This window comes from Sorex araneus, chromosome 1 (assembly GCF_027595985.1).
Source record: "Sorex araneus isolate mSorAra2 chromosome 1, mSorAra2.pri, whole genome shotgun sequence".
NCBI lineage: Eukaryota > Metazoa > Chordata > Mammalia > Eulipotyphla > Soricidae > Sorex > Sorex araneus.
In genome coordinates, this window is record NC_073302.1 from 234,833,404 (window position 1) to 235,121,761 (window position 288,358).

General features: G+C 38.1%; 1 non-coding gene and 1 pseudogene across 1 annotated transcript; one reads left to right on the forward strand and one right to left on the reverse strand.

The window, feature by feature from the left end:
* The first annotated feature begins 149,782 nt into the window (after positions 1 to 149,782).
* LOC129401178 (small nucleolar RNA U3) lies at positions 149,783 to 149,987 on the forward strand. Its single transcript, XR_008628131.1, has one exon. It is a non-coding gene; the product is annotated as a small nucleolar RNA U3 (small nucleolar RNA).
* Positions 149,988 to 251,395: 101,408 nt separating this feature from the next.
* LOC129401106 (U2 spliceosomal RNA) lies at positions 251,396 to 251,505 on the reverse strand (annotated as a pseudogene).
* Between the last annotated feature and the right edge of the window lie 36,853 nt (positions 251,506 to 288,358).

Genomic DNA, 288,358 nt, shown 5'->3' on the forward strand with positions numbered 1-288,358 from the left:
TGTACAGAATCAGAACTAATGCACAAAACATAGAGGTAATCGAATCCCCTTGAAATGTTTAAGTGGAATGCTTAACCTTTCAATATTTAATCAAGGTTAATATCATTAAATACACCTAAGAGACTTTCATTGCAATCATTTATGATCTAACATTAGTCCTTTTTATCCACATATCTCTACCTGGGATATAGGTCACTAAAGCTTTAGACAAAGAAGAGAACAGAGTCTGGTGTGTGGTGCTTTGCGTATCTGAAATTTTCAAATATAAAGGGCAAAGTTTGAAATCTGTGTCAGACCTGCACATAGGTTCAGGTGTAAATAACAGATTTTCATTGTTACCTCTAACAGGTAAGGACAACAGGAAACAATTGCCTGTAGATTTTCAAACTGTTTCCCAGAGCTCTCCAGTATTTTTTTTTTTTTTTTGAGGATTATTCAATAAGATAAGCCAGTAATGTGTCCCACTCTCAGAAGGAAGTCCATGCAACTATTCAGAACCTCTCTGGGGAATGAGAACAGTAAGAGAGTATCTGAAAAAGCAGACCTATAAGCCCAAGAAACTGCTATCAGAGCAAGTCTATTTTATTTGATTTTAAAATTATTCCACCAATTTTGTTTTTTAAAAAACTTCTGCTAGAAAGTACATTAGAATGATGCAGTTAGAATAATGTTAAACTTATATTCGTAAGTCAGTATGATTTATAATAAGGCTAATGTCTACACTTTTGGTAAGCATTTGGTGGCACTGTAACCAGCACCAAAGTGCCCAAGATCCACTACCACTGTCCTTGTCACTTAGAGCCCAAGTCTTTCCCTACCCACCCACCCAAATTCCCCCAACCTCTTATGGCATTGTTTGATAATGGCAGATGTTTCTTTGAGTATACTTCCATTTCCTATTTTTTAAAAAATATATTGCTGTTGCACTTTTTTCTACATGAATTTTATCTTCACAGTCTCATTTTCAATCCTCCTAGTATTTATAAATTCTTATTAGGTCTTTGAGCAACTTCAAGTAATTAAATAATCTGTTGCATCAGCAAAAAGAGAAGTATAAACTGACCTTGGAGTTTGATTAATTTTTCAAGTAACCATGAAGGATTTCAAGAACAAGGTCCTGAATTAACCTATGGAAAGCCAAAGTGCAATTCAAATTCTATCAGTAAATGAGCATTATGGATAATGGATAATGAAGGTTAGGGATAACAAATGGTCTACATTGTCAATTATTTGCAAGTGAATGGTGCCTCACCTCTGAATTTACATTCTAATAATCAATTGGCATGTGTGTGGGGTCATGGTTAATTATAGCTTGTCAAAAACAAATAAAGCTTCTCAATCTTCTCCACAGTATGAGGCCACTTATGCCATTAAATTGCAAGTACTAAAACCTAGGACAAATTTATTAGAACAAAACCAACTACAACCACCAAAAAACCAAAAGGCCCAGTGCCAAACATAGTGACACATTAAGAAAGATTAAGACATAAAAATAAGCATAGAGTGCTCTATTACATTTTTACATGGAAAATATTTTAAAATAGATTTAGTAATATAAGTAGCTTGTTAAATGTCTGTGGGAAACATTTCTGTGCTTTTTTTCCCCTTTCTGGGTTGTACTTTACAAGGTAAAGTTTATATCTTTATAGAAAAAAGAAAGGCATTAAATAAAAAATAAGAAAAATAAAAATGTCATAATTTTAATATGGGTTATGATGGCTTTGGTAAGTTGGAAAATTATCTGTAAAGTAAAATTGAAGTGTATAAGCAGGAATACATGTTCTTGCAGTCCTCTGCCTGTAGAGTTTTGTTTGTTTGGTTTTCATTTTGATTTGTTTTGTTTTGGGGCCACACCCAGCTATACCAAGAACTTGTGACTCTGTGCTCAGGGATCACTTTTAACAATATTTGGGGGACCATATATAGTGCCAAGGATTGAACCTGGGTTGACCAATGCAAAACAAGAACCCTGCTATTTGTACTATTGCTCTGATCCAAGCCTACAAGTGCTTAATTCATGTATAGTGTCCTGTCCGCTGAGCTTTTATGATTTTTTACACAAAACATTCTTACATTATTTTATGAATTTGATTCATATCAGCCTGCTCTCTAACACTTCTATCACTCCCAGTGTTTTTCTGTCTCATTTTTCTAAGCTTGTTCTTCAGGATTAAAAATAAGAAGACAACTCATGAGATAAGTTTTGTTGTAATTATAACTTGCAGCAAGTTATGAGTATTTAAATAAGTAAGAAGAAACAAGGGAGGAAAAAATTAAAAAAAAACAGGAAAACCATAAATAATTCTGGAATTATATAGGATGAAAATGTCCATCCTTCTCATGACAATAACACAAAATATATCCTGATTGTTCATTTCTTTCTCCTTGTTCATATTACTAAGGTGAGAAATGCATCAGGGTGTCATTTTTTTTGCACTAACTGGAAAATATCATTTGATATAATCTTGAAAGACTTTCAGGTTAAAATTATATTGGTTTTGTCTTGTATGTATTTAAGTCCTAGGGAAACAGAATTCTTAATTATATGTTTCTGCTTATTTATGTTTCTCTTTATGAATTTCCTGTACAAGTTCTGTATTTTAAATTAGAATATTCTCATTTTCTGTTTGATGTATAATAATACCTATAAATAATATTTATCAAGTATATATTGAAAACAGATTTTCTCATTTTAGTATTTTAATTTTTTTAGTTGATTCCACGAACTGGAGTGATAGCACAGCGGGTAGAGCATTAGCCTTGCACTCGGTCAACTCGGGTTCGATTCTCCATCCCCCCCACAGCAAGCTACTAAAAGTATCCTGCCTGCACAGCAGAGCCCAGCAAGCTACAAGTGGCATATTCAATATGCCAAAAACAGTAACAACAAGTCTCACAATGGAGACATTAGTGGTGTCCACTCAAAAAATTGATGAACAATGGGATGACAGTGCTACATATGGTGCTAGTTGATTCCTAGGGGGAAAATCGGTTTCTTTTTTGTCCCAAAGTAATGTAAATATTGAGCCATGTCTTGGCACTAGTGATTTTATTTTTTTATTGTTGAAACTTCAGTAAATGTGAAATGATATTTGGAAGCTGATCTGAAACAAACTCTCACCTTGTTTCTTTATGTGTTTTTCTAATTACTCTAATGTTATTTTGCTAACTAATTCATATGTAGTTTTACCTTTCAATATTATCATAACACTGCTTATAGATAAGGCCATCTTTAATCTATTGATACTATTATGCTTATCTTGTTTTGGTTCATTTTATGTTTACTGTAAAAGAAATGGGGCTGAAGCGATAGCACAGCTGTTGGGCATTTGCCTTTCATGTAGCCTACCCAAGTTCGATTCCTCCGTCCCTCTCGGAGAGCACGGCAAGCTACCAAGAGTATAAAGCCCTTGCGGCAGAGCCTGGCAAGCTACCCGTGTGTATTGGATATGCCAAAAACAGTATCAATAAGTCTCTCAATGAAAGACGTTACTGGTGCCCGTTCGAACAAATAGATGAGCAACGGGATGACAGTGACAGTGACAGTAAAAGAAACAGAGTGTTAAGAAATAAAATAGAAACAAATGACATACATTTAAATAATATTTACATGCCTTCAGTTCTGTTGCCATTGTAGATAAATACCTTCAGAATATTTTGGTCAGGACTTACTCCTGGTTCTCTATTCAGGAATGGCTCCTGGTCCACAGTGGTGCCGGGGATGGTACCAGGATTGTTTGGTCTTTTAACCCACTTTAAATCATTTTGATTTTTCTATATTAAAATAAATTCAATTCCCTTTGAAGCCCATATCTCCAAATTTCAGATGACTGTAATCATTTATTTCTGTCTAGTCATTTTTTCCTCAGTGAGTTCCATGATTATTTTTTGTCTTTTCTTTTTCTTTCTTTTCTATTCTACTTTTATTTTTTTTGTTTTCTTTTTGTCTTCCCTTCTTTCTCCTTTTTTTCCTTTGTAAATTTTTATTTTACTTGAGATACTGAGATATACATAGTTACAAAGTATTCATGATCAGGTTTCAGTCATACAATAATCCAACACTTATCCTTCCACCAGTGTCAATTTCCCACTACCAGTGACTCCAGATTCCCTCTCACCACCCCTCTAACCTAACTCTATAACTCTATTGCAGGTACTTCCCCCCTCCATCCCTTCCTCCCCCTCTCTCTTACTCTCTCTCTCTCTCTCCCACTCCTCTGGGCATTATGATCTGCAACACAGATACTGAGAGGTTATTGTGTTTGTTCCTTTACCTACTTTCAGCACACAGTTCCTATACAGAGAGATCATTTCCAACTATCTTTGTCAAAATGGTCTCTTCTCTATCCCAACTGCCTCCCCTTAGCACTTGAGGCAGGCTTCCAACTGTAGACTAATCTCCTTGCCCTAGTTTCTACTGTTTTTGGGTATTAGTCTCATATGGTTTTTTATATTCCACAAATAAGTACAATCATTCTCTGTCTATACTTCTTCTGAATCATCTCACTCAGCATGATACTCAGCATGTTTATCCATTTATGAGTGAATTTCATAACTTCATCTTTCCTAACTGCTGCATAGTATTCCACTGTGTAGACATATCAGATTTTCTTTAACCAGTCATCTGTTCTCGGGTACATGGGTTGCTACCAGATTCAGGCTATTGTGAACAATGCTGTGATAAACATAGAACAGATAACATTTCTAAGCTGTTTTTGGGCCCTCGGGGTATATTCCTAGAAGTGATATTGTGGGGTCGTATAGAAGCTCAATTTCTAGCTTTTGAAGAACACCCATATTGTTTTCCAGAAAAGTAGGACAACTCGGCATTCCCACTAACAGTGAAGGAGAGTCCCTGTCTCCCCACATCCATGCCAGTACTAGAAGCTTTTGGTCTTTATGATGCATGCCAGTCTTTGTGGTATAAGATAATATCTCATTGTTGTTTTGATCAGGCTTCAGTCTATATTTAGGAATGATTACTTGCATTGCATCTCCCAGATGATTAGCAATGTACAGCATTTTATCATGTGTCTTTTGGCCATTTGTATTTCTTCTTTGAGGAAGCAAGGAAGATCAAAGAAGGAAATTGCTTATAAAGGAGCATCCCTAAGATTCACAATAGACTTATCAGATGGGATATATGGAACAAACTCAATGAAATGAACACCTTTCCAAGAATACTTTACCCAGCCAGACTCTCATTCATATTTGAAGAAACGGTATACAACTTTACAGGTAAAGAGCAATGCAGGAACTTTATAGACTCAAAAACATTGTTACAAGAACTATGTGGGCTACTTTAAGACAAGAGAAGCCTCACAAATACACCAAACTCCTACTAAAGATAGCACAAACCCCCATCACAATATTCTCTGTAAATGTCAGTGGAGTAAATGCACCTATCTAGAGGCACAGAATGGCAGGATGGAATAGAAAATTTAACCAACATTCTGCTACCAGTAAGAAACTCATCTGAACAATCAAAGCAAACACTGGCTCAAAGACAAAGGGTAGAAAAACATTCTTAAGAAAATAACCCCCTTTAAAAGGCTGGGGTAGCCATACTAACTTCAGACCACATACACTTCAGGCTGAAGAAGGTTATAAGAGGCAGTGAAGGTCATTTCTTAATAATCAAGGGATCAGTATGCCCGGAAAAACTCACACTCCTAAATGTATATGCATCTAAAGAAGAACCAGCAAAACAACTGTTAATAGGCTTGAGGAAAGTCATTGAGAGAAAAACAATAGTAGTTGGAGACTTTAACAAGCTTCTGTCATTTCTTGATCAATCAACCAGACTAAAGCTCAACAAGGAAATACTTTATTTGAGGGAAGAAATGGAAGAGAGTGGTAGTAGATTTATATAGACCTTTCATCCCCAAAAGGGTTAATACACATTCTTCTTCAGTGAGCATGGGACATTCTTTAAGATAGGCCACAAGTTGGATCACAAAACATACCTCAATAAAATCAAGAAGATAGAAGTTGTTCTTTTCTTTTTCCTCTTTTTTCCTTTTCCTGGTTTTTGTTGCTGTTGTTGTTTTGGTGTGTGTGTGTGGGTGTGTGTGTGGGTGTGTGTGTGTGTTACACCTGATAGTGCTCACTACCTACTTATGGGTTTGTGCTCAGGTCTGTTCCTTGATGGTGATCATATGTTGTATTTTTCTAGCTTCTTTTCTTTCTTTTTTTCTCTTCTTTTCCTTCCTTCCTTCCCTCCTTCCTTCCTTCCTTCCTTGCTTCCTCCCTCCCTCCGTTCCTCCCTCCCTCCCTCCTTTCCTCCCTCCTTTTCTCTCTTTCTCTGTCACTTTCCTCCCTCCCTCCCTCCCTCCCTCTCTCCCTTCCTTCCTTCCTTCCTTCCTTCCTTCCTTCCTTCCTTCCTTCCTTCCTTCCTTCCTTCCTTCCTTCCTTCCTTCCTTCCTCCTTCCTTCCTTCCTTCCTTCCTTCCTTGCTTCTTCCTTCCTTCCTTCCTTGCTTCCTCCCTCCCTCCCTTCCTCCCTCCCTCCCTCCCTCCCTCCCGCCCTCCCTCCCTCCCTCCCTCCCTCCCTTCCTTCCTCCCTTCCTTCCTTCCTTCCTTCCTTCCTTCCTTCCTTCCTTCCTTCCTTCCTTCCTTCCTTCCTTCCTTTCTTCCTCCCTCCCTCCCTCCCTCCCTTCTTTCCTTCCTCCCTCCCTCCCTCCCTCCCTCCCTCCCTTCCTTCCTTCCTCCCTTCCTTCCTTCCTCCCTCCCTTCCTTCCTTCCTTCCTTCCTTCCTTCCTTCCTTCCTTCCTTCCTTCCTTCCTTCCTTTCTTCCTTCCTTCCTTCCTCCCTTCCTCCCTTCCTTTCCTTCTCTATTCTTTCTTTTCTTGTTTTGAGTAACAACTATGTTGAAGCAACATGGTTTGGTACATGGGGTCACTCCAGAGGGCCATGTACTGTAATGGATCAAAACTAGGCTTCCTACATTTATTAAGTACTCTCCAGTGGGTAATCTCCAGGATGGCTAGGGAAAGGCCCTGGCGGCTCTCTCTCTCTATATTGCCACTTGGGTTCAGGGGACTTGGGCCTACTTCCACACCTGGGATGGTCCATGCCATGGATGGGCGAAGGAGGAAACGAGGCTACCAGGCTGGTTGTTGGTCAGTTGCTGTTTATTCCATTCTCTCCAAGTGCCTGTTCCAATCTCACTAAGCTCCCCATCCTAGTTTCACACTGCCCCTCATTCCTGTCTCCTCTTGTCTCTCCTGCTCATCTCTCTGCACTCCCTTTCCTATCACAGCCTCCTCACTCATCTCTCCACATGCCTGCTCCTGCATTCTTCCCCTACATTTTTCTCCCTCTGTCCTTCTTGCTAGTCTCTCCACTCTCTATCTTGCTACCCTGTCTCTCTCATCTCTCTCCAACTCTCCAGCATTGGGGGTAGCACATCAACATTATCAAAATCCCTTCCTAATGACCATCAGGCTCAAGGGTGGAAATACTACCTAGCAGTATTCCTCCTCTCCTTAGTCCAATAACTTAATTATCATCTTAATTAACATCTTAATTCTTCTTGTTAATATTAGTGATTTTGTATGGACACAGTAAGAGATACATTGAGCTTGTAGGGTGGCTCTCCTGGGAACATCTCACCACAGACTCAGACTACAATGTCAGGCCGGATTAATCTTTCCTAATCCTAGCAGGGTTTCAATATAGTTATTACTTTTTGGATCACGACAGAATTTGTCCATGACTGTGCTCTTAACTTATACTTAAGTATTATGGGGTTTTGTTTATAAGTTAACAGAGCACAAATAAAGTGGTCACAAATAAACACAGAGAAATGGGAGAACTGTGATGGGAGTAACCCAATAAAACTAAGCTCTCTGTGGCAAAGCAGAAAGGACAAACCAATGTTATCCTACACTCCAGTACTTAGAGTTTTTCCCTGGTCTGCAGAGTACTATTTTTCTCCCTAGCATTGAATATCTTTCCATGCTTGATAATTGCAATGCCCACACATCTGATCTCTGGACTTAACAACTTCTTGCTCTTTCTCTTTAAGCTCTTCATCCTAACTTTGTCACCGTTAGCATAGATACAAATAGAATTTGCATTATGGTAGCACCTCCAAAATCTCGTTTTCAAAATCATACACTTTCACGTCATCACCACCTCTTATCATGTTTATCAGTAAGTATATTTTTATTTATTTATTTATTTATTTGTTTATTTACTTATTTTGCTTTTTGGGTCACACCTGGCAATGCACAGGGGTCATTCCTGGCTCATGCACTCAGGAATTACCCCTGGCAGTGCTCAGGGAACCATATGGGATGCTGGGATTCGAACCCGGGTCGGCCGCATGCAAGGCAAACGCCCTACCCGCTGTGCTATCGTTCCAGCCCCCAGTAAGTATATTTTTAAATAAACAAACAAAAAATCATATTCAGAGTGATCACTCTGAGTAAAAACTGCATGCTGAAAATAGGTAAAGGAACAAACTTGACCATTTCTCAGTGTCTATTGCAAACCATAATGCCTAAAAGGAAAGAGAGAGAGAAACATAGTGCCTGCCATAGAGACAGCTGGGTGGGAGTAGTGGGTGGTGGGAGAGAAACTGGGGGCATTGGTGGTAGGAAATGTACATTGGTGAAAGGATGGGTGTTGGAACATTTTATGACCAAAATCTGACCATGAACAGCTCTGTAACTGGTATCTCCTGGTAAAATTTTTTAAAAAAAAGAAAGAAAGAGGTTCATTACGGCTCCACTGTAGATGGGTATTTTCATATCAAATTGGAAAACCCCTAAGGCATATTATTTAATAAAACTATCAATAGATGATGACAAATGTATAGCATAAAATATTATAAAACTAGAAAACACATACACAAAGTTGTATCTTTTTCTGTTTATCATGTATGTAAGTATATGTGTATTTAATCTATTTTTCTAAGCATAAAAATAATCTAAAAAGGTTCACAAAAATATGATAGCAATTTGTAGCAAAATAAAGACTGAAGTGCAGTAATCAGAAATAATAGCATTTAAAACATAATATTTAAATTGCAAAATTATATATTCTTGCATTATTTCTATAATTAAAAATAAAACCAAGATAAGCAGCTTAATTATATCCTATTTTCCCCTTTTAAAATATCAATAAAACATTATTTAATGGTAATTTAATTTATAAACTAATTAGACAGGAACAGATATTTCCACATTTTAAGTGATTCAACTGAGGAATTTTCTCTTTCTCTCCATTCATTCATAGGTATCTACATCTTTATGCAAAATTGTATACTTTCATTATAAAAGCTGCATATGCCTCATAAGCTCATTCTTACATATTTTATAATCCTACCATTATCTTTGATATAAATTTTAATAACAAAGACAATGAGATCTTTTCCCCAAGGTATACTTGAAAAGATTATTCTAGTAAATCTATTAATATAAAATTAGGACTGTTCAAGTTTTAATTATACTTGTTTGAAGCTATGTGTTCAGAAAGATGATCACATCATTGGAGAACAATCATATGTAACCTTTATATGACCTAGATTACCATCATTTTTAAAGATATTTAAGAACCTAGCTGACAGTTCTGATAATTGAGTGATTTTAATATCTAAACAATACATTTGGACTGGAGCAATAGCACAGTGGGTAGGGTAGGGCATTTGCCTTGTATGTGGCTGATAGGGGCTCTCGTAGAGCCCAGCAAGCTACCAAGAGTATTCTGCCCACATCGCAGAGCCTGGCAAGCTACCTGTGGCGTATTCAATATGCCAAAAACAGTAACAAGTCTCACAATGGAGACGTTACTGGTGCCCGCTCAAGCAAATCGATGAATGGGATGACAGTGTTACAGTGCTACAATACATATACCTATGCACAGCTCATTCTAAATACTACACAATTGTTAGCTGTTGTGGCCATTGTTGATGTGAATTAAAATAATCTTTTTTGCTTATTTTGTTCTCTAGCTCATTTTGTTCTAACCAATTGTTAAGAGAGTTTGGCTACAAGTCCTTTCATTATGCAAGGCAGTCATTTCTCTCGTAAGCACAAACCATCCAGGCTTATTGGGCCTCCTCTCAGTTCTGTCTTTCTTATAGCATTTCTGGTATCATGTTTCTAAGCTCCCTCCATTGTTGTCAGGGTTACTTCCACTTCTCTCCCCTTCTATTATTTTGATCACTTCAGTTGGCAGTTGCAAGAGCCAGGTAATTGAACTACAGGTGCAGAGTCTTGTTCAGTGCCAGAAGTGTCTTCTTTCTTTTTCATACCTAATGGCTGTCGTCCACCTGTCCAAGGTCACCTTCATCATTATTATATGAAATACCTGTGCATTTATCTTTGTATCCCTAATTCCACTCCTTCCCATTTCATGTAAAATATGAAAAATATTAATTTTTTTAGACATTTCCTATTAAAAAGGGATTGCATGCAAACACTATCAGAAGCACACTCAATGCAAAGATCCTAATTAACGCCTAAGTGGAAATCTCTTACGCGTCGAGCTTGTGCCAAGAGAAATCAATCAGTGGTTAGAGCAGAAAATTGGAAAGATCAGTCTAAAACCAAACTCTGTCATTGTCTCTATTTTTAATGCCTCCTGACTCAGTTTGTGATATTACCTCACTAAAATTAAATTTTTGTAGCCACAAGCAACAAGTATTTAGTTCATCTCTATAAAAGCAAACAGAAAGCAATTTTTTATCGATATATTTATTTTCCTCGTAACATTTATTTTCCTTCACTGACATTGCTAATGAATTAGTTTAAGCTAAAGTGTGTTAGAAATCCCTTTTAGAGAATCACAGTCAGAATGGAATGGAGCACTTGCTGCATTAATGAACTCAATGGAAGAACTGCTTGAAGTCACTAGGAAAAAAAAATTGTATATTATTTAGTTCTTCACTTGTCATAATCAGAAGATGAAATTTTTAAGAGATCAGTGACTTTAAAAGTCCTATATTTGATTGAATAGATAAGGAAACTATGATGTTTCCAAATATCTATGTCTCTTTGCCCCCCGTAGAATGGAAAATGTGAATTGTTCTACACTTGAAATTACTTACACTAAGTAAAAGTTTGCTTGGAATAGACACTAAAAGTGTATTTCCTCTAAAAAATCTATTTCAAAATTATGACATTTTAATTATAAAGTTTATGAAAGACAAAATCATTTCTAAGATTTTTCTCATTTTCATCTTCTTTTCCCCCTATTACTGTTTCACTCTATAAAAATTCTTTCCATTTCCAAGTAGATTTTCTTATTTTATATCACTTGACCTTTATATCAACCTGAAATAGACAAGCACTTAATAGCAAATCCTTTTATTTATGCATACTCATTATAACCTATTATTTTTCTATATTATTCTACTGATGGTTTGTTTAGTCAATTGTAATCAAATATTTTGGGGTGGATTTGAGTGTAACCAGGTGACAGTCATAGATTCCAAGCCATGTACAACAATTTTTCCAAAGTTCCTAGATTATTCCTAGACTCTGAACTCCATTTGTAGCAGCTTTATAAAGGTCTAACTAGACAGATATTCTGGAATTAAAAAGAATTCTGAAAGGGTCTTCTCTGACAATGAAAAGACTATGGAAGATAGTTGGATGAGTGAATAACTGGAATCCTTGCTCTCTCAACCTTGCTCAGGATTAAAGAGAATTACAGGTTTACTGTTCACTGAAGAGAAACAAATGCCCTATTACACAGAAGGGATTAGGGTCTGGAAGAGCATTTATACCTTCCAAACAATGACTGAGAGACATACTGCATTAAAAGCAGGGCTCTGCCTCTGAACTAGAGTAGCTACACAGAATGATTCATACTTCAGAAGCCCTGAGTACTATTGTAATTAAAATACTGATTCCATTAAGAATTTGAGAATTTTATCCTAGGGTTTATCCTATGTAAGAACCTCCCTGAATTTTACCAATCCCTAATTTCTAGAAGTCTCAGAAAAGTATATAAAAGAAAGAAAAGGCAAACTTTTAAAAATGGAAATGATCAAATTCTCTTTTTCCTGAAACACAGCACTGATATGCAGCTTGGAAAATTCAATGTCTTTGCATTAGTTTGGTGTATGTTCAAGAATATTTTGTGATTTCCAACTGCTATATTTATTTCATTAAAAAATTAACTTAGATATTCAGGAGCACAAAAATGGAAGCCAAGATTCCATTCAAGCTTTCTGACTTTATAGGTGCATGTTTGTGTGTCTGAGTGTTCACACAATTACAATTTGTGTGACATAGCTAAATTACCTTTAAAATATGAGTTCAAAATTGATTGCTAAAGAAATAAAACAGATAAAGAAGAGGAACTTAAAAACTTATATGTGAATAGAGCTCTTATATATCAGTTATTTAGTTAATAAGATATTTTGAACACACGTATATGAAGCCCAACATATGTGTAAGGCACCAAATTTTAAAAAGTACAAGTAGATTCTGCTGATGGCATTTAATTTCAGGGGAAACTTAGTGCATATGAAAATAATTTCTGGGCCAGGGAGGTAGTACCATGGGTACGGTATTTGCCTTCCATGCAGCCAACCTAGTTCAATCTTTAGCATCCCATATAGTTCACCAAGCCCTGCTAAGAGAGATCCTGGAGTGCAGAGCCTGGAGTACATCCTGAGAGATGCTGGTGTGAGCCTCAGACAAAACAAAAAGTAATAATTAATCACTAATGAAATTAAAATACATTTATAGAAAAGCAAGATAAGCAATTATCATGTTAAACACACCATTAAAGTTGTGATAAGATAGTTGTAAACAATATCTTCCAGGATTTCATATAAAAACACTGTTCTTATTGAGTGTAATGAGATTATACTAAAAGGGATTTTCATATAAACTGTGAGTGATGGAGGCCTCTGGACATCTCTAGGCTAGAACATAGTATTTATAATTTAAGGAAATTTTTATCCAAAATTTCAAGGGCATTATTAAGCATAATTATTAAATGGATAATTTTTTTGTTCTTTCTGAACTTTCTCTCTAACCTAAATAAATGGCTGATTTGATAATTTGACAAACTAATTCAGGACTGATGCAGTAATGGCTAATAAGGATGAAATTCTACTTTCTCAGCGACTTATGTTTTAACATATTCTAAGTCTTATTACTTTAAAATGGCAGAATCTCCTGCCCACGTGCCAGGGTGTCTTCACCCGGGGCCACCTCGGAGAGGGGTGGATTGAGTCTCCCTCCCTGCCACAAGCAGAGCCTCAAGCAACTGAAAAACTCCAGAACCCAGTCTCAGCCATGCTCAAGGCCACTCTCCACACACTCAGACAAGCCTCACACATGAAGGAACCGACAGGGGAACCCAGGTACATGAGACCCGTGGCTGAGATCTCCAAGCCTGCTTGGATCGGGACTGGGCCTCCTCCACCCAGATCCTTCTTTTTCCAGTAGCTTGGCAGTTATACCCACAAACTACACTAAGCACTATGTAATCTCATCAATGGCCAAGTTCCAAAGACTATAAAACAAAACTCCCAGAAGACAGCAATGCAGAAATTCACACAGCAGAGCCTGGCAAGCTACCCGTGGTGCATTTGATATGCCAAAAACAATGAGCCTCGTTCCCCTAACTCTGAACGCAACAGGGATGAATGGAGACATTACCGGTGCCCGCTTAAGCAAATCGATGAGCAATGGGATGACAGTGATAGAGTGATATACATTGATTATTTTAAAACAGATACTCATTATATAAATGACTGTTCAAATATACCTGAATTGAAATCTGTGAATATAAATTTTCTTTTTCCATTTTGCCTTCTACCCCACTCTTCGCATATAATTTAGGATAAAGCAGCCTAGTAATTAACTCCATTTTTTCCCTTAAGGCAAGGCAGATTCTAGATTACAATTTAACTATGAACAAGGCACAACACTAGTGGTCTGTGGATTCTCTTAAACTGAGCAGAAACAGAGGAGGTGCTAATATTATTTTAAAACCATATATCAATAATATAGAAACAGATATAGTTAAGATTACAAAAATCTGAACTGTAGAGATAATTCACACTCTGAGTGCATTCTTTGCATATAGAATGTCTGGGATTCTGTCCTTGGCAAGGTAACGGTCCCCCTAGCACTGTTAGGAGTGGTCCCTAAGCTCAAAGCCAGGTATGGCACAACGCACACACACACACACACACACACACACACACACAACTAAAATTGAAATTAAACTGGGATGGAGAGTATAGTTGGCAACGGGAAGAAGGAACAAAGATGGTATGTTAGAATTGATGCTGCTGCAACTATTATTTAAAAAGATCCAAATATAAAGCACCTGCCTTTGTCCTAAAAGTCTTAATAGTGCAGGAGAAGCTCATATGTGATGGATGGGTAATATGACCAGACTACAGTGTCCTGTTAGCATCATCTGGAGGAAAGTTAACATTACACAAACCTAAGTGCTTGAGAGAGGGTGAGGACAGGTTTCAAGTACATATGAAAATTGTTCACATTAGTTAAGAAGAATTAAAAAAATACAAATAAACAATTTTTCTCTTATATGTGACCAAGGTTGCTCTAGTAACCTCTCAGAGGTCACTGTTTACCTTGAAAAGGCTCCTGCATGTCTTTATGTTTCTAATGTTTTTTCATATGAATTGGGCATTTTTCAGATTAGAGTACTTGGTTGTCCTAAGAATTTTTGTTTCTCCAACATAAAGAGAATTTTAACTTTGTTTTCTATAGACTCTGCTGACACTGCTGATTGTACATCTGACACTTTCCTCACTGATAAATTAGCACACTACCTGAACCCTTATCCTATTTTTGTAGTAATATGCTGAATCTCAGAATCAATTGTGATGGGTTAAACTCTTCATCTTCATCCCCTATCCCCTTGGCAGAGACTGACCGATGGATTGATATATGACTCAGACAAAACCAGTGAAATATAGAGAAAATATCTGATAGTGTCTGTAGGAAGGCTTTTTTCTCTGATAAGTACTATGAAAGGCATAAATCAGAAATTCTTTTACTCTAATCTTCATTCCTTTTTCAGGGTATGATTCTTGGATGTATAGGAGTCATCTAATTTTTATTAATTCTTTTTATCTGAGAAGAAGCATAGTTGACACATTAATGATAGAGAACAGAAAGATAAAATTTAACTGATAGAACAATTGAGACAGGAATTCTGTTGTTGTTTTTTTTTGTTTAATAAATAACTCTATGAGTATGTTTTAAGGCACTCTTACTCAGATATTCTATTGCTAGCAGCTTAATGTATTCTAGTTGATATTTACATAGATCTTTCAACTGTGGAGTTAGGAAACCCATAGTTTGAAACAAGAGGATTCTAAGTACGATGTCATAGTTACCACCATGTTAAGCATGGTGATTCAAAGTATGGTGGCATAGTTATGCAGATCTTTCAACCTTGGAGTTGGGAAACCTGTAGATTAACAAGGGAATCTAAGTATTCTTATAGTAGTTTAAGAATTCAAGATGATGGCATAGTTACCATGCTGGCAAATAATATTTGTTACCAGAAATTTACTGCTACATTTTTCACATTTTTCAGTATATAAAATGACTTTTTTCGGACAGGCCTCATGCATGAAGTTATCGGCATAGGAACCCAGGTGTGTGTAATCCCATCACAACATCTAGAGAGAGACTTAAAAGCAAGCTCTCAAGCACGCGAGGCTGCTTTGCGGCCACGCGATATCTTGTAGCCTACTACTCCCTCTGGGAGAAACTGGCAAACTTCTGAGTTTCCTGCTCATATGGGACAGCCTTGCAAGCTTCCCATGGTGTATTCATATGCTAAATCCAGTAACAAGCTGGATCTCATTCCCCTGATCCTGAAAGAGCCCCCAGTGCGACATCGTTGGAAGAGCCGAGTTGAGATAGACTTCTAAGATCTCAGGGAAAGGACAAAATGAGAGGTTACTGAGCCCACCAGAGAAATTGGTGATTAACAGGATATCGTGATCGTGATAAAATGACTTTTAATTCTCACCTTTCTAAAGTGACTGAGCTTTGTCTCATAAAGGGATACTAGTATATGTGTTTTGTTCTACTTTTGTGACTTTTGCATCACACTCACTGGCAGTTTTTCTCCAAGGTCATGACCCTGACTTCTCTTCCCATCTCTTTTCCCTTACCAAAGTCAATGACACCCACTTGTAACTTTCTAACCTTTAGCAAACAAGTCTTCAACTTTGATTCACACTTCTCTTTCACACTTCACAAAGTTCCAATTATATATCACTCATTTCTTACTGGTTGTTTCTTTCCTGGTACATGTTTGATGTTATAATACTAGCTATTTTAATGGAAAAAACTCAGTGAAACCGAAATAAGTGCCCACACTGCCTTTAAGCAGTTTTATTCAATATGGATTTACCAAAAAGCCACTGACCACTTGCAACACAACAGGTATTATCAATAAAGACAAGGGATTTGCTTTCCCACATGAATTTACAGCTTCACACATTTACTCTATTTCAATTCTTGTCATAATCATTTGGAGGCAGCCAATGTTGCCATAAACATTGCATTTAAAGATGAAAAAGCTGACACTTATATAATTTAAATTATGTATTCAAGTTTTAGGGATGAAAGATGCAGCTTCCAAATCTTGCTTGTTTCAACTTTGTAATATCAATTTAGCTCTTCTTCAACTTGTTTCTTCACCCCTTTATTCTTGCTCAGTCTTGGACCACATGACCATGCCATATTCTTTTCTCTGGATTTCAAGATACATGTTGAAATATCAATACACGTTCTGAGGTTAAATGAAATAGCAATAAAAGCTCTAGTGGCAGCGCTCCCTGACTATCTCAATCTCCCTGTCAAGGTCTCTTAGTGCTGAGTAAAGACCTTTTCTAGAATGATCAATGTCTCTTAAATGACTGAAATAGAAGATATTATGCCTAACTGACGTCTTCTAGTACAAGATTTCCTTGGTTCATCTGCTTCTGTGCTTAATAAGAGAGATTAATATCCATTTTAAATTCAATTGATAGGAATATTACCAAATCCCATGTCCATTCCTCTTTCCAGTATGCATTGCTGCACTCTGTTAATGTCCCATTATGTTCTGCTACAATACATTAAGGGCAAGATTTGTGACATTTGTTTGGAATAAGACACCTGTTATCAATTTGGAGAGGGGCTTATATATCCTGCTTCAAAATGTCCAGGGGCCAATGGAGATGAATGAGGCATAGTTAATGTCCCTGCTGCTTTGTAAGGCTCCTCTTTACATAGCAAACCATTGAGACAAAACCCTGATGAATATAGTTTTGACACAATCATCACGCAAAGAATCATCTTTGACACAAATAATATTTCTTCAGTTCATTTGACTTCTTTCATTGCTGCTTCTCACAGTATTTGTGACACTTCCTTCTATATTTCACCTCTGACAACACAGAAATCCCATTCTCTACATTAAGAAAGACTGAGAACAAGTTCTAACAGTATCAAATGACATATAAAAGTCAACAATAATTCTTATGATGCAAACATTTAAGGAAAGGAAAATTGTTGGTCAATCGTTTCACAGATATATATTATCTACTATACTGGAACAATATTCTCTGCTGGGGTAATAAAAAATATCATGATAAATCGCCTTTCCTCAGAAAATCTGTAGCTTAGAGGGGAAACCAGTAGTCAAGTTCCAGTGACCAACCCATTTGACAAAATGAACCCAAAAGTACTAGAGTTACACTAAATGATTATTTTATCCAGTTTGTAAACATGTTTCCAAAAAAGCTTATAGCATGCAGAAGTAGGGACAACATATACAATAGAGCACGGTTCATGGAGACAAAAATCAGACATAAGTGATAGGATCTACCTCAATTTTTGCCTACATAGTGCAATGTCATAGAAAATCAGTTAAGGAATGCTGAACCAAATTACTGTTCATTAAAATTGTTTAATATAATGTCATTATCATTGTCACAGATACTTTGCATACAGTATTTATACTCTTCTTGAAGAAAAGTAGCTCATGTCCCATTTCACTGAATCTGTGCAAGCTTTATGGCCATTTTATCAGTAAGATATGATGGAAAGTTACCCTAAGACAATTTTCCTAAGCCTCAAAATGCTGGCAACTCTCCATATCTGTTCCTTAGGATTCTTACTTTTGAAAGCAAGTATTTGTATTTTAAGAAAATCAAAGTCAACAAACTATGAAGAGATCAGTTGGAAAAAAAGTGTTTTTTTGTCCAAGAATCACAATTGAATTTCAATCTAACAGGCAAAATCTATTTGCCAATTATGTGAAAAAGTAATTTTTAGAAGTGCATTGTCCGTTCCCACAAACTGTAGCTTACATTGCATGCAGTAGATTAAAGCCATATATTTCCAAACCTGCTCATTTTGCAGATTAATGATATAAGACACCAAGTTTCAGGATAATTTGTTATACAGAAATAGATTACTAGAACTAGCACCTACTTTAAGATATTCTACCTGGTACTTTGGTTATGATGCAAATATTCATTTTATGGGGGCTAGAGAGGTAGTGTAGCAGGCAAGGTTTTGCTTTGCATGCAGCCAATCAGGACTTCATCCCTAGCACCCCACACAGTTCTCTGAGACTGCCAGAAGTGACCCTTGAGTGTAGGGCCAGGTGTAAGTACTGAGAAGAGCCAGTTGTGGCCTCAAAATAAAACAAAACAAACAGACAAAAAAGCATAATGTGATGAGTCCACAAGATATTAGAGCTAGTGTTTATCATGGAGCAAAACTTCCTCTATCTTTTTATCTCTATGGTTCACATGTGAAATCCTAACTTTTTATAGGGGCTAAAGAAATAGTATGCCAGGTGGGCACTTGTCTTACTTGTGGAAACCAGAATTCAATCTCTGGCATCTCATATGGTCTCCTGAGCACTTCTACAAATGATTCCGAGTGCAGAGCCAGGAGTGTCCCTTGATCACTGATATATGTATCCCCAATGGCACCTCCCGACACCAAATTCCTAACTTCTTAAACTTTAACATACCTAAATGTTGGAGGTTACCAAAAATTTGGTAACTATAAAAAGTTTCTGAACATACAGTAAATGACCAGAGATTAATATGAAAGTAAGTACTTAATGAATTTGAGGTGTTTCTGGCAGTGATTTCTAGATTTCCTAGGTAAAAAGGGGTCAAGAACAAAAAAAATTTAAGAAGCTCTGTACTATTTGAAGACATTTATGCAGGAGCATGGGAATTAGAGATGATGTCAGAAAATTAACTTTGTCAGATGCTATCTTTCAGATTTTCTATTATTATCAGCCAGACAATAATCCCAGCTGAAATGAACACATGTTCTCAATTAGAACCTATCAATAATAATTGGCAACAAAGTACATGCCAAGCTTAATCTTTTCAAATTGCTATTAAGAGACCAAAAATCTGAGTTAGAAGGCAAGAAATATTCAATTTTTTTTTTTTTTTTTTTGCTTTTTGGGTCACACCCAGCGATGCTCAGGGGTTACTCCTGGCTTTGTACTCAGGAATTACTTCTGGCAGTGCTTGGGGGACCATATGGGATGCCGGGGACCGAACCCGGGTCGGCCGCGTGCAAGGCAAACGCCCTACCCACTATGCTATCGCTCCGGCCCCTCAATTTCTGTTTTAAATATTGAATTTTGCAAAGCACAGACAACACACATCATGAACTGAATCTAACTTTATAAAACGATGGCAAAAATTTTAGCTTCTGTCTTCCTATCATATTTACCTCTGCTCTCTTCTGTACTTACAACTGACACTTAGAACTTCAGGTGCTCAATAACTTTCTCTTGTAAGCAACCCTAATTAGTATATCTGACTGCAGTTTTTCTTCTTCCCAGGACAGCTTCAATACTTTCTCTCTATATATCCTGTTCTACATTTTAAAGATCTTATTTCAGAAGAAAACAAATGAACAATCTCTTCTAACACAGAGTCTGAAGAAAATGTAACATCCCTTTGAAGAATTTGCATTGGATGTTGTTAAGTGGTAAGTCCACATTTTCTGCTAAGGTCTTTGTAGTTGGAGGAACATACATAATAGGTATATAATTAACCTGAGTCATTACATTTTGAAAAGAGTGAATTGAGGAAAAGAGCTCTTATCACACTGAGAGATAACGCCCAATACTTACTAAAATGCTAATGTTATTTGCTGCAATCAAGATCAGCTGGGGGAAAAAATGTTCCTTTCTAAAGTGCTTCCTAAAGAAATTTCACAGGAGATGTTCCCAGATTGGATTTAGGCTGGATCCAACCCAATGCACCTACTTTGTCAACCTTTATATTTTTTAATTTAGTGTCAATGATTTGAAGGTATGGATTAGGTGTCTTTAAAAATAAAAAGACTAGTTTCCTGTTTTCTTTATAAATAAAAAACATGTTAAGAATTCAAAATAATAAAAACTGAGTATTGGTTACCCCTAATGTAGATAGATTGCATGTGGCACATTTGGATGCACTCCCTTCTAAACCTGCTTCACTCACTTATGCGCTTCACTCCAAAAAGCAGGCAAACTTATGGCCACTGTTTTAAAAGTTGTTTCTCTCTGAAAATTTAGGTTTGTTTTTTAAAGAGAAATGTATTTTCATGGTGGTGAAAGTAGTGTTGTAGTTGGTGTGCGTGTTCAGTGGTGGTGGTGGCGGTGGTGGCGGTGGTGGTGGTGGTGAAATGTTTCAGTGTCACCCTATCCACATCTGCCACAAATTCAGACCTGGGAAAATGTGGCTCTTGAATGAGAGTATCTCTTACACTCACTCATGGGAGAGAGTAACAAGCTCAAGGGATAATGAACTAACCACATCAACTCTGTAGAGAAATGGAAATTTCCCAAAAGTCAGGTAAAGAAGGTCCTTGCCACTGAGCAGGAAGGACTTCTAGGAAAACAGAACAACATTGGCAGCTGGACTGTAGCTGCAGAGCATAAAGATCGGGTTGATATTTTTACTAGGAAAACAGATGATTTTTCAGGAAGTTTTATATATTTTCTGCCCTAAGTTCTCTTTTCTCTAAAATTTTAGGGAAACACAGCAGAACAGAATATGCAGATGGGTCCTGTCTAAATGTAAGAAGGCCATTAAAAATGCCAAAGCCAGATTCACAATACCATGAACCTCATGGTGTGCAGAAAGTGCTGTTTGCTCAATGATGGAACTAAGACAGACCTTTAGCAGGGCACATGTTTTCTGAATTTTTCAGCCACACTTATAACTGGTATGAAACTATAAGATAAAATTATGATCAATAACATTTGGACACTAACACATGTCTAAATGTATCCTTGAAAATGAAAAACAATATATCCTTTCTTTTCTTTTTCTTCCATCCTGCTATTTAAGATGCTCATATAATTTAATCTATGAGTGATTTGAAATAGTACCATAGATGGATTCTGGTTCCCAAAGCCATATAGAGCAAAAACTCCATTTTTAAGTCAGGATTGCTTATCTTTAACAAAAAGTTAAAGAGAAATAATACTCTACATTATTTACGTGTGAACACACTACCTAACTAAAATACCTGCTCTCAAAATTTCTCAGAATTTAAAGAAAATAATTCCGTGGTAAAGATGTTTTTCTCCACCTTGATTGGTTGATCCTTGAGGCATGACTGCCTTATGCTTTGCTGAATCCCATCTCTTAACATATTGATTGGCATATAGTAACCATGGGCTGGAGTAATAGCACAGAGGTTGGGCGTTCGCCTTTCACAAGGCCGACCCTCTCAGAGAGCCCGGCAAGCTACCGAGAGTATGGAGCCCCAAAGCTACTCGTGCTTATTGGATATGCCAAAAACAGTAACAATAAGTCTCTCAATGAGAGACGTTACTGGTGCCCGCTCAGACAAATCGATGAGCAACGGGATGACAGTGATAGTAACCATATTTTACATGTTTCAGGTCTGAAGAGAGAAATGAATGAATGGGTTAGTAAATCAACAGCACAAACTTCTTTTCTATGAAGCCTGGGACCCACCCTGATTAATTCCTGCAGTGCCATGTAGAAAGGGGGTTTATGAAATAACAAGCACTAAGCAAGGACTCCTTGTCTGCTCGAGGCTGAGCTCAGTTCCTTCACATAGCAACTTAGGTCTATTCTTGTCTCGTCTCTGTGTTAACTCTTCAGTCTAGTTGTAAACGTTCCCCATTTCCTCTCACAACATGCAGTTAGGTATAGCTTTTATTTTTTATGTAGTTATGTTATAACTTCTTTATGATTCAACACCACTTTAAAAAAAAAACTTACCCAAACCCCCAATAATCTGATTTCATATATTTTGTTTTGATGGTATATATTATTTTGGCTTCTCAGACATGTTTATTGCTTTATAAATCAGGAATAATGTCCTAAAAGTTTAAGATTCAGATTCTATTATTTTAATTTTGGGTGTATATATTTTAAGTCAATTTTAGAAGACTTTTAAAATATTCAGTGCACATTCTGATGTCATTGCAGCAAAGCCTCACAATATTGCTGTAAGTTAACATGATGTCTTTGACAGAGATGAGTAAACTGAGGTTCAGATAGGCAAAACAACCTCCCAACGCAACAAGGGATGAAATTAACAATCTGTCCAAGGTTTACCTATGTTGCAAATCTGTAAGTTCGCCATGCTCCTAGTTTTCTTATTTACAGAACAAGGGGAATTATATTGCACAGATTTAGGGTTTATTTTCTGCTTATGGTGTATAACAGAAAAAAATCACTAAGAAAACATCAGAGAGATCTAGAGGAAGCCAGATCACCCGGAAAAGGTGACATGGAAAAAGGGGTCTTGGGAAACACATTTTTTATCTTGTATGTTTCTATTTTTTTTCCAGTTTCTTGGTGACACTATCTTTTGGCATTTTTTTCCTTTTCCCCATCCTTTGGAGTCATTCTTCATTGTTGATTTTCTTTTAATATTTACTTCTGTAATTTTTATGCTATCTTTTAAAACAACAAAAAAGATCCCTAGATGCAGAACCACTATTTTTACACATATGAATTTATTCCTTTTTTGCCAAAAAATAGGAAAGTTATGGTTTACTTGGTATCATTGATAAAGTCAAAACCTTTTTGGAAGGAGTGGCTGCTTTCTTGGTTAAATTGAAATATATTAGTCAATTCAGGCAGGCATAAGGACAGAGTAGATGACAAACAACAGAAATTAATTTTTATAGTTAATTAAACTAGATTGCCCAAGATCAAAAATCTGTTAGAGTAGGTGTCTGCTCAGGTCTGATAAATACCTTCCCACTGTGTCCTCATTTGGTTTTGTGTTCTGGGGGATCACACCTGGCAGTGCACAAGGTTTACTCCTGGCTCCATGCTCAGTGATCATACCTAGGGGTAGGGCTTAGGGGAACAAACCCAGCTGGGCTGCATAAAAGGCAATGCTCTACCCACTGTACTATCACTCCTGGAGCTCTTATGATCTTTTATATCAGTTTATGTAGTTCCTGGTGTCACTTATTAGATGAATAGTAGTCTTATTGGGTTAGAGGCCCCCAAGTACAGCCTTCTTTAGCCCTTCTGTCTCTTCAAAGGTCTCATCTCCAAAAACAATAGAATTTGAACTAGCATTTCAATAAAAGAGTTGGAGTGGAGTGGAGGAGAGGGGCAATCATAAAGTAAGGGACACACAATCAGTCTATTACACAAGATAAGAGCATTGAGCTCAATACTTACTAATAAAGATTAAGTGCTGACTTTTAAGTTCTCATGGACCAGATTGGATGGTGCAAATAGCAAACTGCAATGATGTTTAAAAATGAGAGATTTTTATCATGTTTCAAATTCTTTGAAATGATAACATATCTTCTATAAACTTTACAAATAGTGTGTTTACTTTTAAAATTAATGTATGTAAATTGTTTGAGTTTTCTGATGTTGAAATTCTCTCAAGGTGAATAAAATTTGAAAAACATTATGTGGAAAGTACTATTGATCCTGAAAGAAAATTTAATATCCAATGATTGTTCTCTAAACTTATTTCCCAGTAAATATAGTTAAAATTATATTCAATACTGATGCAAAGAAGCAATTTACAAGACTACTTAATTAAACTATTCCATCAAAGGTTATTTTTAATCATACGAAATAGGAATTTTATTTTAATAAGATGTACATTATATGTTTGGAAGGAAAATAAGAAGCTCACTTCAAACATTTTACTTAAGTTTAACACATATCTTAATTTATAAAATTCAGTCTAGGGACATAGAAATAGCTCAGTGGGGTTGGAATGAATGCTTTGTTTATAGGAGCCCAGCATCAAATGATGATCTCAGTCTTACTGGGATTGACCCCGGAGCACAGAACCAGGAATAATCCCTGAACATGCACAAAAGTAGTTCTAGGTATAAGGGTAGGTCCCACAATCTCATCAGAAACAAACAGATGATTTATGAAACCAGTAGGGGTTGCGTAAGTCTAAGCACAATAACTTGATTTCTAAATCCTTCCTTCTATTTGTAGATTTTATATTTTGTTTCCATTATTCCTTCTCTGACTGTTCTTGCTATATATCTACTCCTTTCTTTCTGCTCCTTTAATCTTTTCTGCTGTCCGAGAAAAGCTGGGTGTATCTTTTGACTCATTTTAAATCCACCTGTCCTTCCAAGCTCATTTATTTTTGTCTTTTTTTCAGAGCTTTTATTTTTAATCATAGCTCTATGAGTCATATCTCACAAGCTCAATACACATCGCCCTGTATATTGCCAGAAGGGAGAATTTCCTTTGGCAATGAGGGCAAACCTATTCTTCACACAGGCTGCACTGACTGACAAAGACCCTTATCTTCTCTGAGACACAGGGTTTCCACTTTTGTGTAAACCTTTAGATGAGAACACTCTTATCAATATAAACAAGATTGGCAGCAGCAGTATTGCTTTAAGGCAAAGAGAAAAAAGGAAATAAGTTTAAAGAGACAGGAAAAAAAGGTTAACACAAAAAAATCCTCATCAACTATTACAAATTTGTTGTATTAAAAACAATAACGCATGCAGCATGTTTGCAATAAGCCAATGGACCGTGTATTTAGAAATAAAAGTGGCATGGTGCATTTAAGGATGGGGTTAGGGCTTTATGTTTTATGCTGCAAAAAAATTACAAACACACATACACACAGTAGATTGGTGTAGTGTTTCTTTGCATAAAATTAGCTGAAGTTTTGACTTATGCTACTTTCTCAAAGTTCTGAAATAAAAAGACAAATGTATGGAGTGTGTCAGTGTATTTTATCATACAAAAATGAAAAAAATAAATTGTAGTAAAAACATAATATTGCATTATCACATTCTCTACTATTCTAAAATCCAAGAACAGAAATATGATCTGTAAAATCACTCTGGAAAGTGTTAGAGTTGACTTTTGAAAAGAACTTGTTATACAGAACATTTTTTCTAAGTACTTTAGAGAAATATTATAATTCTCAAAATAACTCAATAACTGTTATTATTCTACTTTATAAAGAAGGAACAAGTACAAATTTACATAAGCAGCAAATTCCAAAATCAGAATTCAAACTTTGGTTGTCTGACTCTGAAGTCTATAGTTATAAATAATAGTCTCTATAGCTGCACAACCACATACACATGGACACATGGAAATAGAAATTTGGAAGTGTACTAAATTTTACTAAACACTTTAAGCTTAGAGGAACATCATTTGATTGAGACTTTTTTCTTCAAATTCAGTTTCTACTTAAGAGAACATGGCTACTAAATATTATAAGGCATTTTTATACTCAACATAGGAAATAGAGCCAGAGAGATAGTACAGCGGGTATGGTATGTGCCTTGCATGTAGCCAACCTGGGTTCAATCCTGGCATCCCATATGGTCCCTCAAGCCCACCAAGAGTAACTCCTGAGTGCAGAGTGAAGAGCAACCCCTGTGCATTGCTGGGTGTGCCCCAAAACAAAGTATACATAGAGAGGGAAAATTCTCATTTTTTGTGTAAGAAAGTATATTAAGAGACAGTGATTTGGGGTTCCAAGAGAACTTAAAAATTTTCTAGTAAATATACTATTATCATATTATCACATAAGATTCAAGAAATATTTGCAATATTTTAAAATAGCACTTTTTTCTTTTTTCTTGGTTTTTAGAAGTCATAAAATATCTGCATCATGAATCTGGAGTGGTAGTACAGCAGGTAGAATGTCAAAGACTATCCATGACATTACATATCATGTATGGTCCACACATCCTGTCAAGAGTGCTCTCTGGGCATAGAGCCAGGACTAAGCCCTAAGTACTCCCAGGTGTCACCCAACAAAAATCTGAATTAACCTAAATACTCATTGGTTTTGAAATAGTTGAATAAATGAAAACACATCTACAGAATGAAACTGTATCATTATAAATTAGGAGATTAATCTATAGTTATGCTAAGAAAATATATCCATGACAGTAGAGGAAAAAGTGCTATTTACTATTAGGAGATAAGTTATGTAGGTCTAAAAGGAGATAAAAAACTGACTGAATATAAAGATCTCTGTCTAATTAAATTGTGGTTTATCTTTTTAAATATTTCATATACTTTTTATAAGTCAAAATGAGCAGTATTGTTTCATCATGCTGATTTCATGTCATGTTACTATAAAGTCATGTCACCATAAATGTATAAACGCGAACAAAGTAGGGAGCGTTTGGGACACTGGGTGTGCTAACATCTGTTCTGATTACTAAAACATGCTCACCATTCTCCTCTCTCTCCTTTTTTATTTATTGAATCACCATGAGATATAGTTACAGACTTGCAAATTTTCATGATTACATCTCAGTCATACAATGATTGAGCACCCATCTCTCGACCAGTGCCCATTCTTCACCAACAATGTTCCCAGTATCCCTCCCACCACTCCAACCCTTCCCACCTCTTGCCTCTGTGCCAGGCACATTCACTCTTATTCTCTTTCCTTTTGGGTGTTATGGTTTGCAATACAAGTACTAAGAGGCCATCATGTCTGGTTCACAGTCTATTTTTAGCACACATGTCCTATCCTGAGCTATCCCTCCAACCATTACCACTTAGTGGTCCCTTCTCCATCCCACCAGCCTTTTCCCCCAGCAAGTGTGGCTGGTTTCCAAGCCATGGTGCAATCTTCCTGGCACTAATCTCTACTGTCCTTAGGTGTTAGTCTCTTATTATGTTATCTTATTTTCCACAAATGAATGCAGTAATGCTATGTCTATCCCTTCTATCTCTCTTTTTCTGACTCATTTCACTTAGCATGATACTCTCTATATCCAACAACTTATATGCAAATTTCATGATTCCATCTTTTCTAACAGCTTCATAGTATTCCATAGTGTAGATGTAGTGAAGTTTCTTTAACCAGGATTAATTCTCAGGCATTTGGGCTTTTTTCTGGATTCTGGCTATTGTAAACAGTGCTGCAATAAATTTATAAATGCAGATGTCATTTCTACTGTATTTTTTTTTTGCATCTCCATAGTATATTCTCAGAAGTGCTATTTCTGGGTCATATGGGAGCTCAATTTCTAGTTTTTAGGTGAGTGTCCAAACTGTTTTCCAAAAGGCTGGAGCAGTTGGCATTCCCACCAACTATGAATGAGAGTTCTTTCCTCCCTGCATCCACACCATCAATGGTTGTTCTTGTTCTTTTTGATGTGTGCCAGTTTCCGTGGTGTAAGATGATATTTCATTGTTTAGATTTGCATCTCCCTGATGATTAGCGATGTAGAGCATAAAAATGTGCTTTTTGGCCAATTGAATATCTTTTTTGAGGAAATTTCTGTTCATTTCTTTCCCAATTTTTTGTGGGGTTGGAGGCTTTTGTCTTGTAAAGTTCTAGCAGTGTCTTGTACATCCTGGATATGAATACCCTACCTAATGAATATTGGGTAAATAATTTTCCCATTTCATGAGGTCTTTCTGTATTTTGGTCACTATTTCTTTCGAGGTGCAGAAGCTTCTTAGTTTAATGTAATCTCATTTGTTTATATTTGTTTACACTTGCTTGGTCAGTGGTGTTTCATCATTGAAGATGCCTTTGGCTTAGATATCATGGAGGGTTGCCTACATTTTCCTCCATATACCTTATGGATTCAGGTCTGATATTGAGGTCTTTGATCCATTTTTGACATGACTTTTATGTCTAGTATGCGACAGTGGTTTGAGTTCATTTTTTTGCATGTAGCTGTCCAATTTTCTCACTACCACTTGTTGGAGAGGCTTTCCTTGCTCCACTTTACATTTCTTGCTCCTTTATCAAAGATTGAGTGATCATATATTTGAGAGTCTGTGACAGAATATTCAGTTTGTTCCATTGGTCTGTGGGTCTGTTTCGAGCCCAATACCATACTGTTTTAATTACTACTGCTTTGCAGTACAGTTTGAAATTTGGGAAGGTGATGCCATCTATTTTCTTTTGTCCAAGGATTGCTTTAGCTATTCATGGGGGTTTATTTTTACATATAAATTTCAGGAGTGTTTTGTCTATTTCTTTGAAAAATATCTTGGGTATCCTGATAGGGACTGCATTGAATCTGTATGATGCTTTGGGAGCATTGACATTTTGACAATGCTAATCCTCCTGATCCATGCACAGAGGATATGTCTCCATTTCCTAGTGTCCCCCTTTATTTCTTGAAGTAGTGTTTTGCAGTTTTCTTTGTATAGGTATTTCACATTTTTAGTTAAGCTGATGCCAGGGTACTTGATTTTCTGAGGCACTATTGTGAATGGTATTTTTTTTAAAATCTCTCTCTTCTCTTTCATTACTTGTATATAGGAAAGCCATGGACTTTTGGGCATTGATTTTGTAAACTGCCATGCTACTATACAAACCTATTGTTTCTAGGAGCTTCTTTGTAGAGGCTTTAGGGTTTTCTAGGTATAGTATCATGCCATCTATAAATAGCGAGAGATTGATTTCTTCCTTTCCTATCTGGATGCCCTTGATATCTTTTTCTTGACTAACTACTATAGCAAGTACTTCCATTGAGAGTGAACAATCTTGTCTAGTTTCTTATCTTAGAGGAAAGGCTTTTAGTTTTTCACCCATTGAGAATAAATTTTGTTGTGGGCTTTTGGCAGATGGCTTTGACTATATTGAGGAAAGTTCCTTCGACTCCCATTTTTCTGAGAGTTTTTAATCATATATGGGTGCTGGATTTTGTCAAATGCCTTCTCTGCATCTATTGAGAAGTCATATGGTTTTTATCTTTCCTTTTATTGATATTTTGTATTATGTTGATTGACTTGCGAATGTTAAACCATCTTTGAATCCCCAGGATGAATCGTACTTGGACATGGTGAATGATATTTTTGAAGAGTCATTGAATTTTATTTGCTAATATTTTGTTGAGGATCTTTGCAGCTGTATTCATCAGGGATATTGGCCTGTACTTCTCTTTTTTGTGGTGTCTCTGTCTGCTTTTGGTATGAGGGTAATATTTGCCTCATAGAAACTGTTTGGAACTGTTTCTGTTTCTTCAGTTTCTTGGAAGAGCTTGACCAGGATTGGCATTATGTCTTCTTTGAAGGTTTGGATGAAATGACTAGTGAATCCACTTGGGTCAGGACTTTGGTTTTTCAGGAGATTTTTGATTACTATATCAAGTTCCTTGATAGTGATAGGTCTGTTCAGGTATTCCAGATCTTCTTGGGTCAGCTTTGGAAGATTATAGGAGTCCAGGAATTTATTCATTTCTTTGAGGTTGTCTTGTTTTGTGTCATAAAACTTCTCAGAGTAATCTCTGATTATCCTTTGAGTTTCTGTGGTTTCTGTTGTGGTGTCCTCTTTCTGTTTCTGATTCTGTTTATTAAGACCTCTCTCTCTCTCTCTCTCTCTCTCTCTCTCTCTCTCTCTCTCTCTCTCTCTCTCTCTCTCTCCTTGTGAGTCTTACTTATCTTGTTTATTCTCTCAAAGAACTAGCTCTTGGCTCATTGATCTTTTGCATTTTTTATGGGTTTTCATGTCATTAATTTCTCCTCTAAGTTTTATTATTTCTTTCCTCCTGGCTGGTTTGGGCTCTTTTTCATTGGTCATTCTCCGAAATCTTAAGTTCTGAGGTTAAGTTATTTATGTGGGCTCTCTCTTCCTTCTTGAGGAATGCTTGTAGAGCTATAAACTTTTCTCTTAATACTGTTTTTTCTGTGTCCCATACGTTCTGATAACTCGCTCTTCATTCTCATTCATTTTCAGGGATCTCTTTTTATTTTCTCTTTGATTTCCTTTCTAAGTTATTCATTGTTTACTAGTGAATTGTTTAATATCCAGGTGTTTGATTTGAATTTCTGTTTCTGTTTGTGATTCACTTCTATTTTCAGTGCATCATGGTCTGAAAATATCGTTGGTACAATATCTATTCTCTTAATTTAATGGAGGTATGTTTTGTAACCCAGCATGTGGTCTGCTTGGAGAATGTCCAATGTGGACTTGAGAAGAGTGTGTATTCAGCTTTTTAAGCATGAAATGTCCTTTATATTCCTCCCTCTACTTTGGTTCTTTTATCAGATATCACCTCTGCTATCATCCACTGGAAATCCCAAAGGAAATCCCAATTTTCTTCTTGCTTCAGGGACTGCTGTCTGAGTCAATTTCTGGTTCCAGGGTCCAACTTTCTCGACTTTTCTTCCCAAGAGTTAATAAAAATGTTTTCGGGGGTCTGTGAAATATGAGTTGATGAGAGAATGGACGGATTTGCTATTCTCTAAAAGACAAAAGAGTTGAATAAAGGACACTTCTGTGAAGCAACTTTTAGATTTGTACAGAAAAATTTCATAATTAATTTGAGCACAAGGTCTCACTAGAGTTTATATCACCTTGATAAATTTGCTTCTTTATATCTTTTACTCTTTTTATTTACCTCATGTAGCATTTAACATGGACCAAGGACTTTTAAAAAACATTGTTTTGAAAGAATTTCAGACTTATGTGAAAATTGCAAGAATAGTATAATTATTTCCTGAATACCTCATATTTCCCCAATATTACTATTTTACTATATTTTCTTTATTCCCTCTGAGAAAAGTATAGAATACTCTTATATTCCTAACTACATTCAACCATTTCTTAGAAGATGTTATCCATTTACATAACCATAGTATAATTATCAGTTTCAGGAAGGCAATATCATAAAATTACCTGGCATGTGGTCCTTATTTAGGTGATCACAAAAGTGTCTTTAATAGCTGAAAACAAAATATAAGAATTTAAGTTCCCTTTCAACTGAAATAGTTCCCAAATACTTCTTTTTTTATTTCATTTGACATTTTATGAAGAGAATATGTTAGGTATTTAGTGGAAATTTCTACAGTTTCTTCATGATTAGATTCCAGCTATGGGTTTGGGAGGTAGTCATTATTAATTCTCATATTTAATCTTTATAATGGTTGTGTCACTCTCCAGATGATGTACAGATGTCCAAGGTCATGTATCTTATAAGAGACAGAATCAAAACCTGAACAGGCATCAGTGCCAACATCCAGGCTCTCAATTCTTCGAGTTTAGTATCTCACTTACTGCGGAAGGACACTGGAATCAATACATAATGATGTGCCAGAACCTCTCCTTGTTGCTTTCACAATTGGCATATCTTCAACTTCACAGGAAAGTTTTATGTACTATATTAAAAGAAAAGCAGACATAGATTTAGAGCAATTCCCCTACTCAATACTGAAACATCTTATTTGCCTGATTCTTTAGAGTACTATCTCACCATACTGGTTACATTCAATCCCCCAAAGAACTTTTGAAAAGATACTTTATAACCAAGTTCCACCCTACTCAATTAAAGTCTGTATTAGATTTTAGACCTTCTTTTTTTTCTCTTCTTTTTTGGGGTCACAGCCGGCGATGCACAGGGGTCACTCCTGGCTCTGCACTCAGGAATTACCCCTGGCAGTGCTCAGGGGACCATATGGGATGCTGGAATTGAACCCGGATCAGCCGCATGCAAGGCAAACGCCCTACCCGCTGTGCTATCACTCCAACCCCCTAGACCTTCTTTCTTAAAGCATCCAGGCATCCAGGTAAATCTAATGTCTCAAGGTTGGCAATTGCTACAATAAAATTTTGAAATGTCTATGATTAAAACTAGAATTTAGAAAGTTGGCCAAATAAATGGAGAATTATTATTATTTATGGTCTTTGTTATGAAAAAATGACCACCTACTAAGGGATTTTAATTTTCCCCTCTAGATTACAGCAATAAAATCCCATTTCAGTACTTTTATATTGCCTCTTTCTAAATGTAGTCTATGCCAAAACCAGTCTTGAACTCTAATCTTGCCCGACTTAATTCACTCCTAAAATTTGTGTATACTTTTATCTGTACCAGATTAAACAGAGTGCAGTCCTCTGTGAGTTCAGATACTACATCTCTTTCCTCTATGAACACCCCCAAATCAATGACTGTGAAACTGCACACAACAGGCATTCAATAATAAATGTCCGCTAAATAATTTCATTTTGAGTTTCCCTTTTGTCCTCTCAAAACCTTGAGAGGTTTTGTTGTAGATTACCTTGAACTCAATATCTCACCTTGAAAGATTAGTATCAAATGCAAGGTTGAAGGAACTGCTGTGTGCTTTCCTTCCATATCATTTAGAACAATAGAAAATATGATCTGCCTTGCATGAATCCCAAGATACACTATTAATGATTCTGTCTCCTAAGATGTATCCATTTATTCTTCATCTTTGCCTTATTTTGCCACTTCTTCATAAACATTTTAAAGAGCAAATTTAATGACCTTTTGGTAAACAACCTTGAAAAGGCCTAATGGGATTTCAAAACTTATGCCAGGTCTTTCTTCCCATCTAGTCAATTGACCTTTTGCCTCCTTAACAATTTGATGGAGGTACATTGTTTCTCTTTAAAGGGTTTCATGCTTTTCCTTTCATATCAAACAGTCTGCTGCATAAACAAAGGGTTTGCATTTATTGTGATGAAATGTATGCTAAGGAATTTCCAGACCTTTAGTACAGAAATCAGAGAGATTTTTACACATCAGATTGTAGGGGCACACTATTTTCTTGAATGCCTTTCAGTTTGGGTAAGGTGGTTACTTGGCTCTGGTGATTTATTTATTCCTAGTTTGCTTATCAGGCCTAAAGCTCTCTTTATTTGCCACTTTGTGATATAACTTCTTGATATATACTGTCTTATTATTTAGAAAGACAATTTTCTACCTATAAGATCCCCAAAGTTTTTCTTAAGAAGAAAAATTATTAAGTAAAATGAGCAAAATTTTATTATGTGTCCTTTATATGTGTCAGTATAGCAATATCCACTAAGGGAAAAATGAGATGAAGGAAGTTAATATATTAATGTAATTCCTTGGGATAATAGATATACCATATAAATTAAATAAGTGACTTATGTGCACCAAGATGAAGAAACAGCCATTCTCTTTGAAGCTAGTAAAATAGTTCCCTACAAAGAAAAACCATTTTGGAAACGCTTCTATCCAGAAGTGAAGAAGTCAAAGATGGAAGACTTTAACAAAGGAGGAAGAGAAAGATGCTATATGGGACAAAAAAATTGAAATTCTCTGTAATATTTGCAGAATCAACACCTTTCATGAACTAGGATATCTTATGAAAGTGGACAAATTTTAGTGCCTTGGATGATGCTATGGATAGAGTGATAGTAAACCGATCACCATACATCTACCAGCAAGAAAGTGGACCAAAGGACCCTTGAGACAGTAAGGTCACAGGAGGTTTCAATAAAGTTTAGATTATGGGATTTAATGGGAATTGGAGGGGGGCATCAAAGGAATTCCATTTGAGTCTATGGAGCAGGCTCAGTGACCAGCTTTCATCTCAGTGAAGTGCGTGGAGTTCTGAGTATGTAAGCCACAAATGACTAGTTTTTATGGATACCCAGCGGTCTCATCACATATACATTTCTGCAGTATTCACAATCTCCAACCCTCAGTCAGCATCACAACCAATATATGTCCTTTTCCAGTGAGTTTCTAAAGTCACTATAACAGGACAGAGTCCCATTGTTTATGTCTGATGGACCTTCACATCTCCCTTGGATGATTGAAAGGCCCTATTATCACTAACAGACCAAGCTAGTGATTTAGAAAGGTAATGAACTTCACTTCTTTGGCATAAAGCCTTAAGGAGAAGGTCCTGGGAGATGAAACTTTCTGAAACCTGGACAGGCTGTGAGCAGATTCTGCTTCTGTCACTGCAAGTGGGCTCTAATGATTGGGAGAGCAGCTGCTGAGATGCTTAATGGTCATGTCAGGCTGGGCTTGCCCAGAGCAGCCCAGAGCCTTCCTCCACCCTCTAATGAACAGCGCTGCCGGCAGGCCTGGGTGATTCATCCAGCGCCTGCCTCATTAGAATGTCAAGCAAGCCTAGGATGCCTCAAATCCCTGTGTGAGTTGGCAGGTAAAATTATAAATAAATACAAAAGCAAAAGGTTAGCATATATAAATGAATCCTTCTCTTTTCTCTGAATTAGCTTTGTTCTTTTTATGGATAAGCATCACTTAGGACCAAGTTCAAGCATATAAGAAGTGTGACCAAAGTTGAGTTTAAGTAAACTTATTTTAAATTTTGAGCCTACATTTTCCTAATATTCCAACATTTTCCTCTGGGTAGGCATCTAACTGCTAAGGCGCCTATTTTATTGAGATCAGCTGTTCCACTGAGATATAGGGAGGAATATCCACTTACCAGGTTTTGTCTGCTTGCATCCTTCGATGACATTTTACTCCTGTCCACTCTTCACATAGCAATGTAACTAGGTGTTCTTCCCAATAATGAGGCCATTCAGGTGTGCCAATGACTTGTGCCATAAAGGTCTGGCATCAAAAATATTCTGTTGCTTTCTAACACTCAAACAAGAAATCTCTCAAACTGTTCATGCTTCTCTGCCTAGACAACTCCCGGCAGCAGCATCTTTCAGCCAGCCCTCTGACAATTCAGTTTATGGATTAAACAGCAAAAGCTGATGGGCTATTTAAACAGAAAGCAAACATGTTGGAATTTTAGTAGGCAGATCACAGGATTGGTGGAAACTTAGAGAATCACAGGCAGGAAAACCTATCAAAAAATTCATAATTTAAAAAACATCATTAAAAGAGCATCATTATAAAAATCATTATAAGAACATTGTGTCCATGACATTGAGAAATGATGATCTTGAGTGAGACAGTGAGGAATTCAGTTTCCTGAATTAATTCACTGCTAATAAATAAATATGAATGGGAACTTTTTAATCACGGAGCAGTAATGATATTGTTCTATGAACAGAAACCTTCCTTGCCCGGTTCCTCAATGTTTAACATTTAACCTAGGTTTCTAGATGCAACATTAAGTAAACAAGAGCAAACCTAGAAGAACTGAAATATTTCTGTCACCTTTAGAATAGGACGATAAAATAAAAATTGTCTAGCTAAAAAAAAAAGATAATTGCTTTTTTTTCCCCTCACCAGAATGTATGAACAGAAGCCATAATTATTTTATATTACATCATTAACTTGTGGGAGTTTGAAAGGCAACTACTAAAAAAGAAAAGTGGATTCATGAAATGTTAGGCAACAATTCTGTCTACCTCTTGACTAGGAAAGGAGGGGTCAGTAGCCATCTGTGTTCCATAATAACTAGTAGAACTCTGAAAGGATCAACCTGTGAAAGAAAAGGTGGAATCAGTCTCAGCTAGAGGGAGGCTGGTTCTGATCAGGGAAGATGGTTTGACTGGCACCAGCACAGTGTTAAAATACAGATGATACAGGCAAAGTGCTTCATCACATCCAGAGTTGCAAATTAACCTTTAAAAAAATGAATGACTTTTTCAGTGCTGAATGAAAGTCCCAGTGAAACAGAAGAGGAAAAAGCTGGAACCATACTCTAAATCTGAATAAGATGGTGACCTTTGCATTATAATTGCTTGCAGCCATCTTTATATGGTGTGTGGCATTTGTTAACCTTGCATGTAAAAACATAACAAATTTTTTTGGGAAAAAAATGTTGAGGTTAACAAGCTTTATCCCAACAAAATGCAATTCTTTATAGTTGAATGGCATAATAATAAGGACTCTACCTATTTTATTTCTCTCAGTGCACATTTTTAATAGGTTAATGTCTCTGAACTATGAAAATGACTTATTAAGAGGTTGTTCATTATTATTGCTTTACAGAGAAGTTCAGAGTTTGGGGACAGAATAATTCCCAGATTTTGTAATCATTCAAAGATTTAGAGAAGAGAAATGGAGAAATGGTAATATGTAGGAGGAACGTTTGACTTGGGATCAGGACTCCTAGGACCCCAAAGCTGAAGATACCATTAAATATCAGCATGCCTTTAATCTCTTCTTTAAAATAATAGAGAAATCATCTCAAAGGAATTTCTGGGTGGATCAACTTGGAAAGTGCTTATGCATATAGAATTAATTAGATATAGAGAAATAAATGAAATGTATTTATATAAACTTTGCATTCATGATTTAGTAAAATTAACATGAATTTAAACCCCTTATTACACATCTTCCTAGCTGCATGAACTTTCTGGATTTCAAATTCCTCAGTAGAAATGGGATTCATTGTTACAGAATCACTGAACTTTTGGTGAACATTAAAAATATTGTGAAAAATCTAGTTCCTTACAAATCTAATTTGTAAGGGGAGGCCTATGTGAACACTGGCCACGTGTCTACTAAATACATGAATAAACATCCTTGGATTACTTTATGTTTTTCTATTGTATTTAAGGTATCGTTTCCAGTGTCTATTTATGTATCCAGATCTTCCCTGAGGGAATGAGGCTGATCTGGAATATGTATGACAAATCAAAAAGGATGGTCCCATGGAGTAAAAGGTGATGGGTAACCCTTGCATCCTTGTAAAAAACTAAGACTCGCTGAGGGGCGAGTGCACTCGACGGCTCTCCGGGCGGCTCTGTGTCACCGCCCGCATTCGGTACCCTGGAACGGCAGTGTGTGGACTGGATCGGGACGGCCGGTGGTCAAGGACAGGCGATGGAAGAAAGAGGATCAAGCTAGTTGCTGATTAGTTACCGTTTATTCAATCTTCCATCTTTCTCATCTCCCACACTCCCAGCTCCGCTCCGGCCTCTCTCTGGATCAACTGCTGCTTCTTTCTGGCTTCTCTCATCTCTCCTCCTACTTGTCTCTCCCACCTTGCCCTCTAGGCTACACACAGCCAGGTAGCAAAATCAACATAAGAAAGCCCTTCCTGAGGGCAGGGCATTCCAAAGCCCTTCCTCACTCTTAAGGTTTTTTCTTTTCCTTAGTCCAGACATTTATTAACATCTTAATACTAGTTATTTTTGTATGGACATAGCAAGAGATACACTGAGGTTTGCAAGGCAGCTCTCCTGGCAACATCTTGCCACAGGCTCAGACCACAGCACTCAGGCCAGATTAATCATTCCTCACCCTAGCAGGGTCCTAATCTAGTTATCACTGTTTGGATCATAACAACATTTGTCCATCATCAAGCTCTTAACTTATAGTTAAGCATTAGGCACTTTGGCCAGGCCCATCTCGATGCCAGGGTAGCACACAACTCACTGCTTGCCCTGAGTCCTTCTAGTCCCACGTAGGGACTCTGCTTTGGGGATGCTAGGAAGTAAGGGCAGCTGAGGCTTTGGTCAAGAGAACAAATGCCCTGGAGGAAAATATCATGTAGAGTCAAATGACTCCCAGGTTACAAAAGCATAACATTTGTTAAGTCTTCCTGTGTCCATACAAAAAGGACATTGCTCTGAATAAACTATGCAAAGGACTCAAGGAGAAGAGAAAAACAATGTTTACAAGTCAACAGAACACTAAGAAAGAAGCTACAAATAAACAAAGAGGAATAGGAGCACTGTAAAGGGAGTAACTCAATAAACCTAAACTACCTGAGGCTATGTTATCCTACATACCCTAATGTTATTTTGTTTCCATTTTAGGGAAACAACTTACAATAGAAGCATGAATTCCATTTCAATGCCATCTTGGGTCTGAGGAATTAATGTCTCTTTTCTTAATTCACTTATTCTTTCATATCTTTCATTCATTTATTTAAAAATGTATTACAAGTCATTTTCTTTTATAAATGAAGTATTTTCCTCACATAAGTAGGAGGCTGGGGGTATGCAAAAATTGGGCTGATAGCTAGAGCAAGATAGCTCAATAATACAATCAGAATTTTAGGGGTTTTTTTTTGTTTTTTTGGGTTTTTTTTTTTGCTTTTTTGGGTCACACTTGGCGATGCACAGGGTTTTCTCCTGGCTCTGCATTCAGGAATTACGCCTGGCAGTGATCAGGGGCCCCTACAGTCAGAATTTTAAAAAACAAACACTAAATAACCGAGTATGGAGGGGAGAAAACAAAAATTAATTGTGTTCCATATGCATTTCATGAACAAATTCATCCTAGGGAAGAGGAGTTTTTGGATATTTGTTTCTATCCCTGACAGCGAAGTGAGAGGAAGAAGAGAACTTCTTCACAGAAGGCGATGTAGAGAAGACACATGGAACCGTTAGAAACTGTTGTTGGCTGCATAGTACTGGCATACAGATGAAAAGCCTAAGGAATCCAAACCAAAGGTTGGCTTTTATTTTTTTTTTTTGTAAGGGGAGGTCTATGTGGAATACTAGGGGTTGAGCCTGGGTAGGAAGAGAGCAAGGCAAATGCCCTACCCACTGTATCTCTCTAGTCTAGAGATGAGGCCTTCGTATATATCTAAACTGTGTGAATGGAGTACTTGTCAGCCATGCAAGGCAGGGAAGGGTGGGAGAGAAACAGTCTTTCATATTTCTGATCTTCAATAAATGCACGGTAGTAAATGTATCTGCAGTAAAATTCAAGCAGAGAGTGATTGCAAAGTCCTGCCAGTGTCTCCAGTCTTTTTGAAGGAAACGGCATGATCCTTCCTAAAAAATACCTAAAGTGAAAACTGCATTTAACTAAATCAACAGCAAAGTCCTGACCCAATTTAACCACAGATTATACTGATCTTACATATGCATCTCAACATTTACTACTAGCTTGTCAAGACTTTCCCTGTTCTTTTATGAAAGTAAAGGTACTTTAGAGCTATTATTTTTAACATAATGACAAACATAAAATAAAAAATAATAAGACATATTATTATTGATATTATTATTTATAGGAAAAAGAATGTAAGAGCTATATATAAAAGGAACCCTTGTTCATTGGATAGTCATCTGGTTTTGCCTCTGTTGAAAATAGTATGGAGAATTCTCAGAAAATTATTAATAGAACTACTCTATGACCCAGTGATTCTGCTCCTTGGTGTGTATTATAAGGATGGAAAAGCATTAACATAAAAAAGATATATGCACACCTATGCTCATTGCAGCATCACTTACAATGATCAAGTTCTGGAAACAACCTAAAGGCCCAATATTTGAGTGAATAAAGAAATTGTAGCATAGGGGCTGGAGTGATAGCACAGCAGATAGGGCGTTTGCCTTGCACGCAGCTGACCCGGGTTCTCTTCCCAGCATCCCATATGGTCCCCTGAGAATTGCCAGGGATAATTCCTGAGTGCAGAGCCAGGAGTGATCCCTGTGCATTGCTGGGTGTGACCTAAAAGGCAAAAAAAAAGAAAAAGAAAAAAGAAATTGCAGCATAGACTGGGAATGTAGCTCAGGGATAGTGCACTTGTATTCCTTGGGTGAAGACCTAGATTTTATTCCAACACTGCAACAAAAAGAGGTGGGTAGGGGTGGCGAGGACAGAGCAATAGTACAGCAGGTTGGAAGCTTGCCTTGCAAGTGGAAAACCCAAGTTCAGTCCCCTGCACTACAAATGATCTCCTGAGCCTGCCCGGAGTGATCCCTGAGCACAAAGCTTACTCCTGCCTGGAGTAAGTCCAGAGCGTCACTGGGTGTGGCCCCACAATTGAGAGAGACAGAGACAGAGAGAGAAGAATTTGTGATACACACACACATACACACACACACACACACACGCACACACACACAATGGGTTACTACTCAGCTATAAGAAAAATAAAATCTGTCTTGCACACGAGACCTGGATTTGATCCCTGGTGCCACAAGAAAAGAAAATAAAGGAGAAAAATAAAGGGGAGGATAGGGGATGGGAGGGTATGAAGGAAGAGAGGAGAAGAAAGAAGAGGAGAGGGGAAAGTGGAGGGAAGAAGAAAGTAAGGGACAGGCAAGGAGAGAAAGGGAGAGAGGATGAGAAGGGAGTAGAGGGGAGGGGAGAAGAAGATTGAGGGAAGGGGTAGGAAGAGAAGGGAAGGCAAGGCAAGGGAAGGGAAGGGAAGGGAAGGGAAGGGAAGGGAAGGGAAGGGAAGGGAAGGGAAGGGAAGGGAAGGGAAGGGAAGGGAAGGGAAGGGAAGGGGAGGGGAGGGGACAGGAGGGGAGGGGACAGGAGGGGACAGGAGGGGAGGGGAGGGGAGGGACATGCAGGTGAAGCCACTCTGAGCACTGTAGGCCAGGTAGCCATTGCATTTCAGGTATGTCTTCAACGCGCTCACGTTCACTATTGGGCAGGACTGCAGCTGATTATCACCCAATTGAGACCCTTTTCACTAAGGATTCTGTCCCTACTTGTTCACTCTGAGAACTGATTAGGAAAGTACATGAGTAAGGTTGTGGCTGATATTCAATAGGGAAGGGAAGGGGAGGGAAGGGGAAAGGAAAGGAAGGAGGGGAGGGGGAGAGAAAAGAGGTTCCACTTTTAGTACTAGAGGTTGTCATATTAAGCAAAATAAGTCACAGAAAAGATTAGATGCTGGACGATCTCGTTTGTATCTGACATATAAAGAAACAGTAACAGAAAGTCAGTGACAAACGAAAACAAACTGTGGGGCTATAAACCCAGAAATGAGATGGGGGGGGAGAAGAGGAGAGGACAAGTGCCACTAACACTACTGTAAAAAAAAAAAGTAGAATTAAAAAACTGCTTTTTATTTCTCTTTTCTTAAGAGGAAATGGTAGGAGACTGAAAAATTGCAATTATATCACAGGACTTTAACTCTAATAAAAATATTAGAGTTTGTGGTGGAAAACTGAAGAGAATCTCAGCAGTGAGAAAGTATTAAAAACAGAGCTAAATGGAAATGTGCAGAACTACACTGGAAATGTAGTATTCATTTCATGGGCTTAACACAGTGGTCAAGCAAAGGTGATTTTTTAATAATTTGGAGACAGGTGGATGAAATTACAGAAATGAAAACATGGAGATAAAAGAGTTCAACACCAGAATATAGCTTCTGAGATATAAGGCACAAAGGCAAAAGTTTTTTCAAACATTTAGTCCCCAACCAAAGAGAGAAAACAAAATGGGACAATTTTAAATTAATAAAAACCAATTATTTCCCCAAACTGGTAAAACACACAATCCCACATATCCAATTTCAGTAAACTCTAAGAAAAACAAAAGTAAACCACACCTCATTGCATATAAAGAAGATCAAAGATAAATAAAAATATTTTGGAAACCAGAAGTAAAAGAGACACTCACTTCAAAGAAACAAAAGATTTCTGTAATATTTAAGCTGATTTCCCAGAAAAATTGAAAGACTAGCAATACTGAAATAATAGCTCTAAGTTATTAAAAGGAAATTATTTTTGAAAACTGTAAGCCTAGGAAACAAAATTTATATAAAGATGCCAAATATATTTTAATTCATACAAATGACCATAACAGTTATTACCAGCAAACTGGTCTTTAAAAGTAAGTTAAGACCCTTTTTTTAGGAGAAGTAAAAATGATATCAGGAAGCCCCTATGGACTGTACAGAACACCAAAGTAAAAGTAAATATAAAGAATAATAATAACACTTTTAAAAATTTTTATATAAGAATTATTAAAATATTGAGTCCAGAGTGGTAGGACAGCAGAGGGGGCATTTGTCTTAAATGTGGCTGACCTGTGTGCAATCCCCGGCGCCTTACACAGTCCCCTGAGCATGCCAGGAGTGATTCCTGAGAACAGAGGCCTGAGCATTGCCAGGTCTACCATCAACCAAGAAAAAAAAATAGAATTATTAGAAAACTTTTCAAACTTTATAGATGGGGCTCATCTGTGGGCCTTTGTGGCAGAAAACCTGCTTTTCAGGCATGGGCTGCAATTTCGAACCTTCGATCCACCCCAGGGACTGAGTGTGGTTGGGGAAACAGTGCTATTTGTGATCTTCAGTGACAAAACAAAGTGGAGGCTGTCCAGGCCCCCCACCCCCCCGAGTCTGTGAACACCATGGCAAAGTGAGCAATCCTCCTCCAGCCCCTCCCCAAAGCAACACAGTCAAATATGTGCAACCTTCAACCATGTTGTTGCTGAAACAACCACAGAGGGAAGGAAGGAAGACAAACAACTTTATATTCATGCCACAAAAATGGGCCAAATTTTCTTTTACTGAACTACTTTTTGGTAATTCCACTTACCATTTTGTTGTAACTAGCTGTATAAAATAAATTATTTTGTGCCTGCTACGGGGGCTGTCTGAGGTGGTGATGGGGGCACGGTAGACTGGGGACAATGGCAGAGGGAAGGTCACACTGGAGGTGGAATTGGCATTGGAACGTTGAATGTCCAAAACAACTGTAGTATGAACAACTTTGTAAATCACAGTGTTTGAAGAAAATCAGAAAAAAAAATTGGGCTGTTTTGAATTCCACATAAGGATCAGACTGATCCAGAAGATAATGGAATATTGCTAATTTTTATTGCTAAATATTTTTTTTAAAATGTGGAACAATTTCATGAAGTACAGTAGATCCCAGCATCTGTAACTATCTTTCTCCAAAGTAAGTCTATAGGTGCAGATACCACCATGTATCACATGGGCCTCCTACCTATAACCTTTGGAATGAAAGCTTTACTCACATAGTTTCATCAATCCAAGGCACTGCAGAGATCAGTAAGTATCAAAACAGTGTTGATACTGTTCATCAGTAAAACACAGTTCATCAGCATTGATGAACGATGCTGCATCCACAGTCAATACTCTCTCAGTGCTTACTCTTATGGCTATAATTATTTCATTTGAGAACCAGCAGTAGGCACAGGAAAAGGTGGTCCTAGCCACAGTCCCTCTCCCATGATTTACTTTTTTCTAAAGAAAAAAATAGTCCAGAAAATGTGCAATAGTGGCTGGAGTGATAGGGTAGAGTGTTTGTTTGCCTTGCACATTACTGACCAGGGTTTGATCCCAGGCATCCCATATGCTCCCCTGAGTAATGCCAGGACTAATTCCTGGTTCTGACCAGGAATAACCCCTGAGCATTGCCAAGTGTGACCCAAGAAGCAAAATAATAAATAATTAAATAAAATCTTTTAAAAAATGTGCAATAGAGTCACAGTTCAAGTAGCCACAAATTTGAGGTGACTAGAAAGAGAGATAGAGCATGCTACGGAGTTGCTTGCCAGAGGAAGAGCATTTTCTGGGAAAGTCATGGCAATGAATACTCTGTGCAGTTAATACAGACTTTTCTTTTACACACACACACACACACACAAATTGATAAAGATACAAGCACTGTAGCACTGTCGTCCTGTTGTTCATTGCTCAAGCGGGCACCAGTAACATCTACATTGTGAGACTGTTTTGGGCATATCCAATATGCCACAGGTAGCTTGCCAGGCTTTGCTGTGTGGGCGGGATACTCTTGGTAGCTTGCCAGGCTCTCCGAGAGGGATGGAGGAATTGAACATGGGTCAGCCACGTGCAAGACAAGCACTCTACTAGCTGTGCTATCGCTCCAGACCCAAAGATACAAGATACAAGAGACTCATTTGCTCAACAGATTAATATGTTGAATGAATGAATCCTAAAGTATAAAGAACAAATATTATATTCTCCTTATTTTCATCCACACTCACCAACTCAACTCAACTCAAAAGAATTGGTGAAAAAATCCAGGCATGCGATAAAAAGTTCCTTCAAGCACTATATTGAAGAGAAGGGTAGGGAAGAGAATTAGGCCTGTTTTTCGCCGCCAACAGTAAAAATATCCATCTTGTTTGTGCAACTGACTAAACTACAGTGTTTCAAGATCTCTACTCCATTGGTGCTGTGCTTGAGGGCTGCCACTCTCTTACAGCACTGCTATTTTCAGATTCAGTTCACCATCTCCACATCACCTCAAAAAATCTCTTTGAAAGTCACAAGTAGAGACAATTCTGGAAAATGCCTTATCAAATATTGAGACTCTACTCGTTTGGCCTACTTTGGGTTTGGTTTTTGAGTCACGTCTGGCTGTGCTCAGGGCTTTCTCCTAGCTCTGCACTTGAAGTTCATTCTTGATGGTGCTTGTGGGACCGTTTGGGGAGCTGGGGAACAAATGCAGACCAACTGTGTTCAAGCGAAGTATCCTACCCCCTGTACTATGGCAACCCCCTTCCTATACATACTTTCTAAAAACCATTTTCTTAGTTTGGAGTAGAATTTTCCAGATGAACTCCTGAAAACATTCACTAAGACACCATTGGAATTGTTTCTTAAAAGGGGTAGCTAAAGTCAAGAACTGATGTATTTATCCATTAGCTTTTGCTGTATAAGAACCTGTACCCACACTTGGAGTGGTGCACTAAGAAGGCTCAGTTCTCTCTGCACTGTGGTCCTCTTCATACTCTACCTCTTAAGCCTTCTTAGCTATGTCATTGATTATGGTGGGTCAGCAAGTAGGGCAACTGGGTTGATGGGAGTGGGGTCTCTCCTCTAGAAGTCTTTAGTTTGGGAAGAGTTCATTCCAAGCTTTGTCACATCCAAATCACAAGGCCCCAAGAGCAGCAGCAAAGCCAGTCTTGATGCACAGTGCCTTTGCAGTTTCTGTATGCAGGATCTGTGACTCTTTCAGAGATGCTCAGAGTCATTTAGAGAGGGTGCTGCCCGAGGTTGTGTGTGGAAGTGGGAGTTATGGACAAGCGGGCCATTATTGCAGCAATCTGTGTTTGAAAAAGTGGTCTATGATGGATAGAGATCCCCAAGGCCCAGATCTGTCATGGTGAAGTCTTCACATCAGGAACAGAAATATGACTCAGGGGCCGATCCTTCTGGGCATTCAGATGTTCCAGCGCTTCCGCTACCGGTACTTCCGCGCTTCCTCCCCCATGCCTCCTCTCTGCCCCTAACTCTTGAATGAGTCTGTTCTGTGGCTTCCTCACTGCCTGCTTCCTGTTCTGTTCAGGTAGCTTTGCAAACTGCTGGCAGGGTTGATAAATGAGTCTGACTTTCTTGGCTATGTGACAGTCCAGAAACACTGCCTTGGAACATGCACGATGCAGCACAATGCAAATGCTGGCACGTGCTGTGGGGTTGGACAGAGGTCATTGCTGCAGAAACAAAAAACCATTAGAGACTGGCATTCTAGGCCACAGACAGGTTTGCTTAATTAGAGAAATAAGCAAATAGGAACCCCGGGGTAGCTTTCTGGATTGTATCAACTGAAGGAAAATGTATAAGTGAAAAGGTTGTATGCAATTAGCAAAATTCACTGTGATCTGGTTGTCTGGTTTCGTTCACTCAAATTATAGATAGGGAATTAAAGAATCATAAAGGAAAGCAGAACATGGGTTGCCATTATAAATCTGATAAGTGTCTTTGATCAAGGAAAGCTTTCTTACTTGAGCTTCTGATTACCTATGGATTTATTTACAGGGAGAAATGAGCTCTCAGTAGTCTTCATTACTATCTTGCTAGATAAAAAGATCAACTAATCAATAAAAAGATCTGGGTTCACATGGCATGCTGCAAGTGAAATAAAACAATATAAGCCAGGCTCTCTCAAAGCTGACACAGAAGCATTATCACATGTACAAACAAAGACAGGAATGATATCAAAACAAAAATCATAAACAACACACAACATCAACTAGGTACAAGGGATGTAATTGGAACTTTTCATATTTTATTTAATGAAATCTTTAATAACAATAATGAAAGTGGGTTTTCTTGGACATCTCTGTCATTGAAAATAGTCAGAGAAGACAAGGCAAATATTTACTGACAGTCATTCATTCATTCATTGAATGTTAGCCTTGAGCCACACAGGGGTTCTGGGGATTTTAATAGAGTACCAATTCTTAAAATGGTCAGAGTCCAGGGCAGAAACAGACTGATGTGCAATACTATTATCAGTACAAACCTTTGTCTGTGAATGGTATTTAGTCATATGATAAGCAGAAGCAAAATTAACAAATGAAAGAGGTTTTATGTTTTCCCTTTGTGCTGCTCCAGCTATATTTCTTACAGTGCTTTCTCTAATACAGGTATTTCCTTCCATGGAAAGCTTTCAGGTTGTCATTATATCTGTGATATATATATGTATATATATTTTTATGCCAAGCTAGGTGAACCCTTTACTTCTGGATATCATTAAGATAAAGGAAAGAGGGAAGAGAAACTAATCACTCTGTGATTAGTTTTAAGATATCTTCTTACACTAAATTGATTCTATTTTTATAGAGCTTTAATGATTCTCAAATCATTGGAGTTTTTTTTTACCACCTTTGGGGTGTTTTCAACATTTTTCAGACAAGAAAACAAATAGAGAGTAAAATCATCAAGGCAGGTTAACTAATTTGCTAGTGCTACCATAACAGAACACCTAGACTGGGTTGCTTATGCAACAGGTATTTCTTTCTCTCTGTTCTGCAGCTGAAAGTCCCAGATAACAGGGGCAGTTTTTTAGTTTCTCCTAAAGTTTCTCTCCTAAGCATGCAGATCTCTGCCTTCTCATTGGGTCCACACATATCCTTCTGTTTCTGGCATCTCTGTGTTCTGATCTCTTCTTAGAATGACACCGGTCTTATTGGATTAGAACCTATGCTAAAGAAACTTGTTAACCTACCCAAAAGGCCCTTTCTCCAAATGCAGTCCTTTCTCCAAATTTCACATTATGAAATCCTGGGGGCAAGGTGGGGCTATTGTTTCAAGATGTGATTGCAATTAGTGCTAGAACATTGTACCCCAATAAATTTTTAAACCAGTGTGCTTTAATAAAATAAAATTTGCATACATATGTGTGTGTGGATGATGGTAGGCAATAGAAGTAAGATACATTACAGCCACTAAGAGCATCAAAACAGAATGTTGGAGCCAGGATGTAAGACAGTGTGTCTTACATTTACCATCTGACTCCCAGAACTGAAGAAAAGGTACAAGATCAAGATGTTCACATGCACTTTCAGGTTTCATGCCCACCAACCCATATTGTCTTTGGAGTACCACCAAGAGTAATCTCTGAGCACAGTTAGGAGTAGCCCATGAGTATCACCGGGTAGTGCCCAACAACATGCCCACCATAATGGTATCTCATGATTTCCCTATACTTCCTGCACTTGCTTTGCTCATGTTCCCTGCTTCCCTCCAATCTTGATGTCTTTTAGACTAAACCAATCTGAAAAAATTTAGACCAGATTCTTCTACTATTTGTACATAAAAACACACCAATTTCATGGCATAGTTGAAATAGATCCTTTTTTTATTTTTTTATAAAGTCATCTGGTTCGACTTCACTGCTGGAAATAATCCTTTCCTCATAACAATTCCCACTAGCATCTCTGCTTTTTATGAGATTGTCAACTTTGTATAGTAGATAAATGTTTTCTCTCTCTTGTTCTAAACTTACAAGCTTTTAATTTTGTTTCTCTATTTCTTTTTATTTTCCAAAAGTTGCTTTGCTGAGTTATAACTGGCATATAACATGTTAGTTTCATGGACCTGAGATAGCTCTTGCCTTGCAGATAGCCAACCCAGTTTTGATTCTCAGCACCTCATATGTTCTCCCAAACACCACCAAGAGGGACCACTAAGTACAGAGCCAGGAGTAAGCTCTGAGCATCACTGAGTATATCCCCAGGGCAAAAAAATCCCCACAAAAGTGTATGTTAATTTCAGGTATACAACATAATGATTTCACCTTTTTTGTATGTAATGTGAAATGGAAAAAAGCTGATTAATATTGTTTATAATATTTTTTTAATTTATTTTATTGAATCACCAAGTGGAAAGTTACAAAGTTCTCAGGCTTATATCTCAGTTACACAATGCTCAAACACCCATCCCTTCACCAGTGCCCATATTCCACCACCAATAAAAACAAAAACAAAAGCAAAAACAAAACAAACAAAGAAACAAAAAAAAAGTATACATCCCACCCCTCACCCCCCAACCCACCCCGTACGTGAGTGATAATTTCACTTCCTTTTCTTTACCTTGATTACACTCCAGTTTTCAACATATAACTCACTATTGTTGTTAGAGTTTCAAAACAGACTCACTATTTTTGTTGGAATTTATCCCCTAAGAATACAGCTCTATTAACAGGGAAATATTTGAAAATAAGTTTTCCACTGATGAGAATGAAGAGATAAAATGGTTTACAATTTCTGTATTATAGTAATTAAGTCCGCGAAGATTTAAGTTTGAAAATGAATCATTTCCCTTCCTGGAACAGCATGTAGCCAAAGTTAGTTCACAGTCTCCATACATGGGTGCAAGCACTTGCTGGAACCCCAATTCCTAAAGCTGTCTCTGGTTCCCGCTCGTTCCACATCCACCGGCTCTGCAGAGGCATGGGCACCGGGGCCGAAAACCCGGCCGGCCGGAGCCAATAACCGGCCCCGGCTCGGATCTTGTGCTTTAGATCCATTTCCTCCTTGTGTTCAGTTACGTTTTTGCTCCTGAGCTTTGGTCTCTAATGATCACACTGTAGTTGGCTCTTCAAAAGGAGAAGAGAGCTTGGTCTCTGCTGCCAGCCCTCCCAGGCTCACTTTCTTGCTCCGCCATGGCGTTGTGAAACTCAGTTTGACTCACCCAATATTCATGGAGAGCAGAAGTGACCCTTGTGGGGCCGCCGTGAGGAGTCAAAAACCTATAATATTTTTTATGATGAGAACTTTCCATGGTTTTTTTAGTGCACAGTCTGAGTGTGGGGTTACCCCAGATGCTATAAGAAGATATCTGAGACCCATATTCTAAAACTTTCATCCCAGGGTGTAATGAAACAATACAAAATACTCAACTAAGTAATTATTGTAAATAGTAGAAACTCATAAAGAGAAAATAAAACAAAGCAAAGAAAGATTGACTGCAGGTGTGTCTGTGTGTGTGGCAGGGCATCTGGTTCCATTGGCCAAGAATAAATTAATTTTAAATTAAGTCTTGAAATGATAAATCTTGAATTACATCTTCAATGATAATATGTCAGCCAAAAGCAATTTGGAATATTGTTCAAATTAAAGATGTAGCTGGTGTGGCTACTACAAAGAGAGGGAGAAAATGATGGTGAGTTAGGATAGAGACAACATGAAACAGCTTGAAGGTCAAAGAAAAGATGTAATGACACACATTCCCAGAACTGATGAAGTACAGCAAAGACATAGACATGTGTCCTTTGCAAAATGGAAAATATCCCTTAGATGATTAACTCATCGATATTATTTTCAAATATTAATTAAATTAATCCTTCCCAAGATTTTATTGTTCTGTTAACCTGGGTGAATGGGTATGCATGAAAACAAGGCATCGTGGTAGATGTAACCTGTGACCCAATTACTGACTAGATTTTTTTTATCTAGACAGTATCTAATTTAAATAATCCTTGTATCTTCAGTAAGAGTTTGCTTTTTCAGTTAGTTGAAAATAATTTAACATTATATGTTCATTAGCTGAAGATTTTAATATAACAAAGTCTTGAGATATTAATCCACTTAACATGGCAATAAGATATCTAAATATCCAGTGACAACTATGAAGTTTTCCTCTAGCACAAAATATGAGTGATTTCACACAAAGGTTTCATAACTGGAATAGCTGATGTAATTATCCATCTCATAACTGAAATATTTTTGGTACTTGATGTGACGTTCTTTTCTCGCTGGGCCAAAAGTATGTCAGGAAGGGAAGTGTGGATGCAAAGGCACTATTTGGGGGAATAAGTAGCAGCATCTTTTCTATTCTCTTAAACACAAGACAAAATAGAGTGTGCTGCAGGTGTAAAATTTTCTTTGCAGCACACATGAAGGTAGAGAAAAATCATTTCCACACTGGAATTGAGATTTTTAATCATTTTTCCCTCCCATGAATCTCACAGAGATATTTTGCCCTGAATATCTTAGCAAAGCTTCAGGGTGTGAAAGGACTAAGACTCTTGGGAAAGAAACACATTTGTTCTGAAAATTAGAAACATGTCTTTATTCACAATCCTGAAAGAACTTTGCAAGTTTTCTTTTCTTTATTGTACTTGGAAGAACAAGTCTAAAACAACAAGAACTAGCAAAAATGGAACTTATCACCTAAAACTGAGGGGCAAAAAGCATGACTGTTAAAATACATGTACGAGTATCTATGACATTTAATAGATATTTGATATTTAGAATTTTTTGTTCTTAAAATACACAGTATATGTCCAATTAACCTGTGAAATATAATTTTGGATTATTTAATCCAGTTACTTCTGTTTGGTTAATTTTAACAATTTAATTTGGATAGACAAGAGAAAGGGAAGGGTGATTGGTTTTATTTTTAATTATAAGTAGTGCTTTAATTGAGTATTTACCAGCTGGGGCCATATGCCACACCTGACTTTCATGAGCCTCCAAGATAGTTGAAGGGGAAGGGAAAAAGATTGAAAGAAGGCATTGGTCACAAAGAAAGGTTGAGACAAGAAAATACTGATTTTGAAGGATGAAATGAAAGAGATGGATCTAGCAAATATAAACATGGCCGTCATCCCCCAAATTCTGAGTGCACATTCTTCTCCAGTATACACAGGATGTTCTCCAAAATAGACCACAGACTGGGTCACAAAACATACCTTTAAAAAATCAAGAAGATTGAAATCATATCAACTATCCTCTCAGACTACAATGTTTTGAAAAATGAAAATTAATCACAAACAAATGGGGAAAGGTTTCAAACACTGGAAAATTAAAAATAAATGCATAAGGATAGTCTCATTTTAAAAAGAAAACAGAAGCATATGGTCATACTCATTAAAAAAATAAAAGGAAAAAAACATAATAAAGAAGCAGCAAATGGTTAAAGACAGCAGAACTGAAGAATTGGTTTACAGAATTGAGCTTAACTGGACAGAAAGGAGGCATGGTGAAGGGAAGGAGGCACTCAGGTGTTGGGTGCCATGTGGGATGATGTATACAAGACAGTATCATCTACAGTAAGTCAAAGTACATAGATAAAAGTGGGAAAGAAAACAATAAAATTATATTATTACATATGTATTATGAGGAAATAAATTTAAATAAAGGTTAAGAATGTCTTCTTTAATCAAACTAAATCACTAAGTGCCCTTTTTAGCAAGTAAATAAGACTTCCCATAAAAGAAGTAATAGTGAAATTAAAATAGTCAATCAAATGGACAAATTAAGGGTAGCATAAATAAAGCCTACACATATTGTTGCTCTTGGTTACAGATTCATACATTTTCTATAGTTAATGCATCTGAGTAACTTCTCTTATTCAATACCTCTAAGTCCAAACCAATTTGCAATACTACCTAGTTTCAATTTACCAACGTTGACTAATGATCTAACAATGCATATGTCCTTCCAATTTGCACAACACTCTAGTCTGTGTATGCTCCAAAGAAAACTAGATACATAGCAAAGGGTGTTATAGTGAAAACAAGAATGGCAATGTTAGTTTATTCCTGAAGGTCGTTTAACCTGAAGTTATAATCTTTCACCTCATGTAAGGTTACATGAGGTTACAATATTCAGCACATTGGTCAGTCACTTATAGTCTTATTGCATCCACAGTGATTGAAATGAGAATGTAAAGTTATCTCAAGAACTATCATATAATACAAAGCACTCTGGTTTTGGGAAAATGTAGGACTAGACCTGGGATAATGACTTGTGTCTCATTTGTTTCCATCTGTAGATGGTGATAGTACATGAAGATACTGTGATTATTAGATCATTACTTGTGTTTAAGTACTTAGTACAATCTCACAATCTTTCCATTTTTCCTCAACTGATAATTATTTTTTCTGGGCTATGCTCAGGAAAAAGAAGAAAATTCTCTCACCTGATTTTCAGAGGGATATAAAATCTATGGAAGGCCCACCAAAAATTTTTTTGGAAAAGAGGGATTCTGATAGAGTCAAACTCAAAGCACTTAGTACTTTTCTGACATTAAAGACTAACTCTAGTGTGGTATATAAATTCATAAGCACCATGTAGAATATAGAAGTTTTGAACACTTTAATCTTTAAAGAAATGATGAGAGATGAAGAATAGAAACTTTCATGTAAATGAAGCATGAGTTTGGGGTTGGGAAGACAGCTCAGAAGACTAGAATACAGGCCTGGCATTTGAGAGTGACTCCAGGATGGCGGTCTTCAACTTTACGGCAAGCCTCCAGGCAGCACCACTCAGCTGTGACCTAGGTGGACCTAAGAATCAGACCACCACAAATCAAGCAGCATATCACCAGGGCAGCCTCTGGGTCCTCTTTACACTGTTCAGGAACCTAAAGCTTCTCAACCCCACCCCCCAAAACACCCTAAATTTAGAACATAGACCAAAAGATATAAAGATGCTTGGGAGGGTCTACATAAACTGACAAATGTTGACATTATAGAACTATGATTCTTATGAAGGTATAAAATAAACATGTCTCAGATATTGTAATTAATGTATTGAAGAGAAAACTAAGAAGATAATAAAATAATAAAAATCCAAAGAGCAATAGAGAAACTTGAATTGCTATGAAAAAGATTAGTGCTATGAAAGATAGAAAACTGGTTAATTCTTAAAGAGCAATCAACTATAATTTGGGGCCTATCTACTCCACTGCACAGAATGTTTTTGAATATCTCTAGGACAAAAGTCTACCAGTTGATGTTGTCATTATGAATTATAAAATAACTCGGTCAGCTGAAAGAAAGAATATCCAGTGATTCCTTATGTGAATGAGTAAGCTTTGGGTAATTATTATTTTTTTTAGAAACTATGTAATGTACTATCATCTAGAATATTGTGCTTCTCCCCCAAAGCATTGTGATGAATAGCAGTCTTTTTGCACAAAATACCTCTTTGACTCATTTTTGGCTCATTTAACAATCCCAAAGCTGAAAAGACATCTGGTAGAGAATATTTTATCTTTCTTGATTGGAAGTCTTTTGCCATTATTTTGCATGGTAAGATGGAGGCCCATTTAATAATTCTAAAATCAGTCATTTAAAAATAAAATAATTAAAACAGTATTTCAGAGGAAAGTACCAAAGGAAAAGATATTACATTTGAATAATCTTGGCAACTTGTTATATTTTGACACAAGCTGAAAAATTATATATGTATAAAATATATTGATATAAATAAGGACAACAAAAACAATGTTAGAATTGAAGTTTTGAGTAGTTATCAGAAAACATAAGAGAAAAATTTCTTTCCCTCTACATGGGTCTGATGGTATAAAATCTAGATTCACTACTGCTCCGGTGACAATAAATTTTATTTATGCTTAAAATAAAAAATAAGCAGGTCTATAATTTAAGTTGTGCAGAGACATATAAAGAATATTAACACTCACTGGGATATTCAGGGAAAGGAAGACAGGCAGGAAATAAAACTATATCTTAATCTTTTGGGGTTTTACAATCATTTCTATATTCATAAAACAGGCTAATTCAAAGCACTTACTTTCTGGTATCACTCAGAATTCCTGGAAAAATTCATTTTCAGTGGAAAGAAGCAGTCTTTTTTATTTTCTTTCAGATAAATGGCTAGAATTGACACTTGCCTTTTTCATTTAAAAAGTTACTTAAATGGTTATAAATGGAAAACTTTCAACTGATTAAACCTCACTCTTTGTCTCTCTGTGCCAGCCAGTGGCCAGTATGCTTGACAGAAAATCAGAAAGAGTGAGAATAGCATATGGTAGAGTGAGTTCTGAGCCCCAGAGAAATCTCTCTTTTCTCCTGCTCCATCTGTGCATTCTGCAGTACCTCTTTCCACAGTACAGAGATGCTGAGCTAAAGACAGTGAAAATGTATGATGGGGAAGTGCAGCAGCAGCTTTTGTGTCATACTAAGCATTAACAAAACACTTCCGTTCCACAGCACACATCTTAAAGTGAGAAAGCTCAGTGGTATAGCTCATCTGAAGGTACTTAGAATTCTTCAGGCTTAAGGCACAATGCAAGCTTCCTGCATGCAACCAATGTGAAATGATTGTGGAATGCATCGATACTTGGCTTGGGGGCTTGGGGAAGGACATGTTATGAAAATCAGTGACTCCCTGAGAAACATCAAAAACACATTCAGGCAACAAGGAAGTCCTGAGAGAGCTCAAGGACAATAATCTTTGGAGATTATCTTTCTCATGTGTTTCTCTACCAAACAATTTTGCTGACAGAGGTTGAAAGAAAAATAAATGGAGTAGGGGCTGGAGTGACAGCACAGTGGGTAGGGCATTTGCCTTGTGCGCGACCGACCTGGGTTCGATTCCCAGCATCCCATATGGTCACCCAGCACTGCCAGGAGTAATTCCTGAGTATAGAGCCAGGAGTAACCCTGTGCATTGCTGGGTGTGACCTGAAAAGAAAAAAAAAGGAAAAATAAATGGAGTAGATGACTCCATGAAGCATAATAAGAATTTGAAACTATTCTTATTATGTTCTCCAAATGTAAGATAACATTTGTCCTCAGGTTTTCTCTCTTTCTATCTGTCCCAAGTGTGATAGAGATGAGTGGAGAGAGATATGCATCAACACTTCTAATTTATTGAATAACAACTCAAACACGCAATACTGTCACTAAAATCATACATAAAAGTAAGCAAATCCAACCAAGAACATTCATATAACTAATACAACATCCCCAATCATATCCTTGACTCCAACTGACTGTAGCCAAAGCCCAGGTGCTCTTAATGTGATATGTCTTAGACATCAGGTGAACTCATCAGTCTCAGCTCAGGACCATCTGGTCCATACGACTCGAGGTTGACAAAAAGATGGAGGTCATCATCAGCTCCATATCTTGGACAGGCTGGAGACAAGTCAGACAGTCCATCCCCGTCTCTGGCACACTGGTGACAAGGCAGAGATCCAGAGGTTCACGCGAGGTCCCAGGAATTTTGGGAGTAGATCCAGATGCTCTGTTGGAATCTAATTAGAGCTGTCAGACACTTGTCATTTAAGGTTCTACTGACCAATTTGGAGAGTCACAAGGTGAACTGGCCAGTCTGAGTTCAAGGCAGGAAGTATCTGCCCCTCATTGATAACCAGATGTGTCAGGCCCGGGTCCTTGTCTGGTTGTTTATGATGTCATGGCATCATAAACAACTTATTGGCTAACTATACCACATACAAAATGAAAGAAGTTCACAAACTGCTGTAACTTTACTTCACACAGAATGGAGAGCCTCCAGTTCATAACAGTATCTATCCATTTCCTTCAAACCACAGATCAGAGGAGGGAGTGCAGAACAATAAAACTGGTGCCTTCAGCAAATTTGATACTGCTTTTAGTATCAAAAATTTGAAAAGATAGTATTTTAAGATGATAGGCTTTGAGATGATAGACATCTTAATTTAAACACAGCTCAAATTCCTGCCAGTTGTGGATCCTGAGGTAATTTATACAGATTTCTGTGTCTTGATTTTCTCACCTAAACTGAGATGGTGCTAATGGATGTAAAGATCTTTAGAATAACAGTACTGAAATCTAAGAAGAGTTCAATAAATATTTATTATTGTTAGTGATGGTCGTGAGATGATGATAATAATACTTTGACACTCACAATTTGCTTTCCTTCTACAAATTTCTGATCTATCACTTCAAATTCTGTCTTTTGATTCAAACAGATTTACACTAGTCCATGGCCACCTACTCAATTTTTAAAGTCAATATATGTATATTTTAATATATGTAGAATGAATTTAAAAATTATTATCTAAAATATTTCAGTTTATTTTTCTAAATCACTATATCATTGTATCACTGTCATCCTGTTGTTCATCAATTTGCTCGAGCGGGCACCAGGAACGTATTTATTCATCCCAGCCCTGAGATTTTAGCAGCCTCTTCCTTATTCATCTTTCCCAACTATTGGAGGCTCTTTCAGGGTCAGGGGAATGAGACCTGTTATTGTTACTGTATTTGGCATATCAAATACGCCACAGGGAGCTTGCCAGGCTCTTCCAAAGTTCAGAAGTAGGCAAAGTAATCTTTGGTGATTAGTCATGCAAAACAGAACAGTGATTGCATGAAGGGCATGGGCACTAACTGGAAGATAATATGTAAAGGAAATCTCAGCTTATGGAAATATTCTATATCATGAGTAAGGTTATTCAAATGTATTCATTAGGACACTTATTCAAGAGTAGTCTAAATCTGTGTTTCTCTCTATATAAATTTCTACTGTAAACAAAAATCTAACTAAGTAAATAAAATGTACATATTATAGTCCCCCAAAAGGAATAAACTCAGAACAGAAAAGACTATATTTAAATCTGTATCTGCCAATTAGTCAATCAGCAATACTGTGCATATGGGCAAATTGAACCTGTTAAAAAAAATTATATGTTTTTGGCCACACTTAAAGATGCTCAAGATTTACTTCTGGCAGTGCCTGGGGGACTGTCTCAAGTTCCGGGCATTGAATCTGGGTGTGAAAAGGGATGCTGAGAGACAATTGGGTTAAGTTAATTGTGATACGTAACTATGTATGGGGTTGATAAATAAGAACTTAACGGGTTTGAAATATAAAATAAAAAGATTGATGTATTTTTAGTAGTAGAATTTTAATTAATCATCACTAATGAATGGACTTAATCATTACTTTCCATTATGAAGATTGCAATAATAGATATAGTATGTTCATTCAGTTCTTTTATTGTATTTTATTTTATGGTACAGGAAACAAACAATAACTGCTCTATTCCTGAGCTGCTTCCCTGGCCCCACTTGCTCATTATACAATTCTCATGATACAATCTGGGGGCCAGAATGATAGCACAGAGGGTAGGGCATTTACCTTGTATGTGGCTGACCCAGGTTCCATCCCCAGCATTCTCTGTGGTCCCTAAGCACTGTAACAGGAATAATTCCTGAATGCAGAGCCAGAAGTAACACCTGAGCATCGCCAGATATCACCCAAAAGGAAAAAAAAATAAAGAAAAGAAGGAAGGAAGGAAGGAAGGAAGGAAGGAAGGAAGGAAGGAAGGAAGGAAGGAAGGAAGGAAGGAAGGAAGGAAGGAAGGAAGGAAGGAAGGAAAAAGAAAAGGAAAGGCAAAGGAAAAAATGATCTGGCTTGCTTCTCTTAGCTAATAATTCTACATGGAAGACTCAATGGTATTTGTTCAAAAAAAGTTTTACAATTATACAACAAGTAAATCACTACATAAAGTTGAAGTCAAATAGAATGAAGATAGGCAAATTTAGAAATATGAGAAAATAATCAAGAAGGATCCTACATTCAGGTTCCATTCCAGCTATTTTTAAGTAATTACTGCATTAAAGAAAATGTAACATTGTCAGATTTTTTTCCCTTCGTCCCTCTTGGAGACCCTGGCAAGCTACCCAGAGTTTCCTGCCCGCACAGCAGAGCCTGGCAAGCTATCCGTGGTGTATTCGATATGCCAAAAACCAGTAACAACAAGTGTCACGATGGAGCACCCTCTCGAGCAAATCAATGAACAAAGGAACAACAGTGTTATAGTTACATTGTTACAGATTTTTGACTTGAAGTTGTCAGTAGACATTGAATGGCCATTGTGTTTGATCTATAGTCTACATTCGGCAAATCTCCCAACCCGAGCGTGTCCTCCAAACACCCTTTACTTGGTGTTCCCTTCTCTATCTGAGTTGTCTTTTCCCCCAGCATGTGAGGCCGGCTTCTAAGCCAGGGTTGAAACCTCCTGGTCCTTATTTCTGCTATTCTTGGGTGTTAGTTTCCTATTCCGTTACTTTATATTCCACAGATGAGTGCAATCTTTCTATGTCTATCTCTATTTTTCTGACTCATTTCACTTAACATGATACTTTCCATGTTGATCCACTTGTATGCAAATGTCCTGACTTTGTCTTTTCTAATAGATGCATAGTATTCCATTGTGTAGATGTACCAAAGTTTCTTTAACCAGTCATCTGTTCTTAGGCACTTGGGTTTTTTCCAGATTCTGGCTATTGTAAACAGTACAGCAATTAACATACAAGTGCAGATGTCATTTCTACTGTACTTTTTTGCCTCTCCAGGATATATTCCCAGAAGTGATGTTGCTGGGTCAAATGGGAGCTCAATTTTTAATTTTTTGAGAATTGCCCATATTGTTTTCCAAAAGGGCTAAACCAGTTGGCATTCTTACCAGCAGTGGAGAGTCCCTTTCTCCCCACATCCATGCCAACACCAGTTGCTTTAGTTCTTTAGGATATGGGCCAGTCTCAGTGGTGTGAGATGGTATCTCATTGTTTTTTTTTAATTTTATTTTATTGAATCACCATGTGGAAATTTACAAAGTTCTCAGGCTTATGTCTCAGTTGTACAATACTCAAACACCCATCCCGTCACCTGTGCCCATATTCCACCACCAAAGACCCCAGTATACCTCCCAACCCACACACCCCCACACCCCTCCCCGCCTGCTTAGTTGATAAATTTCACTTCATTTTCGCTTTACCTTGATTACATTCCATATTTCAACACAAAATTCACTATTTTTGGAGTTTTCCCCCAAGAAAGGTAGTCCTACTGCCAATGAAGCATTTGATAATTAGTTTTCCATTGCTGAGACTGGAGAGATATGAAGACCCGCTGTTTCAATTACATAGAATTTTTCCCCCTCCTTCCCATGCCACCAAGTTCATGCCTGCTTAATGAATAGTCCTCATATTATGGCTGACACCACGCCGCCCGACGAGAAAAAAAAAAATTTCCCGTCCTTGGCCGGCATGGGACTATGGCTTAGTTCATTCTAGAGACATGGCTGCAAGTAGTTTCTGGAACCAAAAGTAGTCTAGTTGGGCTCTGGGTTCTGGTTGAACAACAGCATCGAGGCCTCACAAAAGTGTGGCCACCCGGGTCGAATCTCGACGGAGCATGTGCTGGTATCAGCCCGAGACTGCCCAAGCCTCCCACTGTTCCAAGTACATAATTTTTCCCCCTCCCATTCTTGCTTCTAAGTTCATGCCTGCTTAATAGACCTCATAATATGGTGGACGCCACACCGCGTTTCTCCCAGAAAAGGGAAAAGAAACGAGAAAGAAGGATATTTCCTCACCTCGGCTGGCATGGGGCTTTGGCTTAGTTACAGTCTAGACACATGGCTGCTACTTTGATTACCTTCAATATTTCAACAAAAAAAACTCAGTATTATTGTTTGGAGTTTCCCCCCACAGTCAGCCCTGCTAAAAAGGAACCGTTTCACATTGCTGACAATTAAGAGATATTAGGTCAGTTTTGGATTTTTGTATGAAGTCCAGGGAAAATTCTGCCAGTAATTACATCCCTGCAAGCTTTTACTTCCCTTTTGTGGTGCTCATATTATGGAGAAGCCTGGAGAGAAAAAACCCTGCCCCGCTGGTGGCGCATGGTCCAGTGGCTCCAATCACACAGTCTGGAGGTATTTTTTGGGAGCTGTTCATGTCCAAAGTAGTTCAGTTGCCTCCGGGTTTGAGCTCGTGGAGCAGCAGAAAAGAACGTACCGTGGCGCTGTGCTTAAATATCGGCAAAGGATGGATCCAGAAATCCTGCCCCCTGGGCTCTCACTGGTTTCCCGCGGGTACCTGCATTCATTCTGTGATCTAAAAATCGGCAGTCGCCTCACTGCATTCAATAAGGAAGAGTTGAGAGAGAAAAAAACCCTGCCCTGCTGTCGGTGCATGGGCCAGTGGTCACACAGTCTGGAGGCATTTTGGGGGAGCTGCTAGTGTCCAAAGTAGTTCAGTTGCCTCCGGGGTCGAGCTCGTGGAGCAGCAGAAAAGAACTCTCATTGTTGTTTTGATCTGCATCTCCCAGATAATTAGTGATGAAGAGCATTTTTTCATGTGCCTTTTGGTCATTTAGATTTATTCTTTGAGAAAGTTTCTGTTCATTTCATCACCCCATTTTTTGATGGGATTGGATGTTTTCTTCTTGTAGAATTCAACCAGTGCCTTGTATATCCTTCATATCAACCCCCAGAATGGAAAAGGATATTCACCCAATAACCATTACTCTTAACTTGCATGTATATATTTTTGTATTTAATGGCATACATATATTTAGGGATTAATGTTTTAAAAAAGGACTGTCTGACCATAGAACTATGAAAGATCCCTGTCTTTGAAGATTACTTTCTATACCCTTATGTACCATTAATATAAAGAACTTAATACCTATTGGTCTCTTTTTTGTTTTCATTTTGTTTGGGGGCCACCCCTATAAATAAGCTCAGGGCATATTTTATGGAACTTAGGGAACCATGTGTGGTGCCAGGAATAGAATACCCATTCACTATCTCTTCTGCCTGAGCTTTATATGCATTGTGTTCATGGTTTTGGAGAAGACTGTAAGGCATAGACAATTATAATCTACCAAGGGCCACAGAACGATAAGGGTTTGGACTCTGTTTGAACCTAGCAGTCTTTTCTCTAATATTCAGGACCTTGAACCCAGTACTACCTATGGGGTCAGCACTGAAGTGATACCATATTCTCTCCTTTTTCCTTCATGTGTACTTATTTTAGGCTTTGTCTTCTTCCCACTAGAGGAAAGAAAATGGGAGGGGAAAGAAAAGAGAAATAAAATAACATTCTATCTTTTGTATTTATTTGCCTATTTTATTTGTGGGGAGGCAAAACTGTCTGTGTTTAGGGCTTACTCTGGCTCGTGCCCAGGGATCACTCTTGGCTGGACTCTAGGGACCTTATGATATGGCGCCAGAAATTGAACGTGAATTGGCCTTCTCCAGCCTTTTTCTCTTTTGTAAAAATGTCTGACTCACATTTTCATTATTTCTACTGTTATAGTTATCTATAGTTGTATTACAAATCATTCCTAAACTAAGAACAATTAAATTGCTCTGAACAATTATTAGCAGTTCAAATAAATATTATTATTGTTCTTATAGATATTGTGGCTAATTTGGGCAAATTTTTATTGCAATGTATATAGCTTATTGTACTAAATGCAAATTTTGAATAAAATACATGTTTACATTATAAATAAAATTATAAAAAAAGTTTCCAGTGACTTTTTTTTTCTGAAAAGTCTTTAGGCTTCTATTTTCCCTAGAAACATACTGAGATGCCACAGTGAAGATTACCAAATGCCACCTGCAAAGTGATTACCTCAAAGCTACCCAATAATGCCAACTTGGAGCTCCCTGACATTTTAACAAGACACCACTTTATTTTTCACATGGGAAAAGTAATTCTATGCACTGCATAAATGTATCAAATAAAGCATGGCTATTGTGCCTATTTGAATTCTCTTTGTAAAAATTCAGTCACTAATGTCCTGGGACATTTTAATACTGTGTGTCAAGTTAATGTGCAAAATACATACCAATTATTACCTATTTACTTGCGCTATTGTTCTGGATAAGGTGTAATTTTCCACCAGGCATTAGTTTAGAAATTTGGCAGCACCCAGAGAACATTTCCATACTTAAAAAGCATCCAGAATTTAGAATGACATCAAGTGATATTAAGCAAGTGTAGATAATGCTCCAAAACTTCATCAAATATTCATGGTTAATTATCGTCATAATATTTATGTTGCTGTGAAAATTAAGGTTGTGAGCTTCTTGTACACAAGCTAAAAATATAAGCTTACAGACTGTGCTATTCCTTACCCCTTTCATTACTGGAATTTCTCATTGCCATTAAATAGAATGGCAAGCACAATATCTTTGGCTCCCTAATTCACATTGACAAATTTATATGTCCCATAATAGATCAGATAGAATGTATTGAAAGCAATTAATGCCAGGAGAGCACTGCCCACTAGAAAATAAGTCTATGATGTTACACCCAGTGACTTTATTTCCTAGGACAAAAATAGGGTACTGGGACTTGAGAAAAAAAATGTAATTGCCACAGATAACTTCAAATTCAGTGTCTTAGAAAATGAGACATTTGTTCATAACATCTGAGGGGATGAGATTATATGACACAGAAGGAGAAAGGTTTTGAATAATCTAATCACATCTATTTTCTGTTCAATCATTGTTGGGAATGAAAACGCAATTGTGAATTTAAAAGACCAATTGGAAGAAATATTCCCAAAATATCTGTCTATATCAGACTTATCATAAAAAGGCTTTTTATTGATTAAAAAAATGACCCACAATAAAAAGTAGTTAAAATTCATGGAAAAAGAATTAAACTTATTAGAGAATGATGAGTGGAAAGTAACTGACCAAAAATTATAAATCTCCCGTTATAAAAAAATAAATAACTACTATTAGATATGGAGTGTAAAGTGTGCTTATAATTATTATTGCTGTATGATACACCTGAAAGTTATTAAGATCCTAAGAGTTCTCACCACAAGAAATGACATTTGTATGAAAAAATCTACATAAATAAAAATCTATATAGCACGGTAGCACTGTCAATTTGCTTGATCGGGCACCAGTAACATCTCCATTGTGAGAATTATTGTTACTATTTTTGGCATATCTAATACACCATGGGTAGCTTTCCAGGCTCTACCATGCAGGTGGGATATCTCGGTAGCTTGCCTGCCAGGCTCTCCGAGAGGGACGAAGGAATCAAACCCGGGTTGTCTATGTGCAAGGCAAATGTCCTACCCGCTATGCTATTGCTCCAGCCATATGCAACCTCTCATCCTGGTGGTACCAGCAAGAGCCCACAAAAATTTATATAAATATAACATTTATGAGGTGATGATGATGATGATGATAATGAAAGTGATCAAGGTGCTCATTTTATAAATATGTAAGTCAAGTTACTATTTGAACCTTAAACTTTTATAGTTCAATTATATCTCAGTAAAATTGGAGCAAAACTAAATGAAAATATGGAGAGTTCCACCATTACTGCCTCCAGTAGAAGAAAAATGGTTAGAACCCCATCCATCAATAGAGAGGTAGAGTGTCGCACTGAAATTTATGGCACATGGAGACATTTACCAAATCTAAAACTCTATTTGTATTTCATAGTTTAAGTTTGAGTATACTTTGACAAATATTTCGTTAGCACCTCCTCTATTCATAGTTTCTGTGAACTACTAGAAATAAAAATATTTTTCAAAAGTATGAAGCCCTTCAGTCCAGTTGGGGGCAGGTGCCGTCCCTCTGCCTGTCTTCTAGGAATTTTCTACAACTCAGCGAAAAGCTCCAGGTACAGGTGTCGTTGGTGGGAAACACAAGGCCTCAGGAGACGGGGAGGAATTGATCCTTCTCCTTATCCTCCCCACCCCAGTGGGACTCTGAGAATACGCCCACACATGGCCACTGTCTACTTGTACTCCCACATTGCCATGATCCAAAGACACACAAATGAATCTAGGACCCAAGCAACTAGCTGCAGAGATCTCTCCAGACCCCAAGTATTAAAATTTTAAAATTTCTAGAGCACGCAGCCACTCTTATGGCTAGCACAACATTATATTGTATCCATAACAAGCAATACGAAGCATACTGTCTAGCATTGCCTTTTCAGTAGGTATGAGTGGTGGTGGTACTAGGCTCAAATCACAAAGTTAACCAAAGCAGAGAAAGAAAGTATTCTGTAAATTGGCTGCCACACAGGCAGGGGTAGGTGTGGAATAGCGAGGGTGGGGGAAATATTGGTTACTTTGGTGGTGGAAAATGTGCACTGGTGAAGGAATGGGTTTTGATGATTATAAGATCGAATATCAAATATGAAAGTGCTGTTACTGTATCTCATCATGAATCAATAAAAGGGTGGGGAGATAAGAAGAATAAAAGCATTCAAACAATGAAAAAAAGTATGAGGACCTTTTTGTCTAATATCTAGGACATATATATATAAATACACAAAGTATGATTTTAATGAAACTTTAAATGCTAATATGTACACAGAATAAAGACGGGATGCTTTCTTACAATGAAGATTTCCATGTTAAACAGAAACAGTCTGATGAAGCAAAAGAGAGTAGACATTTCCAGGCAGAAAATGATCATCTACAGATATATCCTATAGTTAGGTTCAGTGTGAAGAAGTTGGTAGTTCATAAAATTAAGGTTGAATACAAAGAAAGTTTTAGCAAGCAATGAGTCCTACGATGGATATGTAGATATTATCCTACAGCAAATAATTCCTTCTCTTTGAAATTTTAAAGTAAAATTGTTTCAAAAATGTAAAGCTGGCAGATTACTAATTTGCATTTCAAATCAGACTCTTTAAAAAGAATATCATGTAATTTTAAGTATGATTTCCTTATTGGATGGATTTGCACCAAAATAATAGAAAGAATATATTCTGAAATGAAGTTCAATATTGTTAAAGAAAGAATTATAAAGCATTGTGTTAAATTCATTTTTATTTTTCTTCATTTTGACTAGAAAAACTACATCAGAACAGCAAAATTTTGCAGCATAAATCAACAGCAAATGTTTATTATCTCTGATTGTTTCTAGAGGTCAGATATTTAGCAACTTAGTGGAAGAATCTAGCTCATGTCTCTCAAAGTTGCAACCAGTTAACAGTTGAGGAAGGTCCTCTTCAGGACTTTCTTAATTTATATCCTCTTATTTGGGGTGATTTGCATATCTAAATAATGGCTCTCAAAGACATACACACCCTACTTCCTGGGACCTGTGAATGCTACTTATGTGGAAAAAGAAACTGTTGTGATTAAGCAAAATTCTTCAAATGGGACATTACATTTGATTATCCTAGTGGGTTCTAAATGCAATTACAAGTGTTCTTATAAAAGCGAGGCAAAAAGATTTGGCATAGTAAAAAGGCAATATAACCACTGAAGTAAGTCACTATGCTAACTGAATTTTAAGAGGGAGCAAAGAAATGGAAACAGGCCAAGGATGCACATAGTTCCAGAAGCTGGAAAGACAAGGCAATGGATTCTTTGTTATAGACTCCAGAGAGAGCACAGCCTTGCTAAGACATTCATTGTGACTCTTCTGATTGATTTAGAAACTCTAACCTCCAGGACTGTGAAAGAAAAATCAATGTTGTTTTAAGGCATCATGTCTGTGGTAGTTTCTTATAGTAGCTGATGGAGACATGCACCACAGGACATTGGGAGGACTTAGATGGAGATTCTGGGGCAGTATTGTTGTTCAGACATCTCTCCTGACTTCTGTCTTCTCTCCAGAGACTTCTCTAGTATGTTGTTCCTAGAGTAGCTAGAATTCTTACATGATAGCTCAGGGATGCAAATTAATATGTCCTGAGAAAAAGGGCAGCAAGTATTTGGATTCTATGAGTAATTTTTATCTAGAAACTTTGTTCCTTTAAATATATAACCCAATTCAAATTAATAAACAGAATAAAGTTGGAGCCAGAATTCATAATTCCTGATATGTATATTAATGAATTCAATGCCATTTACTTTCAAAAACTCCTTTTTCTTATTTGCTGCAACACCATCACAAAAAGAAAAGTCAGATAGTCTTGAATTTATGGGTTTTTTTGTTGATACTTTATTCTTATACATTGCCTATCTCTGTCCAATATCAAATACTTTAGCATAGTAATTTTTATAGCTGGCAATTTTATAACTTTATAATTTCATAACTTTTATTTTTTCAAAGTGGTTTTGAGTAGCATACATAGGTCCTCAGGATACTGAGAGATTAATTCTTCTTGTATATCCTTTTCCTAAAGGTGTGGTCATCAAATGTCTTGTATATATATTGAGACCTCAGTTTAAACTGCTACCAAGAATAATCTAAAAGCTTTATTTACCTGTCTGCCTACCAAGATATAACAAATGTCTTGTTTTCCAACATCTGCGGTCAATTTCATTAATCTAGCCATTCAGTTCCTGTTTACTTCCCCCCATTTGTTAGATATTTTTTAAATTTTTGGCAACTCACTATGTTACCTTCTTGGGTAGTCTGACAGGTATTTGAGAGGATTGTGTTATGTTTCATCAATGTGCTATAAGAATAAATGGTCTTAAATTATTTGTATGAATTAACTAACTCAAAATATGCATGAAATAATTATTTCCCATTGAATATTCGTAGCTTATACTTTTGTACCATTAAGTTGTTTCTGAACTATCATTGTCACTGATCTTCCTCTCAAGCCCAGAATCAGTATTCTAAGAAAATACTTATCTGATAACTCTAGACTATATTTCAATACCTGGCAGGACAATACCATTATCATTATTTGTTTTATAGTTACTTTATCTGAAATTTTCTCTATATGTTTTTCCTATGTAATTTTTTTTCTTTTACTAAGATCTTACGGAAACACTAAAGTAATAATTAGTTGTATTGCATGGAAAGTCAATACTTATCATTTATAGAGTGTATATTATATAAACATGAACATTTTAAGTAATTTCCACCAACTTTCCAAGCCTGTCTGACACCACTTATCAGTTCTCTCCTCTCTCTCTCTCTCTCTCGTGTGTATGCGTGTTTGTATGCATGTGTGTGCATGTGTGTGTGTGTGTATGTGTGTGAATCTTGTCCCTTAATCAAGAGTTCCCGTATCGAGCATTAGTGGGTGTGACCCTGAGTGCCACCAGTACCATTGAGCCCTTCCAGTATGACGAAATTAAGCCCTAGCATTTAACCATCAGACCCAGTTCCTAATTGTCATTGGGAGTGACCCCCTACCAGTGTTTGAGAAGCCCCCACTCACCTTTCCAAAAAAAGTTTTGCTATCTTTTTCGTTTCATCAAAAGTTACCATTATGAAAGAATAATAGTTGGTAATAGTCAACATGTTTCATCTCTCACTAATATCTGTGAGCTATTCTTTAGCTCTAATTGCAGAATAAAGATTTATCTTCAAGTGTCAGTAAATGAGAATGGTTCTTTCTGTGTTCTTGAATTCCTAGAATCCTAGCCCTGCCATCCTACAGGCACATAACTTCTGCTCTAAGAGAATGCAGCTTTATTAGCATGGCCATATTATATAATTTGTTATTCATCTGCCTAATCCTCCCATTTGTTGTCTAGATATTAACTTCAAAACTTACCTGGTAAAAAATTCTCGTTTCCCTCTTCAATCCACCTTGAAGGTAGGCCTGTTCCATACAAGATACTAGGGCCACGGAAGTATCCTATACCTTCTTACTCTTCTGTCATCTATTCTAGAACATAGTGAAGCCAATAACATGAGAGAGGAGAGAAGGTGAGAGGGAAATGTAAGGTAAAAAGGAGAAAAGAATTTAAGAAGTGAGGAAGAAGGATGGAACAATAGAAGAAAAAGAGGGAGCTTTTTTGATTTTTTTTCTTAACAGAACTATTGAAGAAAATTTTTAACCAAAATACCACTGTTCAAGAGGCTTTCTGAACAGTTATATATGGAATCAACTTTAATATTTCCTGAGTCAAGACAATAGGTTCATCTATTCAGCAACATCTTGTCATTACTACTTCAGAAAATATTTGAGTGAATTCTTGTTAACTTTGGCACTCAAGGGAAAATATTTCTGAATCATCAACATTTTTCCATCCCTTCAGAAATAATTAATGTTGTGAATGCATGATTCTAAACACCTAGACTTATTATTTGATAGATTATCCCATGTAAACCTAAGGATAATTATATTCTTATCAAATGGCTAGATGTCACAGATTTCCAACTCTGCTCATATTTTCTTCCCAGCAAAATAACTGCTCCTTAAGGAAAAATGTCCTACTCAATCACTTTTTTCTTAACCCATTTTAGTATCTATGAAAGAAAATATCAATTGATCTCTGAACAATTCCTATATCCTTTCTGATATACAGTTATCAAAATAGAGAGCTCTAAGCAAATTTAAATTATATACTATACAGTTAAGGACAGGTTAAGAAATAGTACAATGGACAGGACACTTGCCTTTAATGTGTCCAACCTGGCTTTAATCACTGGCATCCGATGTGATCACCTGAATAAGAGCTATCCCTGAGTGCAGAAAAAAAAAGTGACTTGTTGAATGGCTTTAACTAGAGCAGCATTCTGTTCACATTAATTTTTCTTTTAGTTGGTTTCTACAGCTATTGATTAACTGTCTATTAACTTTCATTTAAATACTTATATCCTGTTGTTCACTTGTAATAATTCATTTGAAAGCGTATTTTATACTCATAAAGATATTGGAACAGAAATATTTTAAAAACAGATACATAAGTATGAAAATCAAAATCATTTATACATACAGGGTTTCCTTTTAAGATATTTTAAGATATTTGAATACATAATTAAAATCGTATCACTCTCTTCTGACTCTTAAATGACAGATACGCATGCTAGTAGTGTGACCAACATCTTGGTATAGATGACTATAATGTAGTATAGTAAGTAGCTTAAAGACTTGGGACCAAACAATGAAGTGTCATGCAGTAATGAATAAAAATAATTTCCTATACCATAGAGTTCTAGAAACTCAACTCACAGGAAAGAAATTAATTCTGAGAGGGAAATAGCATTTCTTAGCTGTCTCTTAATGTTTTTAATAAAATGGATTGTGTCATGTTCACTCACTTTGCAGGGATACTTTTATAATAAAGATTTCTGTGCAGTTGAGAGTCACTGCATAAATATCAGATCTATCTGTCACCTTACTAAGATTTCAAAATCTTAATCTACCTACACTGTGCTAATGAGATTGCTAATTATGATTATAAATTTTAGCAAATTACAACTCCCACTGCAAAGCCTAATTACCACTGCAATTACTACTCTTAATATTTAAATTACCCATTCATTTGTCCATTTATTTGCCTGCATAACTGACATCTCTCTACTGGATACTGTGTTGACAAATTATCATTCTACACAATCACTTATTACTAGTCTTGGAGACTTCCTACCCTCACTTCATTAGATAGATGTAGCTTTAAAAATTTGAGTTTATTGAATAACAGTTAACTACACTGTATAAGTAAGCTCTAGTGTAGAGGCAATTCTTTGTCTGAGGTAACAATCTTGTTGACATCATCTTGTAAGCTCAGATGAAGTGTTAGCTATTGAAAATATTCAGGGAAAATGAGCATATCTAATTCAGTTTTACTTATAAAACTACTGCAATATAGCCCTCATCTGTCAAAGCAGATCATTTCCAGGAAAATTCACCCAGAGAAACAAAACCCTCACAGCATGAGGTGTTTTAATTAAAGTTACAAGCCAAAAAAGTCATGGCGACTAAAAACTAAGTGATTAGGAGGTACCTAGATTGACTTAAATTCACATTCAGTAATTTGATCAGCATTAGGTGTCTCTGAAATCTGAAACATCAAAACATTAAATTTCCATGCATAATTTAAGTTCTAATTTATTTTATTTTTGAAGGCATTTCTATGGCAGATAATTATAACAAAAGTGCAGCTTCAGAACATAACAGTCTCTGAAGAGATAAATTTTTTATGCTTTTCCAGTAGGGCAATTTATTAATGGACAAACTCATAATGTTTATTATGTCAAAGATTATTTCTACAGAGTCAAATAGACCAACTATATTGGTGTTTGTGATGGAATAAATTGTAATTTTCAAGTAATAAATTGAATTTTTTAATCTAAAGTATCTCATTTGGAAAGAGCAACCAGACAGTTGAGTAAATATCAGAGTCCTTGGGGCTGGAGCAATAGTACAGCGGGTAGGGCATTTGCCTTGCATGCTGTTGACCCGGGTTCGATTTCCAGCATCCCATATGCTCCTCTGAGCACCGCCAGGGGTGATTCCTGAGTGCAGAGCCAGGAGTAACCCCTGTGCATCGCCGGGTGTGACTCAAAAAGAAAAAGAAAAAGGAGGGCACATGTAGGTGTTTCAGTTTCATTCTACACCATGAGAGCCAAAGGAAGTTAAATATTTTGAATGCAATATGAATATTTTCAGGTTTTATGTGTTAAGTCATATAAAAAGAGGTGTTTGATTCATATTTATTCTGCTATTCAAATTAAATTAATTAATTAATGGCTAAAAGACTTTATTCTAATTTTCAGTATTTTTTTCACCAAATTGGTGAGAACAAATAAGAAATCCTATACATATACATTAATGGATTTAATTTTGAGTACTTTTTTGCCAACTTGGTGAGAACAAATAAGAAATCTTATACATATTGCATATAATGGTTCAAAAAGAAACACTGCGGCCCAATTTCCTACTATCAGGAGAACAGAAATGATTTTTTTCTCATTACGAGCACTTAAAGCTTAATGATTTAAAGTCTGATACTTAAGAGTGAAAGTCACATCTCCAGTGCATGTTCATACTTGTTTAGTGGTTTCTAAATCTGTGCTTGTAAACAAAATTATTCTTAGTCCTTTGACAACTGCTATTTGTCCTGTAGGAAAATTACTCCCTAAGGAGATGCAAATTGTTTGGTGGTTCTTGATGGCTTTGTAGTAATTACCATGCTATCAGATAGCTCAGAATTAAGATAAGCCTTGGCATCAAAATTCCATATGTTGATTCTAAACTAAGATGCTTAGACAGGCAGAATACTAAATGACATACATAAAATAAGTAAAATCCTGGGCCAAGTTAATCTCAAACCTGGAGTTATCACAATTAGTATCTAGGATCAAAGAAAGGTCACTTGAAAGACTTGAGTTTAATACATAAGAATGTTCTAATTCTGAGAAGCACAACTACAATTTCTCTAATTATAGCTATCTATAAGTATATCAATCATAAGTTATTGTTATTGGAGAAGAGAGGATGAAAGTACATTAAGCATTTTTTATAATGAACTAATTATAAAAATCAAATTATTAGCCCATCTCTTTTTTTGCCTTCTTGTTCAAATATCATTGACTCTCATGTATTCTAGTATCACTTTTTGGAGTTATATTTCTAATTCTCAGTCTCTAGATGAGACATAATGATATTCCTTTTGAAAAAAAAATGTGTACTGACTGAAATTTAGGTCATTACATAGTTTTTGGATTGATTATATTAACAAGCAAGAAAGGAAAAACTCATTTTAAAAACATCTTTAGGTCCAGAGAAGTAATAGAAAGAACGAATGCACAGATTTCACGTGTGGGAGATCCAGGTTTGATCCCTGGCACGACATGATCCAGTACTACAATTTAAAGGGGCATTATCTTCATTCTTCCTAGATCTTAATTAAAATCAAATTCTGAAGTTAATGTTTGTAATAATATCCCAAATGGTTATTCTATAGAATGAAGAAATTCTTGTACTCAGAATAGAGATAATGTTAGAATTCAAAAAAATCAGATTATTTTCTTTTGATCTTCATTTTTGTTTGATGTCCTGCATTCACTTAAACTCATATCCTGTCTCCACTATCCTGTCCACCACACCACATTCTTCAGACTTACTCCTAAAACTTCTTGAGGGAAGTTCATTGAAGTTCAGTGCTGATTATGGATAAAACTGAGATGACTAATTTATATAAGAAAAGTGTCCAAACCTCACAAATGACCTCAGAAATTAAAATTAAGACAATGAAATAACATGAGCTCTAATAATGATTGCTGATTACATAAAAATTATAAGAATATCTTCTCTTATTCAAAATTTTACACAGCGCACAGTTCTAAAATAATATCTATTTCAAATCAAAGCAAATTCGGACCAGATCTGGCAATGTGCCAGCTTTCCTCCTGGCTCTATACTCAGAGATTACTCCTGGCAAGATCAGGAGTACCAGGGATAACCTGGGATGGTAATGTGCAAGGCAACACTGTACACACTTTACTAGTTCTCTGATCCTTTAAATAAATTTCATTTGCTTACAATTTGTTTACAACACTATACAATTTGTGAGTTAAAGCTTCATATCCCTGTATGTGTATCTCATTAAGGCAACTGCCAAAATTCTAGGGCCATCCCTCTATCAAAATAACACACTTTACACATTTCTTCTAACCCACTTCCACTCTCCCTTTGACAAATGAAGAATATTTCAGAATCTAAGAATTTTTATTGTTTTGCATTTTGTTTTTCTTGATTATTTTTATTCCACTCTATCTTAGTTAAATCATCCATCAAAATTTTTTCACTGCTTAGTTAATCTTTAGCATAATTACCTCGAGTTGTATCCTTGTCACAAAAGACAATTTTTTTAATAGATTTATTTATTTTTAATTAATGAATCACCATGAGGGTACAGTTACGGATTTATACACATCTGTGCTTATGCTTCCCCCATACAAAGTTCGGGAACCCATCCCTTCACCAGTGCCCATACTCCACCACCAGTAAACCCAGCATCCCTCCCATCCTCCCCAATCCCATCTCCCCCCACCCCACCCTGTCACTGTGGCAGGGCATTCCCTTCTGTTCTCTCCCTCTAATTAGCTATTGGGGTTTGCAATAAAGGTGTTGAGTGGCCACTGTGCTCAGTCTCTAGCCCTCATTCAGCCCGCAACTCCCTTCTCCCACATGGCCTTCGACTACATTATAGTTGGTGATCCCTTCTCTGAGTTGCCCTTTCCCCAGAATGTGAGGCCAGCCTCCTAGCCACGGAGTCAACCTCCTGGTAGTTGTTTCTACAATTCCTGGGTGTTAGTCTCCCACTCTGTTATTCTATATGTCATAGATGAGTGCAATCTTTCTATGTCTGTCTCTCTTTTTCTGACTCATTTCACTTAGCATGAAACTTTTCATGCTGATCCACTTAAATAAAAAATTTGTGACCTCCTTTTTTCTAACAGCTGCATAGTATTCCATTGTATAGATGTACCAAAGTTTCCTCAACCAGTCATCCATTCTAGGGCATTCAGGTTTTTTCCAGATTCTGGCTATTGTAAACAGTGCTGCGATGAACATACATGTGCAGATGCCATTTCGATTATACTTTTTTGCCTCTCTGGGATATATTCCCAGCAGTGGTATTGCTGGGTCAAATGGGAGCTCAGTTTCTAATTTTTTGAGAATCGTCATATTGTTTTCCAGAAGGGCTGAACCAGTCGGCATTCCCACCAGCAGTGTAGAAGGGTCCCTTTCTCGCCACATCCTCTCCAACAGCGGTTGCTTTTGTTCTTTTGGATGTGCGCTAGTCTCTGTGGTGTGAGGTGGTATATTGTGGTTGTTTTGATCTGCATCTCTCTGATGATTAGTGATGTAGAGCACTTTTTCATGTGCCTTTTGGCCATTCGTATTTCTTCTTTGGTAAAGTTTCTGTTCATTTCTTCGCCCCATTTTTTGATGGGGTTGGATGTTTTCTTCTTGTAGAGTTCAACCAGTGCTTTATATACCATTGATATCAACCCCTTATCTGATGGGTATTGTGTAAATATCCTTTCCCATTCTGTGGATAGTCTTTGGATTCTGGTCACTGTATCTTTTGCAGTGCAGAAGCTTTTTAGTTTAATGTAGTCCCATTTGTTGATCTCTGTTTTTACTAGATTGCTTAGTTCTGTGTCACCTTTGAAGATACCTTTATCTTCAATATCATGGAGGGTTTTGCCGACCTTGTCTTCAATGTACCTTATGGTTTGTGGTCTGATGTTGAGGTCTTTAATCCATTTTGATCTGACTTTTGTGCATGGTGTCAGGTCAAGGTCTATGCCCATTTTTTTACATGTGGTTGTCCAGTTGTGCCAGCACCATTTGTTAAAGAGGCTTTCCTTGCTCCACTTCACATCTCTTGCTCCCTTATCAAAGATTAGATGATCATACATTTGGGGTTGTGTGTAAGGGTATTCCACCCTGTTCCATTGGTCTATGGCTCTGCCTTTGTTCCAGTACCATGCTGTTTTAATTGTTACTGCACAAAAGACAATTTCATTCATTTTAATAGTGGTATAATATTTCATGGAGTATATGTATTATAACTATTTTGTCATCTGTCAATAAACATTTAATTTGATTCTACGTTTTTGCATTGTATTGTGAATAATAAACATAGAGGTGCAAGTATCCTTTCAAAATAGTGTTTCATATATTCCATTTAAATGCCACCAAATTGTATGGTATTTTATATGTGAATTTTATTAGGAATTTTTATAAAGTTTTCCATTGATGTTATACCAATATATGTTCCTACCATGAGAGAATGACACGGAAAGGTGTCATGCTGAGAGGTTAGCTGAAAAAAGAAGAGAGTTACAGATGATCTCTCTCAGATGTGTAATCAGAGAAACATAGATAGTGGTACAGAAAATGTCCAATTCAACAGACTATAAGAACTGATTTACAGAATAGAACTTACCAGGGCAGAAGAGTTTGGCCCTTAAGGAAAATATTAGGTAGATTCAGAAAACTAAGATTAAAGTTACCATATGACCTAATGACCCCACTCTTAGAAGATATTTATGTCACCCTAATACAAAAACAGTCATTTGGAAATATCTATGCACATCTATATTCACTGCAGCACCTAGTACAATAGCCAGACTATAGTAACAACCAGGTATCCAAAGACAGAAATGGTATAGATATACACTGGAATACTATACAGCCCCCCCCCCCACACACACACACACTCATTAAATCATGCAATTTGTTACAGTTGGCTGAAACTTGGGGATCTTCTTTAAGTATAGCAAGTTAGACGGTCAAGGACAAATACTGGATGTTCTCACTAATCTATGGTTTATAGAGTAACATACCTAGGGAATAGTTAGGTAGTAGAAGTGTACAAAGCACTTGCTCTAGATTACAGAAATAAAAATAACAAGAAAGGGGAAGAGTGGAGGGGAGAAACAAGAACAATTCTGGAAACAGCATAAGGGCAAGGGTCAGGGGCACTGTTCACCTCTGCAGTGGAGAGCTAAAGTATCTCTATATACTTAACCACTACATCTAACACTACTGTAAACAGTAAACATGTGACCTAAACTATAATAATTAAACTTAAATATCTGCTTGTCAAGGTGTCAGGATGAGGTACAGGAAGGAAATAAGGTCACTGGTGAGGGGAAGAAGACACAGGGTGGTGGGATTGGAGGTGAGAACATTGCAGTTTGAAGACCTATCACAAACAATGATGTAAACCATGGTAATTAAAAAAAATTAATTTAAAAAAACATTTGAAAACAATAAGCCAATACAGTCTGGAATCAAGTCACACAATATACTTATAAAAATATGATGTATTCTATTTGCAAAACATAAACTAGAAGAGAAAGACAAATTTTTAAGGAACCATTTTTGTCCAAAACACAAAGTACCTCAGAAATTACAAAGCACGTAAAAAGCTATAAATCATGTTTAAAAGAAACAGTAGAGGTGGGCTGGAAAGAGAGCACAGGGGGTAAGGCACTTGCTTTGTCCAAGGCCAATGGAGTTCAATCTCTGGCAAACTCCATTGGTCCCATGAATACTGCCAGGAGTGACAGTATTCACTCTTTGGTCCCATGAATACTGCCAGGAGTGACTCCTGAGTGCAAAACCAGGAGTAACTCCTGAGCATCACCAGGTGTGGTCTAACTAACTTGCCTCCCTCCACCCCCCCCACTACACACACATCCAAAAAGAAGAAATAGTATAGAAACATGAAATAGAAAAATATTATTTTCCTTCCAATGGCATTTTTTTACAAACATTTTCAAAAATGCTAAAATTCATATGAAATCACAATGCCTTGAATAACCAGAACAATCTTTAACAAGAACAAAGCTGGAGTCTTGGCACTTCCTAATTTAAAATTTTTAGACTACATGCTAATTAATATTAACTATAGTACTGACATTCAAACAGACACACAGGCCAGAGAAATAGAACAGTAAGTCAAAAGTAAATTTGAAGATATTTGGCCAACTGATTTTTTACAGTGTTGTCAAAAACAAAAAAAAAGGAAGATAGTCTCTTCCCTATTGATGCTGTAGAAACAGTATGTTTTCCTATAAAAGAGTGAATGAAAACATAATTGGGTTAAATATTATCTAATACCATCCATAAAAATCAACTTGAGAGGAGTTAAAGTTTTGATCATAGTACTTAAATCTGTGTAAAGTTTCTATTATAAAATTCAATTAAGCTCCCAAAGCTTTTTACAGGACTCACCCATGTCTCTGCCTGCAACATTTCCCCTCTAGAAAGTTCATCTCTTAAGTACTTAAGGGGTACTTGGGTGAAGGCCTGTCATAAAATTTCTGCAGGCTGATACAAGGCCTATGTAAGAGAGTGAAATCTTATGCTAATGTTGGGAATTAAAATGTAAGAAGCAGTTGCCCAGCCTTGAAATAGCCCAAAGGAATGAGGACTATATTCCTTTGAGCTGCAAGTCCAGGTTACTTGGAAATGGAGAACCAGAGCCACAACCCAGAGAAAGATGGACCCCTCAGAAAAGAAGCTAGAGGAGGAATTCAGAGGATCTGAGAAGACTATAAAGACTATCAAGAGTGCTAGGTTTTCCCTGCTACAACACCCAGATTAATTTATGTGTATGCAGAGAATGGAGCAGAAGACAATTTGGGAGAAACTATATAAACTTCTCCCAAAAGCCTTTCTCTGCTTCTTCCACTCTGGAAAAGGTTGTGTTCTTTCTTGAAATATATTTCTCTTTTTTTTTTCCTCTGACAATCTCTAAGGAGATTACTTTAAAAAATTATAAAGCCAAATAAGTTCTGGAGGTCTTTTGCACAACATTCTTCTTAAAATAACCGGTTCTATCATTTGCATTTAAAATGTATGAATGTATTGAGTACAGTTCTCTTGTTAAATGTTCTTATTACAATTTAAAAAATGATTCTTCTGTGGGGCTGGAGTGATAGCACAGCAGGTTGGGCATTTGCCTTGCATGCGACCAACATGGGTTTGATTCCCAGCATCCCATATGGTCCCCTGAGCACTGTCAGGAGTAATTCCTGAGTGCAGAGCCAGGAATAACACCTGTGCATCGCCGGGTGTCACCCAAAAAAAGCAAAAATAATAATAATAATTCTTTTGTTTTTGTTAGGGGGGCAATCTTTTGGTGTAGGAAGCTACTTTCTGGCTCAGCTCAGTGTTTACAATTAGTAGTACTTGGGGAACCATGGAGTATTGGGGATCAACTCCGGGGCTCTTGCATGCAAAGCATTCACTCCAGCCCATTAAGCTGTCTTCCTAGACAAGCAAATAAGCAAAAAATTGATCCTTAATCCTGGGATCCCAGTTCCTGAGAGCCTTAATGCCTTGATTTCCTTTGTTCCAAGAAGCCTTGAGGTAGCCAAACAAAGAAAATCAGCAGTTCCTCAGATGGAATGCTAATGCTGTCCGCATCTCCAGTCCAAGATACTTCTGATTTTGCTCCTGCTAGTATAATCCACACTGTTCTCCCAGGCCAGAAGAATGCTCACTACAGACAATAGTGGAGAGGTAGGTATGTATTGAAGCAGGGCTTTGTTTTTTCCGGTGCCTCTAGCAAGGAAAGCCCAGGGTCAAAGGTTTTCCAAGTCATTTCCCTGGTCTTGGAGATAAGATATCTAGAAATAGCTACTGTTTTTAACCTCCCTCAATGATTACATCTGGTCCCCCACTCATAAAAAAAGAAAATAATAGTAGCATCTTGCTATTAGACTTAGGTGGACAAAAATATTAGTCACTGTTCGTAGTGGAGGCAAGTCTCCACAGGATTGGCAATAGATTGGCAGGACACACAGACCCTGAACTCCATTATTTAATAGATGAAGTCACTGACCACATCCCTTGTCTCAGCAGAAGCAAGAGATAATATGTATTTATGTGTATCAGCTGTGTGAGGAAAATCAAATCAGTGTCTGGTGCAGGGGATGCGTGAAGTGTGCCTGATAGCACCTCAGTAGGAGAAACATTACTCAATGTGACAAAACTTCTTCTCCCTGGGAGGTGATAATGCAGCTGTTATTACTTTTTATCATTTAGCCAAGAACTGCTAACACAGAAATTGTTATTCAAGGATTTAACAAATTCAAAAAATAGAGCATGCTAATAGACTAAATTGTACATGCAGTCAACACAGTCTAACTCAGAGAACTTGCATTATATTTTTGGACATTAGGTGATATATCGGAGTAATGACATTTTTAGTTCTTGGTTTTCAATTTTAAGGATATTATTGTTTTGCATTCATGGGATTCTAAATTCACTTAACAGAATCTTTGAAAAATATAGAAGGCCTTTATGAATACTAAGCCCTTTCTGGTAGGGCTTAAACTCAAATAAAAATCACATGGGGTCATTTTCATTTCATGAACTGGCCATTATCCAAAGTTTCATTTTTCATTCCTGTTCAATATTTACTGTTATAACCTCCACTTAAATAGACAATGAGATTGTGAAAACTGTTTTGTGTATATAGGGCGGGTAGAAAAAGCATTTATAAGTTAAAACTTAGACTGAAGGAGAAAACATGTACAAAAGCACAGTAGCATTGTGACTATTAGTCTAAAATCATGGATTTTTAATTTAGCATCATTTGATAAATATTTAATGAATACACAGACATATATACTATCTAAATATTTCTATTTTGGTTTAAAATGGAAGCAAATGCTAAAGACTTTAAAGCAAAAATAACTCCCTCTGAAGAAATTATAGATCTCATTAGCAGAAAGTACTCTTATCTCTATAATAGGCCTTTAACATTTTCAAAGTGCTGTCAACCTACACAATTTTATATTGTTTCTACAGCATCGGTAAAGAAGAATATATATACATGCTTTTGTATCTATAAAATATTAGTCGCATTATCCTTTATTTGTCTCAGACATGAAGAGAAAATAGAGAGAAAAGTAACATGTACTGACATATATTTTACTAGCTTTATAGTGAATCTAAATTTTTAAAACTAACCTATAAAATAAATAGTATTCTATTTTCCAACCAACAAATCTGAGGTTCAAAAATCTTAAATTAATTGCTCAGTGTCACAGTGTTGTTAGGTGTTGCAACTAAGACTTAAAACCCAAGTTGATCTAAATTTTGATTCCAAAATATACTTTATTAGGCTGTCTATATTAAACATTAAATAAAATATCTTGAAAAGGGTAAAAAATTTAGTTGAATGGCCTTAAAAGAATGAAAGTTCCAGAACTCTAGAACAGGAGCAGAGAAAATAAGAATCCAATATATTGTAATGTTTAGATAAATATTGCATTCCTCTAACTTAAAGTATAGTAGCTGTCAAATAGCAAAGAAGTTCCATTGTAGTTGCAAAAGTTTATGGGATTCTTGGAGCCAAACAATAAATGAAAAAAGATCAAGTTATAGGACTATTATTGTTATTTTAACTCTATTCACTTCTAAAATGGTATTTCCCAAAGTGGTACACATTTGAATCATCTGGGGAGTGCTAAAATATCACGATCACAAAATCCCATTAATCACCGATTTCTTGGGCGGGCTCAGTAACATCTCATTTCGTCCTTTCCCTGAGATCTTAGAAGTCTATCTCGACTCAGCCCTCCTAACCATGTTGCACTGGGGACTCTTCAGGGTCAGGGGAATGAGATCCAGCTTGTTACTGGATTTTGCATATGAATACACCATGGGAAGCTTGCAAGGCTGCCCCATGTGGGCAGGAAACTCTCAGAAGATAGCCAGTTTCTCCCAGAGGGAGAAGTAGGCTACAAGATATTGAGCACTTCTGAGAGCTTGCTTTTAAGTCTCTCTCTGGATGTTGGCTGTTGATGGGATTACACACACCTGGGTTCCTCTGCCGGTACCTTCATGCATGAGGCCTGTCCGGACGTGTGGAGAGGGGCCTCCAGCATGGCTGTAGCTAGGTTACGGTGGTCTTCGGCCACCGGGAGCTCTACTCAGGGTGGGGAGGGAAGCTGGAGCCCATCCCCTCCGAGGGGCCCTGGGGAAGACAGCCAGGTGTGAGGGCAAGAGACTCTCTGCATCACTCTCTTCTGAGAGCTTGCTTTTAAGCTAAAATATAGATGCTTAAATATAAAATTTAGATGGCTAAAATATAGATGCTGCAAATCAACATGTAGGAATATAGTTTAAAATGACATTACATGAATGATAATCTGAGGAACCAAAATATGATTTGGGAAAAGAGAATTTCATGGTAGCATAAGAGTAGAAAATGTGTTATGGGAAAATTCTACAAGCTGACCCTTATATACTAGTGGGCTTCAATTATGTGCATCCAATAGTTCCTATGTCAGGGAGAGTGGGCCCTCTAAGTAGAATAGTACTCACTAGTAGGGGATAATCCCTAAGGCTTCTGGTCTCTGAACTGTGAAGAAAAGAAAAACCTGGGATTAGCAAGGTAAAGAAAGATCAGTGTTTGTCAGACTCTGATTCTGTATCACTCTAAACATCTGGGGAAAACAGTCTAGGTCAAGAGAGGGAGAGAAGGAAGAATAAGATATAAGCTACAGAAAGTTGATCAGTTCAAGCTTTAATCCAAGAAAAAGTATTCCATTTGCTTTCATGTGCATCCAAGCTACATTCTAGTATTCCTAGGTACTCCTCTAGAAAGCTTTGTCTGAGTATTTTAACCAACCTTGCCCAAGAATCTGCTGTTTTTGAAACGTCTTTGCATTTAATTTTCCCATTTCTTCCTTCTTACTTGATTGTACATTGTCTGTTATTACTCAAAAATTCTTTCACTGCTATTTTCTTGTTCCTTTCCTGCAATCATGCTGCAAATAGTTGACGGTATAAATTATACAATATAGTTTTCAATGGCTCCATAAACCTATGATGGCAGTTGCTGTTGACACTAGATAGTTTTGTGAACTGAGGGGTGTCTTTCCTCCTGTAGTTCTCCGGCACCTTACTCACAAGGCTGACAGTGGGTGCTGCAGAGTAGACTTTAGAGGCATGAGTCTGAAGCTGTGCAGTTGGAAGGTAAAGTGTCGAGAATTGCCCCATATTTAATCTTTTCTATAGCTATCTTGAAATTCTTCATATTATTTTCCTTTTCATTTTTATATAGTAAGTGAAGAGGAACATAGGCATGCTTGGAGTCTTGTCTCAATAGCAGTTCTGCTTCACAGACTCCTATTGTCCCTGGACAGCTTTTTGTTTACTTGTCCCCTGGTACTTTGGACTTGACACTATCCCTTCCACCTTGCTTCTATCCTATGATCATGACTACCGTATGCTTTGTGATATTTGTGGGTTCAGGAATAGGGTTAGCCTGTTGTCTTATGCTCCCAGCAGGTTTGGGAGAAGATAAAACTTAGGGATATATACAACATCTTGGAGGACTGCAAGGAGGTTTCAGTTTTCCCATGGAGGCAGCACTGTCTAAAGTCAACTGGATTGGCACCTTTGACCCCTGTCCAATGGGGCCAATCATAGAAAATGAGACAAACACACAAATAAAGAAACGTACAACTACACATGGACTGGCCAAGCTTTAGGTCACTTAGGAAGACAATAGTGGTGTCAGAAGCTGGCCATTTAGTCAATACAATATCATTCCTCCACAACCTGTGAACCTCTGTTGATTGACAGACATTCAGGCCAGTGAGTGAGCACATCAACATTCAAGTGATACGTGAAGATCAGAGCTGATATATTTTACATAGCTATCAGCAGGCACTCTTAAAATATAAAGTACTGGGGCTGGAGAGATAGTACAGTTGGGTGGGGCACTTGCCTTACAGGCAGCAGACCTGAGTTCAGTTCCTGGAATCCCATATAATCTCCCAAGCCTACCAGGAGTGATTCCTGAGCACCACCAGATGTGACCCCAAAACAAAAATAGATAAGTAAAACTAAAGTTTTAAGAGATACTATTTTTTCCCATGTAGTTTCTACATCTACAAGATCCTATACAGTCTTATTCTATGCTTGCCTGATGCATTTTGCAGCTAACAAATATTTGTTATCAATTCTATTCTTTCCTTGGTACACTTTTGTTTTTTAATTTTATTTTTTATTGACTCACCATGTGGGAAGTTACAAAGCTTTCAGGCTCAAGTCTCAGTTATACAGCTCGAACACCCATCCCTTCACCAGTACACATATTCCACAACCAAGAATAACAGTATACCTTCTCCCCACCCCCCACCCCCTACCCCCCAGTCCTCCCACCCCACCTGTGTAGCTGATAAATTTCACTTTACTTTCTCTTTACTTTGATTACATTCAATATTTCAACTAAAAACTCACTATTATTGTTTGGAGTTCCCCCTCCCAAAGTCGGACCTGCTGAAAGGGAAGCATTTGATAATTTGCATTCCGTTGCTGAGAATGAAGAGATATGAGGTCGTGCAGATGCAATAGCGGTTTGGATTTCAGTATTTTAGTATTTTAGTAACTAAATCCAGAGAAATTTCTGCCAGAAATTGCATCACTGAAAGTTCGTATCTCTCTGCTACTTTATATTCCACATATGAGTGCAATCTTTCTATGTCCGTCTCTTTTTTTCTGACTCGTTTCACTCAACATGATACTTTCCATGTTGATCCACTTATATGCATATTTCATGACTTCATCTTTTCTAACAGCTGCATAGTATTCCATTATGTAGATGTACCAAAGTTTCTTTAATCAACCATCTGTTTTGGGGCACTCCGTTTTTTTCCAGATTGTGACTATTGTAAACAGTGCTGCAATTAACATAGAAATGCAGATGTCATTTCTACTATACCTTTTTGCTTCTCCGGGATATATTGCTAGGAGTGGTAATGCTGGGTCAAATGGAAGCTCAATTTCTAATTTTTTGAGAATCCTCCATATTGTTTTCCAAAAGGGCTGAGCGGGTCGACATTCCCACTAGCAGTGAAGTTCACTTTTGCAAACTTTTCCATATAAATCCTAAACTATTTTATTTAGAGGGTCTCTCCTATCCCTGGTTTTTTTGGTTAGGTGGGGGAATTCTCACACAGTTCCACGGCACACTTGATAGACACTTCAACTATTGCCAGTCTATGTCCTGCAGTATCCTAGTACAGACTCTAACCCTTTGGGGTTATAGGGCCACTGTACATTATGCCTGATGTCATTTTGAAACATGTTGCTTCACAATATGGCACTTTGTCATATTAAATATTGTAGGCTAAAGGACTGTTTGGGTTTTGTTTGTGATTTTTAGTGGCAGTCATGGGAAGGTCTCTCTGCCCTATCTGTCTCACCCTTTGTCCCTAAAACAGGTCATAGAAATTCCATGTGAACAGTCACACTTTCTGTACTACAAAAAGAGAAGATATTATTGCCATTTAAGATGCAATATTGTACAACAATTCTATGCCAACAAATTGTATTAAACTGTGCCTTATATTCCTTCTTATTTCTTCACCATTTGCCACTCTTAATCCAAAACTTTGACTTACTAATTCTTCATATATTATTGTTTCTTTGGTTAAAGATATAAACATTTTCTTCTAGTTAATCTCTCCTGCTCTTTGGCCTCTGTGAAATCTCTCATGCACATATTAGTGATTCATAGTTTATAAAATATATATATTATTCATAATCTGTTTTGTCAGTTTAATTAGTATGCCCAGATAGTGACCCTAAAATTGCCAAAATTCTTTTAATATATCTTCTCTACAAGACAGTAGGCCTATAGGAAAGTATATTTGTTTTGGCTCCGGCTAAGTTCATGCTTAAATATCATAACATTTCTTTGGAAGTTGCATTTCCCAGTACATTTCTTTGGAAGTTGCATTTCCCAGTGAATTATCTATCTAACCCTAGATTCTATTCTCTTTTGGAAACTCAGTTGAAGCAGTTACCCAGGAGTGAGGAATATCATGGTTCTCACTATATGCAACTAAATTATAGAAGGTGTAAGAAGCCAAAGTAGAAACTAGAGGTCTCTAACAGACTTTGTAGAGAAATTACACAAAATACTTTTCACCACCTTTTGTTCATCTATTAAATAACAGTCCAAAATAAAAAAGAGAAAATCTGGTCTATTTTTTAAGGAGCAAAGACAAGGTCACTGGTAGAAATAAAAATGGTATGAGAGAGTTATCAGACATCAATTCTACCATTCAGCTGAAAACACCAAAGTGCATAATGATTAAGGATAATGACTTTTGGAATAAGTTAAACCATAAACAAACTTACTTGGTTTTACTGAACCTAAATTTTCTTACTTTTAAAATGAATGATGTAATGAGTAATAAAAATGATATCTGGTATCATTTCATCATTTGACTCAGAATGTTCAACATTGGTAGTAACTATCACAATAGTCAGAGAGTACCTTAGGAAAAAGAAAAGTGCTCACTGCAAACAAAACAAAACAGCACACTTTTGGCAATTATATACTCACTAATTGCTCTTTGGTTAAGATACTTGATGATGCTCCAAGTCCAGCTGACTAAATATTAAGGGGTATATTCACTTATCTGAGAAGTAGTTATATTATTTAATAGCAGTTATTATTATGCATTATCTATAGCAAATTTTTCTGGAGGGAGAAGTGTTTTCCATGAATGAAGTTCTCAGAACTTAGACCATAGTTAATTCATGTAGAAAAAAAGAACATGAAGATGCTAAGCATCTTCTTTATAAGGTGAGGCCTCATTAAAGAGGAAAAACCAAGGAAACTGTCCCTGAAAAAGGATTAATTTTAAAATAGTGTAGCAGAAACCCTTCAACAGATGTTAAAGAAATTTGAGGTTTTTTCTAACCTTCTGTTTGTTTTCTGACATGATATATAATGGAAACAATTATATATATTACATATATAATTATATATATATATATATATACTCAGCTAAACCTGAGTCCCTGACCTCTCACTTCAATGCTCAATCACTTCTCACTTAGAAAATTTAAAAAAAAAATTACTTAAAAACAAAAAGACTTTCTTAACCACCTTTAAAAAAAGTAAAAAGAAAACTACACAGTGCATAGCAAAAACTTTCTCCTCTAAGCATAAAATTTTATTCCTACTTGCACTCGAGTGAAAATAATCATTGTGATAATAAAATTAATAGAACCTCTCAGAAATCTGTCATTGTTATAACTGGAAATGAACCAATGAAGAAAAGGTGAAGAGAGACCCTTCTGGCTAAATTGACTGAACCACTTTGCAACAATGGAGAATAATAAAATATAATTAAGACTGAAAGTGACCTGAGGCTTTAAGTATAAGAATACTTAATGGGATGTGAAGACCATGTAATGGTCAGCAACTCAGAAATGACCTTCAGGGCATACTCTGTAGGTTAAAGAAGATTCTAAACGTCTTTAAAAGTGTGTAACATATCATTTGTGAAACGCAAAATGTTGCTTAATTTTCATAAAAAAAGAAGTGACTTTCCCCCTCCCTCCCCCCAATTCATTACATTCACAAAGATTCTACAAGGTAACAACACTGGCAAGGGTATGATGAGAGCAGAAATTCAAATTTATGAAAAATAGTTTCTTAGAATGTATCAGATAATAGGAAAGTTCATGCTTTTGTACCTAGAAATTAGCCTTTGAAAAACTTACTTGATTTAAAGATCATTTTATCCTATTAAAAAGAATAAATTAACTTAAACCAAAGTTTTGAAAAATTCACTGATGCAAATTAAGTTCACTATAGAAAAAAAATTTATGTACATATTTTTATAGCAAAATTTTATGTTGAAAATATGAGGACTACTTCTACAATATAACTTTAGGGATCAATCTAGTCACAAGTAATATAAAAATACTTTGTGTCAACACTTCATAGAAACAAAGTATCTGCCACATAGAAGGAGGTTTTAAAAGACATTAAAGGGACAGAGCAACAGTACAGCAGGTAGGTGCTTGCCTTGCACATGGTGGACCCAGGATTAATTCTAGGCTCCCGATATGGTCCCCAGGTGCCTCTAGGAGTAAGTGCTGAACACCCCCATGGATCCCCCAAAAGACATTTAATGGAATAGGAAAAATTCTCACAAAAATATAACTTTTTTAAATGCAGACATAATATTACAGGGTATAACTATGTTCATTAAGTGTCTTCAAATAAAAGAGGGAGTGGCTTAGTGATTGCCAGTAGAGACCTGGAGAATCAGTCACAAAATCTTTTATTCTTAGAAACTCTGGGTAACACAGCTTAGCTCTGAAGAAGAATGCTAGTGCCAAAGTCTACTTCAGGTACTGAGGGACAGGGTTCCTTAGTTGTCTCTTGGTTGGAATTGAGATACAAGTCTATATGATAAGTTCAGGACCTTCAGAGCAATAAATCTAGGAGGTAAGCTCTCATCAAAGAGTACTAAAAGGACTGCTGCAGTATGAGTTCCCTAGTGGGGACTCTAAAATGCCAAGTTTCCAGAGAAAACCAACTGCGAATGTTGTCACCAATAATTATTCCCAACATAAGTTCCTCGGTGATAGGCATTATACTGAAAATACATTTGGGAATCCATGTTTTTTCCCAGTCACTAAAAACGGGTTGGTAGTACCTAAAGAAGAAGCTAATAGATTTCATAAAAGGATTCTATACTTCCTGACAAGATAGCTTATTTTCCTGATTATTAACACTACTGTCAGAATACTCAATGAATGTTTGATATTCATCACAAGGCCAAACATCATTATAATCAACATGTTAATCTTACACTTCTTGAACCCTATGAAGAAACCTTAGATTTTAATGATAGAATGATGCTATTAGTTCTACCTTTATACTATAGGACTATAGCAAAACAAAAAGTAATGAACATAGCATGTTTGCCACAAAGACTTCAAAACTGCATGAAAAATTCTAAGCTGTTTTTTGTTTAAAAGATGCAGCCACTGAAATTCAAATAAATGTCTTTACTTCTGAAGCATGTGAACTGAAATATGACATGCAGTCTCATAACTTACATAGATTTTATATACTCCTTACAAAAATATGTTGAAGTATAACTCTGTTACATATGTACAACATAATATCTTAGAATAAATTTGTTTTGAGAGTTACAGTATATTTTATTCTCTAGTACAACTCAAGTCATTTTTTTACTTTGGTCTGGGATAAGTTTTAAATGGGCAATACTATTGGAAATAATTTCATTGTGGTCTCTCATAAACTATGTCTGCCTTAGTTTATCAACAAATCTCTGCTCATGGGTAAATGATGCAAGCATTCAGTTTTGTATGCCTACTATGAACTGGGCACCAGAAAATCAATGTTGTTCTTGAGTTATTTGGTATTACTTTAGACAGCAAGGATGACAACAAGCATAAGTAAAATAATACATAAAATAGCTGTTAAAAACTGTCAAAATGATGAAGTGATAGCTAATTAGTATCAGTATCATGATATGTTTTAGAGCTCTGAACTGAGATGTCAGAAGTGTTTCTTTTAATATTGTTGTAGAATTTGACTGAGAGTATTGTATAATCTCTGGGCTGCTAGCAGAGCCTCTGACAGCTCTCTCCCTCGCTGCCCAGGTTCGGTGAACTGGGTTATTCCCCCACCTGGGGGTGCTCATGCTATGGGCTGATGAAGGAGGAGAAAGGGCCACCAAGCTGGTTGGTGACCAGTTGCTGTTTATTTTGTTCTCCCCACGTCCCTGTTCCAGTCTCACTGAGCCCCTCATTCTAGTCTCACAGTGTCCCTCATTCCCATCTCCGGCTGTCTCTCCCACTCATCTCTCTGAACTCCCTTTCACAGCCTTGCTCTCATCTCTCCACGCACCTGCTCCTGCATTCTTCCCCTACATTCTTCTCCCTCTGTCTCCCTTGCTAGTCTCTCTGTGCTCCACACTCCATCTTGCTGCCCTGATATCTCTCTATTCTCTCTCTCTCTCTCTTTCTCTCTCTCTCTCTCTCTCTCTGTCTCTCTCTCTCTCTCATCTCTCCAACTCAACTCACATTGGGGGTAGCACATCAACATATCAAAAGCCCTTTCTGATCACCAATCAGATTCAAGGGCTGAAATACCACCTAGGGGTGTTCCTCCTTTCTGTAGTCCAATAACTTAATTAATATTTTTTTTTTGCTTTTTGGGTCACACCCAGCAATGCACAGGGGTTACTCCTGGCTTTTCACTCAGGAATTACTCCTGGCGATGCTTGGGGGACCATATGGGATGCCGGGGATCGAACCCAGGTCGGCCGCGTGCAAGGCAAACGCCCTACCCACTGTGCTATCACTCCGGCCCCTAACTTAATTAATATATTAACTAATATCTTAATTATACTTCTTAATATTAGTTATTTTGTATGGACACAGTAAGATATACATTGAGCTTGTAGGATGGCTCTCCTGGGAACATCTCACCACAGATTCAGACTACAGTGCTCAGACCAGATTAACTTTTCCAAACCCTAGCAGCCTCCAAATCTAGCTATAACTTTTTGGATCATGACATAATCTGTCCATGACCATGCTCTTAACTTATAATTAAGTATTATGGCACATTGGCCAGGCCTATTTTGATGCCAGGGTAGCTCACAGCTTGTCCTGGGTCCATCTAGTCCCTTGTCGGGACCCTGTTTTGGGGGTGCTAGGAAGTAAGGGCAACTGAGGCTTAAGTCTAGAGAATAGATGCCCCGGAGGTGAATATCATTCAGAGTTAATTAACTCCCAAGTTGCAAAAACATGGCATTCACTGTTTTCTTGTGTCCATACTAAATTTACTATGCAAAGGATTTAAGGAGAAGAGAAAAACAATATTTACAAGTTAACAGAGCACAAAGAAAGAGGTTACAAAGAAGCACAGAGGAATGGGAGCATTGTGATGGGAGTAGCACTGTTGCACTGTGGTCCTGTTATTCATCGATTTGCTCGAGCAAGGCACCAGTAACACCTCCATTGTGAGACTTGTTGTTACTGCTTTTGTAGCTTGCCATGGGTAGCTTGCCAGGTTCTGCCGGGATACTCTTGGTAGCTTGCCGGGCTCTCTGAGAGGGACGAAAGAATCAAACCCAGGTCGGCTCTGTGCTAGGCAAATGCCCGATCCTCTGTGCTATTGCTCCAGTCCGTGATGGGAGTAACCCAGTAAACCTAAGCTCCTTGTGGCAAGGCAGAAAGGACAAACCAATGTTATCCTAACAAAATATGAAGGGATCTGAAATCAGAAGCTATAACTACAGATATAGTGAAGTCTTCACTTAGTGACTATATTTGTTCAGTAGCTTTTTGGTCTAGTTTTAAATAAATGAGATGTGTGGAAAATCTAGGCTGATTTGGAGGTGCTCTAAATTGAGGTTAAAATCAGAACATGGACTGAATCACATTGTTGGGGATTAGTGAATTTTATTTTCAGTACCGAGTTATGAGTCTGAGCAGCTGGATCACACACCATCAGAGGGATCTAGTTTGGGATTGAAAGTTTCATCTTATTTATACTTTTAGACCATTTCATATTCTGTTGAGCCTGAAGATACGACACATGTAAATACTTTATTCCTCTTTCCCCTGTTAACCATGTCCTCATTGCCTTTACCTTTCCATACTGTCTACTACCTTGTCAACTTAACAGATGTTAGCTACTTGGCATGATCGTTTGAAGGAAAGATTTCAGACCTAAAATCTTAGAACAGTGGCTCCGAAAAGAGGGCAATAGGGTGATGTATTGGAGAGTGGAATATACTCCTAGAACATAATATCTTCATCTATAGGATGATCATGTGGATTTATTTGTTCCTTCCTTCATTTTTTTTATATCTCATCTACTATAGGCCAGATTCCTTCCTACATCCTTACACAGGAAAAATATAAACCAGGTTCAAATCAAAAATTAAAAAGAAATAGTAGTGTATTTTAAATATTTAATGGTCCAAATATCTACTAGCCTGAAATTAGTTTTCAAATATAATAAGCTTAGAGCCAACCAAAATATACTCTAGATTATGCCTCTATAAACTGTTATCAAAGGCTTCTGTTGGGGAACAGTTATCCCAATTTGCCCAGACACGTTGTGCACTGGGTCGGGCAGGAGCCTGGTCGTGGGGCAAAGAAGGACGTGTGTGTGAGAAATGCCCTCTGAGGGCAGTTGGTCATAGCTCACTTTATTGCTAAATACAAAACATTTTTATAGAGGGTTTCGGCTTATAGGAGGCCCAATCACATAGAGCTTAGCACTATTGGTCTATTAGTGCTTTTATAATTTCTCCTTTTTTTCTACTTTTCTACTCTGTTTTGCTCCAGTCCAATCCCCTTCAAGTCTATATGTTGCGGTTAGAATTACTTGCTAAAGGTGTATGTGACAGTTTCTGCATTTCAGGCATATGTGACTAGGGGATTCAGTGAGGCTCAAGGCCAGATACATGGTGCAGGCACCCTGTTTTGCAAACTGGGCCCAATTACACCCTCTTTCCAGATTTCACATCAGGGCTGCTTTGCAAGGTCGGGTTATTGTGCTCCTGTGCCTGTCGCCCTTCTCCACAGGATTAAAAATGTTTGCATCATCTGACAAAGTACTGCCTCATACTGTAGCAGTTCCCCAAACTCTGACTCTTCTCTTTGTCTAAAATAGTTCTCTATCTGCAAACTCTAAAACACTGCACCTGCAAGAATATAACTATGTTATATCACCTTCCTTACCAAGAGATCATCAAGGTATTATTGCTGACATTGTAGTCTCCTAATGTTTCTCTCAGCATTGACCATTGCACTACATCTCGGCATTGGGCCCATAACCAATGGAGATTGGTTATCTAAAACTTTTTATCTAAAACTAAGTGAGATATGCTCATATCATTGATATTATTCATCTTTGGCATACTTAATTTGCGTCCTCTTATTCTTGGTTTCCTTTCGAGATTCCCTGAAACAAGCTCTTATCACTTTGCCTCACCCTCTGTGACCCAGCCCCAAAGGTAGGCCTGGTGTTTAACTAACATTCTAGCTCAACTTTACCTCACTGACTGGAAATTTCAATCTCTCAACTTGAATTTCTTTTTCAGGCACCCATGTGACTAATATGTTAATTAATTCAGAAAGACTTTCAAATGTACCAAATGTCAAACTTATCAGAGAAACCCCATGTGACCACTGCAGCAATTCATCTGAGAAAAAATTCCTCCAATGTAATTTCTAATCATTAATAAGTTTGCCTAGTGAATAAATTGTATAACTCCCGGACTTTCTCCATTTATAAAATTATTTCAAAGCAAATGTAAAATATAATAGAGAATAAGCAAATCAAGTGCTTGTTACATAATCAATATAACAATCCTTAAACACAACATTTTAACTTTACCCATTTTTTAAATAATATTAAGGATAGTTTCATGCATATACCTTTTCAACATTACACCTACCACCAATATGTATTCTTACATCTCTTTACCAATGTCCAAGGGACCATCCTCCCAGCCCCCAGCCTAAGCCTTCCCCTCTCTCCTGGAAAAAAACCCAATTCTGGAAACTAGGTCTCCTGTTCTGTTGTCTATGGCCATTTGTTGTTCCTTTAAGTATTATTTTGATCTCACAAAACAGAGAGATGTTTTCTATGACCCTTGCCTTCTGACTGACTTCAGTCAATATTATACCTTCTAGTTTCATCCATTTCAAATTGTTTGATTTCACCATTTCTTCTTCTTCTTCTTCTTCTTCTTCTTCTTCTTCTTCTTCTTCTTCTTCTTCTTCTTCTTCTTCTTCTTCTTCTTCTTCTTCTTCTTCTTCTTCTTCTTCTTCTTCTTCTTCTTCTTCTTCTTCTTCTTCTTCTTCTTCTTCTTCTTCTTCTTCTTCTTCTTCTTCTTCTTCTCCTTCTCCTTCTCCTTCTCCTTCTCCTTCTCCTTCTCCTTCTCCTTCTCCTTCTCCTTCTCCTTCTCCTTCTTCTCCTTCTCCTTCTCCTTCTCCTTCTTCTTCTTCTTCTTCTTCTTCTTCTTCTTCTTCTTCTTCTTCTTCTTCTTCTTCTTCTTCTTCTTCTTCTTCTTCTCCTTCTCCTTCTCCTTCTCCTTCTCCTTCTCCTTCTCCTTCTCCTTCTCCTTCTCCTTCTCCTTCTCCTTCTCCTTCTCCTTCTCCTTCTCCTTCTCCTTCTCCTTCTCCTTCTCCTTCTTCTTCTTCTTCTTCTTCTTCTTCTTCTTCTTCTTCTTCTTCTTCTTCTTCTTCTTCTTCTTCTTCTTCTTCTTCTTCTTCTTCTTCTTCTTCTTCTTCTTCTTCTTCTTCTTCTTCTTCTTCTCCTTCGTCTTTTTGCTTTTGGGTCACACCTGGTGATGCACAGGGGTTACTCCTGGCTCTGCACTCAGGAATTACCCTGGCAGTGCTCAGGGGACCATATGGGATGCTGGAAATCAAACCCAGGTGGGCTGCGTGCAAAGCAAACACCCTACCCACTGTGCTATTGCTCGAGCCCCTGATTTCACCATTTCTTATAGTTGTTAGTATTCCATTCTGTTGAAATTGCATATATATATATGTATAAACACCATAGTTTCTTTATCTAGTTATCTATTCTTGAGCACTAGATTGTTTCCATATCTTGGCCATTGTGAATTGTGCTTCACTGAATTTAGGGCCACAAATGTCTTCTCAAAACAGTAGTTTTCGTCCTAGCTAAGGTAAATGCTGAGACAAGAAATTTCTGATTTGGGTGGAAATTCAGCTTTTCATTTTGAGAATTATCTGTATTGTTTTACAAAGAAATTAGACAAGTCAATATTCCCACCGACAATGGATAAATTTTTAAATTTTTCCCCACATCCATGCCAGCATTGATTTCTTTTTTAACTTTTCATGTGTGTCAGTCTGGCTGGTGTGAGGTGATATCTCATTGTTGTTTTTATTTATAGTCACTGATGGTGATTGATAATAAGAAATTGTTAATATACCTATTAGTCATCTGTATATCTTCTTTAAGGAATTAAGTTAATCTCTTCTTCCCATTTATGGATGGAAATATTTACATTTTCTTTGCTAAGTTTTTGAAGTACTTTAAATATCTTTGATAACCCCCCCTCCCCAAATAGTCAAATAATCCTAAGAAAAAGTGATGGGAGAATTTTTTAACCAACTTTAAATTAAATCACAAAGCTATAATAATCAAGACACTATGGTAGTGAATAAGGGCAGATTCTCAGACCATTGTAATAGACTTGAAAGCCCAGATACAGATGCTTGGGTATGTGGTCAATCAGTCCTCAATAAAGATGCTAGGAGTGTGAAATGGAGAAAGGATCACCTCTCAACAAATGATGTTAGAAAAACTGGTCAGTCACATGTAAAAAACATGAACTCAGACCCCTATATTTTTCCTTTTTTTTAATTTTATTGAATCACTGTGAGATAGTTACAAGCTTTCATGCTTGGGTTACAATCATACAATGATTAAACACGCATCGCTCCACCAGTGCACATTCCCCACCACCAATATCCCTGGTATATCCCCCTTTCCCACCCTCCCCCTGCCTCCATGGCAGACAATATTCCTCAAAGACTCTCTCTCTACTTTTGGGCATTATGGCTTGCAACACAGACACTGAGAGGTCAGACTCCTATCTTATACCTTAAACAAAAGAAATCCTTCAGGCAACAACAAACAATGGGAAGAGACCTCAAAGTAGCTCTAGGACGAATCAGAGTCCTAGGGGATGATTTCAAGAGGAACAACATTAGAATCATCAGAGTATCAGAAGGACAGGGAAGCAATGCCAATGAAAAAGCCACAGTCAAAGAAATCATTGCTGAAAAGTTCCTAGAGCTGGAAGATGCAGACATCCAGATTCAAGGAGCCAGAAGGGTGCCAGCTAAAAGAGACCCTAACAAAAAAATTCCAAGAAATTTCCATGAAATACACATCATGGATAGAGACACAATACTGCAAGCAGCAAGGTCAAAGAAGGAAATCAAATACAAAGGAGCAACCCTTAGATTCACAGCAGACCTATCAGAGGAAAACCTCCAAGCCCAAAGGCAATGGTGGGATATAGTGAAAAAACTCAATGAAATATATGCTTCATCAAGAATATTTCATCCGGCTAAACTCTCATTTAAACCTGAAGGAATGGTACACTATTTTGTAGGTAAACAACAGCTCAGGACCTTCATAGACTCTAAACCAAACCCAAAAGAAGGACTAAATGAGATACTGTAAGACAGAAAAAAAACCCTGCAAGCATAACAAACCCTTACTGAAAGATGGCACAAAACCCCATAACAACAGTCTCTCTCAATGTCAATGGTATAAATTCACCAATTAAGAGACACAGAGTGGCAAAATGGATTCAGATACTGAACCCAACATTCTGCTGCCTACAAAAAACACATCTGAACAGCCAGAACAAACACAGACTCAAAGTCAAAAGATGGAAAACAATCCTGCGAGCAAACAACTCCCTCAAAAAAGCTGGGGTGGCCTTACTAGTATTGGACAACATCGATTTCAGGTTGAAAAAGATTAGAAGAGACAGTGAAGGCCATTTGTTATTAATCAAGGGATATGTACACAGGAAGAAATCACACCCTAAATGTGTACGTACCCAATGAGGTAAATACCTAAAACAACTGCTAACAGACTCTAAGAAAGACATGAAGAGCAAGAAAATAGTATTTGGAGACTGCAACACCTCCCTACCACCTCTGGGTAGATCAAGAAGATTAAAACTCACTAAGGAAATATTGGTTTTGAAGGAAGAAATAGATGAGAGAGGGCTAATAGATCTATACAGGACTTTATATACCCCTAAAAGAATACACATTCTTTTCCAGTGCACATGGAACATTTTCCAGAATAAATCATGTGCTGGGCCCAAAACATATCTCAACAGAATCAGGAAGATAGACATTGTATCAGCTATCTTTTCAGACCATGATGCACTGAAGATAGAAGTTAATCATGTACATACACAGAAAACCAAATCAAACACCTGGAAATTAAACAATTCAATGTTGAACAATGAGTGGATCAGGAAGGAAATCAAGGAAGAAATCAAAAGGTACCTGGAAACAAATGAGAATGAAGACACGAGCTACCAGAACCTGTGGGATACAGCTAAAGCCATGTTAAGGGGGAAATTTATAGCCCTGCAAGCATTTCTCAGGAAGAAAGAAAGGGCCCACATAAATAACTTGACTTCACAGCTCAAGATTTTAGAAAAGGACCAACAAAAGGAGCCCAAATCAGGCAGAAGGAAAGAGATAATAAAATTTAGGGCAGAAATCAACGACATGGAAACCCAAAAGACAATCCAAAAGATCAAAGAAACCAAGAGCTGGTTCTTTGAGAAAATAAACAAGATTAATAAACCACTAGTGAGACTCATAAAGAAAGAGAGAACCCTAATAAACCAAATCAGAAATTAAAAGGGGGATATCACAACAGAAACCAAAGAAATGCGAAAGATCATCAGAGACTACTTTGAAAATCTATATGCCATGAGACAAGAGAACCCAGAAGAAATGGATAAATTCCTAGATTCCTATAATCTCCCAAGGCTAAATCAAGAAGACCTGGAATACCTGAATAGTCCTAATAATATCAAGGAAATTGAAACTGTAATCAAAAGTCTTCCCCAAAACAAAAGCGCAGGTCCAGATGGATTCACTAGAGAATTCTTCCAAACATTTAAAGAGGACCTATTGCCAGTTCTTCTCAAGATTTTCCAGGAAACTGAAGAAACAGAAATCCTCCCAAACAGTTTCTATGAGGGTCATATTCCCTAATACCAAAAACAAACAAAGACACAACAGAAAAAGAAAATTACAGGCCAATATCCCTGATGGACACGAATGCAAAGATTCTCACAAAATATTAGCAAATAGAATTCAACACTCATCAAAAACATCATACAACACGACCAAGTGGGATTCATCCTGGGGATGCAAGGATGGTTCAACATTCAGAAATCAATTCACATAATTAAAATAAAATCAATCAACAAAAGAAAAGATAAGAACCATATGACCATATAAATAGATGCAGAGAAAGCATTTGACAAGATCCAGTACAAGGTTATGATGAAAACTCTTGCCAAAACGGGTATAAAAGGGACTTTCCTCAATACAGTCAAAGCCATCTACTATAAGCTAACTACTTGTAGTACATCTAGTACTATAACTAACTAGCATCGTGCCTGAAAAAATAAAGTGGCTCAGAATAAGCTTAAATAGGGAGGTAAAGGACTTTTACAAAGAAAACTACAAAACGCTACTTCAAGAAATAAAAGAGGACACGAGGAAATGGAAAGATATCCCCTGCTCATGGAGTGGGAGAACTAACATTGTCAAAATGGCAATACTCCCCAAAGCATTATAAGCGTTCAATGAGATCCCTATAGGGACACCCATGACATTCTTCAAAGAAATAGAGCAAAGACTCCTGCAATTCATATGGACCAATAAGACCCCACAAATATCGAAAGCAACTCTTGGGAAAAAAATATGGGAGGTATCACCTTATCCAACCTCAATTTCTAATACAAAGTGATAATAATTAAAACAATATGATACTGGAACAAAGGCAGAGCCACAGACCAATGGAACAGGGTGGAATATCCTGACACACACCCTCAAATATATGATCATCTAATCTTTGATAGGGGAGCAAGAAATGTGAAGTGGAGCAAGAAAAGTCTCTTCAACAAATGGTGCTGGCAAAACTGGACAGCTACATGCAAAAAACTGGGCTCAGATCTCTACCTAACACCATATACAAAAGTCAGGTCAAAGTGGATTAAAGATCTCAATATCAGACCAGAGTCCATAAGGTACATGGAAGACAAGGTTGGCAAAACCTTCCACGACATTGAAGCTAAAGGTATTTTCAAAGATGACATATCACTGGCCAAGCAAGTGAAAACAGAGATAAACAAATGGAACTACCTCAAACTAAGAAGCTTCTGCACCTCAAAAGAAACAGTAACCAAAATACAAAGACAGTCTACGGAATGGAAAAGGATATTCACCCAATATCATCTGATAAGAAGAAAATATCCAATCCCATCAGAAAATGGGGGATGGAAATGAACAGAAATTTTTTCAAAGAAGAAACCTGAATGGCTAAAAGACACATGAGAAAATTTTCTACATCACTAATCATCAGGGAGATGCAAATTAAAACAACAATGAGATATCATTTCACATCAGAGAGACTGACCCAAATCCAAAAGAACAAAAGCAACCAGTGTTGGCATGGATGTGGAGAGAATGGGACTCTCCTTCACTACTGCTGGGAATGTCAACTGGTTCAGCCCTTTTGGAAAATAATTGGATGATGCTCAAAAAATTAGAAATTGATCTCCCATTTGACCCAGCAATGACACTCCTGGGAATATGTTCCAGAGCAGCAAAAAGGCATAACAGAAATGACATCTGCATTTGCATGTTCATTGCAGCACTGTTTATAATAGCCAAAATATGGAAAAAACCTAAGTGCCCCAAAACAGATGACTGGTTAAAGAAACTTTGGTACATCTACACAATGGAATACTATGCAGCTGTTAGAAATGAATTCCTGAAATTTGCATATAAGTGGATCAACATGGAAAGTATCATGTCATGAGTCAGCAATGAGAAATGAGTTAGAAAGAAAGACAGACATAGAAATATTGCACTCATCTGTGGAATATATAGTAACAGAGTGCGAGACTAACACCCAAGAGTAGTAGAGATAAGAATCAACAGGTCTGCCCCACAGCTTGGAAATTGGCCTCACATGCTGGGGGAAGAAGCAGCTGAGATAGAGAAGGGAACACCAAGTAGAAAATGTTGGGAGGACCCATTTGGGTTGAAAGATGCGTGCCGAAAGTAGACCATAGAGCTATCATGAAGGCCACTCAATACCTCTATTGCAAGCCCCAACACCCAAAAGGAGAGAGAACAAAAGGGAATGCCCTGCCACAGAGGCAGGGTGCAGTGGTAGGGGATGGGGTTGGGGTGGTGGGAGAGACACTGGGAACATTGGTGGAGGAGAATGGGCACTGGTGGAGGGATGGGTAAATGATCACTGTATGACTGAAATGCAAACACAAAAGTTTACAAGTTTGTAACTACCTTTTGGTGATTCATTAATAAAAAAATTTAAAAAAAGTATTTGTGAAGATTTGTTCATTTTCTAAAGTATGGTTCTAATTCTAACCCCAGTTCTCCTTCCTATGAAACTGCTTTACCAGTAATTCAAATAGTAATTTCATCATTTTGAATTCGCTTGTAAATCCTAAATCCTTTTTCTTCTTCTTTAGTGAAAACATTGAATTTTACTTTTTGAGTGATGTAGGAAATGCTCCAACTCTTCTTGTGATTGTAGCTCCTTTATCACTTTAATATCTATGTTCCTATTTTGTGTTTCTGCTTATATTATATTGACTTCTGAATAGATTAATTTAATGCTAAGATAGTCAATGTGCCTGTTTTCTTTTATCTGGGGAAGTTTTTGTTCTTTTTTTTCTGCTTGTTTTATTTATTCTGTGTACTCTGTCTTTCTGCTGAAGTAGTAGTGAAACTTATGTAGGTCTCTGGCTTTTTGCCTAGAACTGAACAATTCTCAGATTGAATTTACTTGAAAAAAAAAATCCCTTATCTGCACAGAAGTTATTGACTTGCTACTGTACTTCCTATGATATATGATCAAAAAGTGCCTGTAGCTGCATCAGCCTGGGGTTTTGCTGTTTAACCATGTCATGCCTAGACAGCACATGCGGGTTGTATATTCATGAAAGCCAAACTTCATTCTCAATAGAGTTAAGAAGGAATCAATGTTTGACAAAATATGATTTACTTCAAACCTTTGCTTACTGGAAATTCTCAATTCACTCAAAATATATTGAGTATCAGTCACTAAATCCCAGAGACACAAAGACCAATAACAAAGAAATCACTGGCCCATACAGGCCATAACAAAGAAATAAAACAATTAAAATGCAGGATAAGTATTATAGCTAAGATCATTCTAGGGCTTGTACCACTTAAGTCAGATGGGACAATTCCCTAAAGAGTCTTGTTTTCTTTGCTTCTACCCATCTTAGAAATTTTTAATTTTTAAAATTCAGTTGTAGTTTAGGTAACATGGCTTAATAACCTGTAGTGCTTGGGAGCTACTCCTAGCTCTGCGCTCAGGAGTTGCTCCTGTGGGTGACCAGGGAACTAAGTAGTCCAGGAAACAAATCTTGTGAACCACAGGATGGTAAAATTTCTTTCCTATAGAACCTCACTATCTAATGCTTCCTTCCCACTATTTTATTTACATTTCTACCTTAAAAAACAGACACCCCCAAAACCTATGCATTTTCTAGAGAATACATCATCTTATAAATTCTAAGTAAGAATTTGAGACCAAAGAGCATGTTTGCAAATAATAATCTATACTAGCACCTTTTCCACCCAAAAAGTGACAACATGACATAATTGAGGAAATAGGGCTCCTGGAGAGACAGTGCTTTAATTCAAACTCTGATTATTTCCTTCTCAAAGGATTTGTAAAAGTTATTAATATCTCAGTGCTTTAGTGACTTTACTCATATACTTGTTGATGAAGTCTACTTCTTAGAATTGTTGGAAATATTAAATGAAGTCATTACGAGTAGTGCCTAAAGTCTAGTGAGACCTCAATAAATGATAGTTCCTACCGCTGCTGCTACTCCTACTGTTGCACTGCTTTGTTGGGTTCTAGATGTAACCGCAGTGTCTAACACAAGTGCCTAGTACATGATGAGTAGTTCTCAATGCTGCTGACTTTAGTACATACTAAAGTCACACCGATACTCAGGCAAAATAATTCTAAGATAGGGTTTGACTGCACAAGTATCAGTTCTTTTCAGTCAGTAACATTCTAAATGGGCCAGTGTTTGTTTTGATTGGTAGGGGTCTTTGCTAATTTACTTGTGAACTATTTTGAAAAATACATGTCTATAAATATTATGGGGTCATGCTTTCATTTACTTAAAGTAGTTTAGGCAACCACCTGTAATGATGACTCTAATTTTGTCAGCCAAATATGCAACAAAAAAATTTCTACTCTGGGGCTGGAGTGATAGCACAGCGGGTAGGGCGTTTGCCTTGCACGCGGCCGACCCGGGTTCGAATCCCAGCATCCCATATGGTCCCCTGAGCACCGCCAGGGGTGATTCCTGAGTGCATGAGCCAGGAGTGACCCCTGTGCATCGCCGGGTGTGACCCAAAAAGCAAAAAAAAAAAAAAAAAAAAAAAAAAAAAAAAAAAATTTCTACTCAAAGAATTCTTAGACTATCATAATCTTGAAAATTGTTCACACTGTTTAGCAAATAGTCCAGTTAAACACTAACCTTGTACAGGAATTTCCTGTGTATACTTAGACAGGCAGCTAGAAATCAAGAAAATATGTTGATGTTAGATTTAATCAACCACCAGCCATGGAATTCATTTCTTATCACTCTGCTTCACGAATTTCTATTTGCCTATAATTCTGACAGGTCAGACATTTCCTGCAACTCATTTAATGGACTTTAATTTATGATTATTGTCACGACTCCAAATTAATAGATGCATTGAAAAGAATCACAGCATTGCAAGTGGACCTTTCAGAACATCTTAGAACTGCTTGTAAGGTCTCATGGCACTTTCCACTGATATCTCAATTCTGATATAACTGAAAGAGGTGGGCCATTGAGAAATCTTATTAAACATCTGGACACTATGAAACACTCAGAAACATAAAGTCTCTGAGACAGATGGAATCATAATTTGCACTAACTTTTCTCTTTTAAGGAAGGTCATGTATGCCAATGGTGCAAGTATAAATACATACACATTTTTAAAAAATACCTCAATCTCATGTAGCAGGGAACTTGTCCCTGGCAATAACACCTTCTCTGACTCTTATTGCTGCATTGCTCTGACAAAGAAAGGATTGTTAAAAATCCAAACAGGGAACATGTGCTGCTTGAGAGGGCAGTAACAGAGATTAAGGGGCATGAAATGCAAGTGTGCACTTGTAATGAAATTGCCCTTACTTATTGCCTGGTTAGTACTCATAGCGATTGCCACGGTATGCCTCTGTGATCAGTCTCAGAATAATGAAAAATAGCAACAAGCCTTAACGTTTCAGGTAGCTTATATCAGGAGTAGATAGAAGTGTTTTCAAGGCTGAGGTGGTAATGATGGAATCCCTGATGCAGAGAATAGCAATTGATGCTTATTCATGAATAAAGGAGGGGTTCTTGGTATGAAAGATATATTAGCTGGAGGAGTTCCTGCACATAGGTATCAGCAATTGAATGTCTCTGCCCAAATGTCAATGTGTACTGTGCTTCTGAACGTTCCATGCTTCGGAGAGATCATATGATTTGGTTGCAGGAGAAGCATAGGGAGTAATATAGCTATACTGTAGGTGAGAGTCAAGATAGAGAAAACATTTTCCAGAATTGAATTCGACTGCACACACACAAACACGCACTCACATACATACACACACACAAACAGGCATGCACACACACTCATGTGTCCAATTACCTTATTAAATAGATCCTACTTTTAGGTATATAAGATAATACTAACTTATGGTGCGAATGTTTAATTATAATGCTACTTATTACCGTACTTCCGATTTTTAAAGAGAAAAACCATAGATTACCTATATGAATAACAATAAAAATTAGTTGTGTAGCTTTTTTTTTGGAACCTGCTGCGGAGCCAGCATGATGGAAGAGCCCAAGGAAGCGCCCTTGGACTCTAAGCTGCCCACTGAACTAATTCTGGCATGGGACCAGAGACCCCACGGTGCTGAAATAGTGGGAACCGGGCATCCCCCAATTCCTTTAACCTCTCTCTCTCTCAACTCCTTCTGAACAGAGCGCAGGACCCGCGGTTTTCCTGAGCGCAAAATGGAGATGCTGAGCGGGCTGAAAGAGGACGCGCGTGCCTGCGGGAGGCCCCAGGGGGCGGGGGCAGTGACCCCCGCCCACCGCAATAGATACTTAAACCCACCTCCCCCACGTGTGCTTCCTTTTGGAACCTGCTGCGGAGCCAGCACGATGGAAGAGCCCAAGGAAGCGCCCTTGGACTCTAAGCTGCCCACTGAACTAATTCCGGCACGGGACCAGAGACCCCACGGCGCTGAAACAGTGGGAACCGGGCATCCCCCAATTCCTTTAACCTCTCTCTCTCTCAACTCCGAGTCTCTCTCTAGGTTTCTCCATCTTATGAGCACCATATAAGGGTAAAAGTTTGTAGTGATGTTATTTCTGGTTGTACTTTCCCTGGACTTTATACACAAACCCAAAACCGCGCGGCCGCTGGTGCGGCCGCGCAACGTAATGTCATCTTAGCATCAGCAATATGTAATGGTTCCTCTTTAACAGGTCGGACTTTTGTTGGAGATCCTATCAAGAATAGTCTGTTGCTGAAATATTGAAGGCAATCAAAGTGGTAGCCATCTCTCTAGACTGAACTAAGCTATATCCCCACGCCAGCTGAGAAGAAATACCCTTCTTTCTCGGGAAGAAACGCGGCGTGGTGTCAAACATAGTGTGATGTCCATTAAGCAAATAGACCTGGTGGCATGGGAATGGGATATAAGGGGAAAATTATGTACATGGAACAGTGGGACGCTGGTGGAATCTCGAGCCGGAGCCGATACCAGCACAAGACCTTTGGTTCCAGAAACTGCTTGCAGACACTCTACTAGTCTATCAACTAAGCCAGAGCCCCACGCCTGCTGATGACGGGAAATAACCACCCTTTTCGGTTTTTTTTTCCCTTGACAGGCAGCGTGGCGATTACTAAACAGGCGTGAACTCGGTGGCGCGGGGCAAGGGGGAAAAAGAAAAGTTAGGTAACAAACAGCGGGACTTAATATCTCTATATTCTTAGCAGTGGAGAACTATCAAATGCCTCCTTGGCAATAGGACTGCTTTTCTTTTTTGGGGGAAACCCCAACAACGGTAGTGAGTTATGTGTTGAAACATGGAATGTAATCGAGATAAGGCGTAAACGAAGCGAAACATCACTTACAAGGGTGGGGGCTGGGGAGGTGGGAGGGGGCGGCAGGTATACTGGGGGGGTTGGTGATGGAAGATGGGCACTGGTGAAGGGAAGGGTGTTTGAGAATTGTATAACCGACATAATCCTGAGAACTATGTAACCCTCCACATGGTGATTCAATAAAATTAAAAAAAAAATTAGTTGTGTAAATCATAACAAGTCATGTAATACAATAGCATGTAGCAAAATTAATGGTCATAGATATTTATGGGCAGGAACCATTTTATAAAATATTAAACACACATTTATTTATAATGAATGGAGGGTAAGAATGCATGTAAAATATGAATAGGAATTTATTGATTGATGGGTTTTAGTTAATTGTTTTATTTTAGTTTTTAATAACATAGGAAATTGCATTGTTTTCATAAGAAAACTGTTGTTCCTCCACAGAAAAATATTAAAATAATAAAAGTATATTTTTATTTGGTGGGCTGGAGCAATAGCACAGCGGGTAGGGCGTTTGCCTTGCATATGGCCGACCAGGGTTCGATTCTTTAATTTCTCTCAGAGAGCCTGGCAAGCTACCGAGAGAATTGCGCCCCCACGGCAGAGCCTGGCAAGTTACCCGTGGCATATTGGATATGCCAAAAATAGTAACAATTAAATCTCATAATGAGAGATGTTACTGGTGCCCGCTCGAACAAATTGATGAGCAACGGGATGACAGTGACAGTGACAGTGATATTTTTATTTATTTTTTACTTTTTTAATTCAGTGCTCACGGCTGACCTGGGTTTAATTCCTCCGTCCCTCTCAGAGAGCCTGGCAAGCTATTGATAGTATTCCGCCTGCATGGCAGAGCCTGGCAAGCTACCCATGGCATATTCTATATGCCAAAAACAGTAGCAACAAGTCTCACAATGGAGATGTTATGGGTGTCTGCTCAAGAGAATTGATGAACAATGGGATGACAGTACTACAATAAAAGTAAATATGAATCAACTGTGATTGGTCATATGTGCATAACATGATGGACATTCAAAATTTTAATCTTAACGAAGGTAAGTTTCTTTCCATAAGCTTTAAACAGAAGAAAAAAATTGATAGAGATACACCATAAATTCTGTCAATTTAACGAGGACTTTGTCACTGCTATATTTACTCCATAGTGGATATTTTTTTACTTTCCAAACATTCCCTAAATGTCACCATCTTGTATAGTCTTTCCTGCCCTCAAATTACCTTTGCTCATCCATCCTTACAGATCCTAAGCATCCATCAAGACTCAGTTAGAACCCTGATTGCTAAAACTTGCTCTAACTCTCTTCATTCAGTAATAGATTCTAATTATTTATTTGTTCTAGACTTTTTGACACTCATGATTTGTGTTTATATCCTCTCCTCTTGTAGATTGTTATCTCTCAGAGGCAAAAACTTCATTTATCTTTGTACATTCTCAAGAGTGAGGCATTGACAGACTTCATTATTAGATACTTACTGGGAATATAGAGAAAGTAGCTCTAATTTCAGGATATAGAAATATACATAAGAGGACCTAAAGAGATAATGCAATGGGTAGGGAGCTTGCCTTGTCTGCAGCTGCCCCTGGTTTGATCTCCAGCACCCCATGTGGTCCCCAGAGCCTGCCCAGAGTGATTCCTGAGTGCAGAGCAGGAGTAAGCTCTGAGGACAGCCAAGTGTGATCCAAGGAAAGAAAAGAGAAATAAACACAAGCCAAACTTCTTAAAAGTTTGATTGATCTTAGCACCACATCTGTTACTTAGATGGAAGTGATTACTTATGCCTAGTTAGTCTGTGAATATAAAAAATATGTTCAAGATTTCCAACAGCTGCCTTCATGTTGACTCACCCACTGGCCCTGCTCTACCAATTCATGAGTCAATTTCTGAGGACATTCAAGTAAAACTCCTGGAAACTCTGCAGTTACCCCTGAGAGATAGTTGGGTTGAGTATACCTACCTATTCACACACCTCATTGCTGAAGAAATTCCAAGGGCTCAACTCCACCACTATACTAATGACCCAGATCATAGATCCTGAAGTCTCTGGACCACATGGTCATGACACCTCCTAATTAATCAACACCAAAATTCTAGCCAGAGCATACCTAATTAGATGGGTAAGTAACACAGAAAACAAATAAATCCAACAAACAAAAACAATAGGCTCAACTAGCCACAGAAAAACATAATAGCTATTTTGACAAGGATTTAACAACCCTATGATGGATTGGAGTGATAGGGGGGTAGGGTATTTGCCTTGCACGCGGCCAACATGGGTTCAAGAATCTGGCAAGCTACCAAGAGTATCCTGGCCGCACGGCAGAGCCTGGTAAGGTACCCAGGCATATTCGATATGCCAAAAACTGTAACAACAAGTCTCATAATGGAGATGTTACTGGTGCCTGCTTGATCAAATCGATGAACAATGGGATGACAGTACTACAGTGCTATAGTACATGATGAGATGCCACAATTTTCACATTCGAAAATTGATATTTATTTGAGAGTCTGTGACAGAATATTCAACTCTCTTCCATTGGTCTACAGGTCTGTTTCTAGCCCAATACCATGCCGTTTTAATTACAACTGCTTTGTAGTAAGTTTGAAATTGGGGAAGGTGACGCCACCCATCTTCTTTTCCCCGAGGTTTGCTTTAGCTCTTTGTGGGGGTTTACTGTTCCATGTAAATTTTAGGACTATTTTGTCTATTAGGACTATTTTGTTTTCCTTGAAAAATGTCATGGGTATCCTGATAGAGACCGCAATAAATTTGTATAGTGCTTTGGAGAGTATTGACATTTTGTTAATGTTAATCCTCCCTATCCATGAGCAGGGGATGTGTCTCCATTTCCTAGTGTCCTCCTTTATTTCTTGAAGTAGTGTTTTATAATTTTCCTTATATAATTCCTTCATCTCTTTAGTTAAGCTGATTCTGAGGTACTTGATTTTCTGAGGTACTATTGTGAACGGGATTTTTTTTTTAATGTCTCTTTCTTCTCTTTTATTATTTGCATATGGGAAAGCCATGGACTTTTGGGTGTTTATTTTATAGCCTACCACTTTACTATCACTGTATCACCGTCATCCCGTTGTTCATCGATTTGCTCAAGTGGGCACCTGTAAAGTCTCCATTCATCCCAGTCCTGAGATTTTAGCAGCCTCTCCTTACTTGTCCTTCTGTAAAAAACTAAAGCTCGCCAAGGGGGTGCGTGCACTCGCGGGCTCTCCAGGCGGCTCTGTCTCACCGCCCGCGTTCGGTGCCCTGGAACCGCAGTGTGTGGACTGGATCGGGATGGCCGGTGGTCAAGGACAGGCGAAGGAAGAACGAGGACCAAACTTGTTGCTGATTAGTTACCGTTTATTCAATCTTCCATCTTTCTCATCTCCCGCACTCCCAGCTCCAGCCTCTCTCTGGATCAACTGCTCACACTTGCTTCTTCTTTCCTCTCTCCTCCTACTTGTCTCTCCCACCTTGCCCTCTAGGCTACACCCAGCCAGCTAGCAAAATCAACATGAGAAAGCCCTTCCTGAGGGCAGGGCATTCCAAAGCCCTTCCTCACTCTTAAGGTTTTTTTCTTTTCCTTAGTCCAGGAACTTATTAACATCTTAATACTAGTTATTTTTGTATGGACATAGCAAGGGATACATTGAGGCTTGCAAGGCAGCTCTCCTGGCAACATCTTGCCACAGGCTCAGACCACAGCACTCAGGCCAGATTAATCATTCCTCACCTAGCAGGGTCCGAATCTAGTTATCACTGTTTGGATCATGACAACATTTGTCCATGATCAAGCTCTTAACTTATAGTTAAGCATTAGGCACTTTGGCCAGGCCCATCTCGATGCCAGGGTAGCACACAACTCACTGCTTGCCCTGGGTCCTTCTTGTCCCACGTCTGGGACCCTGCTTTGGGGATGCTAGGAAGTAAGGGCAGCTGAGGTTTAGGTCAAGAGAACAGATGCCCTGGAGGAAAATATCATGTACAGTCAAATGACTCCCAGATTACAAAAGCATAACATTTGTTAAGTCTTCCTGTGTCCATACAAAAAGGACTTGCTCTGAATAAACTTTGCAAAGGACTCAAGGAGAAGAGAAAAACATTATTTACAAGTCAACAGAACACTAAGAAAGAAGCTACAAATAAACAAAGAGGAATGGGAGCACTGTAACGGGAGTAACCCAATAAATCTAAACTACTGAGGCTATGTTATCCTACATCCTTCCAAATGGTCCATATTGCAGGCTCTTTCAGGGTCAGGAGAATGAGACCTGTTATTGTTACTGCATTTGGCATATCAAATACGCCAAGGGGAGCTTGCCAGGCTCTGCTGGCCACTTTGCAATGTGAGTCATGTAATGCAGTAACTCACATTAAGCCACTTTACTATACAAACCAATTATTTCTAGGAGCTTTTCTGTAGATTCTTTAGAATTTTGTAAGTATAGTATCATATTATCTGCAAATAGTGATAACCTGACATCTTCCTTTAATATTTCTATGCCTTTGATATCTTTTTCTTGCCTAACTGCTATGGGCGGTACTTCCAGTATTATATTGAATAGGAATGGCAAGAGTGGGCAACCTTGTCTTGTGCCTGATCTTAGAGGGAAGGCTTTTAGCTTCTCCTCATTGAGAATGATGTTTGCTGTGGATTTGTAGTAGTTGGCTTTGACTATATTGAGGAAAGTTCCTTCAATGCCCATTTTGCTGAGAGTTTTCATCATAAACAGGTGCTAGATCTTGTCAAATGCTTTCTCTTCATCATCATATGATCATATGGTTTTTTATCATTCTGATATTAATGTGATGCATTATGTTGGTTGACTTGCAAATCTTAAATCACCCTTGCATCCCTGGAATGAATTCTACTTGGTCATGGTGTTTGATCTTTTTGATAAGTCCTTGGATTCTGTTTGCTAGGATTTTGTTAAGGATCTTTGCATCTGTGTTCAATAGGGATATCAATGTGACTGTCACTGTCATCCTGTTGCTCATCGATTTGCTCGAGCGGGCACCTGTAATGTCTACATTGTGAGACTTGTTACTGTTTTTGGCATATTGAGTACACCACGGGTAGCTTTCCAGGCTCTGCTGTGCGGGTTCGATTCCTCTGCCCCTCTCAGAGAGTCTGGAGAGCATCTCGCCGCATCATGGATATCAGCCTGTAATTCTCTTTCTTTGTTGTATCTCTGTCTTCTTTTGGTATCAGGGTGATATTTGCTTCATAGAAACTGTTTGGAAATGTTTCTGGTCTTCAATTTCCTGGAAAAGCTTAAAGAGTATTGGGAGTAAGTCCTCTTTAAAGATTTGGAAGAATTCACTAGTGAATCCATCTGGGCCAGGACTTTTGTGTTTGGGGAAAACTTTTTATTACCATTTCAATTTCCTTGATGGTGATAGGTATGTTTAAGTATTCCAGGTCTTCTTGGTTCAGCCTCGAGATGCTACAGGAATCCAGGAATTTATCCATTTCCTTGAGGTTTTTTTGTTTCATGGCATAAAGCTTCTCAAAGTAGTCTCTGAGGATCCTTTGAATTTCTGCAGTTTCTGTTGTGATGTCTCCCTTTTCATTTCTGATTCGGTTTATTAGGTTTTTCTCTCTCCCTTTCTTTGTGAGTCTTGCTAGAGATTTATTGATCTTTTTTTTTTTCTTAAAAAAGAGCTCTTGGTTTCATTGATCTTTCTAATTGTTTTTTTGGGGTTCCATCCCGTTAATTTCTGCTCTGAGTTTTATTATTTCCTTCCTCCCGGCCAAGTTTGGCTCCTTTTCTTGGTCATTCTCAAGCTCTTAACCTGTGTGGTTAGGTTACGTATATAGGCCCGGTCTTCCTTCCTGAAAAATGCTTGTAGAGCTATAAACTTTCCTCTTAACACAGCTTTTCCCAAAAGTTCTGGTAACTTGCCCACAGAATAGGAAAGAATATTTACCCAATATTCATCTGATAAGTGATTAATATTCAAGATATACAATACAATAGTAGAATTGTACTAGAAAAAACCCTTCAACCCCATTAAACAATGGGGAGAAGAAATGGACAGACGCTCCCTCAAAAAGGAAATACAAATAGCCAAAAGTCACATAAAAAGATGCTCCATATCGTTAATCATCAGGGAGATACAAATCAAAAAAACAATAAGATATCATCTCACACCACAGAGGCTAACACACATTCAAAAGAACAAAAGCAACCGATGCTGGCGAGAATGTGGGGAAAAGGGACTCTTTTTAACTTTTTTGGGAATGCAGACTGGTCCTGCCTTTCTGGAAAACAGTATGGACATTCCTTCCTTCAAAAACTAGAAATTGAGTTTCCATATGACCCCACAATACCACTTCTGGGAATCTATCCCAAAGGTGCAAAAAATCACAGTAGAAATGACACCTACACCTCTATGTTCATTGCAGCACTGCTCACGATAACCAAAGTTTTGGAAACAACCCAAGAGCCTGAGAACAGATGACTGGTTAAAGAAACTGGTATGTCTCCACAATGGAAAACTATGCAGCTGTTAGGAGAGATGAAGTCATGAAATTTGCTTTTAAGTTGATGGATATGGAGAGTATCATGCTAAGTGAAAAGCGTCAGAAAGAGAGGGACAGACATAGAAGTAATGCACCCATTTGTGGAATATAAAATAACATAAGATGGACACCCAAGGACAGTAGATGCCACTGTCAGGAATATTGCCCTATAGTTGGAAGCCTGTCCATGAGCTAGGGGATAAGGCAGATGGAATAAAGAAGGGATCAGTAAGTCAATGATGGTTGGAGGAATCAGTTGGGATGGAAGATGTGTGTTGAAATTAGATAAAGGACCAAACATGATAACCTATCAGTATCTGAATTGCAGACCATAGTGCCCAAAAGTAGAGAGAGAGTACAGGGGAAATTTTCTGCCATGGAGGGAGGGTAGGGTAGGAAAGGGTGGTATACTGGGGACATTGGTGGTGGTGAATGTGCACTGGTGGAGGGATGGGTCTTTGATCATTGTGTGATTGAAACTCAAACATGAAAGGTTATAACTGTATCTCAATGATTTAACAAAAAATAATATTTATACTCATCAATTTTAACATTAAAGATATATTATCTAATCAATTTCAACTCTAGAGCTGTATCAAAAGTTGCCGTTTTGTCTATATTAAAATAAAAAATGCATTCAAGATTTATTTAGCCTTTACATTCTAAAACTGGCTTTAACTTAACGCAAAATGAGTATTTGTGTAGAGATAGATGTTCCAAGGAAGGTACTTGAAGTATAATAATAGATGTAGTTATTAATAATAGCTATAGTTATATAAATGTAATATGTTTTAAGATAACAATATTTCTAAGTTCTAACTCAAAGGTTAGGAACATGGCAGCTGAGAATGGCAATCTGACACTTGCTCCTAAGCTATCTTTCCACTTCTTCAAGATGATATTGTTAAAATCTGCACTAACAGCTTCCAAAATGACATCTTAGGTTAGATGCACTATGCAAACCATAGAGGGCAAGACAAATGTTAGTTATAATTATTGCTATTCAGAGCAAATGTCTGCAAACTGCCTGTGGCATGAACCTTCCATTCTGAGAAGGTGATTTGGGCATGCCTGAGCTGAGCTACACTGACTGTTTTTCTTTTTCATTCAAAAACATACTTCAGGGGCCTGCTCTCTGTGGAAATTGACTTGCTTTGTAAACGGCAATGATTCAAAATATTTTTCAGGGGGATGTTCAATACATACAAATTGGAAGCTCAGTGAGAATACTCTGATACTTGAGGCCAGCACGGAAGTGCACCAGCACTTAAGTCTTCCATGTTGACCTTTTGTTGCAAAGAAAACTTGTAAATGCACACATTTGACAAAGTCCTCATTTACCCCCTAGAATAAAGGAAACAGTAGAACCTGCCTACAATTGGCAAACTTGTTTTTGATGGCTATTTGTATTTATACACACTATTATTCATTAGATAGATTCAAAATATAGTTTCATTTTCAGACCATTTATAAATAGTTGGTTCTAAATTTAACCTAATCCTTTTAGGTATATGTTTGATTTATAGTTCATAATGTGACTTTCTAGTTTGTTTTTTAAAAAAGAAAAAGTAAATCCCCCAAATATGTATAGGAGAGCTTTCTATTTCATGATCTTTCTTAAAAATTCCAGCAGCATGACTCAGCAGCCTGCATCTCTCTATGATGACACAAAGGCCAGGCTGATAGAACTTGAAAACCTTTCCAATGTGTAAGTATGAGAAAAGAAAAGTGAAAAAAATGAAAGGATTCTTGTAACTGACAGTAGTTACAGAAGTGAAATTGAAGGTCAGAATATTTTTAGAACAAACAAATAATTTATTCTGTAATGAGACATTCATTCAACTTGCTAGCTTGAGAAATGATGAATACAGAATATTAGAGCATATGACACTAATAACCTGCCCCTTTTCTCCCTTTCTGCCAAGTTCCATGCATATTGATGATGATTATTGTGCACTTAAGCTTTAGAGGGTTACTAAAAAATACAAAATCTTCGATGTTTTAGAACATGTACAAGTCTTTGGAAACTACCCATAATAAGAAGTTCCTTTGACCAGTAAGAGCAGGGCCTAGGTGGATCAAGACAGATGAATCAAGGTTCCATTTAGGACACAGTTTAGAAAGGAGTTATAACTGTGCCACCTTTAAAAGTGTCAGGGGGACAGAGCAATAATATATTAGAGAAGGTACTTGCCTTGCATGCAGCCCACCCAGGTTTGATCCCTGGCATCCCATAGGGTCCCCTTAGAACTGCCAGGAATGATTCCGAAATGAAGAGCCAGTAGTAACCTCTGAGCATCATCAGATATAGCCCCCAAACAAAAGTAAATAAACAGAATCTTAAAACACATGTTATTACCTTGCTGACAGGGCTTTTTCAGTCACTTTGGTTAAAATACTTACTGATTGTTGTTAATTCTTCAAAGTACAGCTCTAACTCAGATAAATCCTTCCGATGTCCATTGTACATGAATAATGAATAACAAAATCAGAGTGAAAACGAGATAGGGTGATTGCAGAGTCTACTTTCCTAACCAGAGCATTTTGGAGAGTAAAAGATTTGCTATTGGGGCTGGAAAGACAGAAAGGCAGGTAAGGCGCTTGCCTTACATACAACTAACCTGTGTTCTACCACTGGGAGCACAGAATTTCCATAAGTACCACCACTAGTGATCCTTGAACACAGTCAGACATGAGCCCTGTACACTGCCAGGTGTGGCCAGAAGACAAACATGATTTCATAATGACTCATATTAATATTATCTGGGAAAATTATGCACATTCTGAACAGTCTGATAAAATTTCTTATTTTCACTTCTCCATTCTTTATTATTTTCCATTAAAATAAGAACAGACTTGTTTTTCTATTTTTTAATATTTTCCTTTAAAATAAGAACAACAATAAAGTTGACAGTTAATTGGTATCTCTGATGGGACATAAGATGTTATTTGAATATAGCCATCTGATTCACTGAGTTTTAAGAACCCTGAAAAATGCTGTTTTTGATTTATTGTATATCTCTGAGTCCCATATAACTGGTCACTGTGGAGATGAGGGGAATGCAAGTGTGAAGAAGGGAGACAGGAGGAAAAAGGAACTAACAGTATTATAAGAATCGTGATGGAGGATTTTGATCTGGTGAGGGTGCAGTAGCAGTACACCAAAAGCAGAAACATTAACATTATCTCAATGATGTTACCTCAAAATAATAAAATATTTAAAAAAAAATTATTTGGGAATGGAGCAATAGCACAGCAGGTAGGGTGTTTGACTTGCATGCAACTGATCTGGGTTCTATTCCCAGCATCCCATATGGCCCCCCGAGCACTGCCAGGAGTAACTCCTGAGTGCAGAGCCAGGAGTAACTCCTGTGCATCGCTGGGTGTGACCCAAAAGCAAAAAAAAAAAATTATTTGAAATACAGATACAAATAAAAGGGTAGACAGAACTAAGTCTTGAAAGCAGGTAAAAGCATAAGAACCTTTCAGCGTCTGTATTGCAAACCATAATACCTAGAATGAGAAAGAGAAAGAGAAAGAGAGTGAGAGAAGAGAGGTGCCTGCCATAGAGGCAGGCTAGTGTCGGGGAATAGCTTGAAGAAGTGAGAGGAAACTGGGGACACCGGTGTGGGGAAATTAAGCTGGTGGATGGATGAGTGTTGGAACATTGTATGACTGAAATACAATTATGAACAATTTGTAATGCTCTACCTCATGGTGATTGAAAAAGATGCTTTAAAAAATTAAAAAATTAGTAAAAACAAAAAGGCAGAAATACTTTGATTTTTTCCTTCCTCCTTTGAGACTGATTTAAATGTCAATTTTGGCATTACTTGTTGCTAATAGATACATATTACTTTGAACTTCTTATTGTAACTCCTTACTGGTGCTCTCAATAATAATTAACTAAAAATTTTGACATGTATTTCACATGTACTGACATATATACAAGATTGTAAGCAAACCCAGTGTGGGAGCAAGGAGAGCATCCAGGAGTCTACTGCAATTTTGCAGTAGATCCAGTGGGTAAGGAAGCATGAATTAGGGATAATGTACTCTACTCCTCAGTAGATGAACATTATAAAGGAGCAGTTGATGGGATTTCCTAACGGAGTAGAGAAAAGGTATAAAGAAAAGAATGGCTTTGTTTGGGATCCTGATAAACATGATCATTGGTGGTTCCACTTTATTCATATTGAAAGGATGCAGTCTGGACTGCTATCAGAAGGGTTTAACTGCAATTATCAAACTTAAAAATATGCCTGTCATGGAGGCAAGCTGGTGGGTGCAAAGGAAACTGGAGACATCGGAGGAGGAAAATCAATACTGCTGATGGGATTGGTGTTAGAACATTGTATGCGTGAAACTCAAATATGAATAACTATGTAAATCACAATGCCATAATCAAATGTTTTAAGATAAAATTCTTTTTGTTTTGATTCAGTTTGAGGACCACATATAATGGTGCACAGGAGTTCCCCATGGCTCTGCACTCAGGGATCATTCCTACAGTTCTCAGGGGACCACATGTGGTACTGGGAATAAAACCAAGGTTAGCTGTATTCAAGGCAAGCACCCTACCCACTGATCTTTTTCTGACCCAAGAAAAACATTTTAAAGCAAAGGATATTGTTCAATTATAGCAGAATATGGTCCCCTGAGTACCACTAGAAGTTATCCCTGAGCCAGCAGAAAACTCTGAATATAGAGTATGACCCCAAAATTAGACAAACAAAGACAAGTTGAAAGAACTAGGGCTGGGGGTTGAACTGTAATATTAATTCCACAAATTATTAAGAATATTGACAAGTGACAAATACAGCTTAGTTCTTTCTTCTCATCATTGACCTCAGTTTACAGTGATCCAATTGATACACTCTGAGTCGAAATTGCAGCTCTGCAGGTCCTTAGGAATAGGCAAGAAGCAACTTCTACCACTATAATCCTGCTGTCCACATTCTCCTAGGGTGAATCTTGTAGGTAATCCCCAGTCAACTTCCCACCAACAAATCTTCATCTTAGAAACTGCTACCTAAATATCTAGGCAGAATTCAGTTGTTAGGGATTCTCACAGACATCACTATGCATAGTCACATAATTGATCATAAAAAAAAAAGTCAACACAGGTCCTCACTCATCCAGTTACAGAATGTACTAACTAGGTTTGGGGTCCTTGGGAACTGTGTAAAACTGTAACACGCAGAACCCCAGAAGTTTTGGAGATTTATTAGTTCTTTCTTTTAAAAACAGCTGAAACATGCGCCCTTCTGCCATAGGCTGTCAGCCACTGAAGCCAGGCCCCACTGTGCCATGTATACGAAGTCCAAGTCTGCTCTAGTGTCCAAAGCCCAGATCTCTGGTTTGCCTAATGCTTGGATTCTGCTGTCCTGACATGGTGCCCTGGAGTCTTCTTACTTTGCTGTGCCCACCACGCCACTGTTTCTCCTTCATTCTTAATCCATGCAGCTGTGTGAGAGTTTACACTTCTCTCTGCTGTTACATGCATGGAAGGAGAAAAAAGGGGATAGAGCTGCGCAGATACCAGGTTTATCTCTTATCATGCTGTTACCGATTTCTGCTGACTGAAGCTAAATTTAATGCAAGCTAGATTTGAAATGACCAATGAGATCATCTTGGTTATCTGGGACCCCTCTTGTCTTTCCACTTCTCCCATAGAAATTCCATTCCCCCACAGAAATAAAAATACAAGGAAGAAACCAATTTTCTATAGCTTATTGCATCTTCTCTTGAGACATTTCACTATCTGGCATCAGTATTTTTATTTCTTCTCTTATCACCTATTATAACCTCCTATCACAATCTTTTTTTTTTAATTTAGTCACCATGAGATACACATTACAAAGTGGTTCATGATTGGGTTTCAGTAATGTAATGTACTACACCCATCCTCACCTTCTCCTGGAATGGAATATTTTAATAATTATGGTCTTTTATCAAAATGCCTAATAATAATTTGCTATGCAAATAATTTTCTTCTTTCAAAGGTAAGACTATCCACATTCTCAAGCCTAGTTTATGCCCATACTCTAAGATAATATTTCAAAACTATGCTCCATTTTTCTCCCAAAAGGGCATATCTCCTTTATTTCTGTTCCCATAGAACTTTGTGCTGTCTTCGCTATTTATAAATCTGTTGATTCATTTATGAGATCCTTGGAGAAGACATGATCTTGACAGCCCCCATCAACTTGATTTTTTGCTGTACCACCTTACACCATTCATTTTGTATCTATGTTACTATAGATACATGAAGATACTGTTCTTTATGCAATAAAACTGCCTTTTATCTTTCTCTAGTCAGAACAGGGTACAAGATGTCAAATTAAAAATCAAGCTTGCATTTGTTCCCTTAAAACCTAGATTTTAAACTGAAACTTTTCAGTAATTATTTTTGTTTCTCCAGGCTCATACTGTTCCCTTTTCATTTCTCTTCAAAATCAAATATAGCATAAAACATTCCCTGTTTGAAGAGTAAATTGAGTGTGTAAGTATGTTAAAGAGATATATGTAAGTATCTTTCTCTCTTTTGTCTTCTCCCTGCCATATTCCTCAAAGTAAACAAATCCTTTGTGATTGCATATGCATTATCCCTCATTTCCTAATTTGGTGACACAGGTTAAAAAAAAAAAGTGAAGCAGATTTTTTTTTTAACTTTACCTTTCTTTCCTTTGTACTTTTAGAGGATTCTCTCTGTTTTAACTATTCACAAGGACTTTGTAAATGCCACCTTTACATATCTTCCAATAAAATCTGAAGTAAAGGAATGCTAAATACCAAAAATGTGTTCAATTATTGAACTCAAAATGCTTATTAAATGAAGAAATGAAAGTAGAGACTGGTGGAATATAATACAAATGTTTGTTAAATGAAGAAATGAAAGTAGAGACTGGTGGAATATAATACAAATGTTTGTTAAGTGAAGAAATGAAAGTAGAGACTGGTGGAATATAATACAAAGCTTCATTTCTACAGAAGTAGGATAACATCCTTTGTACACTTACTAGGCTTGTTCAATAAAAGATAACTTGGGGAGCCAGAGTCAGAGAGGTACTTGCATACTTGCTTTGCACATGGTCTACCTGGGTTTAGTCCCTTATGATCCCCCCAGTCCTGCCAAAAGTGATCCCTGAGTGAAGTTCCCTGGAGTAAGCGCTGAGCACTGCCAGGTATGGCCCAAACACCCGACCCTCCAATAGTTTTGATATCCTGAGGAAAATGTAAAAAAGTAACTGTGATATCAAGTCATATTGAAAAAAAAAATGACCCAGAAAAATGTTCTTTCTCAATAGCCAATGGTGCTGGGAATCTGTAAAATTCTAGGGTTCAAACCCGGGTCTCCCATGCTGAGTATGCTCCCCTAACTACTGTTACCTCCCCAGTCCCAGGAAGATTTATTTTAAAATCATCAGATTACTTTAGATTTTCTTTAAAATTCTAAGTCCAAGAAAGGTTGATTTTCATGGTAGAACTACCCATTTCTAATGCAAATATACAGAGTCTATTGAATTTAGGGTTAAATGGAAGATTAGTTCTTCAGAATTTCCCGAGCCTTTAAAAATTATATAGTCATTTTCTGCTCTTTTAATGAAAATCTTCGGTGGCATAAAAATTTAAGGGAACAAACACCTAATAAAAGCTCATTAAAATTTAAAATGTACTAGTTCACAATTTATAATTTTGACACTGGCTAAGTTGATACTTTCTTTCCCATGGACCATGATAAAGTATTCTAAAGCAATTAAAATGTCCAAATAGATATTCAGGGGAAACAGTTTTCTCTTTAATGGAAGAAACTTCTGAGGTATTTTGGCAGCATCTCTTTAATGGCAAACTATATTATAATTATTTTTAAACTTACTCATTCAATGAATCGTGTTGGCTAAGGAGATGCAAAACTGTTTTATGAGGCTAATTTAGCTCATAAATTCACCAGGAGCAGCCTGGTGGAAAGGAAAGGATTTTTGTAGGTACTGTGTGAGGCAGACAGCGGGCCTTGGGGAATACATAACTGTCAACTCTCTTCTTCAAGGTCATTATGAGGACCAGAGGGGCTGGTTTCTGGGAAAGTCACACTACCCCCTTCAGTGAACCCACTTGCTCTGTGAGAGGGTACCTGGATTTATGGAAACATTTTTTCAGCATCTGTCTCATAGTTAGCACCAAGATTTCTCAACTTTTATCCATCCATGGTTCCCTTTTTCATGGTAAAATTTTATACCACTGTGGGTCTTTAAGCATAAAATAATACACAAATCTCACACTCACTGATAATAGATTATGAATTGACTTTAAAACATATTTGTATGATTGTTCATATCCACAGTTACATGTTCCACAGTTAACACAGTAAGGTAAGCACTAAGCATGTGAGCCACTGGCACGTTATTATATGATCTATAAGACTCAGTTTTGTTTTGGTTTTTTAAATAACCCTTCTGTCCCCAACTTCCCTTCCCCAACTTTTCTAATTTCCACACCCATCCCACCATTCTCCAAATATGTCATGCTCAGCACAGTTTTGCAATCCACAACAAAGATCAATTACTTATTATGGTCAAAGAATTTCATTGCTAGGAAGTGTGTGAGTCTGCAAAGATCCTTAAGAAACATTTCCTTTCCTAGAAATATTTCTTTCTAAGATCATTTTGAGAAATGCAGGCTTTTTGGGGCCCCGGTCACCAGATGCAAATGAAAGGGTATATATGTGCAAAGTAGGTGGGTCTCTAGCCAATGAGATCCAAATTTACATGAGTGATGTCTATACACACTGCAGCTACCCTGCTTCCAGCCATCTCAGTCACCTTAGAAACCACCATTTCTGCTCTGAGTCAAGAGAGCAGGGGGAGGAGAGAGCTGGGCATTGAGTCATGCTGGGAGCCAGCTGCCTCCTCCTGTCACGGATTCCTCCCCACCTCCTCCCACCTGGGTGCAGAGATAATTCATTCATCTCTTTTCCGCTCTCCCTGCTGCTCACTGCCCTGCTTCTCTGAATGCTTCCAAGGCCCCACATTAATCTGGACACTGAAGATCTGACATACCTGTTTCTAAGAAGAAATTTTCTAAGGAGGAACTGCCATTCATGTGTGCACTGGAACTTCCCAGTTGACAGCTACGATGGACTTCAAGCTAAGGATCGCTTTTTGACAAGCCCCAATCTTTTCTATGCTCTGAGTATTGCTAGATCTACATAAAATAAATGTTCACTGGTTCTAAATGCATAAAGCACAAAAAACGTAAACATGTGTAGCACATCTCTTTATAGAGAAGGAGCACTTTTCATCCTAGAGGTGGTCTTGCTGACAGAAAGGTTGAGGAGTGAAAATGGGGGAGTTAAGTACAGCTTTGAACACTCTGAAGAATCAATAAATATTGACAGGCAACGGAACAGAACAGGGGAAGAGAGGTTTTGCTAGCCTCAACGAATACCTGCTAATAATACAAAGCAGCACTCTGCCACCAGCCTGGGGACTCTGGATTTTCATCCCCCCAGGAAAATTCCAGCAGTCCCTTCCAGCAACTCTTGGACAAACAGCAGTGTTCCACTCTCCAGATAAAGTGCACAGGGGTTGCAGCACCAGAGACCTGCCAATAATTAAATCGGCTTCCATTTTCCCTTACTGAGAACGGGGTTAGAAAAACAACAACAAAAGCAACAACCTCTAGTTTTTTGCAGACTATTTGAGTTGTACATGCCTAAACCTCAGACTTTATGTGAAAAACATATAATAGGAGATAGAATGTTAATACAGTGGGTAGGGCACTTGCCTTGCATGTGGGCAACCTAAGTTCAATCTCTAGCATCCCATAGGGTCCCCAAGCACTGCCAAGGCATGATTTCTAAGCACAGAGCTAAGAGTAAACCCTGAGTCTGCAGGTGTGGCAAAAAAACCCCAAAACCCCACTATTTTTAAAAAGTTTTAAAATTCTTGGTCTGGTTCACATATTTTTCAAAAATGTTTAGGCAAGAATTTAAAAATAAATCTAATGAAGCAGTATTTTTTTTGAAATAGTCAAAAAGCTTAAGGAAGGAATATTAGAATCTGAGGGCCTCTGTGTGGTGGTTTCTGTTGAATTCTGTTGAATTGTTTTCTGTTGAATTGCTAATGGATCCATACTTTAAAGATTAGACAAATTAGAATAGTGTCAATCAAGAGCTGGGTGATAGCTCAGGGGTTATTTTCTATTGCCTGAGGCAGGTTTCAAATTGTCATTTGTGTGTTGGAATAGGTACAAACTGTGTCTTAGTGATGTCAGTGGGCCGCAGGGATGGCTTATGTGAAAGGAGGAGGAGAAAGACGGTCACTTACTCCCAATCTGCCTCTGCGACTCAGGACCCAGGGTTACTGGGTTTTTGTCTCACCTCACAGAAAAGAATTTCAGGAGTAGACAAGCAGAGAAGTAAAACAGATTTTATATGAAAGTTTTGAAGGGATGGAGGAAGAGAATGTGGGAGAGTGTGGAGAATAACATGCGGAAGAGAGAACCTGGGCTTCTCCAAAGGCAGAGAGAGCCCCTGCACACATTCTTGCATTAAACATGAAAGCATGAAAGTGCACAACTCAAGAGGGGAGATTCAGGCGACACATTTACTCAGCCAGGTGGGCCCAAGCAGCACATGGGCTTGGGCAGCATACACGCACCTTTCATTTGTTGGAGGTGGCTTTTTATAGTGTTTCTCCAACCCGCTCCCACCTGGGGCTTCTACTTAGGTAAAAGTCCGGTTTCTAAGGAGGTTGCCAAAGGAAATAGGGTTGGGAGTGGTGATGGTCTTCTTTGAAATTTCTTTCCTGGCCTTTTGTTTCTGCTGGAGCTTCTGTTGGAAGGGGTCCAGCATTCTCGGAGTCTGTTACTGGCACCACCAGGTGAGGCTCTTATCAGGTCTTAGTTCCTGTTTTCTGCAAGGTTGGCTTTTTGCAACATCAGGGCTTTTACTTCTCAGGAAATTTACTGCCATTGCCTTGGGAGGGGCCTTCCCTATCTGTCTGCCTGCCGACATCATTAGGACACTTCCTATAACTTGTGCTACCTGTGACTCTAAGTCACATAAAACTTATTTCTAGGTCCCATGGGACATTCTCAGTACTGCAAGTCTGTTTTTGTTTGCTTTGTTTTCAAATCTGTAAACACTATTCCACCTCACATCATTATTTTGCCTGCAAATCAAAGATTCAAATATTAATTGAGCTTAACCTAATTATAGTCAAATCCTCATTTCTCTTTAATTGGCAAAGGGATTTTATTTTTCAAGATGCAAACTCTTGATTTCAGACAAATGGTCACAAAAAGGTGACATTTATTGCGTATAGTCTGTTATGAACATGCCATTTCACATTCATTACTTGATAAAATGATTTTATCTCTACTGGAAGGTATGTGGTAGTTGTGGCTTTACTGAATTGTAAAAACTGCCATCATTCACACCTTACTGAAATATAGATATGTAGCCCTCTTATGAACATACAGATGATGTAGGTGGGCAGGCAGATAGGGAAGGCCCCCTCCCAAGGTAATGGGAGTATATTCCTGGGAAGTAATAATACCTGATAGCCCTGAAATTGCAAAAGCCAACTTTGCTGAAAACAGAAACTGAGGCCTCACCTGGCTCACCTGGCACCAGTAACTGACCCAGACAAAACAGGACAAACAGAGGTGACAGACTTCAGCAGAGACAGGAACTGTAATAAAAGGCTTGAAAGAGATTCACCAAACTTCAAAGTTGTCCCTTTGTGATCTGATCAAACCACCACCTTCAGGAGAAAACTCCAGACCAAGGCAACCCCAAGAATGAGAATATGCATATAAAAACCAGGTTCCAGGGCTTCTCCATCTTTGGGGAAGCCTTCCTGCTCTCTAATGAGGGCTGTATTTTACCCTCTCCCACTTTTTCTCCCTCCTCTTCTTCAAAACCTCTAAATAAAATCTTTTTTACTTCACTGCTTGTCTATTTCTGAAATTCTTTTCTGCGAGGCGAGACAAGAACTCTGAGACCCTAGGTAAGTCCAGGGACTGTCTTCTCCTTTTCTGCCATGAGCAAATCCTCAGTCCACCCTGAGTCCATGGCTCCTGGAGAAATCAGATGGTGGGGATCAACTGTGGTTTGATTCCCCCATACCTCCTACAGTTCCCTGAATCAAGAAAGGAAGGATAGGAAGCAGGGAGGGAAATGGGTGCTTCGATTTAACATGCTCCAGAAAATCATTCTACAAACTATAAAAACAGGCCCCTGTGAGCTCTGCAACAAGGAAGTCCATTTAAGATGCCAGCCACTGTCACTGTCATCCCGTTGCACATCGATTTGTTTGAGCGGGCACCAGTAACGTCTCTCATTGAGAGACTTACTGTTACTGTTTTTGGCATATCCAATACGCACGGGTAGCTTGTCAGGCTCTGCCACTCGGGCTTGATACTCTCAGTAGCTTGCCGGGCTCTCCAAGAGGGGCAGAGGAATCAAACTTGTGTCGGCTTCGTGAAAGGCAAACGCCCAACCGCTGCGCTATCGCTCCAGCCCCATGCCAGCACTAACCATAAGAAATCAAGAGCAACTTCAGAAAATAATGTAAAGTTTCACGATAGCATTGTGACCTAAATGAAAATTAACCTAAGAAGGAAAACAGAATTTAGATACCAAAAGATTGATTGCATTGTTCCAAAGCATAATTCATGTTTTGGATGCGTGGGGAGATGATATTGACTGAAACAAGCCTCAATTATTTCTCTCTTTGGCTGGGCCTCCTCTGCTGTTTGCTCCTTCTGTGCCAACTGGACTATTTCTCTTGTTTTATCACATCATTTTGGATTTTAATTTAGAACATAATCCTAATTTCAGTTTTAAGATCTTTACCTTATTTCCATTCATAAGGAAACTTTTCACAGGATTAGGGCTGTTATTATTTTCCTGTTTACTTCATTTCCCAATAATTGGAAGTTTCAGGCAACCTAAATAATTGTTAATGTCTTGGCTCTGATCATATACTCAAAGAATTTTTTGTGTTTCTTCAGAAGCTAATGTGCCAAAGGGAGTTGTGTGTCACTATTGGCCTATGTGGGGGAAATTTTCCATAGTTTAGCACACTTTTTTCCTATACATGTACATATTCTTTAGTCTGAACAATACGTCCTATTATATGAGCTGGTAAACTTTCTGTAAATAATCAGTCAATAAATATTTTTGTCTTTGTCACCATATACTGTTTTGTCACGTTTTTTTGGTTAATACTTAATGTAGTTATTTGAAAATGTAAAAGATATTCCTAGATTGTAGGCTGTACAAAGGGACTTAGTGGATAAACCCCATTTGATTGTGATGTACTGTCCTCTTATTCTGAGGTTAGTTTCGCTAAAATTTTTTCATAGATGGAAACTGATTTTTTATTATTTAAATAGTTATTTAGTTTTTACATCAGGATCATTTTGCTCTTATAGTATGAGTTAGAAATAGTCTCATATCAAATTTCTTTTTTTAACTTTTAATTTTTTTATTTTTCTAAATTAAATGATTTTTTATTTCAAATGAATCATGGTGAAATACACAGTTACTAGGTTGTTTGTAATTTGGTTTCAGTCACATAATGTTCCAATACTTTTCACCATCACCAGTATACATTTCCCACCACAAATATCCCCAGTTTCCATCCTGTGCCCACTCCTGCTTCTAAAGGCACTTCTAAAGGCACTTTTTTTCTTCCTCCTCCTCCTCTTTCTCCCTCTCTTTCTCTTTCTCTCTCCTTCTTTTTGTTTCATTAAAGAATTTCTTTCATTTCTTTCTCTCTTTCATTAAGAATTACTTAATGGTGGATGTAAGACTCAGTAAGACCTAGATAAAAACATATGATAAATTAGGTCCACATTGGCCTCTTATTTTCCACTCTGACTTTCCATTCTTCTTTGCAGGAACAATAATTCCATTAACTCCTCCAGGCCCCCAGAAATGGTTTCTCATCCGGCAGAAACATTCATCTCACAGGTCCCTTCTACGCTTGACTAACTGCTTACTCTTCTTCAGGTCTCAAAAGAATCCATTCTGACTTCACAAATCTGGGTCCATTAGTCATATCCTCTGGCTGAAATTTCTTATCAAGATCTGTTCATGTTTCCTGAATTTTATATTTTGTGGGCACTCTTTACTCCAGATCTGTCAAATAAATAACCATACTCTCTGACTACTGCTATATTCTCAAACTCAACATGGTGCCTGGTATGTGTTAACTGCCAATACACTTTTGTTTAGGTGAATAATTAAGATGAAACTGTGATTTTTGCCAGGGGAAGACAATGGTTATTGGTCATCTTCAATTTACTACAGTAAATCTATTTATCTATAATTGAATTCATGAATTCATCAGAAGAGCTGTAAGGAAAGGCACACAGGTGAAACATACTTGGATCAATAAGAGAACCCACATATTTTAAAAAGTTAAAGGTAGACAAGATAAAATTTTGAGTGGGTAGCCATGAGGTAAGGAAATATATAGAGAAAGGGTACTAAATGTGAGGGTTGCCTCCTAAATGATTATGCTTAGTTCTCACTAGCTTTTTCTTATTTGAGGCCTAGTTTTACAATAGTAACAAGCAAGCTCCATTATTTCTGCTAGTGGAAGACACACATGAAGGAGACCACATAAGGGCACAGACCAGGATCAGGACTCACTCTATATGCAAAGCTTATCAAATCAAAAAAAGAAAAGAATCACAATCCTGGGAAGATTTACATTTCCATGTTTATATTCCAAGTATGAATCCCACAGACAAAAACAATACTACATTATGAACCTTGTCTCATGTTTTTTCTAACCAGGAAGTATTTAATTATTAACCAACTTAAACAGAAAGGACTATTTTTCTGAGGAATATATTTAAGAGTATTATCTCAAGAAAACCCACCGTTTTCATGCAGATTCTTAAACAAAGAGGAATGTTTAATGATGCTCTAATTGCTAATTTGTCTTAAAATCAGATTTATAGTCAATTAAATCTGTGACTCAAGGGCCTGGGAGATAGCTCAATGAGTGTAAGCTTTGAATGCAGAAGGTCCAGATTTGAGCCCTGGCACTACAGGCTCCTCAGAGCACAACCAGAGAGCGAACCCCAAGCAAAGAGTCGGGAGTAGGCTCTGAGCACTGCAAGGTGTGTCCCTAAAACAAAAAACTTGGAAAGTAAAACTGGGGGCCAAGCAATAGTACAGTGGGTAGGGCACTTACCTTGCATGCAGATGACCCAGGTTCAATCCCCCAAATCCCTTATGGTTCCCCCAGGCACCACTAGTGTAATTCCTGAGTTCAAAGCCAGGAGTAACTCCTGAGAATCGCTAGGTGTGACCCAAAAAGCAAATAAATAAATAAATAAAAAGAAAGTAACACTGATTCTTAGTTTATCACTCTTGTTTATTTTCTCAAAGAACCAGCTCTTGGTTTCGCTCATCTTTTGAATTGCTTTTTGGGATTCCAGATAATTGATCTCTGCTCTTAGTTTTATTATTTTCGTCCTCCTTCCTGTTTTAGGTTCCATTGGTCATTTTCCAGGTTCTTAAGCTGTGAGAGTAAGTTATTGATGTGGGCCTTTTCTTCTTTCCTGATGAATCTTACAAAGCTATAAACTTTCCTCTTAATACAGCTTTTGCTGTATCCCACTGGTACTTGTGCTTTATCCTCATTTGTTTCCAACAATCTTTTAATTTCTTCTTCTTCTTTTTTTTTTTTTTTTTTTTTTTGCTTTTTGGGTCACACCCGGCAATGCACAGGGGTTACTCTGGCTCTGCACTCAGTAATTATCCCTGAAGGTGCTCAGGGAACCTATGGGATGCTGGGAATAAAACCCAGGTCAACTGTGTGCAAGGCAAACACTCTATCTACTGTGCTATCACTCCAGCCCCTTAATTTCTTCTTTGATTTCCTCTCTAAACCCTTGGTTGTTCAGTAGTTAACTGCTTAATTTCTGAGTGTTTGATTTGATTTTCCATTTTTGTGTGTGATTAATTTCTATTCAGTGCATGATGGTCTGAAAGCATAGTTGATACAATTTCTATTCTCTTAATTTTACGGAGATATTTTGTGGCTCAGCATGTGTTCTATCTTGGAGAATGTCCCATGTGTGCTGGACAATGTGTATTCAGCCTTTTGGGGATGAAAAGTCCTGTATATATCTACTAACCCCCTCTCTTCCATTTCTTTCCTCAAATAAAGTATCTCCATGCTGAGTTTTAGTCTGGTTGATCTACCAAGAGGTGACACTTAAAGTCTCCAACTACTATTTTGTTGCTATCAATGTCTTTCTTCAAGTTTATTAGCAGTTGTTTCAAGTATTTTACTGGGCCCTAGTTATGCTCATATATGTTTAGAAGTGTAAATATTTTCTTGTGTACTGATCCCTGATCATTAAGAAATGACCTTCAGTGACTGTTATAACCATCTTCAGCATGTAGCCTATGCAGTCTGTTACTAGTATGGCCACCCCAGTCTTTTTTTTTTTTTTTTGGAGGGGGGTCATACGCAGTAATGCTCAGGGATTACTCCTGGCTCTGCACTCAGGAATTACTCCTGGTGGTACTTGGGGGACCATATGGGATGCTGAAGATCAAACCCAGGTCAGCAGCATGCAAGGCAAATTCCCTATGCACTGTACTTCACTCTGGCCTCCACCCAAGCATTTTTAAGGGGGTTATTTGCTTGGAGAATTGTTTTCCAACCATTGGCTATAACCCTGTTTTTATTTTAATTGTTCAGACATGTTTTTTTCCAAGGAGCAGAACATTGGGTTTAACTTTCTAATCCATCCTACCACTCTGTGCCTCTTAATTGTTGAATTTAGCTCATTGAAATATAGAGAGATTATTGTGATGGGACTTGTGCCATCTTTATTTAGAAGTTTGGTGCATTAAAGTAACCTATCTAGTTCTTCTTGTAACATTGATATTTTTTTCTATAAAGTGCTGAGTTATTCTTTATCTGTGAAGTTGTGTATTGTTCCTTCAAATCTGAGTAAAAGTCTTTTGGCTGGGTAACATATTCTTGGTGAGCCGTTCATTTCATTGTGTTTGTTCACTATATCCCACCACTGTTTTCGGCCTGTAAGGTTTCATCTAATAATTCGGCTGTGAATCTTAGGGATGCTCCATTATAAGCTATTTTCTTCTTTAATCTTGCTGCTTTCAGTATTTTATCTCTATCTGCCTGCTCGGATTGGGACTGGGCCTCCTCCACTCAGTTCCCCCATATTCCAGTAGCTTGGCAGCCACACCCACTCACACACTGCCATCCCCCACCCCACGCCAAAGTCCAGAAACTATAAAACAAAGCTCCCGGAAGACAGCAATGCATGAAGAGCCTCTTGTCCCTGTGCCTGGCTGTCTTCACCGGGGCCCCTCGGAAGGGGGTGGGTTGAGTTTCCCTCCCTGCCCTAAGCAGAGTCCCAGCCACTGAAGACCTTCAGAACCAAGCCACAGCCATGCTCAAGGCCACTCTCCACACATTCGGACAAGCATGAAGGAACTGGCAGAGGAACCCAGGTGTGCAGGACCCAGGGCTGCTCGAATTGGGACTGGGCCTCCTCCACCCAGATCCCTTATTTTCCAGTAGCTTGGAAGCCACACCCACAAACTGCCCCTGGCACTGTGTAATCCCATCAATGGCCAAGATTCAGAGGCTATAAAACAAAGCTCCCAGAAGCCTCTTATAGCCTAGTTCTCCCTCTTGGAGAACCTGGCAAGGTGCCAAGAGCATCCTGCTTGCACGGCAGAGCCTGACAAGCTTTCCATGAAATATTTGATATGCCAAAAGCAATAACAATGATGGGTCTCATTCCCCTTACCCTGAAAGAGCCTCCAATGCAGGGAAGAATGAATAAAGAAAAGCTGCTAAAACCACTGGGAATAATGAGCAAAGATAAGCTGCTAAAATCTCAGGGCTAGGACAAATGGAGACATTACTGGTGCCTGCTCGAGCAAATCAAATGGGATGACAGTGATACAGTGATCTCTAACTATGGCTTTTGCCATTATGATTAGGATGTATCTTAGGGTATTTTTATTTTGATTTTGTTTAGCTGATACTCTTCTGGCCTCTTGGATTTGGGTGCATCCATTCTTCAGCTCTAGGAACTTCTCAGCAATGATGGCCTTATGGTTGCTTCTTTATCAGGGTTTTTTTCTTGCTCCTCTGGTACTCCAGTGATTCTTATGCTATTCCTCTTGGCATCATCCTGGTGTTCTCGTATCATCTGCTGGTTTATTTTGAGGGTCCTTTCCATCTTCTGCTGTAGCCTAGAGATTTTCTGTACCTTGCCTTGGAGCTCACTGATTCTGTCATCAGCAGCTGTCACTATGCTGGTGAAGATTTCCAGTGAGTTTTTCATTTTACCTACCATGTTTTTCAGGTCTGTAATTTCTGCCTGTATTTTTGTTTGCATTTTCCTCAATCTACTCTCATATCCTCCTGTATTTTGTTGGTGGTGCATTCCATGGTTTCTTTGAGCTCCTTATACAACCTTAACAATTTCCTTCTAAATTCCTTATCAGAGGTAGGTGTTGGGTGATCTGGGCTAGATTCTTCAATAACTAGGCATGGTAGTTTTCTGAATTTCTTTACCATCATGACCTTTGACATTTAGGATGGTTACCTGTGTGTGTTTGTGTAGTTAGGAGCCTAAGTTAGGATGTCTTTCTATGTGTAGGACACGTGACAGAGCAGTGAAGAAATGGGGCATTTGGGATCTACCTGCATAAAACTGATTTTTAATTGAAACTACATATCTTCTCTAAGGATTATATTGATGCTAATCTGCACTCTTAAAGCTGGTCATGTAAGTCAATCTTTGAAAAATAAATGTCTTTAGTGAAATGGAGAGGAAGTATAAAGTTTAAGGTGCATACATTTTATGAAGTCAACTGCAGCTTGATCCCCATCATTTCATGGTCCCCCAAAACTACCAGGTATGATCCAGATGGCCCAGGTAATCTTTAGCATCCCATGACCTGAATATCATGGCACTATCAAGCTTTCATTTTAAACAGATTTCCTGGTAGGTGAGAATCAGTTGAGTGGTCTCTGGGTCTCCTGAACAGAGCTGGAGAGGTCTCCCTTCAGCGTACTTTCAATGCCTCAACAAAATACTATTTTTGTTTTACATAGTCTTAGAATTATATTGTGTAATCATATCTGAAATATTAATTAAGTAGTCACTGATGGCAGATTTGGTGCCATTGTCACAAGTCCCCTTTTAAAGTTTACTTTTCAGCTAATAATTTTCTTGAGCATGTGATCAGGTAGAAGGAAGGGAGAAATAAATGCAGAAAGGAAGTCAGACAAATGGGGGAGGGAGAAATGACAAGAAAGAGACAGGATCTTATCTCGCGGTGATTCAGTAACATAACTCTTTTTTTTTTAAAAAAAAAAAGGGACAAGAAAGAAAAAAAAGAGAGACAGGATCTTCTCTCATTCCCAAGCAAGATGAGTTAGAGTCTTGATCCAGTTTTAATGCATTTTCCGTTTTTCTATGAGATGATTTTCCACCCAAAATTATGTACATTGAGGTTTTAAAACCAAAATTTTACTTAGTATAAGAACTCTATGCAGCAATTTAAAGGTAGAATTAGAAAATAGGCAAAATCATTTCAATAAGATCTGCCTCACTAACTAATCTTGAAAATATAACACTGTCTTTTAAAAATCTTATTAAACAAGTGGGCAAGGGAGGGAAAATAACAACCACCAGAGAAGGTAAGATTTTCATCACATATACATGTTGAAATTTTCCAGATACAATTAGAAGAAATAGATAGAAAATAAAAAATCAAAAAAGGAAACAGCAAGTTTAGAAAAATGTATTTTTTAAAAAATCGAGTTGAATTTCAGTTACTATAAGATCACTATGTAGGTATTAGAAGAGGATATGCTTTTAATCTATGTTTTTTCCAAGCATGACTAGAGCCCCTGAGGACTGAAATTCTGACTTTTGTTCAAGCTGTCTCTTGTAAAAATATTTAGCGACGGTACCATTAGAGTTCTCTGAACCATATTCAACCAGAAACAAGTAATTGAAGGGATTTGTAGACATCCACCTTCTTCTCCTATTTAGAACTAGCAAGCAAGCCTGTGAATAAGAGGGAGGGAAGAGTCTAACTTCAATAATGGATTCCAAGAATAGTTGAACAGCGTGGGTCTGCTGACAGCGCTTCCTCTCCCTGGTACCTGGCCTCTGATAAGGACAAAGGGAAGAAAAGTCTTAAATACACTTGTCTAAGGCATAGAGAAAGATGGATTTGGAGGCAGCTGAGAAAGTACTGCATTCGAACCAAAGCATGTTATTATGCAATCTTCATGTCACTGAAGAAAACAATCACATACAGAGATTGATCTTAATGATCAGATCTCAGGTGGCATCTGAACTATTGCAACAACCAGGACAGTAAGACCTAAGGTGGACAGTGGGCAAAGCAATAAAAGGAAAGACTTGTTTTGCTTTATCTTGGAGTTATATTTTTCTCTAGTTATTGTCTTTTATCTATATCTATGTAAGCTTTTTTTTATTTAGAAAATAATCACAACTTTTTATTAGGACAAGATAAACCTGCGTTATCACTGGTCTAACATGTAGAGTGTAAGACTAAACTACTTATTGTCCCAGAAATTCCATTTACAATACCAATAGTCTTTACATCATCACTATGAGGCTGGTGTGACAATTAAATAAGATTGTGTCTGTGACTTCTATAGCCCTATTCATGACTGTTTCTAGGTTCTACAGACACATTGGCAACACTACTGGGATGGTTGTTGCTCTCTGCCTAGAGACTCTTCATCTTGTGGTAGGAAAAGATAAAATGCAAGGTCAAGGTGGAATGTCAATTTTAGAATATCATACTACTACATCAACTAGTATGATTAAAATAAAGACATATCTGAGGAATGGGAAAAATATAAACAAACATTGATGCAGTTCACAAAGAATAGAAGCTAAGAGATTAAAAGCTAAAGAATTGCTTACACTTTATGAATGTAACAGAAATAATAATGCATCAAGACCACAGAGCCATTTCTAACTGTGTCCCTCACCAGTGAAGAGAAGGGCAGGGATGTTTCTGCCCATCATCAGTGTACTGCAGATTCATTTGGTATGCTTAATGTGATTACTTTGCTAAATTGTTATTAATCCTCAGCATTCTTCTGCTTCTGCAGCATAACTCATTCGCAGCTTTTAAAAATGAGAGAACATATTTTCCTGCTATCTACTCATCAGGAAGGCCTATGGGGTCTCACAGCACTGGTGAAATCTAATTACTGTGAAAGGGAAAGTGAGGAGGTGCTGTGCAAACTGCTTTGGTAATGAGATAGCCACCCCTGTAAGGCCACTTTCTATCAATACAGGGTGTCTCTCCCATAATCTCATGTGCATTGCACAAGTCCATTTACAATACACACAAAAATGCTTTTCAGGTCTTTCAGCACAAAATCCCCACCAGGTTCTTCAATAAAAGGAATGATATATAAGAAATAGGTTATAAAGGTGATAAAGAGTTAAGAAGTCAGAGGTTTATGATAAAATTTGGTTTAACAGCATCAAGAAAACACTATGAACATGGTGATTCAATAAAATAAAATTCTTATAAAAAAAAAAGAAAACACTATGAATCATAAAACTGGAGGTATCATTAGAAGAGGAGTTGTGCTCAGAATTCCAGGAACATATACTACCTTGCAAGAAACAGAACTTGGAAAGAGGGTGACACTTGTACCCTTGAAGACAACAGTCTTGTTTCCTTACCAGCAGGAAGGGGAGCCATGAGAAGACACCAATCCTGCCAGTTCTGGGAAAACCATCCAGGATCAAGTGTAATGAGACCAAATACTTCCACCCCATCTCATCTCCTGCCTTCCAGACTTTTCTAGTGCAACCCATTGACGAAAGTTACCAGGAAGCCAATAGCATGGGAGTCTGGCAAAATTGTTTCCTAAGTTACTGAGCAGAAGAAAGGCTATGGGGAGAACAAACTTGAGCAGACAATCCAGCGCATCAGGTTTATTTAATTTTTTTTCTAATAACTGGGCATAACAACCATATGGTTAGTTTGAAACCATATAGGAAGACCCCTCCCCGCATAACATACCAACAACCAGGCCTGAGTTCTGTCTAAGAAAGTTAAAAAACACCTTTGGGCAACAATGAAGAGCTTCTGGTTGAGAAGAATTCATTTCTCAGCTGACTTCTAAATTGTCTTTCTCAGAATATAACTGCAAGCTAATTGGTGGTTATCAGAGTTGAAACAGATAATAACATTAATATAATACAGCCTAATTTGCGTATTCTGTTAACTAACAGTCATTTGTTTTGGATTATCCACTTAAACCCTTTCCTCATCATCCTGAAAATATGGAAAGTTACATCTCATTGTTCTCAGAATAATTAACTTCTTGCACTTTTGACTTCACTAATAATACAGTTTTATAATAAGAACATGGTTAAATTTATACAGATCTTTACAACTTATAACACATACTCACGTACTTTTTCTCATTTTGTTTTATGCTCTAATAGTCCAAGGCAAAGGGGAGAGAACTATCATTCATTGATTATATATGATGTCTCAGGCACTATGCCAACAACTTTACAAAGATTAACTTATCTAATCATCATGAGACAGGAGGAAGCCTAGTGTAAATGTGATATATAATTGACCTAGATGGAAGAAAAATCAGAAAGCTTTGAATAGCATGGAAAAATATTTCATGTGCAGAGAATGCAAAGCTATACCACTCTGTTACTTCCTGAAGCAAACACCTATGTATATAATTATTATAACTTTTCTTTTCACGTGTAAACATCATTCCCCTTTCCTTCCTTTCCACCTTGGATTTGTTTTTCTTTGAAAGCTGGCATATGGTGCGTGGAGTTTAGTATGTTTTTGCCAAAAGAATTAATGTGTAACAGATACTGGATTTCTTAAAAGGTGAGAATAGTAAGTTTTGAGACCAGTTAGCATGTAAGAACAGTGGAAGTCTAGTAAATTCAAGATGGAGGTTCAAGTGACAAATGAATATCTTCCAGTTGCATTATGCATTTGGAACATATTTTCAGGACAAAAAAACATCCCCACTCACACTATGTAGTTTACAATTGGCCTGGTAATCCAGTTAGTGACCAAATATGAAAATGGATGACATCATCTGATTCTAGGAAAATCACCATCCCAAATCACCTTCCTCTAAACCCCATGCAGTCTACCTTCGTTTGTTTGCCCCATTTCAGTGTATATATAACCTAGACAATTGAGCAGATATAGTCAATCTAGAGCATGCCTACACTCTGACCTTTAAAAGTGTACTCTTTTAGCAAGCTGTCTATCATACATAGAAACACTAGTACTCTCTTTAGGTTATGCCTTCACTCTGAGTCTTAAGTGTATACTTGATACTAATAAACTGCTTTCTGTATTTGATTTCTCGGCTGCACTCTTCTGATTCCTATGGTGAAGTTAAGAGCCTGGGTCAAGGCAGGGCTAACAGCTTTACCCTGACCAGGTTTTTCCTACAATCACAGCAACCAAGCAAAAAGATATTATTACCCCACTGAACAGAAGAGAAAATGCATGGAGAGAGAGAGAGAGTTTTGAATGGACCAAGATTAAACTAATCATGGTTGCTCATCCAAATTCAGGGACCCTGAAATTCTAGAATACCCCTAGTCTCTCTCTTTTATTATTGATTGTTTCTTTTTGTGCTCCCTCTTCTGTCTTCCTTCCTCCTTTGTCTTCCTTTGTCCCTCTTTGTCTTCCTTTGTCCCTCTTCTGTCTTCCTCCCTCCTTTGTCTTCCTTTGTCCCTCTTCTGTCTTCCTCCCTCCTTTGTCTCATACACTACACAACATTATATGTAAACAATACATATAATTCTGTTCATTTATGTAATATATGTCTTTTAAACATTTATTTACATTTGCATGTAAACTTTGGACTAGAGTGGTAGCATAGTGGGTAGGGCCTTTGCCTTGCATGCAGCCGACCCAGGTTTGTTCTTCTGTCCCTCTCGGAGAGCCTGGCAAGCTACCAGAGTATCCTGCCCACACGGCAGAGCCTGGCAAGCTACCCGTGGTGAATTCGATATGCCAAAAACAGTAACAAGTCTCACAGTGGAGACGTTACTGGTGCCCGCTCGAGCAAATCGATGAACAATGGGACAACAGTGCTACAGTGCTACTTGTAAACTTTAAGCCAACTTGTACATCATAACATAAATATTAGCACTATTGTACATGTTATCTAAACTACAATTTTAATGTACTTTAAATTTTTTTTAAAAATTTTATTAAAGACTTGTGGTTTGCAAAGTTATCAATAGTTGAGTTTTAGGCTTATAATATTTCAATATCAATCCCATCACCAGTGTCAGCTTCCTCCATCAGTGTTCCCATATTCATTTCCCCCCATTCCCACTGTCAACTTGACAAGCATATAGATTTCATGTTTATAGTTTTGATTAATCTGTATTTTGGATCTATGGCTAAACTCCTCACTCATATCACTGATATTACTGAAGCCCTGATGCCTGTTCATTCATTACTTCTCGTTCTCTTCTTCCTTCCACCCCCAGATTTCTTTTCTTCTCTGTACTCTGCCTCTCTAAACACTGGGTCAAGGGTGACCTAGGCCCCCCCTTTTACTACAATACATTTCCTCATGCAGCATTCTATGTACCAGGTAAGTGATATAAACTGCAATTTAAAACAAATTTCAATTTAAAAAATTAATCTTTATTTAAAATTGATCTCATAAACCGTCTTAACAGAGCCTTTTATTTAATGCCAAATGTGCTGCTTAGGAATGAAGGGTAGAAACAGCAAGGTCTCAGACAGTAATAATGGTGTTGGCTCAAGTTTTGTGTACTCAAAGTTGACTCCTCTCTGTCTTATTTGTCTTACATAAAGTGGGGAAATAGATATAAATTAAAACACTTACTGTGTTTTAATGAATATAAGCAATAATAAATATAGAAAGCTGGATGATAGTGTGTGGCCCACTAGAGCTAGATTATAAAAGTTGCTACTGTGTTTAGCATGTTTTATTGCCCAATTGTTGCCAACTGTCTGTGTCTATCTCTATACTTATGCGAGTCGGTCCTACATTTAATTCATAACAATATTAATAACTGCATTAGTGAATGCATTAGTGAAGTGCATATGTCCAAAATGCATTTAATACCATGGGCGGTGTGCCCTGTGTCCATAAATATCCTACCCAATGTTCACCTCTGTAAGACAGTCCGTTCCAGTAACAAGTTCTATTAGGGTTATTTTTTAATGCTGAATATTGGACACATAGAAAAACATGTGTAGGTGCATACACATTTTAAGAAAACTCTAACTTAAAGATAAGAATAATAAAAAGCAATGATAATAGCAACAATTAAAGTACTTTTGGCTAATCACGTGGTCTTTCAAATAAACCCCCTCAACAGAATTTGTGACAGCTCTATCTACATATGGAATTCTGTAATATTTCCCAGCTTTCAGACATGAGTTAGAGTTCTCTAGTAGAAAACATATTCCATTTAACTCAAAATCTAACTGGGAATCTGCCCTAATTAACACAGTAAAAAAATTTAGAGATATAAATTAAAATGATATGAAATCTAGTCAAATCTGTGAAAACTTTACAGATCACCTAAATATATGAAGTTGCTTTTGTTAGTGAAGAAAAATGATTCTGCCAGTGCTTGCTTCCGGAGGTGTGTGGGACCCCCCAGGCCCACATCACCCACCTGAGCTACACCTCCCGGACCAGCGCAACGGCGCACCAGCAGCATCTCAGGACTCCGGGTTCCAGCCCCATGCACACTGCCCTAGTCCCGCTGCTTGCCTCCCCAGGTGGCTGGGGGCATGGCCTCTATGACAGGGGGCATGGTCTCCACAGAAGGGGTGTGGCCTCCTGTGCAGCCACGGTTATTTTGCCTATCTTCCCAGTACTCCAAACTTACAACACAATCTCCATAACCTAATTCTGTGGAGAACATCCTGGCCTTCTCAATCACAATAGGCCAGTAGTCCAGTAGCCTATTCCAATTTCACCAAAACTATCACTGAACACAAAAAGCTGTACAAACCCAATATAAAAGAGCACATCCTTCAAAGCTTCACTAGAGGCCTCACATAAGCCAGGGAGGAGGGCCTAAGAGTAAGGAAGTATTCTAGAAGGGGAAAAAGGCGACACCATTGACTGAACTCATCCAGAATCCATTTTCACCATAAGAGGGTATAGGGATAGAGAACTAGAAGGTCCCACCTCCATAATTTCACAACAATATGAAGAAACAGTGAAAATACCCACCACGAGGAGAGGATGAAGAAAAGATTTTAGAAGCCCCAACAGGGCTTACCAGCAAATATGATCTCTCTGATAAAGAATTCAGAGATGAAATGTTGAAGATGTTCAATGAACTCAAAGTAATGGTGGAACTCCAATAAATTAATGGAGGATGTGAAAGAAATAGTGGAATGGACCACCAGGAAAATACAGAAAATAATGAGAGCAGAAAATTCAAAGCTACAAACAGAAGTTTCACGAATAAAAAAATTGGTAGATGAAATAAAAAAACTCAGTGGGTTCCCTCAACAGTAGAATGGCTACAGCTGAAGACAGAATCAGTGAGCTTGAAGATGAGCTGCAGGAATCCTACAGTCAATAACAAACAATGGGAAGAGACCTCAGAATAGCTCTAGGGTGAATCAGAGACCTAGGGGATAAACTCAAGAAGAACAACATAAGAATCATTAGAGTACCAGAAGGACAGGGAGGTAACCCTAGTGAAACAGCCACAGTTAAGGACATCATTGCTGAAAAGTTCCCAAAGCTGGAGAATGCATGCATCCAGATCCAAGGAGCCCAAAGGGTGTAAGCTGAAAGAGACTCTAGTAAAAGGACTCCAAGACATATCATAGTCAGAATGATGGATGCCATGATAGAGACACAATTCTGCAAGCAGCAAGGTCAAAGAAAGAAATAACATACAAAGAAACACTCCTTAGATTTACAGCAGACCTATCAGAGGAAACCCTCCAAGCCCAAAGACAATGGTGGGATATAGCGGAAAAAAAAAAAAAAACTCAATGAAGGGGCTGGAGCGGGTAAGGCCTTGCACACAGCCGACCCAGGTTCGATTCCCAGCATCCCATATGGTCCCCTGAGCACCGCCAGGGGTAATTCCTGAGTGCAGAGCCAGGAGTAACCCCTGTGCATCGCCGGGTGTGACCCAAAAAGAAAAAAAAAACTCAATGAAATAAATGCCCCACCAAGAATACTCTATCCAGCTAATCTTTTGCTCAAATTCAAAGGAACAATGAACTATTCCCTAAATAAATAACATCTTAGGAACTTAATAGACTCAAAACCAAACCTAAAAGGAGGACTAGGGGCTGGAGCGATAGCACAGTGGGTAGGGCATTTGCCCTGCACGCGGCCGACCCGGGTTCGATTCCCGGCATTTCCTATAGTCCCCTGAGCATCGCCAGGAGTAATTCCTGAGTGCAGAGCCAGGAGTAACCCCTGGGCATTGCCAGGTGTGACTCAAAAAGAAAAAAAATAAGGTGGCTATTGTTAGACAAAAACTACCAAAAACAAACAAACAAACAAAACACCCTATTAGCACAACAAATCCCTAAAGAAAGATGGCACAAAACCCGATGACAATAATCTCTCTCAATGTCAATGGTTTAAATGCATCAATTGAGAGACACAAAGTGGCAAAATGGATTCGGAAACTGAACCCAGCATTCCGCTGATTACAAGAAACACATCTGAACAGTCAGAGCAAACACAGACTCAAAGTCAAAGCATAGAAAACAATCCTGCAAGCAAACAACTCCCTCAAAAAAGCCAGGGTGGCCATACTAGTATCTGACAACATAGATCTCAGGTTAAAAAAGATTAGAAGGGACAGCGAAGGCCATTTTTTATTAATCAAGGGATATGTACAGCAGGAAGAAATTATGCTCCTAAACGTATACACATCTAATTAGGGACCAGCTAAATACTTAAAACAACTGCTAGCAGATGTTGAGGAGGACATTTTGAGCAACACAATAGTAGGGGGAGACTTCAACACCACCTCATCGCCCCTAGATAGATCAACAAGAATAAAACTCAACAAGGAAAAACTGGCTTTGAAGGAAGAAATAACAAAACTTAGAGCAGAAATTGGAAACCCAAAAAACAATCCAAAATATCAATGAAATCATGAGCTGGTTCTTTGAGAAAATAAACAAGAATTACAAAACACTAGCAAGACTCACAAAGAAAGATTGAGAGAACCCTAATAAACTGAATCAGAAATGAAAAGGGGGACATCACAACAGAAACCAAAGAAATTCAAAAGATCATCATAGACTACTTCAAAAGGCTGTATGCCACTAAACAATAGAATTTAGAAGAAATGAATAAATTCCTGGATTCTTATAATATCCCAAGACTGAACCAAGAAGATGTGGAATATCTGCCTAGACCTATCACTATCAAGGAAATTGAAACTGTAATCAAAAGCCTTCACAAAAACAAAAGCCCAGGTCCAGATTGATTCACTAGAGAATTCTTCCAAGCATTTAGTGTGGACCTACTGCCAATTCTTCTCAAGATCTTCTAGGAAACTGGAGAAACAGACACTCTCCAAAACATTTTCTATGAGGCGCATATCTCCCTAATACCAAAAGCAAACAAAGACACCACAAAAAAAGAAAAGTACAGGCTCATATCCCTGATGAACATAAATACAAAGATCCTCAACAAAATATTTGCAAATAGAATTCAACAAATTATTAAAAAGATCATACACCACAACCAAGTGGGATTCATCCCAAAGATGCAAGGATGGTTTAACATTCGGAAATCAATCAACATAATCCATCATATTAACAAAAGAAAAGATAAAATCCAAAAATGAGGTCATGAAGTTTGCTTATAAGTGGATCAACATGGAAAGTATCATGCTAAGTGAAATGAGTCAGAAAGAGAGAGACAGACATAGAAAGATTGCACTCATCTGTGGAATATAGAATAATAGACTAGGATTCTAACACCCAAGAATAGTAGAAATAAGTACCAGGAGGTTGACTCCATGGCTTGGAGGCTGGTCTCTCATTCTGGGCAATTCAAGAAGGGAACACCAAGTAAAATGTGGTCGGAGGTCATGCGAGGGAAGGGTGATGCGTGCCGAATGTAGACTGGAGACTGAATACAATAGCCACTCAACATCTTTATTGCAAACCACAACACCTAATCAGAGAGAGAGAACAAAAGGGAATACCCTGCCATAGTGGCAGTGTACGGTGGGGGGAGACGGGACTGGGAGGGTGGGAGGGATGCTGGGTTTACTGGTGGTAGAGAATGGGCACTGGTGAAGGGATGGGTTCTCGAACTTTGTATGGGGGAAACATGAGCACAAAAATGCATAAATCTGTAACTGTATCCTCATGATGATTCACTAATTAAAAATTTTAAAAAAAGATAAAATCCATATGATCGTATCAATGCAGAGAAAATATTTGACAAGATACAACACCGGTTTATGATGAAAACTTGCACCAAAATGGGTATTCAAGGAAATTTCCTCAATATATTTAAAGTCATCTAGCACAAGCCTATGGCAAGCATTATTCTCAATGGGGAAAAACTAAGAGCTTTCCCCTAAGATCAGGGACAAGTCAAGGATGTCCTCTCTCACTACTTTTGTTCAACATAGTACTGGAAGTACTTGAAATAGTGCTTAGGCAAGAAAAAGATATTAAGGGCATTCAGATAGGAAAAGAAGAAATCAAACTCTCGCTATTTGCAGATGATGATACTATAATTAGAGAACCCTGAAGCCTCTATCAAGAAACTCCTAGAAACAATAAAATTGTATGGTAGAGTCACAGGCTATAAAATTAATACCCAAAAGTCCATGGCTTCCTATACACAAAAAATGAGGGAGAAGAAAGTTATATGAAAAAAACAATCCTGTTTACAATCATGCCTCAGAAAATCAAGTAACTCAGAAAAAGCTTAACTAAGGAGGTAAAGGACCTGTACAAAAAAACTACAAAACATTACTTCACGAAATAAAAGAATACACGAGGAAATGGAAACATATCCATTGCTCATGGATTGGGAGAATTAACATTGTCAAAATGGCAATACTCCCCAAAGCATTGTACACATTCAATGTAATCCCTATAAGAATACCCATGAAATTATTCAAAGAAATGGATCAAACACTCCTGAAATTCATATGGAACAACATACCCCCATGAATAGCTAATGCAATTCTTGGGGAAAAGAAGATGGGAAGCATCACTTTCCCCAACCTCAAACTCTACTACAAAGAAGTTATAATTAAAACAGCATGGTACTGGACAGAGTCACAGACCAATGAAACAGGGTTGAATATTCTTATACACACCCTCAAACATATGATCATCTAATCTTTGACAAGGGAGCAAGAAATGTGAAGTGGAGCAAGGAAAGCCTCTTTAACAAAGGGTCCTGGCAAAACTGAACTACTACATGAAAAAAAATGGGATCAGATCTCTACCTAACACCATGTACAAAAGTCAGATCAAAATGGATTAAAGACCTCAATAGCAGACAAGAATCCATTAGGTACATTGAAGACAAGGTCAGCAAAACCCTCAATGACATTGAAGCTAAAGGTATCTTCAAAGATGACACCCAACTGACCAAGCAAGTGGGAACAAAGATAAACAAATAGGACTATCTTGAACTAAGAAGCTTCTGCACCTCAAAAGTACCATGACCAGAATACAAAGACAATCTACAGAGTGGGGAAGGATATTCACCCAATACCAATCTGATAAGGGATTGATATCAAGAACATAAAAGGTACTGGTTGAACTCTACAAGAAGAAAACACCGAACCCCATAAGCAAATGGGGTGATGAAATGAACAGAAACTTTCTCAAAGAAGATATCCAAATTTCCAAATGCCACATGAAGAAATACTCTTCATCATTAATCATCAGGGAGATGCAGATCAAAACAAAAATGAGATATTATCTCACACCACAGAGACTGGTTCACATCCAAAAGAACAAAAGCAACTTGAGTTGGCGCAGATATAAAGAGAAAGGGACTCTCCTTCACTGCTAGTGGGAATGCCAACTGGTTAAGCCCTTTTGGGAAACAGTATGGAAGCCTCTCAAAAATTCAGCTCCCATTTGACCCAGCAATACCACTTCTGAGAATATATCCCTGAGATGAAAAAAAGTATAGTAGAAATGACATCTGCACTTGTATGTTCATTGCAGCACAGTTTACAATAGCCAGAATCTGGAAAAAACCCTAGTGCCTGAGAACAGATGACTGATTAAAGATACTTTGGTACATCCCCACAGTAGAATACTATGCATTTGTTAGAAAGGATGAAGTCCTGAAATTTGCATATAAGTGGATCAACAGCGAGAGTATCATGTTAAGTGAAATGAGTCAGAAAGAGAGGGACAGACAATAGATATATTGCACTCATTTGTGGAATATAAAGTAACAGAATGGGAGACTTACACCCAAGAATAGTAGAGATGAATACCAGTAGGATGGCTCTTCAGCTTCAAGTCAGGCTCACATGCTAGGGGAAAAGACAGCTCAGATAGAGAAGGGACCACCAAGTGTGGGGTACTTGAAGGGCCTGCTCGGGATGGGAGATGCGTGTTGAAAGTAGACTACATACCAAATGATGGTCATTCAATACCTTTATTGCAAATCACAACACCCACAAAGAGAGAGAGAAAGAGCAAAATGGAATGCCCTGCCACAGAGATGGGGTGGGCTGGGGGGGTGGGGTAATTGTGTAGTGGGAGGGATATCAGGATAATTGGTAGTGGAGAATGGGAACTTGATCATTGTATGACTGAAATATAAGTACGAAAATTTATATCTGTAATTGTACCCCATGGTGATTCATTTTAAAAAAAATTAAGAATTAAAAAAGAAAAGAAAAAAAATAGAAAAATTATGCTACCAGGAGTGAAAATAAGGGATCAACTAGGAGATAAAGCAGAGGGTACCTTTCCCCTTTTCTACCTACAACTTTGCATATCCCTCCAGGGGTCTCTTGATAGAGTATTACAGAAGTCAGCAAATTTAGGAGTAATGATGGAGTAATCACTTAAATCAGTTAAGTACTGCATTGTTAATAACTTGCTTAACATCATAAGATCTGAAATAAAAACTATATTTTGGCAATATGCCCCAAAGAATTGAGTCTGAGGGCTCAAAACCAAAAAGTATTTGTACTCTCATGTTCCCAGCAGCCTAATCATACTAGCTGAAATGGACACATGATATAAATGACCACAGTCAGAGCCATAGATAAAGAAATTGTGGCATATCCATTCAAGGAAATACCACTCAGCCTTAATAATACAGGACATTCAGCTTCATACAATGAAAGCTGTGTAAGTAGGTTTGTCCGAGGCACAATTTTAATATTGCAAGCTTTTTTTGTACAACAAAAAAATTACTAGAACTCCACAACTTCTAAACCAATATCCATACTGTAAAGTTTAACTTCTTAAAAAGCAGCTCTATATCTTAGCATGCCACCATTGTACACTGTAGAAACTGGTAGAAGGTCTGACACTTTCAAAAAGAACAAACTTAGAAAGATATTCTTACAAGTGTTGCAATGTGGATGAACCATTAGAACATTATACTTAGTTAAATAAGCCAGTTAGTCATGAAGGAAGAAGTACTTCTTCCTTCACAGTATGATTTCACAGTATGAGGCATCTAGAATTTTCAGTTTTGTACAGAAAGCAAATTGGAGATTGCTAAGGGAGGTAGAAATGATTTCCATATTACAAAATACAAAATAAAACCTAAAATCTGAGTAGATCTGAGTTGTGCAGTAATGTCAATAACCAAAGCAAACACTTGATATGGTAAATTTAGTATATGGTAAATTTATTGTATTTGCTAAAATAAAATGTGCAAAAGTAAATATACTAACAAAGAGACTGGCAAGGTATTTTTAACTTAATTTAACTGGTCTTTCCAGAGATAATTATATCATGAGGACCTCTGAAGAGTTTCATAATCCAGTGATGGGGAAACAATTAATTCTATTTCTATCCACATGCCAAAAGTTTATTTATCTTTCAAAGTCAATTTCAAATGCTAACTCATGCACTGATCAGCAATCAGAAAGCTACTGCATTTAAATCCCACTGAGTGTTGCTTCTCTCTTTTGAGTTCCAGCATACGGAGCCTGCATTATGCCCACTAGATTTTTGAAGTCGAAAGGTGAGATCTACATTTTAATCTATCCCTCACAGTGCAGAGTGCAATAAAAATACTCAAGAATATTTTTAATGAGTACCAGCAAACTAAATAAAACTAAACGTTGGAGCATAAACAAAATGTCTAACTTCCAGGGGCTGGAGTGATAGCACAGCGGGTAGGGCATTTGCCTTGCATGCGGCCGACCCGGGTTCGATTCTCAGCATCCCATATTGTCCCCTGAGCACTGCCAGGGGTGATTCCTGAGTTCAGAGTCAGGAGTAACCCCTGTGCATCGCCGGGTGTGACCCAAAAGGGAAAAAAAATGTCTAACTTCCAGACCTATTCATAGCTGAACATTTCCAAGAATATAGGACTTTTGGGGCTAAACTGGCCCATGTTACAAAAACAGAGATAGCAATTTACTCCAGAATTTACCCTAGGAGTGAAATGCAGTGTCCCCAAAGAAAATGCATGCTTTGCATTGCTCATTCATTATATAACTTGGGCAAAATATACTTGGGCAAAATTGGCATGGATATAAAAGTGAAATAACAATAACTCCACATATCATAATACTAATCAGAATTCTATGTCTGTTGCAGTGCAATTCTTACTCTTAATTACATAAAAGAAATTTAAAAATTTTCCTTTCAACATAACTATGGGAGAAAGCCTTTTTTATTTCATTTTGGAGGGGCAAAAAATCCATATAGAAAGCTGCTAATTAGAAATTCCTACTTCTCTCATTAGAGCCATTGAGGGATGAAGAGTCCTGAATATTCTGATTTAAGCTATGAAACATTTGTCCTGCTATATCCACTTCCATTCCCCCAGGCGTCAATATGAAATTGAAACAGAATGCTGGGAGCTAGTGTGCTTTGATCTAATGGCAGCTGCTGTAGAACTATACCATAATGTGCTTCTAAAGCTCTGATCTCATCTGAGCCTCTAGCAAAGGGCTGTCAAGAGATGCTAATGGAGCACTTCATCCTATACTTGGACTTACTCTGTAGAAAGCTATTTTATGCCATCTCCGAGAGTCAGCGTGACCATTCCTCCACCAGTTTGTGACAAGCAGTAAGTTAGGAGCAGGAACACTCATGATGATTACTCATCGCTCTTTCAAACACACATTTACTGAGCATCTAACTAGTGGTGACAGTGATTCTGTTAAATGTTGTGAATATAAACAGGAAAAAAACTATTTCCAAGCAGTTCACAAATCAAAGGGGAAATAAAATCAGGATGTAAAAATACGTATTGAAAGCAATTTGTTTTGCAAGGAAATTAAGAGTAAAGTTTTTCATATGAGAAGATATTTTTGCTAAGTCCTGAGGAAATAAGCACTTCCAAGAGGACCAATGGGAAGAGAAGAAAACATTATAGAAGAGTGTTGGATAAGCCCCCGTAGTATATAACTCAGACTGATCTCAGGTTTCCTCAATCAGGGTGGCGAAAACAACATGTAATTCTATTGTTCTGAGTGTAAAGTTGAAATGTTTTGCCTGAAGTCTGTGAAGGGAAATCTGTTCATGGCCCTGCTAGTTTCTGGTGATTTACTGAAATCTTTGTCATTTCTTGACTAAAAAATACACCATATCAATATCTCTAAAACCTGATGTTTTACCTATATGAATTCCCGTATTCACATTTCTCTTTTTTGTAAGAATGCCTGAGACATTTCAGGAGTTAAAAATCCAAACTAATCAGGCATGATCTCATCTTTATGTAATTAATTGCATCCACAACAACTTCATAAAACCTATGTCATTTCAAATAAAATCGCATTCGAAAGTGCTGAGTGTCAGAATTTCTGCAAATGAATTTTGAAGGTAAACAGAATTTAAGCCATAATAGCCTGAAAAAGAAGTTAGATGAGTTCATATATGTCAGGAATTTTTTTATGTTTTTATATATTTATTTTTTTATTGAATCACCATGTGGAAAGTTACAAAGCTTTCAGGTTTAAGTCTCAGTTATACAATGCTTGAACACCCATCCCTTCACCAGTGCACATATACCACCACCAAGAATCACAGTATACCTCCCCCACACGCCCACACATTCCCAGCCCCCTACCCTGCCTGTGTAACTGATAAATTTCACTTTACTTTCACTTTACTTTGATTCAATATTTCAACAAAAAGCTCACTATTATTGTTTGGAGTTTCTCCCCCCAAAGTCAGACCTGCTGAAAAGGAAGCATTTGAAAATTTGTATTCCATTGATGAGAATGAAGAGATATGAGGTCGTGTGGCTACAATAGCGGCCACAAGGTTTTGGATTTCTGTATTTTAGTATTTTAGTAACTAATTCCAGAGAAATTTCTGCCAGAAGTTGCATCATTGCAAGTTAGAACCGCTCTGCTACTTTATATTCCACATATGAGTGCAATCTTTCTATGTCTGTCTCTTTCTTTCTGACTCATTTCGCTCAACATGATACTTTCCATGTTGATCCACTTATATGCAAATTTCATGACTTCATCTTTTCTGACAGCTGCATAGTATTCCATTGTGTAGATGTAACAAAGTTTCTTTAACCAGTCATCTGTTTTTTGGCACTCTGTTTTTTCCAAATTGTGGCTATTGTAAACAGTGCTGCAATGAACATAGAAATGCAGATGTCATTTCTACTATATCTTTTTGCCTCTCCGGGATATATTCCCAGGAGTGGTATTGCTGGGTCAAATGGAAGCTCAATTTCTAATATTTTAAGAATCGTCCATATTGATTTCCAAAAGGGCTGAACCAGTCGGCATTACCACCAGCACTGAAGGAGAGTCCCTTTCTCCCCATATCCATGCCAACAGCGGTTGCTTTTGTTTTCTGGGATGTGGGCCAGTCTCTATGGTATGATATGACATGTCATTGTTGTTTTGATCTGCATCTCCCTGATGATTAGTGATGTTGAATATTTTCTCATATGCCTCTCAGCCATTTGGATATCTTCTTTGGGAAAGTTTCTGTTCATTTCATCACCCCATTTTTTGATCAGGTCGGCAGTTTTCTTCTTGCGGAGTTCAACCAGTGCATTGTATATCCTTGATATCAACCCTTTATAGGATGGATACTGCGTAAATATCCTTTCCCATTCTGTAGATTGTCTTTGTATTTTGGTCACTGTTTCTTTTGAGGTGCAGAATCTTCTTAGTTTGAGATAGTCCCATTTATTTATCTCTGTTTTCACTTGCTTGGCCAGTGGCGTGTCATCTTTGAAGATATCTTTGGCTTCAGTGTCGTGGAGGGTTTTGCCAGCCTTGCACGACAGGAATGTTTTTAAAGTATATCTGTGATTTAAAAATAAGAATGGATGTTTTCTTCTTGTAGAGTTCAACCAGTGCTTTATGTACCCTTGATATCAACCCACTATCAGATGGGTATTGGGTGAATATCCTTTTCCATTCTGTAGATTGCCTTTGAATTCTGGTCACTGTGTCTTTTGCGGTGCAGAAGCTTTTTAGTTTAATATAGTCCCATTTGTTTATCTCTGTTTCTACTTGATTGCTTAGTTCCGTGTCATCTTTGAAGATACCTATAGCTTCAATATCGTGAAGGGTTTTGCCGACCTTGTCTTTGAGGTACCTTATGGATTGTGGTCTGATGTTGAGGTCTTTAATCCAATTGGATTGATTTTTATGCATGGTATCAGGTCAAGGTCTAAGTCCATTCTTTTACATGTGGTTGTCCAGTTATGCCAGCACCATTTTTTGAAGAGACTTTTTTTTGCTCCACTTCACATTTATTGCCCCCTTATCAAAGATTAGATGATCATACATTAGGGGTTGTGTGCAGGGATATTCCCTTCTGTTCCATTGGTCTGCGGCTCTGCCTTTGTTCCAGTACCATGCTGTTTTAATTGTTACCGCTTTGTAGTAAAGATTAAGGTTGGGGAGGGTGATTCCTCCCATCATCTTTTTCCCAAGAATTGTTTTAGCTATCCGTGGGCGTTTATTGTTCCATATAAATTTCAGGATTGCTTGATCCATTTCTTTGAAGAATGACTTGGGCATCCTTATAGGTATCGCGTTAAATCTGTATAATGCTTTGGGGAGTATTGCCATTTTGACAATGTTTATTCTCCCTATCCATGAGCAGGGGATATGTTTCCATTTCCTCATGTCCTCTTTTATTTCATGGAGTAGTGTTTTATAGTTTTCTTTGTAGAGGTCCTTTTTACTTTTTTGGTTACGCTGATTCGAGGTATTTGATTTTCTGGGGCACGATTGTGAACGGGATTGCTTTTTTCATGTCCCTTTTCTCTGTCTCATTGTTTGCATATAGGAAGGCCATGGATTTTGGGTATTGATTTTATAGCCTGCAACTTTACTGTACAGGTCAATTGTTTCTAAGAGTTTCTTACTAGAGCTTTTAGGCCTCTCTAGGTATAGTATCATATCGTCTGCGAATAGTGATAGCTTGATTTCTTCCTTTCCTATCCGAATGTCCTTAATATATTTTTCTTGCCTAATGGCTATTGCTAATACTTCCAGTACTATCAGAAAATGGGTCGAAGAAATGAACAGAAACTTTTCCAAGGAAGAGATACGAATGGCCAAAAGGCATATGAAAAAATGCTCCGCATCACTAATCATCAGGGAGATGCAAATCAAAACAACCATGAGATAGTACCTCACACCACAGAGAATGGCACACATCCAAAACAACGAAAGCAATCGCTATTGGAGAGGATGTGGAGATAAGGGGACCCTTCTACACTGCTGGTGGGAATACCGACTGGTCTAGCTTCTTTGGAAAACAATATGGACACTTCTCAAAATATTAGAAATTGAGCTTTCATTTGATTCAGCAATACCACTTCTGGGAATATAACCTGCAGAGGCAAAAAAGTACAGTCGAAATGACATCTGCACTTATATGTTCATCGCGGCACTGTTTACAATAGCCAGAATCTGGAAAAAACCCGAGTGCCCAAGAATAGATGACTGATTAAAGAAACTTTGGTACATCTTTACAATGGAATACTATGCAGCTGTAGAAAAAAATGAAGTAATGAACTTTGCATATAAGTGGATCAGCATGGAAAGTATCATGCTAAGTGAAATGATCCAGAAAGAGAGGGACAGACATAGAAAGATTGCACTCATCTGTGGAATATAGAACAACAGAGTATGAGACTAATACCCAAGAATGGTAGTATATATTACCAGGATGTTGGCTCCATAGCTTGAAAGGTGGCCTCACACCCTGGGGGAAAGTCATCCCGGACAGAGAAGGGAACACCAAGTAATATGTGACGGGAGATCCGGCAAGGGAAGGGAGATTCGTGCTGAAAGTAGACTATAGACTGTACAGGATGACCACTCAATACCCCTATTTCAGGCCACAACACCCAAAAGGAAATAGAGATATATAATTGGAATCTCTCGCCACAGAGGCTGGGTGGGGCAGGGGGATGGGACTGGGGGGTGGGAGGGATACCGGGTTCATTGGTGGTGGAGAATGGACACTGGTGGAGGGATGGGCTCTTAAATATTGCGTGAGGGAAAAACAAGAACGAAAATGTGTGAATCTGTAATTGTACCCTCACTGTGGCTCACTAATTAAAAAAATAAATTAATTAAAAATAAATAAATAAATAAATAAGAAGAAATACTGACCAAAATACAAAGACAGTCTACAGAATGGCAAAGGATATTCACCCAGTACACATCTGATAAGGGGTTGATATCAAGGATATGCAAAGCATTGGTTGAACTCTACAAGAAGTAAACTTCCAACCCCATCAAAAACTGGAGGATGGAAATGAACAGAAATTTTCTCAAAGAAGAACTCCGAGTGGCTAAAAGACACATGAGAAAATGCTCTACATCACTAATCATTAGGGAGATGCAGATTAAAACAACAATGAGATATCATTTCACACCACACAGACAGGCCCACATCCAAAAGAACAAAAGCAACTGGTTTGGTGCGGATGTGGGGAGAAAGGGACCCTCCTTCACTGCTGGTCGGAGTGCTGACTGGTTCAGTCCTTTTGGAAAACAATATGAACGATTCTCAAAAAATTCAAAATTGAACTCCCATTTGACCCAGCAATACCACTCCTGGGAATATATCCTGAAGAGGCAAAAAGGTGTAGTTGAAATGACATCTGCATTTGTATGTTCATTGCAGCACTGTTTACAATAGCCAAAATCTGGAAAAAAACAGAGTGCCCAAAAATAGATGACTGGTTAAAGAAACTTTGGTACATCTCCACAATGGAATATTATGCAGCTGTTAGAAAAGATGAAATCATGAAATTTGTGTATAAGTGGATCAATATAAAAAGCATCATGTTAAGTGAAATGAGTCAGAAACAGAGAGACAGACATAGAAGGATCACACTTATCTGCGGAACATAAAATAACAGAGTGGGAGACTAACACCCAAGAGTTATAGAGATAAGGACCAGGAGGTCTGCCCCACAGCTTGGAAACTGGCCTCACATGCTGGGGGTAAAGGCAGCTCAGATAGAGGAGGGAACACCAAGTAGAGGATGTTGGGATGACCCATTTGGGTTGGAAGATGAGAACTAAAAGTAGACTATAGACCGAACATGAAGGCCACTCAGTCCCCTATTGCAAACAACAACACCCCAAAGGAGAGAGAATAAAAGGGAATGCCCTGCTGCAGAGGCATGGTGAGGTGGTGAGGGATGGGATGGGGGTGGTGAAAGGGATACAGGGATCATTGGTGGAGGTGAATGGGCACTGGTGGAGGGATGGGTAAATGATCACTGTATGAGTGAAATGCAAACACAAAAGTTCATAAGTTTGTAACTGTACACCACAGTGATTCTATAATAAAAAAGTGGTTTCCTATAAAAAAGGGGAAAAAATAAAAATAAGAATGGTAGGAGAGGAAGAGTTGACTAGTTCTTAGAGCCCTCCATGGTCAAGGATGATGCGGAAATATAATCTCCGATGTTCTGGGAAACATACTTGGTGATGGAAAATAAAGTTTTGTGATCTTAAATTAGAAAAACAACTGCATTTACATGAACTTTAATAATCTTCATTATGACAGAAAGTTTGATAGTAATATGGAAATGTGTTTTGATATGTTTGCAGCTTAAGAAGTGTATAGATATGCTTTCACAAACTTATCAAGACAGAGACTTCTTTTCAAGAATCTTTCACTAAAACCAATAATTTTGGAGATACAATCTGCTGGTCTGCAGGTTTCTTCACATCACTGCATTCCAATTTCCTTATCTGTAGAGTTGGGATAATTCTAGTGTCTAGTAAGTTCAGTCCTTGCAAAATGAAGAGAGGACAGAGAAAACTGGGTAGCCAAGGTGAATAACTGTGTGCAGGGGAAAACTTGAAAATTTTGTTTAAGCAGGTTTAAGAATTGGTAGAATGACTATACTTTCTGAGATCATTTCTATAGTCCATTACTGGAGAAGTTTCTCTGATCATGTGAGCACCAAAACCATTAGGAGGAGCCAGAGCATCCTCTCCTGAGTGTGAAGCCAGTTTTGGGTGTTGGTTCTGCAACTGCCTTTTACCATAGATGATCATTCTTCTATTCCCTTGGAAGAGAGAGAGGGAGAGTTGGAGTGGGTTGGAGTGGGTTTCTAGAGGAAAAAAATTGTTTCTGCAGGAAAGTACATGTGTGAATATTAATTTTGGGGACAGAAGTATACATCCCAGAGGAGTAGAAATCTACACACTGACATCAGATTAGCTCTGTAAGTCTGCAGAAACCACCTTGTTTGCACTGCTCACATCCTTCTCAGTGCTCCCTTATATCCTATTGCTGGATTCTAGACTCATTATCCAACATTCTTCATAGCACATGATTTCAAGACAGCCTTCACTGATGTATTTAATTCAGTCACCTCTAATTTCCTTGGAACATATCGTGTGAGTCTCACTGCTTGACATTTGAATATGTATTGACTTGAGAACCACTTATTACATCTTTGCTTCTGTTAATACTAGATGCAATTCCTAAATCAGAATGCAAGTATTTCCTCATCATTGCTAATAATTTCCCGTAGATATCTGACTTCAAGATGCAAATGCATAAAAGATTCTTAAGATTCTCTATATAGGACCGTGGATAGAGTACAGGGACTTGCTGTGCATGTAGCCAATTCAAGTTCAGTTCCTGGAACCATAGATGATCCCCTGATAATCACACCATCAGGAGTGATTCAGCACATAGTCAGGAGTAAGCTCTGTGTACAAACAGATGTGATCCTCAAAGCAACGTACAAAAAATTCTCAGTATACTCAAATATATTGAACAAAATTTGAAATCATGGAAGATGACTTCTGCAGTGTCAAATGACCTTATCCTAATGTTTGCAAAGGCATTGGCAACAAAGCAAAAATGTGAAAAACTATCTGAAAAAAATACATATTCTTCAAAATTACCCATAATTATAACTGATAAATAATTACCAAGTGCTCAATTAGTTCAAGCAAACAAACAAGAATGATCCCAATTTTATTACACTTTTTATTTTTTAATTCCTTTCTTTCTTAATTTATTTTTATAAAGTTGTCATTATTTATTACATTCACTATTCCAACACCAGTCCTACCATCATTGCACCTTCCCATCAGCATTACTTTCAATTTTCCCAACCACCTTTCAAGCTTTCCCCTATAGAAGGTCCTGAATAATTTATTTTATACTGCTTGTTATAAATAACTCCCTAAAAATGATCCCAAAATGTTTCTTTAGAAGAAATTCTGTGAATATTTTATTTTACCGTGGAGTCATTACGTCCTTGTAGAAGAGATTACGAACACATTATTACAGGTTAAGACTTATGTGTTTATATTTTCTTAGTCAAGATTAGCTGCCTTCTACTTTATATCCCACACACACTGTGTGTATGTGTGTCTGTGTATGTGTGTGTGTGTGTGTGTGTGTGTGTGTGTGTGTGTGTTTGCGTAAGTAGAATACATAGTGGTGTGCTACTTCTGGTTTATCAGTGGTGTAGTGTTTGAGATGCTACAGGAGTTCAGAAATTTTGACTATGGTGATACAGCTGGAATTCAAATTTTAACTGGATAGTGAGTTGGGTGCCCCAGACAACAGAGCTTGGCTCAGATTCCAGAAGCATCTCTGCAACTTGTTGATCTTTTTCAAGATACTATTTATGAGTGTCTGGATTATGTCCAGTTAATGAGCTTATTCGGTATTAGAGACAGGTTATGAGCATGACTGCTGAGACTTCAGAAAGAATAGGGAGATGGGTGGAAGTAGCTTAACCCTCACTCATTGAAAGCCTATAAATTTCAGTGACAAAACCTGCATACATGAGTTTTTCAAGAGATCAATTTCTCTGTTTTTCTACAATTTATTGATTTTTTAATTAGTGAGTCACAGTGAGGGTACAGTTACAGATTCACACATTTTCATGCTTGTTTTACCCTCATGCCATGTTTGAGAGCTCAACCCTCCACCAGTATCCATTCTCAAAAACTTATGAACCCAGTATCCCTCCCACCCCCCTAACTCATCCCCACCACCCCACTCCGCCTCTGTGGCAGAGCATTCCAATTTGTTCTCTCTCTCTCCTTTTGGGTGTCGTGGTTTGCAATAGGGGTATTGAGTGGCCATCATGTAGTCTCTAGTCTACTTTCAGCGTGCATCTCCCTCCCCGCTCGGGATTTCCAATCATATTTTACTTGGTGTTCCCTTCTCTATCTGAGATGACTTTCCCCCAGCGTGTGAGTCTAGCTTCCACGCTATGGCAACAACCTCCTGATATTATAAACTACTATTCTTGGGTATTAGTCTCCTACTCAGCCATTTTATATTCCACAGATAAGTGCAATCTTTCTATGTCTGTCCCTCTCTTTCTGGATCATTTCACTTAGCATGATACTTTCCATGCTGATCCACTTATATGCAAAGTTCATTACTTCATTTTTTTCTAACAGCTGCATAGTATTCCATTGTAAAGATGTACCAAAATTTCTTTAACCAGTCATCTATTCTTGGGCACTCGGGTTTTTTCCAGATTCTGGCTATTGTAAACAGTGCCGCGATGAACATATAAGTGCAGATGTCATTTTGACTGTACTTTTTTTGCCTCTGTAGGATATATTCCCAGAAGTGGTATTGCTGAATCAAATGAAAGCTCAATTTCTAATTTTTTGAGAATCGTTCATATTGTTTTCCAAAAGGACTGAACCAGTCAGCACTCCAACCAGCACTGTAGAAGGGTCCCTTTCCACATCCTCTCCAACAGCGGTTGCTTTTGTTCTTTTGGATGTGCGCCATTCTCTGTGGTGTGAGGTGGTATCTCATAGTTGTTTTGATTTGCATCTCCCTGATGATTAGTGATGCATATCATTTTTTCATGTACCTTTTAGCCATTCGTATCTCTTTCTTGGAAAAGTTTCTGTTCATTTCTTCAGCCCATTTTCTGATGGGGTTGGATGTTTTCTTCTAGAAGAGTTCAACTAGTGCTTTTTATATACCCTTGATATCAATCCTTTATCAGATGGGTATGGGGTGAATATCCTTTCCACTCTGTAGATTGTCTTTGTATTCTGGTCCCTGTGTATTTTGCGGTGCAGAAACTTCTTAGGTTATTGTAGTCCCATTTGTTTATCTTTGATTTACTTGATTGCTTAGTTCCGTGTCATCTTTGAAGATACCTTTATCTTCAATATTGTGGAGGGTTTTGCCGGCTTGTCTTCTATGTACCTTATGGACTGTGGTCTGATGTTGAGGTCTTTAATCCATTTTGATCTGATTTTTGTGCATGGTGTCATGTCGAGGTCTACGCCCATTCTTTTGCATGTGGTCTTCCAGTTATGCCAGCACCATTTGTTGAAGAGGCTTTCCTTACTCCACTTCACATTTCTTGCCCCCTTATCAAAGATTAGATGATCATACACTTGAGGTTGTGTGTTGGGATATTCCACCCTATTCCACTGGTCTGTGGCTCTGCCTTTGTTCCAGTACCATGCTGTTTTAATTGTTACCACTTTGTAGTAAAGTTTAAGGTTGGGGAGGGTGATTCCTCCCATCATCTTATTCCCAAGAATTATTTTAGTTATCCGTGGGCATTTATTGTTCCATATAAATTTCAAGATTGCTTGATCCATTTCTTTGAAGAATGTCATGGGTATCCTTATAGGGATCTCACTGAATCTGTATAATGCTTTGGGGAGTATTGCCATTTTGACAATGTTGATTCTCCCTATCCATGAGCAGGGGATTTGTTTCCATTTCCTCATGTCCTCTTTTATTTCATGGAGTAGTGTTTTATAGTTTTCTTTGTAGAGGTCCTTTACTTCCTTGTTTAAGCTGATTCCGAGGTATTTGATTTTCTGGGGCACGATTGTGAACGGGATTGCTTTTTTCATGTCCCTTTTCTCTGTCTCATTGTTTGCATATAGGAAGACCATGGATTTTGGGTATTGATTTTGTAGCCTGCGACCATACTCTACAGGTCAATTGTTTCTAAGAGTTTCTTAGTAGAGCTTTTAAGGCTTCTCTCGATATAGTATCATATCATCTGCAAATAGTGAGAGTTTGATTTCTTCCTTTCCTATCCAAATGTCCTTAATATCTTTTTCTTGCCTAATGGCTATTGCTAGTACTTCCAGTACTATATTGAAGAGAAGTGGTGAGATTGGACATCCTTGTCTTGTCCCCGATCTTAAAGGAAAGGCCCTTAATTTTTCTCCATTGATGATAATGCTTGCCATAGGTTCGTGGTAGATGGCTTTGACTATCTTGGGGAAAGTCCCTTCTATACCCATTTTGGCAAGAGTTTTCATCATAAACAAGTGCTGGATCTTGTCAAAAGCTTTCTCTGCATTTATTGATATGATCATATGGTTTTTATCTTTATTTTTGTTGATATGATGGATTATGTTGATTTATTTCCGAATGTTAAACCATCCTTGCGTACCCGGGATGAATCCCACTTGGTCATCGTGTATGATCTTTTTGATGATCAGTTGTTGGATCCTATTTGCGAGTATTTTGTTGAGGATCTTCGCATCAGTGTTCATCAGAGATACTGGTCTATAGTTTTCTTTGTTAGTGGTGTTTTTGTTTGCTTTTGGTATAGGGAAATATGTGTCTCATAGAAACTGTTCAGGAGGGTTCTGTCTTTTAAACTTCCTGAAAAAGCTTGAAGAGAACTGGCAACAACTCTTCTTTAAATGTTTGGAAGAATTCGCCAGTGAATCCATCTGGCCCTGGGCTTTTGTTTTTGGGGAGAATTTTGATTACAGTTTCTATTTCCTTGATATTTATGGGCCTATTCAGGTATTCGAAGTCTTCTTGGTTCAGTCTTGGGAGATTGTAGGAGTCAAGGAATTTGTCCATTTCTTCTAGGTTCTCTTTTTTTGTGGCATACAGACTTTCAAAGTAGTCTCTGATGATCTTTTGAATCTCCTTGGTTTCTGTTGTGATGTCCCCCTTTTCATTTATGATTTGGTTTATTAGGGTTCTCTCTCACTCTTTCTTTGTGAGTCTTGCTAGCGGTTTATCAATCTTATTTATTTTCTCGAAGAACCAGCTCTTGGTTTCATTGATCTTTCGGATTGTTTTTTGGGTTTCCATATCATTAATTTCTGCTCTAAGTTTTATTATTTCTTTCCTTTGATCTGTTTTGGGTTCCTTTTGCTGGTCTTCTTCTAAGATCTTGAGCTGTGAAGTCAAGCTATCTATATAGGCCCTTTCTTCCTTCCTGAGGAATGCTTGTAAAACTATAAATTTTCCCCTTATCACAACTTTAGCTGCATCCCATAGGTTCTGGTAGCTTGTGTCTTCATTCTCTTTTGTTTCAATGTATTTTTTGATTTCCTTCTTGATTTCCTTCATGACCCACTCATTGTTCAACAGTGAGTTGTTTAATTTCCAGGTCTTTGATTTGGTTCTCCGCATCTGTGTGTGATTAACTTCCATCTTCAGCGCATCATGGTCTGAAAAGATAGTTGATACAATTTCTATCTTCCCAATTCTCTTAAGGTATAGTTTGTGACCCAGAATGTGGTCTATTTTGGAACATGTTCCATGTGCGCTGGAAAAGAATGTATATTCTTTCTTTTTGGGGTATATAGCCCTGTATAGGTCTATTAGCCCTGTCTCTTCCATTTCTTCCTTCAGAGCCATTGTTTCCTTGCTGAGTGTTGTTCTTGTCGATCTATCCGGAGGTGATAGGGCAGTTTGAAGTCTCCAACTACTATCGTGGTGCTAGTTATGTCCTCCTTAAATTCTGTTAGGAGTTCTTTTAAGTATTTAGCTGGTCGTTCATTAGGTGCATATAAGTTTAAGGGTGTAATTTCTTCCTGTTGTACATATCCCTTGATGAGTAGAAAATGACATTCGCTGTCCCTTCTGATCGTTTTCAGCCTGAAATCTATGTTGTCGGATACTAGTATGGCCACCCCAGCTTTTTTGAGGGAGTTGTTTGCTTTCAGGATTGTTTTCTATGCTTTGACTTAGAGCCTGTGTTTGCTGACTGTTCAGATGTGTTTCTTGTAGGCAGCAGAAAGTTGGGTTTAGTTTCCGAATCCATTTTGCCACTCTGTGCCTCTTGATTGGTGCATTTAGACTGTTAGCATTGAAATAAATTATTATTATGGGATTTTGTGCCATCTTTCTGTAGGGTTTGTTGTTCTTGTAGGGTTTTTCCTTGTCTTATAGTAGCCCTTTTAGTCCTTCTTTTAAGTTTGGTCTTGAGTCTATGAAGTTCCTGAGCTGTTGCTTCTCCATGAAATAGTGTATGGTTCCTTCAAGTTTAGCTGAGAGTTTAGCCGGGTAGAGTATTCTTGGTGAGGCTTTCATCTCATTAAGTTTTTTCACTATATCCCCCATTGTCTTCGGGCTTGGAAGGTTTCTTCTGATAGGTCTGCTGTGAATCTAAGGAGTGCTCCTTTGTATATGATTTCTTTCTTTGATCTTGCTGCTTGCAGTATTGTGTCTCTATCCACGGCATCCATCATTCTGACTATAATATGCCTTGGGAATTTTTTATTTGAGTCCCTTTTAGCTGGCACCCTTTGGACTCCTTGGGTCTGGATGCCTGCATTCTCTAGCTCTGGGAATTTCTTAGCAATGATGTCTTTGATTGTGTTTTTTTTAATTGGGATTAGTTCCCTGTCGTTCTGTAACTCCAATGATTCTTATTTTGCTTCTCTTATGGTCATCCCCTAGGACTCTAATTCACTCTAGAGCCATTTTGAGATCTTTTGCCATTATTTGTTGTTGCCTATATGCTTTCTTCAAGTCATCTTCCAGCCCACTGATTCTGTCTTTGGCTGTAGCCATTCTATTATTGAGGGCTCACACTGAGTTTTTAATTTCATCTACCAATTCTTTTAATCGTGTCACTTCTGTTCATAGCTTTGAGATTTCTGCTCTCATTTCTTCCTGGATTATCTTGGTGGACTGTTCCAATGCTGCATCCATATCCTCCCTTAATTTATTGGATGTTTGTTCCATAGTTGCTTTTAGTTCGTGAACCATCTTTATGATTTCCTCTCTATATTCTTTATCTGAGAGGAGATTGTATTTCTGGGAAGTCCCTGTTGGGGTTTCTGAGATCCTCTCTCCCATCTCTCCTGACGGTGGGGATTTTCTCTGTTTCTTCATGTTGTTATGGGCTTTACTGTCAGGCGCACTACCTTAGCTTATGAGGGGCCTCAATTGAAGACTTGGGGCTATAATCTCTTTAAAATGGACTTTTTGTTCCGCTTGATGTGTTCACTGATAGTGTAATTGAAATTAGGATGGGATAGGCTAATTAACTGTTAGCATATAGTGACTAAGATGACCAGGGTATCTTAAGAGGAATGGGTTATACTGATTGTGACCAAGGCAGCATGCATGGAATGGGAGAAATAACTGCAGTGGCTTAAGCAGCTGCCGCTCCAGATATAGGCCACACCCCCTTTTGAGACCACGCCCCTGACGAGAGGATATGCCCCAAACCTGGAAAAGAGGGAGAGGTTAGGGCCCCTGGGCGAGATGGCTCAGAGCTGCCAGGCGGGGCTGGGGGCTTCAGAGCAGGCCCCTGGGCAGGGGACGAGGGGAGGGCTTTTCCATGTTGGGCGGGGTCTCCAAGGGGAAATCCCAATTACCTGGAGAACAGAGAGGGCTCAGAGCTGCCAGACAGGGCTCTGTGGGTTTTTTTTTTTTTGGGGGGGGGTCACAATGGCGATGCACCGGGGTTAATCCTGGCTCTGCACTCAGGAATTACCCCTGGCAGTGCTCAGGGGACCATATGGGATCTGGGAATCTAACCTGGGTCGGCCATGTGCAAGGTAAATGCCCTACCCACTGTGCTATTGCTCAAGCCCCAAGAAATCAATTTCTGGATTGAGGCGTATCCTGGGTAGTGGAGTCAGGCCATGAGCATCGCAGCAATGGTGGAGTGTGGAAGATTTTGGCTGCCAGGGATCTGTTTGGGCGGGCAGTAGGTTTACCCCCACCCTTTGTGGTGTCTCAGACTCAGCCTGACATGGAGTCTCTGGAAGCATCTCTGCAAGTTCTTGATCTCTTTTGAGCTTTTAGTTTTGAATCTCTGGATCATGGCCAGTTAATGGGTGTATTTGGTGTCAGAGGCAGTACCTGACCATGACTGCCAAGATTTCCAGAAGAACAGGATGATGGGTGAAGATAATCCCTCCCTGACTCTGTGAGAGCCTCTATTTTCAGTCACAAAATCCACATACCTGAGTTTTCCAACAGATCATTTTCTGGATGAGCCATATCCCAAGCAGTGGAGTTTGCTGGATTCTAATTTTGATTTAATGGAGTAGATTTGTGCCTCTAATCACATAGAGTGCCTTTGACAACATAAAACGACAGATAATATGAAATAAGAATAATAAGAATTATGAATAATGTGAATAATTATGAATATTATGAATAATATGAAATAAGAATAAATACCTTCTATTACTTGTATTAATAATGATGGTTCAGACCTGAACCATATTGGGAACTGATTTATTTAGGTAATGAATTTGTCTCCCTTGTATTGCTGTTAGATTCTTTCTTAGTAACTTTTAAACTACCAAGAAAGTTAAAAAGAAAAGAATTTCTGCTTGAATTTTAAATAGAGGTAATTTCTAAATTATATTATAGTGATTTATTAAATTAAAACAAAAAATCTCTTTGGGCAATTTGCTACAATGACCAAATTAATGATTAAACATGGCAAATATTGTGTAATTAGATATATTTTGTTAATTTAGTTTTTTCTTTCATTTGTCTGGTTTTCCTTTTGTTTTAGGGACCATACCTGGATGTGCTCAGAGTTTTCTCCTGGGATCTACTCTCAGGGCTGGAGGGATCTACTCTCAGGGCTGGAGGGCCATATGCAAATGCTAGTGATTCAGTGGGAGTCAGCAGTTTGTAATACAAGTCCTTTAATCCCTGTTATCTCTCTGGTCCCCGTTTTGTTAACTTGTCAAATTGACAAATTACATTTAAATTGAAGGAAATTTCTCTGGGAAGAGATATCTTATGATTAATATTTTAAAATAATTCTAGTCTATTTATATAAATTTTTCAAGAGTTTAGTTTATCCAGATTTGTACTTTATGATTAAAGAAACAATAGTATTCCAACCAAAATATTTAACTAATTAGAATTTTCCTCACAGACTTGCATATATGCATATGTTTCTGTTTGTTTTGGTTTGGGGCCATACCTGGTCCTGCTCATTCAGGGGATCAAATGGCATGCCAGGGATTAAACCCAGGCTGGCTGCATGCAAGGCAAATGTCCTGCCTGTTTTACTATCTCTCTGGTTCCTTGATATAATTTTTTTTATTGGAAGAAGACAGTCAAATAACTCTCAAGCCCCCAGAGTACTACTAACTGTTTCACTCAGTATTCAAAGATTGTTTTAACACATCCGACTCCCTTTATGATAATTTTACCACTTAGTGCCGAAAACTGGTCTATTATTTTAGTTTTGTTTTTTCTTTTTGATTTTGTTTTGGTTTGGGGGCCTTGATGGCAATGCTCAAGGCTTGCTCCTGGATCTGAACTCAAAAATCACACTTAGTGGTGGTGATTCAAGAACTATATAGGATGCCAGAGATTGGACCCAGGTCAACCACATACAAGGTCACTGCCTTATACAGTGTGCTATATCTCCAGCCCTATTTATCTTTTAAAAATTCATTTTCTCTGAGAAATATTTTGCTAGCATAATTGTATACATTTGAAGTGTACAATATGATATACAATATTAGGTTATTACTGGAAAGTTATTCTGACTATAATTTCCTCCCAATCAAGTTTATTAGGTAGTTTCAATCTCTTCAACACTTAAAAATCCATGTGTATGCTTCATCTCATGCATAGCTCCATTCAGGAAAGGTAAAAATGTCTAAAAAATTTTTGTGTGTATGAAATACAACTGCCTAAGCATGATTGAAAGAATGTAGGCAACAAAAGCATAAGACCTAGATTCAAACCCAAGGTGAACTATTTACTACTGTGTTCGGGCATTCACATAACACGTAAACTTCTGAACCTCAATTGCTCCATGGAAATACATATCTCAGGGGTAGAGTGATAGTACAGCAAATAGAGCACTTGCCTTGCACATAGCCAACTGGGGTTCAGTTCCCAGAGCCCCAGATGATACTCCTATCCTGCCAGGAGTAAACCTTGAACACAAAGTCAGAAATATGCCCCTGAGCACTTGAGAGTATGGCCCCCAAATAAACAAACTTTTATCTCAGAACTTTTTATTTCTTTTAAGGTGTTGAATGAATTATCTCAAAGTATATAGTCTCATATTGTTCTAGTCTCTATCTCTGTTACTTTTACTATATTTTGCTACTTTCACTTTTTACTCCAAGTTACACAAGAAGCTTCCTTTCTTGTGATTTTTCTATTTAATATTTTTTGGAGGGGGAATTCTGCAATTTATTTATACACTTCTCCATGTCTCCTTTTCTAACACCAACCCTAGTGTTCTAAAAGCTTTTCACTTCACTTTCCCAGTGCCAACTTTTTCTCTCAATCAAAACCTGACCAAAAAACAGGCCTCTGCCTATTACATGCACTCACTCAATGAAATATGATCAAAGTGGTGATGATAAATTTATCTGCAGAAAATATATTCCAAGCAATGAAATTTGACAAAGAAAATATAGCAACCCACTTAGAAACAGGTGTGATTTCTCTAACCACCCATTGACACATTTGTGCTCCCATAATTAGTGTTTGGCAAATACTACATTGCCTTAGAAACGTTATTTCAAAATTAAATATTTATAGGTTGTATTGGCGGTGTATGTTGTTCAAGACTTTCATGTTTAACCTTTAACAATGAAGAATGATAGAAATGGTACTCATCTACAACTGCTCACCTGTGTTGAAGAAGGGGTTTAAGGAATAAAAGGTTCCTTATCTTTCATTGCAATAGGTGCAGAGTCAGCATTTTACCAAATACACATACTTAAAAGTGCAGGGAAGAAAACTGATAGTGGCAGGGCCCCGGTTGTGTGAATGTTGAATGTTGTATGCATGAAACCCTATCATTAACAGTGTTGTAAACTGTAGTGCCTAATTTTTAAAAATTTATTAAGTGAAAGAATTCAGTAAAGGATACAGAGTATTCCCCAACTTACAACCACCCTTCAAAAAAAGATGTCAGTTATTGACCATATCTATTCATTTTATAAGAATTATTTACAGACATTCCTCCCTTAATTTTTAATTGCAAAGAATTGTCACTAAACAATATATACTGGCTTCCTGCAGCTGATAGCAGGAGGATGTCCTGAGTTGTTTATTGTAGAACGGAGTCTGTTTCTTAGGCGTTGGTTATTAGCACTCTATTTTAAACGCATGTTTTGGTCATTGTTAGCATCTTGAGTCTATCAGAAGACACAATTAACTAGGTGATAATTTGGAAAGTAACATGAGGCAGAAAACTCAAGAAAACAGAAATATGTTTTGGAGGGTTCAAACTTTGAATAAATTGTATATTATTCAAAAGAACTGACTCAGCTGAAAAGAGATTTATATAACCTAGAGCCATTGGACTTATTACCAAGAATATCAATGCATTTTTCTTTGATTGTCTGTTTTTATATGTGCTTCTTTTTTCTGCTAGCAACCAACCTGGAGAATATAATTTCTTTTGCATTCCCAACATCTAGTGTGCAAATTTCCATGTAATATTCTGTAATTTTGAATGTTGTTAATAATGGTTCCTCATGTACATAATTTTGACACCACACCTTGTGTTGTCAAATGTCCCCACACAAATGTCCCCACCTTCCTCTCCAAGGACCCCAAAACCCACCTTCCCTTTCAAAAAGCCCCATCCCACCAACAAAATTGTGTTGATTAGTTCTCCTCTGTAAAACAAAGAAAGATTTAAAATTATAATAAGGGATTTGGGGAATGTGGCTCAGAAGAGAGCACATAATTTGTATATTTGAGACCTTAGGTTCAATTTCCAACCACACATAATGCTTGAGCTCTGCTGGGAGCAAGTCCCTGAGGTTCAAGTGTGGAGATACCTCGGAATACAGCTGAATATGGCTCAAAAGCCAAAAAAATTAAAAACAATGAATATCAAAGTTTATATATCAAGACATAACTTTCTTTCAACCTGTAGTTTCTAACCAACATGGACAGAGAATGTGGCAGTTCTCCAGCTACTGGGAACCAAATCCTATAGACTACAACTTGAGAAAGTGGGAAAGATACTAATCTCTCTAGAAGCAAATTTTTAGATTTTTATTAGAATGGTGACATTTCTGATATTCTCTTCATTGTTCTAAAAATGTAAGTATAAGGTGACTGGGGTGTAACTATTTTCACCCACCAAACCAAGAATATCAGAAGTATGTTTACTGGGATTAGATGGTATAAAATTAGATGGACTAACTCAGGAAAGCCATACTCAGAATATTGGGCCAGAGCACTGAAGCAGAGTGCTAGAGGCAAGAGATCCTGCTGATGGAGTCACAAATATCACACCTGAAGATCAAATTTCCCACAACAGTTTCCCTGTAACCCTCCTGCTTCTCTTCCCTTTGACATATTGAGCCAAATCCGTGGAAGGAGAAGTTACAGAAATAAAGGAAGTAAGTTGCTCCTGGCTTTTACTGTGAACAGTTAGAAATAAAATGAGATTTCACTAAGCACCTTTGTATTCAAGAACTCTGAATCTCTTCTATTGTGAGCATAGAGTAATACAGTTGAATATCAAGTAATTAATGCTCATTTTGAGCACATCTCTGGAATTCTAATTCTTTAAAACATCTCTTAAAAAGTCCTCCATTCTGAAAGCCTCATTCTGAAATGCTCTAATACCACCTAAAAAGACCGTTCTTCACAAATTCCATATTGATATTACAATAGAGGAGCAGAATAATTTAAAATTTTTCCCAGCTGATAATTGCCTTATTCCTTTTGAAAATAATGATACTCAATTATTCCAATGTGAGATGCATTCATTTTATTATATTATCTAAATTTGTGTATATATTAGAATGTTTTATGCAGCCCCTGGTAAAGCACAAAATGTTCTTATTCCTCTCAATTATGCTCTTAAAAATACTAATTTGCACATGCAGTGACATTATAACTCAGTTTCTTATTCACTACAAATTCAACACCAATATGTTGCTCTTAAGCATAATACTTTTATATTTACTTTTATAGCCACTCTTTTTCTTCTTATTCTTTCATTGGTAGTAGTAGATAATTATAATAAATATTTGCTAAATTATCTACTGTGTTATCACTCACTGTGCTTAATATCTTTATTTTGTAGGATGAACCTGTCTTAGAAAAGTTAGTTGCTCCTGAAAACCCAGAAGTGTTTAGTACACCAGACAGGCCTGACTTAGTCACTAATCCTCACTATCATTTCAGAGTGAATCTGGTTATCTTCATCCTCACTCAATAAGAGCTCTCCTTCTTATCCTTTTCATGTTCTTCTTACTAATTTAGATAGTTTTTCTTTAAGACAGCAGACAGAAAAGCCCATAAGTTCTAGGTTCATTTCCACAAAACTTTTAGACAAGAGCTGGTCCTGGTCATTTTCACTAACTCTGATGATAAGAAATCTCTATGCATCAAAATGTATATTTCTTGTTACCATTATAGGGTAATGACAGTAAGGCATCTTGACTCCAAATAGTAACTTTGTGCTAATTCCAGGCTATTCTCCCCTTTAAGCTATGGAGACTGACTATAACTGTGCAGCTTAGAGAAAAAGAAGAAAGTTTGTGACTAGAAAAACTTCAAATGTGAAAAGATTGCCTAGAAGTGATCATTTCGCATCACACGGCATGCTCACTTGAACTGCAAGGGAACCTAGGAAACGGAAATGAACACAGAGATATCTGTGGATATTGGTCATTTCCGGCACCTTGAGTTTGTTTGTGTCTTAAATCTTGATAAATCTTATTTCCATTTCTCTAAAGGCAAAGCACTTAACGCTAAACCTGGCATGTGCTATGAAAGTTGAAAAATTATACATTTAATATATATACATATATATATGAACACATTTAATATATAAATATCCAAATGGGGATAGAAAACTACCGTCCTTAAAACAATGAGGAGAAAATTGAGAAAAGAAAATCAGTTTGCAAGATCAAATCTCAATGAAGAGTTCCAGAGAAGTATTTCTTTTGAAATTTTACGAATGCTCTACTTTATAACATTAAAGCCAAGGATAATAGTCAGAATCTCAGCAGAACTAGTTAAGGACTTTGGAGATAAACAGTATTCAAGGAGGAAGGCAGTGTGAGTTGAGTGGGTGGATTTAGGAGGAAGAGGAATCATTTGTTTTTGCTGTTAATGGTATATTTCTTCTCAAAAATAGGAGGTTGGGAGATAACAAATAATACAGAAGAATCCACTAACTATGTTGTATCTGAAAATAGTAATTAGAATTGTTGTATTCTAATCCCCTGCATTTTCTTTCACTTCAGACGCTGGTTGCCTGTTTAATCAACTGGGGAGATTTTTGTCCCAACTTCCCAAACCTCCCCTCTGATCTGTATTATTCAACTACATGCTATGTGGAGAACAGTTTTTGTGATGATGAAGATGATGATGATGATGATGATGATGATGATGATGATGATGATGATTACCCCTCAATGGTTCACTGCTTCATCATGATAAGGGGGTGGCAATGGTGTCAACCAGCGAAGAGTGAACCAACAGGTGCTGCCCAGACATGCAGGCAGGTTCAGGGCTGGACTCCTTGCATTGACTGTGCTGATCTGGCCAGAACTTTCTGTACGTGAGCAGCTTATCCATGCACAAGGTGTGTGGCTTGTTTGTCAGTGTGCAGATCATTACAACATTCCACCTGCATGACAGAGCCTGGCAAGTTACCTGTAGCATATTTGATATGCCAAAAATAGTAACAAAAATGGACCTCATTTACCTGACCCTGGAAGACCCCCTAATATGGCAGCATTAAGAAGGATGAGCAAGGAGAGGCTGCTAAAATCTCAGGGCTGAACTAGGCTGCCAAAATGAAGGACTAAAATGACTGCACTTTAAAAAAATTTTTTTATTAGTGAATTACCATGAGGTACAGTTACAGACTTACAAACTCTTGTGCTTGCATTTCAGTTATACAGTGGTCTAGTGCCCATCCTTCCACCAATGCCCATTTTCCACCACCAATGGTCCCAGCATCCCTCTCCCCACCCCCACCCCGCCCTTCCCCACCCCACCCCACCTCTGTGTCCCAAAGAGAAAGAATACACATTTTTTTCCAGTGCACACAGAACATTTTCCAAAATAGTGCACTTTTAGTGCACATATCCTGGCATCGGAAGCATCCATCGAGGACATGAAGGTCCAAGCATAAAAGATCAGGCACAATAATGTCATTGAATTGACCAAAATGAGAATGCATCGACCACATCATACCATTTTCGACACTGGAGAATAACTGTTCTTCAGAACATGCGACAGTATAGGCATCGGTGGTGTCAACACCAACTTGGCCATGAGCATTGATTCACTCGAATGCCTAACAACCTGAATCGGACACTTATGTTTGAATAGATGTGGCTCATTGCTGGCAGTTTCTATCTTCATCGTCTACACACCAACATCCAACTACCTCAAAGGAGAAATTGAGAAGTTCTACATAGGGCTGGAAAAGTTCTATAAAGAAGACCACATCTTCTACAAGGTCATTGTTGGTGATTTTAAGGCCAACATAGCACCAAGAAGATCACCGAAGAACTCCACATCAGGACCTATGGCCTAGAATGGAATGAACAGGATGAGAGACTGCCTGAGTTCATCATGTCAACCAAGACCATCCATGGTAAGTCACAGTTCCAGAAGACTGAATCTGAACATTGGACCTGAGTCTCCCGGTGGACAGTTCCACAACAAAATTGACCACATCATATTTAATAGATGGTTTTGCCTGACCGATGTTGCTGTTGTCCCAAAATTCCAAACAGGATCAGACTACCGTCTCCTTCATGCAAAATTCTACATCACAGAGTGGGGAGAAAGGGCTGCAAAGTTTAAGAAGAAAACTTCCAGAACAACCACCAACTGGGAACTCTTTGGCACTATTGTGGCAATATGAGAAGATGCTGCCATTGACAACATTGACAAGGAATACAATTGACTGGTTCAGCACCTCCATGATTGTGCGAAGAATACTGAGAAAGAGAAAGCCACAAACAGATGCCTGTCTTTGGAAACTCTGGAGCTCATTCGCCAATGTGGTTTGTTGTGAGCCTCAGGCAATCACAAGCTAACATCCCAGCTCGCAAAGCTGTGCAAAGAAGCAGTAAAGGAGGACCTCAAAGAGAGAAGAACAGCAGTGTGAGCAATGCAGCAGAAGTCAGGAAAAGTATTCACAATGCCCACCTGTCCTTCGCCAACTTAAGACCAAGATGACTGCCTTCCTATGTCCTGATGGATCTATCACATCTTCCAGAAGGGCAATGGAAAAGGTTATCCATGACTTCTACTCAGATCTCTTTGTTAGTCACGTCCACTTGCCCACATACCAAATTCCACAGGATGAATATGTTGTTCCCAGTGTTCTCTCTTCCCAAATCCGACACACCATTTCATCAGTAAAGAATGGTACAGAACCCAGTCCAGACAAGGTCAGACCTGAACACCTGAAAACTCTGCCACCAGTATTCGTCAATACACTGGCTCAGCTTTCCACACCCTACCTGTCTGAATGCAAGTTTCTGTCCCAATGGAAAATCAGATGGACCGTTCTGTTGTACAAGAAGGGAGACATCCATGACATCAGCAACTATCGGCCAATCTGCCTGTTGTCCATCGTCTACAAGCTGTTCACTTGAGTCATTCTGAATAGGATTGGCAGAACACTAGATGAAGGACAACCATGTGAGCAAGCCGGGTTCTGAAAAGGATTCAGCACCATTAACCATATCCACATGGTGACCAAGCTCATTGAGGTTTCGCAAGAGTTCAAGATGCCGCTCTGTCTAACGCTCATTGATTTTAAGAAGGCTCTGAAGGCTTTTGATTCTATTGAGACTGAAGCAGTCATCAAAGCCCTATCAAAACAGGGCATTCAAACTCAATACATCAAGATCCTCCATGAGCTGTATTACGGATTCACCAACAGCATCTCACCATTCTACAAGGAAGTGATCATCGCCGTAAAGAGAGGAGTTTGGCAGGGCGACAACATTTCACCGAAACTTTTCAGTGCCACCCTCTAGAACATCATGCGACGACTAGAATGGGAAGGAATGGGAGTGAAGTTAGATGGTTGGCAACTGTTGGATATCAACCTTAAGTGTTTTAGGCTTCATGGATGAATTACCCCTTTCCTCCTCCCAGAGAAGCTTACCATGCCCTTGCTAACATCCCTAATTTGGTTAAAGTCTATCTTCAACCTTTCCTTTGTGTTGGATATTAACCCTAAGTGCTTTAGGCTTCATCAGTCAATTGCCCCCTTTCTTCCTCCCTGAGAAGTTTAACATACCCTTGCTAGCATCCCTAACTTAGTTAAAGTTTATCTTTAACCTTTTCCTTATATTTTCCCTCTCATTATCACAGTTCCCCAAGTCAGTCTTGATTACTTATAAGCCAGAACTTTTTGGTAATTCTGAACTTGTATTTGTACTTCTTTGTATTTGAAGTGCTTATATTTGTACCTGCTTTTCTATTTCCCCTAATTGCCTTTTTATATTTTACTATAGAGCAATGTTCTTTGGTTAAACACAAAAAAACTATTAATGCTATGCCCCTAATATTTGGGAGTTGATTGATGCTGAAATTTTTCTACTCCTGGTCATAATTACCTGGTCATAACTACTTGAATCAGGCTTCAGTTTCTGTAGTTCCTAACACCCCAAAAGGGAGGTCCCGCCTTGGGACTGAGATGGACCCGGGGCGAGTGGCAAAACTACCCAGCATTGAAATGGGACATTCTAGAAAGCATACATGCATAGTCTTGATGAAAACTATTGCAAGCTAAGAGACAGGACCCCATTGGGGAAGGACAAACTGAACTGGCCTGAGGACTTAGTCTGGGATTTACGGTGATAGCCTTGGTTGCTCTCAGAGCCCAGAGAACTAAGTGTTAAAAGCCTTGCTTGCTCTCAATCCAGAGAACTAAGTGTTGGGATCTTTGTCTCTTACTGTGTTTATCCAAACAACTGCAAGTATTGATAATTAATACAACTAGATGGAATGATAAAAGCAATGTAGGTGTCCCTGGAGACAAAGTGTCTTCTTGAGTTGATCTCTTCAAGAGAATTTCCTCAGTCAAATATTTATCTATGTAAATTACCAATCACACCTTTCCTTACCTCAACCCCCCTTCAGATGTTCTATAAGTATGCCAGCAACTGTGCATTAAACAGGCCATTTTCACCATCAGACTATGGTCCCAGGCTTCCTGTCTCTCTCTTTGTGTCTCTGTTGGGGAGCCCTTGGGGAGGTGAGGAGGCGGGAAGGCAGCTCTGGCCACCAAATGCACACACAGGCACATAACAGCAGCAGCCCCCGAGGCTTATTTTGTGAATTTACAAGCAACTGCACCACCTGTGCTTCGCTGATGACATCATTCTCATAACATCAAATATCAGCCAAGTGCCATGAATGCTGGCCGACTTCAACTGTGAGTGTGGAAAGGTTGGACTACAGCTGAATCTCACAAAGACAATGTTCATGAGAAACGAACTGGTTCCTGATGTTCCATTTACTCTCAACGGACCAAACAATCTCTTAATCCAGCAGTATGTGTACCTAGGTCAAGAACTCAATATGACAAACGACTTGACACCAGAGCTGTGCAGGAGGAAGAGAGAGGCATGAAATGCCTTGAAGAGCGTTGAAGAAGTTGTTAAGAGGACGATGAACCTCTGGCTCCAGGCACATCTTTCGACTCCACCATTCTTCCTGTACTAACATACACCTCAGAGACCTGAGCTCTACGAAAACAGGATGAGAACGAAATTGGGGTCTTCCAAAGAGGAAGAGCTATGCTTGGAATATCACATTTCACTAAAGTGAGAGAAGGAATTTGATGTTCCGATGATCAAGAATCAGGAACACTGCCTCGTTTGCCAAGGCATGGAAAATCAGATGGGCCCAACATATAATGTGATTTGGAGATGACTGCTGGACTAGAGCTGTTACTGACTGGATTCTACAGGACATCAGAAGAATTCCTGGCTGCCCATGTAAGAGATGGTTGGACTTCTTTGTCAAGACCCTGAATGAACGGTTTGAAGTTCTTGGTGTTCCTGGAGTGAGCAGACGCCATTGGACTACACTAGCATGCAGACAGGAATGAATGGAGATGTTACTAGTGCCTGCTCGAGCAAATTGATGAGCAATGGGTTGACAAGTGACAAGTGATTGTTATTATTATTATTATTTCATTTTTTTCATGACTCAGTCTTTCATCCTTCTATTTCCTAAATCTAGGAATAAATTCCTAGACTTTCCTCCTCCATAAATGTTATTTCTGATTATAAGCATGAGATGAATTCTGTTTTTTTGGTATAGGAGTCATTTTTATTGTGATTGAGAAACATAGTGTATATTTCCAAAGTGGTTATAGACACAAGAGTAATATAATGTCTAGAAAGACTTTGCTTTCAATAATCTTTCTCTTTTTATTTGCCATTTGTCCATTTTGCCTGCTTCCCAATTACTTTTCTCTTCAGAATAGTTATTATTCTTGTGTAATTAATTATTTATTATAAAATCAGAGTACACTAAACATACAAAGGAGTAAAATAAAATTACAAAATAAATTTCACATAATTCCAGTATTATATCGCAATAGTATTGAGTCATTTTTATTCATATATAAGTGAGTTAATTGATATGAAGATATACATGGAAAGGTTAAGATAGACATCTAGTACACTTGCTAGATTTGTGGGGGAAGGGGAGTCTCATCCAGTACTGCTTAAGTGTTACTCCTGATTACTTCTGGCTCCTGATTCTGTACTCAGGGATCACTTCTGGTGGTGCCTGGGGTCTATACGTGATGATAGGGATCAAATCTATGTCAGCTACATACAAGACAAATGCCCTATCTGCTGTCCTTACTGTCCCAGTCCTCAATTTGCTACTTTTAAATTACAAACTCTTGATGAAGTGACAGAGTAAAGAATATACAATGCCTGATGGAAACAAAATGTTGTCCACAATTTGGAGGCCAAAGTACTTTCCTTGTACACAATTAACCCTGGTTTAATCTCCTGGACTCCATTTGGTCTGCAGAGCCCACCAGGAGGAATCCCTGAGTACAGAGCCAGAAGTAAGCCCTGAGCACTGGCAGATATTGCCCCCAAACCAAACCTAAGTACAACAAAACTAAAAGCTGAAGCTTCCAAATGGTGGTGATTGGGCTTTGTGGGTAGAGATAATTAGCATTTTGGCAGTGAGTGTGAAGCTATAGCATTGGAAATATAAAATAACAATTTTAATTTTAATATGACTATAACCATGATATGTCAATAAAAATAAATACTAAGGATGATTAAGGAAGACAAAAAGTGTTATAAAACAATGTGATCCAATTTTTTTATAAAATCATGACTATATTACTATATTTTATTAATTATTAAGCATAATCTTTCATATTTTAATAACTCTGCAATTGGAATTTGTCTAACAATGGAGAGTGGTCAGGCAGCAAACTTGACATGAGGTAATTCTTGGAGATATATAAGTTTGCTTGCTATTTTGGGACCTAGATTTACCAAAAGCACTCCTTCAAAATTCAGCCAGAAAAAATGATGAGTGTTAGTTATGGCCTCTTTTTCTTTCTAAAAAGAGCAAAAAATCTGCTCTTTTTTGTTGTTCTTGTTGATCATGGTGTTTTATCTTATTTTATTTTTTATATAATTTTTAAAATAAATTAGTTCACAATATTTCATTACATTTAATATTCAAACACCAATCCCACCACCATTACACCCTCCCACTACCATATTTTGGGTGTTTCTATCCTGAGCCCCAATTCCTGCTCCCAAAAAGAACCGAAATAATATATTTTGTATTGTTTGTTATGAAAAACCACTGAAAATGCTATAAAAATGTATCATTAGAGGAAAGAGGATGAAGATTGTTGTATTCTACACAGGGGCCATTAAGCCCTTCTATAAGAGATAGCTAACATGTTAGAAGTTGAGCCTTGTTTGCTTTTATATACATATACATATATATATATATATATATATATGTGTGTGTGTGTGTGTGTGTGTGTTTAAATAAAAACTATTTTCCTCTAAGATTGGTTGCCTTCTACTTTGAACCCCATCAAATATGGTGCAGTACTCTTGGATTACAGGTAGGATATATGGTTCAAAGTGTCTCGGCTGCAGGGTCCAGTGATAGATTTGCTTGTGCGTGGGGCTCAGCCTGAGCCTGTGGAGAGCAGCCATGAATGTGGCAGCAGTTGAGTTCTGGAGGTTTTCAGCTGTTGGGGCTGAGTTCCCTCACCCACCCCACTCTGGGGTGCCCCAAGTGAAACAGACTGGTGCGAGGTCAGAGACATAGTTATGGCGAGTGTCATGTTATGCTCCCATCCAGGAGAGAAGGACATGCGATCTGGATGATGGTCAATCACAAGGTTATCTGGCACCAGCCAGAGGTGGCTTATAGGCTGAGTCACCAGAGACAGGGAGGGGATGGGGAGGGGGGCAGGTGATAGGGGCAGATAGGTTTTATCTGGGTTCCCATTGAACCCAGATAAAACCCTGCCCTTGACATTTCAAGAAATGGAAAAATATTTCATGTTTATGATCAGAAATCTCTATCTGTCCAAAGCATTATATCATTTTAAGGCAATTCCCATCAAAACTCCATGGACATTTAAGACCTTAAAAATTTTATGAAAGTGTATGTCCCCACAAATAGAAAAGCATTCTGAGAAAAAGAGAAGTTGATAGGCTGAAGCAATAGTACAGTGGGTAAGGTGTTTAGTTTGTACATAGCTGACCTGAGTTTCATCCCCAGTACCCCTTATGGTCTCCCTAACACTGCTAGGAGTGATTCCTCAGTGCATAGCCAGGAGTAAGCCTTGAGCACTTTGGGTATAGTCCCCAATCAAAAATAAAATTTAAAGTTAACCATCAATAACATTAAATGCTTAGAATAATTCAGTGAAAAGAAACTTAAAAGAGAAAAAAAAGAGAAGATGGGAGGTACTACATTTCCCCATTTAAATTATACTTCAATGCAATAGTATTCAAAATAGCACAGACACCCAAATTTATTATGCAAAAACAGTGTTCAACAACAACAAAAAAGTGATAAGCCTATTAGAAAATGGAGAGAAGAAATAGACACTTTCACAGAAAGGAGATGCAAACAGGCAGTAAGTAAATGCAAAAGTATCATCACTTAATATAAAAATACGCCAATCAAAGTGGCAATAATATACAATATCACATCATTAAGAATAGCATAACTTAAACCATAATAAATTTTGAATAATTTTTAAAACTGCCCTTGATACATTAACACACAAGTGAATAGCAGATGATCTCTTAATTGTAGGTATACTTTGGTTTTGGTTAAGTAAAAATACCTTTAATGAAAAAAAATATAGATATATGTGAGGAGAGAGGTGGGGGTGTAGGGTAACGTAGCCTCAGGTAGCTTAGGTTTATTGGGTTGTTCTCATCACAGTGCTCCCTTTCCTCTGTGTTTATTTTTAACTTCTTTCTTTGTGCTGCTCACTTGTAAATATTGTTTTTTTCTTCTCTTTGAGTCCTTTGCATAGTTTATTCAGAGCCATGTCCTTTTTTATGGGCACAGGAAGGCCGTAGTAAATGCTATGCTTTTGTAACCTGGGAGTCATTTGACTCTATATGATATTTTCCCCCTAGGCATCTGTTCTCTTGACCTAAGCCTCAGCTGCCCTTACTTCCTAGCGCCCCCAAAGGCAGGGTCCCAACAAGGGATGGGATGGACCCAGGGCAAGTGGTGAGCTATGTGCTACCCTGGTATCAAGATGGGCCTGGCCAAAGTGCCTAATGCTTAACTATAAGCTAAGAGCTTGATCATGGACAGATGCTGTCATGATCCAAAAACTTATCCCAAAATAACTAGATTTGGACCTTGATAGGGTTAGGAATGATTAATCTGGCCTGAGCACTATAGTCTGAGTGTGTGGCAAGATGTTGCCAGGAGAGGGGCCGGAGTGATAGCACAGTGGGTAGGGCTTTCGCCTTGCACGCGGCCGACCCGGGTTCGATCCCCGGCATCCCATATGGTCCCCCAAGCACCGCCAGGAGTAATTCCTGAGTGCAGAGCCAGGAGTAACCCCTGAGCATCGCTGGGTGTGACCCAAAAAGCAAAAAAAAAAAAAAAAAAAAGATGTTGCCAGGAGAGCTGCCCTCCAAGCCTCAATGTATCTCTTACTGTGTCCATACAAAAATAACAAGTATTAAGATGTTGATAGAGTTTTTGGACTGAGGAAAGGAGAAAAACCTTAAGAGGTATTTTGCCTGTGGGCAGTCAGAATGGGCTTTGGAATACCTCTAGGTGGTGTTTCCTTTGAACTTCCTGGGCCCTCAGGAAGGGCTTTCTTATGTTGATTTTGCTACCACACTGTGTGTAGCCCAGAGGGCAAGGTGGAGAGAGACAAGTAGGGGGAGAGAGTAGTGGAGAGGGAGCAAAATCCAGAGAGTGGGGATGGAGGAGTGAGGAGCTAGGAAGGAAGAGTGTGTGAGATGAGAGAGATGAAAGATTGAATAAATGGTAAATAATCTGCAACTAGCTTGGTCCTCGTTCTTCCTTCCCCTGCCCTTGGCCAACAGCTGTCCCGATCCAGGCCATACACAGTGGCTCCAGAGCACCAAACTTGGGCATTGAAATAGAGCCACCCAGAGAGCCCGCAAACAGACACCCTTCAGCATGAGTAGTTTTTTACAGGGAGGTAAGGGAGGGAGAGAAGGATATGATCAAGAGAGAACTGGGCTTTTCCGGAAGGGAAAAAAGCAATTAAGTTATGACTAACACATATACAATTCACTCTGAGAACTTGTCTAGAGAACTGAGCTTACCAATAGCAGAGGTGTGGGGTGGGAAATGGATCACAGGAACCACAAGATATTGGTGGAGGGAGCAGACCCTCTGGTGAATGCTAAGATATTAGAACATTGTATATATGAAATTCTATCAGTAATAGTACTGTAAATCACAGTGTTAAAATTAAAAAAATTAAAGTACAGAAATTAAAATAAAGTACACAATTCAATGGTCCTTACATATTCCCAGAGTTGTACAGCTAACATCATAATCAATTTTAGGACACACTTGTGAGTCCTGAAAAAAAAAACCCTGATCAATTAGTAATCACTCTACTTACCCCTAAGCCTTCCTATCTTAAGTAACATTAATATATCTTCTGTTTCTATGTATTTCTCTATTATTTACATTACATATAAATCAATTCATATATGTGAGGATTTGGGATCTGGATTCTTTCATTTATAATTATATTGTCATGATTCATCTATGACTTATTAGTACCTGATTTCATTCTACATCTAAGTACTATTTTATTAACCATGGTATGCATCACAAATCATGAAATCCCATTAATCTTCAACTTCTCGAGCGGGCTCAGTAACCTCTCCATTCATCCTCTCCCTGAGATCTTAGAAGCCTTTCTCTACTCGGCCTGCCCAATGATGCCGCATTGGAGGCTCTTTCAGGGTCAGGGGAATGAGCTCCAACTTGTTACTGGCTTTGGCATATGGATACACCATGGGAAGCTTGTGAGGCTGTCCCATGTGGGCAGGAAACTCTCAGTAGCTTGCTAGTTTCTCCCAGAGGGAGAAGTAGGTTATAAGATAACGCTTCTGGGAGCTTGCTTTTAAGTCTCTGGATGTTGGCCGTTGATGGGATTACACACACCTGGGTTCCTCTGCTGGTACCTTCATGCATGAGGATTGTCCGAACGTGTGGAGAGGGGCCTTGAGCATGGCTGTGGCTAGGTTCTGGTGGTCTTTGGCTGCCAGGAGCTCTGCTGGGTGTGGAGAAGGAAGCTGGCGCCCATCTCCTCTGAGGGGCCCCGGGGAAGACACCAGGCATGTGGGCAAGAGACTCTCAATGAGATTGGTATGCATCATAGCATATTTTTTGGTTTTTACACTTGTTTGCTGATGGATAAGTAGCTTGCTATCATCTTTGGATACTATAAGTAATGCTGCAATAGACATTCCTGGACAAAAGAGCTTTGAAAATCTCTTGGTCTTTGTTATGGTACATGGGACAACTAAGGATTGGGCCAGAATATCTCCTGTATCATAAACACATTATTCTTTCATCTATATTTCTAAAATCCTACATTTATAATTGCATAATAATGAGGTCTTCCCTCTAAAAAGAAAAAAGTAGATTTTTCTGATTATTTTTTGTTTTTACATTTACCTTGTGTAAATGTAAAAAAAAACAACTGAAAATATAAAACCAACTAAAAAAAACTGCCTCAGTATATTCTCTACAAAATGGTCTTATAATGTCTCATCAGACTATTGAAGGCAATACTGACAATGGCAATTTTTGAGTGATAGCACAGTGGGTAGGGCATTTGCCTTGCACGCACCCGACCCAGATTTGATTCCTCTGTCCCTCTCAGTGAGCATGGAAAGCTACCAAGAGTATCCTGACCACACGTCAGAGCCTGGCAAGCTACCTCTGGTGTATTCCATATGCCAAAACCAGTAACAACAAATCTCACAATAGAGATGTGCCTGCTTGAGCAAATCAATGAACAATGGGATGACAGTGCTACAGTGCTACCTGACAGATAAGATGCTTACAATCAATGTTGGCTATTGTTAATAACAATATCATTAATAATAGTCCTTATTTTACTTATTTAATTGCCAAAGCATTCTTGTCACCGTGTATATAAAATGTAATTCATAGTCACAGTATACCTGGAATAGCATATGCAGTCAGCAAATATTTGTTGAGTGAATAACTCAATATATATGGCAATAAGTGCTAGGTGCTAGAGGATTTTTTTTTTTTTTGTATAATTGACTGACCTATTTACAGTGACATAGTCATTCTGGTTTGATTTCTTCCCAGAGAATTCTATTTATTTTAACTGAAGAACAGGTATAAAAACTAATTGACTGTTTGCATTTGTAAAAAAACTATTCCTCTTCCCATTGCCTCTAAATCTTAAGAGGCAATCAATATTTGGAGGTTTCCACCTAAACTAGTGGTTTAAGAAAAAATAATAAAGCCCAAGATTAGTGTACATAGCTTGTCAAATATGTATTTACACTTTTCTTTATTAAATCCAACTTAGACAACTCAATAATTAATGTCATAAAATTCAGCTCAATCAAAACTCAATTGAGAAAAAGACAACAGTATAATGGAGAACACTATTAAAAAGTAGTGGTTCAGTGCTCAAGGCCAATCTCCACGGGCTCAGGATGAGCCTCATCCATGAGAAGGAACCTGCTGAAATACTCATGTATGCGGCTTTTGTGATCGAAATCTCCAGGCTCTCAGGGTGTTGGGAATTGGTGACCTCCCCCATTCTCCCTGTTTTTTTCCAGGAGCCTGGCAGTTATGCCCACAAGCTGCCTCTTGTGCTATCTAAGCTCATTAACAGCCATGTTCTGGAGACTCACAAATAAATCTTAGAAGAGAGAAACAAACTGCAGAGATGCCTCCAGACCCCCAAATCACCATCCAGTTAAAAATTTAACTCCAGCTGTATCACACTATTTAAAATTTTAGAATTTCTGCAGTAACATTGCAGTAACATCTCATACTCTACGTCACTGATGTACCAAGAGTAGTACACCACATCTGATGATGGGGCATAAAGTAGAAGGAAACAGATCTTGATAATAATAATAATAATAATAATAATAATAATAATAATATGTATTGGGCTCGATCTGTATATTACAACATGTTAGTTATCTCTTATACAAGGGCTTAGTTGCTCCGGGTGAAAATAAATTATTTAAGGCCTGCTATTGAACAAGGTTGGGTTGTGGTGGGAAAATTCAAAATAATGGTGGTAGGAAGGTGTAATGGTGGTGGGACCACTGGATGACACTAACAGTGACAGTGGTTTAATATTTATATTTTTAATCTAGCCACTTCTTTAATTATTTAAACAAAGATTAATATTATAGTGTATATATATAAACAAAAATTTCTCCATCTTTATATATATTCAACATATATATTAAATACAATGAAAAATGCACACGTAAAGTGTCAGAAGTTATTTTGAGACAAGGAAGACAAAGAAGTAAAGAAAATGAATATAATTTTATTTCAGCAAGAACAGCATATTTCTCTTTTTTAGTGGAATCAAATATTGATAATACTTCATAAAACCAATGATATGAAAATAGTTAAAAGTAAAAATTAATTGATGATTAATTTTGGATACAGCTTTAATTTCAAATTTGTATTTTTCACATTATTATAAAATTAATCTGATTTTTCACTTGATAAAGAGTTTGAGAGGGAAGAAGTGGATTACCATGAATTTCCACAAAGATAATTCCATAGACATATTCATTAGAAAAAAATGAATCCATTACTAAAAACATATGTCAGATAAAATAAGTAAAAATTAATATTATAACTTACAAAAGTGTTAGGCTGGAGCGATAGCACAGCGGTTGGGCATTCGCCTTTCACGCGGCCGACCTGAATTTGATTCCTTCGCCCCTCTTGGAGAGTCCGGCAAGCTACCGAGAATATTGAGCCCTCAAGGCAGAGCCTGGCAAGCTACCTGTGCGTATTAGATATGTCAAAAACAGTAACAATAAGTCCCTCAATGAGAGATGTTACTGGTGCCTGCTCGAACAAATCAATGAGCAACAGGATGACAGTGACAGTGACAAAAGTGTTATTTTAAACCCAGTGTAGACTGATAAACAGTAAAATATGAACCAATGTTGACATTGTTCAAGAATTGGTTAACTTATGCATTAGTAGCAGCCTCTGTCAGTAACTTACAACTGTGTTTATTCTCTCTGTGCCATTAAAGATTTACAACAAGAAATAAGTGCATATGGAATTTAGAATCAAATATAGTTGTCAATATTTTCATAAGAAAAAAATCACAATGTGCTAAGTTAAATTGATGCCTATTTTGTATGATACTTCTCAGTTCAGTAAAACAGGATTATTTAAAACCTGTTTGTCTAGTACCATATTACATCACAGGAGTAGCAGTAAAATTTCCTCCAAAATGAAAATCATTGTGAATATGACTCTATCAACCTATCTGCCCTTCTGTTCTTGTCAGGAAACATTATACAAGTACTTCAGAACACATTCATGTCTTTCAGTCTATGCATTTTAATAGTTTTCTCTTTTCCACTATCACCTTCCATTTGCCTCTGTTGATGTTGTTGGTACAGTCTACCAGAGGTTACATACTTTATGTGGCATTGATGGTCACACCAGCAGCACTGAGGTTTGTACTCATGGCAATGGGATTGGTGCTGGGGTTCAAGCTCACAGCTTCTATTAGACAAGCCAGGCACTTCACCACTGAGGTATGTTCCTTGATAGCTTTTTTTTTTTAACTACACATGGTCAAAACATCAGCTGAAACAGATAATGTTTACATCTTTCTTTCAAATGAGTTATTTTAACTTAACCTTTAAAACAAATCTTTTTGAGAAACAGATTCATCTCGTGCCCCCGAGTCTCAACCACATACATCTTTACCTTCTCTACCTCTGTCAGGTGAAATAGTCTATGCTCAGCCAGAGTGGTGCTTTGTTTCTGTAGTTTTGCAGTAATTATGACCTGCAGTATTAGGCCCTTTACAGAAAAGCTCACAAGCTACCCTATATAATCTACTGATCAATGATTTACTATGTTGTTTATTATCTCTGTCACTCATTAATCTCTCTGTCACTAAATCATCCACTATATGGAGAAGACTAGGTGGTGAGTAGCTGAAATCTTAGATCTATGTAGCCCATTAAGGATCTACCCAAGGCTTTCTTCCCATCATGAGGGGGCTTAGAAAAGCTTCCTCTTTTTGCTTCACTGTGACACTTAGATGAAAATCAGAGTAATCCTCCATCTGAGTTACCGATTCAAACCTGTAAGAACACCCAATCTGGAGACAATTTTATTTTATTTTATTTTATTTTATTTTTGCTTTTTGGGACACACTCAACCATGCACAGGGGTTACTCCTGGCTCTGCACTCAGGAATTATTTATGGCGGTGCTCAGGGGACCAAATGGGATGCTGGGAATTGAACCTGGGTTCAACCGAGTGCAAGGCAATCGCCCTACCCACTGTATCGATCCTGTCCCTGGGGTCAATTTTTTTTTTTTTGCCAGAAACACATAGGATTTATCTAAAGGTCTAAATCTCATATCCTCAAATCCATATGTTGAAAGGCTAATTCTTCATGCAGTGTCTGTTGGGAGGTGCTAGGTTTTCATGGTTAAGCATTCATGAATTTAGACTGATTTTCTTATAAAAAAGTGTTCTTATACTGTTCTTATAAAAAGAACACTACATAACTCCTGGTCTCTGCATCCATGTGAGACATACCAAGAAATCTATAAAAATGTGAGGAGGCAAGTTCACAATAACCCAACTGTGATAACACTGAGTCTTCCCACACTCTAGAACTATGATAACAGAATCTCTGTTGTGTTCAACTACTCAATCTGCAGCACTTTATTACAGCATCTCAATGAACTAAGATACAAATCCTCAGAGAGATGAATATAATAAACAGAGAATGACTAATGTGGTATAAATAGAAGTTGTTCCCAAGAGACAAATGCCTGAGAATAAATGAGACAATGAGTAAGTTTAGATAAAAGAAGAAACAGGTTTTTATAGATTTTGGAGAGTTATAGGATAAAATGCAGAAGTAATTATTTCCTAATTGGCTCTATACTTCTTGAAAAAATGGTTGTCTAACTGGAATGAAATTGAAGAGCAATTTATATACACATGTACATATCAATATATAAATTGATAATCCTAGCTTCTGTAGAGAGTATGGAAAAGGAATTGGATGTTCAAAAAATAGAACTGAATAGTAAAAAAGGAATTATTGGAACTGAAATGGATAAAAGAAAGAGCTTGAAACAACAGAAGAATGAAACAGTAGAAGTGAAGAATGGGATAAAACTGGTTACTTGGTCAAGATAATTAAGTAAATGCTGGAATTAGTGATTATTGCAATATAAAAATTCTACATAAGGATAGGAAACAGAGCATGGTACTGAGAAAAATCTGTGCAAACAGAATGGAAATAAAGTCAATTAAAATTTAAAATCAAAAACGAATAGACATGCTAAGTCTTCACCGACTGTATAGGCACTGAATTCCTCATGATCATGCGAGAACTCATAGCAGAGAAAATATTTTTGTTTATATCATTGCTATGAGTACTATGTTTGATATCATTTTATAATAATACTTATAGTGCTCAAGCCACTCTCCACACGTTTGGACGAGTCTCACGCATGGGGGAGCTGGCAGAGGAACCCAGGTGTGGAGGACCTGGGGCTGAGATCTCCAAGGCTGCTCAGATCAGGACTGGGCCTCTTCCACCCAGATTTCCCATTTTCCAGTAGCTAGCCGTCACACCCAGAGACTGCTTCTTGTAATCCCATCAAGACCCAACATCCAGAAACTATAAAACCAAGCTCCCAGCCGCAATGCGGCCGTGTGACATCTAATAGCCTAGATCTCCCTCTTAGAGAACCTAACAAGCTACTGAGAGTCTATTGCTCACTTGGGAGAGCCTGGCAAGCTCCCTGTATCATATTCATATCTAAAATACAGTAACAGATATATACATAACTCTCAGAGAGCCCAGAAAGCTACCGAGAGTATCCCACCCACACGGCAGAACCTGGCAAGCTACCCATGGAGTATTCAATATGCCAAAGCCAGTAACAATAGGTCTCATTCCCCTGACCCTGTAAGAGCCTCCAATCATTAGGAAAGATGAGTAAGGAGAGGCTGCTAAAATCTCAGGGCTGAGTATAATAGAGACGTTATTGGTGCCTGCTCCAGTAAATCGACGAATAATGGTATGACAGTGATACAGTGATAATGTGCCAATGATGTATAGACACTAGGCTAGGAATATAAATATAAACTTCATTCTTATTCTTTTACTGGCACTAACGGCTATGTGTTGAGAAATATACTGAGAAATTCACCCACCTTGAGATAGTAAAGAAGTGTTGGAAAAACTTGCGACTATCTCCTGAAATCACTTTTATTTTCTTCAACAGTTAGTGATAATTTATCATACCTTTCCAGTTAAAAGCTACATTTCTCAGTTTGTCCTGCAGAAGTTGTGCTATGGCTATGTGTGTGATCATACTTCTAGCTTCTGGGCAATGAGCAGATATAAAAATACTGTGTGAGACTCAATGATAATACTCTGAAAGACAAATTTTGTATGCATACTTCCTCTCTTCCCTTTTCCTCTGAATATAATATGAATTTGGGGCAAGAGCTGGAGTAGAGATACTGTATCTCTCAATGGAAATTGCTGATTGAGAAATGGAGAAATTGCAAGGTCAAAAGAACTCAGTGGTTATTCAGCAGAGTGAAGAATAAATGCTCTCTCTCTCGAAAAGTAGTTTGGGTCAATATTGCTCTCTTCTTCCCTTTCTTTCTCTCCCTCCCTCTCCTGTTACACCCCCTTTTCCCCCACCACACACACACACACACACACACACACACTTTTTATTGCTTATATAAATTTTTCATAGGAGAGTGAAAAAGACACTCAAAACTATTCTGATAAGGATTTAGGGCCAAAGTCAGTCTCCCTTTCAGAGCATGTGCTGTTCTAATATAATATCCTGTTGGCACTAATGGAGAAGACGGGCTTTCTTATTGGCTTGCCCAGATGTGTGGTGAATAGGAAAAGTGAAAAAAGGTGCTGGGGGGGTATAAAATATGTGATTTATATAAAATAGAGCCAGTTTCTATTATACCCTCAATTCTTTTTAGTTCCAGGTCATGGGGCTGGATTACCTAGTCTGGCACTTACATAATGAGAATAAATTTCAAGATCAAAAAGAAAACATTTAAAACTGAACCATAGCTGATGCTATAAGTAATTTTGTGGAAATTATGAAAGGTAGTCTTCAAAATTCATGGGAGAGAAATGAAAAAACATGGTATTTACAAGTGAGTGACAAAGGCAAATACATTCCATTTAGAGGATGAGGAAATGAAGGGGGTAGGGTGGGAAACAGAAGAAATGGAAGAATGAAAGAAAGACAAGCTTTATTAGGGGGTCTGATAGCATATTAGAAAAAGAGTTCTCAGCCCTTTACTCCCATACTCCCTGTATAAGCAATAGGTGGGAAAAAGAAAAAATTACATTTGAAAGGATTGCAAGAAAGATTGCAAGAAGGAGGGAGAGCTTCCAATTAAATGCAATAGTTTATGTAAGAATTATGTGAAGAAAGTATGAGAGAAAACAGTGATTCGCTATTATCTATTGATTCCCAGGATAGAATAGATACACTGAGGGGCTGGAGTGATAGCACAGTGGGTAGGGCGTTTGCCTTGCACTCGGCTGACCCAGGTTCGATCCCCGGCATCCCATATGGTCCCCTGAGCATTTCCAGGGGTAATTCCTGAGTGCAGAGCCAGGAGTAACCCCTGTGCATTGCCGGGTGTGACCCAAAAGGCAAAAAAAAAAAAAAGAATAGATACACTGAAAAATGAACTGAAGAAAAAAACAACTTGCTGCAAAATGAGATAAATGAAGTGGCTAAGGAATTGAAGGGGTTGCTATTAATGTCCTGAAAAACTGACAGGTACAGAGAGAGAAGGGATCTAGTAGACATAATGTATGAGACACTGAGGAAAACTATGGTGTTAACATATGCATGGAATTTAACCTATATGCTGGAAAGTAGCAGAGAGGCTCTCAGAGATATGCTTAGATTCACCCTTTAGAATATATAATTTAAAAACACACAGCTGCCAAGGATATAACTTAGTGATAGAACATGTCTCACATGTGTGAGGCTCTGGGATTGATCCCTGGCAAGCTTGTGTGCATGCACACACAAACACACACATACACAGACACATACACGTTGTGTGATATCTCAACAGGTAGTGGTGAAGGTAAGATAAGTCAAGTGGTAGAGTATACCATGCCCATCATAACCACAAGGCACCCCAGCATATAAGAGTAAGCCCTATTGGCCCAAAACAAAGCCGGGTCTTAGCACCATACTGAGCACTATGAGAAATAGCCCTATTTTATAAACACAAAAATAAACAGATTCTGTTTGTTTTACATGAAAGTGAAAAAATACATGGAGGTAGATATAGCAGTCAGGTGGCAGAATCATGGATTGTTTGGGGTATTTTTTCATTTGTAAAATTGACAGGAAATAGAAATAATTCTTCTGGGTTTCGAAGCACTTGTTTCTACTTTAATTTTAGCACAAGTCCACATTGTATTAAGCTTTTTCTCTGTTTTTGTTTGCCTTCCCCACAGACTGAGAGCCCTCTCTGAACATGGGCTGTCTCTTTCATACTAATATTCCCGAAGGCACAGTCTGGGCCTAGCACAAGAAGACATTAAAAAAAGATGTTGAATGAAGAAATGAATAAGAAGCTACTAGACCATTTTAGGACCTAAGGGGAATAGACCTTCTACCGAAGGAGTGGCAATGGGAGTGGTTGTGTAGAAGCAAAAAATCTTAATAACATGTGGAGTGAATGAAGAAAAGACTCAGCAACAGCTACATCAGCCAGACAGAAAGACACATTGTTTGGTATGTGATAGTGCATTGAGAAGATATTATTCCCATTGTACACCATAAAGAGAATCATCATGTAAATAAATTCAAGGTACAGAATAAACTAATGGTCCTAAAATAAATGCAAGTTTGAAAATAAAGGTTAGTGTTTATTCAAATTCATTTTTGTTGAGGTGGCATTGGTTTACATGATTATGTTTATACATTTCATGAATATAAGGCCATCCTATATTACCACCACCACCGTGTGAATATCCCCCAACCAGAGTCCATTGGACTCTCTATGCCTTACCCTTTCCCTACCTCGGTAACCTTAGTTCTGTTGGCAGAGTTAAGGGTTTGTTTTCTATTCCCTTGCATTGTTTCTCTACACGTCACACTTATGTGAGATATTTGAAACTGGACTAAGTTTGATGATCTGGAAATACTTTTTTTGTTGTTGTTTTTTGAGTGACACCTGGCGATGCACAGGGGTTACTCCTGGCTCTTCACTCAGGAATTACCCCTGGCGATGCTCAGGGGACCATATGGGATGCTGGGATTAGAACCCGGGTTGGCCGCATGCAAGGCAAACGCCCTACCCGCTGAGCTATCGCTCCAGCCCCTCGTAATACTTTTAATGATGTTTCAAGGCAAACGTCACTTACAGCATGTGTTCAGGGAGCATTTAGGTCTCCTTTGTGTAAATGGATGAAAATTTGTGATGCAGCTTGTCAAGATCTCCACTAAATCAGAAACTAAGAAGAAGGTTAAAACTATGGAGTGAACCAAGTATCGAAACATTCCAAAAGAACATAACATCAACAAAATGTACAGAATGATAACAAAATTAAAAGCATGTAGCAATAGCAAAGTGTTAATATGGGAAAATATATTTAGATAATAGCTAGAATATTTGCTAGAAATTATTTTATTTTTTCTTGGAAAAAACTTCATTTTTACATGGCTGTAGAGGTAGTATAGGAATTAGGGTACTTGCATTGTAACTGACCCTAATTTGATCTCCAACACTGCCTATGGTCTCTCAAGCATTTCCAGGAGTGACACCTGAGAACAGAGCCAGGAGTAATCTCTGAGAATTGCCACATACTACCCAAAAGTCAAAAAGTAGAAAAGAAAGATACAATTTTTATAGACTGAAATACACACTTCCTCTAACTCAATGCTGACCCATCAAAGGAAGATTTATGGAAGAGTTATGAATTAAATCACGTTAGCAAGAGCAATGACATGCCCATGAACAGGTGATAATAGGCATATTTCCATTTCTGGAAGTAGATGAATTTAGTCTAGCTCATGAGTGTGATATCTCTTTATGCTATACAGTGGCTCAAAGGAAATCTGATTAGGCCAGTCAAATGTTAGAGCAAAACCCAACACTAAACGTCAAATTTCCCTGTTATGTCTAGAAAAGCTAATATTGTAACTCTAAACTTCAAATATTTCAAGGTAACTCCCTTAGTTGATCTACTCAATAATACTCTGAGCTGAAGTCATAGCCCCCAAATTTCTTATCTAAAGACTACTCCTTGCATTGAAACTATGTCTCACCAATTCCAAAAAATGATGATACTACCAAAGGTTTCTCTGTAAGTTTTTGTTTTGATACAAAGTTTGTTTCTAGACAACGACTTTTGCTTTTTCAGTTGTTCTAGTGAAATCAATGCCTAAACTATGTCTAAGAATATTTTTATATTAAACCTAAATTGGCTTATTTAACTTTCAGGTAGCTTTATTAGAATGTGTAATTCACAGTGACCATCTGTAGAAACAAGAAGAATACTAACACAAATGATGAAAGGAATTGAACAGAAATCTCTTTGTTTCATATTATCACAGTAAAACTTGTTTTCTACCTACTAAATTACATGCAATGTCTCTCGTCCTGGCGCCTGTCTGTCTTCCCCAGTGCCTGGCTGTCTTCCCTAGGACCCCTTAGAGGGAGTGGGCTTCAGTTTCCCTCCCTGCCCCGAGCAGAGCTCCCTCAGCCTAAGGCCTCCGGAGCCTAGCCAGAGCCATGCTCAAGACCCCTCTCCACACATTTGGACAAGCCTCAAGCATGAGGGAACTGGCAGAGGAACCCAGGTGTGTGGGACCTGGGGCTGAAACCTCCAAATCTGCTCGGATCTGGGACTGGGCCTCTTCCACCCAGATTCCCCATTTCCCAGTAGCTAGGCAGTCACACCCAGGGACTGCCCCTGGTACCATGTAATCCTATCAGTGGCCAACATCAGGAGACTATAAAACCAAGCTCCCCAAAACTTGGACATCTTATAGCCTAGTTCTCCCTCTGGGAGAACCTGGCAAGCTACCAAGAGTTTCCTGCCCACATGGGAGAGCCTCACAAACTCCCCATGGAGTATTCATATGCCAAAACTAGTAATCTCATTCCCCTGACCCTGAAAGAGCCTCCAATGCAGCACCATCGGAAAGGACGAGTAAAGAGAGGTTCTAAAATCTCAGGGCTAGGACAAATGGAGACGTTATTGAGACAGCTCAAGAAATTTAATGATCCACTGGATGATGATGGTGACGATGATGATGAAATTACATGAGCATCTGTAGAATAACATTGCTTTGTCTTTTCCCCCTTGTCACAAGGAGCTTAGATTTATCAGGTCACACCCTCATAGTGCTCCGAGGTCACTCCCATTCCTTTGTTTATCTGTAACCACTTCTCTATACACTCTTCCCAATCAGTTAACCAGCTTTCCCCCCTAATCAGACTCTTTCTTTGTAAGGTCAGATTTTTCTAGGACACTGGACTTGTATTGTAAGTTAATATTGCCTTTCTCCTCTCCTTGTGTCTTTTGAATAGTTTACTTTAAAGCAATGTCCTTTTTGTATGGACAAAGAAAGACAGTTAATATTATGCTTTTGTAACTTGGGATTTAATTGGCTTCGAAGTTATTCCCTCCCGGGCATCTGCATTCTTGACTTAAGCCTCAGTTGCCCTTAGTTCCTAGCACCCCCAAAGCAGGGTCCCGATGAGGGACTGAATGGACCCAGGGCAAGCTGTGAGCTACCCTGGCATTGAAATGGCCAGGCCAAAGCACCACGATTCATAACTATAAGTTAAGAACTTGATCATGGACAAATGCTGCCATGATCCCAAAGCAACAATGAGACTAGGACCCTGCTAGGGATTGGAAAGACTAATCTGGCCTGAGCACTGTAGTCTGAGATCGAGATGACCCCAGGAGAGCAATTCTATAAGCTTTATGTATCTCTTACTGTGTCCATATAAAATGATTAACATTATGAATGCTTATATGTTAATTGGACAAGGAGAGGAGAAATACACCCATGGGATTCCACTCTTGGGTGGGTTGTCCTGCCGAAAGAGAATCTGTCCTAGAAGAAGCATCCCCTGAGGGTAAGAACTTTAACTCTATTGACTGTGACCATACCTATATATAAGCCCCAATTACTCATGCTTTGGGATTTAACTAGGCTGTAAGAGTGGGCTGGGGGGGATCCAGATCCAGATCCAGTTCCAGAGTGAGAAGGAGAATGAAGTAGCATGGGGGAGGAAGAAGCAGGAGGAGAATCAGAGGAGAATGGAGATAGGAATGGAATAAACTTCACCTGAGACCAACCAGCCTGGCCCTCATTCCTTCCTTCTCCGGCCCATCGCCATTGACATCCCCAGGGTGGGGGAAGTGGCATGAGACTACTGAACATGGGCGGAGGGAGAGAGAGCATTGCTGCCCCCTTTTTGTGTTTACACAAACATCAGCCTATTTTCACTTATCTTTTGAAAGAAAATTAAAAAAACAAAAGTAGTACAGCAATTTTTTGTTTTATGAGTTTTAAACAATGAAAATAATGAATTGTCTTTAAATGTATATTCATTGGGCCAATTAATGTAAATGTATAGCACAGCAGGTAGGTTATTTACCTTGCATGCAGCCAACCCAGCTTCAATTCCTCCATCCCTCTCAGAGAGCCCGGCAATCTACTGAGAGTATTCATCCATTTGCTCACGTGGGCACCTATAATGTCTCCATTGTGAGACTTGTTACTGTTTTTGACATATCAAATATGCCACGCGTAGCTTGTCAGGCTCTGCTGTGCAGGAGGGATACTCTCGGTAGCTTGCCAGGCTCTCCGAGAGAGGGATGGAAGAATCGAACCCAGGTTGGCTGTGTGCAACACAAACGCCCTGCCCGCTGTGCTATTGCTCCAGCCTCAGTATATGATAAAAAACAACTGGATCATGTGTATCACTTATAGTAAGAATATCTCATCAAAAATAATTGAATCATTTCTGTCACTTATTAAAACTTATAAGGGGTCCATGGGCTTCTTCAGGTACAGTTTGTCCACTCTAATTATCTTTCCTTGTAAAACTGATCCTCTGAGGAGAGAGGTGATGCTCACAGCTGTTCTAGTATTCCCAGAGGGAAAAACCACAATAAAAAACTTTGTACCAGCAATCTAAATACCAATCTAAACTCACATGAAAAATAATACTTTGACTTAACCAATTCAAAGAAGTAATCTCAAGAATCTATGTGTTTCCTTGGTCCTTCAGTGAAAGAAAGGTTACAGTTAGAACATGAATTTATATGTAGAAAAGGAGAAACCCACTGTTCATTTTGTCCACTAAATAATCAATAGTTAATGTTTTAACCTTTCTCTATCTTTTTTTATTCATTGTTTGGCTTAAAAAATAAGCTCAGTGTATTCTACCTATTATTTATGGGCTGGTTGAGAGCTGAGGAAAGTAAATAGCCCCTTCAGACAATCCTATTAGGAAAATTGTCAGATTTAGGAGACAATCAAAACTCAAGTCGCCATCAAGAACTTGACATCACCATCTTAAGATCTTATTTTTCTTGAAACTATTAGCTACAATTACAAGAAAAGTGAGCATTGAATATAAAGTTTCAGAATTCAAGGCCTTTAAGTATTATGATTGAGATATCAACTACTTCAACAGAATGTAGTTGATGAATAATAGCTCACTACATTCTGTACTATAAATTTCATTGCAAATGAACAATAGCATGAGTATAATAGAGGGGAGGATGAACGTCAATGACTTATTCCCATTGGAATTTGTAATTTTGTAACCTGAGCCAGAGTAGAAGCATCACACAGCTATTATTTTCAACTCAGTCACCTAGGATTTTAAAGGGGACTTCTTGAAATATTGTCATTGTTAAACTACTTTTGTCCCACTGTGATTCTTATGAGCAATTTTTTAAAGTTTTCATTTTATTTAAGACCAATAATGTTCTTATTGATTTCAGAAAGATTGTTGGTCTGTTATTTGGACACCAACTACACATTAATGCTAATGACAGAGTCAAGTAAACTTGGGTTAGGAAATATTCTCTCTTGTTGGATGCTAGTTAATTGGATTCTGGAATCTCTACAACTCAGAATATTTTGTTTCATTTGATTTGAATTTCAATCTTTTTCTACTCCAGACAAAGGTTGTAGATATTTCATTCATCTCTCTGTCTCTGTCTCTGTCTCTGTCTCTGTCTCTGTCTCTCTCTGGTCAAGTTTCCGCTAAATTTAAACTATAGTTATCTCTTTGCATATGTCTTGGAAATCTTATTCTAGGACTTTTATTTGATCTTTGAATCTAAGCCCAGAAATATTTCTCTTCCAAAGAAGGCAGTGAAGCACTTCATGTTTGTTTCTAATAATTTGCCACATAGACAATTACACAGAAGTATTAAGTGGTTTTGAAAATATAGCACATAATATAAAAGATGACATGTAACATTTCTATATATGTTTGTGCATTAACCATCTCTTGAAAGATATACAAAAATTAATAACAAGGAATTTACTCAGTGAAATAGGTCTGAGACATTAAGGAAAACCAATAGGAAGGAAACATATTTTTGATTTTGTTTTTGTTTGGGAAGTAACATCTGGCAGTACTTAGAACTTATTTCTGGCTCTGTACTTGGAAATCACTCCTAGTGAAGGTAGAGGGATCATATGTGGTGCTAAGGATAAAACCCAGATCAGCTACATGCAAGACAAGTGCCTTGCCTGTACTATCTCTCCACCCCCAGAAGGAAAACATATTTCACGTGGTCTCCCAATTGTGATTGTGATTAACTCATTTACAGTGTTATTTCATATATATGTGTTATATATACGTGTAGACATATGTATATGCACACACTTAACTATTGACAGGAAAAGAATTCATAAAAATAAACAGTATAAAACAGTGTCTATATTATTACTCATTTGGATAAAGCAAAGTATCCATGGATAATGTCCATAAAGAAGTGCATGAGACTTAATTAAGCTTATTAGTAATAAGACTGTACTCTAGAATGGGTAATAGATACTTCTTAATTCTGAAAATATTTAGTTATAGAGGAAAAATAAATATAGCATATGCAATGTATTGATTAAGGGAAAGAGGGTTGCATGTTTTCTGGTATTTATTTAAAGATTGTGTAACCTTGAACTGAAGTATTATTATTGAAGTTTAAAAATATCTTTTCTCCCAAACACACCAACCCTGGAAAAGACAGACACAAACATCATTTGACAGACCATGATTTTATATTTTGCCATTAAAAATAAGATATTCAAGCATCCTGCCTAGTTTATCACACATCTAAGCCATTTTTCAAACTTTTGTGTCATTAACAATGTGTCAAACACAATCTGTTCCATTGTCAAGGCTACATAAGAGAAACATAATTCTAGTTTCCATTTTCTCTGTTAGTAATTTACGTATCTTGCTTCCTTTTAAGACATCCCTGAAGTTTGATTAAAACAGAGGTTACTTGCAGGCCTGAATCTAATTACTAAAGAAATTAGGTTAAAAACAAAAAACCAAACCTTAACCCCACAATCTTTTTCTCTTTTATTGGAAACAAGAAGAGTGACAGTGAAGAAAGGACTCATCTACGTGGCTCTGTCCCTGTATTATTATTTCCATGGACATCATACCTTACTAGATATTAAATTAAGGCATTTTAATATGTATATTTGTGTGTGTTGGGCTGGAGTGATAGCACAGCGGTTGGGCTTTCGCCTTTCACACGGCCAACCCGTGTTCAATTCCTCCGCCCCTCTCAGAGAGCCCGGCAAGCTACTGAGAGTATGGAGCCCATGTGGCAGAGCCTGGCAAGCTACCTGTGCGTATTGGATATGCCAAAAACAGTAACAATAAGTCTCTCAATAAGAGACGTTACTGGTGCCTGCTCAAACAAATTGATGAGCAATGGGATGACAGTGTGTTGGGGGTAGGGAGGAAATTTTTCAAGTCACATTTACTTTGTATTTTGTGAAAAATAACAAAAACTGAGAAAGGAATATTGGTGACCATGAGTAATAAGCATCAGAATGATCAGTTCAGTGTTTAAAATTCATTTTTATATTCTATCAACCTTCCTTCAATTCATATTAAATCAGTCTCCCTGGGGCTAGAGTCTCAGGTCTATACTTAGAATAAGTCCTGCATTTGTGACTGAAAATTCTGGGTTCAATAGAATTGGGAACGGGTATCCACCCACTGCCTCCCCCTGTTTCCCTTGACTCGAGTAGACATAAACTGTCTCCAGCTGGAGCCAGATAATCTCATCAACAGCCATAATCCAGAGACCCATTATAAATCTCTCGAAGAGAGCACAGACTCGCCATAGCCATGTCATGGACCCCACTCCAGGCTGTTTGATTCGGGATGACCCAGAGGAGGGCAGATGAGTTCCCCTCCCTGCCCCAAGGACCCAGCCCTGACAGTCGAAAATCTCCAGGACATATCATACCTTACACCACTAATATTCCAAGAGTAGTGCACCACATTTGATGAAGTTTAAAGTAAAAGGCACCAATATTCGAGAGAAATATATTTTTACAGATATTTTATATATATATGTATATACATATACACACATATATTTAAGCACATAAGTCTCAACCTTAAATAACACATTAATGATCTCATATAAGGGCTTAATGGCCCATGAGTGAAATACAACAATCTTCAGACACTCTCCTCTAAGGAAACTTTTTGGATCAATTTCAGTGGTTTTTCATAACAAACAATACAAAAAAAAAATATTTTGGGTCTTCTCTGGGGCAGGGGATGGTTCAGAAAGAAACTCCCAAAATATGGTGGTAGAAAGGTGTAATGGTGGTGGGATTGGTGTTCAAATATTTAATATAATCAAATATTGTGAACTACTTTATACAAATTTTTAAAAAGAATAAGTCCTGCGGGCAATACTTAGACATACAATTGTTTGCAGAACCAAACTAAAAGAAATACAAACAAAGCTAATATTTTAGTGGATTATGATGGAAAGCTTTCTATTTTCCATTTACTATTGCTTCCTGCTAATGATCTTCCTTTCTCACTTGCAACACTTATCTGGTAAGCCTAAATTTGCTCTTGTTCCATACCACAAATCACTATTCCTTAAGGTTTTATAATGGCTTCTCTTCTCATACAGAGTAAAATTTTAAGATTTTCCTGTGATTCTATGTGAATTCACTTTACAAAATATTTTAAGTATTACCCTCTGGCTAGCTCTTTCTACTCCAGAAATTCTGCTTTCCATTTTAGCCCTTGGGTATATCACAGTACATTCCCCTCAAACCCTGTATTGTACGCAGGGTTTACTCTTCCACTCAACTGCATTGAGGTGTTGTACGTAGAAGTGTAGTAACTGTCTCTCTTTAGAGGATTCTCTATGGCAAGCAGTCTCTTGCATTGATAAGATCTAAGTCTAAATAATGTCACTTTCTTGTAGTTATAATGAGAAATGGCAATAATAAGGTGCTGTCATCTATTATTAAGTTACAAAAATGGTTATTTTCATCTTATTCGTAAACTTCTTTGCTGGGTTTGATAGAAGAAAGCTGCCATATTTAAGAATATCATGTTGCAAATACTTGAGAGTTACCTCCAGTCAACATTAGCAAAGCCCTTAGTCTGACAACTATTGGATAATTAAATTCTGGCAACAACCACATGAGAGCTTTCAGATGGGATGACCTTAATCCATTATAGACTAGGGAAAGATCTTGAAACTAAAATGCATCAAAACTTGTAAACCACAGATACTTTGAGTTAATTCATATATGTTATTTAAGATAGTCATTTAGGGGGTAATTTTTTCCCAGCAATCAATAACATAACCTCCTTGATTACTTTAAAATAGCACTTCCTAGATCATACTACTACTTCTCCCGGAAGGGAGCATAACATGAGGTCCCCATAGCCATGGCACTGGACTCTGCGCCAGGCTGTTTCACACAGGATGTCCCAAAGGTCCCATCCGTAAGGACCCTGCTCCAGCAGATGAAAATCTCCACAATCCAACCACCTCACTCAATGCCGTTCCCCACACGCTCAAGCTGAATCTCACATATGAGTAAACATATTCCTGCACCTTGTGGCCACTTTCGAGGCTGCGTGACACATTATAAGACACTCGCTACCCATTCTCCATAATTACAACACCATATTTGATGGAGTTCAGATAGTAGGCAGCGAATCATAGAGGGAAATATTTGTATGCATATATGCATATTTTCATATATATATACCAAAGCTCACATCACCCAAACTTTTACAACATGTTAGTAATATCCTATAGAATGTCTTAATGGCTTCTGTCAAAATAGAACAATCTTCACACGGTTTCCTATATGAACACTCTTTTATAAACACGTTCAGCAGTTCTTCATAGCAGACAATACGAAATATATTATTTTGGTGTGTTTTGGGATAGGGCTTGGGGCTTGGGATGGAAACATCTTGAATTGGGTGGTGGGAGGGTATAATGGTGGTAGTATTGGTGTTTGAATATTAAATGTAATCAAATATTGTGCACTAATAAAATTTAAAAAATTTAAAAATAAAATAAAATAGCACTTCCCCATTCAACCAGTCTTCAAGTCTTTTTTTAATTACAAAAAAATTAATTGAATATCTGTGATATAGACAATTACAAAGTTGTTCACACAATTATCCAGCACCCATTCCTCCACCAGTGTACATTTCCCACTTCCAATGTCCCCTGTCTACCTCCATCCCCCAATACCCCAACCACCCCCCATCCCCAGCCTCCCTTTTTGGGAGGCACTTTCCCTCTTGCCCTCTCTCCTTTTCCTTTTGTGCATTATGGCTTGCAATACAGGTACTAAAAGGTCATGGTGTTTGTTCAAGGTATTCAGTATTTTTATCAGGATGGCAAGGCTGGAGTAGCTTTTCAATTGGGTGGTTGCTTTGGTGTGTGAATGAGACTGCCGAGACTTCTTGAAGTATGGGGAAGTGGGGGAAAGTAGCACATCCTGACCTGAAGAAAGCATGAAGATTTCAGTCACAAAACATACATACCCAAATTTTCAGCAGATTATATGTTGGTGAGGTCCATCCTGAGATGATGGCGTCAGGCTGGGGTTATGGCAGCAATTTTGGATTAGAGAAGTAAGTGGCTGTTGGGGGCTCTGTTTGGGTAGGCCCCAAACTAACTCGCCCCCTTCCACTTTATCCCAGTGTGTTCAGTCATGTGCGGGTCTGAGATTAGCTGTGGCTGTTGATCTCTTTCGAGATTTGTTTATGGGTCTCCGAAGCAAGGCCAGTAGTACAGCTTACAGAAGCAAGGCCAGTAGTACAGCTTACATGATGGTGCTGGAGTTGGTTCATGGGGTGACTGCCAGTTCTTCTGGGAGTATTGGGAATTGGAGGGAATAGCCTATCCCAATATCAAGAAAGCCTGGATATTTCAGTCATGCAACCCGCATACACAAATTTTCAGCAGATTATATGTTGGCGAGTCCCATCCTGAGATGGTAGAGTCAGGCTGGGGGTATGGCGGCGATTTTGAATTGTGGAAGCAAGTGGCTGATGGGGTCTCTGCTTGGGCAGGCCCAGGCCAACCTGCCCCACTCCGTTTTATCCCTGTCTGTTCAGTCATGTGAGGGTCCAAGATTAACTGTGGCTTTTGGTCTTTTTCTAGATTTATCTATGGATCTAAGAAATAAAGCCAATAAATGAGCTTTTATAACTGAGTGGAGGTGGTTTGTGGGCATGACTCCCACATACCTAACTTTTGGCCATTTCATTTCTTGGTAAATTTGGCCCTAAGTTATTGACGTTCAGTCAAAGGCACAGCCACAATTTTGGGGTATCAGAAAGCTTAAAGGCAACATCAGGCTGCTGATGCACTTGCTCCACAGGTACAGATTGACCTGCTGGGGGCACCATATCCCCCGCAAGTCTTTCTTTGTACTTAGTTACTTTGTTTCTTATTAGCCAATTCATTAATCACCCAGCATTTTATAAATTTATATAGTGTCTGTCTGCAAATATTGACATATTACACTCATCTGCTTATTATGTATCCAGATTCAAAAAGGAGGCATTGCACATCACAAATTCTGAATAAATATTTTCTAAATTAATAATTTACTTATTAAGTTATTCTGACCAAAAGTGTTATAATATGTGTATGTTAATTTATTTTTATTCATATTTTTTCATGATGAAACAAGGACATGAAGATTAAATTTAAAGAATTTGTCAAGATCACAGATGATAGTGAATGCAGAATTTGAATCTATTCTTTCAAAATTTTTATTGTTGATATTATGGGCATCACCTGGCAGTTCTCAGGATCTTCTCCTGGTTCTGTTTTCAAGGACCACTCCTGGCAAGCTCAGGAGACCATATAAGGGTACAGGAAATTGAACCCAGGTCAGCTGCATGTAAGACAAGTGTGCTACCAGCTGTACTATTGCTCCAGCCCTGAGTCTAGTTTTTTTGACTCTTTTTTTTCCTCTCATTATAAGTGTTTACCAATCTATAGATATATAAATTCCTAAGGTTTTAAGAGTAATTTTCAGGTGGCTTAATATTTTAAATGATTAGTATTAATAACTTGAAAATAAAACTGTATTCTGAGTCATCTGGGTAACCACAATAGTACATAATCTTGAGAAATCAGTGTTTAAATTTGTGTGTATGTTCAGGCTGGTTCTATTTCGTAGTTAGATCTTTTCTGATTGCTTAGCCATAGGCTGCAAATGTCAGCATCAGAGGTAAAGAGGATACAAAGGTAAAACCTTACAGAAACTGTTTCAGTATCTGCTACAATTGCTGAAGGTCAAATTCAAGTTACAAAGCCCTTAATATAGTGGATTACTTCTCTGATTGAATCCTGAATCATACACCATCTCTGTCAGTCTCACAATAGGGTTGTAAAGTGTTCAAATATTAGCAGTAAAAATTGATGGCAACTTGCTTAGAATTTCAATGAAAATTTATCTTATCAAAAAGAGTATAATGGCTAATAACCACCAGCATCTTCTGCCAAGATCCACCTAAGCTTTTGTTTTTTATACTCACAAAACTCCTAATTTGTCTTATTTCTTATCCTCTGTTTCTTTAAAGGGCCAAAGTGAGCATGTCATTTTGAAGTCAATTTGAAATGACTTCTTTTCTAAACAGGAAGCATGAAGAAATCTAAAAAAGCGTCAAAGCAAGCGATTGACAGAGTGATGTGCTTTCATGGGTATGGAGGGATGATCACAAAGCACTCTTAATCTATGTTCTATTCACCAGCAGTGCCAGCTTCTGAGTTCTGGATTTACTACCACTCCAAATCTAATGAGTGTTCCCAAGCACTGAATGGCAATAATAGTTTTTATTGCACATGGAATTTTTTCTGAGAAGTCTTATGCTATCGTTTTAGGAATGTGTATCCCCATAGAAAATACTGTCTTAACACAGAAGAAAAGATGACCTGAAAAATCAGGGTATTCACATCAGGTGGACTCTGGACACAACTTTAAAACTTGCTCACATCATTTTTGAAAAACAGTAGACAGAAATGGCCTTTTGAAAGATCAAATTCACTTTTAAATATCATGAAATCAAGAGGTGTCCTATTCTTCTCAATTTTTATTCCACAAAGGAGTAGATGGGCAACATATAAATTCTATTTTGCATATGACATATTCCTATTTGGATAGAAAAGATTAATATACTTTTACATTAGATTTAAGATTAATAGTATTTGCAGGGCTCTTGGTTAATACCTAGGGAAGTTGGGACTCTATTCCTAGTGATATTTGGCCCTGCTGTGTGGATTGACAGGTTTAATATTGGAGTGTAGTACTGCTTGGGTCCAGTAGTGCTACGGATGACCTGCTTCACAGGGCAGTTCTGGGGATACCGTGGTGTTGGGGATCCATCACAAGTCTTGCACACTCAAGAATATTACTGCCGCCTCTTGCACTAACTTTCTGGTCGCAAGATTAAAATTATTATCTTTAATGGTTGAAAATTTGAAGTGTTTCTAAAGATTAACTCTGTATTTTGCCAGAGTCCAGATACCTTCAATGTTTTTAAACCATTTTGTTTTGATTTTCCTTCTAAAAAATAATAATTAACCCCTGTGGAAGAGCGCTCGGATCCCCCGCGGCCACGGGCTGGGGCCCCGGAGACCCCAGACCCGGTCCTTCCATCTCCCGCCTCTGAGTCTCCCTGCCGCGGGCCTGACCCCTCCCATCTCCATCAGGTTGTAAGGGGCGTGTCCACACGTAAGAGGGCGTGGCCTCAAAGGGGGCGTGGCCTACTTCTGGAGCAGCGGCCGCTCACAGGGCCGAAGATATTTTTCCCACTCAATGCATTGTGCTTTGGCCTTAATCGATAGAATCTATCCCTCTGAAGAATACCCTGGTCACCTCAGTCACTGTATGTTAATAGTCAACTGACCTAGCCTATCCTTATTTCACAAAGACTGTTAATTAACTCATGGAGCAGCAGCATAAAGTCCTTTGTAAAAAGATCATAGCCACACGCTTTCTCTTGAGACCCCTCTCAAGCTAAGGAGAGCGCCTGATAGTAAAACCCATATCAACATGAAGAAAAAACGAAAATCCCCACCAGCAGCAGAGATGGAAGGGAGGATCTCTGCAACCCCAGCAATGACCCCCCAGAAATATAGTCTCCTCTCTGATAAAGAATTCAGAGAGGAAATCGTGAAGATGGTTGAAGAACGCAAAGTAACGATGGAGCGAACATCCAATAAATTAAGGGAGGATATGGATGCAGCATTGGAACGATCCACCAAGATAATCCAGGAAGAAATGAGAGCAGAAATTTCAAAGCTACAGACAGAAGTGACACAATTAAAAGAATCGGTAGATGAAATAAAAAACTCAGAAGGAGCCCTTAGCAGTAGAATGACTGCTGCCGAAGAAAGAATCAGCGATCTTGAAGACGAGCTGCAGAAAGCATATAGGCAACAACAAATAATGGCAAAAGACCTCAAAATGGCTCTAGAGCGAATTAGAATCCTAGGGGATGACCTCAAGAGAAACAACATAAGAATCATTGGAGTACCAGAACCACAGGGGACCAATCTTAATGAAAAAAACACAGTTAAAGACATCATTGCTAAGAAATTCCCAGAGCTAGAAAATATGGACATCCAGATTCAAGGTGTCCAAAGGGTACCAGCTGAAAGAGACCCAAATAAAAAATCCCCAAGGCATATCATAGTCAGAATGATGGATGCTATGGATAGAGACATAATACTGCAAGCAGCAAGATCAAAGAAGGAGATCATATACAAAGGAGCACCCCTTAGATTCACAGCAGACCTATCAGAAGAAACCCTCCAAGCCCGAAGACAATGGTGGGATATAGTGAAAAAACTCAATGAAATGAATGCCTCACCAAGAATACTTTACCCGGCTAAACTCTCAATTAAACTTAAAGGAACCATACACTATTTCACGGAGAAACAACAGCTCAGGAACTTCATAGACTCAAGACCAAATTTAAAAGAAGGACTCAAAGGGCTACTATAAGACAAGGAAAAAGACCTATAAGAACAACAAACCCTACAGAAAAATGGCGCATAATCCCATGACAATAATCTCTCTTAATGTTAACGGTCTAAATGCACCAATCAAGAGGCACAGAGTGGCAAAATGGATTCAGAAACTAAACCCAACTTTCTGCTGCCTACAAGAAACACATCTGAATAGTCAGAACATACACAGACTCAAAATCAAAGGATGGAAAACAATCCTGCAAGCAAACAGGTCCCTCAAAAAAGCGGGGGTGGCCATACTAGTATCCGACAACATAGATTTCAGGCTGAAAAAGATTAGAAGGGATAGCGAAGGTTATTTCCTATTCATCAATAGGGGGAAACATGAGCACAATAATGTATAATTCATTTCAATTCTTAATGTAATTTTATTAGATCAATAAAGTCCATATTGAATAAAAAATAATAATTAACTAGGGAATATATAATATGTACACCACTTCACAGTAAGTTTATTCTATTCTTCCATTTATCATCATATTACCTTCCTAAAGAAATATTATTGCTTTTAACCAGCACCTGACTGGAGAGATAATACAATAGGTAGGGCATTTCTCTCAGTTTGGATACTTGCATACAGATATTCTTACATTTTCAACGTATAATTTTTTCTCTTTCACCCTTATTTCACTTTTCCCTTGTATTGTCACTTTAGGGTTACTTTTGTTTTTTTAGCTTTTTGGGTCACACCTGGCGATACACAGGGGTTAACTCCCGGATCTGCACTCAGGAATAACTCCTGGTGCTGCTTGGAGGACCATGTGGGATGCTGGGAATGGAACCCAGGTCCACCGAGTACAAGGCAAACGCCCTATCTGCTGTGCTATTGCTCCGGCCCCCTGGGGTTACTTTTTAAACAACTATTCTCACTCACTTCCTCCACTCCACCGTTTTGTTTTTTTTTTTTTTTTAGTCAAAACTACTAAACGCTTTCAGAATCAAGGAGGGCATGGAGCAAACATAAAAGACTTCAACCAGTCCTTGGTGACCAGAGTCTCTAATGAAGGAGCAGCACTGGTACAACACTACCCATTTATTCAATATTCTCTCACTGCCCAACTCACCAGACTAGCTAAGTCTTCAGTACCTCACTGTTTTTGATATGGAAATTTATTCTGTCACTGTCACTGTCATCCCATTGCTCATTGATTTGTTCGAGCAGAAACCAGTAATGTCTCTCATTGAGAGACTTATTGTTACTTTTTTTGGCATATCCAATACGCATGGGTAGCTTGCCAGGCTCTGCTGCCGGGATCTATACTCTCAGTAGCTTGCCGGGCTCTCCGAGAGGGGCAGAGGAATTGAACTCGGGTCGGCTGCATGAAAGGCGAACGCCCAACCACTATACTATCGCTCCAGGAAATTTATTACTCTGGGAAAATTTAGAATAGAAATCCAGTGTTCCCTCTGCAGTATTCATTCTCCAAGCATGCTTTTTAAATCATGAAGATGGCAGAAACGTTTGGCGAATTTTTGAAAAAATAATAAAACAAAAAATATTAACCATGTAGAAAAATATTCTGCCTATTTTGATCTACAACTCATAACCACTCAACTCTCATACAATACTGCTTGAAATTAACCAATTACTCTTGTAAGAAAACTATAAGAGGAGTTGGATATAGTTTCATGGATTTTAACTGTCCCCTCTTCATTCTGCATGATTTTGTGTGCTTCAGGGCACTTAGATGTGCATAACATCCTGGATTTGCTTTGCTCCTGACTCCAGCACATGGAGGACCGCACAGATGGATTTGAGCATTCACTCAGGAACTTAGGAGTACAGTTCTTCTGCTGGCCCAACATGGATTTTCAGAATACCACTCCTCTTTGATCTTATGGGCACTTTGAATTGGAGTATCCTGTTTTGGCTGAGTCTTGACAGAAGAGGTTTTACTGCCAGGTTGTTTCTTTTTAAGTAGTGGGGTAGAGTAGAACAAACTCTTGGATTGTTTACATGACTTTGTAATCGATGTCTAAGATTTTAAGATCATTCTTTCAGGAATCCATACTCCAACTGTGAGTCAAACAACTTGAATGGCCCACAAAAGTAGAAAACTTGTTTCTGAAGTAATACTAAAAGAGAAACAGGCTGGTGTCACACTGACTGTGTGAGAGGCCTTCACAAAGAGGCAGGCTGTGCTGGGCACGGAAAGTCCTGGATTTAGCACTAGAAAGACTATAGTCTTAAATCCAGGATTTACTGTTCTTTCTCTTAGAGGTCTACAACTAGGTGCTTCCTAACTCTTAATGCTACATCCACCTGGTAAACTGAGATTACAATGACACCTATATCACTTACGTGGAATGTAAAGACCCGCGGAGACAGGACTTGTCAAGCCATGATTTGTCATATCCGGCATAAAGAAAGTTCATGAAATTGTTGACTACTGAAAATAGAAAAATTATTGTTAAAGGAATAAATAAAAATTGAGTAAGGTGAGATCTTGTAAAGCTAGAGAACATCACACAGGACACTATTTGTTGAAGTGAGCATTAGTAATAAGAAACATTCCAGGTAACAGGAAATGCAGTTTTCAGTTTTAAGGCCAGAAGACTATTAATACAATAAATTATTGACACTGATGTTAATAGTTATATTACTTTGTACTTTTTCAATATTTGGGTTATCAAATATCAATAAGGACCATTAATTTTCATAATTTTCAAGACTATGAACTCGAACTTAATATACCTAATTTTTATCAGAGAAATGCTGATTAATTTATTTATAATATTTCTTATAACTTTGGAATTCCATGTCTCCTCTTGGTTACTGAGAAATTCCTAATTTTTGTTACTCCTACATGACCTTTTCTTTCCAGTTTCAAATTCCAAGACCTTCTGGAAAACTTATCCAATTCACTCTAATCCTGGAAATATTTATTTGTACAGATTGTGCCTCAGCAGATCCTCATTATTAATCACCATTAGGCATTACATGAAAGCCCTTTTTACTCTACATGTTTTATTGGCTATTCCTTGACAATATCAAACCAACTTTCAAAATTTCTGACTAGTAACAAAATTTAGTCTAGAACTCTTAATTTTCTCCACACTTAATATCTTTTTTTTTAAATTTTTTATTGAGTCACCATGTGGAAAGTTACAAAGTTTTCAGGTTTAAATCTCAGTTATACAATGCTCGAATACCCATCCCTTCACCAGTGCTATATTCCACCACCAAGAATCCCAGTATAGCTCCACCCCGCTCCCTCACACCCCAAACCCCCCACGCCCCTAGCCCCCCCACCCTAAGCCCCCCCAGCCTGTGTAACTAATAAATTTCACTTTACTTTCATTTTAATTGCATACAATATTTCAACAAAACTCACTATTATTGTTTGGAGAGTCTCTCCCCTAAAGTCAGACCTGCTGAAAAGGAAGCATTAGATAATTTGTTTTCCATTACTGAGGATGAAGAGGTATGAGGTCGAGTGACCACACTTAGCGGCCTCTCAGTTTTGGGTTTCTGTAATTCAGTATTTTAGTAACTAAGTCCAGAGAGATATCTGCCAGAAGTTGCATCGTTGCCAGCTTGTACTTCTCAGTTCCATTATATTCCACATATGAGTGCAATCTTTCTATGTCTGTCTCTTTCTTTCTGACTCATTTCACTCAACATGATACTTTCCATGTTGATCCACTTATATGCAAATTTCATGACTTCATGTTTCCTGACAGCTACATAGTATTCCATTGTGTAAATATACCAGAGTTTCTTTAGCCAATCATCTGTTTTCGGGCACTCTGGTTTTTTCCATATTGTGGCTATTGTGAACAGAGCGGCAATGAACATGGAAATGCAGATGTCATCTCTACTATACCTTTTTGCCTCTCCGGGATATATTCCCAGGAGTGGTATTGCTGGGTCAAATGGGAGCTCAATTTCTAACTTTTTGAGAATCGTCCATATTGTTTTCCAAAAGGGCTGAACCAGTCGGCATTCCCACCAGCAGTGAAGGAGAGTCCCTTTCTCCCCACATCCACGCCAACACCGGTTGCTTTTGTTTTTGGGGATGTGGGCCAGTCTCTGCGGCCCACACTTAATATCTTTATCTCTTCTATATTGAAGATAAATTTTGTTTAATTTGTCAATTTCTTCAAGTTTCCTGCTAGCTCTAGTTGAAGAATGCCAAATAGCCAATAGTAAATTGTACATTTCAAGTTCAATAGACTGAGACAATTATCAACCAAATAAAGAACATGTGTTTTAAAATTTTGACTTAGGGGAACGAGTACAGAGATATATTAATAAATTATCTTAGGAATACTGAACTTAGACACAATAGCCCAGGCGATGTACAGCTACTGGCCCTGCATAGCTCATCCAGATTTAGCCCCTATAAAAATCCCACATTTCGTCTAAATTCCTAATAATGTATTTGGAGCAAATGAAACATTTTTAACTAGCATCAACAGAGGTGTCTAATTTGTTCTTGTATTTCATTTTTTTCAGAAATTTCAGGAACACTGATTCCCACCTCAGTGGTTTTTTGCTCCTCAGCTAAAGATATGATTTGATGTATTTTCTAAAACATAGAGTAATTTGAGTCTCTTTTAGAATTGTTAAAAGGTTAATCAAAGTGGAAGTATACAACTAACTGCATTATATACCAGGCCAAATTCTTTATAGTTTTATTTAGACATAACAAAAATTTTATTGAGCTCATAAAGAAAACTGTACAATAAGAGAAAACACCCTGGTGTGTAATTGTTGACACAAATATCTTGTACAAATTGACAAACTATTTTTTGCTAGCCAGGAAAGTTTTGCATCTTTGACACAGTTTCTAGGTCTTTGTAATTCATCATGGCTGACATTTTGTGACAATCACCTTGTGAAAAACAAATATTGTTTTAGTAGTAATGCTTCAATCTTCAAGTTAATACAGACCTACATTCCTCTAAGGCATGAGTCTACATCTTCAATCAAAAGATTTTCTAAAATGCTTATGTTTTTTAAGAGACTGCCATCAAAAGATTTTCCAAACTGTTTATGTTTTTCAAGAAATTGCCATTTTAATACATCTGAACTTTGAGTTAAGTTGAACACGCAGTTCATCTCCAACTCTTTTAAATCACACATAAAATAAAAAGAAAGTTGAAAATAGAAGCTGGAGAGATAACCCAGAATCTTGAGAAGATGCCTTTTACAAGACTGGCATGTACACGGCCCAGAGTTTGATCCCCAGCATGCAGGACTTCCTCCTCCACCCACAGCACTTCTGGATCAGTCCTGGTGGCCTCCAGCACTTAGCAGCCAGAGCAGCACTGTATCACTGTGCCCAAGCTGTCATCTCTCTGGCTCTGAAAGTAGAGTCAAGTCTTTTGAGAGACTCCCCCAACAAATCACTGAGCATTGCTGGGGAAGCCTCCTCAAAATTATAGAAATGATTAAAACCCCCAAAGACAAATAGAACATGTAGAAAGAGCACATTAAAGACATGAACTGAATCTAGATAAAAAGTAGTAGAAGATGTACAACAAAGGAAAGGACTTCCAATATCAGACAGAAGGGGAAACAAAGCAACACAATCTAAGTCCAAAGCATAAAAGTTAGCAATACACAAGTTGATATATACTGCACAGTCTTTTGTTCTGGAAAAAAGCAGTAATAATTTCTTGAAGGGCTGAATACTGGAGGATGAATTGAAGGAACAGATCAATTTTTAAAAGGGAAATTGACTTTCTATATTGAAAGGATCTTCTCCTTAATACAGTTGAAGGTTGGAAGTTATTCTCTGGAGAATTATACCTGAATTGATATGTGTTGCTTGTAAGAGACTGAGGTGAAGGCAAAGGTGAGTATCTATGCTAAAAACAATTTCATGAAAGTTGATAGACTAAATAAACAGTGATATACTCAAAAACCACCATGACAGCTTCCAAAAGTTTAGAAGCTGAATGTGGATGTCAATTAAGAAAGAAACCAATAAAATTTACCTTCCAGAAGAAAGAACTTACAGACATAAAAAAAATTAAGGTCCTTTAATAAAATACCAATCACATTATTTCACCTCAATAGTTGACCAAGTGTATATATAGGCAAACTTTCAAGTTGAGCTTTATATCATTTTTAACCATGACCACTGGGAGGAATAATGTCAATAAATAAAAAACAAAGAAAAGAGAAAAATTCAAGGCAGCAAATAGAAGAGAAAATTATTTTAATAGTTTGCTTTTAATGTTCTAAGATTTAAGAAAATAAACTTTGTTCAGAAAACAATACTTTTCATTCAAGAGAATAAAGTGTTCTTGAGAAATAAAAATAGAAGGTTAGAAGTCAATGGAACTGAAAACTACAACTTACTAAATAGCCAGAAAGAAGAAACACTCATAAAGACCTGTAAGAGATAAGTAGAAGGAATGTTAGTAGATTAGGACCTCCTAAAGTAAAACTCCAGTAGGGCAAAAGAGTTGTGGCAAAAAGAAAAAAAAAAAACTTAAGTACTATCTCAAGGAAATACCTTAGGACTGAATAACAAATTTCCAAGCTGAAAGTGTCCAGAAGAATAAAGCAATGCCTGTCTTCCTGAACAGGCTCTTCTTAATGAAGTCTTACAGTATTAAAGATAAACATAAAACATTGGGTCCTAGATTATAAACATAAAAGATTTGACCTAGAGAATACTGGCCAAGGTGCATGTCTTACAAGCAGATTCACACTCACTTCCATGCCCCAGCACCACATGGTCTTTGTACCAGAGTGGCTGGAGGAATCCCAGGCATATCAGGTCCAAGCAACATGGTATCCTTTGTCCACTATTTCAATAGGGCCAAACTGCTTGGCTATAATTGCTGAGAAACCCTCTATCCTCTGTTCCCCATCACCACCACCAAGCTTCCTGAGCTCTACTTGGGAATCCTGGAAATAAATCATTTAATAAATAATATGAAATTCTAAAATCATGCAGAAAAGAATATAGATCCTGTTAAGAGTCATAAATGAGTCACTAGAGAGATAATATAGAAGGCTGGACTCTTGCTTTGCATGCACAGATCTAGCTTCAGTACCTTGCACCACATACGCTAGCCCACTCCACTAGGATTCCTGAGTGCAGAGTCAGAAGCAAGCCTTGAGCCCCGCCGTGTGTGACTCCCCCCAAAAATCAAACAAATAAAGTAATAAATGAAATGCCTATAATTTATAGGAGGATTACAAGTCATCGAGCAAGACTTTCAAAATTCAGAGAAAAATATTTTCTGCATAAAATTATGCATTTTGACAAACCATCAATCAAGACTGTGGATAAAGTTAAAACATTATCAGGCATGTAACTTTTTACTAATTTTATCTCTGATGTCCCCATTTATGAAATTGCTTCATGAAAATAAGAAAATAATCCAAGAAGGAAAGGGAGGAGGGGAGGAAAATCTTGGTTTCAGAATACAAACATTTTAAAAACAGTAGAAATAAAAAAATAATAGAAAGAGATTGCTGCGTAATAAACTAAATAATAAACTAAAAGAACAGTCATTACAAAATTAATGCTGAGGGAGAGCAAACTTTGTGAATTATGAATCCTAGAAAGAAAGAATAATAACACCTGTCACATTGAACCTGCTGAATGGAGATATACACTTTTGGTAAAGGTGAAGTATTCCCTGGGCATTTTTAAGCAAAAGTTAAAAGTATGTAATTATCATCTTCAGAGAAATCAAGAAGTCTTACAATAAGGGAAATATAATCATAGAGTTGTGACTAATAAAATAACTTAATGAAATTTGTGATATAATTATGTTGGGAAGATGAGAAAATATAAAACTTGAAGGGAAATAAAGCAAGCCTTTTTTTCAAGGCTAAATCTTTTCTAACCATAAAAGAAAGTTAATGGATAATATATATATGTATATATATATTTTATTGAATCACCATGAAAAAACTTACAAATATTTCAGGTTTAAGTCTGAATCATACAATGATCAAGCCCCCATCCCTTCACCAGTGCACATGTTCCACCACCAAGAACCCCAGTATGCCTCCCCCACCCCCACCTGTGTGGCTAATAATCTTAACTTTACTCTCTCTATACTTTGATTATATTCAATATTTTAACAGAAAACTCACTATCATTATTTGTAATTTTCCCCCAACAATCAAACCTGCTGAAAAGGCATCATTTGATAATTTGTTTTCCATTGCTGAGAATGAAGAGATAGGAGGTTGCGCAGCTGCGACAGCAGCTGAATGGTTTTGGATTTCTGGTATTTTAGTAATTAAGTCCAGAAAAATTTCTGCCAGAAGTTGTGTCACTGCAAGCTCGAACCTCTGGTTATTGGGCTCTATAAGATGGCGGTCACCACAAGGTCACCGCTGCTGCCACCACCACTGCTACTGCAGAAAGGAAAGGCTGAGAGAGAAAAACCTTTCCCCTTCCGGAGCAGCATGGGATCGAAGCTCAGTTCACAGTCTAGAGGTATTTCTGTAAGAAGCTGCTGGGTTCCAAAAGTAGGTCTCCGGGATCATGGCCTTAAAAGCAGAGGAGCTGTTCATGTGTGGTTGCTCTGGGTCTCATCTGGGCCAATGGGTAATGTTTTCAAATGCTAAAAAAATCAAGATATATCAGAAAAATCTAATTATTATTATTATTATATATGTAACAAAGGCCACTCTCCATATATTCGGATGAGCCTCACCCATGAAAGAACCAGCAGAGGAACCCAGGTGTGTGGGACCCGGGGATGAGATCTCCAAGCCTACTTGGATAGGGACTGAGCCTTCTCCATCCAGACCCCCCCATTTTCTAGTAGCTTGGCAGCCACACTCACAAAGTGTCCCTGGCGCCATGTAATCCCACCAATGGTCAACATGCAGAGACTATAAGATCAAGCTCCCGAAAGCGCACGGGGCCACAAAGCAGCCTTGCGACAACTAATAACCTTGTTCTCCCTCTTGGAGAACCTGAAAAGCTACCAGGAGTCTATTGCCCACATGGGAGAGCCTTGCAAGCTCCCCATGGTGTATTCATATCACAAACAGAGTAAAATATATATATACATACCTCTCAGAGAGCCCAGCAAGCTACCAAGAGTATCCCGCCCACATGGCAGAGCCTGGCAAGCTACCCATGGTGTATTCAATATGCCAACAACAGTAACAATAGTTCTCAGTCCCTTGATCCTGAAAGAGCCTCCAATCGCTGGGAAAGATGAGTAAGGAGAGGCTACTAAATCTCAGGGCTGAGTGTAATAGAGACGTTACTGGTGCCTGCTCTAGTAAATCAACGAACAACGGGAAGACAGTGATACAGTGATACGGTGATGTGACAAAGTACAACCCTCCTGCCCAAAAAAATAATTAAAATGTTGAGTACTGGGGATATAATTCAGAGGGAGGACAAGTTCCTGTTTATGTTAGGCTCTGCATTTTATTCCGAGCAGCACAAGGAAGAGGAGAAAGAATGTTTCTAATACATGGAAATTAGTCATTATGTTAGCAGGACCAGGAGCTGATGTTTTTTCAGTTAAATTCTATAGTACTATTTATGTTTAAATTTGTTACATTAACTAGTTTAATAGAAATTAGCAATATTCAAATTAATGTGTGAGCTATTAGGCAAGTATATTGTGCAATAGCTTATACTTAGTGCCAATCATTTTAACATTCCTCGTAAATTTTTTCTCCCAGTGTCATTTTAATGCTACTGCCAGAGACCAAGCCCCTATTGTCAAACTTAACTTGAAAACGGAGATGAGAGGCTTGAGTGATAGTACAGCAGGTAGGGCATTTGCCTTGCAAGCGGCTGACCTGGGTTCGATTCCCAGCATACTATATGGTCCCCCGAGCACTGCCAGGGTAATTCTTGAGTGCATGAGCCAGCAGTTACCCCTGTGCATCACCAGGTGTGAACCAAAAAGCAAAAAAAAAAAAAAACAAAAGAAGAAAGAAAGAAAGAAAACGGAGATGAGAAAGGACTGCTTTCCACCTCCCAGAAAAATAATTAAATCCACCAATTCTTCTGTTGACTTTGATTTTGTAATATGCAGTAAAGAATGATAAATAACACTAGACTGTGGAATCATTTTTTCCCAAGTTCTCTTGGGATGTTTAGACTCCCAGAGAAATGAATTTTATCCCAAAATTCTTAGGATAATTGCTTCAACATTCCTTTGAGTAGTTTTATTTATTTATTTGTTTGTGTACTTTGGGACACACCCTGTTGTGTTCAGGGCTTACTCCTGGCTCTGCATTCAGGGATCACTTCTGGTGCTCAGGGGACTAGATCAGCAGCCCAGGATCAAACCTGGGTCAGCCATGTGCAAGATAAGCACTCTTCTTGCTGTACAATCACTCAAGCCTGATTCCTCTGAGTATTTCTTCCTGAGTCAAATGACTGCCTTTTTGACCAAGACTATAAGAAGTGATGAATAAAAGACTTCACTTCCTCAAATCCAATTCCTATTTAGGGAGTAATGAGGTCAAATGACCAAGACGTGGGGAAACAGTACAGACTCCTAAAGTCATTGATTGTGTGAGTGAGATCTTATTAAAGATTTGTCCTCTAATGTATTCAGTTCATCTGGGATAAATGTTTGCCACAAAACAGAGCTAACTACTAGGTAGGAAATTAAGGCTGAATAGTGATTGCATAATTATCTCTGTGCAGGTCATGATAACCTATAGCAAACATCTAACTTTCTGATGGCCTTCCTTTGTAAGCAAACTTAAATTTGGTAGTAAGTGTCTATGTAACTGAAACCTTTGTAGAAATAAAAATAAATGTAAGAACTTAATTTGAATATTAATGCATTTTATTCTGTTTCTTAAATGTTAATATGGAACCCCAAAATCTATTCTTTCTTTTGGCCCATAATTACAAAATAATTATATTCATCAATTCTTGAAACAATTTTCAAAGAAGTCTCATTGCAAAGAACAGTGTCCAATTTCCCAATTCCTTCTTTTATTTTTAGAAAATGCTTCTTTACAAAATAAATCCCTCCTGATAAAAGTCCACTTTATAAGTTTCTGGTAGACAAATGTTAGTTTGGGCCTTGACAAATTGTCTTAATTAAAAAACATAATCATTAAAAATTTTAAGAACTAATTAGCACAATACCCCATGGGAAGTAGGTAATTTTTCAGACATCAAAACGATATATGATTCATCCCAGACTATAATAGCATCTATAGATATAGACCCAAAGACCCAAAGCCTATATAGTGATGTGAGTGTGCAGTTTAAAAGACAATATAGGAAAAGAGCTTTTTATCTGCATAGCCTGCCTATATGAAAGCCGAGTTTTCGATTTCTAACTGCAATAACTGCAAGCACCATTTACTGAGTCCTCAGGTGTGTGAGAGCTGGCCATTTAGAACTGATGTAGCCCAAAGCCTTCATTCAACCATAGTGCCTTCATCCTCACAGATGCCTTATCTGATCACTAGTGTTTCTCCTTAGTCCACAGCTGCGCCACACTGTTTAAAATGGAGCTTAATGGCTTTCTTAAAACGTTTATCCTTTTTCCCCCTGATTGAGGTAGTACCACTTGTGCACACCACCCAGAAGTAGCTCAGGTGAGCAGCCATCACTCACTCTGTCCCATGGCAAAATCAGAGGTTCCAGAATTTTACTTTTCATTTGAATCACCAGGAGAGCTTTAAAAGTTCCTGACAATTTCTAATATTCCTAGTAGTGTTGTGGAGGGCCAGGCCACAATGAGGACAATTACGTCAAAATCATCTCTCAGAGCGGAACCCAGGTTCAGATATTTTAAATTTTGGCCAGGTGATTCCAGTGTGCTGTCAAGCCTGAAAACCATTGCCCCAGAGTAGCCTTATTAGAAGAAATTCACACCACTGAGAGTTTACTTCCTAGTCATAATAGGATGTTTGTATAGTGAAATTACACGTGACCAAGTTTTCAGGTTTCTGTGACCTATGAAGTAGCTATTTGATGAAGTCAACCTTTCTCTCTTGGACAAGTATGATGTTCATTGTCCTGTTAATACCACACAGACATTCTTTTTATTTTTTTGCTTTTGGGGCCACATCAGCAGTGCTCAGGAATTTCTCCTGCTGGTGTTCAGGGGACCGTATGGGGTTCAGGTAATCAAACTACAGTTGGCAGTATGCAAGGCAAGCACCTGATCTACTGTAGATACATGTGTTGGCATTCCTGATGCAGTCTTTGTACTTTGTTTTTCTAGTGATCAGGGAATTGCAGGCGTCTTTGCTATAAGAACAGACAACTTATTTTGTTGTCAATAAAAAAATCTGTAACTGTTTTTTTTTTTTAGCGGGGGCTGTGTCTTTGGACACTGTGGTTGGTGATAAGGCGAGATCACTATACACCAAGACCATGAATTTCAACACTTGTAATACAGTGCCTTAACTATAAAAAATTTACAAAATACACTTTAAAAAAGCTTCAACTGGTATGGATCTTGGGTTTAAATTAAGAAAAAGATTTAGCTTTCAAATTCTTTTAGTCATGACCATAATGTTTAAATTACTAATTTGATACAAAACATGTAGACATGTTAGTATAATTTAGTCTCAATATTTGAAGCAAACACTGGGAAACAGTTACCACATAGTTACCTTTAATAGGCCAAAGATTCAGATTGCAATATATAAAGATTCTTTCCTTTTTATGCATTTAATGCTTTAAGTTTACTACAACAAGTATGTCACTTAATTGTGGAGGGAGTCCTGGGATTTATGAAGCATTCAATGATGGGCTTTGAAAGGAGAATGTTGTGAAATAGTTATTTGAATCAAATCAATAACTTTCTTATAAAATTGAAATAAGGATATCTACTTCCCTAATCTCTCTATTATAAAAGTCCTAGAAAAATATGAGTATCAGAGATCAAGATATATAAAATTGTACTGGCTTTAAAATAAAAATTTAGGGGCCAGAGAGATAGTACAGTGGGTAGAGTACTTGCCTTGCCTGCAACTGACCTGAACTTGATTCCCAGCATCCTATACGGTACCCTGAACACTGCCAGAAGTGATTCTTGAGTGTAAAGCAAGAAGTAACCCCTGAGTACCACCAGGTGTGACCTCAAAACAAAAACGAAAGCAAATAATACACAAAGCTCATTCTCTCTCTCTCTCTCTCTCTCTCTCTCTCTCTCTCTCTCTCTCTCTCTCTCTCTCTCTCTCTCTCTCTCTCTCTCTCTCTCTCCTCCCCCCCACGACCCCGCCATCTCTGCAGTGGTCTGGACTTACTCCTGGTTCTGAGCTCAGTGATTAATCCATTCAGAGGGAATCAGGGAACCATATAACCTTATGTGGTGCTGGAGACAGCCTGGGCTGACTGCTTACAAGGAAAGCACCTTACCCATGTCCTATCTCTCCATCCCCCTACCTTTTACTTTTTTTTAATTTCTATCAAGTATTAGGCATTCTCCTATGTCATAATCTTACTAAAATTGATTCCCAGATAGTTCCTAGACATTATATTACAGTCCAATGCAAGAAAATCTAAAATTGTGGCCTAAGTAGTAACAAAACAGAAAAGCAAAGCCCCAGAGACTTTGTAAGACTAAGATAATAAGCTTTTTCTTCTTATCTATAATACCTGTCACTGTCACTGTCATTCCACTGCTCATCAATTTACTCGAGCAGGCACCAGTAACCAGTAACATCTACATTGTGAGACTTGTTGTTACTGTTTTTGGCATATCGAATACACCACAGGTAGCTTGCCAGGCTCTGCCGTGGGGGCGAGATACTCACGGTAGTTTGCCAGGCTCTCTGAGAGAGGTGGAGAATCAAATCCAGGTCGGTCACATGCAAGGCAAACTCCTTACCCAGTGTGCTATCACTCTAGCCCATCTATAATATCTACTTGTTATAGTTTAAATTTGCATCAATACTTGTATTCATTACCTCATCAATACTGGCAAACTTTTATTTTTCATTTTAAACTTAAGGCTTGAATTTTAAATTTAAGATCTTATTATTCTTTGACACTTCAAACCTAATTTGTATCTTAACCGGTCACTGCCTAACTTATATATAATAGTACATTAGGATGGTGTAGTCCATTTACTACAACTCTGTGAGATCAAAGTTGGTAATCATGTGAACCAAGTAAACACTTATTGTGTATACTTAAAATACACACAAAATTAAAAACTTTTGTAATAAAATACAGACACTTTATTTCTCCATTTTACTGAAGTAAAATTTATAAATAATGAAACATACATGTTAAATATAGAATTAGATGAGTCCTTACAAATGTAAATAGTAACTAGTAGCACAATTAATATACAGTTTTGTATCAGTCCAACAGTGTCTTTATGCCCTTTTGTAGTCAAATTCCTATCCTACACCATTCCTGGACTCAAAGTATCAGCGATATGCTTTTTGTCTCTATTGGCTAGTTTTGTTTTTCACCTTGGATTTCCTATCAGTGGAGCCATACAGTATGTAATTTTTGGTGTCTGTTTCTTTAAACACAGCAAAATATTTTTCAATTTCATATATAATATTGAGTGACAGCAGGAGTTGGCTTTTAAATTACATTTTATCCTTTTTGTGAATGTATTGAATTTGCTTAATCTTACCTGTTATTGAACATTTTAACTGTTTCTAGTTTGGAAACTATAACAGCTAATAGTGTTCCAATATTTTTGTTCCTCTTATATAAATACTTGCATAGCACTTCTCACTGATACAGTAAATATATATATGTATATATATATTTAAATTCTAAAAGATTACTCTGCCAAATTTTTTTCAGAATAATTTCAATATGAGTTTCAATTGTTGCACATTATGGGTTATAGAGAAAATAATTTTCTTTTGCCTTTATAAAATTGGAGTTAAAACACAGGAGATTCATAACTGAAAACCTTAGGAAGCTAATTTATAATGGTGCAGGTAGTGAGTGAACATAAAAGAATATTATGTGAGCATCAATGTTAATACTTCAAAAGAAAATAAGATTTATGGATTTGGTGATATCTACTTTATAGAAGAGCCTATTTTCACTATTGAGAAAATGTATTTTCATTTCGAAAGGTTAAGAATAAGAACCTAGAACTCTTTCCATTCCATATTCAAGGAGGAAAAATTTTTCACTCTACCTCTAGTAAAAGGGGATAAATTAGCCACTTTTCTTCTATATATAAGCAGAAAACTCATTTTTATCTTTTGTCCATAGAACACAGATTTACTTGAGTATAAAATTTTTCCATATGCCTTTCATTTTATTTTCACTGGGTTAATCAATGGGAGAAAGGAGTTATATAGTTATTATTACATAAATAATAAAATGAATGTCTGCTCACCTAAAATCCCAGGTGATGCACTTAAGACATGAATATCAAAGTTCAAAACCTGACTTACTTTCTCACCAATACTTAGTATTGTCAATATTTCCAACTTTAGTCCTCTGGTGTATATGCTATATCTTACCCTATGATATTCGTATTTTATTTGTAATTCCCTGATGACTAATGGTGCTAGACATTTCCATGTTTTCATTAGTAAATTTCATATATTACCTCATGACATTTATGATAAAATCCTTTGTAAGTGGGGTTTTTTACTTCTTATAATTGAGCTGTGAGAGTTCTTTATGTGTTTGGGATATCCTTTGTGATATGTGTATAACAAATCATTTATCTTAGTCTGTGAAAGGTTTTCTATTTCTTAATTGTCTCATTAAAGTAGAATATGTTTTTAGCTCTGTTAGAATAAGGACAAACACACATATCACTTAAATAAAACTAAGCCCAGAAGTAGAGCCAGATATTTATGGTCAATCTACTTTCAACATTGTCAAAGTAGTTTACATGGAGAGAAAATAATTTTCAACAAATTATTATAGAACAAACATACATATAAATAATTTTCAACACATAATGCATGGAAGTTCAATTCTGTACATAATATAGATCTATTCATTAAGCCATAACACTTCTATAAGTAAACAGGAGAAAATCCTCACAAGTTTTGGATAAAATAAGAATTTCTTGTATAAGTTACCTCTAAAAAGTAGAAATATTAACTCTACAAAGAACCAAAATTATTATTTTTCAAAATATAATATCTTCTTGCTATTGTCGATATATTAGTCATTCCATTGCTGATAGATTAATAAACACCTGGTATGCTGGTGAGTAGAAAGGAGAAGCACACACATACTGATTAAGATGACTTTTCTGCCCCATCTGCAAGCAACAGGGAACTTTTCCAAGTAGGTAGATGTTTTAATCCCAATCTTGGGAATGAATCTTCTTTTTAACTACACTTAGTATCTCATCCTTTCTCTGGGGAACAGTTTTCTTAAGACTAGGCCCATTTTCCTTTAGGCTTTAAACATGCCCTAATTAATTTTCTCAGCATTAGTTATACTGATATCATCCTCTAGTGTGTTTTGTAAGGAATGCTATAGTTCTGAGAGAAGGGGGGGAGATTAACAACATTGGGCACTGGCTCAATTATAATTCAAAGGGAGTATCAGAAGATGCTCCATCACACAATTGAAGATTGCTTTGAAGGGAACATTGTCGTTCAATCCTTTCCCAATTCCCCAGGCATATTGAAAAATGTTGTTTTAATTTCTCATAAAATGTTTTAGGCACACAGACAAGTGCTGAAAATAATTTCTAAGTTCCTGAAACCTACATGCTACATTTAACAGATCTCTTTGAAATGGTGGTTGATTCCTTACATTTAGGGACTTAAAATTTCTTCCCATTTCCTGTGATTTTCTAATTTTCAGATGTATACAATTTGTTTTGCCACTTTACATCTTGGATGTTTTTAGTGCTGTGAACTGTGATCTCATTTTACTCTGTGTTGAATTTTAATAGCTTTTAGTCACTGACAGTGAACACATCTATCATTTCAACATCTGAAATAAATAACTCATATGTAAATAATAGTCCTGGTACTAAATCAATACAAATAATCAGAAGGTATGTCGAGGCACTGTAGAGGACAATGCACAAAACTAGAGAATCAGGGAAAAAAACGTTGCAAATCAATGCAGAAGAGGAAGATATAATTTGTAGATAAAGATGAAATTACCCCTTAATTTTCTTGTCATCATCATAGATTTATAAGATTGTAAATTAGATTCTATAACCCAATTCTAGGGGGAAAAGAAACAGGACAACAAAAAATACTTTGAAAGCTAACTCTACTAAGCTCTACCTGCAGTTACCTTTCATCTCTTTCTTGAAGTCTGAAGATCTCATGAAGGCACTTTGGAATTGTATAAATCAAAGAACCAAGAGTGAAATCTACCCTCGGAAAGGTCATATTGCCTTCTTATATTCGGTTGCTACTGCACTCCAGTAGGAAATAAGTCAGTCTCTCAGAGTATACAATTTACTCCACCTTTGCTGTGTTAGTCATAACTAATAAAACTCTTTCAGCCATAATATTCAAAGGTTATGTTTTCAGACCTAAGAAATATAAGCAGGGGTAACATATCCAAAATAAAAATGATAGAAAAAATATATTGTCTTTTGAACAATGTTTCCAATATGCATATATTATCACAGTAGTATTTGTTATACTTGAACACTTCAGTGCAAATTGGAGTAAGTGATATTTAAAATAAACAGGGCCAGAGAGATTGAATAGAGGTGAAGGCATTTGCCTGTCATGTAACTGTAGCTGCAACCCTAGTCTTGTCCCTGAGCATTGCTGGGTATGGCCCCACTGACCCCCAGAAAACATTGTAATAGGGCAAATGAGAAAGTAAAGAGGCTAAAGCATTTTTCTTACATCCGTGGCTCCCCATATGTGCCCTGAGCACTGCCATAAATGATCCCTGGGCATGAAGACAGGAGCAAACCCTGAGTATTACTAGGAATGGCCCCCCGAACAAGTGAAAATTAAAATTAAATTAAAACAAAAGATCTGTTTGGGGGAATTAAATATTTTTAAATCAAAGAGTATTTTTGGAATGGTCTTTGTGCTAAAAATAGTTTTTATTCCGCAAATTTAATTATTTGGGGGCAAAAGAATAGGAAAATAATGTATTTTTTTAAATTTTAGGGTTTGGGGGTCATACTCTGCTGTACTCAGGGGTTATTCCTGGCCCTTTGCTCAGGCATGATCCCTGGCAGTGCATAGGGGACCATATGTAGCACTGGGGATTTGAACAGGGGTCAGGCACATGCAAGGCATTCACTTAACCTCCTGTACTTTCTCTCTGGCCCCAAAAGAGCAGTTTTCAGAACAAAGTAAACTCTAATGAAAAAATATAAACAATATTGGAGTTGCTATATCCAAAGGTGATAAGTATTTGACACCAATTGCTAATGAGCAATAGAAACAAATAAAACAGCAACTAAGAACGGAAAAATGCAAATTACCTAGTCTTACTTTAAGTGTAAAAATTAAAAGGCAGGAATAAGATACCTTTTTTTTTCAAATACTGAGTTAGGAAGGATCAAGGCACATTCATTAAGAATGATTTATAAATACATGCAGCAAATTGTTAATATAGATTATCTTGGATGGACAGAAATGGAAAAATAAAGAATAAATTCATTCTGTATTAGAGATTTATGAAAATTCTTGCCTATTCTAAATATTATTTTGCCTCATATTCATCAGTAACTTAAAAATAGCAATATGTTAGAAAAACAATAGAAGAAATACACATGCACACATAATTCTCTGTGCTGGATCTCATGATAAACTGCTGGTTAATCTTAAAATTTTTGTACTGCAATATGGTGATTCATGTGATTTTTTTAAAACACTCTTCTTTTAATGTATAAAAATTCTCCAGAATTGTCACATCAAACTTAATTATGATTAAGGGGAATATATGTAAAAGTTTGTTATTAAAGAAATTTTCAAATCTAAAATATTAGAAATAATCTAAATGTCCAAAAACAATAAATAAATTTGTGTGATACAATTATTCACAGTGATAACCAGTTATGCTTTAAAAGTATTCTCTATGATATTGGAAAGTACATAATGTATTGTTAAGTAAAGAAGCAAATTATAAAGCAGAGTTGCAGCTAAATCTATTTTTGTTTAAATTACAGTTATGATTTTCTATATACTATATATACAGTGCCACCATGAATTTCCATAACAACATTAATAATGGTTATGTTTCATTGTTAAGGGGACATAAAATTAGTTTTATTGTACACAATGTAATCTGGTGTTCACATAGCTCTTAAGAATTAAGTAAAACAAAATTTAGCCAGAGAAAACTGGTTTGAGTAATAGAGAACAGAAAGATTTTTCTGTTGCTTATATCTTCAAAAAAGAAATGGGAGCTATGATATGCAGAATTGTGGTTTGTTAATTTATCCTTGGGGTTTTGTTTTAGATTTTGTTCAGTTTTACTCCCATTAGTTTTTAGGGCTGGAGCGATAGTACAGCGGTTGGGCTTTCGCCTTTCATGTGGCTGACCCAAGTTTGATTCTTCCATCCCTCTCGGAGAGCCCAGCAAGCTACCAAGACTATCAAGCCCACGCAGCAGAGCCTGGCAAGCTACCCGTGCATATTGGATATGCAAAAAACAGTAACAATAAGTCTCTCAATGAGAGATGTTACTGGTGCCTGCTCAAACAAATCCATGAGCAACGGGATGACAGTGACAGTGATACAGTTTTTAGGGGACCATGAAATATCAGAGATCAAACCTGCCCAAAAAAAATGCACTCTACCTTGTTAAATTTTCTGTCTCCTCCTGTGAATATATTTATATTTATTTAATCTCTTCTTTTTGAATGTGAATTCTATAAAATAGAATTTTTATACATCAAAAACAATTTGCTTCTAGTAAATTGAGTATGATAAATGTGATGACATAAATAACTTGTTACCTCAAAAAAGGTGCAAGAATTTCTCTTGCTGACACTGAAAAGGTCCTGGTTTGAGAGAGGGAACCACTGCTGATAGAGAACAAGAAAGTAGATCCTCAGTCCTAGACACACAAAAATCTGAATTCTGCCAGGAATCATATTAGCCTGGAAGATGACTCTGAGCGTGAGAAATAAATGCACAGTTTGGATGAAATTCTGAATAGGTACGAGTGAGATATATATATATATGTATATATACACACACATACACATAAATATATATGTGGGTGTATATATACACATGTACACATATGCATACATGCATATATATCATATATGTCATCATCATCATCATCATCATCATCATCATCATCATCATCATCCCATTGATCATCGAATTTCTTGAGCGGTCTCAGTAATGTCTCCATTCGTCCTAGCCCTGAGATTTTAGAAGCCTCTCTTTATTCGTCTTTTCCAATGGTGCCACACTGGAGGCTCTTTCAGGGTCAGGGGAATGAGACCCATCATTATTACTGGTTTTGGCATATGAATATGCCATGGGGAGTTTGTGAGGCTCTCCCATATGGGCAGGAAACTCTCAGTAGCTTGCCAGGTTCTCCCAGAGGGAGAACTAAGCTATAAAATGGCCAAGCTTCCAGGAACTTGGTTTTATAGTCTCTGGATGTTGGTGGAATTACACAGCGCCGGGGGCAGTCCCTGGGTGTGACCGCCTGGCTATTGGAAAATGGGGAATCTGGGCAGAAGAGGTCCAGTTCCGGTCCAAACAGGCTTGGAGGTCCCAGTCCTGGGTCCCACACACCTGGGTTCCTCTGCCGGTTCCTTCCTGCATGAGGCTCGTCCAAACGTGTGGAGAGGGGCTTTGAGCATGACTGTGGCTAGGCTCCGGAGGTCTTCGGCAGAGGGTCCCTGGGGAAGACAGCCAGGCTCAAGGGCAAGAGACTCTCTGCATAGCTCTCTTCCGGAAGCTTGGTTTTAGTTATACATATATAGTTTTAAAACTTACCAATTTAATAATAACTTTTTTTTACAGCAGAACTAAATACAGGAGAGTTATGATTTCATCCCTGCCTATTTCTGAAGTGATACCCCCATTCATTCTCTGATACACATGTGTATTCCAAAACCTCTGGCAAACTACTTTAAAAATAAAAATCAGTAGACTGTATGGAACATAGACTTGAGGGAAGAAAATGAGAAAACGATAGTCAAATTGACTGGAACAAATAGCCACCCACAAATACAAAAATAAGAGTTGCAGAACATAAAAGATTGAGGACAGAACAGAGACATTTAAAATATGAGTGAAAGAAAATAATGAAATGCAAGGAGAAAAGCAGGCAGCAACGTATTACAGAAGTGCTTTAGAAATCAAGAGTAAAATGTTTCAAAGTTGAGTATATCCATAGATTAAACCTTAGAAAGTTGAAATAAGATGAAGATTAAGAAAAACACATTGGACATGACAACTAACAGGTCTTGGTTGACATTAAAAATTTTTTGATATAAGGAAAGATCAATAAAATAAATAACTGATAAGGTTTAGGGATTGGGGTGATTGGGGTGGGGAAGGATAAAAGAAGAAAATGGGAGAGCTTACTCATGTTAATTCACCCAAAATCTGCTGCAACTTGCTTCTTGGATATGATTTCAAACCTTAGGATGTTCCACTCTCAGTATAAACCTGCAAAATATTTCTGTTTCGTTCCTAGTGTGCATAGTAACTAATAAAGATTATCTCTACATCATCTTACCATGGAAAAAAGAATAAAGGTGGCAATGTATTTTGGATTAGAATATATGGGTTCAAGTAGTAAAAACTAAGGCATGCCGAAGGGTGTGTGCACTCTCGGACTCTCTGAGCGGCTCTCTCTCACCGCCCGCATTTGGTGCTCTGGAACCACTGTGTATGGGCTGGATCAGGATGGCCGTTGGCCAAGGACAGGCGAAGCTTGAAGAACGAGGACCAAGCTGGTTGCTGATTAGTTACCGTTTATTCAATCTTCCATCTTTCTCATCTCCCACACTCCTAGCTCCATCCTCCCTCTGGATCTACAGCAGCATTTCTGGATCTCTTGTCTCTCTCCTCCCTCTTTCTCTCTCCCCCTTGCCCCTAGGCTACACACAGCCAGGTAGCAAATCATCATAAGAAAGCCCTTCCTGAGGGCTGGGCATTCCAAAGCCCTTCCTGACTCTTAAGGTGTTTTTCTCCTTTCCTTAGTCCAAACACTCATTAACATCTTAATACTAGTTATTTTTGGATGGACATAGCAAGAGATACATTGAGGCTTGCAAGGCAGCTCTCCTGGGAACATCTTGCCAGACTCAGACTACAGCACTCAGGCCAGATTAGTCATTCCTCACCCTAGCAGGGTCCAAATCTAGTTATCACTGTTCGGATCATGACATTTGTCCATGACCAAGCTCTTAGCTTATAGTTAAGCATTAGGCACTTTGGCCAGGCCCATCTCGATGCCAGGGTAGTACACAACTCACCGCTTGCCCTGGGCCTGTCCCATCTCTTGTCAGGTTGTCAGGACTCTGCTTTTGGAGGTGCTAGGAAGTAAGGGCAGCTGAGGCTTAGGTCGAGAGAACAGATGCCCAGGAGGAAAATATCATGTACAGTCAAATGACTCCCAGGTTACAAAAGCATAGCATTTGCTAAGTCTTCCTGTGTCCATACAAAAAGGACATAGCTCTGAATAAACTATGCAAAGGACTCAAGGAGAAGAGAAAAACAATATTTACAAGTCAACAGAACACTAAGAAAGAATTTACAAGCAAACAAAGAGGAATGGGAGCACTGTACTGGGAGTAACCCAATAAACCTAAACTACCTGAGGCTATGTTATCCTACACAAGTAAATAAATGCTAGCTAATATTCATTTCATAATTCCTTAGTATCTTTTCGAATTTTTTTCTTATTTAGTTTCGAGTATATCTCAAGTGAGGAGTAGTTGACTTCTTCAGTTACAATACACTGAGTAACCACAGTTTTGTATGTGTGTTTATGTACCCATCTGTATATATTAGTATTTGCATGTGTAAGTACATTATGAGATTCCACCAAGGTCACAAAATTAAGTGATTACAGTTAGCATGTTTCTTTCTTCTTCTTTTGCTATATTCTCACCCAACTTATCATTAACTAGGATTATTGCCATGAGGTTTATCATCAATCCTTTCTATCCACGGAAGGAATATCCTGAATTAAAACCATTCTATTTGGGAACTACAGGGGCACTGTATCACTGTATCATTGTCATCCCGTTGCTCACCGACTTACTTCAGCGGGCACCAGCAACGTCTCTATTCCTCCCCGCCCTGAGATTTTAGCAGTCTCTCCTTACTTGTCTTTCTAAACGACTGGAGACTCTTAGAGGGTCAGGGGATATTAGACCTACCGTTACTATTTTTTGGCATATCGAACACGCCATAGGTAGCTTGCCAGGCTCTGCCCGTGCAGGGGGGATACTCTCAGTAGCTTGCCGGGCTCTCCGAGAGGTATGTATATGTGTATATATATATATATGTATATATATACATATATATATATATTTCATCATCATCATCATCCCATTGATCATTGAATTTCTCGAGGGTCTCAGTAAGCTCTCCATTCATCCTATCCCTGAGATTTTAGAAGCCTCTCTCTACTTGTCCTTCCCAACAATGCCGTATTGGAGGCTCTTTCAGGGTAAGGGTAATGAGACCCAGCTTGTTGCTGGCTTTGGCATATGAATACACCATGGGAAGCTTGTGAGGCTCTCCTATGTGGGCAGGAAACTCTCAGTAGCTTGCCAGTTTCTCCCAGAGGGAGAAGTTAGGCTATAAGATATCTTGCGGCTGCAAAGCAGCAGCGCACTTCTGGGAGCTTGCTTTTAAGCCTCTGGATGTTGGCCGTTGATGGAATTACACATACCTGGGTACCTTTGCCGGTACCTTCATGCATGAGGCTTGCCTGAATGTGTGGAGAGGGGCCTTGGCCATGGCTGTGGCTAGGTTCCGGAGGTCTTTGGCCGCCGGAAGCTCTGCTCAGGGCGGGGAGGGAAGCTGAAGCCCATGCCCTCTGAGGAGCCCCGGGGAAGACAGCCAGGGAAACATGCAAGAGACTCTGTGTGTGTGTGTGTATAGACACACACACACACACACAAACATATATATATATATATATATGTAACTCTATGATTTGTTGCCTACTGTCTGAACTCCATTATGTATGATGTGGTAATTATGGAAAATGGGTAGGAAGTATATTATAATGTGTCTGGAGGGTGGCCGATGAGGAGATTATCTGGTGCTGGCAGGGTGTGGCAGGCTGTGGCTTATGGGTGTGATCCCTGGGTCCCCAGAGATTGGGAGATAGCAGGCAGAAGATCTCTGCTTCTGGGTCCCATTGAGTCCAGAGCCCAAGGTCAAAATTCTGCATTATATGGGTTCCATGGGATTTCATTCATTCGTGAGGCTCAGCCAGAGTGTCCAGAAAGCAGCCTGGAGCTTTGTGGTGGTTGGGTAGTGGAGGTTGGCTGCCGGGGCTGGGTCCCTTGGGGAGGGGAGGATTCTCACCCGCACCCCTCTGGGGTGCCTCAAGTGAAAACAGCATGGTGCAGAGTCCTGAACTAGAGGGGCACTAAGAATAAATGTTCTTGGGAGCCAATATTTTTCTCTGGTTACTATATTTAAACAAAATTAGAGATATAGATACTTTATATGATATATAGCACAATACTTTGCCTTTCAACTATGCAACATAAATAATACTGTAAAAAATTTAAATTAGTAAAACTTTCTCCCTTGTGGTTTTTAGAACTATATTTGATATGCTTATGTTAGATGCACATAATTATCAAAAAAAGTATTCAAAATTATTTTGTGGACAGAATATCAAAATGTAACAAAAATAAGGTAAATTAGACTGGAGTTACAATAGTTTATTCATTTAGGAGATAATGTATTTTATTGAATCAATTATCTAAAAACACTTAGAGAAATGCAGGAATAATGGGCTTAGAAGGAAGAAGTCTCCTTTTGTTTTTTGCTTTACTTAAGTATCCCTTATTTAGATGAGAATAACTACATCTCATTACTATAACTAACTTAAGGATAACTTCATATAGCTTTCCTCTGACACACAGATACACACACAAACTCACAACCATTTCCTCCTCTCACATCTTTATTCATCCTTATTCCTCATAAACAACCTGGCCCAAATTACTATAGTATTCTCTGGCCATGGAAAGGTGATTAGGTCTTTCCCTCCATTATCAAGACTATTATTTCAATTGTTATTTCTCCTGAAACCCTCATGATTATAACTTCTTTCTAACTCATCTCTTCGAACCAAATCTCCTTGCCCATAGGACTGGATTAATATTCCTAAGTGCTACCTTTACTTATTTCATATTGCCATCAACTGATTGGTGACCAACAAGTTGTGTCACATTTTTATGAGATCACTGAGCAGAGAAAGAGATTGAGAACATTTCTGAGCCTCTTAGTTACGTGGTAAGGATACTTTGAGGGGGTGTGCGAGAGAGGGCAGGGGGGTTAGGGCCACACTCGGTGGTGCTCAGCATTTACTCCTGACTCTGGGTTCAGGAATCGCTCATAGGGGACTTGGAGGATTATATGGGGTGCTGAGGATTGAGTCCAGGTCAGCCATGTACAAGCCCCTAACTCTTCTTTACTCTTGCTCCAGACCCACCAAGGATACATTTAGAAAGAAAAGGGGACTGAGATCTAAGCTTATCTAGTCTTGTTCATCAGCCAGCAATTTATGCAAACACATTCTCTTTGTGGAGACCCTTATAGTGCATTTCTATTTTTTCACATGTCTTAAGAAAATGATAAGCTTTCTGATGATAAGTGTCAGTATGTTCTTGAGGATAGTTATTATCAAACTATGATAGCAGCCAGAAGGTCTATGAGAGTACTCTAAGTTCCACCTGCCTCTATAAATTTTCACTTTGGCTAGTACTGGATTTCTCTGAGTATCATTTCTTACATATGAAGGATGTCAAGAACACCAGTCTGAAATTGATTTCAAGAACTAAATCATACAATGTACTTATTTTATCATGGTATCTGGCATATAGTATATATTAGATAAACTGTAGTAATTATGATTATTTGTTCATTGGAATAAGTTATATTGATTGAAAACCTTGAAAGAAATGCAATGGCAGCATTTGCTTCTCTGAAATTCTACCTAGGATACGGGCAGAGATTCAAATAGTTAAGTTTCTAAAACCAATCACCATGACCAGGATTTAATGAGAAATTAGGATTCAGAAGGACAAAGTTTTCAAATATAGAAGCTGTGTTTCAGGAAACACACAATATGTCTATTGGCATTAGTAGTATCATCCCGAATTACAAAAAATATATATTTTTAAATGAGTTATTTGTACTCATCTCCATGTGGTACTATTCCAAAAGATTAAAATGAGTTCATCTTGAAGGGCATCTTAATCTCTTCCTTCTGCTTTCCCAACAAAAAGAGTGGAATTGCTCTTCATCTTTCATAGAGTTTGGGGGACTACACGCTCAGCACTCTAGAGTTGACCCATCAATGCATTCCAGAAAGAACTGGAAGATTTAGTCTCCCTCTCCCCCTTCTAAAAAAGGTCATTAAAAGAAGTTATTATATCTCTGCTGCCACTAGATGGTACTAGCCAGCTGCATGTCTTCTTTCTTATTTTGTGTTTTGTTTACTGCCTTTACACATTATGCCAAAAGGTTGATTACAATAGCATGCTCTGCAGAAATGGAACTTAGAGCCTGTGGTCAACCATTATCAAGTCACTATGGTGCCATTTCTTTGATGTGTTAGCAGTTCCTCTTGACCTTTATTTATATAAAGTCCTTCTTTGCCCTATCCTGGATAATAGAAATATTTAGTGATCATGCAGACATTTTATACCACATTTGTCCATGAGTTTAGGATATTAGGAAGGCCTGAGAGAGCTATGAAAAACAATAACTATGAATATAAGGGAGGCTTGGTGAAAATTGGTTTTCTTCTATTCCCACAAGACCAGTTTCTGTTGCCTCATTATTTAGAATTTCTCATTCCTCTTGCCTCAGATCCACAACACATCCCCTTAGCTTAAACCATTCCCAAACTGACTTGATAAAAGACAGACAATTCCTCTAGTCTTCTAAACACCAGCATCACTTGGATGGACAAACAGTAAAAGTTATAAAGGGAGTCTTAGTTTCAATATCATGATTAATAGACTAAAGCATGAATAAGAAAATGAAAGGGGGATATGGTACAATAGTAATCCCAAACTACTTGAGTATTGACTTTAGAAAGGTAGTTTCTGGGAGACTAAAGGATTCACACACATTTTTACTGAATTAATGATCCAGACTTATTCTTTAATTTCAACACCACCTCTACTTTAACTATGGGAAATTGAAGCAATTGCTCAATCTTTCTGAACCTTTTCCTATATGGAGAAATAGTTTTCTGTAGCATTGTTAAAAGATAGAGAAAGGGCAAAAGAGATAGTACAACAGATAAGAATCTTGTTTTGTTTGTGTCTAACCTGGGTTCTATTTCAGGCACCCATGCGGTTCTCTGTGCACCCAGAAGTGATCCTTGAACACCCTGAGCACTATTGGGGGAAGGAAGGGAGGGAGGGAGGGAGGGAGGGAGGGAAGGAGGAAAGGAGGAAAGGAAGGAGGGAAGGAAGGATTCATCTTTCTCAGGACGAATCTCACCGAGGCATAATCTGCTGACAGTTCTGGTTTTGTGTCTGAAATCTCCAGGCTTTCTCAGGGTCGGGATGGATACTATCTCCACACCTTTCTGTACATCTGAAAGTCTTGGCAGTCACATCCACACCGTAAAGCTGCCACCCAGCTGAAAGCTACTCTAGGCTTACTGTCACCATAAAAATACCAAATGCCCTGAACAAATACCATGACCTCTTAGCACCTGTACTGCAAACCATAATGCACAAAAGGAAAAAGAGAGAGCAAGAGGAAAATGCCTTCGATAAAGGGAGGCTGAGGATAGGGAATGGGGTGTTGAGGGTTGGTTTTGGAAAATGTACACTGGTGGAAGGATGGATGTTGGAACATTATATGACTGAAACTCAATAATGACCATATACAAAAGTCAGGTCAAAGTGGATTAAAGACCTCAACATCAGAACAGAATCCATAAGATATATGGAAGACAAGGTTGGCAAACCCTTCACGACATTGAAACTAAAGGTATCTTCAAAGATGACACACCATTGGCCAACCAAGTGAAAATAGAGATAAACAAATGGGACTACCTTAAATTAAGAAGCTTCTACACTTCAAAATTAACAGTGACCAAGATACAAAGACAGTCTACAGAATGCGGAAGGATATTCACCCAATACCCTTCTGATAAGGGGTTGATATCAAGGATGTACAAGGCACTGGTTGAACTCTACAAGAAGAAAACTTCCAACCCTATCAGAAAATGGGGGGTGGAAATGAACAGAAATTTTCTCAAAGAAGAAATCTGAATGGCTAAGAAACACATGAGAAAATGCTCTACATGACTAATCATCAGGGAGAGGCAGATTAAAACAACAATGAGATATCATTTCACACCACATCCAAAAGAACAAAAGCAACCAGTGTTGACGTGGATGTGTGGAGAAAGGGACTCTCCTTCACTGCTGTTGGGAATGTCAACTGGTTCAGCCCTTTTGGAAAACAATATGGACCTTCTCAAAAACTTAGAAATTGAGCTCCCATTTGACCCAGCAATACCACTCCGGGGAATATATCCTGGAGAGGCAAACAGGTATAGTAGAAATGACATCTTCATTTGTATGTTCATTGCAGCACTGTTTACAATAGGCAAAATCTGAAAAAAAATCGAGTGCCCAAAACCAGATGACTGGTTAAAGAAAATTTGGTACATCTACACAATGGAATACTATGCAGCTGTTAGAAAAGATGAAGTCATGACATTTGCATGTAAATGGATCAACATAGAAAGTATCTTGTTAAGTGAAATGAGTCAGAAAGAGAGAGACAGACATAGAAAGATCGCACTCATCTGTGGAATATAAAGTAACAGAATGGGAGATGAACACCCAAGAGTAGTAGAGATAAGAATCAACAGGTCTGCCCCACAGCTCAGAAATTGGCCTCACATGCTGAGGGGAAAGGCAGCTGAGATAGAGAAGGAAACACCAAGTAGAGGATGTTGGGAGGACCCATTCGGGTTGAAAGATGTGTGCTGATAGTAGACTATAGACTGAATATGATGTCCACTCAATACCTCTATTGCAAACTACAACACCCAAAAGGAGAGAGAACAAAAGGGAACGCACTGCAACAGAGGCAGGGTGGGGTAGTGAGGGATGGGGTGGGGGTGGTGGGAGGGATATTGGGAACATTGGTGGAGGAGAATGGGCACTGGTGGAGGGATGGGTAAACGATCACTGTATGACTGAAATGCAAACACGAAGGTTCATAAGTTTGTAACTGTACCTCATGGTGATTCACTAATAAAAATTTTTTAAAATATAATGAACAGCTTTGTAGTGGTCTAACTCACAAATATTCAATTAAAAATTTTTTAAAAGTAATGTGGAATTCATGCCCAATTCAATCAGCTTAATCAATGACTGAATAAATAGCAGTACTCCTACATTTAAAAAAAAAAAGAAGAAAATGATGAATTTTCCAGGTTAAACTGTCAAATAAGTTCTACAGAAACACAACATGACATCAGCGAACATAAAGATAATGAAAAAACAGGAACTTTAAAAGCAATACTTACAGTTGCAAATAATATGCTCTAAACACAGGAAGAAAGAATTTTGAGATTTTACTTTCTTTCCTCAGTAATGAATATTGAATAGCAATTACTAACACCAAACTATAAGTAGTTGGAGTAAGCAGAATCCTATTTTAGAACAATAATTAAAGAATCTTCTAGTTATGACTAAAGACTGCAGGTTCTCAAAACTAAAAACGGTTGAGATATATAAAACAATAATATTGGTTCTATTGCCAACAATATACAAATAATTTATAAATAATACTTAAGAAGTATAAAAATGAATAAAAGCTAAGGGGGAAATTGATTCTATATGAACAGGAAATACAAAGAAAAAGATGTCTTGTTCTATAGTTTCTGATTTGTGCTTTCAAATATGCAAAAAAATTAGATATTTCATTTTGAAATTTTGCTTAGATGGAAAACTTTGAAAGATAGAGGATGTCTCTTGCACTGAAGTGGATATACAATGGCTCTGTGTGAATAAAGCTCAGATCAGTTAATGATGTCTGTCTGGATATAGCAAGCAGGAGTTGCTGGTCTGCAATCTCACCAATACTCTTTTTATATCCCAATTATTGAATTATCAGGACATTGAATATGTAATTAAATAAAATATTTATGTATAAGCTTTCATTATAATCCCAGGACATGATAAAGGGCCAATGAAGATTTTCATGTTGCAAAAATATGTATTCCTCGATTCTGGTATATTACTAAAGCAGGTTTAATGAAAGTAGTTTTATTTCTTCAACTAAACAATTGCACTGATGTAATCTGTGTGATACAACTATTTCGGGACTCAGGAATCTAGAGAAGGCTTCAAAAAACAGTTTAACATAATTGAGAAAAAATGTAAGTTCATAAATAGGTATTGAAGGTAGATCTACTAGAAAAATACTTTAAAACAGCTTTTAAGAAGATGCTCAAGTACTAAAGGAAGACATAGGGAATATCAAAAACTAATGCATGAAAACTTTAAATAGTAATATAACATATATAAAACTAAGAAACAAAATTTAAAATACCAGAACTATAAAGCACAATGAATAACTGAAATAAAGAACTAAAGAAGTTAAAAGGCAAATATGAGAGGTAGAAGAAATAACAAAGAATTTGAAGATAGAAAAACAGAAATTATGAAGTCCAAAGAACAAAAAGGAAAACAGATTGCAAAAGTTAACAAAACACAAGGGACTTGGGGATAATATGTGATTAATCAAATCAGTGTTTACATTTTGGGATTTCTAGAAGTGAGAAAATTAGATTATGAGATTACATGATTACAAAAAAACCTTCACAAATTTGGTAAAACTTGAATATTTACATCCCAGAAGATCAAGTAAATCAACAATGATAAACTCAGAGATATAACATTAAGAATCGTGGTAATCAAACAATTAAAAGGGAAAGCAAACAGAACCATAAGGCCGCAGGAGAGAAGTGATGTTTACATATAAGGAATCCTCAGAAGTATTTTCAGAAAATTTCTCAGAAAAAATGCTAGTGGCTATAAGGCATTTGAGCTGATCAATTTAAAGTACTAAAAAGAAAAATCAACTAAGAGTTCTAGATACTAACTTTGTATATTAAATATGCCCCATAGCAATAACAAAAATGGTTATAGTACACATACAATAGAAAATAAAAATATTTTCACCATTCATTTTTTAAAATCACCTTAAAATGAAAAGAATAGTAATATAGATAATGACTTGAAAACTAAAAGGCATATAAAAACCAAAAATTTTAAATGCAGAAATATATCTTATACTATAAGTAATTACTATAATTTAAATTGACTTAGCTCCATGATCAAACATACAGTTTGTCCGAAGAGAAAAATAATACATTATTCAACTATGTGTTACATAATTGACTTTATATTCAAAACTCAAATGGGTAGAAAGTGAAAAGATAAAAATCCCATAAGACTCAGCAAAATCTGTAGCTGAAATTTGTACAGTGTAGAGTGAGTGGAGGACATTTCAAAGAACTAAAAGGGAAAAAAAATATTGCTAACCAAGAACACTCTGTCTGAGAAAGTTGAACCTTTTTTAGGTTGAAAGAGAGTTAAATAGTTTTTCTAAACTTATAAAAAGTGGTGATAACCAAAAGACCAGCCTTACAAGAAAGACTAAGAGGTTAATTATTAATAGTGAAATATATGAAAGTGTAAAAGTTCACTGGTTAAGTATATACTTTAATTCAGAATATTCTGGGCTGGAGCGATAGCACAGCAGGTAGGGCGTTTGCCTTGCATGCAGCCGACCTGGGTTTGATTCCTCCGCTCCTCTCAGAGAGCCCAGCAAGCTACCAAAAGTAGCTATGCCAGGCAAGCTACCCATGGCATATTCAATATGCCAAAAACAGTAACAGCAAGTCTCACAATGGAGACGTTACTTGTGCCTGCTCAAGCAAATTGATGAGCAACAGGATGACAGTGACAGTGACAGAATATCCTAATTTGTAGCTTTTTGTATTGGATGAAAGATAATTTTATTATAAATAATTATTCTAGGGGGTGGAGAGATAATTCAATCGTAAGCCTCTTGTGTTACATGCAGCAGACCTAGGCTGGATCCATAGCGTCATATGGTCACCCTAACACAGGTATGGGAGCAGACCCCAGACACTGCTTAGGTGTGATCTCTAAGCCAATAAACAGCCCTGAGAAATGGCAGTCCTTTTTGCTGGCTAGAAAAAACTTCAAAGAAAAAGTACAAGAAGAAATTAACTGCAGGTCAGAGAATCGTCCTCAAGTCACTCATAGTCTGGTTTTCCTAAGAAACATGGGCATCCAACATTTGAAGGAGGTAACTATGGCATGAAGTCAGAGGAGAGGGAGTGGTCTGTGAAAGGATTTGTGACAGAGTGCACCCCAGGCACCATTTCTTTTGGCTCATTTGACATTTTTATATGGTGCTTGTAGAAAGTCTACAGTGTGTAGAAATAATACTGCATAAAAACATTACCTTCCATACAGGAGTTAAAAACTTAAAAAAAAATTGGCAATAAAGAAGTTCTCGGTCAAACACAAATAATCAAGCAGAAATTAGACCTAGTTTTTAAATTGGTGGCAGTCAGACTACCTGAATACACCCTGGATGCATTTCTGCCTTTGCCCGTGCTTGGGGGATGTTCCAAGATCTACAGAAGTGTAACAGACTATCACACTTATGGAGTCCAGCAGGGACCCTAGAGGAAGACTTGGGGGAATCCTGAAATTCTCTAATTGCTGTTTTCCCAGCCACTCCCTACTATTAGCACTAAAATCAATTAATTTCTATCTACTCTTCACTCTCCCACTCCATGTCAGGCCAAAGCATCAAAGGAGAATCCTAACACTAAACCCACAATGCCGCCTGCAGGAAAACATAAGAAGTAATCCAGAAGTACAAATTGGAAAATATCAGCAGGTATCTACTATAAAAATAAGATAGAATTCCTTAAAGAAAATGTCCTCTTCAGTTGACAGTCATAAGATCCCAGGATTTAAAAAAAGTAGCAAAGATTTTCAAATAGTCACAAAGACAAAATTGAAAAAGTTAGAGAATCTTAACCTAGAGATGTAGATAACTTTAAAAAAGTTAATATGTAAGAAAGAGCACAGGTAATTTACTGCTGTAAATTTATATAAAATTCATATGAAATTTATAAATAAAATATGTACATATAAAGTCATAGAAATTTGGGGGCATGGTGCCACCAACAGGTCAACCTGTACCTGCTGGGTGAGTGCATCAGCAGCTTGATGGTGGCTTCAGGCTTCCTGACACCCAAAAATTGCTGCTATGCCTTTGGCAGGACCCAAACAACTTGGGACCAATTTTATCAAGAAAGTAAATGGGGCTCATCCCATCCAGGTACCCAGTCCATGTCAGGGCTCCTTCACTGAGCCGCAACTCTAACTAGACCCCAGAGAAGCAGGTTTTCATCCTTAATCTGTGAAGGACAGGAATTGAGGCACACTGCAGGCACCCAAAGCTGCAATGTTCCAGGCACCCTCAGCTCATCCCATCCAGGAATCTGACCCCTGTCAGGGCTCCTTCCCGGAGCCGTGGCCAGGTTATTCTCCCCAATCCATATTCCATAAGAACCATAAATTACCCTCTTAGTTGGAACTTTCACTAGGTTAGCTTCACCACCAGAAACACATTATCCAATAACTCATTAAGTGCACCTCAATTAACATTGCATCATAAACAGAATAGTAACAGTGAGTGTGAAGGGCTACACCATATAGGTCACAATGGTAAAGCAATGCAGAACCCCACCAAGCTTACTTATTGAAGAGGCTAGCCCAGAAGACCCCAACAGCAATGAAGTGCTAGACAACTTCTCTGACAGAGAATTTAGAAGGGAGCTGCAGAGGATGCTTAGGGAGCTAAAAGAAACAATGGAAAGCAATGCCAATAAAATACAAGAGAATTTGAAGGGAGAAATGTGGAATGTGCAAACAAAATTACAAATGGAAATGTCAGACCTGAAAAACCTGGTAGGCGAATTAAAAAACTCATTGGAAGGCCTCAGTAGCAGAGTAACAGCTGCTGAGGACAGAATCAGTAAGCTCGCAGATGAACTCCAGAGATTCTCTAGAAAGGAGCAGAAAATGGAAAAGAGACTCACAATCTGGGAACAGATGGCAAGAGAAGATCGTGATGAAGCCAAGAGGAGTAACATAAGAATTATTGAAGTTCCAGAGGGACAGGAAGAAAACCCTGATGAAGAAGAAACTGTCAAAGACATCATTGCTACAATGTTCCCAGAGCTAAAGAAAACATTTGACCACATTCAGGAGACCCAAAGGGTACCAGCTAGAAGAAATCCAAATAAAAACACCCAAGACACATCCTAACAAAATGACCAGAACCTTAGATAGAGACAAAATCCTGAAAGCAGCAGATCAAAGAAAGCAATTGCTTATAAAGGAGCATCCTTAAGATTCACAGCCGACTTGTCTGATGAAACCCTCACGGCCCATAAACAATGGTGGGATATAGTGAAAAAACTCAATGAAATAAATGCCTCATCAAAAATACTTTACCCCGCTAGACTATCATTAATAACAGAAGGAACACACAGTTTCACAGATAAACAACAGCTCAGGAACTTCATAGACTCAAAACCATGGTTACAAATACTACTGAATGGGCTACTTTAAGACAAAACAGGCCCCTCAAATACACCAAATTTCAGCAGAAAAATGGGACAAAACACCATAACAATAATCTCTCTCAACATCAATGGGCTAAATGCACCAATTAAGAGACATAGAGAGGCAGGGTGGATTAGAAAATTGAACCCAACGTTCTGCAGCCTGCAAGAAGCACATCTCAACAGTCAGAGCAAACACAGGCTGAAAGTCAAAGGCTGGAAAACAATCCTACAGGTGAACAACTCCCATCAAAAATCTGTGTAGCCATCCTTGTATCAGATCACACTGATTTCAGATTGAAGAAGGTGACAAGAGACAGTGAAGATCATTTCTTATTGATAAAGGGACCTGTACAACAGGAAAAACTTACAATACTAAATATATTTGCACCTAATGAAGGATAAGCAAAGTAGTTAAAACAACTACTCATAGACTTGAAGAAAGACATCGATAGCAACACAATACTAGTGGGAGACTTCAGCACCGCTTTATCACCTCTTGATAGATCAACTAGACTCAAATTTAGCAAGGACATACTTCATCTGAGGGAAGAAATGGAAGAAAGGGACTTATTAGATATACACAGGACACTTCATCCTCAAAAAGCTGAATACACATTCTTCTCAAGTGTGCATAGAACATTCTCCAAGATAGATGACATGCTGAGCCACAAAACATACCTCCATAAAATTAAGAATATAGAGATTGTATCAACAATCTTCTCAGGTCATGATGCGCTGAAATTAAGGATAAATCACACACACACAAACAGAAAACTAAAACAAACACCAGGAAATTAAACAGCTCACTATTGGACAACAAGTGGCTTAGAAAGGAAATCAAAGAGGAAATCAAAAAATTCCTGGAAATGAACGAAAATGAAAACACGAGTTACCAAAACTTATGGGACACAGCAAAAGCTGTGTTAAGAGAAAAGTTTATACCTCTACAAGCATTCCTCAGGAAGGAAAAGCGAGCCCACATAAGTAACCTAACCTCACAGTTTAGGAGCCTGGAGAATGACCAACAAAAAAGAGCCTAATCCGAAGAAGAGGAAGGAAATAATAAAACTCAGAGCAGAAATTAATTAGATGGAAACCCAAAAAACAATCAGGAAGATCAATGAAACCAAGAGCTGGTTCTTTGAGAAAATAAACAAGATCAATAAACCTCTAGCAGGACTCACAAAAAAAGGGAGAGAGAAAACCCTAATAAACCAAATCAGAAATGAAAAAGAGGACATTACAACAGAAACTACAGAAATTCAAAGGATTCTCAGAGATTACTTTGAGAATCTTTATGCCACGAAACACGAAAACCTCAAGGAAATGGATAAATTCCTAGATTCCTATAACCTCCCAAGGCTGAACCAAGAAGACCTGGAATACCTGAACAGACCTATCAACATCCAGGAAATTGAAACAGTAATGAAAAGTCTCCCCAAGTGTAAAAAACTACTGCCAGGGGGTGACCGGGGGAGAGCCTCGGTGGCTCTCCCCATCGGCCACCCCCAGGTTCGTGGGGGTTTGTCCCAGGCCTCTTGCCCAGCCAGGGCAGCCCAGGCCATGGGGAAGACGAAAGAGGAAACGAGGGCCAAGCCGGTTGATTGATCACTTGCTGTTTATTCCGTTCTCTCTGCCCACCTATTCCAGTCTCTCTGAGCCCCCCCCCCGTTCTAGTCTCAGACTGTTCCTCATTCCTGTCTTCCTCTGTCTCTTCTAGCCCCTCATTCCTCCACCCCTGCTCTCTGGATTCTCTTCTTCTTCACTAGTCTCTCCCCCTACTTGTCTCTCTCTACCTTGCCCTCTGGGCTACACACCATCTGGTAACAAATCAAGATAAGAAAGCCCTTCCTGAGGGCCCACCAGGTTCAAAGGAAGCACCACCTAGGAGCATTCCAAAGCCCTTCCTGACTGCCCAGAAGCAAAATACCTCTTAAGGTGTTTTTCTCCTTTCCTCTGTCCAAAAACTCCATCAACATCTTAATACTAATTATTTTTGTATGAACATACTAAGAGATGCATTGAGGCTTGGAGGGCAGCTCTCCTGGCAAGATCTTGCCACAGACTCAGACTACAGCACTCAGGCCAGATTAATCATTTCTAACCCTAGCAGGGTCCAAATCTAGTTATTACTTTTGGATCATGACAGCTTTTGTCCATGACCAACCATATGATCATATCAATAGATGCAGAGAAAGCATTTTACAAGATCCAGCACCTGTTTTTGATGAAAACTCTTGCCAAAATGGGTATAGAAGGGACTTTCCTCAAGATAGTCAAAGCCATCTACCACAAGCCCATGGCAAGTATCATTCTCAATGGTGAAAACTAAAAGCCTCCACTCTAAGACCGGGCACAAGACAAGGTTGCCCACTTCTGCCACTCCTATTTAATATAGTACTGGAAGTCCTGTCCATAGCAGTTAGACAAGAAAAAGATGTCAAGGGCATACAGATAGGAAAGGAAGAGGTCAAGCTATCACTATTTGCAGACAATTTGATACTATACTTAGAAAACACTAAAGACTACAGAAAATCTCCTAGAAACAATAGGTCGAAATAGTAAACTGGCAGCCTACAAAATCAACACCCAAAAGTCCATGACTTTCTTATATAAGAGTAATGAAAGAGAAGAAAGAGACATTAAAGAAACAATCCCATTCACAATAGTACCTCAGAAAATAAAATACCTTGGAATTAGCTTAACCAAAGAGGTGAAGGACCTATACAAGGAAAATTATAAAACACTACTTCAAGAAATAAAAGAGGACACTAGGAAATGAAGACACATCCCCTGCTCATGGATATAAAGAATTAACATTATCAAAATGGCAATACTACCCAAAGCACTATACAAATTTAATGCGGTCCCTATAAGGATACCCATGACATTTTTCAAAGAAATAGACAAAACACTCCTGAAATTCATATGGAACAATAACCCCCCACGAATAGCTAAAGCAATCCTTGGGAAAAAGAAGATGGGTGGCATCAACTTCCCTAACATCAAACTCTACTACAAAGTAGTAATTAAAGCAGCATGGTATTAGGCTAGAAATAGATCTGCAGACCAATGGAACAGAGTTGAATATCCTGTCACATACCCCCAAATATATGACCACTTAATCTTTGACAAAGGAACAAGAAATGGGAAGTGAAAAAAGGAAAGCCTCTTGAACAAGCAGTGCTGGGAAAACTGGATAGCTACCTGCAAAAAAATGAACTCTGACCTCTGTCTAATGCCAGGCACAAAAGTCAGATCAAAGTGGATCAAAGACCTCAATGTCAATCAATGAATCTATAAGGTACATAAAGGAAAATATAGGCAGAACTCTCCATGACAGTGAAGCTGAAAGCATCTTTAAGGATGAAACAGCAATGGCAAAAAGACACATGAAAAAATGCTCCACACCGCTAGTCATCGGGAAGATGCAAATCAAAACAACAAGATATCATCTCACACCACAGAGACTGGCACACATTCAAAAGAACAAAAGCAACCAGTGCCTGCGTGGATGTGGGGAGAAAGAGACCCTCTTTCACTGTTGGTGGGAATATCAACTGCTCCAGCCTTTCTGGAAAACAATATGGACAGTCCTTCAAAAGCTAGAAATTGAGCTTCCATATGACCCCACAATACCACTTCTGGGAATATATCCAGAAGATGCAAAAAAGCACAGTAGAAATGACATCTGTACCTATATGTTCATTGCAGCACTGTTCACAATAGCCAAAATCTGGAAACAACCCAAGTGCCCTAGAACAGATGACTGGTTAAAGAAACTTTGGTACACCTACACAATGGAATACTATGCAGCTGTTAGGAGAGATGAAGTAATGAAATTTGCTTATAAATGGATAGACATGGAGAATATCATGTTAAGTGAAGTGAGTCAGAAAGAGAGGGACAGACATAGAAGGACTGCACTGATTTGTGGAGTATAGAATAACATAACATGAGGCTGAAACCCAAGTACAGTAGATACAAGGGCCAGGAGGAATTGTACACTGTAAAGGGATGGATGCTGGATCATTGTATGACTAAAACCCAATTGTACACAACTTTGTAATGGTCTATCTCCTGGATATCCAATTTAAAAAGTTAAAAATGTGGAGTTCATAACCAGTTCAGCTTAATCAATGGCTGAATAAACAACAGTGCTCCTACATTTATAAAAATAAATAAATAAAATCATAGAAATTTATTCCTGGTGGTGCTCTGGGACCATATGGAATGCTGGGGAGCAAACTCAGGTTAGCTACATGCAAGGCAAGTGCTCTACCTGTTGTATGAGCACTCTGACCTTAGAAAATATATTATTAAAGTCATTGTGCTACCTAAGGTAATAAACAGATTCTCTGTAGTTAAGCAAAACCTAAATAGCATTATTTCAATGAGATAGAAGAAACTCCAAATTTTGTATAAAACCATGAACAGTAAAAGCAATAACAATGGGTCAATATTTAAAATATAGAAATAATTCTTACAACAAACAGCAAAGCCATCAATTCCATAAAGATAGGCAAAATATTTGAAAATATTCTTCAAAGACATAAGCACATTAAAAATATTCACTGGTACTTATAATAAGGGAAATACAATTCAAAGGCATAGAGGGATATCACATTACACTTCTAAGAATGGCATATATGAGAAAGATTGGAAACAAATAGCTAGAATGAAGAGAAAAAACTCTGGCACACTGTGGGAAAGTAAATTTGTACAACCTCCGTGAAAAGTGGTATAGAGATGCAGTGAAGATTGAAATTGGAGCTTGAGGGTGGGAACAATAATACAGTCAGTAGGGTACTTACCTTGTATGTATCTGATCCATATTTCATCCCTGGCATCCTTTATGAGACCCTGAGCACTGTAGGATAACATGGAGTTTGTCCTTTTAGCCTTGCCTTAGGGAACATAGTTTACCTTGAAGCAATGTCCTTTCTGTATGGACACAGGAAGACAATATTGTGGTTGTAACTTGGAAGTTGATTGACTCCAATAATATTTATGCCTGGGCATCTGCTTTCTTAACTCAGTTGCCCTCATTTCCTAACACCCCAAAAACAGGATCCCGACATAAGACAGAAGAAGAAGACAGGGGAGAGAGAAGGAGATAGAAGAAGATCCAGAGAGAAATCCCAGACTCAGAAGAAGCAGAGAGAGAGAACGAAATAAACTGATGCAGTAACCAGTTTGGCCTTCTTCCTTCCGTCACCTGCCCTTGACCGACAGCACACACAGCGGTTCTGGAGCACCGGACGCGGGCGGTGAGACAGAGCCGCCTGGAGAGCCTGCGAGTGCATGCACCCCTCGGCGTGCTTTAGTTTTTTACAGAGCACCACAAGGAGTATAGAACCAGGAGTAAGTCCTGAACACTGGTGGGTTTGGCTCAAAACATTAATTAATTAATTAATTAATTATTGATTTTTTAAATGGGGCTGGAGTTATAGTAAGATAGTGAGGCACTTGCCTCGTACAATACATCATCCCACCCCTTCCTCAGTCCCCAGATTGCATATGGACCCCAAACATTGCCACAGGTTACTTCTGAGCACAGAGACATGAAGAACCCCCAAACACTGAAGGGTGTAGCATCAAAACCAATCACTGTATCACTGTCAGCCCATTGATCATCGATTTGCTCAAGAGGGCACTAGTAATGTCTCCATTTGTCCTAAACCTGAGATTTTAGTGGCCTCTCTTTACTCATTCTTCGCAGCAACGCCGCATTGGGGGCTCTTTTAGGGTAAGGGGAATGAGACCCATCATTGTTACTGTATTTGGCATATCGAATATTCCACAGAGAGCTTGCCAGGCTCTGCCATGCAGGCAGGATTAAGGAATGGGGAGAGGGACTGAGGCTTTATTCTTATGGTTACGGGATGTGTTGAATCTTAAACACATAAGGAAGTACAATGTTATACTTCTAAAATTATGTAGTATTATTAATCAATGATAATCAAAACCAACTAAAATTATGATGATTTTAATGTACTTAACAGTTTAAAGGATGTAAACTATGACTTCACAAAAACCACAAAACATGAAAGATAAATGTAAAAATTTATCTTTTTGTCTGAAGCTTGTGTCTGAAGCTAAGTAGCTTTAGATAAAAGTAATCTTTTTATAAATGTAACTTTTTTTCATGTAGCCTCAAAAGCAAAGCCCATAAACAAAATATAATGAAATCTACTCTAAAGTCATCACTACATAAAATCATCAAACTTCAGAAGAATTTAAAAATGAAAAATTATTATCAAAAATATAAAATATCAAGTAGACTGGTAGTAACATGTTCATACGTATCAATATTTTTACATGTAAATCAACTAAATTCTTAAATGAGAAATTTCACTGTAAATGATGCACTAAAATAAAACATTATTACATGCTGCCTTTGAGAATTGAGTTTAGCTTTATTTTTTTATTTTTAAATTTTGGGTCATTTTCAATATACACACAAAAATGTTCAGGGGGGACCATGCAGTGCTGGGAACTAAGCCTAGAGCTCCTGCTTCAAAGAATATGTTCTGACCCTTTGTACAGACCCCCAACCACTCACTTAACCTTTATAAACACTACAAAATAGGCATTAAACCAAATATTTCAATAAAAGACAAAGATTAGCAGTATGTAATGATAAAATAGTAAGGGCATACTGAGGAGCAGTAACAGGAGAGAGCTCGAAAAGGTAGGACTCATATATATCCTGCATGCATGAAGCCCCAAGTTTGATCCCCAGCACTGCACAGTCCTCTGAGCACTGCCAAAGGTTGGTCTGGTGACCCAAGAGCAACACCATTTATGGCTTTAGTAGCCCCTGAGCACCAGCTAGTATCCGGGTGGCCCCAACAATGCTGGACCTGAGCAGTACCACCAGGCTCAAGCATTGAACCGTCTGGCCCCATAGCTGGCTCACATTTTCTCAGAGTGTCCACTGACCCTCAGGACTACTGCCTGGAAGTATGCCCCAAGATGATATAATATCTATAAGTATAAAGACAGCCAACATAGAATCACCTCATTAGATAAAGCAAAATCAACAAAACTAAAGGGAGAGGTAGACAACATTCTATAATAAAGGGAATTTCAATTCCCTGCTTTCAACAATGGATGTATCATTCAGAGAGAAAATCAATAAGAAGTTATTAAACTTATGACTTACATTTTTCTGTAGCACACATAGAACATTCTCTACAATATATTTATGTTAGGCCATAAAAGAATTTTTAATATACCCAAGAAGATTAAATGTGTATGCAGAACCCATTCTGAGCACAATGACACAATTGAAAGTTTTAAAAACAAAACAAATATGGGGGGACTGGCGCGACAGCACAGCAGGTAGGGCATTTGCCTTGCACGTGGCCGACCCAGGTTCGATTCCCAGGATCCCTTATGGTTCCCGAGCACCGACAGGAGTAACTCCTGAGTGAAGAGCCAGGAGTAACCCCTGTGCATCGCCAGGTGTGACCCAAAAATCAAAAAATAAATGAATAAATATTTTTAAGATATTTTAAAATAAATATTTTTAAAAATAGGTAAAAATAAATATTTAATTAAAGAACAGGCTACTGAACTATCTGGACAACCAATAATTCAAAGAAAGAAGCTAAGATAAATAAAAATGGAAATATAACACCCAATCAGTACATAAGGAGGATAGTAAAAACAGTTCTGAGAGGTGCTGATTGCAGTAATGTTTAAATTTATAAGCAAGAAATATAGCAAATAATCAAATTTATGCCTCAAGGAGCTAGGGAAAAAATAAATAAGTTAAACATAAAGTGTACAAGAAAATATATACCAAAGGTCAAAGTGGAAATAACTGAATATAGGCTAAAGACACAAAAAAGGATGAATGAAGTTAATCAACTCAACAGCAAGACACATGCACACACACAAATACACACACACACACACACACACACAAAACCCACCAAAAGACCATAAAGAATTCAATCTTAAAATGGGATGAAGAACTTAAATAGAGTTGGGTGGTCTAGGGGAAGGAGTGTCTCAAGCAGGTCTCAGGGGTCCTTAAGTTCATTTTCAGCAGTTCTCAGTTTCATTGTGAGACTAAAGACACAATAAAAGATCAATGAACCTAATCAACTCAACAGCAAGACACATGCACGCACACAAACACACACACACACACACAACTCACCAAAAGGCCATAAAGAAGTCAATCTTAAAATGGGATGAAGAACTTAAATAGAGTTGGGTGGTCTAGGGGAAGGAGTGTCTCAAAAAGGTCTCAGGGGTCCTGAAGTTCACTTTCAGCTGTTCTCAGTTTCATTGTGAGGATCGGAGGATGGAGTGGTGCAGGAGTACAGTAGTGTCAGGGACCACCAGCACCATTTCCAGCCATGCTCAGGAGCTATGTGGTAACAGGATGGAATTGGGGGTGGATGCATGCAAAGCTCTAGCAATCTCCGAGTAGATATTTTACAAGTAAAAGCACAAATGGCCCAAATATCATGAGAAAATGTCCCATATCACTTATCATCAGAAAAAATGGAAATTAAAACATGAATTAGGTGTCACCTCACTCCTGCAAGGAATGTCATTATACAAAAAGACATGAAATACTAAAGGATTGACAAGGATGTAGAGAAAAACTGTATTTTATTTGTAGAAAAATATATTAATATAGCTGCTCTGGAGAACAGCATGAGGTTGCATTTAAAAATAAAGTAATTGAGATAAAGGAGGGTCCAGTATGACAACAATAGTTGGAAATGATCACTCTGGACAAGAACTGAGTGTTGAGAGTAGGCAAAGGGATATACATTATAACCTTTTAGTATCTGTATTGCAACCTACAATAGCCAAAATGAGAGAGAGAGAGAGAGAGAGAGAGAGAGAGAGAGAGAGAGAGAGAGAGAGAGAGAGAGAGAGAGAAGAAAGGAGAAGTACCTGCTATAGAGGCAGATTGGGAGATTGGGGACTGGGATTGGGATGAGGAAACTGGGGACATTAGTGCTGGAAAAATTACACTGGTGGAGAGATGGGTGTTGGAACATCATATGACTGCAACCCAGTCATGAACAGCTTTGTAATGCTCTCTCAGTGATTCCGTTAAAATAATAAGTGGAAAAAATTAAAAATAAAATAAGAATTCCCATAATATCAAAAACAAACAAAAACAAAATGAACAACAACAAAGAAATGGGGTTAGAGAAGTAGTTCAGTGAGTAGGGCACTTGCCTTGCACACAGCAAATCCATATTTAATCTCTGGCATCCCATGTTCGTTGGAGCATTATTCACTATTCACTTAAGTCAATGTGCTAAAACTACTTAAGATTTGTGGGTGGATAAATGGATAAAGATATAAAGATTATGTATATAATGGTGTACTCCAGTAATGAGAAAGAATGCTTTTTGTGACTTTGGGCTATTGTGTTAAATAAAATAGGTCAGAAATAAATATCACTGTCATCATATCATTTAAATGTTTGACTGAAAACAAAAGAAAATCAAAGTCATAAAAATGTGGAAAAGTGGTTGCTAGCAAATGGAGAGAGTTGAAATAGAGGTTGGTAGAAGAATACAAATTTTACTTTTTGATGACTTTATACACAATTATGGTGGCTGTATTATATAACTGTGGTACTTTTGCATATTAAATCTGCTGCTGAGAGATAAATGCTTTTACATAAAGAAAAATATGTGAGATGAAAAATGGATATATAGATTTATTATAAATATATAAATAACTAAAATATATAGAAACACTATATTATATATAGGAGATACATGTGTGTATATCCGTTTTTTCTTATCTAAGGAAACCTGCTTGTTCTTTCTATTAAAGCTATTTCTCTCCTCCTCTCTCTCCTCCATTCAGGTATCTAAGCCTTCAACTTCAATTTTATGGATGGAACAAGTCAGCTACTTCTTTTGTTCACTCCTGTGTGCATATGAATAAACTTTTGTCTCCTATTCTTGTCTTTTATCAATTTAATTCACATGGCCCTGCATTTAAAGAAAAGTTTTTCTTTACAACAACGTGCGCGTGTGTGTGTGTGTGTGTGTGTGTGTTTTAAAGGTAGCAGCAACTTGTATAACTCAGCAGTTATAGGAGATAAAAATTAGAAAACTGTGAAGGTGTCATATGAGTCCTGTGTCCCAGGTTAAGAGACCATTTTCCTCTGAACTGAGGACAATTGCAGTTAAATGAGTATAAGCTGGTGAGGAAACTTGGATACAGTGTGAAAATGATATGAGGCAGTTAGAGAGGTACCTGCAGCCCCTACAGTTATTTAGGCAGTAAATATAACACAAAATTTTGGTCACTGTTTTAAAAATGAAATCTAGAGACTGGAGAAAGAGCACATGTCTTGTAGACAGTGGTATGACCCCCTATTATGCACAGGGTTCCTCTGAACACCACATACAGTGATCCTTCCCATAGAGCCCATGCACAGCCTGGTGTGTCCCAACCCTCCTCCCAAATTAAGTCTATCAAGGTCAAACTTATTGAGCCAGGTTTGTTGCTACAGTTTGATGAGATTTGACAGCTATGTAAATAGCCATATAATTACAACCTCTTCAATTCTCTACAACATAGAGAATATTTCTGGTCTTTGTAAAATTTCCCTCCCTGTAGGGGAGGGGGGAAAAGGCTTTTCCTTTTTCTCTGCTTTCCTAGATTTCCCAGAGGACCCTAGAATTTAAACTAACAAAATACAACCTTAACAGGAGAAAAAGTTTGCTAACATGCTGAGAACACTATGTGAGGAAAAATTTAGAGTGTCAGAACTTGGAGTTACACAGCTTCTTAACAAAGAACAAATGTACATAAAAAACTAGCAAGACAAAGAAAAGAGCTTCTAAAGAAGACAAACTTGAAAGATACATAAATGGGCAAAGGTAAAATATGGGGAAGCTGATGGGAGATAAGAACTGTTTTAGGAAGGTTTGCTATATTGATTCCTCTTGCTAACATAAGAGGTGGTAGGTTGTGGTTTTGTTTATGTCGCAGAGAGGAGAGGGAAATACCTTCACAAGAGAATTTTACATTCTACTTCCAGATGGATACAAGGGAAACAGAAAATTCATGGAGAATTTTTTTTTTCTCAATTGCTTTATCTTAAAATAATGCTTATATCCTAGCTTATATCCACTCTCCACATGCTTGGACGAGCCTCATACATGAAGGAAGCGGCAAAGGAACCCAGGTATGCGGGAGTCGGGGCTGAGATCTCCAAGCCTGCTCTGATCAGGACTGGGCCTCCTCCACCCAGTTTCCCCTTTTTCCAGTAGCTAGGCAGTTACACCCAGAAACTGTCCCCAGCAGCATGTAATCCCATCAACGGCGAAGATCCAGAGACTATAAAACAAAGTTCCAGGAAGCGTGCAGCCACATTTGCTGCCGTGCGACCTCTTATAGCCTAGTTCTCCCTCTTGGAGAACCTGGCAAGCTACCAAGAGTTTCTTGCCCACAAGGCAGAGCCTGGCAAACTACCCGTAGATATTCGATATACCAAAAACAGTAACAATGATGGATCTCATTCCCCTGACCCTGAAAGAGCCTCCAATGCAGCACCATTGAGAAGGATAAGTAAAGAGAGGCTACTAAAGTCTCAGGGCTAGAATGAATGGAAATGTTACTGGTGCCAGCTCCAGCAAATCCAAGGACAATGGGATAACAGTGATAAAGTGTGATACAATGCTTATATCCTAGGGGCACATTTCTGAACTGACACTATGAACTTCATGCTCCAAACTTTGCTGAAATTCTAACCCCTACTACTTTCAGAATGTGTCTTAGGAAACACGGACATGTATAACGAGTAGTATTAAATTATATCGGTCTAGGTCCCAAAACAAAGTAGGAACTTTGGACCCAACCTCAGCCTAAAAGAGCACCAAGTGAAAAGAAAAACTGGTATCAATATCATTGATACAAACACATCATTTATGAAGTAAGGAACAAGCAAAGATTGACAGAACTCACCAAAAGTTGGGACTGAGACCTAGAACAGATATTTCTTCAAAATTATCATGAGATCAACCCTACCAACTCTCTAAGTTCAAACTTCTAAAATATCTAGACTTCAAAGCTACAAGACAATAAATTTCTGTTATTTAATCCACATAGTTTTGCAGTACCTTTTCCAGTGTATTTGCTAAGCTCCAGTCCCTCTTCCATGCAAGGCCAGTGGACAAGAGACTTGGTAGCAGGTGTTGAGAAAGAGCTTAATGATTAACTTGCTGGAGGATGAGAACTCATGTCCTCAAAGCGACTCAAGTCTTCAAGTTTACAAGAAAGTGCTTTTATACAGAAAGAAATCAGGGACATATTTCTAGAAAGACTGAGTTAAATGCTAGTAATCAATAGATTGCCTTGGGGCCTGGTCCCCTGACACACAATGCACTTCTGATATAAAAATTTCTGATTAAGGTTTCTGTCCTCTAATCCTTAAAATAAAATAAAATAAAATAAAAACCCTGACCAGACAAAGGTTTCTAATATTGAATTCAACTCCTAATTTCTTTATGTCAGCTTCAACGGGTGCCAGAGAAATCAATTCTCTTGTGGAACAGTTCCCTGAAGGATAGTCCATGTGGTTTGAAAACCTAAGCCGAAGGTTTCTGAATATAAGTTCAGTCTGTCCTTATCTCAGACAAGATAAGTACAACGGCCCTTATAAAGAGGTGGCTGGTTTATAACTTTTGAGTTCAGTTCTTAATTTCTTTAGATCGTTTCCATAGCAAACCTATATAAGTACTACAAAAGTTTTAATCCCCTAAATTTTCCTGTGTCCCTTTAATATTTTTATTGTTTTCACATCACTCCTATCCTCTGAAAACTATGGAATTAATTTCTAATCATATAATCTTTCTTTTCTTAGAATATCATATAAATAAGTTTTTGCAGCATATATCGCAGCCTTTTCTGCCCTTCTACTCAACCCAGTGCTTGGGATACTCAGTCTTGTATACACAGACCAACATCAAATGGTCTGTGCTTTTTATTTTGTTGCTGGGTGGAATTTCATTGGCTAGATATAGTATAATTTATTCCTGTGTTTACTTGTGAATGGACGGCATTTGGATGACTTTTAGTTTGGGATTAATGAACAAATCTGATATTAATATTTACATATGGTTATTTGCATGGAGGCTCTTTTGTATGCTTTTAACTTTAACATTATTTTTTCTTTAGAACTTCATAGGGAATAGTACTGTATTATTAGTCCCTTAAACCCTGAATTGTAGTTCTCAGGATTGAGGAGGGCACACTCAAAGGGTTTAAATGGAGTTTGTCATTCTAAAAATCTCTTAATCCTTCTCCTCCATTCTGCTGTGGTACTTTATTCAGTTACAAATGCAGTGTTGTGATCTGATTCACATCTTAATTCCAAGCACTTGTTAGAAATTACATTGGTTGCAAAATGGCAGGAAGAAAAGATCAAATCTCTTTTGGATTTAAATTTGGAATGAAATGGCACTTTTGTTTAAATTCAATAGAAGCAGTTAACAAAGGAATAGAGACCTTAAAGATGTTTCATTAAAATTACCCATAATGCTGCTCTGAGTGACTCATGGTTTTGAGCATTTAAATGAGTCCAAGTCATCCAAATTCCTAAACTAATTTCTATTATAAATGAGGAAATTAGGGAAGTTGTATTAACTATATAAGCACCAGGCAAACTCTTCAGAGTTCAAATTCTACCTCCTTCCTGAAGTAGTTTCCAGACTCTACGTTCTACATTCTGATGTTTTGAATTCTCTTTGACAATAAAAACTTCAAAAAAAAGAATAGCCATTATATGGAGAAAAAGAATTTCATTTTTCAGTGAAGGCTAAGAACCAGTTCAGAAAAAATAAAACTAATGCAAAAAGTATTGTGATTAGCTGCTTCTATATCACCATCACCTCCCTATCCTAGTATAAATTATAGTTGATATACAATTGTTAGAGGCTGGCTATTCTCAGTAGAATAAAAACAACAAAACACTTGTTGTTTTGTAAAACAACAAAGCACTTATCTCTGAGGGCATATGATAATTCCTTATATTCCAGATGAACAAGAAGATGCATAGTTTGAACTAAGAAGATTTTTGGAGCTGAAACAGCAGCATAGAGGGTAGAGCATGCAGCATGCTTTGAATACAGCAAACCCAGGTTGAGCCCTGGCCTACCGTATGGTCTCCTGACCCTTTCAGGAGTGACCCCTGAATGCAGACCCAGGACTAAGCCCTGAACACTGCCGGATGTGGAAAAAAATAAACAAAACAATCCCCTTTCCAAAAATAGAAGGAAGAAGGAGATTATTATCTCTGAAGTAGAAACCATTCCAGGTAAGAAAACATAAGAGCCAAAAATTTGTCAGAGAAATTTTTGTCTAAGTAGACTCTCATCTTTATACCTGTTCCATGAGTCATTACATATTGCCACTAGAAAACTGAAATGAAAATGGGTATTAATCTACAGGGATCATTATAAACAGAAATGACATCTAATTTTATTTTAATTTTTCCCATGGCTTACTCAAAACCTCTGCAAACTCATTTTTTTGTGGTCTATTTTATGAATTTATAAATTTTATCCTGCAATAGGTACTACTTCTTTAATCTCATAACCCCATAATGTGTGCGTTTTTATTGAATTATTTGTGTATACATGTCATTTATTCTGTGAGATTTAATCTCAACAAAATATTAGCATCACAGAGAACCAAGTGAAGATTAGTTTATTCTTCATAACCAAACAATTATTAAGTAGCTTCCATTTGCCTTCTTTATGCCAGGAACTATGCCAATCAACTTATATATATTTCTCTATTATGTTAAATTAAACCTAATTCTTAAAGCAATCATACAGCATGCTATGGTGGCATAATGTATAATAAGGAGATGAAGTTTAGAATCAGAGAGTTGGATTCTAACTTTCCACTGTCACTGTGCTGTGTGCTCTTAGATGTTTTAAAAGATTTTACACTTTGTTTTTTAAGTGTTAGCAAAAGTCATGATACCTCCATTACACCATTTTACTAAAGGGAAAAATAAAATAATGTATTTATGTTGTCTAATACCTAGTGCTTGGCTCACTCGGAGGGGGTGGGCTCCAGGTTCCCTCTCCGACCCGCGCAGCGCTTCTGTGGCCGAAGACCTCTGGAGTCTAGCCACAGCCATGATCAAGGCCTCTCTCCACACATTCAAATAAGCCTCATGCATGAAGGTACCAGCAGAGGAACCCAGGTGTGTGGGACCCGGGACTGAGATCGCCAAGCCTGCTTGGATCGGGATTGGGCCTCTTCCGCCCAGATTTCCCATTTTCCAGTAGCTTGGCAGTGACATACAAGGGACTGCCCTATCACTCTGGCCTCCTAAACTGACATCTGAGACACAGCAGATGTGCAGAGAAGACTTAGGTCTGAGTTTCTCTTACCTGATTAAAGGTAGAATTTTCTGAGAGATTGCCAGAATCACCAGTTCTACTTTTAGAGGAGCATTTCACTCCGGTAAGACCACTCCCACTAGAATAGACATTGCATAAAAAATTAACACTTTTCTATTATCAAAAATAAAAATTAATTTTTTATTTGTTCTCCTAAAAGCTCATTTGTCTTTCTAAAGCTGATTTTCTTTCCTGTGGAAGTCTGGTCTCCCATTCCCTTTCCCAATTAAATTGGTATATGATCCTCTATCCTTAGTTATTCAGAGAGCTACTTAATATAGTTGTTCTTACAAAGAAAATAAATCAACCTGTAAATGCACCCACTCTCAGTAAATTTATAAACCCACCCCCTTCTCTACACCCATTTCCTTTAAAGAGTGGTAGGACAGAAGATTTTTCTCCTAGAAAAAAAAATAAATAAAAGCTTCTTGACTGAGATACATTTTCAAAAATTTGTAAAAATTTCTCCTTATATCCTTCTTGCAATACTGAGGTCTGATGCTTCTTCTACAGTATTATTTTTATATTTCTATCTTCACAGTTACAAACTTGACCCAAGCTATAAGTATATTCCCACAGTTGCACCTGAACTTGGTTTATTGGACTCTATATTTCCATACCTCAACCACTGAACTTTTTTTAAAAAAATTATTATTTATTTTTTAATTAGTGAATCACCGTGAGGGTAAAGTTACAGATTTATACATTTTTACATTTATACATTTTTCTGCTCATGTTTTCCTCATACAAAGTTTGAGAGCCAATCCCTTTACCATTGCCCATTCTCTACCACAAATAAACCCAGCATCCCTCCCAACCCCCCAATCCCATCTCCCCCCATCACACCCTGCCACTGTGGCAGGGTATTCCCTTTTGTTCTCTCTCTCCAATTAGGTGTTGTGGTTTGCAATAAAGGTGTTGAGTGGCCATTGTGTTCATTATCTAGTCTACATTCAGCACGCATCACCCTTCTCGGGTGTGGCCTCCAACCACATTTTACTTAGTGCTCCCTTCTCTATCTGAGTAGCCCTCTTCCCAGAATGTGAGGCCAGGTTCCAAGCCACGGAGTCAACCTCCTGGTACTTATTTCTACTATTCTTGGGTATTAGTCTCCTACTCTGTTATTCTATATTCCACAGATGAGTGTAATCTTTCTATGTCTGTCTCTCTTTCTGACTCATTTCACTTGGCATGATACTTTCCATGTTGATCCACTTATATGCAAAGTTCATGACCTCATTTTTTTAACAGCTGCATAGTATTCCATTGTATAGATGTACCAAAGTTTCTTCAACCAGTCATCTGTTCTAGGGCACTCAGGTTTTTTCCAGATTCTGGCTATTGTAAACAGCGCTGCGATGAACATATGAGTGCAGATGTCATTTCGACTATACTTTTTTGCTTCTCTGGGATATATTCCCAGCAGTGGTATTGCTGGGTCAAATGGGAGCTCAATTTCTAATTTTTTGAGAATCGTCCATATTGTTTTCCAAAGGGGCTGAACCAGTCGGCATTCCCACCAGCAGTGTAGAAGGGTCCCTTTCTCCCCATATCCTCTCCAACAGTAGTTGCTTTTGTTATTTTGGATATGTGCTAGTGTCTGTGGTGTGAAGTGGTATCTCGTGGTTGTTTTGATCTGCATCTCCCTGATGTTTAGTGATGTAGAGCACTTTTTCATGTGCCTTTTGGCCATTCGTATCTCTTCCTTAGGAAAGTTTCTGTTCATTTCTTCGCCCCATTTTCTGATGGGGTTGGATGTTTTCTTCTTGTAGAGTTCCACCAGTGCTTTATATACCCTTGATATCAACCCCTTATCTGATGGGTATTGGGTAAATATCCTTTCCCATTCTGTAGATTGTCTTTGTATTCTGGTCACTGAATCTTTTTTGGTGCAGCAGCTTTTTAGTTTAATGTAGTCCCATTTGTTTATGTCTATTTCCACTTGGTTGGCCAGTTGCATGTCATTTTTGAAGATAACTGTAGCTTCAATATTATGGAGGGTTTTGCCGACCTTGTCTTCAATGTACCTTATGGGTTGTCAACCACTGAACTTTTAATATGCAGCCCAGGCACACTGAACTGCAGGCCCAGCTGACAGAGATTCACCAAAAGGACTCCCTGGACTCCTTTAATACTGTGTGGGAATCCCACCCTGTGCACTCTCTCCTCTGTCTCTCTGTCTCTGTCTCTTGCTCTCTCTTTGTCTCTCTTTGTCTCTCTCTTTCTCTCTCTCTCTGTGTCACACACACAAACACACACACACATACTCACATTCAGCCAAAGCAGATTTCGCAGTACTCTTCAAATATAAATCTTCCAGAGTAGATTTCAAATCTTCCTCCAGGCCCTTCTCCTCCCATTTAACTCTTCCTGCTCACCTACACATTTTTATTCTTTTTTGGTGCACCTTTCTTGGAGGTACTTCACTACCAGATCAACGTGTGGAGTGGACAGTGGATGGACCAAGCTCCTATTCTAAGTCCTGTCACTGTATCACTGTCATCCTGTTGCTCATCGATTTGCTTGAGCAAGCACCAGTAACATCTCCATTGTGAGACTTGTTGTTACTGTTTTTGGCATATCGAGTATGCCATGGGTAGCTTTGCCAGTCTTTTCCGTGCAGGCAAGATACTCTCAGTAGCTTGCCGGGCTCTCTGAAAGGGATGAAGGAATCAAACCGGGTCAGTCCCGTGCAAGGCAAACACCCTACCCACTGTACTATCGTTCCAGCCCTGTGCTATCACTCCAGCTTCCAACTCCTACTTCCAAAAATCCACTTAATATATTGTCCTCAGATAGAGGACGTATTAAACTGATAAGAACAGACACTACACTTTATCATAGCCAGAAGGCCGAGAAGCGATCACTACATTCTTAATTCTCACTCTCAGATGTTCTTTATGCTTTTTATACTGGATATGCCTTCAGCCAGCAAGGCCTTATCTATGCGTCACATGACTCATTTCCTGTTATTCAGGTCCTAGATTTACCATTACTTCATTCTGGCTATGAGCCTCATCTTTCTAGATGAAAAAAAAATTTTTTTTGAGAAAGGATGGAAGGTAGTTAAAAGGAACTAACTGTGCAAGCCTGGCATACAAGAGGTCCTGAGTTTGATTCCTTGCACCACTCTGATGCCATATTCTTTCTGCCCATCAGTCCCACCAGGAGTGGCCCTGGTTGTCTCTGGTACCACAGAACCTGAGCAGTATTACCTTATTAGATAATCAATACTCTAAGGTGCTGCTGAAGAGAGGCTTCTGTACCTATCAGTTATTGCTGGGGAAGACCTTCTCACGCAAAAAGTATCTCAACAAATATCTATTAAATTAGTGAATGAATGACGTCATATCTCAATTTCTACACCTCTGGTTAATTTTTGAGTCTTGTTTGTTAAGCTTTTTTTCTTGGGGGGGGAGTGCAGATTTGGTGATACTCTGGGCTTACTCCTGCTCATGTGTTTAAAGTACACACCTAGTGTGCTTTTCAAACCTTATAGTGTGCCAGGGTCAATCTGGGATCAGCTGCTTTTAAGGAAAGAAACTTAACCCCTATTTCTCCAGCCTGTTTATCTCTTCTTTTAAATTTTTTTTGGGTCACACCTGGGGATGCTCAAAGGTTACTCCTGGCTCTGCACTCAGGAATTACCCCTGGCGGTGCTCAGGGGACCATATGGGATGCTGGGAATCAAACCAGGGTTGGCCGCGTGCAAGGCAAATGCCCTACCCGCTGTGCTATTGCTACAGCACCCCCCCCCCGTTTATCTCTTATAATCATTTATCTGGGTTATTTTACCTGCTTGTCATCTCCTTAACAGCAAGCTCTACTCTGACCATATATTGTCATCATCAACATTTGCTTCCATGTGCTGCAAACCTTATTCTTCTATTCTTTTAGAATACCTATACTCATTTCCAATTGTCTGAAAAACTAATAAAATTTTAATAAGACAAGCCCTTCAGGTTGCTTAGGCCTTTTGTGTTTTAGATTTTCTAGATTCTGTCTACTTCTTTTTTGGGTTTTTTTTTTGGTGGGGTTCACACCCAGCGATGCACAGGGATTACTCCCGGCTCTGCACTCATGAATTACTCCTGGTGGTGCTCAGGGGACCATATGGGATGCTGGAATTTGAAACTGGGTCGGCCACATGCAAGGCAAATGCCCCTACCCGCTGTGCTATGGCTCCAGCCCCAACCTGTTCAATCATTAATTCCCTAACTTGATGCTAGGATGGTTGAAAGAAACCAAGGATGTTACCAAGTGATAAATATATTAAATATGTAGGTAGTTATTATGTTCCACCTCGAAGACACCATTCTCTTTACAACACAGTATGTGTCCCTGATGCTCCTGTTTGTTCCCACAAATCACTCAACAATGCTTGTGAATCTCAGCCTTTCCCAGATTACTCCATATTTCCCAACAATCTTCATTTAGTTTTATGACCTTACTTCCTGAATTTAACCTCTCTTAATTTAGACATTTAGAACTTCTGAACAGCAGACCCAATAGTACTGGATCTCAATCTACTTAGCACGTGACCCAGCCAAAGAAGTCCTTGATTCCAGGCTGTTCAGTATGTTAAGGCATGTTATGCCTTATGTAGGCATAGCATGTATGTTATGTTAACAGTGTGTTAGTTCCCTACTGAACTAATTCCACGAATTCAAAATCCAGCCTACTGAACTGATGATAAGCAATATGATTAATAGATTCTGATGGTACCCTGTTAACCAAAAAAAGTTCATGGTACTTTTGTAGATCAACCACAAAGAAGTAACTATGTGCTTCTCATCCTATTTATGAAGACATCAGAGGCTCCAGTGAGTGTTTGGAATTGTAAGTGACTTCTTCCTAATACAAATTGTTGTAGCAACAAATCTTTTCTTTCTTCTTAGTAATGCTTCTACCAACCTAATATGTTAACTGTGACCTCTTGTCACAGTTATCAAAAATGTGACCTCCTACATTACCTAAAAATATTACAAAATACATTAATTAGCATTATGCAAATATCCAATGGTTCATAATTGCTGCAATCCCCCCCTTTTTTTAAATTTTATTTTATTGAATCACCAAGACAAAAGTTACAAAGCTTTCAGGTTTAAGTCTCAGTCATATAATGATCAAACCCCCCTCCCTTCACCAGTGCACCTGTTCCCCCACCAAGAACCCCAATATACCCCCCACCCCCACACCTGAGTGGCCAATGATTTTCACTTTATTCTCTCTATACTTTGGATACATTCAATATTTCAACAGAGAACTGATTATTATTATTTGGAATTTTCCCCCAACACTCAAACCTGCTGAAAAGGCTTCATTTGATAGTTTGTTTTCCATTGCTGAGAATGAAGATTATAGGCGCTGTTGTGGCTGTGTGGTTTTGTATTTCTGTTGTTTTAGCTCAGCTCACAGTCTAAATGCATTTCTATAAGTCTCTGGATGCCAAAAGGGGTTAGTAGACCTTCTGGATCATAGTCTTTAAGTAGCAGAGGGGCCGGCCATGTCGTGCGTGGCTGCTCCGGATCTCATCTGGGTCGAGGGTGTGCCAGTAACATCCCCATCCCATGATCTCTTGCATGCCACATCACGACAAGCAAGTACCTCTGGGTTGTGAGTCCTAGAAGATAGCGGATGCCACATGAGCACTGCTGCTCCTGTCGCCGCTATCATCCCAGTAGAAAGAAAGCGTTGGGAGAGAGAATCCTTCCCCCTCCCTGGATGGCTTGTGGTAGTAGCTCAGCTCACAGTCTAGATGCATTTCTATAAGTCTCTGAGTGCCAAAATGGGTTAGTAGACCTCCTGGATCATAGTCTTTAAGGAGCAGAGGGGCCGGCTGTGTCGTGCGCGGCTGCTCTGGATCTCATCTGGGCTGCAATCTCCTTTTCCAGCACTTTTTCCTCAAAAAACAATTTCTTCTGGGGTAGTGAAGTGGTAACCAAGCTACTGGGAACTTTGAAATTTGAGTATAGTCTAATTTTATTTCCTTTGCCTTATCTACACAAAGATTTTTCAGCTTGAGTTTAATCATTTAGATCAAGATAAATATTTGGATTCTTCTGGATTTCTATGCATATATCAAAATCCCACAACTGCAAACATCAAGAACCACTGGGGCTATCCAGCTGACTAAAAACAAATCTAAGTGACACAAGATAATTACTTAATTCCTAAATTCCTCTGCTGTTACAAAAATACACTAATATCCTGCTAATGCAATATTCCCAGAGGAAATAATATAACTGCCTTATTTTAGATTTCAGAGAAAAGCTTTTGTTTGAGCCTTAGTTGTGGGAAAAATCATGAACAATACTGGTAGTTGGTTCTTCAGTAAGGTGGCAAAGTATGTGTGCAATAATATGAAATCATTTTAGTTTCACTGAGGAATGACACAAGCAATTTACCGAGAATCTCATCAGCTTCTTGTGTAAAAATAGCTTATGCTATCAACATTTTAGCAGAGAAGAGTGCATCACAGAAATATTTTACAAAGAAATACAGAATTTTAATTCATAAAATTTTGAAGGACTTAATTTTTAGGAACTTCTGGGATTTAAAATATTTGGTTAGCAAAATGCAAAGTATTGCCAAACCAAGTATCTGTTATCATAACAATTTTTGATTTGCAAGAAAAAATCAGAAAAATCTCTGTCTCCTCAAATAAATAATGTGATAGAGTGGTTTTATGGGAAGCTTCCAATGACTGGCAAACTTTAGGGTAGTAGGCTAACCAAAGTTTCCTGCTACTAAGTTTTCTCAAAGAGAACAGTTACCCAAGACAATTTTAATAAAAAATGAAGTCCTAAGGAATGAATCTAATGGTTAAAGAAATCTTGAGGAAACCAACATAGTAATGAAGACTTTATTTGGGTTTTGCCAGTTCTTTATTCATTGGGGACCAATTTTAGCCTTGCTATGTTTCCCCCAATTTACCACATTTAGCTCACATTCTTTCTAGTTATCTCTAATAATAGTTATCTATCTTTTTTTTATAGTTAAAGGAGCAGTAAAAAGTTCTTCCTGAATCTGCTGGGTTTTGATTATTTTCTACTCCAAATAATCTGCACACTAAATTGGCATATCCTGGCATGGTCTTCTCGGATCTACACCACCAGATTATAACGTGTAAACAGAGCTACAAAGAGAGGCAGAGCTTTGTATTGGCACGAGCCTACATCTCTAAAGATGTGCTCATAAGGGCTACTTATTACAAAGAAAGTACTTGGAAAACCAGCGGTAAGAAACATGGGTTATTCTTTTTTTTTGAAAAGGAATAGTGTCTTTATGCTCAGGCAGTGCTTAAGGGACAGTATGCAGTGCTGGGGGGAGCAACAGGGGCGGTAGAAGTAGCCTCATGCAAACATCTTCTTTTCTATATTATATCTCTCCAGCCCACACAGATTATTCATTACTTAAGGAGACAGAACACTGGTGATCAGCTGGTTGAGAAAACCACATCGTGGCATTATTAAGACGGCTACATTATGGAGCAGATCAAAGATAATCAGTTTGTATAATGCACATCAAAGACAAACAGTTCTGGAATATGTTCTTAGCTTCCTGTTGCAGAGGGTAAGGAGTGAAAACTGAAGGTCAGTTTTCTTTTTTCCAATTACATCACAAGATTTCAAAAGCTACTGGATAAATAATAACCCTGTTTCCCATTGCCATCATAATTTATTGTTTAGGCAGTCAAAACTATCAGAGTTAAGTATAAGCACATTATAATCATCAGTTATGTTATGATAACTTTAAATCAGAAATGCTCTAATCCATATATTCAGCTAAAGTGCAAATAATAAATAGCATAGGGTAGTGAATAATAATGTTTATGAGTTTAATTTTTAAGTGGGGTGGGGGAGTTAATACTTAAAACACAAACTTAATTTGTTCTGAAATATTTTCACACTTGTAAAGTTCAAGGGTGTCCTATTGCAACAATGCACAATGAGGTTCAGACCTCTAAAGTGCTAGCAGGGACATTTTACCCACAACTCAAACAATTGCATCCAATCACAATATGATCATAGGGGGTTTAATCTGCCTTAATATTCATTGCAAAAATTACAGATTTCAATTATATTTCTTTTACTAAAGAGGGAAGGAATATAAGCCTCTATTATAATTGTTCCACAACTTACAACTTGATTAGACAAGGTTATTGTAAAATAAACACACAACTTGATCTGGCTCTGACTGCTTTTAAATTATAATGCATACTCTAGCTTCTCTTCAGGTCATATCAATTTATAGTTTATTTTAAAGTGAAAACATACTTCTGTGACAAGGTTATTCTCCCTAATCTCTTGGCACATGTTTTTGTTAAGAAAGCTCTGTGTTGAAACAAAAAAAGAAAGAAGGGAGAGAGGGAAAGAAAGACTAGAGGTTAATACTAAGACAATTAAAAGCCCTAGCTTTACCTTCAAAAATGCCATCAAAATGTTCATTGTAAGACAATCACTTCAGCAGAAGAGATACTGTAAATACAAGGAAGAAATGATTGTGAAAAAATTCAGTCTAGTGACTTATTTGTCTGTTTCTTGTGTGATTATTTTAGCTGTGCAGACCTACGGGGAGTTAGCGTTTTGAACATGTTTCCTGGCTGCTATTTGGGTTGTGATTCTGCAGTGAAGTAAATACATCATCAAACGACAATGAAAGATAATGAATGGAAACATGTTCAACAGCAAGCATACCTTTTCCTTGGCTCGGAATTTAAGAATAGGCAAGGGAGAGTGGTGCAAAGCTCATTTTCATTTGTGATTTATTATACTGCAACCTTCTAATACTAAATGTGTTTGGCCAGGTATTAAGAATTTTTGCCCTATCCCCACAACCAGAATTAGTCAAATTCTGTTAGCTTCTGATTACCTCATTAATTTGAGTAGTATGGGAAAAGTCTGAAATTTTGTATTGTATTTCCTGAATCAGCAGTACCAGGGTCACTTGGAAAACTGCTTAAAATGCAAATCCTTACTCCTTTTCTATTTTTTTTTCTTTTCTCCTTTACTCCTGATTCCTATTCCTATTGAATCAGAAAAAATCTTCGAATGTGCTTTATATCATCGCCTGGTGATTCTGATACGCTTTAGATTTAAGACCTAAAGACAAAGATTGACTCATTTTTGTGGTATTAGAAATCCCAGCATCATCTCAATAAATTATTTTTGTGTTTGTTTAGTTGTCTATTTGGTTTTTACCTAAAGATATTGATTTTCATTATATCCCTTCATTATATCTTTAAAGTATATGCAGCTTATTTTAATGTGAATTTAAAAAGAACCTGAAGTACAAAGGGGATCTAATAATTTACCAGTTAATAGTGGCAATTACTAAGTGGGGCTCTTTACATTCAGATCTAGTTTCTTAGAATCCTGAATCATGTCATCTCTCTACAACAGTCCATCCCAGGAAGGACTGACAGATTTAGATAACAAAAATGCAAGAAAATCAGTAAAATTTTTATTTGAGGTATACAACTATAATTTGTATATGGCCCAGTCAGTGTTCAGGGTATATTTATGCAATGTTGGAGTTGATGAGGGAGGGCATAAAGAGAGGGGTGTGTTTGGGGCACCAGATAATCAAGTTAATACAATCCATTAATTGGTCATTCCAAATATTGCAGACCTGAGGGGTAGCAAATCAGATAGGTAACTGGCATGGCTAAGGAGCAAGAGCAAAGCTTGTAATAAGGGATGCAGGACCACGTGGCAAGACCCACCCTCTAAGACCCCCCAACCCAGAGGTAGGACTTTTTAGTGACATAGCCTGTAGGTGGTCCTGGGAGGGGGGGCGTTACCGGCATGCTTTCCACCCAGATAAGATGTGGAGCTGTGGCACGAAAAACGGACCCTCTGCTCCTAAAGACTATGACCGAGAGGTCTTCTAACCCATTTTGGCACCCAGAGCGGCTTCTTGCAGAAATGCATCTAGACTGAACTGAGCTAAAATATCAGAAACCCAAAACTGCGCGGCTGCAAGAGCCGTGAGTGAAGAACTCAGAGTCTTCACTCTCAGCAATGAAAAGAAATTATTAAATGATGCCTTTTCAGCAGGCCTGATTGTTGGGGGGAAATTCCAAACAATAATAGTGAGTTCTCTATTGAAATATTGAATGTATTCAAAGTATTGAGAGAATACAGTGAAGATCACTAGCTACTTAGGTGGGGGCTGGGTGGGAGGGGGCATATTGGGGTTCTTGGTGGTGGAACATGTGCACTGGTGAAGGGATGAGGGTTTAATCAGTATATGACTGAGACTTAAACCTGGAAGCTTTGTAATTTTTTTCACGGTGATTCAATAAAATAAAAACTTAAAAAATAAAATAGGGGATGCAGGAAAGGGAACTTTGCCTTTGACCCCTCACCTGTTTCCAAGTAAATGGCACAAAAAAACACACTTCACACAACCGGCCTGATAAACAAAGCAACCCAAAGGGAGAAAGCTATGGGCCTTGGGCTGGAGCAATAGTACAGAGGTAGGGTGGCTTGACTTGCACATGGCCAACCTGGGTTCCATCTCTGCCATCCCATATAGTCCCCTTAATCAGCCAAGAGTGATCCCTAAGTACACAACAAAGAGTAAACCTTGAGCATTGCTGGGTGTACCCCCTGAAACAAACAAACCAAAGAGCTACAAGCTTTGCATCGCAGGACTGGGATTCCAGTGATCAGTCAACTTCAGACCAGGGGAACAGGTAAGAACACAAGTCATCTCAAAGCAGCATGGGAACAGGAGTGTCATATCATCCACCGGAAAGAGAAAACAGCTTGGGGACCAAAAAACCACAAATGATATCGTAGAAGGATGGCAAAAATAAAAACCTGGATATCAGGGAGGGACCTGTTTTAATGGTACAACAAAGAAATGAACAACTAAATCATGGGGGGTGGGATGGGATGCAGGGTATTGTATGCTAACTTTATGTAGAAAATTCCAAGACCCACTGAGAAACTAACCTATTTCACAGTAGCATTTTTACTTAAAACTTACTTTTGTAATACAGTGGTTAATATACTTGTTCTGCATACAGTTTAACCCTGACACCACAAGTGGTCTCCTGAGCAGTGCCAGGAGTGACCCCAGAGTACAAAATGAGGAAGAGCCCCTGAGCACTGCTGGGTATGCTCTGCTCCAAACAAAACACACACCTTTTTTTCGTGGGGGTGCTGGTTGCTGGGGGTCACACTGGCGATGCTTAGGCATAATTTCTGGCCCTGTGTTCAGGATGGGATGCTGGGGATAAAACCTGGGTCAGCTGCATACCAGGCGAGCCACTACCAGCTGTACTATCACTCCAAGCCCCAACAAATGCACTTTCTAATCTGAAAATCAAATCAAACAATTTCTATATTTAATCCTCAGAGCAGTAAAGAGGATGAGTAAAAAGAAAATTCTGAAGTTTGAATAAAACCTAATATATGTGTATTTGAAATTAAGAAATGAAGGAGTATTTCTACATAGCTTTCATTATTAATGAATCAGTCTGAAAACAGGTACCTTTGATGATAGAGTAGTAGACTAATTTTTTTCACTAGAGGTTACAAAGATACTTTACTTCTTGCTCTGGAGGTGGAGAGATACCAGCTTATGTGTTCTTACCCCTTTAAAAAAGAAGGATATGCTACCTCAAAAATGCCTCTTTAGCATAAGTACAACTGGTCCAAAAGGAATTAAGAACAGGACTCAAAACTATAACCAGCAAACTCCGATAGGTTTCAGCTGCTGAGAATGTAGAGAATATTTCCTTTATGTTGTCCTTTCCCCGAAGAGTCCCAGCTAAGGACAGCTGGCATCCTTAAACAGGAATCTCTGTTTAGGTTTGCAGACACAAAGGAGTCAGCCTCAGGGCATGAGTCCACTAGGGAATGTATCAAACTCTGGCACCAGCCAGTCTGTAACCTGCTCTGTCTAAAAATGTCTTACCTAAGTCTAACTCTGTAAATAATCAAACAAAAATATTCTTCTTATGACTGTACAGGCAAGATGGCTCTCAAGGATGTGAGCCTGCCATGCCCCAGTCAGCCAACTTGTTACTCACAAATTTTGCTCCTTACCTGTAGTCATGCCTTTTGATTGAGTGGGCCCTTTAGATACAGTGGAACCACACTTTTGTGTAACAAGTCAGTCATCTCTTTAATTGTTTATTTTTTAATTGAATATCCGTGGGATAGATCCTTACAAAGCTGTTCTTGATTGTGTTTCGATCATACAATAATCCAAGACCCATCGCTCCATCAGTGTACATTTCCCACAACCAATGACCCCCATTTCCCTCTCACCATCCCCCAACACCTCCCCTCCCCAGACTGTCTCTATGGGAGGCACTTTTCTTCTCTTTTTCGTTTTTTTGCATTATGGTTTGCAACACAGGTACTACGAGGTCATCCTGTTTGTTCAGGGTGCTCAGTATTTTTATTAAGAAGGTAAGGCTGGAGTAGCTTTTTTAACTGGCTGGCAGCTTTCGGGTGTGATCATAACTGCTGAGGCTTCCAGAGTACAGGAAGGTGTGGGGAGGTGGCCAATCCCAACCCAGAGAAAGCTTGGAGATTTCAGTCACAAAACCTTCATATCCTAATTTTCAGCAGATTATATCTCGATGGGGATTGTTCTGGTTGGTGGAGTATGGCTGGGGGCATGGTGGTGATTTTGGATTGTGAGAGCACGCATCTGCCAGGGCCTCTGTGTCGGTAGGCACCAGGCTGACCGACGCCCCTCTGACTTGCCCTAGTCTGTTCAGCCTTGTGCAGGTCTGCTATTAACTGTGGTTTTTATCTCTTTTGAGATGTATTTATGGGTCTCTGAAGCAAGGCTGGAGATTGTATCCCTGAGCCAGAGATGGTTTGTGGTTGTGGCTCCCATATATCTAACTATTGGCCATTTAGTTTCTCAGGTAACTTGGTTCTGAGATGTTGGGGTCTTGCCAGTAGCACAGCAGCAATTTGGGGGTATCAGGAAGCTTGAAGGCAGCAACAAACTGCTGATACACTCGCCTCTGCAAGTACTGGTTGACCTTGTGGCAGCAAGGCACCCCAAGTCATCTTTCTTTCTTTTTTAAAAAAATTAATTATATAAATATATATATATATGCATTTTTTTGCTTTTTGGATCATACCCGGGGATGCACAAGGCTTACTCCTGGCTCATGCGCTCAGGAATTACTCCTGGCAGTGCTCGGGGGACCATATAAGATGCTGGGAATCAAACCCAGGTCAGCCACATGCAAGACAAACGCCCTAGCCACTGTGCTATCACTCCAGCCTAGTCAGTCATCTTTCAACCTGCTAGCCTGGTGCTTATAAATCTCTTTATATATCCTGAGGACATCTTGTCTCTGCTGCTCATCCTCCTTGAGTGGTAATGAAATATATCTTCACGAAAATAGTTGTGAACAAACTATAAATTATCCCAATAAAAGATGTCTACATTTTATTTATATATCCATTTATTTGTGAAGCAAGACAGTTCTGATTGAGTGAAACGTAATTAGAAGGACATAAGGGGAGAGAAAGAGAAGTACATACTCAAGAGAGAAAATGGGCTTCTCTAGAGTGGAAAAAGTAAACAAAGACATAGAGACAAGCAAGTGAAATACCATATGTATTTAAGGAAGAAGAGGATGCCCAGAAGAGCAAGCCCAGAAATTTACATTTTTAAAGGAAATTACCACTTGTAGATATGTCTGTCTCTTTGTACAGACATGAGGATTCAAAATCACAAAAGATGCTTCATAACTGGAGAAGGCAATTAATTAAATCTACAAACAAACATTAGTCTTATTTAATTTACTTTTCCTGATCACCTTTCAATGAATAGTCTACCCCGTACATATCTGCTTTAGTAAAGTTGAGATATAAGCTCATATTTTAATCACCACTTTGACTTTACTCATTCCTGACTTTTCCTCCCTGCCCGTGTGAGAAACATAATGTAGGCCATCAGGTAGGGAGCTACAGGGCGCTGAATCTTAGGAAGCCTAACACTAATGTTTGCAGGGACAAGATATAATCTGCAAATTATATATTGCTGCGAGCGCAGGATGAAGGCCAGACCCTGTGCTGGTAACTAACTCACTGGCAGAAATAATGGCCCATGAAACAAAGAACAAAGAGATCACCAGAGTGAAATTGTTCTCCAGGACAATTTATTCCCTAGAAATAACCTTTGCTCTAATCTGAGCTGAGATGGCTTTGAAAATTACCACAGTTACTGGTTAATAAACAAACTAGTAAAGCAAACTGCCCGCAGAGTCTGCCCAGGAAGTCAGACATATCACCACAAACAAGTTAATAAAGACTTGTTTGGGATTTTTTTCTTTTTCTTTCCTTTTCTTTCTTTCTTTTCTTTCTTTTTTTGTCACACAGGAAATACTCAAAGTTTACTCCTGGCTCTGTGCTCAGGGATCACTTCTGGCAGCCTCAAGAGATCTTTAGGGGTTCTGGGGATCAAACCCAGGTAAGCCACATGCAAAACAAACTCCTTACCTGCTATACTACTGCTCAAGTCCTTATTGATCTGGTTTTTACAACAGGGGTTCTATCAAGAACCGGGAAGAGTAAAATTTCTTTCTTCCCCTAAATGTACAGAGATTTGTGGGTATATGAATGCATATGCTTTAGATAGAGAATAAAATCCTCTAGGGCCATTTCCAATCATATTATTTGGATACAGATATTAGAATGCTTGGCTTTCTTGACCATAAAAAAAGGGATTTCCATAAAGAGTTCTTAGAACCTCAAACAAAATAACATTTCTGAAAGCACTTGCTAAAGCGTGAAATAAGACACAGAATGATGTGGTGGAAAGTGCATGGACTTGGCATAGAAAATAACACAGAATACATCACAGTTCAGAGACAAATAAGCGGAGGGATTAATTTAAATCTGTTAACAAGTTTCTTCATCTGTAAAGGAAGATACCAACACTTTCTTCCAATGTTGTTATCAGAAGTAAGGGGAAGGGGAATGTAGAAAACATTCAAGCAATGAAGGAGTCACCACAGGTAGCCAATGAGCCTATATATGAAGGGTTAGGTTTTGGAATGTTGGGTAGTATAAAACTCAGTCTATTTTCTCGCTCTAGGGCTGGAGCGATAGCACAGTGGGTAGGGTGTTTGCCTTGCATGCAGTTGACCCGGGTTCGATTCCTCCGTCCCTCTCAGAGAGCCCAGCAAGCTACTGAGAGTACTCCACCTGCATGGCAGAGCCTGGCAAGTTACCCATGGCGTATTCGATATGCCAAAAACAGTAACAACAAATCTTACAATGGAGATGTTACTGGTGCCCGCTCGAGCAAATCGATGAACAATGGAACAACAGTGCTACAGTGCAGGTTATTAACTACCTATAAACTTTTAAAAATAAGACCAGGGACTGGTTCTCTTCCCTTAGTAGTAACTAAAGTCAGCATAAACATCTATTTTAATTTGCCACCCCGATTGCAAGATGTGATGCCCTCATTAATGATTTACTGAGCTACTTAGAATGTATTAGAGCAAAGTGACCAGTTTAAATAATTCACTGTTTGCTTAGATTATTCTCTTATACCCAGAATGGAAAGCAATACACATTTTCTTCTTAGAAGAACTGAAGCTGTGGATATTTGATTTGAATAAATTAAAAAGAAAACAATCCAATCTCCATTAATTTGCAATGAAGTAATTTATTTAGTGATGTCTATTATTAATTTTTCCTTGCAACTGTATTAAATGCGTAAATATATCCATGTCTTATAGTCCTTCAGGATGAAAGGACAGAGTAGGGAAGTGGTGTAGAATTAAGTCTACTATAGGAGCTTCTCATGAATGATGGCCTCAGCTACAAGTTAATACACAAAGCAATTACATTGAACTACAGTGAGCTATCATGTTTTATAGGTACACATTTTTGCCACTCATTAGCTTATCCCCTAGATCCTGTTATCCTTAGAAAAGCAAACTTTTAAAACTGTTTAACAATGTGAGAGATGTTTTCTTAAGTGCCTTAACCTCTATTATCTACTATCTCTCTAGCCCTAAAAATTGATTATTTATAAATGTGTTTATTGATTGATTCACTGAATTTTGGGCCACATCCAGAAGTGCTCGGGGCTTATTCATGGCTCTGTACTCAAGGACCATTCCTGGCTAGGCTAATGGGACCATATAAAATTCTAGGGATCAAACCCAGGTTGGTTATATGGAAGGTGAAACACCCTACCCACTGTACTGTCTCTTCAGCCCTAAAATAGTTTAATTTCAATATGATTATGCTAACTGAAATAAGTATGGGAAAAAAAGAAGATGAGTGAATGGTTTGACTCATAGGTTAAATATGGATAATAAAAAAAATAAACAGATACCATAAAACCAATTCTTAGGTTCAATGAGTAAAAGATCATGGGGTTTCCAAAGGTAATGGGAGAAATAGGTAGAAGGGTCTTTCAGTAAACACAAATATAATATAACAGGTAAATACTTAACTTGCATGTGGCCGACCTGAGTTCTATCCCCCAGCACCCCATTTGGCACTCAGGCACCACCAGGAGTGATCCTTGAGTGGAGAGCCAAAAATAAGCCCCTAACATTGCTGAGTGTGGCCAAAAAAAAAAAACAAAACAAATTTTATTTCTAAAAATGTGTATTCCTTCAATGGTGCTTCTCAGACAATTCAGTTATATTTCTTTCCCCACCAAATATACTTCCCATCTATTTCCTCCATTCTGACAGTAGAATCTTGACATTCTTTTTGTTTTTACTTCCCTGTGCACACAATTTCCAATTGTTTCCATTTGGACCCTACCATTTATTTATGAAAATGTGCATTATATCTAGTATCATAAACAACTGTGCAAACCAATTTAACACCTTATTTAGATGTTTTTGAATATACAAGCACAATAGCACTGTAGCACTGTCATTCCATTGTTCATCAATATGCTCGAACGAGCACAAGTAAAGTCTCCATTGGGAGACTTGTTACTGATTTTGACATATCAAATGCGCCACAGGGAGCTTCCCAGGCTCTGCAGTGCTAGTGGGATACTTTCAGTAGCTTGCCAGGTTCTCCGAGAGGAATGAAGGAATCAAACCTGGGTCGGCTGCCTGCAAGGCAAATGCCCTACCCGCTGTGCTATCACTCCAGTCCAAATATACAAGATTTTAAAAAATTGTTGCAAATCCATTGGTAAACTTCTCATCATATGTGATATTTATGACCCTGACCATTGTATCTGAGTGATCTTCTGATTACTTTGAGCCACATAGGAATTTCAAAATAACCTTTTTTATTTATAAGACTTGATCATAAAATCTTCACACTTGATCTTAGCCAAAAGGCCAAGAAGCGATTGATCATAAAATCTTATGGCACTACTGCCTTGGAAATTTTGATTTTAGCAAATCTCCTCTCAAATATTTCTCCTTAGATTGTAATTGTCCTGCCAAGAGAAGTCCAAGCCAGACTGCCGCTAAGCCTATTTTCACTATCACAAACAAGAGAAAAGTCATCTGAAAAGTATATCTTATAGTCCTAGTTCTTTTGTTTGTTTAAGGTCCAACTATTTAAGTTTTACCATATGTAGCTATACGCAAAATATCCTTATTCAACACTTGCGCTGTAGCACTGTCATCCCATTGTTGATCGATTTGCTCAAGCAGGCACCAGTAATGTCTCCATTGTGAGACTTGTTGCTACTGTTTTGGGCATATTGAACACGCCATGGGTAGTATGCCAGGCTCTGCCGTGCTGGCGGGATACTCTTGGTAGCTTGCTGCACTTTCTGAGAGGGTCAGAGGAATCAAACCCGGGCCTCTTGCAAGGCAAATGCCCTACCTGCTGTACTAATCAACACTTAATTCTAAAAATGGCTTCCTTGGTCCCACTCTGAGGAAAACTCACTAATTTCTAGGAAGGTGCACTTCAGTTCTATTTTCCACTTACCTTTCATTTCCCATATCCATCCTTCCTTCCTTCCTTCCTTCCTTCCTTCCTTCCTTCCTTCCTTCCTTCCTTCCTTCCTTCCTTCCTTCCTTCCTTCCTTCCTTCCTCCCTCCCACCCTTCCTCCCACCCTTCCTCCCTCCCTTCCTTCCTTCCTTCCTCCCTTCCTTCCTTCCTTCCTTCCTTCCTTCCTTCCTTCCTTCCTTCCTTCCTTCCTTCCTTCCTTCCTTCCTTCCTCTCTTCCTCTCTTCCTTTCTTCCATATTCTATCTTTTCTTATACTTCTAGAGACTGAGACCCAAAATAGCTAGTAAGTCTTATTCCTTGTGCAAGTAGTGTACTGAAACATGTTCCTAGAATGAAAATGATGGTTAATTTTCATGAAAGCTGGTGGTTAATTTTTATGGATTTTATAAACCAGTGGTATCACCACTTTGGTAGTGCAAAATTAGTTGTAGTAGGAGTATTTACACATTGGAAATCAGAAAATGATAGAAAACAGACTTTTTATTCAGAGAGATCAGTTTGTCAGACATCTGCTCTTCAAATACGACCTCCACAATATAAGCTCCATTCTTCATGAGAAGTTTACTTCATTCATATCACAAGATCATTTTCATTCATACTTTTCCCAGTTGCATTGTACCATCAACTTAAAGGAATAATGTCCTTTTCAGGGCAAAACTATTAAGAATTGTTGAACCAGGACAATGTACAATGTACTAAAGAAGCCTGACTTTGATCATGTTTGTGCTCAAACAACATTTTTATGATAATCAAAGAAAAATTCTAATATAGTTTGTTTTATAAATTTTATAGCATCGGTATTGTATTTTTTAAAAAAGATAGATTCCTATAACATTCTGTGTGTGTGTGTGTGTGTGTTTAGGGCCACACATGACAGTACTCAAAGCTTGCTCCTGGCTCTGAGTTCAGGGATCACTCATGATAGGCTAAAAGGACCATATGGGGTCCTGGTGAATGGAACCTAGTTCAGTCATGTGCAAGACAAATACCTGCCCATTGTATTAGCTCCTTGAACTGCTATATGCTATATATATATGTACATATATATGAATAATATATTTTAATTATTTTTATTAATTTGAGCCTGTATGAAACAATCACTTTTTCATTTACCTTTGTGATGAATTCATTGATTTATCCAGAGTTAGGTTAAGGTACTATCAATATTATGATTTATGATAGATAAGATAGACTAAAATGGGAACATTCTGACTTGTATTTACATTTCTGCCACTAAGAGAATTTTTCAAAGCCTCTAAATATTTTTAATCTATTAAAATTATAATTTTAATCTATTATAATCTATAATCTATAATCAATGGAATGTTTTTTGATGACTCCTAACTTTGAAATGCTATGATGATTGGTTATAAACACATTTGTAAAATGGATAAAACTTAAAAACAGCTTTTAGTTTAATTAAGTAAAAGGCACTTCAAATTCATAGAATTGCATTTTACTTGTTTGTAGAGCTGAAAGTCTAACAATTTTACTAGAAACATTAACTTACTTCTCTATAATAACAGAATAAGTTTTGGTCAAATCACACACAGTTCACTTCTCAGTAATAAAAATGAACTACTTCTACATATGAGAATAAAAGCTTAAAAATAAATATCGGTAACTTCAGAAAGAAATTTCTTAGTCAAAGAAGTCAAACTCCTCCAAAGAATACTATAATTTTAAATACTTAATGCTTTAAATACCAAATCTAAAACTTTTACATGTTTAGACTTTAAAAATTGGAACTTTATATAATGACTTATGCACAGAGGGTAGGACATTTTCCTTGCACACGGCCGACCCAGGTTCGATTCCTTCATCCCTCTTGGAGAGTCCAGCAAGCTACCAAGATATCTCACCTGCACGGCAGAGCCTGGCAAGCTACCCGTGGGGTATTCGATATGCCAAAAACAGTAACAAGTCTCACAATGGAGACGTTATTGGTGTCTGCTCGAGCAAATCGATGAACAATGGAACGACAGTGCTATGACAGTGCAGTGCTACTTACCTAATAATAATTTTTATTGTTTTCCTCAGATTCTAATGTAGATTATAATTACTGAACTAATTAGTGTCTAGTTCGTTTTTTTCTTCCCTGACGCTCCATTTGCTCTCAATGGAACGAACATCTCCGAATGCAATAGCTATGTGTGCCTGGGTCGAGAACTCAACATGAGGAACGACTTGGTGCCAGAACTGTGCAGGAGGAAGAGAGCAGCATGGAAAGCCTTCAAGAGTGTTGAAGAAGTGGTTAAGAGGATGAAGGATTTCTGGCTCTGGGCACATCTTTTTGATTCCACTGTTCTTCCTGCACTAACGTTTGCCTCAGAGACCTTGGCCCTATGCAAACAGAATGAGAACGCTTTTTGGGTATCCCAAAGAGGAATCAAAAGAGCTATGCTAGGAGTATCACATCTCACTCAAGTAAGAGAAGAAATCCGGAGTTCTGACCTCCGTCAACGGTCAAGAATCAGGGATGCTGTCTCGTTTGCCAAGACGTCAAAAATCGGATGGGCCGGACGTGTAATGTGATTCAGAGACGACCTCTGGACTAGAGCTGTTACCGACTGGATTCCACAGGATATCAAAAGACCGCGTGGCCGAGAGATAGTCAGACTTCGTCATCAAAACCCAGAATGCATGGTTTGAACTGAAGCAGCAGATTATCATTGGGCTACACAGGGACAAATGGAGACGTTACTGGCGTCTGCTCGAGCAAATCGAAGATCAACGGGAAGACAAGTGATACAAGTGATACAAGTGAATTAGTGTCTAAGAAATATAACTGTTATTCTTTATTTTTTAAGAATTTTTTAATTTACATGTAATTTATACTTATTGTATAAACTTTAAAACAGAAAACTACTAGTGACATAGTCACATCACTTAGAATAAACAAATGGCTACGTTCCTTCGACCCAGAAAATTACAGATGAGGGTATTAGTACAGTCATACCATGCTTTCTTTCTGGGGACAAATAGAGGAGACAATAGAGGTATATATCAGAGTTGAACATCCATTTTACTCAGAGTAATTTTCAACCCTGCAAATGCTGTCTACTAGTATATAGAGTTGAGTCCATCCCACTGTGACCTGCTCTTCAAGGGCGCTGATGATCTTCTTACTATTTGAAATCTGACCCAATGAGCCTTAGCTGAATTTCTCATTTGCCCAACAATTCTGGGTTGATAGGTTTTAGTGTCACCAGTATTTTATATACAAAAAAAGATAAAAATATTGGGCTATCATCTTAAGCATCTGGGAGATGAGGGTGAGGGTAGGAATAATCTCATTGTATCTGGATGACTTCTCACACATTCCCCATTAGTATACCCAACAGCTACTCAATTGAATTTTATGTGGTCTTGACCGAATTAATGTTGCATTGATTTTGATTTATGTGTCCTAATGGTCATTTATGCAGATCATTTGATAAGGGAGAAAATAATAATTTAGGAGTTAGGAATAAATATTTAATATTCTAAAATTGTATAATGGTTATTTTACTACTGGACTGGAGCGATAGCACAGTGGGTAGGGTGTTTGCCTTGCACGGGGCCAACCCGGGTTCAATTCTTCCATCCCTCTCGGAGAGCCTGGCAAGCTACCAAGAGAATCCCACCTGCAAGGCAGAGCCTGGCAAGCTACTTGTGGTGTATTCGATATGCCAAAAACAGTAACAAGTCTCACAATGAAGATGTTACTGGTGACCGCTCGATAAACTTTACTGCTATTCAATAGCCACACACTGTTTAAATGCCTATTCATTTCTAAGTACATACTCATAATAAAAATCCTGTCTACAGTATTAATGTAAATGAAATACATGTACAAATAAAAATTATTCTTTCTACTAGAACCATAATGACAAATAAAATTCATGAATAAAATATCAACTATGGCTAAAAGACTAATAAAGCAAATCTCCTCATTTAACATTACATAAGAATAAAAATTAAATAAAGATGCTCATATTTCTTATTGTAATGCCTACTGCATAATATTATTATTCAATACATTTATTATAATTCATTAACAAAGATTTTATAGAATGTCCTCTATATGTTTGGTATTGTTCTTAGTCATGAGTTTTTGAATGATACTTATTAAACCTTCCACATTCTAGAAAGTGTTTTCTGGAAGAAATGTGTTTTTCTATGAATAAAGAATTCTTCCTCTGGGTTTGGAGAGTTAGTACCAGGGTAGGGTGCTTGACTAACTCACGGCCAAAGCAGGTTACATCCCCAAAACTGCATATGGTCCCCAAGACATCACCAGGAGTGATCCCTAAGCAGAGAACCAAGAGTAAGGCCTGGACATTGCTGGGTGTAGTCTTCCCCACTCTCCCCCCCAAAATTAAAACCCTCAATTTTAATAGTGTTTGCATAAAAGTTAGGTCTAGAGTTCCACAGAAGAAGAGATAAAGGGTATGGCATAACTTTGACCAGGGTGATTGCTATCATGCAGATGAAAGTTTTCAATGCATAAAGTATATATTTTATATGAGAGAGATACAGGATATACAGCAAAGCTGGTTAAATTCACATATATAGTTTCAGACATAAGCTTAAAAAATAGTAGAAAAGGACCCCTTCAAAGTATTCCCATAAACTTAATTTTCATCAAAGATAAATTTTGAGATGGCAGATTCTTCTTCCCTTACAATGGAGGGTATTCAAAAATTACTTATTTTTATTTGTCTTAATAATTAATAACAATATTAGTGATTCAATATTATTTTACTTCTTTTATTTTATAATGTTATTGTATTTTACTCTTTCAAAAGCATTTGAAAATCTATAATGACATTCAGCTTAATTTTTAGGAAAACATAGCTGTTGTAAGGTTAAGGAGTCAGATAAAGAACATGTCTCCAGTATAAAATAAGAACCGTGCTAAAAATAGGCAATCTTCAAAAGTCATCTTACTTGAATTTTTACAACACCTGCGTATGCAAATAACTAATCCTATTATAAAAATGAATAAACTGAAGTTCAGGTAAACAAATTCATGTGTACAACTAGTAAAGTGAGCAATATCAGGATTCTATTCAAGACCTCTATCATTTAGGCTAAAAGTTTTTCCATAGACCAGCCCACAGCTTTCTCAAGTTTCACTGAGGGCATTGCCTTCTTTCTCCCAGCTGCTCTACTGTATCTTCAGTGGTTACTGAGATTAAGATGATTTGGGGGTGCTAAAAAGGGAGATCAAAGCACTGAAAAACAGGCCAACCAGCAGTAGTAGTGTCCATTAGATTAAGTGCAGAGTGAAGCAGCAGAGAGAAATGGACTCTGAGAAAACTTGGGCCCCTGTAGGATAACATTTCCACGGATAACTTAGATATATTTGGGTTACTCCCATCACAGTGCTCCCATTCCTCTGTGTTTATTTGTAACTTCTTTCTTTGTGCTCCGTTGATTTGTAAATATTGTTTTGCTCTTATCCTTAAATCCTTTTCATAGTTTATTCAGAGCAATGTTCTTTTTGTATGGGCACAGGAAGACAGTAAATGCTATGCTTTTGTAACTTGGGAGTCAATTGACTCTAAATGAAATTTTTCTCCTGGGCATCTGTTCTCTCGACCTAAACCTCAGTTGCCCTTACTTCCTAGCACTCCCAAAAGCGTGGGCAATCAGGAAAGGCTTTCTTATGTTGATTTTGCTACCAGCCGGGATATAGAATGGACCCAGAGGGCAAAGGATAGAGAGGCTGAGTGAGGAGAGGCAGAAAAGGTAAGTCAGGGAGTCATTGGAGAGAAACAATCAGAGTCATAATCCAGAGAGGAGAGAGAGAGCCCAGGCTGCAAGATGGGACATGGAGAGATGAGCAGGAGAGACAGGAGGAGACGAGAATGAGGGGCAGTGTGAGACTAGAAGAGGGAGCTCAGAGAGAGTGGAACAGGTGCATGGAGAGAACGGAATAAATGGCAACTGATCAATCAGCCGGTTTGGTCCTCGTTTCCTCTTCTGTCTGCCCTATGGCCTGGGCTGCCCCTGCTGGGTGAGCAACCTGGGACCACCCCTGAACCCAGGCACCTATGGAGAGAGCCGCCCATGATATTTTTACAGGCCCCCCCGGGAGTGGAAATAGCAAAAGCATCTGGAGAGGAACAAGACAAAAAAAAGTTTTTTCCCTGCAGAAAACCAGAGAGACAGAGAGACAGAGAGAGACAGAGAGAGAGAGAGAGAGAGAGAGAGAGAGAGAGCTGGGGCTTTTACTATCCCGTGTGTGTGTGTGTGTGTGTGTGTGTGTGTGTGTGTGTGTGTATTTGGACTGTACCTGGTGGTACTCAGGACTTTCTCTTGACTGTGCATTCAGGATCACTGTTGGCCAGGCTCAGTGGACTATGTGAAGTGCTGGGGATTGAATCTAGCTTGGAGCTGTGCCAGAGAAGTGCCCTGCCCACTGTACTATCTCTTCAACTCCCAAAATAAACACTTTGAAATGATTCCTACTGTGCTCTCTGATGGAATACTTGACTGAATTCTCCCTTTGGATCTGCTCAGGTCAGGCTGTGCCCATATTAGAGACGGCACTTTTGTGGAGTCTGCCTGCTTCCATTAGATAATGCTGCTTAGCATGTTTTCCTCTGGGTTATTAAGCCCCAAATGACTCTACCTCCCCCATGACTCCGATTAAATTTCCTATTAGTTTAAGAAAAAGCAGAAGCATTGGAAACTGAAGGGAGCAGTGTGCATCTGCATGTGATTTCTATTTTTGAAAGTCCAAGCAAATCCAACACTTCAGTGTGGGCAGCCAATGTTATCTTGGTGATTTCCGGTTCTTTGTTTGGAGCAGGAATTGTGTAAGGCCACTGCCAGCATCTGAGGCATAGGAGGGAGGAAACAATTTAGAGTAAAGCAATTACAGATCAGGGAAAGAAATGGGCCCTTCTCTAGGACCAGCACTAAACAGATTAAAATGTGTGCAAGAGAATTACACGCAAGCATTTTCATCTAAAGCAAACTTTCTGGTGCACATTTTTATAAATAAAAGAAATGGGAAGATGAGTTCATTTGAGGAAGATGGGGATAGCAGCCTCACTCTTGACTTCCTGCTAAATCCCTTTACATTTCACAGAGTCCTGCAGAGTGATCATTTTTCTTCTTGGGGGGGAAAAATTATTCCTTAAAAGGGCCAGAAGGCACAGCTGATTCCAAGTGAAGCTGATTTAGACTGATGGAGAGAAAGGAAAAGGAAATGCAATTTCATTTCATGTTTCTGAAATCTATTTACAAATGGGGGCAAAAGACACTGTTGAAATCATGAGAAGGCGGTACGCAATGCCCCCAAATTTATTAAGACAGAACAGAATCACTAGGAACCTATGGAATATTCAGTGATTGTTAGGAATCAGCCCAGAAAAATTGAGAGGCTGCCAATGCTGTTTCTGGTCCTCCTCCTGAGGTTAATCTCATCTTCCCATCGGGAAGGTACTGCCAGTAATTAGGTTTGAAGCTGGCTAATGCAAAATTTAATTTGGAGAAATTTTTTTCTTTTTTGGTCACACCTGGTGATGCACAGGGGTTATTCCTAACTCTTGCACTCAGGAATTATGCCTGGCAGTGCTCAGGGGACCATATGGGATGCTGGAAATCGAACTTGGGTCAGCTGCATGTAAGGAAAACACCCTACTCACTGTGCTATTGTTCCTACGCCTCATTTGGAGAATTTTCATTGGTCCCTGAAGGCCTGAGCCCTTTGGTTCCAAGAAACTAAGGTGGCCCAAGAATGTAGCAGGTGTTTTGATGCACAAGCTTTTTGTGGGTGTTTTGTTCCATGTACTTTCTATCTGTTTGACTTAGCAGGTGGTGAGATAACTGTGATGATAGAAAAGCTTGAGGTTTCAGAAAATTTTGTTCCAAACTTAGTAAAGGTCTCCAGTTTATGTCCTTCAACTTTATTATTATTATTATTATTATTATTAATTTTAAATTGGAGCCACACTAAGTGGTGATCAGGGAACCCAAGGCCACTCCCAAGACTCTGACTTAATGATTTGACCTGGCAGTGCTCAAGGGATCACCAAGGCCACACCCAGTGTTGCTTGGGAGCCACCAGCTATGCTAAATATTGCTCAGGGATAGTGTTGTTCCACGGATGAAACTCAAGGCATCACATGTGCTAGGTTGTGGGATTGCATGAAGACATGATGCTGTGTGACCTATAGTGGTGGGAAAACTACAGCTGTCTGTGAGAAAGCTCCAACTTTAAGACCTAGGAGTAATCCCATATGCAACCAAGACAGATTTCTTGACTCTGGCCCTCATGCAGACATATGATGGTGCCAAGCTGCAGGTGTGCTGATACATCCTGTAGGATCAGTTCACACTAGCAATAAGTCATGAAAATTGAGCTGCCAATGAAGGAGGGGGAGTAAAGGTATTAAAGATAGTGGCTGAGAAAAAGACACTACCTTGGAACTCTCCTGGGCTCCTGCTCACTTCTTTGTTTGTTTGGAGGCCACACCCAGCAGTGCTCAGGGTTTACTCCTGGCTCTGCACTCAGGGATTAATTAATCCTGAAGGTGATTGGGGGACCATATGGGGTGCCAAGGATTGAACCCGTATTGGCCAATTGCAAGGAAAGAGCCCTAGCCACCATACTATCACTTGGGCCCCTCTACTCACTTTTTAAGGACCATTGTGCCCCAGGTCCTCCAGCCTCTTCAGCGAGTCAGCATGCTATAGGAATGAAGGTTGGGACAGTTGGTATGCACTCAGCCACTTGAACTATATCCCTGTCCTTTACTCTATTTTTTATATCTAACGTGGACTCTATTTTTCCACTTTAATGTACCTGAAATTGAGCTTTGTTTCTATTTTCCAACAAGTAAAGTTGGTAATTAGGTCAGTAAAATGCAAATTCTGCCAAGAGTCTCTAAGGTTATGAGGAATGAAGTTTGATATTTAACAAATAGCAGGAGGAGTGCTGTGGGTCAGCGAGAGCCTGGGGTTGAGTATTCAAAACTGCCAGAGGTCAGGGAGAGCTTGCAGGTACTCTACCAGCAACACTGGCTGAGCCAGTTTTGGAGCAGCTGGTGTTTGTCTTAAACCAGGGAATGAAATCACATTTATCCTCTGCTTTGTTTTCCCCATTGAAGCTGCACTTATGCAGAAAGAGGTCATTTTTGACATATGTGTGGTCATAGGAAGACGTTTTCCATTTACTTTTTATGTGCCTCTCAGTTGTGTTATGTGCATTTCCTCTAGCTTTCCAGAACACCGGAAGTAAGTTTTGGTCATCTGCCATCCTTCCAACTACCCCAACAGCTGCACATACTCTGCATGTCATCCCCATATTACTTCCCCGTGCATTCAGCCTTCTCTGAGTGTTTTGGTAGGTGGCCACGGCAACTATGGGAAAACACACTACGTGAAATATTTCATAATAATTATAAAAATAATAGTATCTGGGATCAGAGAGAAAGTGCAGGAAAAAGGCACTTGCACAGATGACCGCTGTATGATCCCTGGCACCACATGTGGTCCTCAAGAATAGTTCTGAGTAATCCCACACACAGAGCAAGAAGGAAGTAGTTGGGGCTTAGTGAACCTGCAGACAAGAACTTTATGTCCTCATGAGATACAACAATGTTCACAGTTTTTCTCCTACAGAAATACTTTTTGATCATTCCATTAACCATTTATGCTAACAAATAATATAAAATAAATTCTTGTAGGCCTACAACTGGGCATGTTTAGTGAGTATCTGGGAAAATGGAGACAATGGTGGTGGGAAAGTGATAGTGGTGGTGAGATTGGTGTTGGAATATTAAATGCCTGTAATAAATCATCATGAGCAACTGTATAAGCCACAGTGTTTAAATAAAATTTGGGGAGAGTCAGGCTGGAGAGACAGCACAGCAGGTAGGGCATTTGCCTTGCACGTGGCTGACCTGAGTTTGATTCCCAGCATCCCATATGGTCCCCCAAGCATTGCCAGGAGTTATTCTTGAGTGTAGAGCCAGGAGTTAACCCCTGTGCATCGCCAGGTATGACCCAAAAAGCAATAAATAAATTAATTAAATTGGGGGAAAATAGATAGTTGGGTATTTTCACTTAAAGGAACTGGAATATAATATCATAATTCAATATAATTGACTTTGATTTAAGGAATCTATAGCTGCCAGAAAAAAATCTATCAGGACAAGAGTGGCGTTACTAACCCATTACATCCCATCTCATAACTGTCCATGTGTTCTATAAGAGTCCTAAATAGGCAGCAAGATATGCATGTCAAGTCTACATGTAAGAATCTTCTGGCATTTTCATCACAGCTTTCATTATTGCATCTAGAGGGGGGTAAAAAGAAAGAAAATCATTTTTCATTTCCAATTGCTTACCAAGTAGTTTTTTTTTTTAAGTAAAACAGATTTTATTCAGAGGTTTTTTGAAGGAAGGAGGAAGGGATAAGAGGGAAAAATAAGAGTAATGCGCTCAAGGAGCACCCCGGGCTTCCCTCCCCTCCGGACTGCCGGCCGAGTGGCCGGCACACCGACCCCAAGCGCCGCCGCCATCCTGTCTTCCGGCAAAGGTCTGTGACGCTCCCTCGACCCGCCCTTCCGGACCCAGCCTGCTCCGCGGCCCTGAGCACCCCGGGCTTCCCTCCCCTCCGGACTGCCGGCCAAGTGGCCGGCACGCCACCCCCAGCACGTTGACCGCTGTCGGGTTGTGGGAAAGGGGCGTGGCCTAACCACTAGGGGGCGTGGCCTAAGAAAAGTGGGCGTGGCCTCGTTGCCCGCGGCCGCCGCTAAGCGGCGGCAAATAGTTTCCTCAACATCCTATCCAAGACTAACATCCTAGCTATTCGCAAGCAGTAGGACAATAAAACACAAGACTTCACATAAGAACTGAAGGAAACATCTCAGTAGGAGACCAGGTTCTACAACCGGCAAGTAAAAAGCCAACCACTATTAACTGAGCCTATCCACAATCCTTTTTCGCAACAAAAGGAAACAGGGTCACTCATCATCAAGGGCCCTCTTTCATATCACCACAAACAACATGAAGAAACAGCGAAAATCCCCATTGCAACCAGAGGACGATCAAAGGAGTCCGGAAACCTCAATGGGCGCTTCCTACAAACTTGACCTCTCTGAGAAAGAATTCAGACTTGAAATCCTCAACATGTTCAATGAACTCAATGCAAAGATGGACAACTTCAAGGAAGACCTGGCGGAAACAATACAACAGACAGCCGACAAAATACGGGAAGAAATGAGAGCAGAAATAAAAAACCTTCAAAAAGAAATGAAGGATTCCGTACATGAAATCAAAAACTCTCTGGCTTCCCTCAACAATAGGATGACTGCAGCCGAAGACAGAATCAGTATGCTTGAAGATGAGCTGCAAGAGGCCTACAGGCAACATCAAACCATGGCAAGAGACCTCAAAATAGCTCTAGCCAGAATCAGAGTCCTAGGGGATGAATTCAAGAGGAACAACATTAGAATCATTGGACTACCAGAAGCACAGGGAACCAACCCCAACGAAAAAGACACAGTCAAACAAATCATTGCGGAAAACTTCCCACAGCTGGACAATGCAGGCATCCAGATTCAAGGCGCCCGAAGAGTGCCAGCTAAAAGAGATCCTAACAGAAAAACCCCAAGACATATCATAGTTACAATGATGGACATCTTCCAGAGAGACACAATACTCCAAGCAGCAAGGTCCAAGAAGGAAATCGCATACAAAGGAGCACCCCTTAGTCTCACAGCAGATCTATCAGAGGAAACCCTCCAAGCTCGAAGGCAATGGTGGGATATAGTGAAAAAACTCAATGAAATCAACGCTTCACCAAGAATACTTTATCCGGCTAAACTCTCATTCAAACTAAAAGGAATCATACACTACTTTGGGGATAAACAACAGCTCAGGAATTTCATAGACTCAAAACCAAACCTAAAAGAAGCACTAAAGGGGCTATTGTAAGACAAGAATAACCCCTACAAGCACAACAAACCCTTGCACAAAGACGGCACAAAATCCCATAACAATAATCTCCCTTAATGTCAATGGTTTGAATTCACCAATTAAGAGACATAGACTGGCAAAATGGATTCAGAGACTCAACCCAACATTCTGTTGCCTGCAAGAAACACATCTGAATAGCCAGAACAAATACAGACTCAAAGTCAAAGGATGGAAAACAATCCTGCAAGCAAACAACTCCCTCAAGAAAGCCGGGGTGGCTTTACTAGTATCGGACAACATAGACTTCAGGTTGAAAAAGATTAGAAGGGATAGTGAAGGCCACTTTTTATTAATCAAGGGATGTGTACATCAGGAAGAAATCCTAAATGTCTACGCACCCAATGAGGGACCAGCTAAATACCTACAACAGCTGCTAAGAGACCTCGAGAAGGACATCTCGAGCAACACAATAGTAGTTGGAGACTTCAACACCGCACTGTCTCCTCTGGACAGATCTAGAAGTTTAAAACTCACCAAGGAAATACTGGCTTTGAAGGAAGAAATAGAAGAGAGAGGGCTAATAGATCTATACAGGGCTTTATATCCCCAGAAAAAGGAATACACATTCTTTTCCAGTGCACATGGAACATTTTCCAAAATAGACCATGCGCTGGGCCACACAACATACCTCAACAGAATCAACAAGATAGACATTGTACCAGCTATCTTTTCAGACCATGATGCACTGAAGATAAAACTTAACTGTGGACAGATGCAGAAAACCAAATCAAACACCTGGAAATTAAATAGCTCGATATTGAACAATGAGTGGGTCAGGAAGGAAATCAAGGAAGAAATCAAAAGGTACCTAGAAACAAATGAGAATGAAGACACGAGCTACCAGAACCTGTGGGACGCAGCTAAAGCCATTTTAAGGGGAAAATTTATAGCTCTGCAAGCATATCTCAGGAAGGAAGAAAGGGCCCACATAAATAACTTGACTTCACAGCTGAAGACCTTAGAAAAGGACCAACAAAAGGAGCCAAAACCAGGCAGAAGGAAAGAGATAATAAAACTTAGAGCAGAAATTAATGACATGGAAACCCAAAAGACAATCCGGAAGATCAATGAAACCAAGAGCTAGTTCTTCGAGAAAATAAACAAGATTGATAAACCACTAGCAAGACTCACAAAGAAAGAGAGAGAGAGAACCCTTATAAGCCGAATCAGAAATGAAAAGGGGGACATCACAACAGAAACCAATGAAATTCAAAAGATCATCAGAGACTACTTTGAAAATCTCTATGCCACGAAACAAGAGAATCTAGAAGAAATGGATAAATTCCTCGACTCCTATAATCTCCCAAGGCTGAACCAAGAAGACCTGGAGTACCTGAATAGTCCAATTAACATCAAGGAAATTGAAATGGTAATCAAAAGTCTCCCCAAAAACAAAAGCCCAGGTCCAGACGGATTCACTAGTGAGTTCTTCCAAACATTTAAAGAGGACCTTTTGCCAGTCCTTCTCAAGCTCTTCCAGGAAATTGAAGAAACAGAAACCCTCCCTAACAGTTTCTATGAGGCTCATATATCCCTAATACCAAAATCAAACAAAGACACCACAAAAAAAGAAAACTACAGGCCAATATCCCTGATGAACACAGATGCAAAAATTCTCAACAAAATATTAGCAAATAGAATTCAACAACTCATCAAAAAGATCATACACCACGACCAAGTGGGATTCATCCCGGGGATGCAAGGATGGTTTAACATCTGGAAATCAATCAACATAATCCACCATATCAACAAAAGAAAAGATAAAAATCATATAATCATATCAATAGATGCAGAGAAAGCATTTGACAAGATCCAGCATCCGTTTATGATGAAAACACTAGCCAAAATGGGTATAGAAGGGACCTTCCTCAATATAGTCAAAGCCATTTATCACAAGCCTATGGCAAGCATTGTCCTCAATGGGGAAAAACTAAGAGCCTTCCCTCTGAGAACAGGGACGAGACAAGGATGCCCACTCTCTCCACTTCTGTTCAATATAGTACTGGAAGTACTTGCAATAGCGATTAGGCAAGAAAAAGACATTAAGGGCATTCAGGTAGGAAAGGAAGAAATCAAGCTCTCACTATTCGCAGATGATATGATACTATACTTAGAGAACCCTAAAACCTCTACCAAGAAACTCCTAGAAACAATAGACTCGTACAGTAAAGTTGCAGGCTATAGAATCAATACCCAAAAGTCCATGGCTTTCCTATATGCAAATAATGAGAGAGAAGAAAGTGACCTGAGAAAAGCAATCCCATTCACAATTGCGCCTCAAAAAATCAAATACCTCGGAATCAGCTTAACAAAGGAGGTAAAGGACTTGTATAATGAAAACTATAAAACACTACTTCAGGAAATAAAAGAGGACACGAGGAAATGGAAAGACATCCCCTGCTCATGGATTGGAAGAATTAATATTGTCAAAATGGCAATTCTCCCCAAAGCATTGTACAAATTCAATGCGATCCCTATAGGGATACCCTTGACATTCTTCAAAGAAATGGAGCAAGCGCTCCTGAAATTCATATGGAACAATAAGCCCCCACGAATAGCTAAAGCAATCCTTGGGAAAAAGAAAATGGGAGGAATCAACCTCCCCAACTTCCAACTCTACTACAAAGCGGTAGTCATTAAAACAGCATGGTACTGGAACAAAGGCAGAGCGGCAGACCAATGGAACAGGGTTGAATACTCTGACATACACCCCCAAATATATGATCATCTAATCTTTGATAAGGGAGCAAGAAATGTGAAGTGGAGCAAGGAAAGCATGTTTAACAAATTGTGCTGGCAAAACTGGACGGCTACATGCAAAAAAAATGGGCTTAGACCTCCATCTATCACCATGTACAAAAATCAGATCAAACTGGATTAAAGACCTCAACATCAGACCAGAATCCCTAAGGTACATTGAAGATAAGGTCGGCAAAACCCTCCACGACATTGAAGCCAAAGGTATCTTCAAAGCTGACAGGCCACTGGCTAAGCTAGTGAAAACAAAGATAAACAAATGGGACTATCTCAAACTAAGAAGCTTCTGCAACTCAAAAGAAACAGTGACCAAAATACAAAGACAGTCTACAGAATGGGAAAGGATATTTATGCAGTACCCATCCGATAAAGGGTTGATAACAAGGATATACAATGCACTGGTTGAACTCCACAAGAAGAAAACTGCCAACCCGATCAAAAAATGGGCTGATGAAATGAACAGAAACTTTTCCAAAGAAGAAATCCGAATGGCTAAGAGGCACATGAGAAAATGTTCAACATCACTAATCATCAGGGAGATGCAGATCAAAACAACAATGAGATATCATCTCACACCACAGAGACTGGCCCACATCCCCAAAAACAAAAGCAACCGGTGTTGGCGTGGATGTGGGGAGAAAGGGACTCTCCTTCACTGCTGGTGGGAATGCCGACTGGTTCAGCCCTTTTGGAAAACAATATGGACGATTCTCAAAAAGTTAGAAATTGAGCTCCCATTTGACCCAGCAATACCACTCCTGGGAATATATCCCGGAGAGGCAAAAAGGTATAGTAGAGATGACATCTGCATTTCCATGTTCATTGCCGCTCTGTTCACAATAGCCACAATATGGAAAAAACCAGAGTGCCCGAAAACAGATGATTGGCTAAAGAAACTCTGGTATATTTACACAATGGAATACTATGTAGCTGTCAGGAAACATGAAGTCATGAAATTTGCATACAAATGGATCAACATGGAAAGTATCATGTTGAGTGAAATGAGTCAGAAAGAAAGAGACAGACATAGAAAGATTGCACTCATATGTGGAATATAATGTAACTGAGAAGTACAAGTTGGCAACGATGCAACTTCTGGCAGATATCTCTCTGGACTTAGTTACTAAAATACTAAATTACAGAAACCCAAAACTGAGAGGCCGCTAAGTGTGGTCACTCGACCTCATACCTCTTCATCCTCAGCAATGGAAAACAAATTATCTACTGCTTCCTTCTCAGCAGGTCTGACTTTAGGGGAGAGACTCTCCAAACAATAATAGTGAGTTTTGTTGAAATATTGTATGCAATCAAAGTGAAAGTAAAGTGAAATTTATTAGTTACACAGGCGGGGGGGCTTAGGGTGGGGGGGCTAGGGACGTGGGGGGGTTTGGGGTGTGAGGGAGCGGGGTGGAGCTATACTGGGATTCTTGGTGGTGGAATATAGCACTGGTGAAGGGATGGGTATTCGAGCATTGTATAACTGAGATTTAAACCTGAAAACTTTGTAACTTTGTAACTTTCCACAATAAAAAATTAAAAAAAAATGAAACTATAATAAAAAAAAATGGAAACTCACAATTTAGTTTTACCTAAGGAAAAAAAAAAAAGAGTAATGCGCTCAAGAGAGAACGCGGGCTTCTCCAAGGGTGGAGAGAGCTCTGCACACATCCTAGCACTAGACACGAAAGCATGAAAGTACACATCTCAAGAGTGGAGATGCAGGCGACACATGTCCTCGGGCAACTGCATGTGCTCGGCCACGTGGGCACAAGTCGCACATGGGCTCAGGCAGCATATGCGCTTACCAATTAGTTTTTAATGAACACTTTATTCTTCTTTTATGATGACAGAGGCTTAGAGTATTTATTCAGTCTAATTTCTCCTTGGCTTAACGGGAGCATTTGACTATTTCCTGCCACAAATTCATCAAAACAAACATTTATTGTGCTATCATTTGAAAGATACTCAATGTTCATACTCTTTCCTCCCCAGCATCGGAACTTCAGTTTTCAAAAGAAGAGTCTGATTTTTATCCAAAGATTACAGAGAATTTGAAGAAAATTTCCAGGGTTCTCTCTCATTTTTTTATTCCCTCTCTGTCTCTTCTTTTCCATATCTCACCCCCCCTCCACCCACCACCTCTCTTTCCCCCATTCTAGTATTACTCTTCCCTTCAAATGTACTCCAGGAATTACAAACTAAGATATGGCTTCATATGTCAAAGGAGGATAACTTTTTTAAAAGTCCTTAATTTTGTGGTGAAGACCAAATGAGATAAATTGCATAAAGTCTAGCATACATGGGCTGGAGCAGTAGCACAGCAGGTAAGGTGTTTGCCTTGCATGTGGCCGACCCAGGTTTGATTCCCAGCATCCCATATGGTCCCCTGAGCACCGCCAGGGGTGATTCCTGAGTGCAGAGCCAGAAGTAACCCCTGTGCATTGCCAGGTATGACCAAAAAAAAGCAAAAAAAAAAAAAGTCTAGCATACAAACAGTTTTCTCAAATAGCAGCTGAATTACTGAATGAATCACTGGAAATGGAAGCAAAGATTTTGTTGTGCTCAACTCTATAGCAGAGACTTTGTTTTTCCCTAAATAAATAACAATGCACACATTTAATCTAGGAGTTTGTTCTCTGTCCAAAAGACCTTGTAACTTGTTATTTGTTTCTCTTTTTTTTTTAGTTTGGAAACCACACGCAGCAGTGCTCTGGGATCACTTTTGGTGGTGCTTGAGGCAAATAGTAGGTGATGCAGAGGATCTAACTAGAATCAGTGACATGCAAGGAGAGAACCATGAATCACATACTATTTCTCAGGCCACTGTTATAATTAATTAAGAACACCCAATTTCACTGAAAATGTTTTCCAGAGGCCTGACAGATAGTATAATAGGCAAGGTGCTGGCCTTGCATGCAGCTACTGAGGAAGGGTTCAACTCTAGTCTTCAAAACTGCCAGGAGTGATTCCTGAGAACAGAGCCAAGAGTAAACTCAGCACAGGTGTGTGTGGCCCAAATACCCTGTCTTAAATGCATTCCATATAGTATTTTAACATTAAGAATCTTATTATTACTCATTTTTAAATAATAAAAGTTATAATATTAAAAGTGGTGACCAAAACCGAATGGAGGCCTGCTCCTCTGAGTCTTACTGGTGCTGCATCCCAGAAGTGAGAGCATGGGAGGAATCAATGGCTAAATTGACCTCAAACTTTAAAGATTAGGAAAATCAAATTGCAAAATTAAAAAAAAATACTTTAAAGATAAATAAATGATAGAATTTGCATTTCTACTAACTCCTGGAAACAGAGTAGCAAAACTTGCTCTGTTTTCCATAAATATTAAAATGTGTTAGCTATGTACAGAACATTTTGCTAAGATTCTATTTTCAAGATATTGTTGATATCATTTGCATATAGCATCTCCATCAGATTTCTGTATTGGTAGAGCACAGTTATTTCTAACCAAGTGATTATTTCAGTCCTAGAAACTGAAGCAGTTATTTAAGTCCTATAGAATCTAAAGCATTTTACCCCTTTGCAAAACAAATATTTACTACATGTCTATATATTTTAGGCACTCTTCTAGGCTCTTTTACATACCAGACTATACAATATTTTTAGAAGAGAACAAGTTTTATAAATTGTGCTATTCCAAGATTTACTCTGCTCACTGATTCTTATCTATTTCACCTATTAATAACAGAGTACATATGATCATAGAATTTCCATTTATGACATGATAAACTATACAGATTTTCATTTCATTATAACCATTTTGTAGTAGAAAATGAAAATGGGGACCAAAAGAGATAGTTTACATAAAATCAGAGTTATTAAAAAGAACTTCCAGAAAGCAAATTGGCTTGAGTTATTTTCCTCAGAGAACTCTCTGCCTGTTTTTTCAAAATTTTATCTTATACTGTGTGAATTATTCTGATTACAGTGAGTGAATTGTTGCCTCTCAGGCTGTAAGAGACAGAAGCACTTGCATTAATGTTATAACTTTACCCAGTTCAGTTCCTAGAAAGAATATCTAGGGGACTATTGCCCTTTCTTCTTTTCATGGCTTTTGAAAATTTGTTCAATCTCTAAGAAATTTTCTAATGTTTAAGTATGCTTTAAATGAAAGGTATAGTAGAAGCATTTCACTTTCTCTTTGTTTACATCTACTTGTTCAACAGTTTTCTATAGAGATTTAAACAAAGAATTTACTGCAGGGTTTGTATATTCATGCAAACAGTGTTTTTCTCTACAAGAGTACACCCTTTGTTCTTCCAGATGCTGAAACATTTCTGCTTTCTTCTCTAAGTTGACTTCAAAGGACTTTGGTGAAATGTGCAGTAACAGATACTGTGGATTCTCTGCAAATTTCTCCTTATGTTCTGAGTGAGAAAAGACCTTACTTACAAATTTGGATTTTTCTTCCAGCAAGTGTGAACTTACCACTGCCCCAAGTAACCTTGTATGAAGCATGAGTTCTCACTCTGAGAGATATATAGCTACCTTTAGCTAGAGCGTTTTAAATGCACTGTGTGTTTTACAGCCAGTTTTGAAGATTTTTGCAATTCTAAGTTTTTTGTTCATTGGTCATTTTATTTCTCTTACTTTTCCTAAACTGTTTTGAAGAGCAAACTTTTTCTCTTTTGGTATATAACTTGAAATCTTAATCAAGGTTTTGCCACATCCAGAGAGATTCAATGAACAGCTTAAATAGTGTCCAGTGCTAGTGCCTATCAGGGCTTCTAGAGAAGAACCAGTAGGGAGATCAGGGAGCTCAGGACACTTCTTGACCTAGAATAATCCTCCAGAACTGCCCTTTCAGTCATCCAAAGTACCCTGGAGTGAAAAAGCCCTGTTTATGTAGTTCCAGTCCACAGAGACTAACAGAGGTAAGAAATGCTCTCAGGGATGATCTGAAACCCAAACTATTCAAAAGAGAAACACACAAACATTTTTCTTTGAGTTCTACTATAGGAAGTTAATAGATAACATTGATTCAGAAAAACTGATTTTTTAATTTTTTCTTTGCATTTTATAAAACATGGTTCTGTCTGTACTGTGATAAATGATATCACAGATATCCTCATTTTGGTCTTCGAGTTAAGTTTACCATTACACATTCTTCCTGTTTAGGTAAGAGAATGGACTTTGTAGTATACTAAGGAAAATGCCCATTTTTCCTAATAAGTAGTTGTGAAATTAAAGATAAATAAATATATGTATAATGTATAAATAAATACATGCATTTATAAATACATATAAAAATGTATTATATATGTATTTTTAAACACTCAAAGCCCCTAAAACCTTTCATTTCTATATTGAAAGATATCTGACAAATATCTGACACAGCTCTAATCAATTGGTTTTTCCCATAGTAGGAACGTTTTTGACTTGAATGATGTGGCTATTGGTGAGTCGCTTTCCATCCAGTAGCTACTTCAGAGCGAGGATTTGGAGATGATATCTAGCATCAGGGCAATGGATGGTTACAGGTCTCACACATACTTGATGGCCAGGACAACCACTCATGTGGTCCACAGACTCATAGGCATATGACAAAGTTTATTAGGAAAAGTAATGGTTGTATAGAGGCTGATGGAATGTGCCTATATTCACAAATGAGAAAGAGTGTTGGTACGACATGAATGAAGTTGCAATAACACTGTCCTTGAGGCTCCGAAGCAAAGACAATGTTGAAATATTGTTGACACCCAACGATGCCTTCTTTTCACATCCCAACCCAGTTAATTTATGTTACACTCTGAAAATGTCAGGTTTCTACAGAAATAACCTAGTTCTCATAGAAGTGGGGATCTGGGGTGTTTCACCCGGCCCAGCCCTCTAGTGGGCAAGAGGCCATTCCAGGGAGAACTCCAACATATAAATACGTACTGTGAAACCATTACTAGTCAAGATATCATCACCTCTCTAGGCTCCCTTATTTCTCTTGGGTCCTCATAAAAAGGTGAAAGATATATATTTCCTTGGGCAAGATAAAAAAAAAAATAACAGTCTCTAATTGCATCAATGGGCTGGAGTGATAGCACAGTGGGTAGGGCCTTGCACACGGCTGACCCTGGTTCGATTCCTCCGCCCCTTTCAAAGAGCTCGGCAAGCTACGGAGAGTATCTAGCCACATGGCAGAGTCTGGCAAGCTACTCGTGGCATATTCAATATGCCAAAAACAGTAACAGTAACAACAATCGAATTGCATCAATAAGTGCAACTAATTAAAACTGAAAATTACCGCTGGAGTTAAAAGCACTATCCCAAGATGAAGTGAGCTTAACAATATAGTGAGCTATAAAAAGGTACAAAATAGTTTTTATGGAGCTGAGAGATAGTAAAATCATTATGGTACTTTTCTTGCAATCAGTTCATTCAGGTTCTATCCATGGCACAACATATGGTATCCCAAGACTACTAGTAGTGGCCCCTGAGCACAGAAATGGTAACTGGTATGGTCCCCTGCACATAGGTAAGTATGGCCCCGTCAAAAAAAAGCCAATAAACTGAATAGATAGTAGAGAGGTGCATGTGATTCTGTCACAGTCTAACTGTGTTAAGAAAAGTAGTATTCTACAGAAACCCGAAATGGAGAGGCCACTAAGTGTGGTCACTCGACCTCATACCTCTTCATCCTCAGCAATGGAAAACAAATTATCTACTGCTTCCTTTTCAGCAGGTCTGACTTTAGGGGAGAGACTCTCCAAACAATAATAGTGAGTTTTGTTGAAATATTGAATGCAATCAAAGTGAAAGTAAAGTGAAATTTATTAGTTACACAGGCGGGGGGGGGGCTAAGGGTGAGGGGCTAGGGGCGTGGGGGGGTTAGGGGTGTGGGGGTGCGGGGTGGAGCTATACTGGGATTCTTGGTGGTGGAATATGTGCACTGGTGAAGGGATGGGTATTCGAGCATTGTATAACTGAGATTTAAACCTGAAAACTTTGTAACTTTCCACATGGTGACTCAATAAAAAATTTAAAATTAAAAAAAAAAAGAAAGAAAAGTAGTATTCTAGTT